Source organism: Mesocricetus auratus, unplaced genomic scaffold (genome assembly GCF_017639785.1).
Source record: "Mesocricetus auratus isolate SY011 unplaced genomic scaffold, BCM_Maur_2.0 Super-Scaffold_6730, whole genome shotgun sequence".
Classification (NCBI taxonomy): Eukaryota; Metazoa; Chordata; class Mammalia; order Rodentia; family Cricetidae; genus Mesocricetus; species Mesocricetus auratus.
The window spans coordinates 65,909,383-66,174,635 of NW_024429184.1; the positions used below are offsets into that span (position 1 = coordinate 65,909,383).

General features: G+C 41.5%; 3 protein-coding genes, 1 long non-coding RNA gene and 2 other non-coding genes across 7 annotated transcripts; 3 read left to right on the forward strand and 3 right to left on the reverse strand.

The window, feature by feature from the left end:
- The first annotated feature begins 19,467 nt into the window (after positions 1-19,467).
- Positions 19,468-21,567, forward strand: LOC106020852. Its single transcript, XR_001196256.3, has 4 exons — positions 19,468-19,578; positions 20,781-20,879; positions 21,106-21,175; positions 21,371-21,567. It is a non-coding gene; the product is annotated as an uncharacterized LOC106020852 (long non-coding RNA).
- LOC121139053 lies at positions 20,952-21,034 on the forward strand. Its single transcript, XR_005875908.1, has one exon. It is a non-coding gene; the product is annotated as a small nucleolar RNA SNORD87 (small nucleolar RNA).
- On the reverse strand, positions 21,370-54,144 carry Mcmdc2 (minichromosome maintenance domain containing 2). The gene is made up of 15 exons (XM_040741453.1): positions 54,112-54,144; positions 53,683-53,873; positions 53,467-53,597; positions 53,333-53,392; positions 49,777-49,972; positions 49,033-49,155; positions 48,812-48,916; positions 46,934-47,059; positions 45,031-45,268; positions 39,597-39,802; positions 32,913-33,079; positions 31,347-31,526; positions 28,272-28,414; positions 25,502-25,611; positions 21,370-22,925 (listed from the first exon to the last, which is right to left on the reverse strand). The coding sequence occupies exons 2-15, from the start codon at positions 53,774-53,776 to the stop codon at positions 22,759-22,761; spliced, it is 2,046 nt and encodes a 681-aa protein (XP_040597387.1). The 5' UTR covers positions 53,777-53,873; positions 54,112-54,144; the 3' UTR covers positions 21,370-22,758.
- A 10,525-nt stretch (positions 54,145-64,669) lies between these two features.
- Positions 64,670-178,828, reverse strand: LOC101832863 (serine/threonine-protein kinase Sgk3). 2 transcript variants are annotated; one of them, XM_040741454.1, is made up of 17 exons: positions 178,718-178,828; positions 102,315-102,534; positions 98,550-98,633; positions 95,770-95,842; positions 95,123-95,198; positions 93,430-93,517; positions 90,264-90,313; positions 87,261-87,318; positions 83,162-83,245; positions 82,931-83,062; positions 80,714-80,826; positions 80,585-80,621; positions 78,597-78,683; positions 76,418-76,513; positions 73,901-74,056; positions 71,721-71,810; positions 64,670-66,348 (listed from the first exon to the last, which is right to left on the reverse strand). In XM_040741454.1, the coding sequence occupies exons 2-17, from the start codon at positions 102,408-102,410 to the stop codon at positions 66,178-66,180; spliced, it is 1,491 nt and encodes a 496-aa protein (XP_040597388.1). In that variant the 5' UTR covers positions 102,411-102,534; positions 178,718-178,828; the 3' UTR covers positions 64,670-66,177. The 2 variants fall into 2 exon arrangements, with proteins under 2 accessions (XP_040597388.1, XP_040597389.1); XM_040741455.1 differs by lacking the exon at positions 178,718-178,828 and adding an exon at positions 122,258-122,334.
- Positions 178,829-192,108: 13,280 nt separating this feature from the next.
- LOC121139040 lies at positions 192,109-192,215 on the reverse strand. Its single transcript, XR_005875897.1, has one exon. It is a non-coding gene; the product is annotated as a U6 spliceosomal RNA (small nuclear RNA).
- Positions 192,216-229,293: 37,078 nt separating this feature from the next.
- On the forward strand, positions 229,294-253,352 carry Vcpip1 (valosin containing protein interacting protein 1). Its single transcript, XM_005066748.4, has 3 exons — positions 229,294-232,226; positions 243,109-243,195; positions 251,143-253,352. The coding sequence occupies exons 1-3, from the start codon at positions 229,517-229,519 to the stop codon at positions 252,012-252,014; spliced, it is 3,669 nt and encodes a 1,222-aa protein (XP_005066805.1). The 5' UTR covers positions 229,294-229,516; the 3' UTR covers positions 252,015-253,352.
- Positions 253,353-265,253: the final 11,901 nt, after the last annotated feature.

Here is a 265,253-nt window from a genome sequence, read left to right on the forward strand (position 1 = left end):
CAAGGAGGAGGCCGGGTACATGCAGTACTAGGCCAGGCCAGGCCTGAGCCAGCCTCCTCAGCAGCTCAAGGACAGGGCCTGGAACTTGTCCAGACCTCCCCTCAATGGAAAATTGTGATCCTGAACAGCCCCTGACTAGCCCCAGGCAATTAGAACATACTAATATGATTGTCACTTGCTTAAGCCAATCATGTCTAAAATGACTTAACTTCCTTAGACACTCCCCTCAGTAAGGCTTAAAAGAAGCTTCTACTTCCTTCTTGGGGTTGTCACCATCTTGCCTTTGTGTAGGGTGGTTGGCCTCAGCATGCTGGACTGATTAATAAAAAAAGACTGGAGTCTGGCTTCTTGATGGTCTTTGGGAGTCTGGACTCTGGGCACAACAATAGTAAGGGAACAAGCAAATGTGTCAATCAACACATCTCTTAAATACGGAATTAGAAACATCAACAAGCTGATTCCAGCACAGCAGGCAGAATCTTAGCTATGAGCCTCAGAGACTGTCTGATGGCATCTTAGCTATGGGGTTGGTACAGGCTAGGAGATGGTTTATTCATTTTAAAAGGATCACAGGGTTGTTAGGTCAAGCACAGAAGTGGACAAAAAAAATGACAGTATAGTGGGCTAAGACAGCCTAAGATAATTTGACTCGGGTCCTGAAACATGCCAACTTCCCACAGTCATTAGAAAATCTTTTAACCAACCTGTAGAATATTTAATGTAGGTGTTGGGAGGCTCTGCTGGTCAGAGGCTACAGTCTACCATGACCTGACAGCTCTTTTTAAGCTCAGCAACATGGAGGAGTCCCGAAACAGGGGCTACCTGCTCCCTATCTAACCTTAACTTGAAGATGTCTCTAGACCCAGATGCCTGACTTATCTCTTGGGTAACCCTTGACACAATTCCCGGAAAATGCTCTTCCCCTGATGCCCACATGATAACTAGGTTAATGCCCTTGCCATTTTGACAGGGCTGTGCTCCCACTAATAGGAGAGGAGCATGCCACTTATTGCAAATTAGGGTCCATCACCTCCACTCTGCCCTCCACAGCCTTCCCAATCACATACATTTCCTATACTTTGGAATAAAGCTGAATTGTCTCACTGAAGTCATTCATATGGTAACCATAGCCGTCTGAACCCTCTTCCCTGCTTCTGCTCCCTCCACCCTCATGGGTCAACAATCCCAAGGAAGAAGGAGACCCACATGTAGGCACAGATTTTTTCTTTTGGGAACTTTTGTTAACAAGGACACAAAGAAAATGACATCATCTTCCTCACATTGCCAGTGTGATCTGGTTATTTTAGCCCAGGTATAGGCAGAGATGGACTATCTGTAATGATGATTTATAACCTAACTAATCAATATTCCATTTTATTTAAGACTATCATCTATGACATACCTATGAGGATTTATGTTGCTGAGGACCTTCATGGACCTTGACATTTGGACTAGAAAAACCCAGAGCCTGTCGCACTTGTCAGAGTTGTCTAGTTGGTAGCTAAACTTGGATTCAGATCTAGGCAGTCCATCTGGGTCCTACCTTGCTGCTTGCTCCACTATCTGTCTGGGTGATGAGGGCTTTGAGTTAGTGCCATCCCCACCAGATCCAGCTGGGAAACATCACCTTTGCTCCAGATGTCTCACTGTGGAGTGGGACCTGGAGCGGTGTCTTCTTTCATCTTCCCAGTTCCTCAGTTATCATAAATGAACCCTGTCCAAGGGCACGGAGGCGGCTCATTGCAAATCAGTCTCGTCTCCTCTGTCAGGAAGCTCTGTTAGCTAAAGAGCTAAAGGTGGCAGCTGGTGGATGGGGGAATCCAGCAGGTGTCCAGGCAGGCAAGCAGATAAATGAGAATGAAAATCCAGTTCAGATTGGCTTTGCCAGTCTGAGTCGGACTTGGGGAGTCTGATGCCAGGCAGTCCACTGTCAGCATATTTAAGACACAGTAAAATCTGGGAGAGAGTTTCCAGGCAGCAATCATTCCAGTTCCAGGCACACAATAAAGCTTAGAGCGTGGCTACATAGAAACTCCTTTGCAATGTACGTGTGACCATGAAGATGGGCTCTATAGGTAGAATCTAGTGTGGTCTTTGACGGAGATAGCACAGAGGTCAGCAGGCCATAAAGTACATGTGACATCTCCCCTAAGAATGGGTTCCGTATCTAGGAGCTAAAGATAAAGGTCTGGGGGAGGGGAAGAGTCTGGCATAGACGATCTGGGGGGGTATAGGTGAGGTCTGTCTCCACAGAGAGCAAAAAGATCACCAGGTTATTAACACTATCCATTTGCAGGCCTCTGGGCAGAAAACAGTCAGTTCCTCCTTTGAGGAGAGGCCCCTGTGTGCTTAACATCCTTGGTTCCCTAGTGCTGAGTGGGTGCAAGGACCTCTGTGCCCCCAACAGGCATGTACACACATGAGCAGGACCACGAGACATCATGTGAAGAAGAGATGTAACTTTGACTCCAAAATAAATTCACCATGTAAGAGCTCTAAGCTGATATCAGGCATAAAGCAAAGGATAACCAGACTACAGTCCAGAGCCCCAGAGAAGCTGGGTAACCAAGAGGACACTAAGAGAAACATACATGGATCCACCTAGGAAAGGGAAATACACTAGATCTCCTGAGTAAATTGGGAATGTGGGAGGGAGGGGGAAGGTGGGAGGGGAGAGGGAAAAAAGAAAAGAGAAGTGGGGAGGAGAACAGGAGGGAAAGGGAAGCTTAGGTTGGGGAAAGGACAGAGAGGGAGAGCAAGGAAAGAAATATCTTGATAGAGGGAACCATTTTGGGATTAGGGAGAAACCTGGTACTAGGGGAATTTCCATGAATACACACGGATGACCCCAGATACAAGTCTAAGCAATAATGGAGAGGGGGACTGAACTAGCCTTCCCCTATAATCAGATTGAGGTCTACACATAGTTGTCAAACCTTCTTATAATAACTAATGTAAACAGATGCAGAGATCCACAACTAACCACTAGGTCAAGCTCTTGGAGTCCAATCCAAGAGAGAGAGAAGATACAATATGAACAAAGGGGTCAAAACCATAATGGGGAAGCCCACAGAAACCACTGACCTGGGCTATTGAGAGTTCACTGCCCCCAGACATAAAGCAGCAGAACCTGCATAGGACTGAGCTAGACCCCCTGAATGTAGGTGACAGTGGGTGGGTTGGGCAGTTTATGAAGACACTGGCAGTAGGACCAGGATCTATCCCTAGTACACAAAGTGGCTTTTTGGAGCCCATTTCCTATAGAGTGATACCTTGCTCAGCCTAGACACGGGGAAGGTTTTGATCAGGCCTCATCATGGTGATGGGACAGACTGTTGACTGCACATGGGAGGTCATACCCTCTCTGAGGAGTGGATGGGGAGTAGGGTGAGGAGAAGGTGGGGAACAGTATGAGGGGGAGGGAGGGGGAACTAGGATTGATGTGTAAAACTATAAAATAGAATAATTGTCAGGTCCTGTCTGTATCAGCCTCACATTGCAGGGCCATATGTTGCAGACTATCTGTATTAGCTCCACTTTGTGGGGCCATGTGTCGTGGACTGATGTCTTTGGGGCTGCAATCAGAACCATCCAAACAACATTCCTGAGTGGGGGAGTATGGATAAGGGAAGGCTAGCTATCCGGTGTTAAAGACAGAGACATCCAATTGTATCAGGAGGGCAGGGTCAGTCAATACTGAAAGCTCCCAGTTTATTAATGCATCATCTTAAGTAACCATCCAAAGGTTGGGGCAATGACAGAAGACACCTATTACCATGTATAAAGGACAGATAGCAATTACTTCCCTTAATCCTAAAGACACTCCTTAGCTGCACACTTGCACAGTCTCACCCAGTCTTCAGGGTGGGTGCAAACTCACCCTGGCCCAAGTCTATTGTTATTTAGGTAGGAGCCATTCTCTACCTAGGCCAGGACATCCTGCAGCTATTAGCTGACATCTTAAATACAATAGAAATTGAGACTCTCCTGCACTGTGGCAGGGTGGAATAGATTTCCAAATATACAGGACCTGACAAATAATAAAATAAATTTTTATAAAATGTGCTCTAACCTGGGTACTGTGGTGTGCACCTATAGAACCGACTACTGGGGAGTCTGAAGCAGGGAGATCCCTTAATCCCAAAGATCCAAGGCCAGGCTGAGCAACATAGTCAGACTCATCTCTAGAACAAACAAAATGCACAAAGAAGATCAAAATCCATGGAGCTGGAAGAAAACCAGAAAAATGGAAATAAAAGAGTTGTTTCCTTTATATAAACCAATTCTAGTATTCAAAAAGAAAATGAGTAGAAAAATTCCACAGAGGGTATGAAGAGAAGCCATTCAGGGAGATCAGACAGCTAATTTGTGTGTGTGTATGTGTGTTTATGTGAAAAGTTATGTAAAAGTACTTAAAATGAAGAATTAAAAATGTAAAAGACAAACTGGGCATTGGTGGCACATGTGTTTGATCTTAGCACTTGGGAGGCAAAGGTAGACAGATCTCTGAGTTCAAGGCCATCCTGGTCTACAGAGTGAGTTCCAGGACAGTCAGGGCTACATAGAGAAACCAGTGTGGAGGAAGGTAGGCAGCAGGACCCAGGGTGACCAACTCAACTACCAGGCAGGCCCAGGTAACAGGTTTTATTGCAACTGGTTGTGAGACAATATGTGGTTGCTGGGAATCAAACTTGGGACCTCTGGAAGAGCAGCCAGTGCTCTTAACCTCTGAGCCATCTCTCCATCCCTCAAAGAAAACTCTTAAAAACTGTGATAAGGATGCCAAAGTATAGCTCTCCACAACTGGATGGCTTCTGTTGGGGGTGCTGGAGGGGAAGGACGCAGTTTTCTTTAAGGGGCAGGCCGATTGGAGTTTGACCATACTCTAGTTGAGTATATGGACTTTCTCTCTTCTTTCTTTCTTGTTTTTTTTGGGGGGGGTTGTGGCGGGGAGGTCACAAACGTGGGAGGATGAACAAGGGAGGACTGGGAAATAAATGAGTATGATCCAGATGCATGATGTGAAATTTCCAAATAATCAATAAAAATATTATGTTGAAAAAAATGTAAAAGACAACAAAGCTGGGGTGGGGAAGCAATCTTAGAATCCAGCACAGGTGAGGTGGAAGCAAGAGTTCAAGAGTTCAAGGACAACCTGGGGCTTTATCTAAAACCCCAACAGCAACAGTAACAGCAGTAAAGAAACAACACTCTGATGTACTTCACCTACCAGGATAGTACAATAAAATTATCCACCATGCATGAGCAGAGATGGGAACTGCGGGGTGGTTGGAATATGAGCTGCCTTACGCATGGTTCAACAGTGACTCTCAGTGTGCAAAGTGTATCCATGCTGTCAACAATTCTGTGTCCAAAATTCCCTACAGAAATGGTCACTTCATCAACATATGTAAGAATAGGTTTGCAGATACACCTACCTAGTCCTTTATAATTCATATTCTCAACAGTTTCCCTGGGTTTTGGTATTAACTGTACCTAAGTAATTTATGAAAAATTCACACACACACACACACACACACACACACACACCTGGAAATGTGACCAACTTGTTTAAATCCCTTTAGTTTACTCCATCAGCTAAGGGCAGGTACAAGCCCTCAGATCTTTGAACTCAGAGTCTGTGTGATGTCCCTGTCGTTATTCTCCTCAACTTCCAATTTTACACCTTGACTGAGTTATTGTTTGTGCAGACACACACACACACACACACGTATGTACAGATGCACACAGAGAACTAGTCACCGCCCAGTGTGTTTATTTATCAACCACTGGTTGGTCTATGATTATTTTAGGTTGGTCTATGATTTTTTTTTATACTGTGGCAGTTATTGTTCATTGTTTGCCATAGGCTAAGATTTCTTTGGGCTGCTTGTAAGACGGATCCAAAAGGACTTCGTCTTCTCCCATATGTTAATTCCTAAGGAGGCATGCTGCTTTGAGAGGAAGGGTGAAGGGGAAATGGCTGCTCCTTTGTAGCCGATTTCATTTAATCCTCACAAAGGCCCTAGGAAATCAGCATCTCGAAAGAGGCAGTAAAAGAGCAGGATGGCTGGTGGTACGCGCCTTTAATCCCAGCACTCTGGAGGCAGAGACTTGTGAGTCTCCAGGCTTCAAGGCCAGCCTGGTTTGTATTGTGAGCTACAGGCCAGTCAAGGCTACATGACATGGCAATGTCTCAAAACAAAACAACAAGAATTACATCGGAGAAACGCAGAGGGGCCAGTGGTTGGGGAGCTGTCTGGAGGCTGAGAGAAGATACAGTTTCCCCAGCAACTCAAGACTCGCCAAATATCCTGAAAAAATAACAGAGATTAGCAACGATCACTTATAAAGCATCTAATTGTTCGTTAATTATTACTATCCAGAGTCAGATTCAAGGACTTCCTGGCCGGGTGACCTGAGGGGAGTGTAGTCAGAAGCATGCTGGGGCTGTAGAGCTGATACCAATCAGTGTTGCTGCTGGTTTATCTCGGGACCAATCAGTGTTGCCGCTGGTTTATTTTGGGCCAATTAGTGCTGTCGCTGATTTATTTAGGGCCAATTAGTGTTGCTGTTGGTTTATTTGGAGGCCAATCAGTGTTGCTGTTGGTTTATTTGGAGGCCAATCAGTGTTGCTGTTGGTTTATTTTATTATTCGCAATGCTGGGAATCAAAGCCGGGGCTCAAACATACTCGGTTCTCAATGACTGAGACACATTCCAGCTTTTCTGTTGTTTCAGCAGCAACTTTTTTTGCCAAGGATACTTTTGGAAGCTGGAATGTGTCTCAGTCATTGAGAACCAGTGTGCCTGGTGACGGGAAGCGGGGAATGTGGGAGGAGGCGCCATCAGTCTGAGTGTAACGTGGCCCTCATACCCATCAGCGCTGCCAGGTCCAGGGATTTACAGTTTGTCTCACTTAGTTGTCTTAATATTCTTCTTCTGTTGAGGAACAGGGAATCAGCTTAGATCATGTTCTAATAAGCCCCAAAGAAGAAAAGAACCAGATGAATTTGGTGGCCAGGTTGAGTTTGAAAAGCTGAACAGGAAATGTTAAATACACCGGTCGCCGAGAAAGCAAAGGGAACGAACCTACATGTGAAATGCTGTCAAACCGAGAGCAGCAAGATTCACCAAGCACTCCAAACAGATGAAACGAGACATTTGCTTTTCTTCTTTTTGCATTTTTCAAAGTTAGTAGCAGTATTAATGTGCACACACGTGCGCATGCCTTGGTGCATGTGTGGAGCTTAAAAGACAATTTGAAGGAGTCGGTAGTTCTCTTTGTCCACCTTTATGTGAACTCAGGGGATTGAACTCAGGTCGCCTGGCTTGCAGGGCAAACCCCTTTACCAAACACTCTCCTTTACTGCCTGAGCAATCTCAGTAGCCCTGTTGTTTGCTTTTCTTGCGAAAGGCGCTTGCTATTTGCATTTGGGGCCCGTGTGGTTAACAAGTAGATGGGCAGGGTGTGTCTGTCTGCATATTTCTCGCCAGTGAACCAAGTTTTCCAGTTCTTGGGAGAGGGTGCCACAAAGTATGATGCCCTCTCTGGGAGGCAGACTCAGGGTCCTCTGACACATATGCATATAAGGCAACGTGTGTAAATATACACCCCAAGGGTATTTAAATTCACTTTCTATGTAGCTGTAATTGCAATCTTATGCCCTCCAGTTAGCTGTTCCTTGCAGTTAACATACTTCTTGTCAATCATCCAGTTTTCCCTTAGAGACTTCTGAGAACAGCATGTTTATTGTCCTTTAGAAGGGAAGCTGGCAAAATTTGAGAAAAGAGTCATTAATTCCTTTTTGTAACTCACTGGAGGTTTAATGGGATGTTAATTGCAGGACATAATTTATATTAGACTATGATTGAGGTATAAATAACCTTAATTTAACCTTAGTTGAAAATTTTCAGTTACTTACATTCTTGGCTATGTAATCATCCTTGGATAATTTTTTTTTAAGCAGTGAGAAAAGCTGTATTATTTCACAAAGCAGGAAGCCGGCGCTGGTGGCTCTGTGGTTAGTAAAACCTGGTTCAACTAGTGACTTAGCGGGGGTTTTGGATGTATAGCTCTCTGAGGTCCATTTCACTCTTGCAGAAGACACAGGCAGCAACTCCGGCTCCCTTCACAGATGACACAGGAGGAGCAAGAGGAGCCACTTCCTCCCTCATGTGGCTCTTCATCCAAAAGGAAACGTCCCCTCAAGTCCCTTTGGCTAGTTGGAACAATTTTAAAACATCCCCCCTACGCTTGGAACTCCTCACGGTGGGATTTAAGTAGTTGTTTTCAAAGCTTATTAACATGAAAGTTAACTTAAATGGAGAAGGAAGGTCCTTGTGGTTCACACTGACAATTAAACCACAGGGCCGTTTCAGATCCAGACAGAAATCATAAGTAATTTAGGTAATTTTCAGCGAAATTATCCCAGTAAAGTCCATGGACTTTAAGGATTTGAGCATCAAATTCCTTCCAGATCAATGTCCTACTTTCTGACAATTTAATGTATTTTTTCACAGATTCGGAATTTTCAATTGAACAAAAAAATATAAATGCTATGATTATCTCAATGTCAATATTATGACTAAAAATAATCTTGCTGGAGGGTGAAAGGACTTTATATAGGAAAGTCATCCGTTTCTGACTAGGGTCATTTATATTTCTCTTGAATTAACTCTGTTTTGACATGCTTACTACTGAGAGGAGAGAGAGAACAAGGATGTGGTTATTACATCTAGTTCCTACCCGTTCCCACCAGTGTTCTCTTGGAAGACCTAAGGGTCTTCAAGTCACTCACTACTATGAGCAAGGGCTGGTGGCCAAAGAGATTAATTTACTAATGGGAGTTACAAGTGGAAGTACCGATTACAGATGCTGGCCACCTGGAAAAAATAATATCCACATGTATTTCTAGAACTAATAACCTCCTTTTTTTCTTTTCTTTCTTTCTTTTTTTTTTTTCCTTTTTGAGACAGGGTCTCTGTATTTAGTCCTGTAACTTACTGTGTAAACCAGGCTATTCTAGAACTCACAGAAATCCTCCTGCCTCTGCTCCAGAGTTCAAGCATTAAAGGTATGTGTGTACAACTACAGCCGACAAAATAGCAAGCTTTCAAAAGTAATTCTGGTTTCTACTATCAATGGATAGTTGCTTTTTAGGTCTATTATATTTAAATCAGGAAGGGTTGCCCCTGAGGTGTACTTGCAACTGATCAGTTTAGGGACCAGCAACCCCCACAGATCTGCTTCCTGCTGGAGCCTTTTCCTGAAGCCAGGAACTCAATGAAAAAGTCTGTGATGGAGAAGAGGAAGGCATGCAAAGGATCTATTAGAAAACGAAAGGAAGAATGTCCTGTATTAAATCCCTTAGCACTGCAGCTGTTGGCAGTCAGGACGGGAAGATGGACCTGACTTTGCATGGTTATGTTCTATATTTTGTCTTAATCCCTTGGAATAGCTAACTGCTTATATGCAATGTTTTTAATTCAATTTCTTTCTATTTTGTACTGAAGTCCAGCCTAATGATATCCCGAGTTGTCAAAGAGTTTGAGAGGGAGGGAAGAGAGGATGTTTGAGGAAAAAGAGATGGACTAAGTCTAGGAGAGAGAGAAAGATAGATAGATAGATAGATAGATAGATAGATAGATAGATAGATTATAGATAGAGAATACGTTTTTTGTTTGTTTGTTTGTTTTTTTGGTTTTTTCGAGACAGGGTTTCTCTGTGGCTTTGGAGACTGTCCTGGTACTTGCTCTGTAGACCAGGCTGGCCTCGAACTCACAGAGATCCGCCTGCCTCTGCCTCCCGAATGCTGGGATTAAAGGCGTGTGCCACCAACGCCCGGCTAGAGAATACGTTTATCAAGAGGGAGCAGGATAGGATTTCCAATCCATTGCATGAATGTCTGATTTTTATTTCCGAGATAGGGTTTCTCTGTGTAGCTTTGGAGTCTGTCCTGGAACTCACTCTGTAGACCAGGATGACCTCGAACTCACAGATATCTGCCTGCCTGTGTGCTGCTATTAAAGGTATGCACTACTATTGCTCAGCTGAATGTCTGATAATTTAACCAGACTCTGGGCATTCAGATTATTTGAATACATGTGCGCATGTGCACATACACACACACTCTTTGGACATCTACACTTCTGATCTGTCATGCTACACATTTTGGAGTAAATGTATCTTCCTTCTACTTTTGGGCAGCCTGTTGCATATGCTAAGGATGCACTCCATTACTGCTACATTCTCTGATTCTGATCTATTTGTTTTATTATCTTGATGACTGAATCACTGAAAAGACCATTAAAAACCACGTGTTGGTAAAGCAAATGTAAGTGTATTTCTGTACACTGTAAAGACAGGAGAGGACCAAGGAGAATGAGGAGACTACTGCCTTGGAAGAGCCTTAGTAGAATCCCAGAAGGCAGTGTGTTAAGTCTCAAACCTGGGGGCTGGGGAGATGGCTCAGAGGTTAAGAGCACCGACTGCTTTTCCAGAAGTTCTGAGTTCAATTCCAAGCAACCACATGGTGGCTCACAACCATCCAAAATGAGATCTGGTGCCCTCTACTGGTGTGCAGACATACATGGAGCAGGATGTTGTATTCATAATATATAAATAAATCTTAAAAAAAAGTCTCAAACCCTGGGACAAAGGGCTCAAATGCCTACTTAACATATCAAAACAGACCTTCGCCTTGGGAGGCAGAGGCAGGTGGATCTCTGTGAGTTCAAGACCTGCCTGGTCTACAAGAGCTAGTTCCAGGACAGCCTCCAAAGCCACAGAGAAATCCTGTCTTGAAAAACAAAAAAACAGACCTTCACAAAAGTTCCTCAAGCATCTCTCAGGCCCTACCTCTTACAGGATATGGCTGGCATACCCTGCCTCCTACCCAGAACTCTCCAGCCCAGAGACTGGGCTGCCCTTCCCCCCCAGGTTCTTCCCTAGGGCTGCCCTTCCCCCCCAGGTTCTTCCCTAGGGCTGCCCTCCCCCCTCAGGTTCCACCCTAGGGCTGCCCTTCCCCCAGGTTCTTCCCTATGTAACCCAGCCATCTCCATTACCCACCCCATTTCTACCTTTCTCCCTCTTGGTTGCTGCACCTGGTTCCTCTTTCTTTCTCTCTCTGCTCTCCTCACATAGCTGGGGTCATGTCCACTCTGGAGTCTCCTGTGGCTATTCTTTCCCTTTTATATACAGTAAGCTTTCTCCCCCACCATACCTGGGAGCAGTCCTGTCCTTCCTTCTTATTTCTCTTCTTCATTCATCTGGTACCAAAACCCTGGGATTGTGATAAATCTGCAAACCAAGCTGTAGGTCTGCCTCTCCTGAGGTATGTATGGGTCATTTGTTTCTGCCTGTTAAGCCACTTATGCCCTCTACCTCACCTAACCATCCATTTCCCTGCTATGCCCTTTAGGGCATCCACCACATGGGCATCTCCCTGTTACACCCTTTGAGGCACCTACCATGTGGGCATCTCCCTGCTATGCTCTTTGGGGTCCTACCATGTGGGCAATTCTTGCTCCTCTCGCTTTATTGGAACCCTCCCTTTTCCAAAAGCCTCCCCCAGTGCCCCCCTTCAGCTGTTTCCCCCTACCTACTCTAAGCACTTGTCTCTCCCCTGCTTCTAACTTTGCCTGACCTTGCCCCAGTCACTAGAAAGCCAGATACCCTCCATAATTAATAATTAATTATGTGCTGAGTTCTCTACTTACCAATGTATCTCCCCTTTGGATTACAGAGACAGCAACGGGTCTCAAACACCTCGAGTATTGATATAGTAGCAGAAGGTAATGTGACAGGTTGGAACCTAGGGCTGCCACGAAGTCACACCATGCAACAGATCTCACAGGAGGAGGCTTATTGGAAGGGGGTGGGGATGCAGAGGTGGCCTCTGAACAGGGGTGGAAATGTTGTGCCCAAATTCTGAACCCCAAAATCGCCAAGAGACCCATTTCGATGCAAAAGCAAAGAGTCTTTTATTGTAGTTGTTTAACGAGCTAACCCCATTAGCACAAAGTAATCAAATATCTGGCAACACTAATCTTATAAAAACTACTGTTGTAAACTGTTAAAGATAATTGAGACATTATAATTAAGCTAATAGTCAAATACCTTACAAATGATCAAATTCTTTAATGTATTCAGAACTATGCTTGTAGTCATGCTAAGATGTGTAAAGTGATTTAAGGTATATAAAAAATGAAAAATGCTTCAGATTTCTTTCCTTCCCTATGCCTTTGTTATACTAAGACTCCAAAAAATTCAAATTTTAATTAATCAACAAAGCTCTGATAAGTTTTCAGTCAAGCTCTTGAAAAGTACTGCTAATATTGTCATAGTCACAAGCTTAAAATGTCAGATTTCCTTTGGTTGTTGTAGTGGTTTGACTAGGAATGGCCCCCATAGATTCAAGTGTTTGAATGCTTGGCCCATAGGGAGTGGCACCATTAGGAGGTGTGGCCTTTTTGGAGTAGGTGTGGCATTGATAGAGGAAGTGTATCTTTGTGGGGGTGGGCTTTCAGATCAGAGAAGCTCAAGTCCCTTTAGTGCATCTCAGTCTCCTTCTGCTGCCTGCGGATCAAAATGCAGAACTCTCAGCTCCTTCTCCAACTCCAGGTCTGCCTGCATGTTGCCATGCTTCTCACTATGATGATAATGGACTATACCTTTGAATATATAAGCCTCCCCCCCCAATGAAATGTTTTCCTTCATAAGAGTTGCCATGGTTATGGTGTCTCTTTGCAGCAATAGAAACCCTAAAAGAGTTGTGTTCTAAGTACAGACTTAAAAATTGTTTCTCATTGTGCTAAAAACATCTCTGCCCAATCTACATATCTAGCCCTATGGAAAGAGTGTTAGTGTTTTTAACCCCAAATCATTTTTTGGTTCCCAAGCTTTTACTCTGACTCAACGGAGTGAGTCTACTGCCTTTTCGCCTTTTCTACTCTTTCTACCTGGTTGGCCCCCTTTTCTGCCTGCCAGCCCTGCCGATCCCTCCTCTGCCTAGCTATTGGCTTTTTATTAGACCAATCAGGTGCCTTAGATAGGCAAGGTGAAATAGTAACTCACCTTTTCATAGTTAAACAAATGATGCTGCGATGATAAACGGCACACTTGTTGAGGGTATATAGGTAACTGTTTATTGTAGAAATTACTCACAACAGAAAACGGGCAACCCAGATGAGTCAAGTCTTCTGCTACCCAACCGAAAGCCAAAAAGAGAGTGAGCACTCTGCTGTTCAGCCTTTCATTCCTTCCTCTGTACACGTCCCTAGCCACACCCAAAAGTGGGCCTGGCTAGTGGCGTAGTTCAGGCCCTGTCTCTAGTCATGCCCAAAGTGGGTGTGGTTAGCAGCATGATTCTACCCTTCATTGCCGTATCCGTATGCGCCTTTAGGCTGATGGCCGAGTGCTAGGTTTCCCCCTATAATTCCCTTTTTAGTCTAAAAAAGCTATTTAAACTTAAAAACGAAACTAACTTGTGTCAATGAACAAAATGTCTCAAACATCTATCCCATCTAAACCTAAACTTATCCAAAAGAAACAACAAAGTCTGAACACCTCCTTCCAATCCCAACTCTAAAATAATTGAAAACTAACACTAACAGATGTAAACTATTCTATAATATCAGTAATAGGGAGAGGGGGCATGGAATTCTCAAAAATACTTCCTGCTGAGATGGGACGATGACAATCTCATGGGGACCTGTGAGAAGAAAATGTTAGTGTAATAAAATCTTAAGTAGATTAGACAGTCTCTGTTTGGCAGGAGATGCTTGATTGAAGTTCCTGACTGGAGTTCTAGTGTTGATTGAAGCTCTCGTCTGAAGCTCTGGTCAGATTGTAGAAGGTGCACTGTATCCGTTCCTTGGTCTGGAGTTGTGTCGAGTGATGTAGTCCCAAGCCAGTTTCAGGATGGTGCTTGTCATGCGGAGTCAATGATATGGGGTAGTTCAGATGCATCCAGTCGAATCAGGTGGAGTCGATTAAGTGGAGCCCCATTTTCTTTCCAAAGCAGTTGAAGATTGCTGTCAGGAAATCCCTTGTTCTCTGGAAAACTCAAACATTAATGTTAACAAAGAAAAAATTTAACTTTTATATGTATGCGTACTGGAAAAGGTGACAATAAGGAAGATGACATGAAGGAGATTAGACTTTTCAGAAAAGAAGTCCACAGATAACTGTCCCTAATTTTATTTTCTTCTGTCTTATATCAAAGAGGAACTTCGGGTGACTGTCCAGGTAGCAAGATGTCTCTGTCAATCCTAGTGTTTATATATTATCCTTCTGTGCTCTTTGATGGAGTTGAAGACAGATAGTTATAATTATAGTTTTCCTTAGTTATGATAAAAGATAAGCTACATATAGAACTTTGGACTCACAAGGATGGGATGGATGATATTTTCTTTAAATCTTGCTAAATGTTGATAGACAAAATATTGTAACTCTGTCCTTGCTTGATAGCTGTTCTGTTATATATAATTTGACTATGTTAAAGTTAAGACCTTTCTTTTTATTTAGACAGAAAAGAGGAGATGATGGGGAAGTCCTGTGTATGTCAATAAAGCACTGTTAGCCAATAGGGAAGCAAGATAGGTGGGACTAGGAGTCAAGGAGGATTCTGGGAAAGAGAGGCAGAAGCAGACGTCATGTCGCCGCCATAGAAGTAAGAGGTCCGGACCCTTTCTCCGGTAAGAGAAATACTTAGATGGGTTAAATACTTAAGTCAGAGCTAGCCAGTAAGAAACAAGCAAACGGCCAACAGCTTCATAATTAATATAGCCTCCTGTGTATTTATTTAGGACTAATTCGGCTCTGGAACCAGGCTGGCGGGAAGGGTGCATTCTACAAACAAATGCAGCATAAGCAAATGCAACCCATCTTTACATAGTTAAACAATTATTCTGCAACACAAACAAATGTTACCCATCTTTACACAGTTAAATAATTATTCTGCAACACAAATAAATACATCTTTACATAGTTAAACAAATATTCTATTCCACAACAAAAGCATATAAACATTTTTCTGAGGAGTTGGAGGGAGGAAAGGGAAAAAAGAAGTGATGTAATTACATTTTAATTAAAAATATGTTTTTAAAAAAGAATTATTTTGGGCTGGACCGACAGCCTCCAAACAATACAGAGAAACCCTGTCTCATAAAACCAAAAAAAAAAAAAGAATTACTTCAGGGCCATGGTGTCGAATGCCTTTAATTCCAGTATGTCAGGTCCTCTGGCCCTTCCCCAGCTGGTCTCTTCCCAGGGCCTAGTGGGATGGTGAGTGTCGACGATTCAGACCCCATCCCCTCCTAGTTACCAGGGAGAAATACACCGAGTCAGGAGTCTGTGGAAGCAGAGTCTCGATTTATTCCAACAGGCAGGAACTTATATAGGGCTGAGATAGGGGATGGGAATCTTTGGATGGGTTAAGGTGATGAGGAGGAAGGGCTAATAATATTCCACCAAGCTGGCAGGTAGCTAGGCAGAGGCAGTCTTACATCAGGTCTTGCTGAGTCACCCCCACGTGGAGGTTACAGGCCAGAGACAGGTTGCCAAACTCTAGCCAGGTTCAGGTGGTTATACTGGGCCTTACATCCATGCCTTTTTTAGGTCCAACATCTCCCCCTTTTGTTTTTGAGGAGGCAGAAACAGGTAGATCTCTGAGTTTGAGGCCAGCCTGGTCTAAAGAGCAAGTGAGTTACAGGACAGCCAGGGCCACACAGAGGAACCCTGTATCTTAGTCCATGTTCTATTACTGTGAAGAGATATTGTGATCATGGCAACTCTTATAAAGGACAGCATTTAACTGCAGCTGGTTTACAGGTTCAGAGGTTTAGTCCATTGCCATCCTGGTAGGAAGCATGGCATCACACAGGCAGACAGGGTGCTGGAGAAGAAGCAGAGAGTTCTATATCTGGATAGACAAGCAGCAGGAAGAGCGTGAGACATTGGGCTTGGCTTGAGCTTCTGAAACCTCAAACCCTGCCCCCAGTGACACACTTCCTCCAATAAGCCCACACCTCCTAATGATGCCACTTCCTGTGAGTTAATGGGGGCCATTCTTATTTAAACCCTATCTGGGAGAAAAAAAAGAATTCTTAAACTCTGGCCCAGCTATCTCTTGGCAGTAGAGCTTGGTGAGTACCCTGGGGACATACGCAAGGAGGAGGCAACAGAAAGCTATGAGTGAATTAGGAGCTCTCCCAAAGGAACTAGGGTAGAGGAGAACACGAGTTCATGTTTGTCTCAAGTACTTTCCTACATGGCCCAGGACCAAGTGACACTAAGAACTTGCTTAATTTATGCCTTAGCTTCTACCAGCTCAATTTCCAAATTCACTTCCTCCTATACCCTACATCAGCTGCTCACATAGATAACATGTTGTATATTGCATTGTTGGAGCAGTATCCAAGGAAAATGAGTCTATGAATTAGGCTACTACCAAACAGAAGAAATAGCTTGCATCTGGGACCCAAGACAGATTCCTATGTTAGGTTTTGTACAATTTTCAGTGTTAGATGGATTTTTAGAGGATTGTTGGGTATAGAAGAAGAGTGCTGAGACAATTATCCTTTAAAAGAAATTGATTAGGAGGATTACAGCATCAACATCATGGAGAGTGCAGTGGGATCCTGAAGAGATCCACAATGAAGGTAGTTTCTCTCTTACACATTTCTGGCTGGCTGGGGGAGACACACCATATGATCTAACCTAGGAAATATAGGAGTTACAGAGGCAGAAGACACCAGATAAAACAGTAAAATTGTAATTCAAAGTTACCCTGGACCTGAGCAAGTGTTGTGTGTGTGGGAGGGCGGCAGTGTGTTGCAAGGAAAGAATAAGCGTTGCCTGTCAGCTTTCTGTGTGAAGAGGCTGCAAGGGGTGGGAACAGATTTGTGTGGGTGGGTGGGGTCTATGATCTAACACAGTCGTGTGTGTGTGTGTGTGTGTGTGTGTGTGTGTGTGTGTGTGCGCCTGTGTATGCAGGTATGTATGTGTGTATGTGTGTGCATGTATGTGTGTGTGTCTATTTGCTGCATGTGTGTGAAGGCCAAAAATGGACCTCAGGCACAGTCCTCAACCACTCTCCACCAGATCTGTTTGAGACAGAGTATTACAAAACCTGGAACTCACAGATTAAGCTAGATTATCTCGGAGCACAGAGTAAAGAGACAGAAGACAGAAAGATACCTGAGTCTGACCTCAACAGGTAAAACTGTTTATTACAAATAGTGAAGATCAGACTACATTGGAGACTCCATGAGGATTGCTACAGTCTTTCATTCCTAGAATTGTTTGCTCAAGCAAGACAGATGGTCTTTGGAGACAGGTTGTCTCAGCAAGCATCCCTCTCTAGGAAGTGGCTGAGCAATAACTGTTGGGCAAAGTCAGCTGGACTTTCACAGGGTCCTATTTTTACAACCTAGGCTTTCTTTTTTTGTTGTTGTTATTGTTTTTTGTTTGTTTGTTTTTTGTTTTTTGTTTTTCGAGACAGGGTTTCTCTGTATTGTTTTGGAGGCTGTCCTGAAACTCACTCTGTAGACCAGGCTGGCCTCGAACTCACAGAGATCTGTCTGCCTCTGCCTCCCGAGTGTTGGGATTAAAGGCGTGCACCACCAACACCCGGCCCAACCTAGGCTTTCTGTCACTGGCTATCCACACAACTCCAGGGATCCTCCTGAGTCCACATCCTCAATGCACTGGGATTGTATGGTGTTCCAAGTTTGTTTCTCTGTTGCTTTGTAGAAAACACTGACCAAAAACAACTTAGGGAGAAAGGGATTTATTTCAATTTACAACCCTACATCATAGTTCGTCATTGAATTCCAAACAGGAATTTAAAGAAGGAATTGACGCAGAAACCACAAATGATGCTCATTGGTCTTCTTTCTTATACATCCCCGGGACCACCTGCCCAGAGGTGGCACCATCCACAGCAGGCTGGGCCCTTCCGCATCAGTCACTAATCAAGAAAACGTCCCACAGATGCACACCTATAGCCAATCTGATGGAGGCAGTTCCTCGATGGTGGCTCCCTCTTCCCAGGTAACTCTAGTTTGTGTCAGCCTGACAAAAACTACCCAGCACACAGCAAGCTCTTTACCTACCAGGCCCTCTCCCCAGCTCCTTTTAAAGGAGACGTGGCCTTACTTTTACCAATTTATGTGATTTTACTTTTTCATGTATATTTTTCAGACAAGATCATAAACATTTCTTTTTCTGGCATCAAGCCTATTGTTTTGTAGCCAGCACTCAAGTATAATGATTGAGCTGAATAAGATCGATGACAATGAAAGGCCAGGCTCTTGAGATGGCTTAGCAGGTAAAGGCGCTTGCTGGGCAAGCCTGCCATCCTGAATTTCAGCCCAAGAATACTTAGAAAGGCGAAGGGTAGAATCAACTCCATAGAGCTGAGCTCTGGCCTCCATGTGAGCACACACATGATGCACCCCAATAAAAATCGACAGCAAATCACAATATGTTCATGAGCACAGTAACTGTGGTGGCTAGTTCAATGTCGACTTGACACAAACTACAATCACTTGAGAGAGACGAGGCCTCAATTGAGAGAATGCCTCCAGAAGATCAGGCTGTAGGCAAGCCTGTAGAGCATCTCCTTAATTAGTGATTGATGTGGGGAGGCCCAACCCATTGTAGGTGGGAATACCACTGGGCGGTGGTCCTGGGTTTTATAAGAAAGCAAGCAGAGAAAGCCAGTAAGCAGCACTCCTCCATGGCCTCTGCCCTGCTTGAGTTCCTGTCCTGATTTCCTTCAGTGAGGAACAGTTATGTGGGATGGCAAGTCAAAGTCCCTTGCTCCCCAGTTTGATTTTGGTCATGGTGTTTCATTACAGCAATTGAAACCCTAAGACTACAACTATTAAGGAAAAATTGTATTACTGGTACAAATCAAAGTAGTTAACAATGTGTGTGTGTGCGCGCGAGTAAACACACAGATTCCAGATCGCTAACTCGAAGAGCGCTAGCTGTTCTTCCAGAGGATCCAAGCTTAGGTTCCCAACACCCACATCGTAGGCTGGCTGAGCTCTGGCTATAATATAACTCCAGGTCCAGGGGATCCAGTGCCGTCCTCTGAACTCTGTCCGCACCAGGCTTGCAGGTGGTGCTCATACACACATGCAGGCAAAACATCCATATACATAAAATAAATCTTTTTTAAAAAATTAAATGGGGTTGGCTAATACCACTAGTTTTTAAAACACAGGAGTAGGTGAGGCTTTAGAAGAGGAAGATAAGCACCAGGACTGGTAAACTGGCCTATTTTAAGGCATTACTTGTCACTTGCAAAGTCAACTAAAAAGCTCTGGCTGAGGTACCCCTGCGTCTCACTCACTCCCACAACCGGCTCTCTCCGCCCCACCAGAAACGGAGGGGCGGCGGGAGGAAAATAACCGGAAGAGGCGGGGCTTACAGAGCGTCTTGGGGTTGCGGCAAGCTCCACACTTCCTTTCCGCGCAGCGCTTGGGAGTGCGAGCTGCTCGTGCAGCATGGCGGGCGGCGGAGGCCCGGGGCTGCGGAACCCGGCCCGTCCTCGGGCTCTTCCAGGTGCGAATCCCGGTGTGCCCACCCCGTCGGGACGGGGCGGACACCCAAGCGATGGCGCCGGTGTCTTGCCGGGTACGTTGTGCCAGATGGCCTGGTCGGCGCAGCCCGTCGCGTGCCCGCGCGCTCGTGCTTTTAAGTAATCTGCAGATCTTAACTGAGCCTGCTCGGTGGACGACAGCGCCTGGCGGCTCTTAGTTGGAAGGCTTGCGCCTCAGGACACGTCCAAGTGCGGGGAGGAGCGGCCTCTTCTGGCGTCAGCTTTCGTTGGGCCTGCACCGCGGCTGGTGTCCCTTTTGTGTCCCCAAGTAAAGCCACCGTGCAACTTGTTTCACGCTTCTTAGTGGGTGGCCTGTTTTTCTGTAGGACATTTTTATAGAGCTAGGGAGTATTGCTTCTTGGAGAGTAAGAACCTTCAATTTTTAGATCTTGTAAGTGCGCTTTAATTTAAAAGAGGCTTTCAAGTCGTAGCAGTACTTGGTGCATCTTGGAAGCCCACAGGGTGGGGATGCTGGCTATAAGAAATAGTGATTAAATTTTGAAGCATGAATAGAAAGGAACACACCATTTCAGAGTAGGATAGTGCACTTTCCTGTTAGCATTTATAAACCAGGTTAGGCACTCTGGCTTCCTATTCACTCAGCATTTCAAGACATGAACGTGATTAAAGTTTCAGGTCGAATTTTACAGGTCTTCATAAGTCCTCTCCAGTGACTGGTTCAGTGAGTTAGCGTCTTGAACTTCTGTAGGGCATATGTGACCCTTGCATTCTCTTTGCTGTTGTCGTATGAGGTGGTGGTCTACATAACTGTAGTTGTCTATCTTTTCACCTGTAAGCCCTGAGACTGATGCGCAAGAGCTTGGAACTCACTGAATCCTTATCTTAAGGGATTTCTGCCACAGTGAAGGGTGTAAATAAAATGCTCCCGTGACTGATGATGACATGGGAGGTTCTAGAACCCAGAACTGGCAGCTCAAGGGTGTCCCCATCCACAATGGACTGCCTCCCTCCCCCCATCACCTAATTAAGAAATGCCCTATAGGCTTGCCTGTGGCCCAGTCCTCTACAGATACTTTCTTAATTGAGGCTTCTTCCTCCAGTGACTAGCTTGTGTCAAGCTGACATAAACTAGCCAGCACAATCGTATAAGGTGCTAAACGTGGAAGTTCAAATGAGAGTTAACAATCAAATGTTTAATTTTTAGGTGCAGCAAAACCTGTCTCTTGAAGATGCCTGAACAAATGTTTTCCATTTAAACAAGCCACCAGGACTACAGTTGCCAGTAACACGGTACAATACTAAGGTCTGTGTGGTTTTTTTCCTTTGTGGTTTGGTTTATTCAACACATAGGATCTGTTCCTGATGTAGCTTAATAGCTGGCACAATGATGACTTAAGTTTGCCGTTTACCCAGCTGAGGGTTTCTTTGAAGAAGTAATCTTAAGACTGAGATGCCAGCAACGTTTAGATCATGTGAATTCTTGAAATGTGATGAAATTGTTTTTGAAACGCTTTTCTTTTTTAATCCAGCATGTAGGTAGCTTCAGGTGAATGTCCAACTTGAGTAGCTGTGATGTTTACAAACACTTCATTGTTTTGGGTAAGTTTGCTCAGTCATGTCTCTTGATTGAGCAGTATGATACCACTCGGACTGGGGCCAATTCTTTTGAAATCGCCTTTGAATGTCTATTTACTTGGCATTCTTTCTAAGGTCATTACGATCAATACCTGGGCTTAGTTTTTAAGCTTGTTCCTAATGATATCATGGACTTCTGACTGTCTTTTTTTCTTTCAGGGAGCTGCAGCACACATTTTGGATGTAAAATGAAGGATTGGTCAAGAAACCGTGAACAGAAACAAATGATGAGAATTAGTATTTTATTTGGTATTAAGTAATATGTAGAATTTTAGTTGCAGTGGGCAATAATTTCTTTAAAATGTATGTCTAAAAGTGTCGTTCTCATAGTAAAATAAAGTTCTTATCTTTTATGAGCTATAGATTTCATTTATTTTTTTGTCAACAATTATGATTACTAGTAGTGAGTAGCTATAGCATAAACTGTAGGAAGGAAAGTGCCTAGGCCACTTGACAAGTCTGTAACTGGATTTCCTCTTTTGTGAAGACTTCCCTAAATCGTAAGCCTCTTGTGTCCCTAGATTTAGGAAACATCACAAAAATACAGCAACATTCTGATGACTTGAAGCCTTTGTGTGCTGGGTGATTGTGGTGCACACCTTTAACCCCAGCACTTGGGAGGCAGCCTGGTCTGTAGACTGAGTTAGGACAGGCACCAAAGCTACAGAGAAACCCTGTCTCCAAAAACCAAAGGGTAAAAAACACTGGGGAAGTGTTTGCTTAACTGACATAAGGCCCTGGGTTTGATCACCAAGAAAAAGAAAACTAATGTTAAGACTTTGCAGTTGTGGGAGGTATTTTGTGTGGTTTGTATTTGTATTTTGTTAAGAATTGCTTTGCCTTCATCCCAGAGACCTATACTTTTCACACATATGAAACAGCACAAAATAGAGGTCTAATTTGTATGTACTGTCATTAACTTGCTTTCAGAGCCAGTACCTAGAATACCAAATCAGGTACTGTGTGACCCTATAGTACCAACTAATTGGAGGCAGAAAGACCATTTGCCCCCAAAGGTAAATAGTATCTTTCAAGTCTGGTTGTACAAAAGGTGTATAAGATTTCCAGTTTTCCTTAACTTTTGCTTGTGCTTATAAAACAAAATACCCATAAAGCACATGTTTAAAATATAGAAAGGCCTTATATTAGACACTTTGGGTCATAAAAATTTCAGTGATTTGAATTCATCAGTTTGGTAAATTAACAAGCATAAGCTGGTATGTTTATAGGTAATGTGTTGGTTTCTGATGAGTGACGTGAACAGAACCCTTTTTCACACTGTAATGTCCTCTGCTGTGTGTGTATCCTTGATAACACTGGGGTGAACAGAAAGTTTTTGATGTGACTCTCCTTGATAATGTTTAAATATGAAATTTTGTTGCTGGCTTTAGATTATTTGTATATTTGATTATGGAGGGGCCACATTTCATACTCTGACATTCTCATAGATAGCTTGAGACAGACACATCTGATACATCACTCCAAAATCCCTCATACATTAAGCAAGGCTTGTAGAGGCATGGGAGGCAATTCTTTGCTCAAATTGCTTATTCATCACTAGAAAAGAGAGCTGTCCCAGGTCCACATGTGGCAATAAACTGTTGGAGCTGCTGTTGGCACTGAGTCAGGTAGAGATCTCTTTGCTCTAAGTATTCTTCATTGTACAATTCAAATGGAAATAGTGCATTGGGAGCAACACAAAATGCTGTAGCCCCTAAATGAAGAACAGAGTTACAGTGTAAATGAGACTTACAAACTAAGACTGGAAATGTGTCTCAAAGGTTTAAAAGTTCTGAACTGTTGAATCTTTTGAGTTCAAATTTTATTTTTGGCCTTTTTGAGGCAGGCTCTTACTATGCAGGCTGGTTTGTTTCTACCTCTTCTGTGATTAAAGGTGGGGCTGACTGATGTAAATATAAAAGGATCTTTAGTATATATCACTCAACTTGGTTCTGGATCACTCTCCATGCCCTCTGTATTATGGAATCCTCACCTCCTAGGACTTAACCTCTGATAACTCCCTGCCATTTGGTCAGTCTTAAACTCACCCACAGGCTGCTCTCCACTATAAGCCTAAGATGGCATGCCCAGTGGTAATGACTTGGTGTACTACCGTTGGTTTACTGTGTATCATAATTACTTCAGAATTTACAGTTTAAAAAGCCCCTTCCTGCATCACACATCCTCCCCAGCTAGTGCCCCATTTTGTTCCTTCAACATTCAGTTGTCTGCATGGGCTGTCTCCATAGCCACACATCCACTCCCCACTACAGCTCCAAACAGCTCTGATCAGCAGATGGTCCAGTGACCACTCAGTTTGAAAACCTTTTTTTGGTGTCTAGAATAACATAGTTTTTCTTCAGTCTATTTCTAAACACTGGAATTCTTCCATGGCAATAGGGGAATTTCATCCACTTGACTTTGAGTACCATCTCCTACCCTAATTCTTATATTCCCAGGTTAGAACTTGCCTAAGATCCAGATTTTTCTGTGTGTGTGTGTGTGTGTGTGTGTGTGTGTGTTTGTGTGCATACCTGTATCATGGGATGAGTGTATAAGTCAGGACAGCTTGAGGAAGTAGGTTATCTTCCACTATAATTCAGGGTTTGCAGTACATGGCCACCTACTGAATCACCTTTTCAGCCTGAAATTGTTTTGTCTATTGAAATTGGTAGAATTCTATTTTTCTCTTTGTTTCTAGTCTTGGTAAAGAGCATTATAATTTCCCATCTAGGTAGGGACCCTTAATACTTACCACTTTTCCTTCCATTCCTGCACCCAGGTCCTATTCTAGTTGGTTACAGTGCCTATTGGATTTTCATCCAAGGTCCATCTCTCACTAATTTCAATTTCTACTCTTGACCCAGTCAAAGCTTCCATTACAGTTTCATAGAGTATGACAACATAGTCCGTGCAAGTCCAGCCTTTCACTACAGACAACCTGGGCATGGCATACACCATTAATCCCAGCACTCAGGATGGGAGGCAGGTGGATCTCTGAGTGAGGCCATCCTGGTCTACAGAGTGGGTTCCAGGACAGCCAAGGCTACATAGAAACCCTCTCAACAAAGATTCACCACAGACAATTTCATTTCAAAATATAACTGATATTTGGTCTCTCTTTTTTTAAAAAAGCCTTATTATGTACAGTGTTCTGCCTGCATGTATGCCTGAATGTATGCCTACATGCCAGAAGAGGGCACTGTATGTCATTATAGATGGTTGTGAGACACCATGTGGTTGCTGGGAATTGAAGGATCTCTGGAAGAGCAGCAGCCAGTGCTCTTAGCCTCTGAGCCATCTCCCCTCAGCCCCTAATACTTGGTCTCTTAAGACAGTGAGTTTCTTCCCATTTGTCCTAGGACCAGAACCCTAGTTACCATACTCTGGGGCTTGCAGGCCTGGCCCCATTTTCCCTTATAACTTGACTGGTCTTTGCTTGATTGGCAATGTTTTAGTTACCCTGGACTTCTCATTTTCTTGAAAGCACCTGAATTTAATGTAGTGCCCTCTACCTGGATATTTCATCCCTCAGGCTAAATAACTTCCTTATAGGGGTCTCCTTACTTGTTCTTAAGTCATGAAGTCTCATATTCTCCATAGCAATTATCTCCATTTGTGTTAAGTTCAGCTGACCACCTCCCCACACACATGACAGGCAGTGTCCAGTTTTAAGGACACAGAAGCTGGGCCCTAACATCATCTTTCTCTTTTAGCCTTTCTGTTTTCAAATTTTTTGTCCTTTGTATTTCCCCCCTTTTTTTCTTTGTATACTTTGAGCAATATCTTGTACTTGATGATATTTTATATTTTTATTTCTCTGTCTAATACTTATGTACTTGTCCATTATTTGACAATTTATACTCTTTTCCCATATTTTTCTTTTTACTAATACTTGCAACTTTTAGCACTGTAGTGACTGAGGCTTGAGGATGGAAAGTTAAAGGTGACCTGGGTCCTGTGGTGGGACTTAGTCTCACAAACCACCCAATAGCAATCATAATAAGGTCTTTATTATCAGATGACACTGTCACTCGGCATGATGGCACACAGCTGGAATCCCAGGACTTAGAGGCTGAGGTACAATTTTGAGTTCACAGCCAGCCTGGGCTTATAATATGGTAAGACTCTGTCTTGAACAAACAAAAATATATTCTATATCCACTAAGAGTTTGAACTCAAGTAAGCCATATCTAATAACAATAAGGACTTGTTACTTTGAAGAATTTAAAATGTAGGTAATAATTTAATAAGCTAGAAATATTTAATAATCATTAGTGAATTAATTACCATATTTCAGCGTGAGAGAGATTTCAAACAGTAAGGCTGCAATCAGCACATCTTCTTTGAGCACTTTATTCCTTAAGTTCAGTCGAGCATGAGCTTCAGATAGAGAAACTCTAAAAAGGAAAACAGGTTAATAAAAACATGCCAATATTACAAAAAAATCACACATTTAAACAGGAACAGACCAAGACATGACATGAGTCACGTGTTAGAGGTCAACACACTGGTTTTTGTTTGTTCCCTTTAAGGTATTTCTTTCCACCAACTTAAATAAATTGTGCCAGAAGAAGCATTCCACATCCCCTGCCTCAAGTTCTGCTTCAATCAATATACAGTAGGGAGAATAAGCCTAACTAATATCTCTCATAGATGTATAGATGTATAACTAATATCTCTCATAGGTGTATAGATGCATAGATATATAGATGTATAGATGTATAGGTGTATAGATGTATAGATGCATAGATATATAGATGTATAGATGTATAACTACAGAGCTGCTTGGTGCTTCTCTCAGCCCCTCATCTATCTAAAGTCCCCATGGAATCGTATAGTTCAAAGTTCTTGTCACATAAGCGAATTCTGGCCATGGCATCCTGAACTACTCATTACCTTTGAACATACACTTCTGTTCACTACTTCCTCGAATGACTGACTTCTTTAAGCATGTAACCTGCTTTCCTTGCCTGAGATACCTCCTTTTAGTTTCATCAGGCAGGTATGAGGTTCAAGAAACTGAATTTTTTCAAGAAACTGAAGTTAAGTCTGTAGAATTTACTGACTGGATTACTTTGGCCCATATTAACTTTGAGTGTGTGAGAGTATGTGTATATACAAAATGAGAATACTAAGTAAGATAAAAATCTCTGTAACCTACAAAATTTACATAAATCTGGGCTGAAATTCATGTTGTAGTTTCCACCAACTGATCTCTGGTTCTCTGCTGGAACTAGAGACCAAAATGTGAGAACTCTTCAAATAGCTCAGTTAACATTTACAGTGCCCTATGGTTTCTTTTTCCCCAAGGTAAATATTCCAGTACCTGTGATGGCATGAGGGCTGGTGCTGTGCTTCAAAGGTATGAGTCCCTGGGTTTCAGCCTTAAACAGCACATACACGCACACTAGTCTCCAACTAGTTCCCAAGCGTTCTAGTAAAGTGTGAATGTGTGAGAAGAGGGAATGCCACTTAATATGAGAAAGGCATGCATGTGACTTCATGCTGTTCATGATTAACATGATAAGCATGTAATGTGACTCATTTTAGGCAGTATTAATAGAACATGTGTTAAGAGCAAGAGAATGATAATTCTACCTTACCTCTGACAGTCAAACGACACACATACAGTATTATGTTGTAAAGGTTAACCAAATCTGGTTATAAAGAAAGTAGCTAAAATATTGAAGAAATGAAAATTATGTTTCACCAGATGTGGTAGTGCACATCTTTTAATCCCAGCACTCAGAAGGCAGAGGCAGGTGGCTCTCTGTAAATTCAAGGCCAGCCTGGTAGCAAGTTCAAGATAGCTGGAGCTGCATAGAGACACTGTTTCAAAAAAACAAACACAAATACCTGACTTCAATTCCCAGAACCAGTGTGAAAAACTGAGTCTGGTGGTACATGACTGTAATTCTAGTGGAGAGGCAGAGACTGGCTGATCCCTGGGGGTCCCTGGGGATTCTGGCCAGTCATCTTAGCCTACTTCGTGAGTTCCAGGTCACGGTAAGATCCTGTCTCAAATACAAGGCGGATGGTATCTGGGAATGACACCTGAGGCTGACCCATACTTTCTACATGTGGGCAGACACCCACACACATGAAAAAAATGTATATGTATAGTTGCTGATATTTTTTTATAGGTCTTGCCTAGCATAGGCTGGCCTTGGACTCACTCTGTAGCTTGGAGATGACACTCCTGCCTCCATTTTCTTAGGGCTTAGATTATAGGTAAGCACCTTGCCCATTCTAGGTGGGATTGGGGATTGAACCCAGGAATTTGTGCATGCTAGGCAAATACTCTACCAACTGAGCTACATCTTCAGCCTATGCTGATATTTGAATAGATAATTCTGGAAGTATTCATTAAAACTTAACAGTGTGATTTTATCTCTGGGAGGACAGATAGGAACAGATAGTGTTAGGAGGATGCATTACTCATTTTAGATTTTGTGATGATCATAATTTCTTCTACAAGAATTATTCATTATTTACTTCCTAAAAGAATAGCAATGCATTTATTAAGGTATTTTAAAGTACAAGGAACAGGGCTAGGAATAAGGCTTGCCTTGCATGTAGAAGTCTTGTGTTCAATCCTTGACACCATATAAATAAATAAATAGAAGGGTAAGGAACGATGCAGTGTCTCCATTGGGGAGGGGGCTTTGAGGAGTTGGATGGGAGGGAATGGAGGTGGATTGGATCCACATATGAATATAAATAAATTACTTATTAGGAAAGTTTCTTTAGGTCCAACTAGAACATACTTGGGATACAAACAGCCACATTAAAAAGCAATCATTTACATTGAAATCTCTGCACTTTTCTCAGGCATATCTCATATGGAGGATCCAATAAAAACAAATTAGGGAAAATAATTATTAGTGGTGCAAATGACTTAAATATAACAAAGGAAGTCATTAAATCATCTTAAATTCTTCTGAGACAAATAATCAACCAACTATAAGTAAGAGAGACAAATGCAAAAACCAAGTAAATCAATTAAACTCCTATCTAAAAGTCAGTTTTGGTCTTAAAACCCGAGGTGAGTACCTACAAGTGTTTTAGTGCAGATGCTGACAGCTTTGACCCATGGATGGAATCTGTTCTGATTCTGCGACTTGCTAGGTAATAACCATGAATCATTCTTTCGGCCTCCAAGCTGAATTCCATAATCAAATTCTTTGCAAAAGCCAATAGCTAAGTTAAAAATATAAAAATTAAAGAGATTAATTTTATTATGGACCCATAATTCCAAAGTGTACTGGCATTTGATTTTTACGTTTCTGTAACTTTTACATCAAATATAAGTAAATATCTGGGCCATTTCCAAGCCACTGAGCACTTTAAGTCATTATCTTCCTCTTGTTTACCTAGAATAGCCTCTCTCACGGTGCAGAAGTGTACTATGCACAGAACTGAATGGCTGGCTGATTTTGGTGCTTCCAATGGGAGATCTCGCCTCTCCCAGAAGCTCATGTCTCTTTTGAATGGTTAGTTCCTTGGCAGTTCATTCCTTCATAACTTTTTCTCATTTTCCTTAGAACTACCCCCCACTTTCCCTCCATCTTTTCAAAGGGCCCTTAGTTACACACTTGCAGCGAGTTAGAGGTGCTGTGTTACTGCAATAAGGCTGAGCCTGATGACTCAGAGTTCTAGGTAGAGGATAACTCTTTTTGAAAAGTTCACATGTTTATTTGGGATGTGTGCAGTGTGCATGTGCCCTGGCATGAATACAGTGTTCTGGGCACTGAACTCGGGTAGTCAGGCTGGACAGCAAGCTGAGCCACCCCAATGGCTGGAGAATGATTCTGAAACACAGCAATTAATGCTGTCTCTCTGAGTCTGCTTGCTATTCTTTCTTCGTCTATAATTCCCGGTGCCTTAGATCCTTATTTTATCACATAGTTTCCAGGTTTTTTGTTGGCTTTACTATCTTAGCTGTTTTCTTTTTTTTTTTAAAGAAACCCATAAGACCCAAGGAAAGACCAAACATGACTAGCATGCTACTAATTATAGTTTATACCTATGTTTTTCCTAGTACTGTGGGGTTTGAACTCTGGTCCATACACAGTTAGGAAGGGACTGTTCTTCTGGGCTACATTGGCATCCTTGTTTTCTGTGTTTTACTTGTAAGCTTTTTAAGAAGTATATTGCTAAGCCGGGCATTGGTGGTGCACACCTTTAATCCCAGCACTCGGGAGGCAGAGGCAGGCAGATCTCTGTGAGTTCGAGACCAGCCTGGTCTACAGAGCGAGTTTCAGGACAGCCTCCAAAGCAACACAGAGAAACCCTGTCTCTAAAAAGCAAAAAAGAAAAGAAAAAAAAGAAGTGTATTTCTATGGCCTAGATTGGTTATATCCTGTCGTTGTTCTTCTGCAATTTTCTCTAGCCCTCAGAACTGGATGATGGCAACATAGTAGCCCTCTCTAAGTTTTACTCTACAGTGGCATGATGATGCCACTCAACTGTCTTTCAGAAAGAACTTATTGTCCTAGGAGTGTTGTCAACAGTGTTTTCCAGATGTCAGCCCCTTCAGGACAGCCCATATCACGTGTCCAATGGATACAGAGATTATGGTGGCTTCATGAAGTCCTTCTGTTTTTGTCTGAAGGTAGACAACTCTGGTGGGTCTCTTGAGCTCCAGAGATTTCTGGAGGCTTCCAGATGCCAACACGTGGCCTGCTTCACAGCTTGACCCTGACCTCTGCCCAGCCTGGCTTCCTGCCCTCCTAAGATAATGATAGAAGAACACTTTATATCACAGAGTGGGGCACCAAACCCTGCCTTCTCTATATACTGAGTACTCAGCAAATTTTATGCTCTTTGATTTCAGTGTGGCAAATAGATTTTCCATTTTCACTATTTCATATCCTCAATAAAGTTCACTATTGTTCTCTTCTACCTGAGCCTTAAAGGCTTTTTGCAAACTGAAAAAGCTCTAAGATTCCACAATACATTTTGCTTCAGGCAAGTCAGTTTTCTCATAGCTTCCCAAATATATTAATTTCTACTTTTATGTCTTTGTTAATTTCTGCCTAAAACACCCACTATTCTTGTCATAAAATTTCTTTTTACCATTTCTTAATGTCCAGCTAAATTATCATTTCTTTACTAAAGTTTTCTTGCATTCTATATTCATATTTCTATTCTGAATTCCATATATATTTGGAGACAGCAACTCTGAAGCTCAGCACTTAAGTTGCCCCCAAATGTTTCATGTATCTTGATTCTCTTTCAATTAAATAATAGACTACTTTAGAAGGACAATCAATAGTCATGAAATGTGAATAAACATGCCTACAAGGCCTTGCTTAATTTTCTATAGAAATATTCTATTTTAATACAGTGACTTTTAAAAATATTATTTATTTATTTATCTATTTATTTGAGACAGGGCTTCTCTTTAGCCCTGGCTGTCCTGGAAGTAGCTCTGTAGGCCAGGCTGGCCTGGAGCCCAGAGATCAACCTGTCTCTGCCTCCTGAGTGCTGGGATTAAAGATGTGTGCCACCACTGCCTGGCAACATTGATCTTTTTAAAGCTATGGATATTAGGACAGTAGTAGAAATAATAAGCTTAACATTTCAACATTAAAGTGTCCTCATTCAACTGTTCAGGAAGCAAGCTGGTATAAGAATACCAGCTAAGCATGGTTGCAGTGCCTGTTGTAATCTTAGCTCTTGAGAAGTAGAGTGAAGCAGATGATTACCCTTGGCTACCACAGTGAGTTCTGACCAAGCTAGCCTGCCTGGGCTACATGCAACTTTGTCTCAAGATGACAAACAAAACAGAACTAGATAAACAAAATCCTAGAAGAAGAAAAAGATAATGCCCAAATACACTTCTACTTACATTAAGAAATGGGGCTGATGAGACAGCTCAGTGAGTAAAGGCACCTGTTCCTGAATCTGACAACCTGGGCTTGATCCCCAGAAACCACAGGGTAGGAGAGAACTCATTCTACAAGTTATTCTCTGACCTTTATGTATACACTGGGGTACACTGTGCCCACACACATGCAAAATGTGTATGCACACAATGCACATACTATGTAAACAAAAAATGTAAAAATAAAAAATGAAAAAATTGAGAAGCAATGCAAGAGGCATTCTGGGTAAGCATTTTATCTACCTTTTCAAAATCTTCAGTCGTGAATTGTTTAGAAGCTAAATACAGCAACCCTTCAGGATCCGTAGCTTTCTTTAATGTATGTTGCACAGTAGGAAGACATGGGTGGCAAGGAGATGATTCATTGCAGTTAATCAACAATCCAAATGCCTCCACAAGATTAGCTGGGATCAAACTGCAATCCTATATAACCAAAAAGGTAGGGAAAACAATAAGTTAACTAACTGGAAATGGTTAAATACAAATTGATCATCATATTATTTAACCTATCTAGGGATTATTTAATTACTAGAGTTTAATTCCTGAAAAAAATGTGAAACTTATGGAAAGCAACTTTTTTTGTTTGTTTTTCAAGACAGGGTTTCTCTGTATTATTTTGGAGGATGTCCTGGAACTCGATTTGTAGACCTGGCTGGTCTCGAACTCACAGAGATCCGCCTGCCTTTGCCTCCTGAGTGCTGGGATTAAAGGCGTGTGCCACAAACGCTTGACAGAAAGCAACTTTTAAAGAAAGTTCTTACTGAGTATTTATTCTATGTTGTTTATTAAAGCCTTCTGGGGCTCAGACAGTACAGTGCTTGCTGAGTGAGGGGCAGTGAACTCTGTACCCAAGAACCCACTAGAAAGCCTGCGTGCACAGCAGGGGCCTGTACTCTCATTGCTGAGGCAGCAGAGACACAAGGACCCTGGTGAGTTCCAGAGAGACCGTCTTAAAAACTAAGGTAGACTGCAATTAAGGAAGTCATCTGAGTCAGCCTTGACCACACACACACACACACACACACACACACACACACACACACACACACACACACACCTTCACTATTCAAACAAATTTCTATTGACTTAGACATCTAATTTGCATGACTGAAAATTTAGGGGAGGGGATGTAGCTCAGACAAAACAAAAAGAAACATTAAAACTATTATTAAACAATTGGATCATTATTCAGTTGTAATGTCTGCTAAAGCATATAATGTATTAACAACAAAAACACTATGACGTCATATTGCTGGATGTAATAGTGCTTGTCTGCACCCCAGCTCTCTTCACTCAGGAGAATTGCTAATTTGAGGTCGGTCCGGGCTGTATAATGAGTTACAACATTGCCTTGGTTATGTTGTGAAGCCTTACCTAAAAAATGAAGAGGAAGAAATATAGGAAGAGAGAGGTTGGAAGGAAAGAATATCAAGACAAAAAAAAAAAAACAGTTCTCTGAGAAACATTTCAAAGCATTTTTTCTTTTTGAGACAGTTTCATGTAGACCTGGGTGGCCTCAAATTCACTATGTAGCTGAGTTTGCCCTTGAATTGTAATCCTCCTGCTTCCAGGTCCCAAGTGCTAGGATGACAGTAAGGTGGCCTCCAAAACAATATTTTTAGAAAAGATTTATTTATATAGTATCCTGCCAGTGTGTTTGCCTACCTGCTGGAAGAGGGCACCAGATCTCATTATAGATGGTTGTGAGTCACCAAGTGGTTTCTGGGAGCTGTACTGAGGACCTCTGGAAGAGGTCATCTCTCCAGCACCTAAGCAATAGTCTAGCAATAAAATAGTCAGAGTCCTTACCATCTGGCCAATCAGAGTACTGGTTTTCTGGATGTTTCTCCTTGAAGATGAATCCATATCAACAAAAGACCAAAAGCTGCACTGAATAGGAAATGTCATTTGCTGGTCGACATCATCCCCAAACTTTTTTCCTGGGATGAACACCGTAAGGCTTCTGCTCTCCAAAACTGCATCAGAAGACACAACCCTGTGTCATCTACCAATCAGATACTGCACACCTAACAGTTGTCACTGTCATTCTTTTAAGGCTTTGTTGTTCTAGTAGATGCCCATATGTCTACAAATCAATAGCAAATCTCATCATATGAAATGTTACTATCTAAAACAGATTGCTTTACAAAAGATGGTGCTAAAATCACAGCACCTGCCATAAGAAAGAACAAGGTAAGAACACTATTTGAATGTGCCTGTGTTATTTGTTTGAGAATCCCCAGTCCACAGCACATGCTGGAACTGCAGCTAGGGATCTGGGTGGAACAGGCAGAGGACTAGGACACTCACACAGACAGGTTTTCATTTACCCAGGCTGGCCTCAAGCTCAACATATAGCTGATGATAATCAGGGACTTTGATCCTCCTTCCTCCACCTCCCAGGTACTGGGATTATAGGTTTGTGCCACCAAGCACAATGTATGCAGCACTTGGGCAGAAAGCAGGGCTATGTGCATGCCAGGCACACATTCAACTGAGCCACATTCCCAACTTAGTAATGTCCTTTTATGTGGTTAAAAATGATAGAAAGCAGTCCATTCATGAAGGAGTGTCAGAAGACAAAGATGATATGATCCTTGACTGAGGAAAAGTGTATTTCAAACTCAGCATGTTCAAAACCAAAATCATTAAAGCCCTCTACCACTTAAAACCCAAAGAAACAAAAAGTAAAAAGATCTTACATTTTTATTTTTCCTTCACACTTCATAACATTTAATCTTATTCTTAGGATTCTAGCTCACAAATGGATTTCAAATTAATCTTTCAATTCATTTAACAGTCTTTTGTGTTCACATGTTAGACTTTTGTAACTATGAAAAAATACCTGATAGGCAACTTCAAGAGAAGACTCAATTGGCTGTTGTTCTAGAGGTTTTAGTCCATCATGGAGGGGAGGAATGATACACAGAGTGGCTCACATACAGAAGTCAAGAAAGAGAGAATGCTGTGCTCGTTAACTCCAGGGGAAGGTACCATCTCCACACAGGGTTAGTCTTCCTTCCTTAATTTCTACTCTCTGGAATGCCTTCCAGACACACTAAGAAGTGATTTATTAATCTCTTGGGTGTGTCTCAACCCATTCCCAGTGTACAGTCATGACTATCACATTATACTTTTCTTTCCCCTGAATTGTAAATATTTAACCTTATAGAAATTGCCCAAGCAGTTTTCACAATGATCATACTATTTGCTACTACCACCAATAAGGAGAACTCACAGGTTCTACATCCTCAACAGTTTTTCTTGTCAACTGTTGAAACTTTTTTGCCATTCTAGTAGGCAGAACTAGTTACAAAATTTGTGGAGCCCAGTGTAAAGCAAAAATCTAGCATGCTGTTAAAAAGCAGGAAAAAAAATACTCCTATGAAAGGCACTAATATGAACAGCTTTTACCTTTAAATGTATTTTATATGTCAGTTTATATTTATACTTTGTTTTCTTAGAACATTACAAATAAGATATAATAGGAGTGATATAGAAAAACTATACCACTTAGGCATTACTAGTGGGAATGTACAACTGGTGTTTTCCCTCTTGAAACAGTTCAATGGTTAACTGAAAAGTGACCCAGCAATTCCATTCTTGGATACACTCAAAGGAGTTAAGTCTAGGACTTAAACAAATATTTGTACACCAGCACTGTGGTAGTTTGGATGAGAATGGTTCCTATAGACTCCCCACCATAACGGTCATGGTCTCTAACCCTTTGGAATCATAAGCCACAATTTAACCGCTTTCTTTTGTAAGTTGCCTTGGTCATGGTGTTTTATCACAGCAATAGAAAAGTAACTAAGACAAATCCCATAGCAGATTATTCACAATTAGCAAAAAGTAGAAACAAGATTTCTGTCAATACAATGATTTTTCAGCATTAAAAGGGATGGAATTCTGTTAACAGTCAAGTTCATAAAGACAGAAAATGGAATAATATTACTAGGGAGTTAGAATTTAATGAGTATAGAGTTTGCATTTGGAGAGATCAAACCATTCTGGAAATGGAGGGTAATGACAGATGTACACAACTATGAATGTACTGTCTTAGTGCCTGTTGCTGTGAAGAGATACCACAACCACGGCAACTCATAAAAAAGAAGTATTTAATTAGGGCTTCCCTACAGTTTCATGTGCTGTGGAACACTCCTTTTCTACACTGTGAACAAGTGTTACTCTCATTGGTTAGTGAAAAGCTGACAAACCAGTAGCTGGGCAGGAAGTTAGGCCGGGAAGCCGCCTAGAAACTAACAAGACATGATGAGGGAGAGGTAAAGCCATGAGCCACATGGAAATACTTAGATTAATAGAAATGGGTTAATTTAAGTTGTAAGAGCTAGTTAGTAATAAGTCTGAGCTGTTGCCCAAACATTTATAATTCATATTCAGCCGTGCAATCGGGACAGGGAATGTCTGTTTACAAGGAAGCATGGCAGCACACAGGCAGGCATGGTGCTGGAGAGGTAGCTGAGAGCTTTACATCCGATCCACAGGCCGCTGGCAGAGAGTGCAAGGCGGGCGCTCACACTGGCTTTTGAAAGCCTACTTGAACAGCTCCTCCAATAAGGCCGTACCTCTTAATCCTTCCTAACAGTCCACCAGCAGAGAAGCAAACCCTGAAACATATGTGTCCACAGGGAGGGGGCACTTTTGTTCAAAGCACTACACAATTAATGACACAAAAACTGTGCAAAAATTGAAATAGTAACTTCTGAAGGATGTATACATTTGTATTTTTTAAATTACATTTACTTATTCATTTACGTGTGCGTGTAGGTCAAAGGAATACTTTAGGAAGCTGGTTACTTCTTTATACTATGTGGGTCCTAGGTATCAAACTCAGGTCACTGGGCTGATATCAAGCATCTTTACCCACTAAGTCATCTCACCATCATTTTTTGTGAATTTTCTAAAAGAGTCTGGCTATGTAGCCCAGACTGGCCTTAGACTCGCATGTATCCCAGACTAGCTTTAAACTCAGGACCCTTCCTTCCACCTTAGCTTCCAGCATGCTAAGATTATAGGTGTCTGCCACCATGCTTAGCTTAAGTAATATGTATTTTGCTCAAATAAAAACATGAAATAGTGATACATGTTAAAACATGGATGAAATAAGCTAAAAACTTCTTATTTTTTGATAAATGAAAGAAGGCAGTCACAGATCAGATATTAAAGGATTTGTTTATATGAACTGTCCAGATTAGGCAATCCCATAGAAAGAGGGAGCAAATTTGATTCCAAGGGGCAGAAGAGTCTCTTTTTCAGTCAAGGATGGTAAGGAATATGAGCTGCAGTTCTTGGTAAGGGAAAGTAAGGGATTGGACTGTAGTTCATGGTAAGGGAAGATAAGGGATTGGACTATATAGTTCATGGTAAGGGATGGTAATGAATTGGACTGTAGTTCATGATAAGGGATGGTAAGAGATTGGACTGTGGTTCATGGAAAGGGATTGGACTATGGTTCATGGTAAGGGATTGGACTGTAGTTCAAGGTAAGGGAAGGTAATGACTTGGACTGTAGTTCATGATAAGGGATGGTAAGGGATTGGACTATGGTTCATGATAAGGGATTGGACTGTAGTTCAAGGTAAGGGAAGGTAATGAATTGGACTGTAGTTCATGATAAGGGATGGTAAGGGATTGGACTATGGTTCATGATAAGGGATTGGACTGTAGATCATCAACAATGAATGAGAAGTCACTGAGAATCAAAGCAAGAGCAGATTGTGTCCTGAAGGCTACATGAGACTGCCAATGCTCTAAGAAGGTGACAGGACACTATTAATACACACATGGATGTGTTTCCTCTGTCTCACTTGCTTCCTTGCAATATACTGTTTGAAAGGAAAAAGCTATTTCAAAAATTCTTTTTTTGTTGTTGTTTTTGTTTTTTGTTTTGTTTGTTTTTGAGACAGGGTTTCTCTGTGTTGTTTTGGAGGCTGTCCTGGAACTCACTCTGTAGACCAGGCTGGCCTCGAACTCACAGAGATCCACCTGCCTCTGCCTCCCGAGTGCTGGGATTAAAGGCGTGAGCCACCACTGCCCGGCTGAGGTTTTGTTTTTAAATTACTGACTTATGGAAACTCTCTATATCTGAAAGTATCCCTCATGTCCTAGTTACTGTCCCTGTGCTGTAAAAGGACACCATGGCCAAGGCAGCTCCTAGAAGAAAGCATTTAACTGGGGGCTTGCTTACAGTTCAGAGGGTTAGTCCATGATCATGGCTGGGTGTATGGCAGCAGGAAGGCTGGCATGGTGCTGGAGCAGTAGCTGAGAGCTCACATCTTGATGTGCAGGCAGGAGGCAGAGAGTGTATGACTGGGCCAGTCCTTTGAATCCTCAAAGCCCACCCTAAGTGACACACCTCTTCCAACAAAACTGCACCTTCTAATCCTTCTTAAACAGTTTACCAACTAGGAGCCAAACATTCAAATGTATGAGCCTATGGGGGGCATTCTCACTCAAGCCACCACATTTACACAGAAACACAAGTAAATAAATGGAAAGGAATAATCAGATTGCTGAGTACCCTAACTGTCATCATAGCACCTTCAACCAGTAACTGATGGAAGCAGACACAGAGATCCACAGCTAAGCAGTGGGTTGAGCTCCTGGAGTCCAGTTGAAAAAAGGAGGAGGGATTATATGAGCAGTGGGGGGGGGGGCGCAGGCAAGATCATGATGGGGAAACCCACAGAGACAACTGACCTGAGCTAGTGGGAGCTCACAGACTCTATACTTACAGCTGAGGAGCCTGCATGGGACCAAACTAGGCCCTCTGCAAGTGAGCAACAGTTTTGTAGCCTGGTCTGTTTGTGGAACCCCTGGAGGTGGAACCAAAATACATTCCTGGTGCATGAGCTGGATTTTTGGAGTCCATTCCATATGGTGGGATGGATACCTTGCTCAGTCTCGATACAGGAGGAAAGGGCTTGGTCCTGCCTCAACTTAATGTGCCAGACTTTATTGACTCCCCATGGGAGGCCTCACCCTTTCTGAGGATCAGATGGGAGTTGGGTTGGGAGAAAAAATAGGGGAAGGCAGGAAGAAGGGAGGGAGTGGGAACTGTGGCTGGTATGTAAAATGAGTAAAATATTTAAAATATAAAACAAGAAAGAAAGCTGAGTATAAACCTCTCTTTCTGCTTTCTGACTATGGATGCAAAGTGGTGCCTAGAGTCACCATCTTTCTTTCTCTGACAGGATGGACAGTACTCTGGACTGTGAGCCAAAATAAACCTTTTCTTTCAAAGCTGCTTTGTTAAGTATCGTGTTGCAACAGGACAAGCAACTAATACACACTGCTAAAGTAAGACTATTTTGAGCAGGCTGCTACTTAGCTGTTCTGTATACTGACTGTGTCAGACTCCCCCTAAACAAAGTCCTCCTTCCCATGGTCTGACTGTTTACTGAAGCCTTCAAATTTTCCAATAAGGACAAGAACCAAGTGTTTCCAAAGACACGTATCCTCTCTAGGGCTGGTTGGTTTCTGTCTTGGGTGAGGCATCCCTTCATTTTAGAACTCTATAAAACAGGAGTTGGGGGAAGTGATTTTGGTGAGGGTAGCTGCCTGACCTCTAATAAATGCATTTGCTTATTAAGCTGGACTTGTACCTGTTGTTCATGGGGAGGCTGGCACTGTCCACTATGTAGGTAGGTGTTTCTTTTTGCATCTTTCCAGAAAATTCATACAATTATAAACTCTGATTAAATGGGATCTATCTCAGGCATGCTCTGCTGGTGCAATATTCAAAATCAATCAGTGTGGAGTAAGAGGGGTGGCTGAGTGGTTAAGAGACTGGCTGCTTTTCCAGAACATCTGGATTTGATTTCCAGAACCAACATGGCGCCAAACAACTATCTGTAAATCCAGTTCCAGGGGATCCAATGCTTCCTTCTGGCTTTTGAGAGCACCAGGCATGCATGTTGTGAACAGGCAAAACATTCATACTCATAAAATAAAACAGCAAAAACCAAAAGCAAAATCAATATAAACTATTACATCAGTAAAGCAAAAAAAATCACACAATCAAATTAATAGATGTAAGAAAAAAGATCTGACAAAATCCTACACTGATTCATAATAAAACATCTTGACAAAGCAGGAATAGAAGGAAATCTCTTCATCATCAACTTAAAACAACAACAACATCAGCTAGCATGAATACTTAATGGTAAGAAACCTGAAGATCAGAACAACTATTTTTCACATTGTGCTAAAGTCTTAGATACTGTTATAAGAAAAAAAGAAACAAAATTGGCCCAAAATAAAGCCATGTATTAGAACTTAGGGTAAATGCTAAAACAATGCATTTGCAAATCAAATTCTTATTTAATTTCTAAAGTTGAAGTGAGAAATGACGTTTGGTCTAACTTTTACCTCTTAAGCCCCATGTGGTACTATCTCATTTGTTAAATGACTTCTTGGTACTGGCAAGAGTATATTAAAACAGGCAGAAAAACCTGAGAAAGTATTGTGTACCTGACTGAAGCTGTTCCAGTTTATCTTTCTTATGTGATGTCAGGTCTCCTATGAAGCAGACACCACCCTTAGCTAGCAGAGCGCTGCCAGCTTGAATGCTCCCTGCTCCAGTTCCATATTTATTTCTGGACACAGTCGGAAAAACTTCAGTAGACACAGGATGGCGTATACCACGGGAGACAAGATTCATGCTGTAATTCAAAAGTCTAGGGAAAAATAAATTATTCATTATGATATTTAAAAATTAATTTTCAGAGTTCATTACATGCTAAAAACATATTTAAATTTAATTTGTTCCAATTTGTTTATCACTATATATATGAAATATAGTGTTTCATTTGGATAACTTATGGTATAGAGAGACTTAGAGAAATAACTTGTAATGGGATAATTCTAAAATAATTTATTGAGAATATCCAGAAGGGAATATTATGTCCACTTAGAAAGGAATCAGAGAAAGCTATAGCAAGGTAACAATTAAACTGGATCTTTGTTGTTGTTTTATATAGATTATTTTCTTTTATGTATTCCAAATGTGTTCATAAGATTTGTCAATGTCCTCTCTTGACTTTTCCTGCTGTGTCTGTCATGACAACACTTGCTACATCTTCTTTTTTGTTCTTAATATTATTGTTAATTGTCTCAAGGTCTTCAACTCTCCAATTCAAATTATGAGAAGGGATGTTACCTTAGTTTATTGTTATGGTAAATCTGAGATATCCACCTACCACTTATGTGTTGGGGGTTGGTTAGATTTGGGCTTGCGTGAAGTGAATAGATCCTGGTGGCTCCTGCCTGATCAATGCATTCACCTTCATAGATCCATAATGTGATGGCAGATAAAGGGGGCGGAGTCTCTTCAGTAAATAGGTCACTACGGACAGTCCCTGAAAAAAGTAGACCGTGTCTCCTTCCCCTTCCTGTCTCTTTTCTTCTACTTTCTGTCTACTGAAAGATGAGCTGTTTCCTCTGCCATTACTTAGTGCCTCACCTTTGGTCCATAGCAATGGAATATGTAAGTGACAGAATAACACTGTGAGAAAAAAAATAAACCCTGTGTCCTTTGAATTGTTTCTCTTGTGTACTTTCCACAGCAGTAAAAAAATCTGTCTAATGTGGCTATCTTTAAAATCCTTATCATAAAAATTGTACCTTTCTGATACAACCATCCAGATACACAATGCAAAAAGACCTAGGTACTACTGTCTCTTAGATGTAGATAGGCGGGTGCCAGAACATGTATTCAGTGTATGCACCATCACAAAGAATCAACCATCCACGATGACCGGATACAGACATGCAATGCAAAAAGACCAGGTAGTGCCCTTAGATGTAGACAGGCAGGTGCCAGAACATGTGTTCAGTGTATCATGGGCACAAAAAGCTAGTCTTGGGGTATGTAACACATAGGGCACTTAGACAGGAACATTTCTAGCCTGAAATGAGCAGTGGTTCTTAGCTGTAGAGCATATTAAAATCATGTAGGGAGTTTCTGTTTTGTTTTAAAAGAAATTCTGATGCTCATTTCTACTCCTCAACTACTCAAAGTAGGATTTTTAAGGTGGTATACACGGTTTACATTTTTTGTTGTTTCGTTTTTCAAGACAGGGTTTCTCTGTGTAACAGTCCTGGCTGTCCTGGAACTCACTGTGTAGACCAGGCTGGCTTCAAACTCATAGAGATTCACCTACTCTACCCCCCAAGTGCTGGAATTAAAGGCATGCACCACCATTGCAGAGCAAGTATCTTATATTTTGAGACAAGATCTTACTATATTGTCTTGTTGATTTCAAGACTGACTAATCAGAACTCTGTACTACTAGCCTAAGTATAAAACAAAAAATTCATAACAGAAAATAAAGTTCAAATAGATTTATACTCAATTTGATTTTACACTCTAGTTTAATGGTACTAGAATCATTAAGTAAAGAAAGGAAAGCCTTATAATAAATGATGTAGGAAAACTGCATAGGAAAACCATCAACTTTCACTATACTCTACACCATATACAAATGTTAACTCAAGGGCCAGTCAGACAGCTTAGTGGTAAAGACACTTGCCTGGCAACTTGAGTTCAGTCCCTGGAACACATGCTAAGGTGGAAGGCAATAACACTATAAAGTTGCCCTCTGACCCCCATGTGCACTCTGTGGGATGTGCACTCCTTCCACAACATGAACACATGGGGAGAGGAAGTTAAATTGAATGTAGAAAAAAGACCCCCCCCAAAAAGCCAAAATATTATACTTCTAGAAAGAAAACAAAGAATTTTTTTTTTTTTTTTTTTTTTTTGGTTTTTCGAGACAGGGTTTCTCTGTGGCTTTGGAGGCTGTCCCGGAACTCACTCTGTAGACCAGGCTGGCCTCGAACTCACAGAGATCCGCCTGCCTCTGCCTCCCGAGTGCTGGGATTAAAGGCGTGCGCCACCAACGCCCGGCGAAAACAAAGAATTTTTACAATCTCTGAGTAGGCAAAAATTTCCTAACTGGACTCAGAAAGTATGAAACATAAGAGAAAATACATTGGACTTCCTTAAAATTGAAGTGCCTTCCCATCACAGACATGTTTTAGGAAACTCATAAAAAGCAAGCTTTTGGAGTAGAAATCTCAGTCTGCTCATGTGACAAAAATGCATCTAAAGAGCTTATCCTAAAAAGCGAGAAAAACGTAACATTTAAGAAGATATGCAAGTGGTCAGTAAACACATGAAGAAGAGCTTAGCTCAGCAGACATGAGGGAAATGCCAGGTGGAAACCTGAGGCACCGTTTCACTTGTACTGAAAAGGCTCATACAATAAAGGCTGACAACCCAAATATCGGCAAGGACAGAGACAAACAGAATCCCTACATTGGTTTTTTGTTTGGTTTGGTTTGGTTTGGTTTTTCCAGATAGGGTTTCTCTGTGAAGCTTTGGAACCTGTCCTGGCATTATTTCTGTAGACCAGGCTGGCCTTGAACTCACAGAGTTCTGGGATTAAGGTGTGTGCCACCAACGTTTGGCCTACATTGTTGACAGGAATGTTGAAAGCTGTTTGGTGGTTTGTAGTATAATTTAAAGTGCATCAACCTTACATCCTAGTAATGCTATTCCAGACCTTTATTCAAGAAAAAGGAACACTCCGCACAAGTTACATAAAAATGTTTACAGCAGGGATGGGCAGGTGGCTCAGTGGTAGAGGGCTTGTCTACTACATACCAAGCCCTGAGATTGGTCCCTATTACCAAAAAAAAGTGATAATAGTCAGGATGGTTTATTTATAATAGCCCAAACATGCGCAATGCAGATAGCCATCATTGGGAGAAGAATAAAAGCATTGTGGCATACTCATATTAAGGGACTCCTCAATAAAAATGACAAACTATACTGACTCATACAAGTGAATCAACCTTAAAAACACATTGAGCAAGACAGACCATACTCAAAAGAGAACACTTGCTAATGTCAAGTTCAAGAAGAGGAAAATTAGACGAGTATGGTGGTGCACCCTTTAAATCCCATCACTTGGGAGGCAGAGGCAAGTGAATCTGAGTTCATGGCCAGCCTGGTATACAGAGTAAGAGTTCCAGGACAGACAAAGCTACACAGAGAAACCCTGTCTTGGAAAAAAGGAAGAAGAAAGAAAAAGAACAAGAAAATTATGTTATGGTGGTAATAAGTGGAAGGAAGACTGAAATTAATTTTAAGAGTAATAGTATTGTTTTATTAAGGGTATGGTTTATAAGAGCGTACACATTTGTGTATACACTGGATATTTTTGCCATCCTGACACAAACTATTGTCACCTGGGAACTGCCTCCATCAGATTGGTCTGTGGGCATGTCTGGCAGATATTTTCTTGACTAGTGATTGATGTGGGAGAGCCTAGTCACTGTGACCTGTGTCACCCCTGGGCAGGGTTGTATAAGAACGGTAGCTGAACAAGTCACAGCAAGCAAGTCAGTAATCAGTGGTCTTTTCTGGTTCTGTGCATAGGCTCCTGATTGAGCTCCTGCCCTGACTCCCTCAATGATGGATTGTAATGTATAAGCTGAAACAGGGCCTTTCTTCCCCCAATGTGCTTTTGTGTCATGGTGTTTATCACAGCAATGGAAAGCAAAATAGAAAAATCTGTCAAAATGCATTGTTTTTTAATAATAAAGATAATGGGAGCTGGAGAGATGGCTTAGCAGTTAAGAGTACTGGCTTCTCTGATCTTCTAGAGGTTCTGAATTCAATTCCCAGAAACCACATAGTGGCTCACAACCATCTGTAATGGGATTCAATGTCCTTTTTTTGGTGTGAAGGCATACATGCAGACAAAATACTCATATACATAAAATACAAATAACCTTTAAAAATAATAATGATAAGATCTGATTATATCACTATATATAAATTTTATCTAACACTAACTAACTAAATAAACAAATTTCTCATATAATCCAAATTGTCATAAGAAAAACCAAAGGTTGATGGCAAACAGGAAAAGAGAAAAAAGGTTTTAATTTATAATAGATATCTCCAATTAATAAGAAATAGATAAATAATACAATAGAAAATTGATAATGATTAAAAATAGGAAGTTCACAAAACAATGTGTCTAATAAGCTCAAAATCATCATTACTTACAATTAAAGAAGTGCAAATTTTACCTTGTTAAAATAACTTTTTCTACTCACTAGAAGTAAAAATTTAAAAGCTTGATAATCCCCAAAGTTAGTGAGACTAAGAGAAGCAGTTTCAAGCGGTTAGTGCAGGATTAAATTCATACAATCTGTTGGATTTAACACCGCATTGACATTGCCAGTGATGGTTTAATTTTAGCCAAACATTATCTACCTAAATAAGTTAATGTTAATTTGAATTTTAAAATCTCTGACTCTACAAATGTATTTTCTTTCACAATTGCATCCTAGCTATAAGAAGCTTCTTCCTAGCTTTAGGAGCAGAGGGCAACTTCCTTTTAGAGGCACTCACTAAGTAGGCACTTAGCCCAGACTAGGAAGTGATCCTCACCCCAAAGACAACCAGGGAGAATCTCACATCTTTACTTATATATAGGGAACCTGTATCACTGAATGGAATCTGTCATAAAAGTAAGAAAATGGCCACCGAATCCTAGGCGGAAGATTATTTACAAATAAAAGGATAAAAGCAAAATACTGAGTTAAAGAGTGTTGGACAAGGAAGCCTGAGGAAAATGCTTTTGGAAGGTCTAACTGGGGAAATGGGTTGACATTGTGAGGTTAGATTCTTAAAATATTAAAAGCAAATATTTCAGTTCTAAAAGCATGTTTTAAAAGTTTCAAACTTTATTAATAACAATTTGTTGAAACACTTTAGTCTTCAGATGAATTCTAAGTAATCATCTTATAGTATTATCAGTAGGAAGGATTTATACAATTATGTGAGCAATATATAACTTGAAAACTTCATGGCACACATCCTACCTACCTATCTACAAGCAGACTGTCACTGGTGATAATTAAAATATCCAAGCAGTCTTCAGAGCCCTTGTTGCAGTCACTTGTCTGTACTAGACTCATCAACAAGCAGAGTTTGAGCAAATTGTAGGTCCCAGGAGGGACGATCTGCGAGGCGAAGACATTGGCAAGTATTGCCGTGAATTTCCAGCATGAGTTGGAAGTCAAGGACAGGAGACACCTGAAGTTGTCACTAATTCCTGAAGGAACTGAAAGAAAATAAAAATGACAGGTATTTGATTCCATTTGCCCAAAATAATATCAAACTATAGTTTTCAGTTGTGCCATACTCAAATTTTATGATATGATTGTGGTCATGCTTGTCCATCATTTCGTATCTTGGTCACCTAATGCACCCACGAGAATCAGTTTTACAGGGAAGGCAGATCGTTTGTTCTCCTTTGAAAGCCTGTGTGGGACAAGCAGGGATGGACTTCTGTTCTGCTGTGTTTGCGCCTGCCCACAAACGCTGGCGTGTTGTGCTCTGCGGGATTTATATTCTCCTACTTGGAAAACACTGTGCTATGCTGCACTGTAACATTCCAAATTTTCTTCACCCTGACGCCTTCCAGCTCCTGGGAAAGGTAAATGGTAGAGGAGAAGCTGTGCATGGCTATCCCTGCTCTTGGCCTGGGCTGCTCTCACAGCACAGACCTCCTCTGCTCACACATGTCCGTGGACAGGACAGGATATCTTTTTTTTTTTTTTTTTTTTTTTTTTTGGTTTTTCGAGACAGGGTTTCTCTGTGGCTTTGGAGGCTGTCCTGGAACTCGCTTGGTAGTCCAGGCTGGTCTCAAACTCACAGAGATCCGCCTGCCTCTGCCTCCCAAGTGCTGGGATTAAAGGCGTGCGCCACCAACGCCCGGCAGGACAGGCTATCTTAGCCTAACTCTTGGCACAGATTGGTGCTTACATCTGTGGATTCCTAGAGTTCAACACGAGAAATCAGACTTTCCACCTCCATTTGTGTTCTGCTAACAAACAGTAAGTCGTGAAGTACAATGAAATGGTCACCAAACTGTTGATTTATGTTGCTTGCTTTCCTCAAGATTTCCATTCGTTTAAGGAGAATTCTCTCCTTGATAAACTGAAGTGTCTAGGGTTTACTTGTGTTTAAATTCAAGTTGGTCTTCTATTACTACAGATTCTGAACTTCCATTCTATACTCAAATTTAACCAGCCCTTCCTATGTCAGTATGAAGCAAGTGAGAAGGGCAGGGCTGCTTTTCATTTTTTAGACACGTGATGCTAAATTATGTGGCGCTGTCCAGGGACACTGCTGGCAAGGAAGGTGATGTTTTAGTCCCCTGCCTTTACCTGTTCTCTTTTCAGGACCCAGGAAAGAAAAATGTACAGCTTACCGATGTCTTCCTCAGGCCACAACAGTTACTGTGAACAGCCTTAGTGAGGAAATGACTGGCTTACCTCTTGGTACCCTGAAAGAGTTTCTGTTTCTTACTATGTGTACTCCAGATCGAGCAAGCCTCTGCCACCAAGCACTAGGCTTGTTAAGTGTGTGCTACCATGCTCAGAAAAATGTCAGAAACATTTTGCTCATTGCTAACTTACAAAACCAACGTTAAGATGTAGTTCAAGAAAGGTCCTTAACTCCATCATGATTGTAATCACTGTATTTCCTTCCTTAATGACACCTGGGTGCAGGGCCTGTGTCACTGGCTAGTGACTTTTATTTGGAGGTAGAGCCTTGCTATATAACCCCAGCTGAGTGACATCTTATTATGTAGCTCAGGCTGGTCTTAAGCTTGTGCTCTGCCTCTCCAGTGCTGGGGTTACATGTGTGAACCACCACACCTGGCAAAACTGTTTGCTGAGTAGATGGACTTAAATATGTTAAAATATATGATTTAGCTTACCTTTTGCTGTATAAGGAGTGATACTATTTGCTTCTATACAGAGAGCAGTTTGTGAAGTTTTGACACAGACTGGAATTCCAATAATTTTATATTCATTTCCTATTTTCATTTTATCCACTAGCTCATCTATGGTTATTAAACACAAAAGAAAATAGTATTCACTAAGTGAAACATTTAGTAGTTGGGACAATTCAGTAGTTGGGTTAGTAGTGAAGTATTTACTTCAGTTCAGTATAGTATCCATATGCAATGGACCAATAATGGAAACCAAGGCCATTTTATTGCTGGCATATGTTAATATTTATAGGGAATATGAATTATCTTCAAGAGGCATGTGATATATAAACTAGGTTAATTAATATTCACCTATAATGCAACCAAGAGGAAAAATACCATTCTTTTATTTATTTATTTATTATGTATACAGTGTTCTGTCTGCATGCATGCCTGCAGGCCAGACAACGGCATCAGAGCTCATTAATAGACAGTTGTGAACTGCCATGTAGGTGCTGGGATTTGAACCCAGGTCCTCTGGAAGAGCAGCCAGTGCTCTTTACTCCTGGGCCATCTCTCCATCCCCCAGAAAATACCATTCTATATAGATAAAACATCTTTCAATTAAATGCTAAAGAATGTTAATAAGTTGGGCATGGTGGCACAAAGTGCCTGCCATGCACTTTATTGGGCATGGCTGGTCACATCTGTAACCTCAGTGCTAAATGGTATAGTGGAGAGACAGGCCAATTCCTGGAGCTCATGGGCTAGCCAGTCTAGCCCAATGGATAAACACCACATTCTATGAGAGAGATTCTGTTTCAAAACCAGGGTGTAAAGAGATGTGTAAGATCTACAGCATTGATCTCTGTACATGCCCATATACTACAAATACCACACACACACACACACACACACACACACACACACACACACCCTTCCTCTATCCCTTAAGTCTCCTCTCTCACCTGAACACAAGCATTGAATGTCTCAAGCCAACCAAACAACAATGATAAACCAATTAAAGAATGTAGAATTACAAGCGTCATGACTCTAAATGAATACTTTTAATTTCTCAAATTTTAGTACAAAGGAAAAGGTGAAACTCTATTTCTGTCACAATTCTAGCTTCCCTAGGTGCCTTATCCTGTGAATCATGTCCTACTTCATGGCAGACACTTGTCTCCTTGTACTTACCAATCAGTTTTCAACAAATAGTCATATGTGAGTGTCATTCTCATGTTTAACAAATATTTACTATGTGCAACAAATTCTCCAAATCTCTTTTTTTCCTGATATTCATATTCTAATAGTCTTTTTTTTTGAGATGGGGTCTCACTGGCTGGTCTGGCCTGGAACCTTCTATGTAGATTAGACTGGCCCTGAACCCAGAGAGTGCCTCTGCATGATGGGATTAAAAGCACACACTGTCACATCTGGCTCCATATTCTAATAGCAACACAAAGCACATACATATAGAACAATGTGCTATCATTACTATAATGAGGCCATGACTCTGGGACTTGGAAACTCCTGATAAAGATGACTGGTGTGGGGGTTGTCTCTGACTCTTTTGCCTGCTCTTGTGACCCTTGACATGGGGGTTTGTGCCAAGTCTTGTAACTTGTGCCATGTTTGGTGGATATCCCTGGGAGGTCTGCTCTTTTCTGAAGGGAGACGGAGGAGGAGTGGATCTGGGGGGACTGGAGGAGAGTAGGGAAGGGAGGCTGCAGTCAAAATGTGATGTATGAGGGATGAATGAATAAAAGAAAAAAGAAGGCGACCTTCCATTCTTAAGTTTTCAGGATGCTTCTAATCCGAGAACATAAACAAGATTCTATATTTTATAGCAATTTTTAAAAATTCAAACAGAATATAACATACCTCTTAGGAAAATACTAAGTGACTGAAACCTAAATGGCTGGCTTTTAGAATCTCCTTGAAAAGCATGAAGCACTTTTATGGTAATTATTTCAACTATCTGTTTATCTTAAGGCAAAGAACAAAAGAAATTGTTAATAGAATACATATTGAATTTGTTTCTTATTAAAATAGGAAGAGACTATTTTGAACATTATCACAAAATGTAAGTGTATTTTTTTTACCACCAAGTACTCTAAATTTTCTGTCTTCTTCCAGTGAAGATGAACACAGATTGCATGAAAAGTCATTTCTTACTGTTGCAGATTCAGTAGCACCAGGCACATGGACTCTTATATACTGAAATCCTGAAAGAAAACAGTGGTGAACCAAGCTACTCTCAGATTTTGCTATCTTCAATCATTTACTATTATCAGTTAGTGTTTATTGCATGCTTTGCTTATTTACTTGGACAGGTTGTCACTGTGTAGTCCAAGCTAGCCTTGAACCCTCCAACCTCTTGTCTCAGCCTCTCAAGTGCTAGTGACATGGCTGTTCCTTTCCAAGCACTGTGCTAAGGCACTAGTAACATGGGCATTTTAATACACAATGTCTGTATGTGACAGTAAGAAACGTAATTTTAGTATATGGCATCATTTGCAGAGTTCAGAGAGGAGAGACGAAGCAGCCAAGTCAACCTGTTTTGAGGGTCAATGGAGAAGATGTCTCACACAACAGCTGACTAGGTTAAACCTTAAGCACAGAGGGAACTGCACAAGCAAACAGTTCTCCTTTGCTCTTTCAGGATAATATAAACACTGATTAAACTGTGTCATGCAGGAAAAGACTGTCTCAAGATTATGCATAGTAAACATACAAACCTTAGGAGGCACCAAAGTAACTGTTTATTACTCTTTGATTAGTCACCAATCGTAAATATGGTCTGGGATGAAACAGCTTGGTTTTTCACTTCCCGTTTGAACACTGACCTTTTGAAAGAGGGCACACTTCATCTGAACAGAGGAATCTTGCACCTTGTGTGTACTTGGTTACAGTTGTCGTTGCAATCACAATTCCTTGCATCATATAAAATCTTTCAGATGTATAATTAAGTGGAAACTCACAAAGATCAAGACTATAACTCGGAAGGGGAGGTAAATGAGTTAACTTCAGCACAATGTTGATCTGATAAGAACACAAAAAGGATATTAATAAAACTTGCAATTCAATTTGACTTGGTTTATTATATAGTAAGAATACTATGTAGTTTGTTATTGTTGCTATGAACCAAATATTAAACCAGATAAAACATGAAATTTAAATACAAATCCTGTAACATTTTAATTAAAAGTCTCACAATGAACTCATTATTTTTTCTTTAAAAATACTCATTATCTGGATACTTATACAAAACAAAAAACAAAAAACAAAACCCAAACAAACAAAAACAATTCCAAACCAAAAGCATTGGAAACTTCAGTGCTCAAATTGTGATCTCAAAATCTTAATTCTCACTGAAAAGAAACAGAATTTTTCAGCAGGAAATCAGTAATTCCAAGTCTGGGGCAGAAACTACAGGAGATTGCACTGGGGCATCTTCTTTACATTTTTTAAAGATTGTACTTATTACACACACACACACACACACTCACTCATACACACACATATGTGCACGTGCACGCGTGTATAGATCGAAGACAATATAGGGATCAGTTTTCTCCTTCTACCATATGAGTCCTAGGGATGGAACTCAGGTATTCAGGTTTGGAGGCAAATGATTCTACCTGCAGACATACTAAAGAATTCACTTCCTCAGAGGCAGGCGGATCTCTGTGAGTTCGAGGCCAGCCTGGTCTACAGAGCTAGTTCCAGGACAGCCTCCAAAGCTACACACAGGGAAACCCTGTCTCGAAAAAAAAAAAAAAAAAGAATTCACTTCCTCTTGTTGAAAAAAAGAAAAGAAATATCAGCCATTATTACAGTTGCTACCTGTTTTCAAATCATTACTCTTCAAAACTTTTAAAATAATTAAATATTTATACTGCTGTTTCCAAAAGTTGTATTTCATAGTAACCGAATAAATGATGATAAATAACTTATTTTTATTCTCATTTTTTAATACTAGAGGTTAAAATCAGAGCTTGCCTATGCTAGGCAAATGCTTTCCTACCCAGCTATATCCCAAGGCCAAATAATTTTCTTTTACAGAATAATTTCAGATAATAAATTCAGAAAGGGTGGCAAAAGTAGAGAAATTTTAATGAAATAATAGACTCCAGGTATTCTAAAACCATCAAGTGAAAGTGGATAAGAAATGTTATAATGATGGGACCATAGCAATAGCATCTGAACCACTGATCAACTGTGACACCACTAAATGGCATCTATTATATCCTTAAGATGTGGACCGTATAACAATATGTAGCGTGCTGTTAGAATGCGTAGAATCTAGATTTAAGCTCAGAATCACATCTCATTTTAGATATACATAGGACACAGGGAAATGACATATCATTATGGTATCATAAGAAAGTAATTAGAGGGTTGGAAAGTTGACTCAGTGGTTAAGAGCACTGACTGTTCTTCCAGAGTTCCTGAGTTCAATTCCCAGCACCTGCATGGCAGCTCACAACTGACTGTAACTCCAGTTCTTGGAGATCTGATGCGCTCATACATGCAGACAAAACACCAATGAAAATGAAATAAAAAAGTAAATATTTCTTAAAAAGAAAGTAATCAGACAGAACCAGATTTATAATATTTTACAGGATAATCAGTTTCTTTTAAAAAGTCAGTGTTGCCGGGCAGTGATGACGAATGCCTTTAATCCCAGGACTCAGGAGGTGGATCTCTGTGAGTTTGAGGCCAGCCTGGTCTACAAGAGCTAGTTCCAGCACAGCTGAGCCTATAAAGAGAAACCCTCTCGAAGCCCTCCCCTCCAAAAAAAGTAAGTGTTACAAAAAGCAAGGAGTGGGTAGCCCTAGATGGAGAAGACTCAGATGGCCATAGAGAAGAAGCCTGCTGCAACATGTGACCTTGTTTAGATGCTAGTTTGTTTTCCTTTTGCTGGGGTGGAGGTGGTGGCGGGGGCTTAGGTTGCTTTGCCTTTTTTTTTTTTGAGACAGGCTCTAATATAGCCCAGGCTGGCTTTATTCCCTGTGTAGCAGAAGAAGACTTTAAACCACTGATCTTTCTGTTTCTACCTTTCAAGTGATGGGGTTATAGGGCATTCACTACCTCATACAGGCTTTGGTACTAGCTCAAAAACAAACAAACAAAAACAACAATTAAAAAAACTCTCCAGGTAAGAATTGGAAAAATTAAAATACGGACTAGATATTAGATGATATCAAGAAAGGTGATGACGACGTTGTGGTTACATAAGATAAACACAAGACTTTAAAGTGGATACTAAAGTATGTGTGGGGTGAGATACAGAATATCTGGGATATGTTTTAAAATAGTTCAGATAAAAATAGATGATGCAAATACACTGTATCACTGAGTTTGAACGATAGATATAGGGAAGCCCATTGTCTTAATTAATCTCTTTACTTTTGAAACGGTTATAAAAATATTTACTCTTCAAAGTGGTAGGTAATATGGAGAAAATGAAGTGTATTGAGATATTTGTAGTCAATGCTGGCTGTCAACTGGGGTTCAGTTACACTGGTAAATGTATTAATTTATTTATTTTTTGGTTTTACGAGACAGGGTTTCTCTGTATTGTTTTGGAGGCTGTCGGTCCAGCCTGGCCTCGAATTCACAGAGATCCGCCTGCCTCTGCCTCTGCCTCTGCTGGGATTAAAGGTGTGCGCCACCACCACCCGGCTAGGTAAATGTATTCTTGAGAGATGATTTACCACGGGAAGCTCATCTCCTCTGAACATGGGTAGGTAGCCATGGGAAGCAGACCTGTCCTGAATGTGGGTAGCACTGAACAAATCCTTTCTCCTTTAAATAGCTTCTGCCAGGTATGTTGATACAGCACTGAGACCTGGACACAGAGGCCTGTGAGACAACTGAGCAGTTCGACCTCTTACTGCAGATTGACAGCCTGATCAGAGTTCTGTGCCCATTCTCTGTCCTACAGACACCAATGATGGAATGAATAAATAAAAATAACAAATAAATGGAAAAAATCCGACAAAATAGTATATTGAACCTTGGGAGATGTACTCTTTTTAAATTTTTTTTTCGGTGCAAAAGCAAAGAGTCTTTTATTGTAGTTGTTTAACGAGCTAACCCCATTAGCTCAGGCCTTTCATCCATTCACCAAGGCAGACAGCCAGAGAAAGACCTTAAATTTTTATTTATTTATTTATTTATTTATTAATTATGTAGGAGTGCTCTGCAGGCCAAATGAGGGCATGAGATCCTATTATATATAGAGATGGCTGTGAGCCACTATGTGGGTGCTGGGAAGTGAAGTCACGTCCTCTAGAAGAGCAGCCAGTGCTCTTAACCACTGAGCCATCTTTCCAGCCCCAGAAAATGTACTCATTAGTGAACTTATGAAAAGAGTGATTTATTTTGAAAACTTACTTGAGTTTCAGTCTGTAACTGTCCAATTAATGAGAGAGTCTTAACAGCAACAAAGCAGACCTGTGATTTCAAATGAGCAAACCGGTTACCAAATGTTCACGTGGATGGGGAAATGATTTTCTTCTTTAACTTACTGATTGAAACACTTGAGCAGCTTTTAAGGGATGGTGTAAAATGTGGTTTCCAAGTGCAGCATCTAACTCTACAACATCAGAGGGATTTATTAAAATATTGAACCGATAGACAGCATAACTTTGGTTTGAATCTGTGGAGATATAAAGGTGAAAGTAAGGACAGGCATGTGTAGGAACCTGCCAGAAGGTTCTCAAGAGCCGCCTTCGCTGGCATACCGTTGTAGTGCTTGCAGTCATCCATAAACTTTTGGAGCCCTCCACTTCTGTCAAGATAGACAAGGGCTGCCTCTTTCATTTGTAGATTTGTCATTTTCTCCTTGTTGATGGTTTTCTCTATTATTAGCAAGTTAACCACAGTTGCTGGTAGAGATTACAAGTGATGAAACCTATATAAAGAAAGGAGAAACCTAGAAACAAAATAAAGCTTTCTTTTAAGACCTCTATAAAACTTACAAATTATTAAATTGAGAATACAGCTAGGTAAACTTCCCAACTCTAAAACCTTCCAATTGAAGGAGAAACAAAACCTTTTGGTTGGACCCGACCTCATACAAGCAAGCATGTCTCACTGAGTCATACTTCCATTCCCAAATAACACTTTAATCAACAGTTAGTTAGTTATGAGTTCAAAGGCCACAAGCTTACCAGGATGCTCACATGTCTTTCCAGCTCAGATACTGCAAAATGAAAGTTGAAATGAATAATCTTAGATAACGATAATCTCCTGTAAGCATAGACTGAAGGATGAATGTGTTACAAATTGTTTGATAAATTTGCTCTGGAATGACTCACTGGGTAAAGTTGCCAAGCCTGATGAGTTAAGTTTGATCCCTGGGACAAACATGGTGGAAGGAGGGAACTAACTTCAGCAAGTTGCCCTTTGATCTCTCACACTTGGATGTACACACACAGACACAGATGTAACAAAATAAATACTATAGTATTATGAGGGCCATGGTGGAAGGAGGGGACTAACTTCAGCAAGTTGTCCTTTGATCTCTCACACTTGGATGTACACACACAGACACAGATGTAACAAAATAAATATTATAGTATTATGAGGGCCAACTTGAAACGTCTGAGAAATGGTACTTGACCCAGTATTTGTTGGGGAAATTGGCTGACCTCTCTTGGCTCAGTGTCTTTAGCTGAAGGAGACAAAGGCATTGGACAGTTAAGGCCTCTTTCAGCTTTAAATCTTTGTCAGGGACAAACATAGAACATTAAACTATAGTAGAGAGGGGGATATAAAAAACTTATTTGAGCAGAAAACACAGATTAGAAACAAAATATGCTACAGTCACTGTGATGTTTATTAGGAATGATATGGTTAAGATTGGAACCTGCCTGTAAGGAATCCAATTTAGAGAAGTCAGAAATAATGACTAACACATGTACTGAATCATTATCAACTGTTTGATGTCTATTATTATTGGGTAGCCCACTTTCCCTAGGTTCCAGGAATACAAAATTAGCATCTATCATTTGTAAGAGTACAGCAGGTGAAGCAGCTATGCAAACAACTATGTGATAATTTGTAATAGAAATATGACTGTCAGCGACCACAGAACATGGTAAGTGAAATACTTCACAAAATCCAGGCCATGCTCATGTATGGGCCATGATGTTTTTCTATTGCTTTGGATTCTTTTGGTTGATGACAGTGAGCTAACAAAAAGCTATGCAGTCTACTTTGAAGGGATAAGGTGAGTTTCTCTGAGGCCCTAAACACCATAATGCTTTCCTGGAGAACCTGCCTAGCATGCATAAGGCTGGCTCAATCCCAACACTGCTAAAATAAATAAATATATAAAGTAAGTTGATTGCAGTCAGTGAGTATTTCTAAAATGGGTAGAGTTTTCCAAAGATAATGACTGACATCCCCATTAAGAGTCATACATCAGCCGGGCGTTGGTGGCGCACGCCTTTAATCCCAGCACTCGGGAGGCAGAGGCAGGCGGATCTCTGTAAATTCGAGACCAGCCTGGACTACCAAGCGAGTTCCAGGACAGCCTCCAAAGCCACAGAGAAACCCTGTCTCGAAAAACCAAAAAAAAAAAAAAAAAAAAAAAAAAAAAAAAGAGTCATACATCAGTGAATTCACCGCTATGTTAGGGTCAGAATCAATAATTTTGAAGGCTGACATCCTTAGAAAACCAGGTTTCTGCCGGGGGTGGTCATGCACACCCTTAATCCCAGCACCTGGGAGGCAGAGGCAGATGGATCTCTGAGTTCGAGGCCAGTCTGGTTTACAGAGTGAGTTCTAGGACAGCCATGGCTACACAGAGAAACCCTGTGTAAAAAGAAAAAAAAAAAAAAAAAAAGAAGAATCAGGTTTCCGAAGTTGGAGGACATTGGGTGAAACATTCGAGTAAAGCCAGACTGAGACTGAGTTTTGAAGTACAAGATGATTATATAGGAAAAGAGAAATTTAAATTTACAAAGCTTTTGAAATCAGAATTAAACCCATTTTATTTATTTTTGAAGTTAGTTTTTTCTGTTGCCTGTGTGGAGAATGCTTTGAAACGGCAAACAGCCAATTACGGATTTTCAACTAGTGTTTTCTTTCTAAGAGATGGACTAGTCCAGGGTATTTGGAACAAAATGGAATGAAGACAATGAATTCTAGAATTTTTATTTTTTATTTATTTAAGATAAGGTTTCTCTGTGTAGCCCTGATTATTCTGGAACTTACCCTGTAGACCAGTTTGGCCTCAGAGATCCACCTGCCTCTGCCTCCCAAGTATTGGGATTAACGGCGTGCGCCACCATCGCCCAGCGAATTCTAGAATTTTAAAGACTCCATTCTGGACCTCATGACCAAGCTGTACAACACAGAGAGGAAAATATCAGTCCAGGCCGGGTCGTGGTTGCACACATTCAGGAAGCTGGGCAGACAATTCAGAGATAGTTTCTGTAGTCTCATATTTGTAGGCAAATATGAGCTCTAAACTAGTCTGAGTTGCACAGGAGAGCCTGGACTTGAAATCAACAGCTGTGATGCCCAGGGCCAGGTTCCATCCCAGCACCTCCAAGTAGGGGAGTTTTCAAGTAGCAGGTGTGGGAGCCTCAGACTCTCAACAGTCAGGTAGGAAAGAGGGTGACGAGGAATTGGGTCTGGAGTTCAGGGGCTTCAGAAAATGAACACGGAGCCCAGTTGTCGGCCAAGAATTAAGTCTTTCTGGATATGGGGGCGCTCGAGTTTAATCCCAACACCCGGGTGGCAGAGGCAGGAGGATCTCTGTGCAGTTCGAGGCCAGTCTGGTCTACAGGGTGAGTTCCAGGACAGCCAGGGCTACAGAGAAACCCTGTCTCGAAAACCGCCACCACACACACACACACACACACACACACACACACACACACACACACACACACACACACACACACCATTCACAATTAGGGAATTATGAGGAGAAAATGAGGAGAAAAGGACACAGGGCGACTGGGATATTCCAAGTCTTCCCTCCTGTCAGGGCTGAGGGAACCGAGAGGAGCTGAGGAGACCAAAGCTCGCACAACCCAGAACTCAGCCACGAGAGTCCCCCAGTCACCTGGAGCCCCGCCACTCCGGCCGCCTCTGGAACCAGACCCACCTGCGTGCGCGACCGCGTGCTCTGCAGCGGGCCTCCTGCGCACGCGCACTCCCCCGCACCCCCCCACCCCCCCCACCCCCGCTCCGGACCGACCGTTGGCGGGCACCGGGCCTGCTGGGACCTCAGCCCTTCAGTCACCAACGCATCCATCCCCCCCCTGTACCATCACAGTTCACTCCCCGAAAGAGATGGAGCCACGTCTGCTTTTGTTATCTAGCCACTGACATCTGTGTAAAAAAATAAAAAATCAAATTCTGCTGGCGGGGATGCGAAATAGCTCTGTAAACGTTGAGGCAGACTCTCAAGGGGCTAATTCCGATTGAATCGAAAACGTGTCCACAGAAAAACTTGCACACGTAAAGTCATACTATTACTCGTAACTGCCTTGAAGTTCACACCCCAGTGTCCAACTAGCGTCAAACAGACGTGGTATAGCAACGCAGGACAACACAGTGTTCTTCGAATTAAAAAGAGAATTTAGTGCTGGCACAATATGGATTGCTCGTGACTGCATTGTTCAAGATGAAAGACACAAGAGTCATGTGCTGTGTGATGCCATTTATATGAACTATCCAGGATAGGCAAACAGGTTGATAAGGGAGCAGAAGGTGACTGATACTGGGTAGGGGATTTCCCCCCTAAAATTATGGTAAAACACACACAACAAAGTGTATCATTTTAGCCATTCTCAAGTGGAAGCTGAGTGGCACTAAGTTCACATTGTCTCGAAACTGCAACAATCTTTCCAGTACTTTTTCATCTTCCCTAAACTCCCTAGCATTTAGTGATTTCCCAAGTGCCTGGCAATAATTATTCTGTCTTCTTGAAGTTGGCTACTTCAGAACTCAAAGATGGAATCACACAGTATTTGCTGTCTTGTGCATCTTATTCTACTTCATCAGATATCAAGGCTCATCCACGCTGTAGTGTTAGAACTGTCTTCCTTTGTAATACTCCACTAAGAGCATAGCACATTGTTCATTGTTTCTTTTCTTAGTGCTAGGAACTGACACTGAACTAGGCCTCCAGCTCCCAGTGGTTGCTTGTGAAATGATGGAGATATCCTAAAATTGACAAAATAATAGTTGTACAATTCTGAATGTAATAAAGTCTGTCAGTTGTTGATTTTGAAGCGTGGTCTCTCTACTACAACCCAGGATGGCCTTACATTTCATTTGTAGCCCGGGCTGGCCCTGAACTCAGTTTATAGCATAGGCAAGCTTTCGACTTAAAATTTTACCTCCAAGTGCAAGGCTTACAGGTACACCTCACTGTATCTGGCTAATAGTGTGCATTTTTAAATGAATGAGTTATACAGTATGAGAATTAAAGATCAATAAAACTTTTAACAAACAACAAAACCAGTAACAACCATGCTGGCTCGAGTGTACTTACTTGACATAGCAAACCTCCTTCCTCTCCAGGTTTCAGTCAGGAGGCTAACACCACATAACGTGTGTCCCACCTAGTCACACCACGTGTACCAGCAATCCACTTTGGAGGTTTTATGTTGACTCTTGGGTTGTTTGCTAACCTGGTGGTTGCAAACATGGCAATGCAGACACTTCTTGTGATACACTGATTCCAAGTTTGGGGGACACTCTTCTCTTCGTGCAAGTGCAAGGCAAGGCAATGGGAGTCGCAACAAGCACAGGACAGGGCACTGCTGCATTGATGATGCCGCCTCCTAGCCAGCTTTCATATCACTAGTACAAAGGACACCACAGCAAAAAGGGACAAATGATATTTTTGCATCATTTTCTATTTTTTCTTTTTCTTTCTTTCTTTCTTTTTTTTTTTTTTTTTTTTTTTTTTGCTTGTTGAGACAGGGTGTCTCTGTGTAGCTTTGGAGCCTCTCCTGGCACTTGCTCTGTAGACCAGACTGGTCTCAAACTCACAGATTCACCTGCCTCAGCCTCCCAAGCTCTGGGATTAAAGGAGTGTGGCACCACTGCCCAGCTCATTTTGTATTCTTATAGCCCTCTGGAAGAGCCTGTGTAAAGATGGCTCAATCTGAGGGACAGTCCATCCTGGTGGAGCAGGCACGGTACCGTGGTGGCGGCAAAGGTGCAAAGCGGCTGGTTACATTGGGTCTTCGGTCAGGAATCAAAGAAACACATGGTGGCATTCCATAGGCTGTATCCTTTTGTGCAGTCTAGGACATCAGCCCACAGGGGTTGCCGCCCACATTCCGAGTGGATCTTCCCTCTTCAGTCAAACCTCCCTGGAACAGCTCACAGATCCGCCCAGACTCACGTTTCTCCCCTGGAACAGCTCACAGATCTGCCCAGACTCACGTTTCTCCCCTGGAACAGCTCACAGATCCGCCCAGACTCACGTTTCTCATCCATAAAACCAGTCAAGATTATCTGGGGGCTCTTTACTAGTCTTCAGTCACAGAAGCCCACACAAGCTCCCCCTCTTGTATTTATGTCTTCTCTACTTTCTTACATCTATTTCCCATTCCCCTTTTTACTTGATTGTAACTTTCCATACATTTAACAGTCTCTAACATTTGTGGACCCTAACAGTATCCCAACTTTCCCTTCCAAGCTATTTTACCTATCTGGACTTTTTTTTCCAAATTAGATTAAATATTTAATCTTTGTTCTTATCCACCCCACTTCTCTTTCGCTTTTAATCTTATTAACTAGCAGCTGAGTCTCCTCCATACCATCCTTACTGTCTATCCTCCAAGTTACTGAAGTCAAGGGGCAGAGCTATTCATTGACTAGTGTGACATTGTACATTGGGAATACAAATCAGTTGTAACTGCTCTCCCAGTTAATATCCTACTCAGGGGGTCATATAGAATTACTTTCTGAACTCAATTCTACCACATTTCACTCCTGCCTGAGCATCAACCTAGGGCCTGGAGAGATGGCTCAGTACTTAAGAGTGCTACAAACCCAGGCTTGGTTTGTTACACCCATATGATGGATCACAACCAGCTGTAACTCCAGTTCTATGGATCTGATCCCCTCCTTTGGTCTCTGCAGGCTACTGCACATACATGGTGCACACACACACACACACACAGAGCTTATGGAATCTAGTGAGTTACAGGAAATCCCAGAGGACTCAAAATACAATTATAAGTATGTTCAAATGCACAAATATCTGAATCAAATAAGGAAGACAATGGATAATATGAATGAGGAATTAAAGACACTTATCAGAAATGCTGGAGATAAAAGGAACAGTAATTAAAATAAAAATGTATGTGGAATGTCTCAGCAATAGAACGGAGCTAGGATAGGATACCTGAGCTTGAAGACAAGATGGAAGAACTAGAACAATCCGAAAAAGATAAACAAAAGGGTACCAGTGGGAATTTCAAGATACATGACACTCTGAACAACAAAATCTGAAGTTATAGGCATCAAAAAAGAACCACCTCAGTCTGAAGGCACAAAAAACATTTTCAAAAAAATCCAAAATGAGTTTGAGGCCAGGCTGGACCGACAGCCTCCAAAACAATACAGAGAAACCCTGTCTCGAAAAAAAAAAACCCAAAATGAAATAGCCCAGCTTTAGGAAAATGCCAGTCCCAACACAGAAGGGAATTAGGACCAAAACAACAGTACACAAAACCTCCCCTACTCATATTAAAATGAAAACCCTGCATGAAAAGAACAAACATAAAAAGCATACCAAGAAATGCCAAGCCTGTCACATATAAAGGCCCATCAGAATAACAGACTATTCACGTGAACTTTAAAAACCAGGAAGGCCCGGACAGACAGATGTATTTAAAGTTCTGAAAGACAACTGCCACCCAGACTACTGTACTGTGGGGACCGCCACGGGCTCATGTATTTGGCTACTTGGTCCCCATTTGGTGGTGGTATATGGTGAGGTTGTGGGCAGGATGCTTAGTCTTACTGGAGGAGCAGTCACTGGGTGTGAGCTCTGAGTGTTTACAACCTTGGTCCACTTGCGGATCCCTCTCTGCTCCCTGTGTATAGTTGTAAATGTGCACAGTCAGCTTCCCACTCCTACTTCCCTGCCTCCCCCACCATTATTGACCCTCCGTCTGGAATGGGAAGCCAATATAAATATTCCTCTAAGTGGACTTCGGTCAAGGTGCTCTACTACAGAAACAGAAACAGCAAATTTGTCTCTCATACCTGAAGAAAAAACAAGAACTTCCCATGATAAGAACAGGCTAAAGGAACTTATGTCCACTAAGCCAGCTCAGCAGAAAATACATGAAGAAATCTTTCTGACCAAAGGGAAAAACAAATCCACCTCCACAGCCACAGAAAAGATAAGCCATGTTAAGGTAATAGTTAACTGAGAGGAGAGGAAAAACACCAAACACTACAGAAATCGACCCGATGTTAGGGATGAATATACAAGTCACTCTGAATAGTAACAGTCTTGATCAAAAGACACTAAATGATTGGAACAAAAGGCAGTGATTATGTATTGTATTAACCGGACTCCGTGGGTTAGTTAAAAAGGACATGAAGTTGGTAGAGGAACGTGTTGTAGGCAAGTATGGGAAGGGGGAATGCCAGAGTGGTGTTTGGATAAGGCCAAAATACATCCTACATATGTACTTGTGATAATGTTCTCAATTAACAATCAGGCTAGAGAGACGCCTCAGGTGCTCTTCCAGAGGACCAGGGCTCGACTTCAGCACCCATGTCAGGTAGTTCACAGGCACCTGTGTTTCATCTCAGGCGACCTGACTCTCTTCTGGTGTCTATGTAACACCTGCATACATGTGAATATGTGTATATAAAATTAATAAGCAAGTGTCAGTGATCAACATCAACAGACTAACAAAGTAAACTAATGTGGCATGGCATGTGTGTATACATACATGTTGGGAATTGAACCCAGGGCTTCAGGGAGACTAGGTAAGCAGTCTACCACTGAGCAATGCCCCCAGATCATATTCAGTAATTAAAACATACATTAGTTGTGTATGTGTGTATTCATGCCAGAACACATGTGCACATCACAGAACAACTTGTAGGTGTCGGTTCTCTTTCCTTCAATCATGTAAGTCCTGGGTACTAAACTCAGCTCATGAAGCTTGGTGTTATTATTGCTGAACCATCTTGCCAGCCCATAAGCTGTAATTTTTGCATGATTCATTGCTACCATTAAATCACAGAAAAACCTAGCAGAAGGACTGTATTTATTAGTTAGAAAGAACTGAAAACGCCCAACAGTGATTCCAATTGGCCATATGTGTGGTCTAGTAGAACTGTATTTCAATCTTCTGCATTCCATGAGTTAACCATTAAAGCATAAAAACATTTAAATAGTGACAACTCGTTGCAGGCATTCCCACAAATATTTTACCAAAACTAAAGTAGAAATACCTAATTATCTATCTTTAGAAATTACTCAAAGTATAGTGGGTGTGAGAAACAATGAACCTATGAGACACAGTCCAGCAAAAGAGAATTTAAGGTAAAAATTTAGATGTCACTTTTGAATTCAGACAGGATTTTTAAACATTTTATTTTTTAAAATGTCATTTTACATTCCAACCACAGTTCTCCCTCCCAACCCCCTTGCCTTCCCTCCCCCACCCCAAACCACCCCCCATCCACTCCTCCCAAGGAGTAAGGGCTCCCACGAGGAGTCAACAAAGTTAGACAGGATTTACACAATCATCAAATGTGTCTGCTTCTCCTGGTGGGCAGGGCTAAAGAGTGACTTAAGTTACTGCCTTAAACATTCATCTTATAGCAACCATGTTTTTATCCGCAGGGTTATTTGACCACCTCACTGCTGTAGAATGACTCTCAGTATCTTGGCTTTTTGGTGTACTATTAAGTTATTTTCTACTGTTGCAACTTTGGTTAAATTTTCAAAAATTGTATTTGAAGACAGTGCAGCATTTTTCCTTTCTCGGTCCATTTACTTGTGTAAAACTGCACATTAAATGTTTTTAAAATCACATTTGTGTATGGGGGGTGCACATGGTCAGAGGACAACTTACGGAAGTCGGTTCTCTCCCACTATATGGGTCTCAGTGACTGAACTCAGGTAACCAGCCATGGTGGCAAGTGTCGTTACTGCTCAGCTATCTTGCCCAGCCTGAAAAATTATTTGTATAAGGTCTGTTTATCCACTAAAGAGTATGTTTAAAAGATTGCAAATGAGCCGGGCATTGGTGGCACACGCCTTTAACCCCAGCACTCTGGAGGCAGAGGCAGGCGGATCTCTGTGAGTTCGAGACCAGCCTGCACTACCAAGCGAGTTCCAGGACAGCCTCCAAAGCCACAGAGAAACCCTGTCTCGAAAAACCAAAAAAAAAAAAAAAAAAAAAAAAAAAGCAAATGAATAGTTGTATAATTTTCCATGAAACTAAAAAAAATGTCAGGAGATAAATCTCCAACTAGAATTCTATCAACAAAGAACAATTTTTCTTATATTAGTTTAATAAATACAGAAAGTGGAAAAGAATCCAACTATTCTTTAAAAATTTAAAGATTTGTTTTCATTATGTATGTATGTATGCATGTGTGTATGCATGTATGTATGTGTACTGCATTCAAGCCTGGTGCCCGAGGAGACCAGAAAAAAAAATGGTTGGAGTTTCTAGACTTGGAGCTACAGGCTATTTTGAGCCACCAGGTGGGTACTGGGAACCAAACCCAGGACCTCTGCAAAACAGCAAGTGTTCTTAACTTTGGATCCATCTCTCCATCCCTGTCCCAGAATTCTCATACATCTGGGTGTTATCACTCATTCTGCCTGCTAATTTCTTTTACACAACCTTACTTACCAGAAGGTCCTCAGACCATCAAGAGTTCAAGATATGGCTTCATATTACTGTGCTTTCAATGGCTGTGTTCCCACAAAACTCTTGGGTGCAACACAATCCCTAGGAAAACACGGGAGGAGGGACTCTAGGGAAGTAAACAGGATTTCCCCTCAAGAAACCAAAAGCCTCTTCTACCTCACCAAGCTCCAGCAGGGAGACCCCAACTATGAAGAGGCCTCCACCATCAACAAACCTTTACTGCCCTGACAATGATCTGCAACAAAACAAGGAAGTAAAAATTACCTTTAGAGGCTTGAGGATTAAAAAAAAAGAAAAACCTCACTTAAACAAGCCACAATTAACAAGCCATAATCCCTAGTCCAGGAGGCGGAGCTGAAAGTGTCCCGAGTTTGAGGCCATGCTGGGTTAGAGGGACATTCCTAAAAACAAAACAGGCAAGCAGTGCTGTCTTCCCCAATGTAACCAGTCCTCATCTAGACCTTTGATTATTTTGGTAGCTAACATGAAATAGCTATTCAAAAGCCAGATATTTAATATAAGACTTACAGTATGGGAATGAGGATAAGCTTGGAACTGTGTTTCCTGACCCATGTATATATATGTCATTATAAAATAACCAGGTAATTCATGTCTACCCAATAATTTGACTAAGTTTTATACCTTTTCTTTCACACAAAACAATTCATTTTAGTGATTACTGTAACCATTACTAACAGGTAACCAATAACAACAGGAATTAGATGTTGATCATTAATCTTTCTGATAATTTTATTATACTACATAGATCCGTATTTCTTGTGATCCAAGAAACATCAAAAATCTAAAATTTGTTCTTAAAAATACAATATTGCACTTTAATTTTTGGCAATTTAATTAAAGGATATCTGAATAAAAAATCATACATGTACAATTTTTGTCTTGATTCATAATCAACAAAAAACTGTATTAAAGTAGAGCTTACAGAAGTGCCCCAAATCAAATATGTACAGTAAAGAGGGAACATTTCACCTGTAAGGGATGTCCAGTGTCCTGCATATAAATACCTCCTGTCAAGTACTGCCTATCCCCGTTCTGCCAAAGGGTATTGGTGAGAAATATTTCTGTCATCTTTGTCAAGACAACACACAAAAGGAAGTTTGTTCGTAGAACAGTTCATGATACTGTTCTCTGAAGGACTTGAAAAATCTGTCCTCCAGAACTGAGGTCCCAAGCTAAGCACCCCCTTTTAAATGGCTTCTCTTTACCTAACATCTTTTACCATTAGAGATGTAGATGTTAGTTGACATGTATTTTATGGTCAGTCCCTGTCACTACCAAAGGAATACTGAACATGCATCTGTTAAATTACTGTTACCTTTTGTTACAGTGCAGCAGGTGACATATTTACACTGACCCAGATTTGCTTTTTTATTTTTTAATTCATAATTAGGTAAACATTATAGGAAGCTACTTTTTCTTCCTGTCATTTTAAAAACTTGATTGATTATGAAGGCAGTTTTGAAATAGCTATTTGCAAAAACAGACACCAAGGTTTAGACCCACTCAACGGTCTATTAAACCTTCAGAGTCAAAAGAAACATAAATAGAAAACATTTATAATATAAATATACGACAGAGACATTGATTTTTGGCACCACTAAAAGACATCTGGAGGCTTTTTATTAATTCTCAGTTCCTCGGGAGTTTTGAACACTTCTAGCCATTAGCTATTTTCTTTTCCTTGAGAGGAAAAATGGTGCATGAATGAGAACTGAGTATTTCAAAAGCAAAGGGTTTCTTTTTGTTTCCTTCTACGGGCTGCAAGTGAGTAACTAGCTGTTAATGTCCATGAGCAGCCAGGGTGTTTAACCTGCCTTTGCATTTGACTCCTACCAAGAAGCAAATTTCAAATAGTAACTTATCACGGGAAGATAGGGGTTCATCTTAAACCACCATGTACCATTTGCATAGTTCTGCTATGATAAAAGTCATAGAATTATAAAGATATTAATGCATCTTATCTTAACTGTAACAGACTATTAAAAACAGTCTATCTTGGGTGTGTTAGTGTAAACTTAACAGGGAAAAACAGTCAATAGCAAAAAATTATCTTTAAAAATAGGTTAATGCTAAGAATAATAGCTTTAAATTTTTGTTTAAAAATAAGCTTAATAAACAAGAATACAAATTTCAGTCCAAAACTCAGCTCTTTTGAAATGCCCTATTTCTTGCTTACAGCAGAAAATACGTATTTCATAGTTTTCAACATTACATGTAAAAATGAGGCACTGTTATACATAGTTGAATATATTCACACAAATCAGTGTTTCTGTCTCCTCCGCAGGCTTGAATTTGCCCAATGGTTTCTGAACATCAAACTGTTCACAAAAATAAGTCTTCTGAAGGAGGGGCGTAAGAAAAACCAAGAAATGCATCATCTGCCTCCAGAACACTGGCATTCACTATAGAATAGTCGGAAGACATGCACACAGAATAGGGAACAGCTTCTTCCGTGAAGACTGTGTCAAAGTTCCTGATATCATCCGGTCCGGCCTAAAACACCAAAAACACAGCATCATTTACCTTCGCTTTTCGGTCATCAACTTATTATTAAGGCTAAATTTGTCTATTTTAACATGTTAAAAGGTTGCAGATGCTTACACACACACACACACAAACCTCCACCATTCTCTCTATATATCACCATCCCTATGGGCAGAAACAGCTCAGGGAGTGCTCCAGGGCAGTGTTTTACTTTTAGCTTGCCTGTTCAGTGTCAAGTTTGGAGGAGTGAGGCTGTGAAAGGCAGCTCTGTGGTCCTACAGAGATGGTTATGCAGCTGTCTCTGGGTGAGGACAAGCTTAGCTGGAAAAGCCTGGGGGATCAGCTAATGGGACAGTAAGATGAGCAAGGCAGATGCTTAGCTCCAAGGCAGTACTTCTCAGTATGACGACACTGAACCTTTCCCTTCAATTACATTTACAGATAGGAACTGAGATTCAAACTCAAGTGATGTTAAGGTAAAAGGCACGCAGCTCTACAGGAGATTCAACTGAATGACAAAGACAGGGACTCAGGGAAGGGAAAATAACCCCAGGATATCATTACTGTAAATCTACAAATTAATCAGAGAACAGGAAATGAACCTGGGATGCTAAATTCTTCCATGTAAGAAAACCTGCCTCAGAGTGAAGTTCTCTAAAGTGTAATCCATTAAAGATTTTAGAAATAAAAGGAATTTAAAAGGGGTGGAAGAAGCCGAGTGGTGGTAGGGTACGACTTTAACCCAGCATTTGGGAAACAGACCAGGGGGATCTCTGTGAGTTCAAGGCCAGCTTGGTCTACAAAGATACACAGAGAAACCCTGTTTCGAGAAAAAAAAACAAAAACCCAAAAACAAGGAGGGGGCAGCTTAAGAAGAGATGGCTCAGGGGCTAGGAGCACTGGCTGCGGGTAGAGCCAGATTAGCTCCTTCCCACGAACTCCACTTTCTGTTCAAGCCCATCTCCATTACTTTGGGTGGGCTGGGACTCAATACCTTTCCTGTCCTCCATTACGATCTTTTCAGATTTACTCTTAGTTCTGTAGCAGTTTACTTGCAGGAGTCCTTTCTCCCACCCAACCTCATTCCCTTAGGACTCCATCTTGTAGTACAGATCCAGCTTAGTTCTTTCACACCAACCCTCTCTGCCTTTCCTCCAAACCCCACCAAGTCTATTCCCTTCTGTTACCCCCTGACTAGCAAAGGCACTCTCTGCCAGGAACCCCAAAGCCACCACACTTGCTCAGGATCCAGAGGGCAACAGCAGCCAAAGGACAGAACTCTCAGCCAACAGCACCAAGAGCAGACAGTGACACCAAGAAGCCCTTGAACACTGTAACTCAGAGGCACAGATTCCAGCACAAAAACACAAACATGCACAGAACGGCAATGTGCCTCTACCAAAACCCAGCAGGCCCTGGAAAATGCATATGGCATACATACAAGTCAGGGACTTCAAAAGAGCAATCATGAATATAAAAACTTTAAAGAGGATAGGATATCAATAAGTCCCTTAATAAAGTCTGTAAAAATGCAAACAGTTGAATGAAATCACGAAAACAACTCCAGAAAGAAAAGTAAAATAAAGAAACAGAATCACTGAAGAAAACCCAAATTGAAATAAAACCGTAAATGAAAAATTTAGGATGCCGAAAGAAAACCTGAGAGGTAAGCCCCACCAAGTGTTGTGTAATGGCTTCCTCCCAGATTGAAACAGTCCATCCTACAGGTAAACTCCTTAAGCAGGAAGGTAAACAACTGAAAATAGCCTAGGAAGTCCCTGAAACTGACTAAATTCAGTAGGCCCCTCACTCTCAGAATAAAGAAGCCAAACTTCAGAGAAGATTCCGAGGCCAGACAAGCCTCCCAGGAAAAGCAGAAACCACTGACTTGCCTCCAAGAGGGTTAGATCAACTGAGCCTTGGGAAGGGACACTCTCCAGCTTGTTGAGCTGCTTGCAGGCTGTGCAGTGCAGTGTGTTCCAGGTTCCCAGATTTTGTGAGATGTTACCCACACTGGGGTGGGTTTTGGTGATGCAGCTGTCTTTGAGTCATTTCTGCTATTGTAAGTGACCCCCTCACCCATATTCCTGTAAGTAAGCCCAAAAAACTTGTTGTTTCACCAAGTTGAACTTTGGTGGTATCTGTAGTTTGGTCTGTCATGGGGTCTCTATCTTGGGTGAGTAGGTATGTGTGTTGCACCTCCCCAGGAAAAGCCTTGTTACACAACACCAACATGACTACACACAGAAACCCTGTCTCTAAAAACAAAAACCTGCAGCTAGAGACTTGCTTTGTGACCAAGTATGTGGTCAATTTTGGAGAATGTTCCATGAGGTGCTGAGTTCTTTTTATGACTGTCTTCAACAAATGATGCTGGTCTAATTGGATGCCAGCAGGTAGAAAAATGCAAATGGATCCATATCTATCACCCTGCACAAAACTCAAGTCCAATGGATCAAAGACCTCAGCATAAAACCAGATACACGGAACCCAACAGAAGAGAAAGTGGGGATAGCCTTGAAGTCGTTGGAACAGGAGACAACTTCCTAACTAGAAAGTCATTAGCACAGATGCTAATGGGACCTCATGAAACTGAAAAGCTCTTGTAAGGCAAAGGACACTGAAAATAGGACAAAACAGAGCCTATAGAATGGGAAAAGATCTTCAACAATTCCAAATCTGACAGAGGACTGATATCCAAAGTATAAAGAACCCAAGAAACCATCAACAAACCAAACAATACAATTTGAAAATGGGGGTTAAGCCCAGCAATGGTGGTGCACACCTTTAATCCTAGCATAATAATCAACATTCTAAATATATAGAACAAAGAAAGGATATTAAAAGCTACAATGGAGAAAGATAAAAGTAACATGTAAAGGCAGGCCCATTAAAATAACACCTAACTTCTCAATGGAGATTCTGAAAGTCAGAAGGGTCTGGACAGATGTTATAAAACTCTTAAGAGACAACAGATGCCAGCCCAGACTACTACACCTAGCAAAACTATCAATCATAATTGACAGAGAAAGAAAAACATTCCATGATAAAACCAAATTTAAGTAATTTACATCTACCAATCCAGCCCTACAGAAGGCACAGAGAAGTCAAGCTGGCATCTAACTAGAGCCTTCACCCCTACTAAACTTCCATGGTACTAAAAGGTACTCTGCACACTACTGGGGGAGAAAGGCAATCTTCAATACATTCTAGCTCCAAATCCTGCAACCCACAACAGTGATCTGCTTGCAAGAAATACTGGTATAATAGTGGCACAAATGTTATGGGAACCACCAGCCACTCTGACTGAATGTAAAGCCCGTCCATGAGACAGAAGCCACACTAAAGTGCTAAAGTGTCCAAGAACTTGAGACCATACATAAATGCTATACTATTATTAGAGGAAATACTAATGCCAGGGGAAAATATAATATTATTAGTCTGTTAAAGAAAAGTAACAGTAAAATGACTCCTAATAACATACGGAAAAAAATCAGTTTCCTCCAGTGGGGTCTCCCTAGGTGTACTACCTCCCATGAGGGCAGGCCCCGTGTTCAGGAGTACTTGGTCAACACAAAACAGACTCGATGGTATTTTGTAGACTTGGCTTTTTGCTTTGAGCATTTTCTTTCTTTCTTTTTTTTTCTTTTTTTTTGTTCTTTGTTTGGTTTTGTTTGTCTCTGGTTTATTTTGATTTTCATTTGTTCCATTTGTGTGTGTGTGTATGCATATTTTGCTTTTTGTTTTGTTTTTGTGGTGTGTTCGTTTTCCTTTTTGAGACAGGGTTTGTCTGTGTGGCTCTGGCATTCCCTCTGTAGACCAGGCTGACTTTGAACTCAGAGCTCCGCCTGCCTCTGACTCCTGAGTGCTGGGATTAAAGGTGTGTGTCATTACACCCAGCTGACTGTGGACTGTTTCTTTAAGGGAGGGAGAACGTAAGTTTGAGTGGGTAGGAAGGTGTGGAGGATAATGAGAAGAACTGGGGAAAGCGGAAAACATGATGAAAATATAACTCAATTAAAAAAATAAATTATAGCCGGCATGCCTTTAGTCCCAGAACTCAGAGGCAAAGGCAGGCAGATCTCTGAGTTCGAGGCTAGCCTGGCCTACAAAGCTACACAGAGAAACCCTGTCTCAAAAAACAAAACAAATTGTAACAGAAAATAACACTGGCTGCTCTTCCAGGGGATCCAGGTTCAAGACCCAGCACCATTTCCAAAATATCTGCATGCACACAGTGCACAGACACACATGCAGGCAAACACTCATACACACACATAAAAGAAAAATAAATCTTAGAAAATTAAAAAGGGAGCATTACTATTGCAGAGGCCCCAGGTTTACTCTCAGCATCTGTATCAGATGGCTCACATGGCCTTTAAATCCAGTTCTGGGGGATCTAATGCCCTCTTCTAGCCTCAGCAGGCACCAGGAATGCACGTGGTACTCATATGCACACTCACACACACACACACACACACACACACACACACACACAAGTAAATATTTAAAAATAATTTCACAGGGACTGGAGAGATGGCTCAGCTGTTAAGAGCACTGGCTGCTCTTCCAGAGGACACAGGTTCAATTCCCAGCACCTACATGGCAGCTCACAAGTGCCTATAACTCCAGTTACAGGGAATCTGACACCTTCACATCAATGCACATAAAATAAAATAAATTACTTAAAAAATTATTTCAGAGCTGGGTATTTACCTCAGTGGTAGAGCACCTGCTTACAAATTTCAGTCTTCAGAAACCCCCACATACCAACATACTCAAAAACACAGATACAAACCAACACCAAATACACCAAAAACCGTCATCAAATTCTATGAAATGTGTTAGTTGCAATTCCTTATATTATTACCTCCTCTCTGTACGCCTGTTTCCTCTTCAGTGAAGTAAGAATGGGGACTGAGCCCCTCTAACACCAAAGTATTCACACACAAATATATTCACACAAATATGTATACAGAGACCTTGTGCACATGCGTGTACACACACACACACTGGAAAAACCATCATTATTGTCACTTAATGTTGGTTGGTATGCACAGAAATGTTAATGGCTACCTCAGTTTCCATCTCTTTATTAGGATGATCCTTTTGACATTTGCAAAGAAACATTTCATAATTACTATGTAGGAAGATACTTAATTGAACTGTGATCTTATTGGCCACCCTAAAGTTGCTGTTGTTCTTATTTTGGGGGGGGGGCAAAGACTAGGCAAGTCCTCTACCCCTGAGTTAGAAACCTCTCAGTTGCAGACTGCACAAATACTTAGGAACTGACTCCTTTTCATTCAGGTTAGCTTCGGGAATCTATTTCCAAAAGTCATGGCTCTCTGTTTCACTACTTCAGGAAAATACAGACTTACCACATTAGGATTAAATGGTGGCGGGATCTTTTTTTGTACGAGGTCAGTCCAGCTGAGTGATTCAAAAAAAGGATGATTCTGGATTTCAAGCTAGAAAATTAAGAAAAGTTAGTGATGACATAAACTCAAGTACTCAATGAAGAATGGTACAAGGGTTAAGTACTTCCATTTGGCCCTCAGCTTTTTAGTGGGATATTTATGTCAGTCCTGGTCACACCCTGGAAAGACTAACTTAGAATCAGCTGCTTGTTTTTAAGCAATGCGCCTTCCACAGGCGTTTCCCCACACGTAAAATAGGGTCAGCCATTTTGTCTTACATATTTCAGGAGTTTTAAACGATGAGCACAAAAATGTGGGAAGTATTACAGAAAGAATAAACCATTAAGCAGGAACAAATAACTAGTATCTGAAAACACAGAAAAAGCCAGCAGCGTCTTATGCAGTGGACAGAAGTAAACGCCAAGGCCAGGGCTCCTCTGCCCCACAAACACACCACAAGTCAGCACAGTCCTTGTTGGAGCTTTTTATTGTCAGGGCTCTACAGAAGTTACAAAGTCCAATTCTACCAGCAGTTTGGCGGGTTAAAAAAGGATTTCTTAAAGCAATATCTGAAGTAGGCTAATTTTTTGTTTTTAGATTTAGTTTACTTTGAGGTTATTTGAAAGCAAAAGGCACACCTTATACAGAAAAGTGGCACTTAAAAATCCTTCTAAAGCTGGGTGTGAATGGTGGTGACACGTGCATTTACCAGTTACTAGGGAGGCAGAAGCCAACTGCTCTGAGTTCAAATGCAGCCAAGGTCATATGCACATAGTGAGACCCTGTCTCACAAACAATTCTTTTCTTTGTCCAGACAGATTTCTCTGTGGCTTTGGAGCCTGTCCTGGAACTCGCTCTGTAGACCAGGCTGGCCTTGAACTTACAGAGATCTGCCTGCCTCTGCCTTCCGAGTGCTGGGATTAAAGGTGTGCGGCACCAATGCCAGGCTCACAAACAATTCTTAAAACTTTATTACTACTATTTTGCGTGTCTGGGTGTTCTGCCTGCATGTATGTCTGTGTACCGCATGCATGCAGTGCTCCTGGAGGCCAGAAAGGGCACGGATTGCCTGGCACTGGAGTTACAGATGGCTATGACCTGTCATGTGGTGCTGGGGATCAAATCAAAGTCTTCTGGAAAAGCAACCACTTCTTGCTACAGCCCCTTCTAACGTTCTTAAGAAAGAAAATACTTCCGACGTTTACATAGCCTTAAACCCCAACAAAAGCTTATGAGTTGGGTAATTTGTGTTGTAAGTTCAGGGAAATGTCTGTATTATTTATCAACAAAAATTTAAATTTCTAAGGTTGGATGTGGCAGCATATTCCTATAATCTCAGCATCTGGGAGGCAGAGGCAAGTGGACTGCTGCTAGCTTGAGGTTAGCCTGCACAGCACAGACGTTGCCTAAAAACAAAACAAATATTAACTACAAAGTACAAAAAAAAAAAAAAAAAACTTCTGGGCATGGCAGGCATTTCTCTTTCTTTCTTTTTTTTTAAATTTTATTTTGGTTTTTCGAGACAGGGTTTCTCTGTATTGTTTTGGAGCCTGTCCTGGAGCTCACTCTGTAGACCAGGCTGGCCTTGAACTCACAGAGATCCGCCTGCCTCTGCCTTCCGAGTGCTGGGATTAAAGGTGTGCGCCACCAATGCATGCATTTCTAATCCTACTACTCTGGGGGCTGCGGCAGTGACCTTAGATTCTAAGCTAAGTAGTAAAACTTTCTTCTTCAGGGTTTCTCTGTGGTTTTGGAGGCTGTCCTGAACTAGCTCTTGTAGACCAGGCTGGTCTCGAACTCATAAAGATCCACCTGCCTCTGCCTCTCGAGTGCGGAGACTAAAGGCATGCTCCACCACCGCCCAGCAAAACTTCTTAAAAAAAAAAATTAGACAACAATATCAAAGTAGTTAAATGAAAACCAACAAGCAGCAGAGTACAAAAGCTGGAGGCTGGGTGTCCTGTACACGGTACTAAGATCAAGAGAAAACACAGCTAAGTTAAAGAACGCAAACACCACTGGAAACTGAGGACTAGAGTGCTCTCTTAACTCTGAAATAACTTTCACTACTCAATAGATAAGGACTTATCTCCACATTTGAAGTAAGGTCAACAACTGGTACTCAGAGATACGATACATACAAAGTCTTCTTTGGCACCAAGTCGATTCTGCCTGTTTTTTTCTAGTAGTTCTTCCAGAATGGACCATGCCGTGAGGCTCACTCCCGGCCTCAGGTTTAGGGGCTTATGAAGAATATTATCATACATTTCAGCAACATCTCGGCAGTAAAAAGGAGGCTGGAAAATAAACAAAAAAGCAAACAAAGCAACAGAGGTTAGTGAATTATGTGAAAGTGGTTTAAAGCATGTTGGACTCCCTAGTGAGGTGGCACACCTTTAATTGAAGCACTTGGAAGGCAGAGTGGATCTCTGTGAGTTCCAGAAAGCTCTACATAGGCAATTCCAGCCAGCCAGGACCATACAGTGAAACACTCTGTTCAAAAAGAAAACATGCTGGACTTGGCTCTCATCTTCAGAGAGCAGCTGGGTATGGACAGTTGCAGAGACTCACGGCCCTCTTGGGGATACTCACACAGGTAGGCGGTCTATGGCAAAGAGATTTTAAAGCCTAATGCACTATCAAGCTTAACACATACTCACTGGATAAAACAGGGTCAGTTTTTCCAGTGGCTCTTTGTAGACTGCTTTTTTTTTTTTTTTTTTTTTTTTTTTGGTTTTATGAGACAGGGTTTCTCTGTATTGTTTTGGAGGCTGTTGGTCCAGCCCGGCCTCAAACTCAGAGATCCGAGGGTCTCTGCCTCCTGAGTGCTGGGATTAAAGGCGTGTGCCACCATGGTCCGGCTGTAGACTGCTTTTAAGCCACACTTGTAATACTATGTTTTACAGAAAACAATGACTAGACATATAGCGTGGTGGTTTGAGTAGGAATCACCCCATTGGCTCATATACTTGAATGCTTAGTCTTCAGGAAGTAGTACTATTTGAGAATTATTAGAAGGATGAGGAGACATGGCCTTGTTGGAGGAAGTGTGTCACTAGGAGTGGGCCTTGAGGTTTCAAAAGCCCATGGCAGACCCAGTGTTTCTTGGCTTGTGGACCAGGATCTAGCGCTCAGCAATTGTTCCAGTGCCCTATTCCTCACCATGATGATAATGGACCAAGCCTCGGAAACTGGCAACAAGTCCCCAGTTAAATGCTTTCTTTTGTAAGAGTGGTCTTGGTCATCATGTCTCTTCATAGTCATAAAACAGAGACTAAGACACATACAGGTATGATGACAGAGTCACTGGAAATAGGCATTCCAGACAGATCAAGTATCAAATGATTTAAGATTTATAAATAAAGTCCTCCAAAAAGTAGATAGAGACCTGAAGATAGTGTTCCTTCATAAGTACATGTGATGATTACTGTATTGGGAGAATGCCTACAGCTAATTATCTAGCTAAAAGTTCTGAAATAAAAATAATATTTAAAGTTAAGGGAGTTTTATAGCCCTGTCAGTTTTCTTTCCTTTTTTTTAACAGGAAAAAATTTTATCTTTTAAAATATAACCTTATTTTATACTTCAAAATCCTTCAAAGAAATACAAAGGATTCTGAAATGTCTAGATGACAATTAGTGTCTTAATAAAGAGAAGGTATTAAGTGATTATCTGACATCCACTGTCATTAGCATTACTTAAAAAGTAGCTTTTAACAAGCTATCCACAGCTAAGGGAAGGACAGTGCTGTCTGTGTCAATTATTCTTTGGAATCTGAAATATGCTGAATTTCACAGAGCTCCATGTTTGCAGGAGAGTCAGTGTCTCTCTCTCTCTCCCTCTCTCTACACACACACACACACACATACACACACACACATACACACACACCCCGCATCCAAGAAAAAACAAGTATACTGTTAAGAAGATATATAAACTAAGAAGCCTAAACAGGTTGCCCTGGGCTGGAGTGGTATCTCAATGTAGTAACACAACCTCCATTTAACAAACAGCTCTGGCTTAGGTGTCTTACTGAAAACTGGAATTGCACACCTTCAAGCCATGGTAGTTTCAGAGAAGGCAAACAGGTGGTATCCCATAAAAACATAATGAAAGGCAAAAACCCAAAGGCATTATCTTTTAAAACATAATACTAATATGTTAATAATTGGAAACTCTTTATTTTCATAGTTTTGAAATTAGGCAGGTGATGCTTGGTATAAACAAATTGAAAGAAAACAAGTAAACTCAATGCTATGAATAGGCTTCTATTTCTAAAACTGCCAGTAGAAGGAAATGACTAAAGCAACACAGAAACAGTATATTGGTGTTTTAAAGTAATGAAATTTGCTGGGTGTGGGTGGTGCACACCTTTATTCTCAGCACTTGGGAGGCAGAGGCAGATGGATCTCTGTGAGTTCGAGTTTAGTCTGTCTACAGAGGGAGTTCCAGGACCAGCCAGGGCTATTATACAGAGGAACCCAGTCTTGAAACTCCTCCCCTGAAAAGAAACAAAGTTTCCCTCCATGTGCATATTCCTAATATGGTTTTAGACTCATTTAACAAGGCCAGTACTGCTTTGTTGGTAATATCTTTGAGATTATTGATTAGTGTAGTATCAATAGTGCACTGGAAAAATAGAGAGTAGAGATACATACCAGTCCGTACAGCATCTCATAGAGAACAGCGCCCAGGCACCACCAGTCCACAGTGTTGTCATAGGGCTGTTTCCTGATCACTTCAGGTGCAAGGTACTACAGAAAAAAAAATGTTACAGCAACTCAGTGAATGAGAGACAGAATTTAGGGATCAATAAAGCCAATAAATTGTAGGTGCTGTTACTCATACTAAAAACACAGTATCAAGCCTGGTGTTGGTGGTGCACGCCTTTAATCCCAGGACTCGAGAGGCAGAGGCAGGCGGATCTCAGTGAGTTCAAGGCCAGCCTGGTCTATAGGGTGAGTTCCAGGACAGCCCCCAAAACAATACAGAAAAACCCTGTTTCAAAAAACCAAAAACAAATAAAGACACAGTATCTAGATTTTCAATGAGTTGTACATTCTCATTCTGTCACAGTGGGTTTTTGGTGACGTCAACTAGAATACTTAAAATACAAGTCCACAGCACTCTTTACCCAGAGTCAAGGCCATGAAGAAGATCCTGAAGGTGCAAGATTATAACGTCGAGTATGTGCTGGGAGAAAGTCCTCTATCATTTTGGAATTTAGACAGGAATGGCAGTACATGCCTGTTATTCTAGAATTTGAGAAGGAAGATGTGAGGATCAGGACTTGGAGGTCAGTCTGGGACAAATAAAGACACTGTTTCAAAAAACAAATCCATCTGCTTATTACTGAAAACGTTTCCATTTAAAGAGCTCACCTGTGCTTACAGTCTCATTGCATGCACTTAAAGAGCTCATCTGTGCTTACAGTCTCATTGCATGACTGGTCTGCACTTACAGTCTCTCACTGCATTGCTGCAGTTGGCCTTGGACTCTTGAGCTCAGAGGAATTCCCTGGCACCATGCTCAGGTTAAAAACAAATTTTCTTAATTTGACAACTACCCATTTTTCCCCTTCATACTTAGAATTACTATTAAGAATTACAGTAGCCAATTCTCAAGCAAATTTAGAAAGCTTGTTACTTTAATTTCTAAAAACATAAAAAACCCAACACCTCATCACAACTTCACATACATTAAGTATAATAATAAGGTTAAATGACATTTCCATATGTGCATACATACATGTATACAGAAAGACTGAAAACAAACTGTAAGGATTACTACTAAAAATAAAATACACCTTTATTTCTCCTGGAAACATGATGAGAGAATGGGATGTGTCTTGGTAAATACTCATTTGTGGGTTTCTTTCGTATCTACAGTTTATTTTCTTATTAAATGACATTAACATAATATTCCAACCATGTATTAAAAAGTATCTAAAGCCAATAAAAATCGCTACACAATTATAAAATGTTTTTCCATATCTGCTAAGCTAATTTAAAAACCATCTTTAGATTTAATTTATTTTGTTGTTGTTGCTTTTGTTTTTTGAGATAGGGTTTCTCTGTATTACTCTGGAGCCTGTCCTTGAACTCACTCTGTAGACCAGGCTGGCCTCGAACTCACAGAAAGTTGTCTGCTTCTGCCTCCCAAGTGCTGGGATTAAAGGCATGCGCCACCAACATCCAGAAGACTTACTTAATTTTTATGTGTGTATATTTTACCTTCATTTATATATGTGGAGCACATGCATGCAGTGCCTCAGTGGCCAGCAGAGGGTTGTGATCCTCTGGAACTGAAACTGGATGGTTGTGAACCATATAGAGAGCATGGGAACTGAACCCCAAGCTCGCACAACAGCAGTAAGTGCTATTATCTGCTGAGCTGTATCTCCAGCCCTGACACAGCTCATTTTAAACACATCTGTAATAAGATATTTATGTACTATTCAATACTCTTTTAAAGTGTACAACTCAAGGCTGTCAGTATATTCCTGGTGTAGTGCAACTATTCCCATAATGAATTTTAGGACATTTTTGCTTATTTAGAAATAAAAATTCTTTTTAGAAAGATTAGAAATGTAATTACACAATTAAAGACATTCAAAGCATACTTTTAATACTAAAAAATATAAGTATGTTATCTATTAGATCATTTAAAAGGGTCTTGTGGCATTTCACAACCACAGTGAAAAATGTCCATTATATACTCCAAATCCCCCAGAAAGCTGGAAGCTCTAGTAAGTTTTATTTTGCCTCTTTTGTATATGCAGTATGTAACTTGTATTAGAGTTTATAAATTATATCAACGATCAGACTTATTTCTTACCTCTGGTGTCCCACAAAAGGTTGTGGTGGTATCAGAAATAGCAATTCCTTCTTTGCAAAGCCCAAAATCTGTTAAGACAACATGTCCCTGACAAATACAGGTCGGTGAGATAAAGCAAATACACGGACAAGAATTAACAAGCTTTACATTGTAACAATTATTTTTGTGGTGATAGTTTGCTTGTACAAATAAAGCCTGTCTGAAGGTCAGAGAATGGAGCTTGCCACTAGCTAACCACAGAGGTCTGGAGGTCTGTACAGCAGACAGAAAGTGAGGTAGCTGGGCAGAAACAGGATATAAGCAGAGAGTAACAGGAACTCATTGTCTTGTCTGCTGAGACGCTAAGGAGGTAGGGTGTGCTGTGGCCGGTTCCTTCTGTCTCATCTCTCAGCATTTTCCTCTATATCTGACTCCAGGTTTTTATTACTTAGAACAATTAACAACAACTCCATTTACATTTTATGTGTACGTATGTGTGCCTGGGTGAGTCTATGCATACCACATGAAAGGCCAGTGCCTGAGACTACTAGAAGGCATCAGATCTTCCGTAGCTATGGAGATACAGGTGGTTGTGGACCACCTGATATGGATGCTGGGAACCAAACCTGAAAGACTAGCAAGAGCTCTTGACCACTGAGCCATCCCTCTAGCCACTTAACCTTTTAAAAAACTTAATTAATTATGTTTATTTATTAACTGAGATGGAGGAGAATGCACAAGGGAGAAAAAGAGAGACCGAGAAATGTGTGTATGCAAAGATCGAGAGAAAGAGAGAAGTGCATGCCTGTGCAGTTCAGGAGACAACTTTTAAGGGATGGTTCTCTTTCCACCATTAGTCCTGGAGACTGAACTTGGGTTCTCAGACTCTGTGGCAAGTATCCTTCATCCACTGGGTAATCTTGCCAGCCCATTATTTTTAATTTTTTTGAGACAGAGTCTTATACATAGCCCAGGCCGGCCTTAAGCTTATTGTGCAGTGAGCTAATGATCCTCCTGCCTCCACCTCCCAAGTACTGGGATTACAAGACATGTGCAACTGTGCCCATTTTTTTTTCCTCAGTAAGGCGAATCCAGGGCTTCTTGCATGCTAGGCAATCACTCTATCCACTGAGTTATATCCTTGGACCTGAACTAGTAATTTTGAAACCTTTTCATTTTAAACTATAAAAACAAAATTGCAAAAAACAGTATAGAGTGTAACCTCATCCAGCATACACCAAAGCTGACATTTTGTTTCTTACATGTCAAGCAAGAAACCATCATTAGTACAAAACTGCTAACTACAATACTGACCCGCTGCTATTTTGAATGCGCATAATCCTGTGTGTACGTATGCAGTGCTATGTAATATATGAGTACTGCCGTAGCTGTCAGTCATCAGTCAAGATAGAGAACTACTTCATCACAAGGGGCCCTCTGTGCTAGCCCTTTATCTTTGTGGGCTCTCTTCTTTCAACACCGTCCCCTTATAAACACAAACAGGACTCCCCAAAACCTAATGTCACTCCAAGAATATTATAGAAATGCAGTCATACAGTGTGGATCCTCTAGTGATGGGGGGTGTCCTTGTCTATATATGCTTCTCTTCTTGGTTGATGAATAAAACACTGATTGGCCAGTAGCCAGGGAGGCAGAATAGGTGGGGTTACGAGATGAGAATTCTGGGAGAGGTCAGAGAGAAGGCCAGAGGAGAGTTGCCATGTAGCTGTTGGGAAGACAGGATGCTCGGAAGTTCTCCGGTAAGAAAAAAACCATGTAGAAATACATATATTAATAGTTATGGGCTAATAATTAAGAGAGCTAGCCAGTAATATGAAACCTGATCCATTAGCCAACAGTTTATAATTAATAGATGCCTCTATGTGTTCATTTGGGGCTAAACAGCTACAGGACCAGGTGGGAAAGAAACTCTAGGACATTTTACCTACCATGCATGACAATAATAACAACAACAAAACTACAAGGTTTTTAAAGAAGGTAACACTTACCATTGAATCCAAGAGAATATTTTCTGGCTTCAAGTCTCTATAGCAAAGTAGAAGAGAAGAAAAATCTGAGTATTGCCTGAAATGAGGTATATGAGAGTATTTCCAATGTAGTGTAAGCAAGTGACTCACCTGTACACTATTTTGATGGAGTGCAGGTAACCCAAGGCACTGGCGATCTCAGCAGCATAGAACCTCGCTCTGTGTTCAGGGAAAGACCGCTCTCTTTGCAAGTGGAAGAACAGCTGCAAAAGCAAGGGAGCTGTCGGCATCAGTTACACGCGGCATTGCACAGACACGCTGTCTCTGACACTCTGAACACAAGATGAAGGCACACGGAAGCACAGGGCTGCCTGTCCGTCTCTCTCATCTCCAGCCGTTTGTCTCTTAGAAGCTACTGGACTGTCTGTCTTCAAACGTGCATCTCTGATTGCCCTTGCCGACTTCCCCACATCCGCCTCTCAGCCAGCGTTCAATGTGACGGTCTCCACACCATTCCGGATAACCACTTTAGAGGAGCATACTAAGGAAAACCGACCATTTTGCTGTTGTCATATAATTAGCATACTAGTCCTCTGTGGATGGCTTAGTAAATCAAAAGCACTAGGCTGAGGTCTTTATATACTTGCATTATTTAATCTTTGCTATAGTCCTGAGGCAGGAAATCAATGAGGAAGCTAGTTCAGGAAGGCTGACCTGCCCAGCATGCCATCACTTATTTTTTGATACTTCCACTTGGCTCTAAAGAAGAGATTAAGTAGTACACAAAACTCCATATCCCATGTCACGACTGTAAGTATGACTATCAGGGAGGAAAGAGCTGGAACAGCAGGAGAGTTGGGGGCAGGGGCGTGCCTGAGTCTGAGGCTTACCACCTAGGCTATCTAGTGAGACCCTAATAGAAACAAACAAACAAACAAACAAAAGCCAGGTCTGGTGGCACATGCCTCGAAGCCCCGCACTCAGGAGAGAGACTGCGGCCAGTGTAAGGCCAGCCAGGGCTACATAGCGAGTGCCAAGCCAGAAAGAACTACATACATACCAAGGCCCTGTCAAAAACAAACAAGGACAACACGACACTGTCCTAAAAGAGAAAAATCAACAACAGAGACTACAGAATGAAACCGTATTTGCCTCTACCCTTTTTCCTGGTCTTTATTTCCAGCCTACTCACTGCCAGCCATATCTATCCCCCAACACCCACCAGCGCCGTCTATGGTACTTCATCATCCCCCACCCCAATTATCCTAGCAAAGCTCATCTTTGAGATGACAAGCCTGCCTCCTTCCACTGTTGCCGCTCAGGTTTGAACAACCTCTGTGTAGAGAGGATCCAAAAGCTCGGTTTGAACAACCACTGTGTAGAGAGGATCCAAAAACTAAGTCCTAACACACCGTGAAGAAAGCACAGATGAAGGAAGAATTTGGTCCCTCAGCCCCTCAGATGGCTCCTATGAATGTTTCTAAGACAGGGAGGTAGGGAAGAGAGAGCTGTGACTGAGACGCCTGCCTGCCTTCAATCTGAATGGAACATAGTAACACTGACAAAGAATTTCAATTTCCTTACCGACTGCGACTCATTTTATAGTGCACTCTCTTTTCATGTTACTTTTATTCTACAGTTAGAGTACAGTAACATTGAAAGGGTCTTTGCTGAGATGGAAGGATAGATGATTTCTTTGTAAAGACAGTAGACTTTACAAGAGGGGACTCTGTGATTAAAATGATCTTTTTCTTGAAAAAAAAATCCCTTCTTGCTGGGAAGTGGTGGCACACATCTTTAATCCTAGAACTTGGGAGGCAGAGGCAGGTGGGTCTCTCTGAGTTCTAGGCCAATATGGTCTACAGGTGAGTTCCAGGACAGAGAAACACTGTTTCGAAAAACAACAGCAGCAACAAAATCCTTTCTCTGAAACAGATCTTTCCAGAATTCTTAACATACTGAAACACACTATGTGGCACTGAATACATGACACAACTCAAAAGTATTCCCACACTGGCTTCACTGTGGGGAGGGTCACCTCACCAATTAATAGTGTGATCGTTCTAGAAAATAAGGTGTTGGGCTAGCGTTCACAGGCAATGGTTGAAACAGTCATTATCTAAATTACACATCGTGTTTTATGCTAACATTTCAGTTTTCATTCCTGTGATACAGCTTTGAAACCACACAGTGCCTGTAGCTTCTCTGTGTCCTGCATGGCATGTGGTCTGCTGAATACTGTTTTCACCCTACAAACAGCTGCCGATCAAGCGCTGTCAGCTCAAAATTTATGAGAGAACCTTTTGGATTTCATGCTATTTTTTCTCTAGCCATTGTCTGTATTAGACAGCTAATTATAAAACTCACCTCCCCTCCATTAACAAAATCCAGAACAAAATAAAGCTTTTCAGTTGTTTGGAAAGAATAGTGCAATCCAACCAAAAACGGATGTTTCACATTTTTCAAGAGCACATTGCGTTCAGCCATAATATGTTTTTGCTGGAAAAAAGGCAAAATATCAAGTTGTATTATATACCAGAAAACAACTGCTAATAAAGAAAATTGGCTCGGGGGAAACAAGAGTTATTTTATTTTCACCTCTTTTCGGTTGAGAACTATTTTTTTCTGTAACACCTTGACAGCATAAAACTTTCCATCCAGTTTCCGTTTTGCAAGAAGAACCTGTTAACGATATGCAAACAATTGGAGAGTTTACAATCTTTGTATGTATCCCCTTGTTAACACACACTGCTTCTTAAAGTTTCTAAAAAGCAAGTCCACAAGCACCTATATTTTGAAGACTGAACACTGCGGAGTTTACTTCTGTAATTCTACTTTTTCTTAGACATTTTAATAAGACAAAAAGGGTACTGATTACTTGAATAGCTAGAAATAATGTTACCTAATAAATTGGCAATGAGATGCACATTACTCTGTATTGTGTCAACCTTGAGCCTTGGAGAGCTTGCTTAGAAAGTACTGAAGTAGGGCTGTCGAGATTGCTCAGTGGGTAAAGGTGATTACTCCTGGCCTGATGTAAGTTTGATTCCTAGGATCCACGAGGTTAGAAAGAACCGACTCCCACAGTCGCTTTTTTGCTTTATGCATTCACACCGATACACACAAGTAAATAAACAAACAAAATACTGAAGCTATAAGCTTCATGGCTATATAAAGAGGGGGGAGAAAATGATTTTTTTCGTTAACAAAACAGTTATTTTAAAGCAGGTTTCTCTTAAACATGCTTTGAATTTACAGGAGTTCTTGGAAAGGCAACACAGACTGTTGTGTTTTTATAATGGACTGGTTTGTGTGTATACATTAGAAAACAGAGGATGTTGTATCAGAAAAGGGAGACATACTTAAGGTCATGCTACATATAACATTTGGCCAATGACTGACATGCATATGATGGTATAGGTTGTAATGTCTAAGTCTGTGTGAGTACACTTTGAGATGTCCTGTCCCAAAGTGATAAAACTGCTTAGAATGCATTTATTTAAACGCATTTTACCGTAACTGTAAGGTATTTGAGACCATCATAAATTAAGTTTTATAATTAATTACTAAATGACATGTCCCAAGGCATTCTGGGATGATTTAATATATCAACTAGTGGTGTGGCTTACTTCTAGAACCCCCATTTGTCTTCTGGTCCAAATTTACAATCTCAGTCCACACATGAGAAAACTATCAGAGCAGTCCATCAGAGGGGCTTCCTACAACACACATGATCACTAGACCTCAAAACTGTCAAGGTCATCAAAAGCAAGGGAAGTCTAGCAACTGTAACAGCCAAGAAGACCCCAAGCAGACATGAAACCCAAGTGGTAGGTTGATGGGAAAAGAGAAGGTAAGAGCTACAAAATCTGAGTAAAAGATGCACACGTGTTAATATCAACACCAGCAATGGTCTGTTGTGACACATGTACCATATTAACACAAGGTGTGTGAGAGAGCATGCATCGCAAGCTCTCCCCAAAATAAGTCGATTGATTTTAAAATGTTTGGAATTCATAAAGATGGAATCAAAACACCTTTAGAATGCAATGTCCTCTGCCCAACTTCATTTTTGTCATTTCTCATTTTTATATTCTCTATAGCACAGAGGGTGCTGATTTCCCTCAACAATGTTTTCTTTAGTATACTGGCAAACTCGACAACAGATGAAAAACTAAGAAGCAAATCAGTAAATGGAAACTGAACCAAAACCAAACACTTGAGAGAGTTGACTGCTTTACTCACACATTTTACTATGTTTCAAACAGGCCATGCCCTTGCATTCATGTTTGCCCTGCTTTCTTGTTATATGTTAGATTTTTATTTTATTGAAACTTGTGGGTTTATATGACTTACAAAATTTGAAATTATCATTAAACACAGCTAGCAGCATATACTAACACAAATCTAAGATTTTATGAAGTGAACTATATACAGTATGTAGGTCAAATAAAACATGATTAATCTCCTGAAGCCCCTCTTGCCCCATTACAGATCTGACTTTACCCAACTCACCTTCAAAGGTGACTACACTACTGCCCACTTTTAAAATTATGCAATTAAAATTATACAGATAAGATGGGTGTTGGTGACCCACGCCTTTGATTCCAGCACTGGTGAGGCAGAGGCAGGCTGGACTATGGAGTGAGTTCCAGGACAAACTCCAAAACAATACAGACAAACCCTGTCTTGAAAAACCAAAACCAAACCAAAACAGATAAAAGTCTCTTTTCACTTTAAATTATGTAATATTTATGTTATAGCACATGGAATTGATTTCATGCTCTATGCTATCACACAGAACATTACATTATAATGTATATGCTCTCTTGATAATGAAGTTTTTGTGCACGCCTGTATATGCCTTCCCTGGTGCATATATGTTCCTGTTCAGTGTGTCACAGGTCATAAATACACTGATCACCAATGATTAACAACAGTTTTCAGTCCAAAAAGAAACACCAACGAACAAATTTAAATAAACCAGGTGTAAAATTATATATAGGATACTATAAAATGTTGAGACAGATTTTTAAATGTTTATTTATTGAAAAGGTTATACCAGGTCCATAGATTATGACAGCTAATTCTCCCCCACCTAAATTTATCTCAGGTTTAATGTAATCCAAATTAGATTCCATCTAAATTTTGTAGTAATAAAAATGATTTTAAAATTTATTCAGATATGGAAAGGGCTAAGAATATCTTCCTGAAGAAGAGATTGACTTATGTGGACTCTCAGGCTATAGTTGTCAAGACAATACAACACTGGTAGCAGGATAAACAAGCAGACCAATGGAAGAGAAAATAAAGTCTAGAAACAGAACTACAAACTGTAACATCTAAAACCAGATTTGTTCATATGGGAATGCAAGCTACATTCTGAGGGTGGTCTTGCAATAAACTGCAATATCAGCCACATATCCACACAGAAAAAGATGAATAGTTATAGTTGTCTTACATTTCATATTACACACAAAAGCCAATTCTTGTGGATTCTAGGCATAAGCAGAGTTCCAAACAACAACAAAAACCTAAGTAGTTTTATTTCTGCTGTTTCTGAGATGACATCATGCTATGTTGTCCAAGCTGGATTTGAACTCACAGTCCTCCCACCTAATCCAGCGAATGGTTTGTTGTTGTTTTGGGGAGAGAGGGAAGATGGGATGGGGGTGGGGGGGCCGAGGAGAGAGGGACAGAGAGGGACAGAGAGAGAGAGAGAGAGAGAGAGAGAGAGAGAGAGAGAGAGAGAGAGAGAGAGAGAGAGAGAGAGAGAGCGCGAGAGACTGCTCTGTCCAGGGTTGATTGGCACTAACTCCTTGACTTCTGTCAGTATTTGTGTTTTTAACAGCAGACCACCTGTAACATTTTGATATACTGTTAACTACCTAGAGCAGAGATCCATTTCTAACTCTGCTGCTTACATGAGCATAATGCCCAGCCTGTAACACTATGATCACTATGTATCTGATGAATAAGCAAACACAAATAATAGTGTGCTCAGTTTATGCTTTCTCAGCAACTCAGACCCCAAAAACTACAAATATAAGGAAATATAATTAAATACAGATTTTAAAATTGCAAAAGAGAATAAATATATTTGGTCATTCATATAAATTCTCCTATGACACTTTTCCTGCAACCTGAGCTTCTGAGCATGGCTGGACACTGTCAAGTTCTGTGATGGGCCTGACACCCTGGGGTTAAAGCAGGGTCTTCACACAGGTTTTCCTACCTCTATGATTTGCAGGAATGCTTACTTTGGTCTTTCTACCCTCCGTTTAAAAAAGTTATCTTCAAAAAGGCTATTCTTGACAACCCAGCTGCCTGCTGCTCCATCACGTCACCCTATTCATTTCAGCACGGCCCCATTACTATGTACGGTTACCTGAGTGTATCTCTTAACAGACTATAACCCCGAAGGTTGCCAGCACCACTAATCAGTTTTCTCAACAGAGCCCTAACACGTATTTGGGACACACTAAGTTCTCAATAAATGCATACTGAACAAATGCACTTCATCTTAGAATTTCGGCACACACCTTGTTTCCTTGAGAATTCTGTCAAGACTTGGCAGAGAAGGAATATTAGCTCCCTATCTTGCAAACAAAAAAAGCCCAATGACTCACACATGTAAATCAGAAACTCATTAAGTGATTAATCACGGAATAGGAACATTAAAAATAAAACCCCTTACCTTGCCAAAGCTGCCCTTTCCAATAACTTTTAAAAAATCAAAGTCAGTTGGTTTAGCACTGAAAGAAATTAACAATGGCAAAAATGAGTCTTCTAGAAATTAAGATATAAGCATTTAAACATTTCTTGTACCTCATTAAGTTAACAAATTAATGTGGGGGACAAAATCCATGGGGAGGATTTCCTGAGCTTTTATACTAGTACATTGCTTTTGTTAAGAGCAATAGAATCTCCTTCCCAACTAAATTATATAAGCACACTTAAGATTTAAGAGATACTTACATACTATTCTTAGAGAAAAAAATGGAGACAAGCCTTTATATGCATTATAGTATATAGATACAGATATATCTCACAAAGTAGTTTCTTTCTAAGACAGTTGTATTCATCACAAACCTAACCACTGTCACTTGTGAAGAAACTTAACCATGTACGTTCAAGTAGTATTTGGTACTGGCTAATTCTGAAAACAAGGTACTAGTTGCCAGCTCCTAGTAAAGATGCCAAGGAAGCTTTCCGGTAGAGAGAAGTCTCCAGAGCTTCACATCTAAGTCCCTTATTATAGGAAAGAGTTCTCTGGATTGTTTTCACCAATGGCAATGAAGAGAAGCCAGGAACAAAACACCAGAGAGAACATTGCCTTTTTATTTATTTTAGCCTAGCAGATAAAACAGCACTGGCTCTATGGAGGCAAATGCACCTGGTAGCAGGCAGGATGTGGAACTTAAGTAGCTAGGAGTGTGTCTTCCCAAACAGGCTGAACTCTTTTTTTTTTTTTTTTGGTTTTAAGAGACAAGGTTTCTCTGTATTGTTTTGGAGGCTGTTGGACCAGCCCGGCCTCAAACTCACAGAGATCTGCCTGCCTCTGCCTCCCGAGTGCTGGGATTAAAGGCGTGTGCCACCACTGCCCGGCTGAGGCTGAACTCTTAAGCTATACTAGATGGATCACTCTGTTTACTGGAAATAACAATTAATTAACAAAACCAACCAACGAACAAAACAAACCCAACAACAATAAAACAAACCAGGCCAATCTGATTAACTCAGCGGGTCCAGGTGCTTGCCACCAAGCCTGATAACTTGAACTTGCACATGGTGTAAGCAAAGCACTGACTCCTCCAGGCTGTCCTTAGACCTGCACACAACGCCACAGCATGTACACACCCACACACAGTCAGAAGATAAATGAAACAGAACAGGGCTCAAAGCCTGTTCATACACATTATCTAAAGGTAGGGGAACAGTGAACAAAAGATCAGAAGAAATGACAAAGTCTTTCGTATGTTGAGCCAAGGTTTAGCAATATGTACATAAACACATACAAATGACATAAAATCAGAAGGAGGACCCTTTGGCAGAGAGGAAGAGAACCAATAAAGAGATGAAGGAAGTAGGTGTGTTATGTTGGGGGGACAAGTATGAACAGAGCACAATGCTACATACATCAAAAATGTCCCAAGATGCCGGGCGTTGGTGGCGCACGCCTTTAATCCCAGCACTGGGGAGGCAGAGGCAGGCGGATCTCTGTGAGTTTGAGGCCAGCCTGGTCTACAGTGCTAGATCCAGGATAGCATCCAGAAAAATACAGAGAAACCAAAAAAAAAAAAAAAAGTCCCAAGAACCCATTATTTTATATGTTAACTAAAAACGAAATAAGGATACATTAAAATACTTAAATACAGGTGTTTCTTGGCAATACCCTGTTCTTTGGACTATAACATTTTAAACAAAAGGAAAGGGTTGAGCAGGACCCCTAACTGCTGTGGTGAATCCTAACTGAAAGCACATGTTCGTTGAAACAGTGCCACCCTGCTCAACACTAGGAATGGTGGGAAAAAATGCTCAAACTCAACTTCCTCTTCCAGTCACGAGCCCAGCCTCCTGCAGTACTCTGCATGGGGACTTGCACAGTGAGCAGCTGAAAGTGTCCATCTTGATGACTTTTTCAGGCTCTTGGGAACTCTCTCCTATTCAGTTATCCTGACCAGCTCATTAAGTTCACCAATGACTGATCAAATCCAATGGCCAGTTTCCAATCTATCTTATTTGCGCCATTGGCCACATTGGCAGTGTTAAAACACCGCCCCCTTGACACATTTTTCTTCCCTTGACTTCAAGACCCCATATTCTTCGTCTGCCCACCTCAGTCTCCACTGACAGTCTTCCCTCATTCCATGATGCTCAAAGGTCTTTGGCCCCTATGCTTGGATCATTTCTCCTGTCTACATTCTCTTTCCTCAAATTGTTTGGGGTAGTCTTCAGTACTCTATACCATATGATCTAGACATTCATTTTTTAAGGAATTGTGGGAGGTGACAAGGGAAATAAAGCCTATGTTAGACAACCTTGTTCTCTATCAACATTTACCTTACTATTCTCCAAAATGTTTCCCTAAACGCTCAAATGATAAGCACATGTTGAGGAACTAGAAAAACAAAGTCTAACACCTTTAACATCCTAATATCCATCATGACCCCTCTGGAACAAGCTAGCCGACAACCAGGGCACAACCCTGAGAGGAGCATCACTCAGATCTGTGAGGACACTTTTCCTTCTCCCCCTCCCCACCATGACACCCAGTAGGACCCACAGTCCCACAAACAACTGTCAGCTGATCTTCCCTACACAAAAATAAAGTGAAAGAAGTAACAATGGCAAAACAGACCCCAACCATCTACCTGCAGCTTTTAAAAACAGCCATTTTTAAGATGGCTCAATGGGTAAAGGTGCTTGCCGACAAACCTGACAATGTGGGTTCTTATACCCAGAACCCATATGGTAGGAGGAAGAGAATCAACTCCCAGATTTCCATCTACCCCATCCATGTTCCATGTCATGTAAGTCACACACACACACACACAGAGTTTAAGACAGAGCACTGAAGCACATGACAGCACTGTATTCACGGTATCTATTGACACACTCTACAGGCCTCCAGTTAGATTCACATAAATGCACACTCTCAAAAAAGCACTTGTTAAAAGTGGAAATAAAGTGAACCTACTGAGGATTTCCAGTTGGTCCCAGGTTGATGTTCTGTGAGGTAGAATGTGGCTATTTAGTGAGGGAAAAACAATATTCTCATTAGTGTCAATCATGATCAGCTATTGGATGCTTTGACATAAATGACATAACTACCACAGACAGCAATAGATGCTAAAGAAGTCTAAAGTCCTAATTCTTGAAATATAATCAATATAAGCTGTCAATTTTGTTATAACTTTTAGGAGCTGTTGCAAGGAAAAAAAACAAGCCAGAACGACACTTAGGAGTTAGAAAGTGGAAGTCAACAGACAAAGCTGCTTCGGAGACAAAGCACTGAAAACACACTTTACTATGAGGAATCATTTTTCATATTTAAATACTGGCTACTATGGCTGATTGTTTTTCAAATATTAAAGAAAAACTTAAAAGCCAGGATGATGGTAATGGTGACTATGAATACAGGTATTCTTGAGTGATGGGTGGAGGCCAGAGACTGACTGCACCTTCCTCTGTTACTCTCCACCTTATTTTTTAAGGGCAGTCACTCTCTGAGCCTGGAGCATTTCAGTCAGAACAGCTGGGCCATGAGCACTGGGATCTGTCTCCACCCTGGGTACTGGAACTACGCTGCCATAACTCAGCTCTCCTCTGGGTACCAGGGATCCAAACTCAGGTAAACCCATTGGCAAGTTGATTTTTCTCTCAGCCCCTGAAAAGTCCTAAATACAACAGGACTTTCTCTGATCCTAGAAGTAAATAGCTCCAAAATTGTAGACCCAGTAAATTAAAAACCAGGATCAACTCAGCAATGAATCCTTTCTTAACTGCTATACCACAAAGCAGTTTAACTCCACTGGGTGTTGGTGGTGTATGCCTTTAAATGCCAGCACTTGGGAGGCAGAGGCAGGCGGATCTCTGAGTTTAAGGCCAGTCTTCAGAGTGAGTTCCAGGACAACCTCCAAAGTAATACAGAGAAACTCTGTCTCGAAAAGACCAAAAAAAAAAAAAAAAAAAAAAAAACCACGCAGTTTAACTCCAACAGATCCTAGTTCAGACATAGCTTGAACTCAGCTCACAATTCTACAAGTTGGGAGGAATCTGTTTTCTCTCGAGGTATAAGAATCATAGCAGGACCTCTGACACACACTCTCCCTTTTCCCTCTGAGCCTCAAACCCATCCCATAGTAGGCACTTTCAAAAAAGCCAAGTTGTGAGTGAAATTTGCTTCCCATAAATCCACTTGGAAATTCTTTATATATTCAGGAAGTTAAATGATCTGTACGTGTGTTTAGTACACACATTTACAAGAATGTCCCATGTAAATGTGTATTTTTACTGAAATAGATTTCAGACTTATAATCTCTAGGAGACATAGTACTTTATAAAAAATCAATGACATTCTCATCCTTCAAAAGTTCTGAAGTAGGTCTGTTATTTAAAAAATACTAAAGCTAACTTTAAAGTCACAACCCTAACTTATTTTCTATCTAACACCTCAATATGAAAAACTTTTACACAATAAATTTTCAATTCTCAGAGGAGAGAAATACATGAATCATAACAGTGTAACTCAAGGCTAATCAATTCATAAATAACCTGGTTCATGGGATGAGATTTGCTGTGGTTTAATTTAACATGAGATTAAACTCTTAGGATTAAATAATATATTGTTTTACAGAATCTGATAACTCTACTTCTTTAAAAGGATTTTTCTTAGATAGCTGTAAAAAGACAAAATGGACAATTTATTCCCTGATTCACAGTAATGTGTAGCTAATATTTAATACTGGTAATGATTTTCCTAAAGGAGCATGTCTCTGAAACGGTGACAATTAGTCAAACGTAAATTAGACTGTATTTCACTGTAACTAATGTTAAGATGATATCCAATCATTGCACTGATTGAAAGGTAAAATTCATTGGCAACTAATTGAGATTCTGTTTCTTGATTTCCTCTGACTTACATCTTTCTCCTTAAATGAAGGGGGTGAAGGGCACTTGAGAGAAGGCTCAGTGGTTAAGAGCACCAGCTGCTCTTCCAGAGGACCTGGGTCTATTTCCCAGCACCCACATGGCGGCTCACAACCATCTCTAACTTTAGTTCCAGGGGACCTGACACCCTGTTTTAGACTCTGGAGGCACCACAGACACAATGCAGGCAAAACACCCATGTGAATAAAAAATAAAAATAATCTTTACAATGAATAAACAAAACAAAATAAGGGGCCTTAGGGCTGGGGAGATGGCTCAGTAAGCAAAGATGCTTGCTGCCAAACCTGGCAACCGGAGACTGATCCCCAGGACCCATGGGGCAGGAGGGAATCCTCTTCCTAAAGTTGTACTTGCCATGGCATATACCCCACCCCAAACTTCCTTGAAGTCACCTTTCCTGAAAATAAACTTAAGGGGTTTAGTTCTAGACACCTACAAGGACTCTTCTAGCTCTGAACTTCATCTGGTTGGTGAAGGCTGGTGAGAGCACTAAGCAGGGCAGGTAAAGGCGCTTGCCGCCAAACCTGAAGAACTGAGTTTGATTCCCCTGAGACCCATTTGGTGGAAGGAGACAATCAGCTCCCACACTCTGACCTCCACACTTACTCTACTTACTCTCAATACTAAGAGTAACCTGCATTACACTTTCTACTATGAAAATACAATTTCTATGTATTTGTAAGAGACAGTGATTGGGGGCTGGGGAGACTGCTCAGTAGTTAGAGCACCTGCCACGCAAGCAAGAGGACCAGAGTTTGGATCCACAGAACCCACATAAAATGTCAGGTGGGCAAGGTGGCTCGCCCGTAATTCCAGCCTCGACGGTGAAGAGGGGGATCCCCACAGCAAGCTGCCAGCAAGACAGCAAGATCAGCCACATTGGTGAGGGTTAGGTCAGACCCTGCTTCACAGAGGAAAATGCTAAGAGTACTATAGAAGATTCCCAGTATCGACCTTGGGCCTCCACACATGTGTGTCTCCACACGAGTCTACACATACAATAGCACACACATACACGTGGAAAGAAAAAAGGCAAGAATAGTCACTAAATGGTACAACACTGCTTCTAGGTGTTCTGCAATGTAGAAAGCCTAGCACAGATATGGACACTTTGTTCTGAATCAGCGCAGGTCTAAGGTAAAGCTGCTTCCCTGCGGTTGCTACCCTGCTAAGAAGCACAGCAGCCCTGCTACCTTCGGAGCGCTTCTTTCATCCTCGTCTTCAGATGGATCTGACTGATGTCTGGGGCTGTCCATCTGAAGGAATGCTCTGACATCTGCACTGAAAACAAAGGTTACTGGATTACTCTGACAGCATGTGTGCAGCCCAACTCCCTTTAAAAAGGAGATGAAACAGAAACCACCATATTAGCATTTGTAGCAGGAAAACTACAAAATGTATTATTCGTCATTATAACAGGAGTAAAGAAGTTCTGCTTTTAAAAGGGGGGAACGCAACAGGGGAGCGGGTGAAGATACGGATGGTTCACGGGAAGAGGTGATCCAAACTGAAACCGATTCTGAGATGCACTTCACAGGCATTAGCTAGCAAAATCAGAACGACAGAATGAACTCAAAGTGTAAAGGGCCACGCTCACGCTGCTGGTGAGACGGAGAATGAGGCAATCTTCCCGAAGAGCAGTTTGGCAAAACTTGGGAGAAACAAAGCTATTTGCGACAGGGTCTAATACAGCCCCTCTTATGCTGTCTCCGTCTTGCACACATGAAGTCGCATGCATGCATCCCCATGGGTAATACAGCATTTCAAAGTGCGCTCCCCAACGGCAGCAATAAGCACACAGTATGGGGCCCACGCGACACTGCTATTTGGCATCTTACTCTTTCATACACTGTATTTTAAGATAATATTAAAATGAAAATGAAGTTTTTTTTTCCAACAAAAGATGAGATCTAGAAAATACAAAGTGACTTATTTTTTGACAAAGAAAACGTCAGCTAAAAATTAAGCTTAATCTTGGTTTTTCTGTTCATGGGATTTTGGAAATTTCTTCTATCTTGAACAGGAGACAGTTACTTATAAAGTGCATGCGTAGATGAAAAAATTTGTTGTCACAAGTGATCAAAATGAAGAGACTAAATGCCAGGGACTGCTGAGCTGCGAATGGGATGTTGCATTATCACCCTGCCTCCGGCAAAGCGGGAGGAGACGGGATCAGAGTGAACCTGCCTAGGCTTCTGGAACATGTGGATGACACTCATATAGCTTAATCCTAATGACATAGCAGATAATGAGGATAAAGATAGTATTAAACAATTAGCAAGATGTCTTAACTACATAACGCAAATTTATTTATGTCTTGGTTGGTATTTTCGTCAACTTGAAACAAACCAGACTCCCCTGTGAAGAGGAATTCTCCATTAAGAAAGTGCCTTCACAGTGTCTGCCTGGAGGCAAGTCTGCAGGTCTTTTCTTCATTAATGATTAATGTGGGTGGGCCCAGCTCACTGGGGTGGTGCTTCCTGGACAATATTCCTGGGCATATAAGACAGCAGGCTGTGTAAGCCTTGAGGAGTAAGCCAGTCATCAGTGTTCCTTCATGACCTCTGCTTCAGTTCCTTCCCTGGCTTCCCTCAGTGACAGAGTGTGACCTGAGCGGTGTAAGATGGAATAAACCCTTTCCTCCTTGACTTGTTTCATATCACAGGATGTGTCTGTCACAGCAATAAAAACCCAGCTGAGACATTATACAAGTGCAAAAGGAAGTATAAGCTGAAGGGCAAGCGGGTAAAAAGCACTACGAGAAAGTCCTCTAGGAAAAGTTCGCACGCAGTAACATTCCATAGAAAGCACAGATTCTTCCTGAGGTTTAATCAAGACTCTTGGGTTGGCTTCACTGTCCCTTTAGAAAAAGGCGAAAGTACTTACTGGTTGTAAAGCTCTGGATACCTGACCAAGTTCTGAATGAATTCATTCAGCCCCGCTTTTCTTTGTTTAATAAAATCTGGAAGAGATGCACACCGGCAGTCACATTTCTGTCAGTCTATGGATTTAATCACGAAACACTTATGGAAGAACACACAAGCTCAAAGCGGCAAACTGTGGGTGAGAAGGCAGTCCTTAATTGGCATTTGCTATTGAGGGGGGAATAAATGCTTAAACACTGAAGACCCGCACACGCAACCTGAACTGAGATGGGGGCTTTGTAGAAGCTTCAGGAAATGGCCAGGGAGCATGACACTAGAAGTTGCCTAGTATTGGAGAACCATCTGTTATGTATCCTCAGCATATCGTATAGACATCATCTTAGCAGAGAGGCAGATTGTATACCATAGGCCTCATGGACAAAACAGGGGCAGCAGCAGTGCATGCCTGAGGCTGAGGCAGGAGGATCACCAGTCTGGGCTACATAGCAAGATTCGTCTCAAAACAAACAAGCAAGCAAGCAAACAAACAAACAAACAAAAAAAAAAAACAAGAAAGTTCTGAACGATTATAGTCTCCAATGAACCCATGACCTAAGTCTCCAAACTTCACCCAGAGCTCAGCAGTCAGCCCATGAAGCTTTTGCTTACCCGGGTCAAAATTATCACCGAATATTCTCTTGGCAGGGATCTTCAGAGCCATCGCAGGAAACTGTTTCTTCAACTGAATATAAAAACAGCATTCCGTGAGCTGATTTCTAAATCTATTTATGCCTGCACAACACATTTGATCTTAAGGAAAATTTATAAGGTATATTTTAAGTATGACATGACATACAATACAAAATGCCACAGACTGACTAATCATCCTACTTTGTCCCATAAATTTAGTATGCATGTAACCTTGAACAGGTTACTTAACATTTCTGTGCCAGGGTTTGTTTCCGTGTCTGTAAAATGGGGATAGGCTAATCAAGCATCTTGATGTGCAGGAAAGAAGGTAAATTAGTTTAGTTAAGCACTTAGACTGGAAATGGTGGTATCTAGGCTCTGCAGGTGCTACTCACCTTTTACCTCAAGAAATACGCTCTCTGTGGTCTACAGCAACTACATTTCAGAGAAAGTGAATTCATTTTGCTTTCAACACTCTAACTCTAGCTTCCTCGTTTTTTAGTATCTAATGTATTTGTTTACCAGATTTGTTTGAGGGAAGTTTGACTTTTATTGGAGGGTCATTTGCTATCCTGAACATTTATTGCACATAGAAAGAAATTAAACAAGGGGCAGTCAGAAAAAATCCACACATATACAAAAATCTCACTGGACAACTAACAGGAAATACAAAGAATAAAAGAATGTATTAACCATTGCAAGCTACAGTCAGCAAATCCCAGACTAAAGGGGGGAAAAACAAACACACAAATTATAAAGACACTTAGACTATCAGCTGGTCACATAAACAGACAGGACACTCAGTACCAAGGAACCACTATCCTTATCATTAGATGTAACAGTGATACTGTGTTTTTAGCAATTTTTATCTTTTAGATAAAATCATACTAAAATATTTACAAATTAAATGGCATGTCAGGACTCACAACACAAAGCAAACAGTCTTGTAGCAGTAATTGAAGACAGTGACAGTACTTTATTATTTTCTTTTTGTTGTAGTTTTTGATTTTTTGAGACAGCCCTGGCTGGCCTGGATCTTTTATTGAAGACCAGGCTGGCCTGGAACTCACAGACATACACCTGCCTCTGCCTCCCAAGTACTGGGATCAAAGGCATGTGCCACCACCACCTGGCAATACTTTATTATTTTATTGTTTATATTAATACAATTACTATTGCCTGCTAGACAATTTGTATTAATACAAATTAAAAAAATGCAAACCAGGTCCATAAAAACATATTTAAGCTGGCAATAAAATATTCACAAATGAAAAATTTTATTTTTGTCTCATCTTTTATTGTAAACAAAGGCAAGGAATTTGTGTTTTCAAACTCAGGGAACTGAGGCTCAGCCTGGCTCCTATAGTTTTTAATAAAACAGATATTTTTGTGTTGACAAGAGGCAGAATTTGAAACATTTATAGAAAAGACATTTATAAGAAAGAAAAACTATTAAATAAAAAATATGAAGAAGATGAGAGAAATTGTGGAGAGATGGGTGTCTGGGGCTATAAAGAGAAACAACTGTTCAATTCTTACCCAGCTCCCCAAATAAATACTTTTTTAAAAACTACTAGAAAAATTGAAAGGCTAATTCCACAGAATTTTCTAGAGCTGCCTAGTAGTTTACTCTTCGTACGTATAATGAATACAAGAGAACTAAGAACTTAACACTTGGATTTGGAGGTACAATTGGTTTTTGTTTATTTGCTTGTTTCCTTAACTGAAACAAAGGTTGGGACTCAGCGATGTTCTAATCCAGGCTTCTGCAGCGACTGAATCGAGAGACATGGTTTGAGCACCTGAAGACTTTTTTTTTGGTTTTACGAGACAGGGTTTCTCTGTTTTGGAGGCTGTCGGTCCAGCCTGGCCCCGAACTCACAGAGATCCACCTGCCTCTGCCTCCCGAGTGCTGGGATTAAAGGCGTGCGCCACCAACGCCCGGCTTGAGCACCTGAAGACTTTTAAGACAGTGCCTTCCACCAGAGTCAGTGCCTGGCAGAATCTGGCCCGATGCCTTTCAATGACCTTGGTATCTCACTGCGGATGTTAAAAACTGTGTGCGACTGTAGGTACTAGATTGTGAACCATTTAATAGCAGGATTACGAATAAAAATGGCTTCAGTTACTTAGACAGCTAACTGTCTCTTAGATTTCGAACTGCAGTGGACCATTGGAAAGACAATGCTCATTTCAACGTGTTATTACTTGAAACCCAGAACTGACACTTCTAAGAATGACACGGAGGAGGAGTGTGTAGCTGACACTTTGAGATCTAAGGCTTGGAGCTGAAGACCTGAACCAGAACTGCCTTGATGAATACAGTTTTTACTTGGCACAGGTATTTGTGCCTAATGTCGTTGTTCCCTGAAATGTCCTTAGCTCTTCATCTTATCTCACTGTTCCCGAGGAACTATCTTTCCACGTTTCAAAGAAAGACTATACATTAAGGTGCCTTTGAAGAGTCCCTTTCCCTTTTTTGCTACGTAATGTCCATTGATTTACTCATTCAAATGAATTTCTCAGCTCATAGGATTTTTCTCAAGTATTTAGCTTTAAATAGAAATATAGTTCCCCACGCAGTGGTGGCGCAAGCCTTTAATGCTAGCACCCGAGAGGCAGAGACAGGTGATCTCTGTGAGTTTGAGGCCAGTCTGGTCCACAGAGTGAGTTCCAGGACAGCCAAGGCTATTATATAGAGACATGCTATCTCAAAAAAATAAAGAAAGAAGGAAGGAAGGAATGATATGGTCTCTTACAGTATTGTAAAGTTTGTCAAACTCTGCATATCTCCTGAAGACAAACCACTCGCTTCTGCCCACAGAGACTAGAACTTTATAAACCTGTGGAAATACAAAAATTATACAATTTAACAACTGTCTTCATATTGTAAAAACTGTCTTCATATTCATGAAACTGGTAACTGTTTACATGAAACACACCAAGCGAAGTCTACATTTCATCTTGTCAGTTTTTGTTGTCATTCTAGCAACGTTAAGTATTCTTTACTTTCAGATAATTTAACACCCACCTGTTAAACTTTATGTAAATGCCTCTTCTGTAACAAGCTTTAAACACACACACACACACACACACACACACACACACACTCTAATAAAACTATAACCCTGATTAGCTCATCACAAGGAACTCAAGAAAGGAGCATTTGACTATGTAGTCATTAAAATACAGCAAAATACAGTATTTTATTCACACCAGTAAAATACAGCACTAAACTGTCATGAACTTTCTATTAGTTTCAGTGAATAGCCATGAGTGTGTGTGCGTGCACTCAGTATCAGAGCTACTGAGTTCGAACACTTTACCATTCTTGCCTCACATTTTCTTTTCTAAGAATAAAAAATTACAGAACTAACTGATGCCATTTTTTTTATCGGTTGACTAGGGCCTTGAAATTACAAAGTACTTTCAAAAGCAATGCCTGGCCACAGTAAACACTCATCTCCTACTTTCCTTCCAGATCATCTTTTACACAGTATTTTTCAAATACAAATGATATCCTTACATTTTCCTTACAAATGTGTCTAGTATCTTTACATACAGCCTCATTTAATCACAAGCAACAATCCTATGAAGCAAGCAGAATTATAATCCCTAGTGAGAAAATGCCAGTCAACTGTTGATTTGCTTAATCAAAACACTGTAAAACTTTGACTAAAATCTGTATCATTTCCTCTCCCCTATATATTATAACTAGCATTAAATAACCAGCAGGTACAGAATTAACTTTCATAATTCCGCCCAAAGATAGCCTCAGAATACAACTCCACGTTCTGTAATAATTTATGAGGACAGAGTCTCTGGAGCAAAACACACGCACACACACACACACACACTTAAATAAGTTTAACAACAACAAAAATGTGACCTGGGCAAAACCAAAAGAAACTTTCAAATTAAAGGACTATTTTGTAAGATTCTTAGTATTTTGCATTTTATGTGTGGAGTGCCGACACACATCACCATGTGCAGTACCCTTGGAGGCCACAAAAGGGCACTGGATCTCCAGAACCGCAGCTGAAGATGGCTGTGAGCCACCATGTTGGTGCTGGAAGCTGAACCCAGCAGGCAGTGCTCTTAACCTCTGAGCTATCTCTCTGGCCAGGAAACTCTTATTAAACTAACAGTATCTCTATTTTAGGGTCTGGTGAAACAATGCTGAGGGGAGTCCTTCCTCAAGTGACCTTGCATTTTAGCAGGCAAGGTATCCATAAAGACAAAGTATACTAAGTAGTGAAAATGGCTATCTAAACATTAAGTAAGACAAGTAGGACAGAAAATGAAAGGGGTAGGGTGAAGTGCTGTTTTGTATTTTAAGTGGTTACATACACACAAAGCCTCCGATCAGGAAATATTTGGGCATCTGAAAGAAGTAAATAAACAACATGACTCTCACAGGGACTCTGGAAAACCAGAGCACAGCACAGAAATACCAGGTCCTGGCTGAGGCCTCCTGACTCTCACAGTGTGGAAATATCTCTCCTTGAAAAGAACAAAGGACACCTAACTTAATCTACTGTCCACACTGAAGGAATGTCTGCCAAACTTGATGGGAGGCAAGTCCCCGAAGAACACAATAGTCCAAAGGTAAGAACAAAGAGAAAAGGAAGGAAGATATCACATACACTCGATATTTTATCCAAGACATGATAGTCCTTGAGAGAGAGAGATACCCTTTGGGATTACCTCTGCAGCTTAGTAAGGCAGATATAGTACTCAGAGTATTTAGTTTAACATTTTAGCTCTTCTCAACTTCCATGTGACATGGATTTGAGCTAAAAGTCACTTGTCACAGGGTTCAAGTGGTAAGGATCCACTCATTACAGATTAGTGGTGCTCCAAAAGGGAGTCTGATGAGCAATACTGAGAACAAAGGCACTGAAATAGCGGGGTGTCCCTAGAAGGCCCTAGTCATACCAACAGAAGATAGTCTCATCACCCCCAGCAATGGCAGAGGCAGTCTAAATAAAACACTGGTTAGAAGTCCAGGCCGTACGTCAGTCATAGGTATTTTCTAGAATGGACAGTCAACATCTAGAACATCACAGATATACAGGGACAACAAGAAGGAAGCCACAGAGATATTTATTCAACGGACACTCTGAAAGTGGACATCCTTCCTCCAATAAACCAAAATGTAGATCCTGTAAGACTGTGTGCCTGGGCATTTTCACCTGAGTGGAATCAAGTGCTAAACAGAGATGACATCAAACAAGTTTCTTCACACCACACAGCAGCCGGGGACTTAAAAGGGAAGACCAGATCAGAGAGAGAAGGGCAGGAAATCTCTACATATCCTGCCTGGAGTACTGGGACTAAGCACAATAATGTGTCTCGCTACACTAATAGGTCATGCCTGTTCTCAGCTGGGCGCGGGGCTCAGAGGTCGAGATGACCTACTGTAGGGCTGGAGAGATGGCTCAGCATGGGAGGTCATTCTAGAAGACCCAGATTTGGTCCCAAGCACCCACACGACAGCTTATAACCATCTGTAGTTTCAGTTCTAGAGGATCCTTTTTCTGGCCTCTGAAGGCACTAAACACAAGTCAGTACACAGACATACATGCAGGCAAACTATCTATAATCTATGTATATATTACTCACACACAAAGAAAATGAAAAATAACTGAAAAGACCACTTGTGCAATCATGGAGACAGAGTTTGGATCATGAAACTATGTAGCAGGCTGTGTTCTACACACATCTGTAATCCAAGCTCCGAGGGAAGGCAGAGATAGGTTTGCTTTTGGTAATGTGGCTTTTAGTAACCAAGGAAAACACAAGCCCCAGGTTCAAGGAGAGACCCTGCCTCAAAGGAATAGGCACAGAGTGACAAAGGAAGTCACCTGAGGATACCTGGCCACTACTTCTGTGCTCTATTGGCCCATATGTGTGTACCTACTACATGAACACACACACACACACACACACACACACACACACACACACACACACACACACACGCAAATAAAGATTTTAAAGAGCTTAGTTTCCATGACCAGTCACTGGTGGCACTACAAGCACATACTCATTGCACCTATTGTTTATAAAGCCCTCCAGCAAATACTACGGCACTAAAAAACAAAATCAGAAATGTCTTCTTTAACTTTAAGGAGGAAGAGGAGGAAGAAGAGGGAAACATTTTAAAAATGTGGTGGAAAGTAACGAAACGCCCTAAGACACAATGGAAATTTCAAGTCCTTAATGTGGACTCAAGGACTTCAGGCGTCTACAACACCTGACAGTGTGTTTGAAGCTTACAGCACACAGACAGTGTCTACATACACACATCTAGCAAGAGGGTGTGTAAGTTCCATGAAGTTCTCCCAGGGAACAGGCAAACAGGCACAAATAGGCACTGAAAAAGGGCAAGCACTGTGACAGTGGCCCACGAGGACTTTGGGGACAGCTCACTCACAGAAGTAAAGCCTGGCCACGTGGACGAGGGCAGGCGGCTCACGTCCGCTGTGCTTGCTCTCTCACACCTGCTGCTCCACACTTACCGTGAACCTCTTCTTTTTCTCTCTGTGTTCATCAGAGCTGGGGATGCTTACGCTTGGGCAGCTCTCCTTGCAGTCCATGGTACAATCGCTCTGCATTTAATGTTTTGAAGGACACAGAAACTAGATCTGAAGTTTCAAAGCCCTCAGAAGAAGGCAAATGCAATGAGCTAATCCAAAATATGAAACCTCTTGATGTAATGTTCAAACTCCATTGTGGAACCTTAAACAACAGGAAAAAAAAAACACAATTAGCAAACCTAATAAAAATAACAGTATGAGGCCACAGAAATAGCTCAGCAGTCAAGACAGCTGGCTGTTCTTCATACCAGCTTGGCTCTTCAGATGACCAGGGTTCCCAGCACAAATATCAGGGGCTCACAACTTCCTGTATCTCCAGCTTCAGAGCATCTGGCCTTTGAGGACTATTACAGATGTGCACACATGCGCGTGCATGTGTGTGTGTGTGTGTGTGTGTGTATGTGTATGTTTTATCCCAGAGATGCAGGGATGGTTCAAAATGTAAATGTAGTCCATCATATAAACAAACCTGAAAGAAAAACAAAGCAATCCTCCCCACATGATCATATCATTAGATGCAGAAAAGGCCTTTGACAAAATCCACCCCCCTTCATGATAACATTTGCAGAAGATATGATAGTATACACAAGTGACCCCAAAAATTCCACCAAGGAACTCCTATGCTGATAAACACCTTTAGAAGAGTGGCAGGATACAAAATTAATTTTTAAAAAATCAGTAGTTTTTCCATGTACAATGACAGACTAAAAAAGAAATCAGGGAATCTATGCCCTTCATGATAGTCTCAAATAACAGAAAATATCTTCAGGTAACTCTAGCCAGGCAAGTAAAAGACCTGTATGACAAGAACTTCAAGTCTCTGGAGAAAGAATTTGAAGAAGATATTAGAAGGTAGAAAGATCTCCCATGTGAGTTATGTTTTTTATGACAATGAGACATGTCTACTCCTTGCAATGCCAATCTACAACAGAAGAGGATGGTAGGCACTGAAGAAACTCCATGTGGAGTTTACATTCTTTGTGGCAAAAGTAAGCCACTGGGCAAGAATGTGCCTTTGCCTTGACTGCTGGACAAGCAGGACACAAAACAGAGTGACTGCAAAACATTGCCAAGACAAGGCAGGACAGTCCTTCAAAAATCCTGCTTCATAGAAAAGTCTGTCAAATATTCTAGACAATATTCTAGAATATTCTGCCCCAATATTACGAAAGAACCCTGGGGTGACTATACAGGCATCCAGCTGTTTCTGTCATTTCTGACATTTTTTGGATGTTTCTTGCTTGTACTTCCTGCTCACTCAGTTATTATTTTCTTCTCAGGTCTCTCAGGGAGTTGAAGACTAGATATTTACAGTTACAGTTTTCCTTGTTTACCAGATTCAGACAAGAAACTTACTAAAGAGGTGTAAAATGTAACAGGTTGAGAGACACTAAAAGATAATTTGCTAATGCAAATTAGAATAGAAAGTGAATTAGGTGCAACCCTTTGAACTCACCAAGATATGATAGATACCGAGTATTTTCTCTGAATTTGTCAAATGCAAATGGGCTAGACATTGTTTATGTATTTATTGCCTGTATATATTGTATATTGTTTTTCTTATATTAGCTGTACTTTTCTAATTTTATTTTAAACAAAAAAGGGAAATGGGGTGATATTTTGTTTATGATCTAACAAATAAAGCTTGCCTGAAGAGTAGAGTGCAAAGCTAGCCATACTAGTTAGCCATGGAGGTCATGCAGTAGTGGCCATACCTCTAATCAATTGCAGCACTCAAGAGACAGAGGCAGATGGATCTCTGTGAACTCAAGGCCACCCTGGGCTACAGGGAAGTGAATCAGTCTAAAAGAGAAACAGAGCTCACACCTTTGATCTCAGCACTAGGGAGGTAGAGACAGGAGTGCTATGGCTGGGTGAACAGAAGAATATTAAGGGGAAGGAAAAAGGCACTCAAAGCTTTTCAGATGAGGTTTGGTGGAGACAGATGCGGTTGGATTCAATCTGAGGATTTGTGGAGGCAGGATCACCCTTTTAGTCTGAGGTAGAGGTAAGAGCTAGTGGCTGGCTACTTTGCTTTTCTGATCTTCAGCTTTAACTCCAATATCTGTCTCTGGGTTTTTATTATTCATGCTCCACTCCCACATCAAAATTCTAACACAATTCTCAGCTTCATATGGAAACACACACACACACACACACACACACACAAAACAGGATAGTTAAAACAATCTTGAACAATAAAAGAACTGCTGGAGGTATCACCATCCTTGATTTCAAGCTGTACTACAAACTACAGTAATAAAAAACCAGCATGGTAATGGCATAAAAATAGACATGTTGATCAATGGAACTGAACTGAAGACATAGATATATACCCACATACCAAAGAACACCTGATCTTTGAAAAATGCCAGAAATACAAACTGGAAAAAAAAGGCAGCAGTATCTTCAACAAATAGTGCTGGTCAAACTGAATGTCTACATGCAGAAGAATACAAATAGATCCATATTTATCATCATGTACAAAATTCAACTACAAATAGATAAAAAAGACCACAATATAAAACCAGATACACTGAACCTGACAGAAGAAAAAGTGGGGAGTAGCCTTGAATGCATTGGCACAGGAGAGACTAACTGAACAGAACACCAATAGTACAGACACTGAGATCAACAATAACAAATGGAATTTCATGAAACGAGCTTCTGCACGGCACAGGACACCATCATTTGGACAAAGTTGCAGCTTAAAGATTGGAAAAGGGTTTTTTCCCAACCCCACATCCAATAAATGACTAATATCCAAAATACACAGAGAACTCAAGAAACCAGATAACCCAATTAAAAAATCGAGTACAGATATAAACTGAATTCTAAAGAGAGGAAACTCAAATGGCTGAGAAACACTTAAGGAAATGTTTAACATCCTTAGCCATCAGGAAGATGCAAATCAAAATTTAGTGATTCCATCTTACACCTGTCAAAATGGCCAAGATCAAAAACACAAGTGACAGCTTATGCTGGAGAGGATGTGGTGCAAGGGAAACACTCCTCCACTGCCAACTTGTACAGCCACTCTGGTAATCAATATAGTGGTTCCTTAGGAAGATGGAATCAATACACTTCAAGATTCAGTTATACAACTCCTGGGTTTATACCCAAAGGATGCGTCATCCTACCACAGAAACATGCTCAACCATGCTCACCACTACTCTATTCATAATAGTCAGAAATTGGAAACAACCTAGATGTCCCTCAACAGAAAAATGGATAAAGAAAATGTGGTACATTCACACACTGGATTATTGCTCAGTTATAAAAATGACACCATGAAATTTTCAGGCAAATTGATGTAATTAGAAAAAAAGCCATCCTGCATGAGGTAACCCACCCAAAAAGATAAATATGGTATGTATTTGCATATGTAGATACTAACCATTAAATAAATGATTATCAATCTGCAATCTGTACACCCTGAGAAGTTAGGTATAGAGGAAGGAACTGGGACACACACACACACACACACACACACACACACACACACACACACACACACACACCGTACCTAAACCTTCCTGAGAGGGGAAACGGAATAGATTTTATGGGTGGACTGGGGGTGGATGGAGCAGATGGGAACAGGAGGATCAGGTGGGAAGGAGGAGGGGAGATGGTAATGAGGGAGGGAATGCAGGGAGGGACAGCTAGTATTGAGGGGCATTTGGGAGTAGTATGAAAACCTAGTACAGTGGACATTTCCTAAAATACAAAGTCTTCAAATAAAGAGGGAAATGGAGGCCCAGCTGGTCACCTCTTGTCACCAAAATTATTTCCAGTACTGGTACTGGGTTACATTCAATTGAGTTGCTGGCCAATGGGTTATGTGGAAATCCCCAAACAACCCAGGCTGTTGCCAAGACAGTTGTCTCCACAAACTGACAGCAAGGCCCCACTGAAGACAACACGCACACAACTCACTGAACATGGAGCAATCAATCTGGTGCCCACACAGAACCTTCCCATGTCCTGGTATCTTTAGTACAGTAAAATACTCTGCAGGCTACCAAAAGAGAACTGCAAACACCAAGCCAGCCACAAAACCTCTGATATGCAATCTTCCTGCCTGCAAGACATGCAATGGTGGCACAAAGTTTGTGTGTGGGAGTGCTTAACTAGTGTCTGATGTGACGTCAGGCCCACCCGACGAGATGGAAACCATACCCAACACTGTCTGGGTGACCAAGGAACAGAGACTTAGGGTAAAACCCAACACTACTGGTCAAAACAAATATATATATAGTAATGAAATGACTCCTAATGCCATTTTGCTATACTCATAGATCAGTGCCTTGCTCAGCCATCATCAGAGAGGCTTCTTCCTGCAGCAGATGGGAATAAATAAAGAGACACAGTCAGACATGCAGAGAAAAACTTTGGAACATACAGCTCTAAATAGGATGTCTCATCAATTCTCTCCCATCAGAGCTCAGGGAACCCTGAGGAATAGGAGGCAGGAAGAGTATCGGAACCAGAGGAGATGAGACACCAGGAGAACAAGGCCCTCTAAACCAAATGAGCAAACCTCACATGAACTCACAGACACTGAGGCAGCATACAAGGGCTGACCAGGGTCTGCAGCAGGTCCTCTGTATTTTTATTACAGCTTTCAGTTTAGTATTTGTATAGGATTCCTGAGTGTGGGAACCAGTGGGTCTAATTCTAGTGCCTCCTCTTGGGGCTCTTTTCCTCTTGTTGGTTTGCCTTGTCCAACTTCAGGGTGATGTTTTTTGTCTTATCTTATTGTATTTTATTTTGTTATGTTTGGCTGTTATCTTAGAAGCATGCTCTTCTTTCTAATGAGAAACAGAAAGGGAGTAGATCCAGATGGGAGAGGAGGCGAGGCGGGATTGGAAGGAGTAGAGGGAAGGGAAACTGCAATCCAGATACACTGATTGATAAAAATAATCTTCCAGTAAAAGGAGAAGCGATAAAAAAAAAATGGGACACGTCTTAATAAGGGATAGCCCTTCTATGGAAGGAGAAGATGGCATGATGACACGGGAGGTGTCACAGGATGGGTACAGATAGATGACAGAGTACGAGACGTTCAAGTGGCTGATGAGATTGTAGCAAGGGCTGGGCTTACTTCCGGCTGTCCTTGAAGGCGTGCAAAAAGCAAATGACTAGCTGACTGTGGCAGCTTTATAGTCCTTAGTGTCATACAGCTGCCAGCAGATAGGACTAACAATAAAAGCCAGAATGTAATGGTAACTGATGAAGAGCAATTAAACATGCAGCCTTGCAGTCTGAGATGCTAGCCCAAGAGCACTTACTACAAAGCAGATTTGGGGTGATGGATGCAGCAAGCCTTTGAGTAACACGAGTGAGGCTCAGAAAGATGGCCTCTGATCCCACTTCAACTGAACTTCGCAGCTCAACGAAGCTACCTGAACTCCTCTAGGGACATCCAGATATCCAGTGTCTCCCCATCCCCATGCTCCATGTGACCCTTTCAAGATGTTCTTCAAGGAGACCAATTATACCCTCACTCATGTTCTCACTGTTCTTTATTATCGCATAACCCAAGTGAGCTCACAAAGAAGTTTAAGACAAATTGAGAGCACACTGAATTCAATGTAAGATTATCACAACCCATTCAAATGTTACAAGCAGAGCTAGAGAGATGGCTCGGTGATTAAGAGCACTGACTGCTCTTCCAAAGGACCCAGGTTCAATTCTCAGGACCCACATGGCAGTTCGCAACTGTCTGTAACTCCAGTTCCAGGGGATCTGGCATCCTCACACAGGCATACACACAGGTAAAACCTCATGTACATTAAAAAAAGAAAAAAAAAGGCCACAAGCATACACTGCTTATTTTTCTTCAAAGCCTTTTCCAAGAGTGACTTGTCACCACCTCAGAGTGTATAGTCACTGTAGACTGTAGAAAGAGAAAGACAAAACCCTTCCAAATGTTATTGGACACCATCTCTGAACTGACACTAATCTCTGGGGATTCAAAGTGTGCTTCACTAGTCAGAACGGGAGCTCCTAAAGATGGTGTTCTCTTGGCCCTCAAATCTCCATGGGTCCAAAACAACCACAGATTTACTTTGTGTCTATTTCCCTAGTCCTAGAATTTTATTAGAAACATATCTAAGAGTAACTAACCAAATCCCCAATACTGGACCCTTGTCTTGTCAAAAAGCTGTGACAGGGGAAAGAGTCTTGTAGAAACCCCAAAACACCCAGGGAGGAGCAAGATGATGAACCTCAGAGTTCCTCAGTAGCTATTGCCCACCTGGTTCCTGGCTTACAACCCTCAGGACTGACTACTCTACTCTCACCAAGAAAGCAACAAAGAGCCAGGCAGTGGTGGCTCACAACTTTAATTCCAGCACTCGGGAAGCAGAGGCATGTGGATGGATCTCTGTGAGTTTGAGACCAGCCTGGTCTTCAAAGAAAGTTCCAAGACAGTCTCAAAACCTACAGAGAAACCCTGTCTCAAAAATCCAAAAGAGAGAGAAAAAAAAGACAGCAACAAAGAATACTCTGCCACCTATCCCTTGTGAGTTCAGAAATCAGCACCAGTATCAAAAAGCTGATGAATCAGAAGTGTTGAATTCTATCATATCTCTACGTAAACTGCCTGCTTACCTGGGCTAGAGCCGAAACAAACCTTGGAACATGATTATGGGTTGCCTAAATCCGAACCAGGTGGTGCTACAAATTCCAGAGGCAACCTGAGTTATGTTGGGGTGGTGACTGTTGGGAGAACCCCTGATACTAAGTGTCTGGCTCGTGACCTGGTAAATGTCCTTCTAACAGCATCAGTAAAGACAATGAGATGCAGTTTGCTGTCACATGACAGAAACAGCAGTACCTATCATTCACTGTCATGCCAGAGAGCTACATTTACATTGTCATCATATGGTCTAGACTCTAGAGGGACCATGATCATGCAGACTCCAAAGGCCACCACACTGAACCACCACATTGATATTAGCTTAATCGGCCCCAGTGAACAAGAAATAGCAAACACTCTGGGTATCTGTGTAAGCCACAGAAACAGGGTACAGTATAAAGTGCCCCAGAAGCTCTGGTACCTGCTATGACGATGGTTCCCTAGGGTGTCACTGCTCTAAGGCAGGATGTCCCGTCTCAAGTGAGGCATGAGCAAACAACCCAGACTTCATGTCTGGATACGCTGTTCTGTACAACTTGCTCAGGAACCCAGAAGCGCTGTCAGTTTTTATTCAACATCTACTCTATAAGGTACTGTAATAGCCGGGCGGTGGTGGCGCACGCCTTTAATCCCAGCACTCGGGAGGCAGAGGCAGGCAGATCTCTGTGAGTTCGAGGCTGGGCTGGACCGACAACCTCCAAAACAATACAGAGAAACCCTGTCTCGTGAAAACCAAAAAAAACAAACAAACAAACAAAAAAAAACAGGTACTGTAATGACAAAAGCTGCACTAGGCCCCAAGCAACTGCCTGGTCACACTCTGTAACAGAGCTACAAAAGACACAGCAGGCAAGGATGGCTTAAGGTGTCTCAGACAAGCATCGAGGGAAGAGTAAGAGCTATTGGCCCTCAGGATTTGCCAACAGCTACTGCCTGTTTGGTTCCCGGCTTGGTACTCAGCCTGGGAAGAGACTAGACATTTCTCTGTGGACATCTGGTAACAGGAACAGGAAATGAATGGGGCACTATTTGAGTCACCAAATCAAACCACATGCATGTACAGCAGCATCCTACTTGGTATAGTAAAGGCAAAAATGATTCTGGGCAAGTCTGGATGGCCCAAGTATGTGTGCAGTTGTAAGAGGTAGACTCCACTTGTAACTGTTGGGATTTAAACCCAGATGGTCTGATGTTGGAGGTTTTATCCATGTATTACACTGTCTCCATGATATGTACATACAGTCCACAGTGTCTTACAGGAACCAATGGAGAAGACGTGAATTTTTTGGTTTTTTGTTTTTCTTTTTTTGGTTTGAGACAGGATTTTGATATGTTACCCAGGCTGGTCTTGAACTCCTGGACCCAAGTGATCCAACTATCCCAGTTTAAGTAGTTGGGACCACAGGAGCCACCATGCCTGTCTTTCATGAACTTACCTGTAAGAAGTCAAAAGTAGAATTAGGAAAAAGTAACATTAATTTTACTATTAATTTTCTCTCTCTTTTTTTTTGGATTTTTGGACAGGGTTTTGTTGATATGATCTTTCTGTACACTGTGAATATGTATTAATCCCATTGGTTAATAATGAAAGGTGACTGGCCTATGGCATGGCAAGATAAGGTTAGGCGGAACAATCAATCTGAAGAGGGGTGGAGTCGAGGGAGACGAGAGCCAGACGCCCAAGAAGGGAGATGTCAGTAGACCAGTAAAGCCACGTCCATGTGGCAATACATAGACTAATAGAAATGGGTTAATTTAAATCTAAGAGCTAGTTAGCAATAGACCTGAGCAATCAGTCAAGCATTTATAATTAATATAGGTCTGTGTGTGTTAATTTGGGAAGTGGTTGCTGGGAGACAAGGCTCCTTTACAGAGTTTCTCTGTATAGCCTTGGCTGTCCTGGAACTCACTCTACAGACTACGTTGGCCTCGAACTCACAGAGATCCACCTGCCTCTGCCTCCGAAGTACAGGGATTAAAGGTGTGTGCCACCACCGCCCGGCTTTAATTCTTACTTATTTCATGAAAGTCAAGCGATTAAAATTCTACAGAAGCGATCTCTAATCACACACTGAACAAAGTAGAATGAAAAGAAGACTGACAAGGAAACTGACAGAAAAACACACACACCACAACTGGGAAAGGAACAGGAAAAGCTATTTTGGTCACGTGGGAATAAAAAAAAAATGGGAAGTTTGGGGGAAGGTTAATAGCATGTAGCCTTTCAGAAAATAATAATAATAATAATGACGAAAAATAATAACAGTGACAGGAAAGGGATACGCCTTCACTCTGCCAGAAAGGCTGAAGACCGTCCTGCAGTTGTTCTTGGGGGCAGCTGGCCTGCCCTGGCAAGTGAGACACGGCTCCACTGAGACTAAGTCATTAGATGCCAACTCACAGCGTAAACACGAAGCTTACTATCGACCTCTCGTCGATACTTGTCTTATGGCTCTAGCTTTCAAATACTACAGTGACTGTTGAGAGAGTGGACAGCCTTGTCGTGTCCCCGAATGTGGAAGCTGGAGGCTGGGAAAGTCCCTCTGAAGTGCCCTCTTCTGGACACGCTGCTGCTGCAGCACTTAGGAACTCACAGCAGCCCTAGTTACATGCACAAGACCTGAACAAGACCAAGCCAGTCACCACTGCAGCATGGGTGGGGCAGAATCCATGAGGCCCACCCCTAGCTGAGGAACTATTGGCAGCTGATGGCTGTTGAGATAAGAGTTGTTTTTCTCTGGTGGTATGGCCCTGATAGACTGTCCATACTGCAGTGGTCAGCCCCAATCCACGTGTATGTTAGGTAGCACTAATTGTAGTCAGTGCATTATTAAAAAACAAAACACAACAAACAAACAAAAAAACCCAAGTGTTTGGAAGAGTCAGAGGAAAGTTGGGGGCTAGGGAGAAGAAGCATATAAGTATAATCAAAATATACTAGATATATGAAATCCTCAATAAAATTATTAAAAATATAAAAAATAAGTATAAAGCAAAAGGATATTTTCTTTTCTTTTCTTTGTTTTTTGTTTGTTTTTCAGATGGGGTTTCTTTATGCAGCCCTGGCTGTCCTGGCCCTGTCTGTAGACTGGGTTGGCCTCTATTCATAAAGATCTGTCTGCTTCTGTCTCCCGAGTGCTGGGATTAAAGGGATGTGCCACCACCACACAGCTAAATGCTTTCAGTAAAGGAGAGGTATGGTGGGGGATGTCTCTCTGTACTTGTTTCTTTTTTTTTTTATTGTTATAATCTGTTTTATTTCTGAGTAACACAGTATGTTAAGGTAGGCATTGAGACTTTTCCTTGAATAGACACCATCATCAGTGTAAGTCTAATTTAATTCCTTGCTGAAGGTGATAAAGGCCTCTTATTTATTCCTCATAGTATAGAAATCCTTTTCACTGCTCCAGCATCTTCCCATGATCTTGAAAGTGCAGTTCAATAATGGGACCTGGAGAATGGTGTCAGATCAGGCAGAAATAGACAGACTTTTTTTCAAGTAACACACAACCCATTCCTTGGGAGAAAAATTGTATCAGTGATGTAACAATAAGCTAGTTTCCCCCTTCTTAATAACTGGTGGATGTAGGAAGAGTACTTGACAACTAGATTTTTGCACCTGAAGATGGGAATTAAGCATTTCTTCTTTTTTTTTTTTCACTATGAAGCTGTTGGCCTTGCTTGTCTCTTACTGGCTAGCTCTGCTTTAAGTAATTACCCCATAATTGTTAATCTAAGTATGCCTCTTACCGGAGAATAGTTCCGGGCTTCCTACCCATGCGGTTACATCTCGAACTCTCTTGTGTTTCTCCTTCCCAGAATCCTCCTGGACTCCTAGCCCCACCTATCTAGATTCCTATAGGCTCAACATGTACTTGTTTCTTTTATTGGTTGATGAATATAACACTGATTGGCCAGTAGTCAGACAGGAGGCATAGGCGGGGCTACCAGACCAGAAGGCTGGGGAGAGGCAGAGAGAAGCCAAAGGAGAAATATGCCACAGCCTTGTGGCAATACATAGATTAATATAAATGGATTAATAATTAATAATTAAGGGAGAGCTAGCGAATAAGAAGCCTAACACTGGCCAAACAGTTTAAAATTTCATATAGCATCCGTGTGTTTATTTGAGGGCTAAACAGCTGGGGGAGCAAGTGGTAGTTTATGTTTGTATTTATTTATTTTACAGATTTTACTTGAGATTACATACATATGGGTGAAACTCTACACTAGAAATACACTCAAATTCTGTGTTAAAATTGTTCATCTAAAGAGTGCGTAAATATATGGACTTCATTTATGATTTTAAAACATTTCCCCCCCCCCCACCCCAGCCTCTATTTTCTTGTCTATCATATGCTAATCACTGTCCTGGACCATTCTGTTTCTGTTTGAGGTAAGGCAAAAGTCTTTTAAGTAAAAAGATCAAAGGTTCCTCTACTTTTACCTCTGCGTGAGCATAGTTTTAGGGGATGGGGCTCAGCTGGTGGAGTGCTTGCCCAGTGTGTGTGAAGTCCTCGGTTTTATCTCCCCTGGCACTACTAAACTGAGCATGGTGGCACATTCCTGTGGCAGATGTAGAAGATCAGAGGGTCAAAGTCATTGAGGCTAGTTTGGGCTAGAGAAATCCCAACCTCCCCTAAAGCCTATTTCTTCATGGATCTTAAAGACCAGTTCAATACAGCCTAGCAAACCATACCATATTGCAAGGCATACCCACTCATGAGTTACCAGTATCCATTCTTAAATAATAAAGTAGAGTGAGAGACTGAGAGTCTTGTAAAGGCAAGGGATTAAGACCGAAAAGCTGTGAGTGTCTGAAGCACAGGAGAACAGGGAACTGGTATTTGAGAGCCATGATTCTCACAGACAGGAGCTAAAGGACCCAGGAAGGTACCAAAGAAAACCTCTGGATGTATAATGCAAAACGAGAAAAGCCCTGGAAGAAAATCTAGATGGCCTCTGATATGGTGAGGACTCTGTGGCTACAACATGACAGGAAAATCCAATGAATATGAAGACACTGAAGGCAGCCACAGACTGGAAGAAAATACCTACAAAAGCCATTCAAGGAGTGCCTAGAAGGGGTTTTTAAAAAACACAATTTAAAAATGGGCCCAAGACCTTAACATCCATTCTCATTAAAGATGATACACGTCGATCAACAAGACTTGACCCCAAGTTTCATGTCATCAGGACTTGTTCCATTTCTGGGACCCGCATAGTTGAGCTCCTACAGACTATCCTCTGACCTCCACATACACAGTGTGCCACACCACAGTTCCACCACTGCTCACACACACAAAGATAACTTAAAACACAAGGCACAGATGGCACACAAGCACCTGGAAGGATGATCTTATTGATTTATCATCAGAAAGATGCCAATTAGAACAAGAAATCCTAGGGGCACAGTGGGGAGAGGATGCTTGCCTAGAGCACACAAGGCCCCGCATGCAGCCCCACTATAGCAGAGGGGAGGAAAGGAAGGAGAGAGGAGTAGAAGAGAGAAGAGGTACAGAAAGATACACAGCTAGTAGAATGGCCAACTTCCAGAAACCGTAGACCACCAAATGCTGTGAGGAAGAAAAGGCACCCCATTCTCTGCTGGAGGGGAAGAGGAGCAGCAAAACCACTCTGGAAGACACTCTAACGGAGTCTTTAAAAAACTAAAACATGATGGTTTAAGAGCAGTCGCTGCTCCTGTAAAGGACCTGAGTTCAGTTCCCAGAACCTATGCTGGGCCACTCATGACTGCCCAAAACCTCAGTCCCAAGAGATCCGAATCCACTTCTGGTTTTGTGTGCCGCTCACACACATGTGCATAGATCACACACACACACACACACACACACACACACACACACACACACACACACACCTCGTAGTAATGATAAAAGCCTAACCCTTTTCCCTGGCTGGCAGCACTGAGACCAAGCAATACCTGGAACCAATGTAAAAGGCAAGAACCAGCATCCACTTGTAAATTACTGTAAAATACATAAACCAGAAGCCTTTCTCAAAAAGTCTAGGAAGCTGAAAGTTCCCAAATGGGTGCACGGTCAAGCTGGCCAAGCATAGAGAGCTTTATTCCTACGGTAAAAACTGGTTCTACACGAGTTGCTTCCACGCATAGAGAGCTTTATTCCTATGGTAAAAACTGGTTCTACACGAGTTGCTTCCAAGCATAGAGAGCTTTATTCCTATGGTAAAAACTGGTTCTACACGAGTTGCTTCCAAGCATAGAGAGCTTTATTCCTACGGTAAAAACTGGTTCTACACGAGTTGCTTCCACGGTACGGCACCTGTACCTTCAGGGCAGGCTAGAGTTGGCTCCATGACCAAGAGAAAGGACATCAGTAGAGGCTCTTAGGGATGTGGCCCATCCAGGAGCTGAAACAGTAGAAAAAGGACCAAGATGGAGGCCACAAGCTAACACCTTGGGGACATAGGGATCTGGATAAAATAGGTGGCAGCTGAGAACAAGGTGTGAGAAAAGATGTTAGATTAATAAATTGTCTCATTCAAACAAACAAAACCTAAAGGAGTTAAAAATTCACACACACACACACACACACACACACACACACGCACACACACACACCAAACACCTGTAAATGGATGTCAGAACAGCTTTATTCATTACTGCCCAAACTTAGGAGGCAAGATATCCTTTGGTGGGTAAACAGATTAATAAACTGTGATGCATTTAGACAATGGAATATTCTTTAGCGCTAAAAAGAAATGAGCTCTGAAGCCATATAGAACGGGGCAGGGGCACCTTAAACACACATCAAGAAAAGCAAGACTGAAAGGCCCCATTCTCTGAGGTCTCATCTAACTGTAATCTGAGTCAAGGCAATAAAAAGATCAGTGGCTACAAGGGGACCAGGGTACAAGAGAAAGAGACGGTACAGGATTTTAAAAGTGTAATCTCTATTACAGCATGACAACGTGTCCATATTCATACAAGATATACTATCCTGCGAGAGAAACCCTAATGTATCCACTTTAGGTGATTATGATATGTTCCTCAACTGGTTGAGTGAACCATGGTAGTGGGAGATGGTAATAATGGGGGAGGGGGCAGACACGTGATGGCTAGGGGCAAATGACAAATCTCCATACCTACCTCCTAATTTGACTAGGAAGCTAAAACTGGACACAAGGAGAGTGAGAGACTTGAAAAATATGAGCATACCCTAGTTTATCTAGGAAGTTGGGGGCAGGGGAGGGATTATTCCTAAGTAGGAAACAAGATCGGTGGTTTTAAAATTACATTTAAAGCACCCTCCCAGTTAATTCTAACTTCAAACCGACTGGCTACCTGTATTAAAGTCTACTGTAGAAGTATATGTATCTGTTATTTATGTATTTCCGCCTCTGAGGATGCTGGCTCCAAACACATTTGAAATGTTTCCACAGAAACAAAGTCAGTCTTTGTCACATCTGTAAATTAGGTTGCCCAGCAGAGATTTTAAAACCTAACCGGATCCTGATGAAAGATACATAGTAACCTTCTCCCTTTCCCAGAGCTGGCAGGATGAATCAGTTACAACCTTTCCTGTTTTCCTTGCTAACATATCCTTCCTCCCATGCCTGCTCCACCCCCTCTGACTTTCCCCTTCTGTAATCACAGAGTTGTCCCATTTTTTTCTAAATTTGTTATATTTTCTTAGAGGCACATTTGTTCATCCTGATTTTTGATAGTGAAAAGCGATAAGAGTTGGAACAATGAAAAGTATGCATCTACCAATCTGAGAGCCTCAGCAGAAGCCACATAAGCCTGCCTACTCCCTGACTCCCTGAAACTATTTTATTACGGGGGGGGGGGGGGCGCAGACACCGGGGAGGCAGCAAAGCAGCCACTGAGGGCCCTTTGTATTCCTCACTAGAATCAGAACTGCCAGAAAAAGGAAGACTCTACAGTTCTCCATGATGCACAATCTGCACTTGATCCAGAACCCGCAGGGGAACTGTGACTGTGGTGACAAGGCTGGGCCCTGTCCTTCTCAACCTCCCAAGGTCACTGAGTCCTGGGGTCCCTCTTACAAAGGGCTGCGCTGTTCTTTCAAGCCTTTCACAGAACTTCAAGGACATACCTGGAGGACAGCAACCACAGGCACAGTGGGAGACCTGAAGTAAGGCTGGTTTGTGACTGTGGGGACTGGAAGATTTCAGATAGAGGACACACACACACACACATACACACACACACATGAACACCTACACAAACCACCCAGATTCAACAACTACTAGTTCACACACACACACCCTTAAAGGAAAGCTGGTTTGTGACTGTGCAGATTTCAGACGTAGGAGACATGCACACACATACCCCTACCCAAACAACACAAATTCAACAACTACCAATTGAGACTTCTCTGCTATCTCTGCTTCAATTCTAACCTGCCTCCACCACACTCCTCCCACAATAGCTCATGGCTAAATCTGCGATACAGTGGGTTGGGAGATCTAGTAACCATAACCTCCTAAGTGCTTGGACATCCTTCTGAATCAGCACTTTGATCCTCTTTACTCCATCACTCCCTTCAGCATACACACCAGTAGGCTGTGGTATCTTAAGAAAATGCTCCCTCAAAACTCTTGACATACTTGCATGTGCTTCCTGGGTACTGCAGATGTCTCACTGGTCTGTGCCTCAACTCCATTGTTCATCATACCCTTAAGACATCTCAGAAACAAGGAGGGTTTGAATGAACACAAATGCTTAGGCAGTATAATCTATTTATTTGTTATTTTATTTATTTATTGGTTTTTTGAGGCAGGGTTTCTCTGTGGCTTTGGAACCTGTCCTGGAACTCATAGACCAGGTTGGCCCTCGAACTTATTCCAGAATAAGCAATTTGCTTTCAAAATTCCTACTGAAAGTAAGCTTTATTGGTTATCATATTTGAAGACAGTTCTGAAAGCACACTAATTATAACCAATTACATGTTTAAATTATAGTACTTAATGAAATTACAGCACGTGATCCAAGTCCTGACCTACTAACTAACTACACCACTAGCAAAAGCAATACATAAAATTTTAACTTAAAGCTGTAAAATGGACCTTTACTTAGTTTTCCCTAGTAACTCTTTTCTGCATTAGTAACTGCAATCTTCATTCTAGGAAGGGGAAAATAAATTCAGACCTGTATCTGCCTTCATATTCAAACTCAAGAACAAAGTTAGGCTAATGCAGAAAGACCCAGCTCAGTTTGGGATGTAACAGAAAAAGATAAACATTGAATCGCAGAAATGTTTGACGTTCTTAAAAAAAAAAAAAAAAAAAGGACAAGGTCTTACTCAGACTGGTCACAAACTCCAGATCCTCCTATCTCAGCTTTAGAATAAATTCTTGAATCAAGTTTATTTCTGAAAGCTTCACAAGTAAAATAAAAACAATGACTCAACTGGAATACCCACACAGACACATTTTTTAATTTACAATCATATACAATCTTGTTAAACCAAATGCTGATATCAAGCAAAAACTGTAAGCTTCAACAACAAACCTTGAGTGAACATACTCCTTCATGACATAAAAACTCTAGGATGTATCTTCTCCACACATACAGGAAAACAGAGTGAACATACTCCTTCGTGACATAAAAACTCTAGGATGTATCTTCTCCATACATACAGGAAAACAGACTAAGAAAGGCACGCACATATTTTAAAATTAAAAACAACACAGGCACATCCCAGCACTCAGAGACTGGAGCAGGACTGGAACGTCATAGCCACCCTAGACTACACAGAGACGTTATCTGAGGGTGGGGAGGAGACAGCCAGACACGGAGAAATATTACGTTGTGTGAAGTCAGAGCCAAACAGAAGAAGAGAATGTTCCATCCCACCCAGCTCAGAAAACGAGGCAGAGAAACAGGACTATGTGTGCCGGAGAGATGAAAACAAAACACTTCACAAGAAAATCCAAAGCTGCAGATGGTGCTCTCTGCAGTCTGCCTTGTCCCGACAACTTCCTGAGTGAAGTTAGCATTATACATTTTTAAAAACATCTGCCTGCCTGTTATGCATCAAAGCATACTGCTCTCCCTACACCCACTCCCTTAAAAACCTACAATGTTTTTTTCATTGCTATCTTTTTTACTTCCTACTCAACTTCCCAGCCAGCTTTCCAAGACCCTACTTGCAAAACAAGTGGTGACGCTCTGTCTTTAATGATTTGAAAGTCTATTAGAACGAAGAGTTCACATTTACTTAAAAAGCAGATGCATGGGCAGGCCTCACGTTTCCTTTAAAGGTAACTGGTAAATTGTAAAGAAAGAAAAGATGGAAACTCTTTACGCATACTTCATGTCCTGTTTAGATGCAGCAACAGATTAAAAGAAAAACACTAAAAAGAATCACAAGTCAAAGAAGGCTGGTCAATTTCTGGGAAAGCTACCGTCAGAACTGTGAGAAAGAGTAAACCAACTCCAACTAAACTCATCCAGTATCTGGGGGTGCTGTGGCACGGGCTGGGTGGGGGCGGGGCGCTCTAAACAGAAAGGGCTGCAGGTCTTCAGCACAACCAGGGAATAACTATGAGGTCAGTTTTTCTGAATGCCTGCTCACATCGAGGAAAGCAACCAAGTCAGTAGCAGAAACAACCATCACAAAGCAATCGATACTCATCTTGGGATTTAACAAAGCATTGCCACTGGAACCTCACTGCGTAGTTAAAAGCCTAAGTTGGGATCACTGTTTTTATCTCTCTGTAGGAAACAGAGGCTGAAGAGGTGTGTTTGAGATCACCATGTAGGAGGAAGATGAATGCAACTTCGATTCTCACTGCGCAGAAGTGAAAGTGTTTGAAGAGAGGAACTGCAAGTCTGTAGGTGTCTTAGGTGGAACAGAACGAAGAGGGCTCAACAACACTGGGAATGGCTTGTTTGGAAAAAACTTGGTAGCTACTTGCCTATAAAGAGCAAGGTATGGGGGAATTAAACATTGCATCAGGGTTTTATTCCTGGACCACAAGGAGGAATAACTAAAAGCAGAGGAGGGGGCAGGTGAGGCAAGTGTCGGTGCATGAGCTGACGTGATTTTTTAGTTGTGCTGGAAGTATCTGTTCAAATCGGCACATCCAATAGCTTCCTGTGCTGAGTTCTGTTTGCAGGCACTCGGGACACAGCAGGGAACACAAGTGGAAGCACCCTTAGCCACACGGAACCTCTAGAGGCAGACAGCAGATTAGTAATTATATAAGCAGGTAAGTATATGCTACAGGAAGTGTGGGGCTGGATACAGCTTTAAGATAGAAGGAAACATCTGAACAAATACCCAGCGGTGAGGGAGTGAGCAAAGCGCAGAGCCGGGAAGTCAGCAACTAACACACCGCTATCTCAAAATACGTTTACTTTGAAAGGCTTTTGAAGCTAGCAGCTACATTGCCACATAACCTCTCCATCCACATTTCAGGGCTAGCACTCTGGGTGTCACTTCCTGACTGTATCCTACCCAATCGAGAAAACTTCTCCAATAACACAGTGATAGCAAACTGTCGACCAGGTCAGTTTATTTAAGTTGGTGGTACCTGCTGCACACAGAGAAGCCAGCTGCATATTGAAAAACAAAAGCAAAGCACTGTTAGAACATGTTTGTACAAAGCTTCAGACAATTATCTTGTCCTCCAAGCAATAATTGATGCAGCAACTTCCAGACTTGTGATTTAAATCAAAGGTGCTGAAGAATGATTATGAATCATGCAATTAAACTACCAAGCAGGATGTTGCTGAGCGAAGAAATACGCAGCACCATAAAACTGTCAAAAATAAAAACAGTAACTGCCCTGAAAACTGTAAGGAACGTCTTCCTTTGGTATTATAATTTGATCAGCAGGGCTGAGATCTAAGCTCTGCCATTCATTGGTTCTGGGTCTGTCTTTGGACACATCCTTATCTGTAAAGACCAGCAGGACTGACTTTTCAGACTTTTTTCTTTTTCTTTTTGAGACAATCTCTTACCTTGAACTATGAAGCCCAGACTGGCTATCCTCCTGTCTCTGGCTCCTGAGTGCAAAGGTTACAAGCCCACACTTGTAACCACATCCGGCTTCCACCTCTTTCCACCCTGTCTCTGTGTCAAGCGATTGCTTGGATGATGTCTACTCACCTATTTGGGGTGCTCTGGTTTATACACTCTTGCAAAAGGACAGTTCAAAGTAAGCATTCATCCCAAACAGCTCAAGTTTAGCATCAAGTCATAGGAATTGCTTTTCAACGAATCTACTGATTGTCAAAATTAGGCTGCACTCATCCTAAGAAGTATCTTCTTCCACCCTTCCTTTAAAATAGTCTTCAAAACTAAGGTTTATGAGTACGGGGATGTAGTTTGGTTCATGGGCAGACATGTGCTGGGGGGTGGACTGAGGGGTGAGGAGGGTTCAATCCCAAGCACCACAACGGAAGAAAAAGAGAAAGGTGTTTGCAACGTTTAGAAGCTGATCTGAAACAAAGTGATCAGACTACCCTTAGTACTAAAGAACTTTAAGTTCTCAGTTCACAAACACTTGCCTCAAAGGGATCTCCCAATCCTTCAGACAACAGCTCTGAGGAGAGGCTTGGATTCCCAGACACGACAACCTTAGAGATTCATGCTCATCAGAATGCAGAGAGCGAAAATAACCAACATGCGTTGCCAGGCACTAGTATTAGCCCAATCTTCACAGCAACCCTGGAAGATTGCAAGTAACAGCACCATCATTTTACATACCTGAAAGCCACGGCGCACAGAAGCTGAGCAAACTGCTCAAGTTTTTTGGTTAATAAGTATACCGGAGCTCAGGTATTCCAATTTAGAAGCCTGCGCGCTAATCTCCAAGTCCTGCTCCCTACTGGAACCCTGGGGTCCTCTTAACATTCCCTTACTACTCGCAACTTTCTGTTCCGGCGGGCAACCCCAAGTCAAAGTCCTGAACCGAGGCCCAGCCGTGTGTTTTAAGGAACAAAAAGCTGTACACTACCTGAGGTTTCTGGGGGCTTGTGAAGGTCGTGTGCGGAAGCAGTCTAGCCTCCTACCTCCGGAGCAAGTGCGGTGTCCACAGCCGCAGCTCCCGCAGCACCGGTGAGTGGTCTGCGTCCAGTCCCGCCAGGGCCCGCCCACTGGTCCTGCCCGCCTCACTCCCGCGCGCAAATCCGGGGTGTGTGGGGGACAGCCTGGACACACCTGCAGTCACCCGGCTCCCACCGCGCTCCTCGGCGCACACTTACCTCGGGGACCCAGCCCTTGCGCGTGGCAAGCTGGAAGCGCCACACAGCTGCGCCACCCCAGTCCGGCTGGCCCTCAGGGCGCCCCGCCCCCCCCGTCACCGCCCCGCCCACATCCGCGTCCCACCCCTGCCAGTCACCTGGCGCCTGACAAAGGTTTCCGCAGACCGCATCCCGAGAGGTCCCAAGTAAATACGGCCTGCTGCTCCCTCCCCTCCCCCACCCCCCGCAGTGGGGGTTGAACCTGGGAATGTGGGGTGGTGGGGAAGGAAGGGAGGGACACCGGAAGAGGGAAGAGAAGAAAGTCCTAGAGACTTAAAGTGAAGAGACTTGGGGTGGGAAAGACAAAGCTCTTTCTCCAGGGTCCAGCTAAGGTGAATCCTTAGAGTGGCAAGGCTCACTCAGCCAGCCACGAATTAAGTGCGAAGAGTCACTGGGGAAAGGTATTCAGAGGGGCAAAGAAAGTAATTCCTTTACTAACCTCCATCTCAGGCTCTCCTGTTTCCTTTTAAAAATTACAAGGGGTGGGGGGCATGTGGCACAGGCAGTCAGCACTTAACAAGAGGCTCAGGCAGGCTTGACTACACAGTGAGTTCAAGGCCAAACTGGACTACATGTGATTCTGCCGACAGATGGGTGAATGGATGGACAGAAGGACAGATGGGTGGGTAGATGGACAGATAAAGTAGACTCGGGACTTGAAGGCAAAGGGATCATATTCAAGGTCATCCTCTGCTACATGGCCAATTCAAGGGCATCCTGGACTACCTGAGACCCCAGAGTGCGGGGGGGGGGCTAGGGGAGAAGCAGAGGAGGGAGGAAGGAATTATGGGCACTGGCCACAGGTAAGAAATCACACACACACACACACACACCCGCACACACACACACACACACACACACACACACACACACACACGCCCGCTTAAATTATAACCTTTCCCCCTCTAAGAGGGCAGACCTGTCACACCCAAGCCAAGTTTGGCATAGTTAAATAAAATCTGCCAGAGAACTGTCTTAGACTCAGCTCCTGTACTAGGCACCAAAATACTGGACTAAAAATCAAATGTACTTCCTGAAGTCCCACGGCACTAAAATTATCTCACCTTCTCAGTCAGGAAAACGAAAAATACAGAAAATTTCTGAATAGGCCAATAATCCTTCTATCATTTAAACCCTTTAGTTGTTACAAAAATTAATCTTAAGTGATCTGCCGCTAAACAATCAGTTACTTTTCTATCTTCGGTTTCCCCCGTCCCTACCACATTAGGAAAGCAACTTCAAAAATATCTAGTTCCCCTTTTCTATGATTCTCCCTTTTGAGCCTGCTCTGGCTATAAAAACTGCTGGGCTCGCTGGAACGGACACGCCTTTTATGGATTTACTGTAGCTCAAGTCTAGATTAGAAAAATAAAAGCAAATTAAGATCTACAAGTTGCATTTAATTTTCAGTACTGGGGACTGAACCTAGGGCCTCATGCAAGCAAGACAAGTGCTCTGTTGCTGAACCACACCCAAATATTCACCCACCTAATTTCTTTCTTTTTTCTTTTTGACAGCATGAATGTTCATACTATGTTATATGGTTTGTGATTAGGCACATGGATAAAAGAAAGGAAGGGTCCTTGGATTGTCTTAAGTATGAAAGCATTATCTAAGTTTTAAAATGGCATGAATCCACTCATTTGATCAATAGCAACTGAATAAAAGCAGGTCGAAATGGGGCTCCCTTTACCAAAAAAGTAGACGCTGACACACAATAACCATTACTGCAAGAGCTGCAGAAGTGAATGCCAGGACGACAGCCACACTCACAGGGAAGTCACAAAAAACAAAACCCTCAGTTTGCATATCAGTAAAATGAAGGTGGCCTGGTGATCTCAAAATGCCCTTCCTACTAGGCCCAACTCTGAAGAATGAATAGAAGGAATGGCCCATCAGTGTTCATAAAGTAAGTGAGGCCTAAAAACAGAAGAAACCAGGCAGCTTCTGGGATCTACAGCATGGCATCACTCCATTCAGGCTGTTTCCTGAATTTCCCCTGTGTGATAACGATGATATTCTTGTCCAAGATCAAACCTTTGTCCTGTCTTCTTCACAGAGGTCCCTACATCCTCAACTTTCCCCATCTCAGAGTCTCTTCAATGACTTTTCCCCATTTTCACTCCATCTTTGTAAATAGCACAAATTCGGGGAACTCAAGGTCTCCACTCTGATCTGAACCTAATCTACTTTCTGGCAAATCCCCAGCTGTTGTCTTGTATATACAACAGCCAGTGACAGACTGGCTCCTTGACAACACCCACACCATGTAGCCAATAGACCTTAGCTGTCTCTTAGCCCAGAGTATCTTCTTTGTCCTGAGACAATTAGCTCCCAATTGCTACAGTGTTCAACCCCGTAGTCATCTGGGCTGCCTTGTATTGTTCTGTTACTCAAAACGTTTATCTCCAAAACTAAAATGTAAGTTACTTAGTGAATGGACCCAGACCCCAGAAAATACAGGTAGAAAATTTGAGTTTTCAATATCAAGAGGCCTAACTAAAATTCAATATCTAACTACAATTTGGTTTTTCAAGTTATCAGCAACAAGATTCTCGATTTGTTATTATTAAAATAGTACGATGCTGAAACACTGGTTATATCACACTAACCAAAAGCTAAGAGTGGCAATGCTATGTGCTTGACTCACATAAAATTGGGGGGAAAAGTAGTTATTAAATTAGACTTGTGGGCTGGAGAGATAGCTCTGCGGTTAAGAGCACTGGTTCCTCTTCCAGAGGAACAGGGTTCAATTCCCAGCACCTACATGGCAGCTCACAACTCCACAGACATACATGCAGGCAAAACACCAATGCATAATAAATAAACAAATAAATAAGCAAACAAATAAGACTTGTTTTGAAGACTGAATCCTTGAGATACATGGAGACAATAAAAAGTAAATAAAAGAAGTGGTAGTGTGCAAGTTGGGTCCCATGGCCAGAGCACAAAAAAGGAAAATAGTTTGGGTTTCTTTTGTGTTTGTTTTGAAACAGTCTCTCTACATAGCCCCAGCTGTCCTAAAACTTACTATGTAAACCAGGCTGGTCCAGAACTCATAGAGATCCTCCTGCCTCTACCTCCTAAGTGCTGGAATTAAAGGTATGTGCCACCACACCTAGCAAAAAAGAAAATGCTTTATGCACTTTTTCTCTCCATGACCCGAACAAGCGACATACCCATCACAAATGCTTCAAAAGCATGGACCAGTCAGTCTATGATTATTATCAACATTCTTTAGGCTCTCTGTTTCTCTTGCTGTAATTTAACTTCTGATCTTTTTTATTCCCTCATGCAGGTAAGATAATGATGTCTTTCCCTTTTGATTTCAATGAAATTCTCAAGGGTAAAATAAAAGTCACATAACTCGTCTCAGAGTTGGACCAGAAAGGCTTTTAACACTCCAGAGATGAACTTTACAGTTCCCCTTTCAGGGAGCACTATGTATTATTATGGTTGTTAGTACATTTCCTTAACTGTAATCTTACCCAGGTGACAACAGAAGTGGAACCAACTACCAAGCAAGACTGAAAACTGGTTTGCAACTTGTCAATGGCCCCCTGTACTTTAAAAATGTCACTGGCACTTTACAAAGAGTCCTCTGAGCTCTGAAGCCTGGTCCAAATAATCTACAAATCACTACTAACAACAAACTATTATAATGTTCTGGAGGTATAAGAAGTATTAAACAGATAATTCCAACAGCAGTTACTGTGGTTATATCTTATTTATGATTTATTAAAACTTGACTGAGGTTTCAGAAAAGCAAAGTCAGCCTCAAGCTATAGACATCAGGCAAAGGTGACACACACCTTTAATCCTAGGATTCAGGATTAAGAGGTTGACAGATCTGTGTGACTCTAAGGCCACCTAGATCTACAAAGACTGAAACAGTCTTTTTTTGGGGGGGGGGTTGAGACAAGGTTACTCTATATTGTTTTGGAGGCTGTCCTAAAACACGCTGTTTGGTTCTCATTTTTAATAAGTAAATCATAGCAGTATGGTCTGAAGGAACAATCTGCTTTCCATTGTTTAACTCTATATCCCATTAAAATGCAAGCACAATTATACGAAGACATAAATATCGAGCACCCAACAATAAAACAAAATTTACAATACCTGACATCCAATAGTCAATATTGAATATCTGGCATCCAGTATTATAAGACATGCAAGAAAGAAAAGCATAATCCATGAGGATGAGAGAAGTCAACCACTGAAATGGAGCCACACTGTACAAATGTTAGAATTAACAGAATAAGGTATTAAACCACTTTATGAAGGTAATAGAGATAAAATTTTCAGTAGAAATAAGGAGGGAATAAATTTCAGAATCTAACTTTTAGAACTGAAACAGTACAAAATAGCAGTGACTTGGATTAGCACATACTTAGATAAGCGGCACTTCCTAAAATGAACTACATGGAGAAAAGGAATTAAAATGTAAGAAAAAAGAATTCAAGAGTGTGGGTAACATTAATAAGCAGTTAGATCCCCTGCAAAAAATGACATAGAGAAGGAGGTCAGAGGTGACATTTGCAGCAACAGTGGCTGACACTTCCCCACGTTTGGCAAAAGCCTAATTCAATGAATACAGATACATAAAAGCTGAAAGAATTCTTAGCTAACAGACTCATGCAGAAAAGTTCAAGAGATCTCTTCAGACAAAGAAAACAAGCCCAAACTTTTGGAAACACATATCTATACAGGAATGAAAATCACCAGCAACAGAGATAAGTATATATTAAAAAATTAAATCCCCATAAAGACAGCAACTGTCTTAAAATAACAATTATCTACTGTGGACTTTATAGCAGATAACTAAATAAAACGTCTGATCTTAGTGGCACAAAGGCTGGAAGGGCAGAAATGGACATAAGCCACTGTGAGTGTCCTGACTGATGAACATGAGCCACTGTGGTGTCCTGAAGAAGCAACATGCAGTGCCTCAAGTGAATTGCATGAGGATGAAACAGGCATGTAACCCCTAGAAAGGCCATAAAATGAGAGAATTTGTAAAAAAAAAATTCTTTCCAGCAGCATCAGAGGAAGGCCTGAGCTTCAGGCCTGCAGCAGCAGCATCAGAGGTAGGCCCGGAGCAGCCTACATCAGTGAGAGGCCGCAATCCCAGGCTGGAAGCAGCTTCAGAGGAAGGTCCAAGCTTCAGGCCTGGAACAGTGTCAAGGGAGCCAGGAGCCCCAGACCTGGGAGCAGTGTCAGAGGGAGGCCCCAGCCTCAGACCCAGGAGCAAGGAGTAATCGGGTGAGATGACAGCAGAAGACTCCAGCAGTAGCTTCCATAAACTATCGCAAAAGTACCCCTGGGAAAGAGCACCTGTGTCCCCGCCAGATTCCACTGCCATTTCTCGCTTGGAGATACCCTGCTACTACATTGACCGCTGGACCCTCCACCCCACCTACACCTCCAATGGGAGAAGCGACGATTGTCCACTGGAGCTGTAGCCCTACCTGCACCTCAAGGAGTGACCACCTGAGCACTGGGCCCACTTCCTCCAGGAGGAGCGTTCACCAAATTCTCAGCTCTACTTGTGCCTGAAGGAGCAGTCAATGAGCCACAGCCCACAACTACACCAACTGGAGAAAGAGAGAACCCCTGAAGCACAAGCTCCACCTATACCAATTAGAAGAAGAGATGCATAGACAACAAGGTAAGAGCAAACTCAACAATTTAAAGAGCAAGACGGCACCACTAGAAATCAGTGGTGCTACAACAAGACTGAACATCCTAACACAGACGAAGTAGAAGAAAATGACCTAAAAAATAATTTTATGAGAATGAGAATCCCTTAAAGAGGAAACAAAAAATTCTCCTACAGAAATGGAGGAAAAGACAAGCAAAAAATTGGAAGATATCAACAAATCTCTTAAAGAAAACCAAGAAAAAGCAATCAAACAAAGTGAAGGAAACAATTCAAGATAAAATCTGAAATAGAGGCAATAAAGAAAACACAAACTGAGACAATTCTGGAAATGAAAAATCTGGGTAAATGATCAGGAACCACAAATGCAAGCATAAACAACAGAATACAAGAAATGGAAGAGCGAATTTCAGGCATTAAAGATACAACAGAAGAAATAGATTCATCAGTCAAAAAAAAATCTTAAATCCAACAAATCCTGAACACAAAACATGCAGGAAATCTGGGACACCATGAAAAGACCGAACCTAAGAATAATAGGTATAGAAGGAAAGAAGTTCAACTCAAAGGCACAGAAAATATATTCAACAAAATCACAGAAGAAAACCTTCCCAACCTAAAGAAGGGCATACCTATGAAAATACAAGAGGCTTACATAACATTGGATAGACTGGACCAAAATAAGTCTCCTCCCGACATAATAATCAAAACACTAAACATACAGAATAAAGAAAGAATATTAAGAGCTGCAAAGGAGAAAGGCCAGGTAATATACAAAGGCAGACCTATGAGAATTACAACTGATTTCTCAATGGAAACAATGAAAACCAGAAGGTCCTGGTCAGATGTTATGCAGACACTAAGGGACCACAGATGATAGTCCAGACTTCTTTACCCAGCTAAGCTTTCAGTAACCATAGATGGAGAAAACAAGATATTCCATGATAAAACCAAATTTAAACAACACCTATCCACAAACCCAGTCCTACAGAAAGTACAGAAGGAAAATGCCAAGAAGATCACCTATGTTCACAAGAACACAGGAAATAGATGAGCTTACAGCAGCAAATCCCAAAGAAAGGAATTGAACACACAATGCCATCACCAACAACAAAAACAAAAATAATAGGAGCTAGCAATCACTGGTCATTAATATCCAGTAATATAAATGGTCTCAATTCACCTATAAAAAGACACAGGCTAGCTGGGCGGTGGTGGCACACACCTTTAATCCCAGCACTTGGGAGGCTGAGGCAGGTGGGTCTCTATGAGTGTGAGACCAGCCTGGTCTGCAAGAGCTGGTTCCAGGACAGCCTCCAAAGCCACAGAGGAACCCTGTCTCAAACCCCCCCCCAAAAAAATACACAGGCTAACAGACTGGATACAAAACCAGAATCCATCCTGCTGCTGCACACAAAAAACACAACTCAAACTCACAGTCAGACATTGCCGCAGAGTAAAGGATTGGGAAAAATTTTCCAATCAAATGGACCTAAGAAACAAGCTGGTGTAACTATCCTAAATATCTAACAAAATAGACTTCAAACTAAAATCAATCAGAAAAAATTGAAATCAATCAAAAAAGATAAAAGAAGGTCATTTCACCTTCACAATCAAGAGGAAATCTCAATCCTGAACGTCTGTGCCCTAAACACAAGGGCTCCTGCATTTGTAAAAGAAACATTAAAGCTTAAATCACAAATCAAGCCCCACACACTAATAGTGGGAGACTTCAACACTCCACTCTCACCACTGGACAGATCTGCCAGACAGAAGCTTAACAGAGAAATAAGGTTATGACTCAAATGGACTTAAAAGACATCTATAGAACATTCCACCCAAGCATAAAAGAATATACTTTCTTTTCAGCATCTCACGGAACTTTCTCAAAAAACAGCCACATACTTGGTAACTAAGCAAACCTCAACAGATACAAAAAAATTGGAATAAACCCCTGTACCGTATCAGATCACCACAGCTTAAAGTTAAAATTCAACAGCAACATTAATTTCAGAAAGTTCACAGACACATGGAAATTAAACAATGATCAACTGAACCACCACTGGGTCAAGGAAGAAATAAAGAAAGAGATAAAAGACTTCCTAAAATTTAATGAAAATGACTTCAATTGTGATACCCAAACAGTTCTGAAAGGAATGTTCATAGCACTAAATGCCTACATAAAGAAGTTGGAAAAAAATACACTCTAGTGAATTAACAGAACAACTGAAAGCTCTGGGACAAAAGAAGCAAACTCACCCAGAAGGAGCAGATGGCAAGAAATAGTCAAATTAAGGGCTGACATCAATAAAATAGAAACAAGGAAAACAATGCAAAGAATCGGTGAGACAAAAAGCTGCTTCTTTGAGAAATTCAACGAAATGTACAACCCTTTATCCAAACTAACCAAAAGACACAGAGATAATACCCAAATTACAAAATCAGAAACAAAAAGGGGGCATAATAACAGACACTGAGGAAATCCAGAGAATCATCAGGTCATACTTGAAAATCCTGTACTCCACAAAATTGGAAAACTTTAAGGAGATGGACAATTTTCTAGATAAGCACCACATACCAAAATTAAATCAAGAACAGATAAACAACTTAAATACACCTATAACCCCTAAGGAAATAGAAACAGTTATCAATAGTCTCCCAACCAAAAAAAGCCCAGGCCCAGATGGATTCAGTGAGGAATTCTACCAGATGTTCAAAGAAGATCTAATACCAACACTCCTCAAATTATACCACACTATAGAAACAGAAGGAACATTGCCAAACTTTTTATGAGGCCACAATTACCCTGATACCCAAACCACACAAAGACACAACTAAGAAAGAGAATTACAGACCAACATCCCTCATTAACATAGATGCAAAAATACTCAATAAAATACTGGCAAACCGAATTCAAGAACGCATCAGAAAAATCATCTACCATAACCAAGCAGGATTCACACCAGAGATGCAGGGATGGTTCAACATATGAAAATCCATCAATGTAATCCACCACATAAACAAACTGAAAGAAAAAAACCCACATGATCATCTCACTAGATGCTGGAAAAGCCTTTGACAAAATTCAACCCCCCTTCATGATAAAGGTCTTGGAGAGAATAATGATTCAAGGAACATACCTAAACATAATAAAGGCAATATACAGTAACCCAACAGCCAACATCAAACTAAATGGAGAGAAATATAAAGCAATTCCACTAAAATCTGGAACAAGACAAGGCTGTCCACTCTTTCCATATCTATTCAACATAGTACTCAAAGTTCTAGCTAGACCAATAAGACAACAAAAGGAGATCAAAGGGATACGAATTGAAAAAGAACTCAAACTCTCACTATTTGTTGATGATACCATAGTTTCCATAAGTGACTCCAAAAATTCTACCAGAGAACTCCTACAACTGATAAACACCTTCAGTAATGTAGCGGGACACAAAAAATCAGTAGCCCTCCTATATACAGATGACAAATGGGCTGAGAAGGAAATCAGAGAAACATCACCCTTCACAATAGCCACAAATAACATAAAATATCTCGGGGCAACTCTAGCCAAACAAATGAAAGACCTGTATGACAAGAACTTCAAGTCTTTGAAGAAAGAAACTGAAGATAGCAGAAAATGGAAAGATCTCCCATGCTCTTGGATAGGTAGGATCAACATAGTAAAAATGGCAATCTACCAAAAGTAATGTACAGACTCAATACACATGAAATAAAATAAATCTAAAATTTTTCTTTAATCACACACCCGTTACTGAGGGCAGGGTTGTGTACCTATAGTACAGCTGATGGGAAGTTGAAAGGTAAGAGGATTGCATGACCCCAGGGGTTATTGCCCGGGCAACACTGTAAGACTTCATCACAAAAGACATAAAGAAACAAAGAAAGACTTTAACAACATCCCACTGAGAGTTGAAAAAGCAATCTCTCTGTCAGTCTCCTCTTGTCTTCTGTATTTTCAGCAAGATATAACTCTACTTCTTCTGCAAGAACAGCAGGCTCCAAATAAAACACAGCTTTCCTTTATATACAAAATAGTTCTCAGCTCTCTGGAGATGAAAGTCTTGCTCAGCCTTGAAGCTATAATTCAAATACAGTCACCTTCAGGAGGTTTCCTCATTCCTATCAACATTTTAGCTGCATCTCTTGCCTTCCACTTAGTAATCTGTGATTGTTTACCCTCTCTTAGACAACTGCCATCAACAGCCATATGTCATTCATCTTATCATTCCCACAGTCCCTAGTTTTAAGCTGGTTGTAATAACAGCTCAATAAAAAGAAAAAGAAAATTTTGTAAAGAAAGAATTCTGAACATATAATTTTCTTGATGTGACTTTCTACTATTCCAATAATTTCTATATAAATGATACATGTACACTGCTTTAAATGCTGATTTACATAGATTTTACTATTACAGTGAAGAGACTACATTCTATAAATAGAATTACTAAGATACTATAATTATATCCAGATCCATTTAGCAGTGGTCCAGAGGAAATAAAATTTGATAAACAATTAGATACTGCTCTTGAAAGGAAACAAAATCTTTAAATTTGACATCCAACTGAATCTGTGCCCTAACCCTAGGCAATCAGTTATTTTTCTATTAATCTTACATGAAGAAATGGGCTGTATTCATAATATGCTGAGTAATTTTATATGACACTGGAATTCAGGGTAGACCCTTGGGCTTAAATTTGTCTAAAATGATTTATATGATATGGCTAGTAGTTTTTAATTCATGGTTAACTGTTACTCATCTTCCTTTTTAAAATGTTGTATATTCAGACTTCATTAATAGAGACATACTACAGACACAACCACCCAATGTGGTCATGAGACTCTTGCTTTGTTTTTTTGGAGTTTTCTCACAAGCACTCAGAATTCTCCTCGTGGGACTCTGTTCTGACAGAGTTGATTAAAGGATTCCTTTAAGTGGCTTAAAAATAGGTTGTGCATGGCTTACAAATAGGTATATGACTGTGATCTCCAAAACTCAGGAGGCAGAGGCAAGAGAATTGTCATGAGATGAAGGCCAGCCTGGTCTACACTGTGAGTTGCAGCCAGTGTAAGATAGTAAGATTGCCAAAAAATAAAATAAGATGCACATTTATTAAGTTCTTTTTAAGTAGTCACATTAGTGGTGTGGTAATAGTGTTATTATCATACTGAGAATTTGTTTGTCCTATAGGCTAAGAAAATATTATGAGCAGTGGTGGAGCATGCCTTTAATACCAACACTCGGGAGGCAGAGGCAAGCAGATCTCTTGAGTTCAAGGCCAGCCTGGTCTACAGTGTGAGTTCCAGGTCAGCCATTGCAGAGAAACCCTGTCTCAAAAATAAATAAATAAATAAATAAATAAATAAACGAACACAAAAGAAAAAAATGATGTCCTACAACCAGGCATTTTAGCTGGGCACTAGAAGCCGTTCTGCAATCCCAGTGCTTGGGGTTAAAACCAGGAAGGTTAGTAGTTCAAGGACAGCTCCAAGGATACATAAGACTCTGCCTCTGTCAAACAAATAAAGAAATTCAGAAGTTTATAAAGATGCCACGAAACTTACAAAATAACTAAAAAATTAAATCTAGATGGTATTAGGGAACTAAATAGTTATTTTGAAAATTGGTTTTAAAAAGCAGAATCAAGCTTCCATTCTACCTTTTCAATAAGAAGTGCAGCCCAAGGCAGTCAGCCACACGAACTAAGTGTCAACAGGAGGGTTTGTGTTCAAAAAAGAATTGCAGCTAGTGAATAAAGAAGAGAAAGACAGGCTGGATAGAATTCAATGGTAAATCATTGCTTAGCATATGTAAGGCCCTGGGCCCAATCACAGGCACCCAAAAAGGACAAAAATAAAACCCTTTCCATTGAATTAATGTATGAATTATTATGTGTACATAGTGATCACCAATGGCTATGAACATCATAAAAGGACAGCTGACTGAACGTCTTACTTCCTAATCGGATAAAACATCAATTATAAATACTCTTTCCCCAAAAAAATATCTTCCATTTTATAGGAAACAGGGTCACAAGCAAAGGAAAGTGACATAAAAATATAAGCAGAAACAATCGGTGGAAAATTCAGGTCAAATGACCTCATTTCTTCATTCTTCAAATTGTAAAGAAGAAAGAAAGGTAGTGAATTGAGTAAAAGACTTAAAAAGAGCTATTGCTTGTATTATGTGGCTTTATTTGTCTATTAATCAGACTATAAAAACTCATAAAATATGAGGCAGTTGGGAGAAATCCGAACATGACTGGATATTCATCCAGTGACATTAAGAATAAATGATTTTCTAATGTGGCACTTTCTTCAAGAGTGTGGACTGTAAAGATAATGCTTAAACATGGGTTAAAAACAACTAGTGTCTGGATTAGTTTCCAAACAAGGTGTGGAGGGAGCAGGGAGAGGGGAGGACAATTAGCAGAAGCAGCTATATTTAGATCACTGCTAAAACTGGTTACAGAGTTAATTATATACTTCAAACCACTTTTCAATGTTTGAGATTTCCTGCAAGACCACTGCTTTTCATTTTAAGCCCACCTGTGTCATGCTTTTCTTTTTATTTTTATTTATTTATTTATTTATTTTTTGGTTTTACGAGACAGGGTTTCTCTGTATTGATTTCGAGGCTGCCGGTCCAGCCCAGCCTCAAACTCACCGAGATCCACCTGCCTCTGCCTCCCAAGTGCTGGGATTAAAGGCGTGCGCCACCACTGCCCGGCTTCTTTTTAATTTTTTAGAAATATGCATACATCTTATTTACTTTTCCTTAAAACAAAACCATAGCCAGGGTCTCCCTCTGTAGTTGGAACGGGCCTCTGATCCCTCAGCAGTCCTCCTGCCTCGGCCTCCTAAGCACTGGGACTGCCATCACTAGCCACCAGATCTGAGCCGTGTGCTTATTTTATTTCTAAGGCAGCAGCACTGTTAGCGACATAAAAATACACATAATTGTTAAAAAATAAATAAACACCATATGATTTAGCTCTAAGCTGAACAGTATAACACTAAGCAATCTTCAAAATATCGTCACAAACTTCTGGAGGCCCCTAAGTCCTCTTCAGGTAGTCTGTAAAGTCAGAATATCTTTTAGTAATTCTAAGACATTGTTTGCCCTTTTTACTGTGGTACATTTTCACTGATGGTAAAACAACAGTCGTAAGAACCTCTGGTTCCCCAGCAAGAGTCACTGCACTCCTGGCTACATACTTGGTGTAAAAAGGGTGGGTGCTGGGGATAAAGAGACGGTTCAGCAGTTCAGAGCACACACTGTCCATGATCACTTTCCAGCATGGCTCACCATGACCTTCATCTCCAGCTCTAGAGGGTCTGATACATTCTTATGGCCTCCAGGGACACATGGACTCATGTGCACATAGTCACAAGCAAACAAGTTCAAGCTGGCACGAGCACTCGGCACATGGACACACACACACACACAGGCACACACGCACACACACTCACACACACACGCACACACGCGCATACACATGCACACACTCACACACACGCACACTCACACACACTCACACACACCATACACACACTCACACACATACACTCACACACACACACAATCTTTTTGAAAAGGTAGGTATTAGGCCTAAAGCTCAGAGGCTAAGTGATTTCCTGATGTATATGAGGCCCTGATTTCAATCCATAGCACTACTATCTTAAAAGACAGACAGACAGACAGACAAAAAGAATGTTGCAGGTAGAGCAGTGTAAATTATTAATTTTTAACCTTGATCTTAATATTCTGTATGACAAATAGGGCATACACATAACACACTTCTCTTAAATACTAAAGTCTACTGACTGCAGGAAAACACCAGATTTACTTGAAAAGATCACTGGCAGACAATGGCATTTGCCAATTAGTACTTAGCAAATATTTTCTTGAAAATGAACAAATGGAGACTGTCACATCAAGGAAAATGAAGTGTTTGTTGTCAATGGCAGATATTCCTCAAGCTTTCAAACAAAACTTAAGTGTTTTGGAAAATCTGTTTCTTGCCACCATGATCCTATCTGCTCCCCACACCCCACCAAGAGAAGTTTATTGATGCACTCAGTGATATTAAATCAGTGGCTTTAAAAATATTTTTCAATGAAATATAACAACATTGAAAAGATCTGCATAAATCAATGAACTAATACTTTCCAAATGACTAATGCATGGAACTATAAGACCACACAGGCATCAAAATCCACTCCAAATACAAGTGACTAAATAGGTTGGATGGTGGCCCTCAAAGGGATCTGAAAATGAGACCCCCCCAGATTATCTAAGCGACAAGTGTCCTTACAGGGAATAGAAAAGGAGAAGGCAGAGAAAGGCCTTGTGAATGTAGCAGCAGACACTAGACACTGGAAGCAGTAGAATGGACCATCCCTCAGTGGTTGAGTTCAGACTTCCTTGGCCTGCATAACTGTAAGAGAATAGGGACCGTGAGTGAACCTGTGAATAAAGTGGTCACTGTGCAAACACGAGTCCACGTCCTCAGAATCCACAGAAATGGTCACGTGGCACATAAAACACCAGAGCTGGGGAAGACACGGGAAGATCCCAGAAGCTAGCTAGCAGGCACTAGCTGTAGCCATGAGCTCCAGATTCCGTGAGAGACCCTTTTCTAAAAAAACAAAAAACAACAAACAACAACAACAAAAAAAACGGGGAGGGGAGAGGAAGCAACTGAGGAAAAGTTAACCTTTGAACTCTAAAAGTGACCTCAAGACTGAACAGATGTGTGCACACGTGTTGGTGAATTGGATGAGAATGGTCTCCTAGTCTCATGTTTGAATGTTTGGTTCCCAGGCAGTGGAACTGTTTGGGAAGGGTTAGGAGGCGTGGTAGTGCTGGAGGAGGCGTGTCACTGGGGATGGGCTTTGAGGTGTCAAAAGCCCAGGACGGGCCCTGTCTCATTCTTTCTACCTCCTGCCAGTGACCAGGATGTAAGTAAGTCACAGAAACATGTCTGCCCTCCTGCCTGCAGCCACATGTCCCTCCAGGATATTCATGGACTAACTCTGAAACTGTAAGGAAGCTCCCAGTAGAGCGTTCATTTCTAAGTTGCCTTGGTCATGGTGGTCTCTTAGCAGCAATAGAACAATAGTAAACAGAATATAGTAAAGTCAATGTGAGATGAGAAATGTCAGCTGTTTTAAGTCACCCAGTTTGGCTTGATTTGTTAATGGTACTACTACAAAATTAACACCATGGCCAGTGACCTTAATTAATGTGACTGAGTAAGAGAATATTTACACAGATTAATGATTTATATTGCTTCTTTTTTGTTTGCTTGTGTTTTTTTTTTTTGTTTGTTTGTTTGGTTGGTTTTTTAAAACAGGAACTCACTCTGTAGACCAGGCTTGCTTCAAATTCAGAGATCTGCCTGCCTTTGCCTCATGATTGCTAGGATTAATGGTGTGAGCCACTATGGCCGCCTGGCTGTGACTCCTAATTTTAAGAAACTACCAGGCTGGGCGTTGGTGGCCCAGGCCTTTAATCCCAGCACTCGGGAGGCAGAAGCAGGCAGATCTCTGTGAGTATGAGGCCAGCCTGGTCTACAGAGCAAGTTCCAGGACAGCCTCCAAAACAATACAGAGAAACCCTGTCTTGAAAAACCAAAAAGAAAAAGAAGGAGGAGGAGGAGGAGGAAGAGGAAGAAGAAGAAGAAGAAGAAGAAGAAGAAGAAGAAGAAGAAGAAGAAGAAGAAGAAGAAGAAGAAGAAGAAGAAGAAGAAAAACTACTACTTATTAGGTAGGCATCTGTAATCCTAGCATTTGGGAACAGAGGCAGGAAGTCAAAACCAGCTTGGCTACATAGTAAGTTGGACTCACATAACAAAACAAAACCCTGTCTCAAAAATACTGAATAATGAGGCTGAAGAGATGGCTCAATTTTTTTTTTTTTTTTTTTTTTTGGTTTTTACGAGACAGGGTTTCTCTGTATTGTTTTGGAGGCTATCGGTCCAGCCCGGCCTTGAACTCACAGCCCTGCCTCTGCCTCCTGAGTGCTGGGATTAAAAGAGTGCGCCACCACCGCCCGCAGAGATGGCTCAGTTGTTAAGTGGACTTGCTGCTTTCCCAAAGGTTCCAAGCTTGGTTCCCAGCTGCAACTGCATGTCCAGGGCATCTAACTTCCTCTTTTGGCCTCCTCTATCATCCACACTTAACACATAAAAATAAATCTTGAGAAAACCAAATTAAAACAACAATAACAACAAAAGTCTACCACTTACCAAGCTTTGGGAAAATAGCTACAATTTTATTAAAGGCCTTTAAAATATCTTAGCTTTTCCAATTCTACATCTTCTGAGGCATGATCATTTTTTATGCCCTCCAATCCAAACAACACACTGAAGTACTGTAAATACAAAATCAAGAAGGATTTAGTAGCAACTAATAAGCAGATATTAAAGGGATTTGTATATGTTAAAGCTAACCATAATTTCTCTTAGCTTTGTAACAGTTATTTTTCCATAAAATTTAGTTTATATTAACAAGCAATGAGGCATTTTCTCCTTTTTGTAGATTTTTTTTGCCTTAGAATAAATTTACTTTATTTGAAAGTGACAGACAATTTACAGACCAAATATTTACTATTTTTTCTTTTCTGAACAGCAACAAAAATAATTACAATGACAAAAGAAAAAAATCTATCTGTAACGTAAGCTAATTGAGGTTGAATTTAGGTAGCACTTTTGAAGATTTCCTCCCTATATTTCATGTGTCCCTACCCTCTCTTCCTATTCCCCTTCTTCCTTCCTTCTATCCCTCTGTCTTTCATCTCTTCAATTCTTTCATATTGTCTTTACTTTCTACACCCAGTCTCCACGAACTGGCTACAAACATCTAACAGGAATTTTAATTCTAGCATAGGAATCATTATGGCAATGAAAATTTCGATTCGGTTACTCAATGTCCATTTTTCATATTGGTCCATAATCTCATTTGTAAGAGCAGGATATTTAACATTTAAAATAATCTGTGAATCATTAATTCCTATGTGTTAAAAATAACTGGCAATGCTCTCGAAATCTTGAAAAGGTAAATAGGTTCTTCCATTGTGATGTCTAAAATTGAGAGACACAATTCTATCTAGTTAAAATGGGAAACATCTCTGTCATTTACAAGATTGATTGACATATTAATTATGCTTTTTTAGAACCTTAATCCCAGTGTCCTTTCACAATAATTTCCTATTTGTGCTGTTAATGTCTGTATCACTAATTGGGAAATTAAACAAACCAAAGTCTATAAGCAAGCGCATAATAAAATTTGTGAAAAAAGTCCTAGACTGGATATAGAACCATCTCTTGCTCATTCTGAAGACCAAAGTTTCAACCAAGAGGAGACACACCAGAATGTTGTTTCCTTCTCTCATCAAATTTTCAGTTAACACTCGACAGCTCATAACTCTATGATCTTTGAAGCTTTTCTATTTTTAAGTTTTATTTATTTTTTTATTTAGGTTAGAAACAATCTTGTTTCACATGTCAATCCCAGCTCCCTCTGCCTCCCTTCCTCCCCCACCCTCCCCACCAGGTCCCCCAGTCCCCCACCAAATCTCCACTCCAATCCCCAAGGAGGGTGAGGCCCTCCATGGTGGATCTCCAGTGACTGTCATTTCATCCAGGGCAGGGCCTAGGCCCTCCCCCAAGAGTCCCGGCTGAGAGAGCCTCCCATATTGTGGGATGGGCACTCAAAGTCTATTTGTATGCCAGGGGTAAATACTACCCAAGGCCCCCTAGACTACCCAGGCTTCCTCCCTGACACCCACATTCAGGGGGTCTGGTTTAGTCCCATGCTTTCCACACAGCCATTAATCTGGAGTCCAAGAGCTCCGCCTTGTTCAAGTCAACTGTTTCTGTAGGTTAAACCAGCCCACTCTTAACTCCTTTGCCCATCAGTTCTCTCTTTCTGACACTGGATTCTAGTTCAGTTCAGTGTTTGTCTGTAGGTTGTAGATTTCTTAACTCTCAACATTTTTTTAATAAAAAGATTTTTTCAGACAATATATTTTGATCATGTTTTTCCCTCCCTCAATTCCTCCCAGCTTCTCCCTAACTACTCAATGTTATGTTCTTTTCCTTTTCTCTCTCTTTAAAACAAACCAAACACATTAACAACACACACACAAGACCCACAAAGATGGAATTCATAATAAAGAAGCAAAAGATCAACAAGGCAAAAAAAGTTCTTTCAAATGGCTTTTGGTGTTAGTTGTTGCTCTGCAGATGCTGTCCCTTTACCCTGTCCTCCCCTCCCTATTTAACCCTTCTATTGTTTCCCCTTTGTCTCTCCATAACCTTATTCTATTTCTGCTTCCTTGGAAGATTCCCTCCCTCCCTGGTCTCTAATGAGCTAGCTAGCTAGCTCTGTGGGTATTCTAATTGAAGTCCACATATCTGAACTCTAAACGCTAACATCCACACAAAAGAGAAACATGCAATGTTTTTGTCTTTGTGGGTCTGGGTAACTCTACTCAGGATAATTGTTTCTAGTTCCAACCATTTACCTGAAAATTTCATAATGGTCTATAAAGACCTGAATGGCCAATAGCGAGGCAGGAACAAGGACTGGAGGGGCTGGCAGGCAGAGAGGATAAACAGGAGAAAGGAGGAGCGGGGAGAGCAAGAGAACTAGGTGAGCAGGATGTCAGAGGCAGCCACTCGGCTACACAGCAAGACCAAGGAGTAAGAAGGAAAGAAAGGTATACAAGAATAGAAAAGGAAAAGCCCAGAGACAAAAGATAGGTAGGTTAATTTAAGTTAAAAAAAAAAAAAAAGAAAAGCTGGCAAGAAGCAAGCCACGCCTCCATGTGTGATTATTTGGGAGTTGGATGGTGGCCCCCCAAAAAGCCAAAAGAATAAAGCACCACACATCATAATAGTGCACAGCATAAGGTCACATGGAAATGTATTAAACATGAAGGGAAAGAGAAAGGAGCCTAGAGAATTGCAGATCCATGGAATCCTGGCTTCCATCTCTTAGGAACTACGTATTCTTGGGTGAATGTTAACAGACTTGTGCTTTGGGTTTACGGCAATACAGTAGAATAATTGTGCCTACATTTGTGATGGTTGTGATAATTAAATTCGATATCGATACTATAATTAGCAGCTAAGCCAGAGGAAGCATCCAGTGATGTCATCGTATGTTTATTGCCTCATAGTCTTCAGATCTTTTTCACCTAATTAGATCTCATTTGGTCACCTCAAAAGCTGTGATTTCCTCACACTTCTCCAACTCCCTACATCCGCTTCCTCCACTACCTCCCCCAGTAACGTCCCAGTTTCACAGAAGCCACATCCCCATACAGCTGTGGTGTAGACACCTGGCTCTTAGCAGGCCCCCTTAGCTACTTCCTCTCTGCTTTCAGAAAAGGGCCACCATGCTTCTCCAAAACCACACTCACCCCCTTTTTCTGCCTGAGCTGCTTCCCCCACCCCCATGCCCACAGTCTGATTTCTGGTTTCACTTTCTCCCAAAGCCTTCTCTCTAACCACCTTCCACACAGAGGTTCCCAGTGGCCCCTAAGTCACTTCTACCCTACTTCAACTGGACACCGGATAGATTCACCCGGAGAAGAGGGAAGGCAAATGAAAGAATTGCTTTCAATCAGACTGAACTGTGGTCATGTCTGTGAGGAGCCAGACCACTGTGAGCAGCACCAGGCCCACACAGATGGGCCTGGACACTATAAGAAAACTAGCTGAATCTTACGAAAAGCAATCTACAGATTCAATGAAATCCCTATCAAAATCCCATCATAATTCTTCACAGACCTTGAAAGGACAATTCTCAACTTTATATGGAAAAATAAAAGACCCAGGATAGCCAAATCAACCCTGTACAATAAAGGAACTTCAGGAGACATCACCATCTCTGACTTCAAGCTCTGCTACAGAGCTATAGTCCTGAAAACAGCTTGGTATTGGCACAAAAATAGACAGATAGACCAATGGAATCAAATTGAAGACCCTGATATTAACTCACATACCTATGAACACTTGATTTTTGACAAAGAAGCTAAAACTATACAGTGGAAAAAAGAAAGCAATTCAACACATGATGCTGGCATAACTGGATGCTGGCATGTAGAAGACTGCACATAGATTCATATCTATCACCATGTACAAAACTTAAGTCCAAATGGATCAAAGACTTCAACATAAATCCAGACACACTGAAACTCTTAGAAGAGAAAGTGGGAGACACTCTTCAACGAGTTGGTACAGGAGACCACTTCCTGAAGATAACACCAGTAGCACAGACACTGAGATCGACAATTAATAAATGGGACCTCCTGAAACTAAGAAGTTTCTGTAAGGTAAAGGACACAGTCAACAAGACAAAAAGGCACCCCACAGAATGGGAAAAGATATTCACTAATCCCACATCTGACATAGGGCTGATTTCCAAAACTTACAAAGAACTGAAGATGCTAGTCTCCAAAACACCAAAGGATCCAATTTAAAAATGGGGTACAGAACTAAATAAAGAATTCTCAATAGAGGAGTCTAAAATGACTGAGAGACACTTAAGAAAGTGCTCAACATCCTTAGCCATCAGGGAAATGCAAATCAAAACAACTCTGAAATATGTCATCTTACTCCTGTCAGAATGGCTAAAATCAAAAACACCAATGAGAGTTATGCTGGAGAGGATGTGGAGCGAGGGGAACACTCCTCCACTGTTGGTGGGAGTGCCAACTTGTACAGCCACTCTGGAAATCAGCATGGAGATTCCTAAGGAAAATGGGTATCAGTCTACCACAAGATCCAGTAATTACACTCTTAGGCATATACCCAAAAGATGCCCATTCATACAACAAGGATGTCTGTTCAACTATGTTCATAGCAGCATTATTTGTAATAGCCAGAACCTGGAAGCAACCTAGATGTCCCTCAACTGAAGAGTAGATAGAGAAAATGTGGTACATTTACACAATGGAGTAGTACTCAGTGGGAGAAAAAAACAATGGAATCTTGAAATCTGCAGGCAAATAGATGGCACTAGAAGAAACCATCCTGAGTGAGGTAACCCAGTCCCAAAAACACAAACATGGTATGTACTCACTCATAAATGGATTTTATATATGGAGCAGGGGAGTGCCAGCCTACAATCCCACCACCAGAGATTCTGGGAAACAGGGAGGACCCTAAGAGAGATATACATTGTACCACAGAGAAGGGCAATGGGACAGGATCTCCTGAGAAGATTGGAGCATGGGGGGAGGGGAGAGGGAGCGGGAAGAAAGAGAAGGGGAGAAGAGAAGGACATGGGGGTGCAGGAAGGTTGAGTCAGGGAAAGAATAGAGGAGAGCAGAATGAGAGATACCATAATAAAGGGAATCATTATAGATTTGAGGAGAGATCTGGCACTAGGGATATTTCCAGAGATCTATAAGGATGACACCAATTGGCAATCTAAGCAATAGTGGAGAGGCTACCTTAAGTGCCCTTCCCCGATAATGAGATTGATGACTACCTTATATGCTATCCTAGAGCCTTCACCTAGTGGCTGATAGAAGCAGAGACAGACACCCACAGCTAAACACTGAACTGAACTCCTAGAACCCAGTTGCAGAGAGGGAGGAGCAAAGAGCAAAAGGGTCAAGACTGGGCTGGTGAAACCCACAGAGACAGCTGCCCTGAACTAGGGGGAGCACATGGACAATGGCTGAGAGGCTTGCATGGGACTGATCCAGAACCCCTGAACCTGGGTGTCATTGAGGAGGCCTAGGCAATCTATGGGGCCTCGGGTATTAGGTCAGTATTTATCCCTGGCATATGAATGGACTTTGGGAGCTCATTCCACATGGAAGAATACTCTCTCAGCCTAAAAACATGAGGGAGGGCCTAGGCCCTGCCCCAAGGTATAACAGACTTTGGAGATCCCCCATGGAGGGCCACACCCTCCCTGGGGAGGGGAGTGATAATGGCGATGAGGGGAGGGAGAGGGAGTTGGGATTGACATGTGAAGCAAGATGTTTCTATTTTAAATTTAAAAAAAGAAAACTAACTGAGCATGAGCCAGAGAGAAAGGCAGTGAACAGCATTCCTCCATGGCTCCTGCTTCCAGATTCCTGCCCTGACTTCTTGTTCTGACGTCCCTCAATGATGGATGGTGACCCAGAAGTGTAAGATAAAATAAGCCCTTTCCTCCCCAAGTTGCTTTCTTTTGGTCGAGGGGTTTATTCCGGCAACAGAAAGCAAATAGGACACCTACACTGTCACCTAAATACCCTCTGCACATCTATTTCCTTTACATCTTCAGAGCCTAGGAAAGTGTCTGATACATATGTGCCCAATTACCCTGGCTTGTTCACTGAATAATTTCTAACATCCAAAGACGCCAGTCCTGAAAATTTCCTGCAGTCTTAGGTAGGTAGTCACCATACTGCATACTCAGCAAGATGTAGTCAGTGGAGAGTCCATCCCAGCCAAATTCTCTTCCATCTCCATCACTCATTCTTTCACAATGTCATCAATGTCTACCCTGCTGGTACATGGCACAGTGCTTTCCTTATGACCAAATCTATTGGACACTTGGTACTCATAGAACTTCACCATAACTGATAGTTGATTATCAGAGGTTATTTGTGATATATATGTGTGTGTGTGTGTGTGTGTGTGTGTGTGTGTGTGTGTGTATTATAGTAAAGTGAATCAGTGCTTAAAATAGTCACATTTATCCTGGCATTGGTGATACACAACTGTGATTCTCATACATGGGAGGCAGAGGTGGGAGCTGATAGCCTGGATTACATAGAAAAATCCTGCGTCACACAAAAAAAATACCCTCTTCATTAAGTGTATGTGTATAGATAAATTCAAGGAATCATTTCATGAATTATTTGGTATAATTCTAGATGTCATGACATACTTATGATTTCATTAAGTAATCACATGATGGGATCAATGACTGCTAAATATTTTCTGAGTAAAAATTCAGGAAAGATAATTCATTATAAATTTTTTAAGAGCCAGACATGGTGGAAATACTTTTAATATCAGTGCTCTGGGAGCAGAGGCAGGTGCATTTCTGAGTGTTTAAGGACAGCCTCTTCTACACTGAGAGTTGCAGGCCAGGCAGAGTTACATAGTGAACCCTGTCTCAAAAACCAGACCAAATAGAATTTAAGACAATAAGAAAAGCACCTTTTTAAAATGAAATCCAAACAAGAATTTTTCTTTTGAACTCTGAGAATATATGTACGGAAACAACCTCTAAACTCGATGTGTAAATATACTACGTAAATTTACTTAGTATTTTAAAGTAGAAGGGTGTTTTTTAACAGACCAAAAGCAGAGTGTTTCCTCCGTTCTCTCATTTCTTAAGACTAAACATGAATAGTGCATAACAAAGGACGCTATCTGAGAACCACTTGTATACATAGACCACTTTGCACCGAACTCTGGCTCTTACAGGGTCAGACTGAATCTCATCTCTTACTGCATTGTTAACAGGGAGACAAACAGATGTGTGACCCAGATAGGGGCGAAAATAAATGATGTAGGAGAAAAGTGCACAACTGCTATACACACTAGGGTAATAAACTTGAAAGGCTAACAATTGTGTGTGTGTGTGTGTGTGTGTGTACACACGTGCACTACTAACCTTGCTATTCTTTTCTTTATGTAGGTTGCATTATTACTGATTTCTGCCTAGTAAAAGCTACTGACTTCTGGTACTTATCCCTTGATAAACATAACATCGAAACTGCTAGGCCAATTGCTTAAGCTGAAAACCGTATTGGTCAAAGGTACATGGGGGTTCTAACATACTGGGCATGTTCTGTATCTCAGACTGTGGGTGGATGAGTGTTTTATTATTCTTTGTATTGTATGTATTTACTGTGAATGTTCATTGTGGTTTTGTTTTATAAGAGTTTTTAAAAAGTGAACTTGAGGGGTCAAGACCATAATGGGGAAGCCCATAGACACAACTGACCTGAGCTAGTGAAAGCTCACCAACTCCAGACTGACAGCTTCGAACCTGCACGGGACCTAACTAGACCCCTGAATGTAGGTGACAGTGGGTGGGTTGGGCAGTTTATGAGGCCACTGGCAGTAGGTCCAGGATCTATCCCTAGTACAGGAACTGGCTTTTTGGAGCCCATTTCCTATGGAGAGATACCTTGCTCAACCTAGATACATTGGGGAGGGCATGGGTCGGACCTCATGATAGTGATGGGGCAGACTTTGTTGCCTCCCCATGGGATGCCATACCCTCTCTGAGGAGCAGATGGGGAGTGGGGTGAGGGGAAGGTGGACGAGGCTGGATGAGCTGAGGGAGGAAGAACTGGGATTTATATGTAAAATTTTAAAATTAAACAAATGAAGTGATCTTGAAAAACTTTTAAACAATTGGGTGTGGTTGTACACCCCTTCAGCCCCAACACGTAGGAGGCAGAGGCAGAGGCAGGTGAATCTCTGTGAGTTCAAGGCTAGCCTGGCCCACAAAGTGAGTTCCAGGACAATCAGGGTCACATAGTTAGGACCCTGTCTAAAAACCAAACAAAACCCCCAAAAACATTTTAAACGATACAAATCTAAGCCCACTATATATTAAGTCTTTTCTCTTAAAAAGTATAAGTGGTAGGTTTTAGTGGAATAAACATGTATCAATAGAAGAAACAGAAGATGACTCCAGGTTTAAAGCACAGGCAGGTTGCTGGGTGACAGCCTGTAATTCTGTTTCCAAGATACAACATCTTCGGCTGGGCAGGCTTTGGTGGCTGGTGGCCCACACACTTAATCTCAGAACTTGGGAGGCAGAGGCAGGCAGATCTCTGTGTGTTTGAAGCCAGCCTTGTCTACAGAGTGAGTTCTAGGACAGGCCCCAAAGCAATACAGAGAAACCCTGTCTCAAAAAACAAAAAACAACAACAAAAATTCCTCTTCTTTCTCCTTGGGCACCCATACTTATGGCATTCTCTCTCTCTCTCTCTCTCTCTCTCTCTCTCTCTCTCTGTGTGTGTGTGTGTGTGTGTGTGTGCACTTTAAAAAATAAAAGACTCGTGTAGCAATAGAATTACATATTTACCACTGTGGTTTAGAGTATCAGTGTTCCAAATGCAAGAAACTCCATAAGAATTCTTCTATCATGCACCAAATTTTGTCTGTTTTACCATAGGGTTACCAAAGGTGGTAGTCTGCAAAAGCATACAAGGGAATTACTTTCTGACTAATAGAAAATGAACCTGTATCTTAGACCTTCCCTACCTTCTTCACCATCTTCTTCTGTAGGGACAATTAGAATGTCTAGGGTTTCTCAAGAAACAATTCAATGGAGAATCAGATGTCCCTGATGGCCAACACTGACATGACATGTTTCAAATTGATGAGTCTACTGTCTTTGTAAAAGCGATCCAGACAAATTGATGACAACAGTACATGGGCAATTTTCAGAATTAAAATTGATGAGCATGCTCCTTCTGCATGTCAGAGTTTATTGATCTCGGTATCAGTGTTGGTGGAGACAAATGCAAGTCAGAGTGCCACTGGGCTGGTCCTGTGGGTTCTTCTCCTGCCAGAGAATGAGTAGGGAGCAAGTCCCTGGATCCTGACGTGGTTGCAGTAATGGCAGGGAAAACACATGCCCAGGATGAGCAGGAGTATTGACAATCCATTACCATAAGCAGGAAGAATCCATCAAAGCTTGACACATTTATAAATTCCCCTCAGTGACACCCAAGTTCTGAGTGCCTTAGCGAACAACTTATTTCAGGAATTTGGAATTTCCCTCCAGTAACTCACTGTTGTTTCTGTAGGCTGCTCATTCAGGACAGACAAGGATCGATTCTTTAGAAATCCCTTAGCATAGGCAGGTATAGTTCAGGGGCAGCATTTCTCAAATACACCAAAACTATTTTCAAATTAAATTTGCTAAGACTCATAATGTTTTAGATCATGTAAATTTTTACTGGTAGTTTTTTTATTCGCTTGTTTTCTTTAGTTGCCCTGTATGCTGTGCTGAGAACACACTGTTGTGTGCTGTGTGCTGTGCTGAGAACACACTGTTGTGTCCTGTGTGCTGTGTGCTGTGTGCTGTATGCTGTGCTGAGAACACACTGTTGTGTGCTGTGTGCTGTGTGCTGAAAACACACACTGCCGAATTGCTTTGTTGAGACACGGTCTTACTATGTATCCTAGACAGGCGTAGAACTTCCCATCCTGCCTCAGTCTCTCCAATATTGAGATTACAAGTCTATGTCCCAACATGTGTCTTACATTCACGTTTAACAACAACAACAACAACAAAATCTAAACATAAAAAATAAGTTTATAAGTGGCTAAGGTTTTAAAATGTGAAGGAATGTTTCGGCTTTATAGTAAACAGACATGAGAAAGCACATGAAGACACACACCACAACATTTTTCTGAAACACATTGTCCTAACAGCTCTTGTTTCTAAAACTCTGCTGCCCACTAAGAAAACTGAAGCTGTTTACAAAGATCGCCTTTTACTTGTAAGTAATTCCTCTATATGAAGCTTTATAGAAATTATTGAGGTGGAAAACTATGCTCATATGTTCAAAAAGAAAAAAAATTAAATGGGGTTAGGAAAACAGTATTTTTAAAACAGGCATCACACCTTAATACCATGAGAACTCAAAATACACACAACGCCACATTCAGCATGCTTAAATAGAGCCCTCCCCTGACCTCACAGCTCCCAGTATGTGACTGGGAGACCCACAAGCACTGGCCTGTCAAAATCCAAAATAACAGGGACAAAAACAAACTTGGCTTTTGTGGAACTTGCATCTATGTGAGCCTCTTTCTGTGTCCGTTGGCACAGCAATGAATACCCTACAAAGACTTCATCTGCAGAAACACGTGGATGTCGGTTAATTAGGTTTCAGCATTCTCCCCTCCCCTCTTTTGTTTTTGTTTTTGTTTTTTTAGTCCTCTGTAGAAACCTGCCTACTGAAAGTTTAAGGAGGGACTTCTTCGTGAAATGCCACCACAAAGATATTTCCTCTCTTCTGTCCTTGCAAAGCTTCTCTCCAAACGGGAAATCAATGCTGTGTAGCTGTACCCTCCAGGGTCAGAGCGGCTGTGATTACACTCAGTGACCTCCTTGACACTAAAGAGGCCTCTCCACTCCCCTGGGCATCGCTCAGCAGAAGCTCCCAGTCAGCGACATGCTGTTCTGTCACTTGTCTGTGCTTCCATAACAAACACCAATGAGCGAGCTGATTAGCCAAGTTGGCCATGGGCAGACGCATTTTGGTCTGTCATTGCCCTTTCTATCTGGGATGACCAGAAATGAACTCCTGGAAAAGTCTTGACTGCTCTTCCACAGAACCCAGGTTCAATTCATAGCACTCCCATTATTCTGTTACAATAGCATGATACTGACTAAAACAAGGTACCATCCAGAAACACAAGGCCTCTACTAAGTTTTCAATGCATTCTTTTAGATTGTCATTCGTAAGTATGTCACCTGGGCACCCAAGGAAAACCAACTCGAAGAACCCAATCACTGACACCAAATGAAATAAGCAAGCTACAATAAACAAAGCAGGATACAATACAGGGCTGCAGATGGCGTGCCACTAAAAGCACTTACTAGTCTTTGAGAGGACCTCTTCTGACTTTTGAGGGCACCAGGAATGCCCGTGGTGCATATACATACAAATACGCATACACAAAAAATAAAATCAATCTATTTTTAATCTTAAAACCTGTATTCACAAAATATAGTTATACATATGTAGAAACAGGTTTGGTATACCTTGAAATAACTTCAATTATATTTCTGTTTGCTAGCTACACTGAAAAGCAATCAGTCTGCCTGTGCAGATCCAGTTCAACACAAGTAAGAATGAATTTTTCTCAAATCAATTTCCAAATGATTTATGGCATTCGTCTTGTTACGTCTCTATCATCCTGGATTTTTCGGGATATTTTTACTTCAATAAGCCTGTATATTGAATCAGCTTCCAGTTACCACAAGGCCTTTTAATTTCGTTGACTCAAACAAGCACAGTTTCAATTTCCCCAGTGTGAGTGTGCGCACGTGCGTGTGTGTGTGTGTGTGTGTGTGAGTGTGTGTGTGTGAGTGTGTGTGTGTGTGTGTGTGTGTGTGTGTGTGTGTGTGCCTCTGGTATTGTTTCTCGGGAACCATCACCTTGTTTTTTAAGACCTGTTCTACCTTGGGACCTGGGGCTCAAGAAGTAGACTAAGCTACTGGCCAGCAAGCTCCAGGGTGTGCTCGATTCTGATTCCCCAGTGCTAGGATTATAAGGTGTACTACTGTGGCCCTCCTTACCTGGGAGCTAGGGATCTGAACTCAGGTCCCCGTCAGTAGCAAGCACTTGACTACTGAGTTATCTTCCCAGTCCTCAAAAGTTTCTTTCTTAAAAACTAAAAAAGGTGGAATTACTTCAGTAGCACATGTATTAAAATTGGAATCATACAAAGAGGATTAGTGCCAGCTGGGCAGTAGTGGCACACGCCTTTAATCCCAGCACTTCGGAGACAGAGGCAGGTGGATCTCTGAGTTCGAGACCAGCCTGGTCTACAAGAGCTAGTTCCAATGTCACAGAGAAACCCTGTCTCGAAAAACCAAACCAAAACAAAAAAGAGGATTAGCATGGTCGTGGCAAGGATGACATAGAAACTCATGAAGTGTTGTTAATAGAAATAAAAGATACAGTCATGAAAAAGAACAAGAGAACTTTACAAATGAAATAATAAAGAAGTACAGAGAATAACAACTCTTAGAAATTAATAATGGAAAACAGAAAATATAGAATGTAAAGGTGAGGAAATCTTCCAGGAAACAACAAAAATGCCAGGAGATGGACAACAGGGAGAGAAAACACAGTAAAGAAAAATTACAGGACTAATTCAGAACTTCTAACATGAACTGTGGAAAGACAGCGATTTCTCTAGTAAATTAATTAAATGGTAAGCATAAAATTGTCAAAAATTTCCAAGAAAAGAAGAACACGAATTCTAGCATAATGGCAAAGAAATGTTCTTCATCATAAGAGAGAAAAGTTTCAGTATAAAAATTCAGAATAGAAAGTACAAAGGGATCTTAAGTTTCCACAGAGGAAGCAACCATCACATGCAAAAGTTGAGAAATAAAAATGGTATGATCTCTGAGTGGCAACAGTGGGAAGTAGAAAACAGTGGAGCAATGATTTTAAAGTCCGAGGGAAATTATTTCCAACTAGAGTTCTATAACCAGACAGATTACCACTCAACTTGAAGAGAGGAGACGGGCATGCTCAGATAACCGATGGTGAAAAAGCCAGTGGTAAACCTCAGTAGTAGAGCATTTGCCCAGCATGACTGAAGCCTGGACTTTATCCCCAGTATGAACATACAAAGCCATTTACTTCCCATGCACACTTTCTGAGGAAGCCATCAGACTATGTGCCCAGGATAGCAGGATGAGCAAAGGGAGCACCGGTAAGAAGCTGAGAATTTCCTGGATGACTACAGGAGGACAAAGCACAGACAGGACCTGGAAGATGGATGTTCTCAGAGAAAGCGTTCCTAGGGAGACACAGATCTGAAAGACTTCACGCTGCTAGGCTCGACCGTGTGGGGGATGGCATGGCATAGAACTGTGCTTAGAAAGAGATACAAGTTCAAAGAAAACCAACACTTAGGATGAATGGATAGACATGACATGAAGAGGACAGGCTCAGTGATGAGTCTCTGTCCCTAAACATGTAAGCCGAAGAGCTGGGTCACACTGGCCCACAGCTAGTCCCAACTCCTTCTCAACTGTTCTGATGAGACCCACAGTAACACAAGCAACACAGGGAACCACATTTTACACAATGCGACAGCCCTATGATGAAATTACCATGAAATGAGGTCACACACACACACACACACACACACACACACATGCAGCAAACTTTGATGTTTTTCTACTTTGGTCTATCTAACTCAGACCTTTTTTTTTTAAGTCTTTTTTATTTTTAAATATAAATTAGAAACATGTCAATCCCAGTTCCCTCTCCCTCTCCCTCCACCCCTTCCCCACCCTCCCACCAAACCCCCATCCTCCCTCCCCCAGTCTCAACTCCTTTCCCCAAGGAGGGTGAGGCCCTCCATGGAGAGTGTTCATAGTCTGTCATTTCATCCAGGGCAGGGCCTAGGCCCTCCCCCAAGAGTCCAGGCTGAGATAGCATCTCTCATTGTGGGATGGGCACCCAAAGTCCATTTGTATGTCAGGGATAAATATTGATCTACTCCCCAAGGCCCCATAGATTGCCTAGGCCTCCTCACTGACACCCACATTCAGGGGGTCTGGATCAGTCCCATGCTGGATTCCCAGCCACCAGTCTGGGGTTCAAGAGCTCCCCCCCTTTTCAGGTCAGCTGTTTCTGTGGGTTAAACAAGTCCAGTCCTCCCTCTCTGACACTGGGTTCCTTGAGTTCAGCTCAGTGTTTAGCTGTGGGTACCTGTCTCTGCTTCCATCAGTCATTGGTTGAAGGTTCTGTTTCCCAGACTCTCTGGCAGTGGGATTGTAGGCTGGAACTCCCCTGATCCATGTCTAAAATCCATATATGAGTGAGTACATACTATGTTTGTATTTTTGGGACTGGGTTACCTCACTCAGGACGGTTTCTTCTAGTGCCATCCATTTGCCTGCGAATCTCATGATTCCATTTTTTTTTCCTGCTGAGTACTACTCCATTGTGTACATGTACCACATTTTCTCTATCCACTCTTCAGTTGAGGGGCACCTAGGTTGCTTCTAGGTTCTGGCTACTACAAATAATGCTGCTATGAGCATAGTGGAACAGACATCCTTGTTGTGTGAATATGCATCTTTTGGGTATATGCCTAAGAGTGAAATTGCTGGGTCTTGTGGTAGACTGATTTCTATTTTGCTTAGGAATCTCCATACTGATTTCCAAAGTGACTGTACGAGACCTCTTTTTTTTTTTTTTGGTTTTTCAAGACAGGGTTTCTCTGTGTTGTTTTGGAGGCTGTCCTGGAACTCGCTCTGTAGGCCAGGCTGGCCTCAAACTCACAGAGATCCGCCTGCCTCTGCCTCCAGAGTGCTGGGATTAAAGGCGTGCGCCACCACTGCCCAGCTGTATGAGACCTTTTTAATACTGGTATGAACTCCTAAATTGATCTCATGACTCAGTAATGAATTGTGATCTGTATTTTTAAAAACACTGCGAAAGGCTGTCATATTTTATCAAAAAGAAAATAGACTAAGGTAGAGAACTGGAAGTTAAATGTGTGGTAAGGAAACTACAGACATCAGGGAAAGAGCAGAGGTGAAGGGTGAAGGGGGGGGTAGGCGGAGACAAACGCACCAAAGAGGCTGCTCTGTCAACAGTGAGGCCCAGGGAGTGTAAGGTGGAGGCTGCCAGCAAACTCAGCAGTCATCTCATGATCACTTATTCGTGAATTATATGTGCATGGAAATTACATAAATTTAAATGTAAAACATACCATGTAGCTAGAAATAAAGCTGAATGATTGGCGAACCAACTCAAGTTCATTTTCTTCTGTTGAATTTTTGTCACCCAAACGTTCTGTGGAATAAAAGATGAGCTGATTTTGCGTAATGTCAAAGCAAGTGTCCCTCAGAGAAGACATACTCTTCACTATCAAACTACAGTGACTGAGATACTTCCTTGGACCTGGCACCCAGCCTGGACAGAGGGTTTCACAACCACAAGCTTGGACTGCTCTTGACAAGGACTCAAGTCTGGTTCCCAACACACCTACCTGGCGCAGCTCACAACAGACTATAACCCCAGCTCCAGAGGAGCCAACACCTCTGGACTCCACCAGCACATGCTTATAATTAAAAATACACTTGGGCGGTGGTGGCGCACGCTTTTAATCCCAGCACTCGGGAGGCAGAGGCAGGTGGATCTCTGTGAGTTCGAGGCCGGGCTGGCCTCCAAAACAATACAGAGAAACTCTGTCTCGTAAAACCAAAAAAAAAAAAAAAAAAAAAAAGAATTAAAAATACACTTGAGAGAGAGAGACAGAGACAGAGAGACAGATAGGAGAGAGAGAGAGAAACTGAGACTTTTTTCACTTTTCTGAGGGGCCCAGGATTCCCTCCCATTAGACTTTTGGGCATGCTGGTCCTTAAACTTATATTGTACTTCCTGACAAATGATAGCAAACTAAATGTCAAAAAACCTGAGAAACTGCCTTGGTCCCACAGTTCAGGGTACGTACTCTTGCTATGGGCTCCTTGGGCACTTTCCCTGAATTACAACTGTTTATATGCCCTCAAAATTAGATCAAAACCAGGCTAGGGCAATGGCTGAATGGGTAAGTCACTTGCTGCACAACCAGCTAGGTCAAACAGTGAACTCTGGGCTCAGCTGCAGAGCCAAGATTCAACGAGAGACCCTATCTCAATATAGAAGATGGAGTTTGATCAAGGAAGATACCCGATGTTAACAGGGCCTCCTCACACAAGTGTGCTCACACACATTTGAACACACACGCATGCAAGCATGCACACACACACACACACACGCTCACACATGCACACATACATACTTGCACACAACTGAACATGCACACAGACATGCACAAACATACATACATGCTCATACATGCCTACATACACACACTCACACACATTTAAACACACGAGCATACACATGCACACACATATACTCACATGCACACAAACATGCTCACACAGGCACGCTCACACACGCGCGTGCGCGCGCGCGCACACACACACACACACACACACCCTACACAATTAGATGAAAACTAAAAAGAGAGCAGAGGCCAAAAAAAGCTGTAAGGACTCAGGCATTATGCTGGCCTGCCCCTGTCACCTGGAAGAATGCACTCAGGCAGTACTCTGATCAGCCCAGGGTTCCATGAACGTGCAAAGGACCCCTTAAAAGACAGACCCTGGCCACTTACACTCTCTTTCCCTCTCTCTTTCCTGTTGTTCCCTGGGGAACTTTCCCTGTCTCCCTCTTCTCTTTTGTCCTGTCTCTGTCTCTGTGTCTCTTTAACTCTTTCCTCTCCCCACCTATCCCTTTATAATAGAACTTCTCAGTAAGTTCTGTCTACCTGTCATGTTTGGCCCCTGCCTCAGTCAATCTTACCTGCCATGGAATCTGCCAAGGTTAACCTCACACTTTATTGTCACACAGACTGATTATCCTTATGGTCGAAGCCCCATTCTCTGATAAAGTGCTGTATATGGTGGGCACTCAATAAATACTTCCTAGATATAAAGCTCATGCTCATTGCACCAAAATACAAACCCTGCATCCTGACCCTACAGCCTATATTTGAACAGTCAGAGTCTGTTCTAATGGAGAACCAATCTATAATCTCTGTCTATTCTATCTATGATGTAAACAGACCTAGCAGTGCAGATAGACTCTGTATAGTAACAGTGCAGATAGACTCTGTAGAAGGGGGGATCAGAAAAGCTTAAATAGGTGAGGTACAGTGAAGAGTTTCAATTTGAACAAATAAAGAGCTATTGTGAGTTAAGAAACATAGGCATGTAATTAATACAGAGATTTAAGAAGATTAGTCTCCACTGGAACGCAGGATAGAATGGAAATTTTTTCCTCTTCTTTTTTTTAGCATGCATTTTAAGGGATGAACAGATGACCACACCGCAAATGCTCAGTTTGCATGGGTGAACTGTAGTATTTATTAACAAGTATCTTTGAGGGTTTATTATGTTCTGTGATGTTGTGTCGTTATAATCAAAGAACTTCGGAGACTGGAGGTATAGCTTAGAGGGAGAAGGTTTGATTAACATGCATGAGGCCCCGGATTCAATACCCTGCATGAAAAAAAAAAGCAGCAACAATAATAAAACCCATCAACTTTGACTTGACTCATAGTGAAAGGAATAAAAAGCCTTGGGAGCTGACCCATGACATATGTGTCAGCATTCACACAGTGTAAAGGAAATATACAATGCTGAAAATAGAAGGGAATGCACTGGAAAGTGCTGAGCTCATTGAACCAAATCATGTTTTCTTTTATATATTTTTTATTTATTTTTATTTTATGTGCATTGGTGCTTTGCCTGAATATATGTCTGGGAGGATGCCAGATCTGCTGGAACTGGAGTTATAGACAGCTGTGAGCTTCCATGTGGATGCTGGGCATTGAACTCTGGGTTCTCTGGAAGAGCAGCCAGTGCTCTTAACCACTGAGCCATCTCTCCAGCCCCCAAACCAAATAATATTTTCTTAATCCTCTTACTCTGTTAGTGCTTCTGAATAATAAACAATTTCAATGACAAGCATGACTTCCACTCCTAGAGATAAGTCTGTTGAATGTGTTTCTGAGAGACCAAAACTTTCTGATGGGGTGCAAAAATACAAAGACATCAGAAAGCTCCAATTCCAATACAACAGTGTAGAAGGATAGAAACACCCAGTGGTTACGGTAGAGACACTAACCAGAGAAGGTGTTGGGGAAGTCCTTTGTCAATAAAGCACTGTTGAGCCAATAGGAATCTAGATAGGTGGGACTAGGAGTCCAGGAGGACTCTGGGAAGGAGAAACACGAGAAGTCGACATGTAACCGCCATGGGGTAGGAAGCCCGGAATTATTCTCTGGTAAGAGAAATACTTAGATTAACAATTATGGGGTAATTACTTAAGTCAGAGCTAGCCAGTAAGAAACAAGAAAAGGCCAACAGCTTCATAACTAATATAGCCTCCTGTGTGTTTATTTGGGACTGATGCGGCTCTAGAACCAGGCTGGCGGGAAGGCTCCTGACAAGGAAAATGCCTCTCTTTACAAAATGGTTGTCAGAAGCAGGATTGAATTTCCACGTAGAATGACAAAAGCTTTAAAGGAATTTTAGAAACAGAAGAACGGAGAGAAGCACAGATTTTTGGTAGCAGCATTTTTCTCAAGTGGGCTCTGTTTTGCTAGGGACAAGCCGAGATTCACGAGGCTCACTTACCAGAGTCTTCCTGACTCGGCATAAAAAAAAACCCCAGCAAGGTTGTTTTAAGAGACCCTGCTAATGATTGAAAGGTGTGTGCGTACATCTGGAAGTGGCAGCTTTTGCTAGATGTCAGCATGGACTGAGGCGGTAAGCTGAAATCGCGCTTACGCCCGCCATCTTGAAGAAAAAAAAAAAAACGTCAGTTTAAAACAGCCGCAGGTTTAACAGATAAGACACGTGGCCAGAAAAACATAAAGATTTACAGTAAAGTCAGACTTGGATGAAGAAAAACCTCTAAAGGTTTACAATGTGTTTAAAAATATATGTGAGATTGAGAGAGAAAATGAAACGGCAAAGTGGTAAATAAATACAAAAGCTGGCGTTGTGGCACATGCCGGTAGGATTTACTCCAGAGGCAGAGGCAGGTGGATTTCCAAAGAGAAACCCTGTCTCGAAGAAAAATAAATAAAAGTAAAATAAATAAAGTAATAATAGATAAATAAATAAGCCACATAAAGATGGAAAATACACAGAGAGTCTGGATACTGTACGCTATTGTGTTTTTCAGTTTTTTCATTGCTAAGGAAGGAACAGCTACTAAAGTACACTTGATTATAAATGCTGCTGAATTAATTCAACTTATATCTTTTAAAAATGCCTTGACTTCAAAATTTAAGTATAAGGATATGTTACTTGGGAAAGGAGATTTTACTTATGTTTCTACAGAAAATGAAAAGCTGAGGATTCCTTCCAGGCTTCTATGGTTTGATGAACCAAGACCCCCGGAAGCAGTGGACCAGGTGTTCCAACAACTGAAACAGCTAAGATGATGCAGCTTTACAGACCACGAAAATACGGACTTATACAGGTTTCTGAGTTTTGTCATGATCCCCATGGTATGAACAGCGCCCCCTTCCAGCACGAAGCAGTTTGGAATGAGCGACGTCCTAATTCCCATCTTGTTTATAAATCTTTGTTTTCATTTAAATGGGGTTGTTTATAATTGGCTAATGATCACAGCCGATCTCTTGTTAATGGTAAAAAGGGGAATTATGTTATGGGTATTGTTTTTCATTTATTGATACAAATTCAAGGTCAATTTTGTGATATATATATTTCTCCTCTTGATTAAGTATTGTGCTTATACTGATCTTTTAAAATGTAATGCATAATTGAATACAGACTATAGTTACTTATAATAGCCAGAATTTATAGCTAAGTAAGTTAGGTTTTCTAGATATACAGAAATATATTTGACATAAACAGTCTTCAAACCTCTCAAAGACCTTCAAAAAATGGCATTTAAAATGGTTTAGGGTTTTTCTTGACAATGAGAAATGTCTGCTCCTGGCAGCACCAATTACATCTGAGAGAAAGATGGGCATCAAAGAAACTTGTTATGGAGTTTGCTTTCAACATGGCAAGATTAGCCATTTGGGCAAGAAACTGCTCCTGCCTAGACTGTTTGACTGTTGTTGTATAAACTGGACATACAGGACCCACAGAAAAGTGACTGCTGAACTCAGTCTTACAGGGTTTCTGCTTCATGGAAGAGTCTACCAGACTTTCTGCAGGACACAGAAAAATGACTGACAGACTGCCAATGCAGATGGACAGTTTGAAACTTCCTGCTTTGCTGAGAAGTGTTCCAGATACATTGTGGCCTATGGGCTGAAGATGGATGCTCCAACGTTACAGAGGAACTTCGGGTGACTGTCCAGGCAGTAAGATATCTCTGTCAATCCTAGTGTTTATATATTATCCTTCTGTGGTCTTTGATGGAGTTGAAGATAGATAGTTATAATTATAGTTTTCCTTAGTTATGATAAAAGATAAGCTACATATAGAACTTTGGACTCACAAGAATGGGATGGATGATATTTTCTTTAAATCTTGCTAAAATATTGTAACTATGTTCTTACTTGATAACTGTTCTGTTATATACAATTTGACTATGTTAAAGTTAAGACCTTTCTGTTTGTTTAAACAGAAAAGAGGAGATGTTGGGGAAGTCCTTTGTCAATAAATCACTGTTGAGCCAATAGGAATCTAGATAGGTGGGACTAGGAGTCCAGGAGGATTCTGGGAAGGAGAAACACGAGAAGTCGACATGTAACCGCCATGGGGTAGGAAGCCCGGAACTATTCTCCGGTAAGAGAAATACTTAGATTAACAATTATGGGGTAATCACTTAAGTCAGAGCTAGCCAGTAAGAAACAAGCAAGGCCAACAGCTTCATAATGAATATAGCCTCCTGTGTGTTTATTTGGGGACTACATTGCGGCAGAGCCCAGGCAACTGGTGGGGGATAAACCAAAGCGGCTAGCAAGGAAAAGCTGCCCTTGTGTTTCTGAGAGACCAAAACTTTCTGATGGGGTGCAAAAATACAAAGACATCAGAAAGCTCCAATTCCAACACAACAGTGTAGAAGGATAGAAACACCCAGTGGTTACGGTGGAGACACTAACCAGAGAGGGGCAAGGATTTCAGTTTTAGGAGGCAATGAAAGGAGGAAAAGAAGTTAAGTTCCCTTACAGACTAGTAAAGAACTCATTTCTCAGAGTATGTGGAAATAATGACTATTGTTTGAGCCAAGGATTTGAGCCTCGCACTAGCATATAAGCAGACTTGAAAGGATCACAATAACCCTGAAAAGCCAGGCTAAGAACTTTAGGTTTGATACTGAAGAAGTTAAGATCTGTATGTAGGAACGACAATAGTCAAATCCTCATTTTAGATTACTAAAATCCGAATGAAGAATGAATGGGAGGTTATCAAAGTTGGGTATAGAGAAATCTCTTTCGAGGGAGCCTCTGCAAGATGCTGAAGACTGAGAGTTTCAAGAGATCATAGTAGAAAGAGAACAGATGGAAATCTAGGCGTGTTACAGCTGGAGCGTAGGAGTGTTATTTTTAGCTCTTCGAGGAATGTCCACACTAAGGTCTATAGTGGCTTTGTCAGCTTACATTCCCACAAGCGAGAAGGACTCTTCTTTCCCCCATAGCCTAGCCAACATATGTTGTTTTTTCTCTTGATGATAGCCATTTAGATTTGAGAAAGACGGGATGTCAAAAGGAGTTCCACTTTGTATTTTCCCATGGCTAAGGATATTGAACACATATTATTGGTCACTTGCATTTTTTTGAGAACTGTCTATTCAGTTCATTAACTCTTTCATATACTGGATGGTCTGGGGTCTTAGTATTTAATTTCTGATGTTCTTTATAGACACTGACAATCCATTGTGTAGTTGGCAAAGATCACCTACACTAAAGATTTTCTGTTTAATGTGGCCCTGGTTTTGCTTGCTTAATTTTTGTTTCATTTCATTTTGTTTTAAATTGAGACAGGATCCCATGCAATCCAGGTAGTCTCAAAATTGCTATGTAGGATAACCTTGAACTTCTGAGTTTCATGTCGTCTCCCATCCCCCACATCTGGGATCTAACTCGGGACTCTGTACTTACTGGACAAGCACTGTCCCAACTAAGTTACCTTCGCAGAACCTGTTTTTTGTTTTACACAGTAATGTAAGTAGCCTGTGAGGTTGCACTGTATGAAACCAATTATCTAGTAGTAGGTAGTTGGCATATCAGTCTGAAGGATAAAGAATACCAGCCATGGTACATCACAGATCTGGGAGTTAGCAGATACAGATAAATCCATGGAGTAGTTTTAATCATCTATTCACAGGTAACACAGACACCTGGGTACTTAACATTAGGGGATGTGGTCTTGCCATCTTTATGTTTGGCACTCACCTTAAAGAAAGTGCTGTCCTTTGCTGTGATCCAAAAATTCTTTCTTACACCTTAATAGGACATAAAAGGGAAAAGGTTGTGCTATGTCTTCATTTGAAACAACTAACAGAGCAACAAAGTAAGGCAGGAAATACAATGAACAGTGAATACTATTAGGTAATTTGGTGTGATGGCCTGTGCCTGTAATCCCAACTCCTGAGAGCTAGAGGCAAGAGGATAAATTCAAAGACATACTTGGCTACACAGTGAATACTAGCCAGGCTATGCTACATGAGACCATATCTCAAACAAAACAAAAGAGTATTATTAGGAACTTGGGAATTGCAATCCTAGCACCCAGAAGACTGGAGGAGGAGGACCGCTGTAAACTCAAGGCCATCCTGGACACACTGAGCACTAGAGCACTCAGAGATACAAGCAAGACTCTGTTTTAACTCTCTCCCATAGACTATTAGGAGTTTGAAGTGTTGCTCAGTGGTACAGCAGTTGCTTAGAATGAGCAAAGTTCTGAGCCTGATCTTCAGCAAAACACACACACACACACACACACACACACACAGAGGAACGCACACATGCACACACACACATGGGGGTGGCAGGCTGGGAAGATAATTTTCAGTAAGTAGTTTACCAAGTTTAAAAACATTAAAAGCCCAGCATTGTGGTACACACTTGTTAAACCTCAGCACTGGGGGGTGGGGGGAGGAACAGGTAGATCCCAGCACAGCCTACTCATCAAGTTCCAAGACATTTCCTAGATAAATAAACTGAGCAATAAAAAGGTAGTAGCTACATATTTACTCATGTAAAAAAAACTGGTCAAAGTGGCACATGCTTGTAATTCCAGCATTGGGAGTGAACAGACAGGATCTCCGTAGATGGCTGGACACTTAGCTTCACCTAATCATCAAGACCTAGTGAGAGACCTTGCCTCAAAAAAACAAAATGGGTAGCTCCTGTGAACTGGTGCCCAAGGATGATCTCTGGCTTCCACATGTACTTGCACATACATACACATTCATACACACACAGACACACCCAAATATACATCTCCCAAATGTGGATGGTTCCTGAGGAACAATACCCAAGGCTTTCACATGCATGTAAGATAGCACCTACAATATTCCTAAACCCACATATACACAAAGAAAAATCAAGAATATTATTGACATTTACTGAACACTCACCTCATGCTTCCCAAGTAATATTAACCTTAAACTTAAGACCCCTGTGTAGCATGTCACATTACAGTGTCCATTCTATAGGTGAATAAACTTATGAGAGATGGATGAGCATCACTTAACTAAAATCTTGGCAAATGTATACCTCCATTCTTAATTATTGCTAAGGATAATCTCTCAGAGGATCTAAAAATAGATTATGAATCATGAGCCAACCTGCCACATTTATACAAACCACCTTCTGCCAATGACATTCACTCTAGTTGGGCCATCAAGCAGTATATATGTTTTAAAGAGAATATGTTTTGGGTTTACACATGATTACACCAATGTTTGGATAAAGGTTCTTTTAAGTGTCACAGTCCGAAGACACATTCCTTTATAAAAATGCATTGGATTGTATTTATTTGGGGTATGTGTATGCACATGTGTGTGTACGTGTGGGAGCACACTCCTGACAGGGAGTGTGGAGTTCAGAGGACAGTTTTCAAGAACTGGCTCTTTCCTTCCCCAGTATGGGTTTCAGGCTTGGTGACAAGTGCCTTTACTCACTGAGACATCACAAGCCCCCAAAGATTCATTCTTTGATTATAGACAGGAATATCAAAGTTGGAACCAGAGGGCTGAGATGCAGCTCAGTGGAAAGCACATGTCTATCGTACGAGTCAAGGTTTCACCTCCAACACAAATGTGTATAACCCCCCATACACACTCCTGAATTTCCTGTACTTCCAAACATAATGCTGAATCCATCCAAAAGTGATGCATAAACGCACCCTGTTGTAGCCTCTTACTTTGATCACTTAATATTCCATTTGCAGACTGTAGTTCAACCTATGATGGTTAAATCAATGTTGTACTGATCATCTACAGACTTTACATACTTGTCATTGATCCCTAAATAATATAACATAATAACTATTTCATATGTGAATGAATTAGATGTTATCAATGAACAACCTAGAGGTTATTCAAAGTACATAACAGGGCGGCTATGGATATATCCCAGTTTGTAGAGCACTTGGTTCTAAAGTGAGGTGCAGTAGTACATGCGTGTAATCCCATGGTAAAGATAGGAAAACCAAAAATTCAAGGTGATCCTTGCCAAGACAGTGAATTCAGGCCAGTTTGCAATACATGAGATCTGGTCAGTAAAAAATAAGTAAATGGAGCACATAGAAAGATGTGTGTAGGCCGGGCGTTGGTGGCGCATGCCTTTAATCCCAGCACTCGGGAGGCAGAGGCAGGCGGATCACTGTGAGTTCGAGACCAGCCTGGTCTACCGAGCGAGTTCCAGGACAGCCTCCAAAGCCACAGGGAAACCCTGTCTCGAAAAACCAAAAAAAAAAAAAAAAGAAAGATGTGTGTAGATTACATGCAATATCATGCCATTTTATATAGGAGACTTGAGTTCTGCAGCCATTAAGAAGCCTTGGGCCTGGGACTGGAGAGAAGGCTCCATGGTTAGGGGCACTAACTGCTCTTTCAGAGAACCTGAGTTTGGTTCCAGCATCCATATCAAAGCCCCCACAACCACCCGTCACTCCAGCCACCAAGATGCAACACCCTCTTCACACACAGACACACATACACATAAAACAAAAAATAACAACAAAGCAAGTCTTGGAACCAGTTTCCTTGGAAACAATATATGCCACCTTGTCCATCAAGGATTGAAAAGCTGGCATCTGTGCATGCTTGTGCAAAAAATGCTAATGTCTTATAGCCAATAGTCCTTACTCAGGTTCATGCATTACAATCTGTTTCTATTTTCCCCTCTTTTTAAAGGTGAGCATAAAGCCACACATGATGCTACATAACCTAAATCCTAGGAGTTTCCAAGTGGAAGCGGGAGAATCAGGAGTTCTAAGTCATGTTTGGCTACATAGTGAGTTTGAGGCCAGCCTGGGCTACATGTGACCCAGCTTCAAAACTTTAAAAAGGGGGAGGGCGGTATGATGATAGCCAGTGCAGCAGTAGAACACTTGAGTAGTCTGAATAAGATCCTGGATTCAATTGCAAAACATCTGCCAAAACAGCTACAAAATAAAAAAAGCCTGGACTGTTTAAACACTCCGTGCAGAACTATGACCCAGCACACTTGACAGCTTGTCCTCTGGTCTGCCCAGGACACCTCCGACGTGCTCAATGTGTCTTGCTCTTTCACTCAGATGGGATCTTTGTATGAAGCACAAACCCCTCACTAAGAAGCTCAGTCTGGCCTCCAAACCGTCAGTCCTCCCACCACAGTCTCCCAAGTGCTAGGATTACATGCGTGTGCCACCACACCTGACTTAAGAGTGAATTCTTTCAATAGAAAATAAAGGTTTTGTTCTGACAACTCCAACAATCTTTAAAAGAAACATGCTACCTAAGTGAGAATCCATTAGCTGTCATTTGAAGGCATTCATTGAAAAGTAAAGGCCGCCGGGCAGTGGTGGCGCAAGCCTTTAATCCCAGCACTCCAGCACTCAGGAGGCAGAGGCAGGCGGATCTCTGTGAGTTCGAGGCCGGGCTGGACCGACAGCCTCCAAAACAATACAGAGAAACCCTGTCTCGTAAAACCAAAAAAAGAAAAAGAGAAAAAAAGAAAAGTAAAGGCCGCCAGGCAGTGGTGGCGTATGCCATTAATCCCAGCACTTGTGTGGCAGAGGCAGGAGGATCTCTATGAATTCAAGGCCAGCTTTGTCTACAAGAGCTAGTCCCAGGACAGTTAGGTCCATACAGCGAAACCCTGTCTCAAAAAATAAAATAGCAAAGGCCATCAAACATGTTGATCCATTCTCTGTTGCAACACACATTTCAAGTAGTAAAAATTCTAACCTTTATGTCATCATGGCATTTTAATATCACACAGATCACACTGCCCCAAGCAAAGACAACAAATGCAGCAGTTTCTCTGTCAGCTTTGGATGATCGGAACCACACTTTCCAACGCCTGTTTACTATGATTCCTGCAGCAAGCCCCGCCGGTACATTGTAGAACTTTTGCAAATTCAGAAGTAGCCATTCCCCTCAGTTCATTTCTGGTGAATGGCTGTGCGGAACTCTGGGTTTAAGTACAACCGCATTACTGTTCTCTGGTTCCTGTAGAATAATTCTTGGATTCATGGCCATGCCAAGCTAAATGACACTGCAAAGAAACCCTTTGTTTTCAAATAAATCACTGCTTGGCTTTAGATAATGCTATCAAGAATCTTATTCATGCAGGCCTAGTTAAAATGGCAAAAGTTGAAAACAACAACAAAAACTCCATCTTTATTGAAAGAATAATCTTTCACATTTGTTTTTTTCATAAGAATTTAACAGAACCATAGAATTTGAGAGGTGGAAAAAGTTTGAGTAATTCATAGTCAAAGAAACTAAATTCTCACTTGTTAAGGTTACAAGTTAGAGGCAGATCTACTACTAGCGCCCAGGCCGTCTCAGTTCCCCAGGCGAGGCTGTTATGCAGCATGCAGCCGCAGACAGGCTTATACCCACCAACGTGCATCAGGGGCCGTCTACAAGCTCGTCACTGGGCCAAGCACTTTCACAGCCATCATTTCTTTCACAGGTCAGTGCATAAGTTATAATCACATTCGTCCCTTAGACAGTGTTGCCAGGAGCACTGCCGCGCACTCGAAACGGAAGGCTGTAACTCAGTTACTGTAGTAACCACACTGCTGAAGAGGACGTGTGTCAACAGCCGGCTGCTCTCTCAGACATTTTCCTCCCAGAGACGGAAACAGATTCAGATTGCTTGGAACTGCATTTTCTGAGTAACAGCCTCTTTGCCAAGACCTATAAATATTTCTATAGCTAGCTCCTTCTTCATGCTCTATATTCTTTCCCCCACAATGCAATCCTGATTGAGTCTTCTATAGGTGCTGTCTGGTATCTATACTTTCTCCTACATTATCATTTCATCCAACATGATGCTTTAGATTCCACATGTGCCTTCTAGAATTTTTCTGTCTATATCATATTGACCCCATATTCTTCCTCAGGCTAATGACCTTCTAAATGAGTATTGTTATATGATTTAACTTATTAACTGAAAGATCAGGCAAAATACATATACGAGTTTCTTTTCTTTTTAAGTCAAAATGTGGATATTTAACTTTTTTTTTTTTTTTGGTTTTTCAGACAGTTTCTCTGTATTGCTTTGGAGGCTGGCCTGGAACTCACAGAGAGATCCATCTATCTCTGCCTCCCAAGTGCTGGGATTAAAGGTGTGCACTATTCACCCAACTATCAATAAAAATTTTAAAAAAATAGCTAGTTGAAACATTGTTAAGTCTGCATTTGAGCCTTTTATCTTCGAAGTGAGTTTTACCAGATGAATCAACATGAACTATTATAACATTATGTCAGAAGTAGTAAGGGACGCTTGGAGGCAGAGGATCATCAAGGAAAGATAGGACCGACACCCAGGACCACCTAGACCTAGGAGACGTAATCCTGCCACCTGCCAGCCACAGAAGTCAAGCACAAATTGAGCATTCTCCACAGCAGCCCAGATGTCAGGTCATGAACAGGTTCCGTAAACTAAAAATCCAGAAATCATACGAGGTGTGTTCTCAGAGAGCAGTATTATTAAATCAAAATGTAACCACAGAGAAAATATGGTAAACTCACTAAACACAGTCTTAAGCAACCAATAGTTTTACAGAAGAAATCATAAAGACAACTAAAAAAGATTTTAAACCATAACATGACAAATTCCAGTGATGAGTTAGTAATATATTCAGAGGAAAAACATGTAGCTATAAATTCCTGTATTAAAAAAAAAAGGAAAAGGGAATGTCACTGCCAGTCTCAGAGGAATAACAGGAGCTAAAAGAGGAGGCCATGAGGAACTGCACACAACCGGATGGATGACTGGGAACACATCAGTAGAACAAACTAACAAAACTAACCCAAGAAGACCCAGACAAGACAGAGCAAGGAAAGAGTGCTGGGATGAAATGTGTGTGCCACCACCGCCCATCCACGATGGTTTTAAAAACCAAATTAGATGAGGCCCTGCCTCAAAAAAAAAAAAATAACCCAACTTTTCAAATGAACAAAGATTCTGAATAGATACTTTTCCAAAGAAAACTTATAACTGGCTGAATCAGAACATGAGAAGACACAGCGTTGAGTTATCGCAGCCCTGAAAACCAAAACCACGATGCCGCTTCACATCCACTAAAATAGGAGTTTGTGCAGCAAGTGTTGGAGGGCATGTGAAGAAATCCAAACGCTTGTGACCTGCAAGACAGTTCGGTAGGTAAACTGTTTACCACACTGGCCTGGCATCCTGAGTTCCATCCCTGGAACCTACATGAAGGTAGACAGAGAGAAATGGCCCACAAAGTTGTCAAGTTGTCCTCTAACCTTCACGCGCACACTGTGCAAACTGTGGCACACACGCACGCGCACGCACGCGCGCACACACACACACACACACTAATAATAAATGAAATCTTTAAAAAGAATGCTGAACCATTGTACACTAACAAGAAAACTATAAAGTCAAACAGATAGTCTGGAGAATGGTTTGTGAATTCCTCAAAAAAGTCAGGCAGAGAAGTACATATGGTCCAGCAATTCAGCTCTTAGCATGCATCTGAGGAAAGTGAACACATGCGGCCACACAGGATTTATTCATAAATATTCACAGCGACTTTATTCCTAACAGCTAAAACATGGCAACCACCCAAATGCTCCCCAGTGGATGGCAGAATAAGCAAAACATGATTAATGTGTCTACACAGTAAAATGGTTTTCAGCAATAAAAAGTATGCACCACATGCTTCAACATGGATGGACCCTGAAACTGTGCTAAGTGAAGAAAGCCTGTAACAGAACACAGAGTAGCGTGTGCTTGAATTTTTTTATGAAATGCCCAGAACAGGAAAATCTATGGGTGTAGAGAGAGAGAGAGCTAAGAACTATGGGTTCAGGTTTCTTCCTGGGGGACCACAGTTCTGGAACTGGGTAGAGGTGACGACTGTACAACTTTCTGAACAAGTCACTGGCTGAGGGCTTTTACTGTTGTTTGTCATTTGAGAAACGGTCTCACAGGTCCCGTCTCACTTATTGTGCAGCAGAAACAACCTGAACTACAGATTGTCCGGCCTCAGTTTCCCAAGTGCTGTGGCTACAGGCCGGTGTCACCACCCTTGGCTCTCTGAATTGTGGTTTGAAAGATACTCTTAACGGCATGTGAACTATATCTGAATGAAGTCACTTTTACAGAGTGGGTATAGTACAGACCACCATCTCTACTTACTCTAACATCTTTCCAAGCTTTTGCAACTGTTTGCAATTTCTCAGCATCTTTCTCCTCATCTCTGCGAGCCATGCGCCATCGTAATAGGATATATGAAATCAAGTCTATTGTAAAGAATTGAACTGTAACCATTCCAGAAGGCTAAAGTCCAAGTTCAAGTGCCTGTATCTGACCTGAAGGGCCACCCTTGCTATGTTACCATGCAGCAGGGAGGGACAAGGATGGGGAGGGTCTGACCCTCCATCTGTACTGGGCAGAAAAGCACCAATCCACTTCCATATACCATTTTAAAACAGCATTAATCCAATCTGAGAGGACAGAGACCTCTCGATCTACACCTCTTCCTAAAGATCCCCCCCAATACCATTGTCTTACGGATTAACTTTCCTATCCACAACTCTAGGAGACAAGAAGACCACGTCAGCACCCTCTTGACCTAGAAATGCAAACACATCTTATTAGACAGAACTACAGGAGATTTTGAACCTAAAATGTTTATCATTTTTCATGTTAGAAGCTCATCTCATATCTGCCAAGTTAATGGCCATCCTTCCCCACCAAAAAGGCAAAGTGATAATTAATATAAATAATGCTGGTACCTGAGTAGTTTCAGAACACAAAGGTATCTGTCCTTTTCAAATTTAATGGACATTGGCCACTAAGAGTCTGAATGTTTGACAAATAACATTCAAATTCTGGTGATTCAAGGCTTCAAATAATCAGCTTTTAAATACAGAATTTTAAGACCTTTTCTAGTAGACAGAAATTATAATATATTTAATGCATCTTCAGTCAGTTACTGAAATCCAGCTCATTTCTAAACTAAAGCATTAAAACTATCTCAGAATAATGAAGATACAGAGTGAGTTTTCAAACCCCCTGGATGCCTCATCAGGAGAAGGTCATCTGGGTCATCTTTGGGTTAATGTTGCCTGTTATGCTGAAGGGGGTTAGCTTTTACCCCTGTTGACAGGCACAGGGGGACAAGGAATAAAGCGGGAAGAACTGCGGGGATGCTGACACCAGGGATGGGCTCTGACCCCATGCCGATATGGGCAGCAGTTTTTGAGTCCTTGCTATGCCCAGTGTGTCTATCTATAAATAAAACTATTTACCAACCCATAGTTATTGTGACTTTAAGTTTTATAAAGATGTGTATGGCTGTGTTGCCTGCAGGTGTATCTGTATAACATGTATATGCCTGATGCCTAGTGGAGGCTAGAAGAGGGAGTTTCTTCCCCTGGAACTGTCCTCACAGATGGTTGTGAGCTACTGTGTGGATGCTGGGAAACAAACCCAAGTCCTCTGCAAGAGCAGCCACTGCTCTTCAGCACTGAGCCACCTGTCCAGCCCTATTGTGGCTTTTTAATAAAATCATCTTGCCCTGCCCCCAGCAAACAATAATTCCCTTCTCTTTTCTCTCTGAAAGGTAGAATACAGATACCATAAGGGATAAAATTACAAAGATTCTGGTGATAGAAAACACTTAGCCTAGTGTATACCATTAAAAGGGGGAGAAGAATTATGTAAATAATAAGCACAAAAGGGCTTTAACTTTCCCATGGCACCAAACCTACATACTCTTAAGTAGGTAAACTGTATACATGGCAATAACATCAGATATCATGGAGAAATATAAAGTATTTTTTACTAACTATGCTGATATACAAACAAATATACAGTCAGCACAATAGTGCAGATGTCAATCAAATGCTTCCTTTAACACCCTAACAGTAACTCAACATTTGTCCTTATTCACAGTATCAGAATGGAAGGCTTCACAATGAATTGTAGACACAGCACTTGAAAACATGAAAGGGAAACAAAGCCATGGTTTGAATATGGAACGTTCCCCCAATGTCTTATGTGCTGTGAAATAAACTCTTTGTACACTGTAAAAGTCTGTCACTCGCATTAGTTTAATAAAATGCCAGTAGTCAGGCAGTGGGGGGAGGGGGTACCAAACTAAGGATGATGGGAAGAAGGGTGGAGTCAAGTCACCAGTCAGATGCAGAGGGAGCAGGAGATGAATGTGCCATGCCATATGGCAGAGCGTAAATAAGGGTAAACGTAAAATGCAAAAGCTAGTTAGTGATAAGCCTGAGCTATTGGCCAAGCATTTATCATTCATATTAAGCCTCTGTGTGGTAATTTGGGAAGCAGTTGCCAGGTATTTGGGAACAGGAAGTTGGGAATACCCAATTATACTCATGCCTTAGATGATGCTTGGTCCCCAACTTGAGGGGCTATTCCAAAGCCTGTGGAGTGTGTAAGACATGGTGCCTAGCTGATGGAAGCAGCTCACAAAGGGCATGCCTTTAAAGGTTATATCCTCCTTTAGCTCCAGCTGCACTGTCTGCTTTCTGGACCATCAGTATCTGAAGAAGTCCAGTACATGTTCCTTCCATACCTTCTCAGCTCTGATGGTCCAAAAATCTCTGAAACCAGGAGCCAAAACAAATGTTTCCTCTTTCACATCATTTCTGTTCATAGCAAGACTGAAGGCACTAACACACACAGGGCCAGTGAGATGGCTCTGTAGGTAAGGCTGTCTGATGCCAAGCTGACAATATGTGTTTCAGTCCAGGTCCCACAAGGTAAAAAGAAATAACCGACTCCATACATGTGGGCAGGCACATGTGCACACACACACACACACACACACGATAACTAAATAATTTTTTAAAGAAAGAAAGCTATAACTCATAAAAAAATAGTAGTCTTAGTTCTGAATGTTTTCTTACAATGCCCCAGTCCAAACAAATAATATAGTAGTTCATGTTTCAATTTTAGTAGCATGCTGTTGGGAGGCTGCACAAAAACATCTTTTCAAAATCTACTAATGTTTATAAAAAGTAAGTCTTCACTCTTGTGCAGCTCAAGTAGCTTCACTTTGGGGAGAAGGACCTCAAACATCTGGCCCAAGCATCCTTACAGGCAACCTGGTGCCAGAATGCAAACAGCTACCTGTCTGGGTCACTCTCTGCATGCATGCAAGTCTCCAGTGAGGACCTGGAGCAGGTGGATCCAAGATCTCGGCCCGTGTGTAGGTACTGCTGGAAATCTGGAGGGCAAGTGTTCAGAAACTTGATATACCACATCTCAAAGCTCAATACCAGTTTTGTCTGGGATAGCTAAGATCTTCAACTTATTTGAAAACCAACAACAAAGAAAGCAGTTTTTAAGCCAGATACTTAAACTTTGTATATATTGTCTAAAGAGAACTATGTCGTATCATGGTGTTATTTTTCCAAACAAAACACTCTTTTTGACCCATTTATTAATAGGAAAAAAATTCACAAACTGATGTTGTTGCAGTAACATGATTAAAAGAAAAATTTATAAATAGCTTCACATTTCTTAGTTCATGTCAATATTTAAGGAAAAACAGCTTATTTAGTGGTGAGGAGGTAGGAAACCTCTATGGATATTTTGAAAGGAATTACTGGGTATTCTCTGGATCTTTGGAGATTGAAACCACTCATTCATCATAATGTCTACCTTTCCTTGCAAACTAAAAGCTTTCCTTTTCCTTATTAAAGGCCTTCTCTTAAACATCCCACTGTAATTAGCATCTTTTTTGCTCAAGATCAAAATGAAGAGCAAATGGAGAAGAGAGATGGAGAGAACCAGTTGATGCAAAAGTTAGGAAGAGGAGAAAGGAATGAGGAGAGAGACAGAAAGGCAGAGACAGAACTCTGAGCAAAGAGGAAGACACAGGAGCTGGAGGCGCAGGTGTGGATTACTCTGCACACAAACTGGCGAAACGAAAAGGAAGTTAACAGATGTCAACACAGATGCTGTCTGGAAAAACTAGGGGTGTCAGTATGCAAAGATGTGTGCATGAGCTTTTGCTAGGTATTACCATCCCCCCCCCGCCCCAAGATAGCCTATTTAGTAGGATCATAAGAAACGCCAAGGTAACGTGTTTCCACCAATGATGGCAGCGCTGTCAGACCAATTACCTCAAGCAATGTGCTTATGCTTAGAAGAACATTTTAAATGGCTCAAGTTCAGCGGCTTTCCTTTCTAACAACCTCAGAATGGCCATTTTTTCCTTGGTTCAAATCCATCAATTCTGCTTCTTTGTGATGACAGTAAATTACCTGTAAATACTCCATCACTGCTTTTCTTAATTATGGTATGTTTTAGATGCACTCACAACACACACCTATGTATGACCCATTCGAGGACTTGCGTTTCAGGCGGTTTCGGGTGAATTTGTCAATCTGTCCACACACTCCCACTCATTCTCCATGTTAGCAGTAGTATAAATTTCCAAGAATGTCAGCCAGGTTTGAGGCATGGCAGCTGGCCAGGAAACACAGTGAGTAGCTGATGCAAAGGTGTATGGAATCTCTGACGTTCACTTGCTACATAAGCATGACTCTCTCCAGCAAGGCAAGCCTGTTTACGTGTTTTTAAAATGGCACCGAATGCCTGGAATGGTGGCTCACACCTGGAATCCCCAGCACTTGAGAGGCTGAGGCAGGGGAATTATCCTGAATTCAAGTCTATTCTTGGTTTTATATGGATTTTCACAACAGCCTGAGCTACAGTGTTTGTGCTACTGGTGTTATGTTCAGGAAGCGGTCTCCTGTACCAATTCGTTCAAGGGTACCTCCCACTTTCTCTTCTAACAGATTCAGTGTGGCTGAATTTATGTTGAGGTCTTTGATCCATTTGGACTTAAGTTTTGTGCATGGCGATAGACATGGATCTATCTGTAGTCTTCTACATGCCAATATCCAGTTATGCCAGCACCGTTTGTTGAAGATGCTTTCTTTTTTAAACTTTTTAAGGGACTCTGTATCCTACTACAGAGATACTCTCTGGGCCATATCATTGCTGCTCTATTCACAATAGCTAAGAAATGGAGCAGCAGCCTAGATGTCCATCGACTGGTGCCATGGGAAAGTTAAAGCCCTTTTGTGCTTATTATTTACATAATTCTTCTCCCCCTTTTAATGCAGAGAATAGATGACCGTGGGAGCCCAGCCCCAATTGGTACATCTACAATGTAGCTTCAACACCCAAGGCTCAAGGAGCATCATGGAAGAGGGATGGAAAGACTATAAAAGTCAGAAGAGCTGGGTGCTACCTGAAGACAGTATCCTGTAGACATGACAGGGATGCTGTGACTATAAATTCTCCAAATATGGTTGCATGTGTAAGACCTACCTAATGACCACACCAGTTGACATGCCTATGTGCATGGGGGAAATCTCACAAAGTCCCCAACCTGCATATGCCTTACATCTCATACATGAGTGTGCAACTTATACTCTTGTCCTACATTACATGCTTCTCTACATGTGTAAACGCTGAATTGGAAACTCAGACATTTAAAATTAATTAGCCTCCGTTTTAGATGGCTGCACAGCCCAAGCTAGCTTGGACCTCTAGAAATTCACCTGCTTTTGCCGCCCTCCAAACCCTGGGGTAACAAGAATGCACTGCCACACCTGGCTCAGCCTTAATCTACTTTTATTTAAAAGGCAGAATAATGTCAGACATGGCGGTCATGTGCCTGAAGTCCCAGCAATCAAGAGGCCTAGGCAGGACTATCACTTGAGGCCAGGAGCTGGAGGCCCCATTGGGCAACACACTGAGACCTTCTATTTCAAAAGCAATTAAAATGTAAAAAGCAAATGACAGCAATAAGTTTCTTTCCCATTTTCAATTCAAACAAGCAAACTGCTCTAGCCCTAACAGCATGCCACTGAACTGGAGGAAGTAACATCCAGAGTCTGGAGACTGGTTAACCCAGTCCCAAAGATGAGAGTGTGTGCATGCGTGTGTGTGTGTGTGTGTGTGTGTGTTGCACGGATGTGCGTCTGTGACAGTGTGTGCTTGTGTATACTCACACAGAGGCCAGAGCCAGGCTCTCTCTTGCTCTGTCACTTCTGCCTTATTTAGTTTGAGCCAGTTTCTTTCTAACTTGGAAGCCAGCCTTTCTGGGTAAGTTAGCTGACCACCCAGTCTCAGGATCCAGCTGTCTCCAAAACTGGAGTTACAGGGATGCGCATCCATGCCCATATTTTTTCGTGGGTGGATTTGAACTCTGGACCATATAGCAAGGCTGTCAATCTCTCCAACCCCAGAATCTCATGTGTTATAGATGAGTGTTATAAAATACATTTTAACTAGAGAACAGAATGCTTGGTATTAGCTCACTTGGCAAATATAGCACAAAACCGGGGGGGTGTTGGTGCTGCAGGGTTGGAGATAGCTCTCTTGGCAGAGTACTTGCCATGAAAGCACGAAAACCTGACTTTGATGACCAGAATTTATGTTAAAAGCAGGAAATGGTGGCATGCATTTGTAATTTCAGCCCTAGGGACAGGTGGCTTTTATGAGGCTCATTGGCCAGCTGACCTAGCCTAATGGGCAAGTTCACATTGAGAGACCCTATCTCAAAAACAAGATGGACATCTCCTGAGGTTGACATCTAGCCTCATGCACACCCGTATACACACGTATATATGTACCAGCACACACACAAACATACACATGATATGTATACACATATGAAGCAGCTAACCTGAACTATACTAGTTATTTTATGCTGTGTAAGCAGAGCTAATTCTTTAAAATCACAGTGCAAACTCACAGGGCAAACAATGACATCTCAGTATGACAGACATTCTCAAAAAAGAAACCCTTAAAAAGGTACAAAATCCAGAACCACCCATGCTCTTAAGTTTCAAGCCACTTTCAAAGTATCTGCAAAGCCCTCACTTTGTGGCCTAAGGAAAGAACTACCTAACTGGACAGTAGTAGCACATGCCTTTAATTCCAGCACTTGGGAGGCAGAGGCAGGTGGATTTCTGTGAGTCCAAGGCCAGTCTGGTCTACAGAGCAAATTCCAGGACAGCCAGGGTTGTTACACAGAGAAACCCTGTCTTTATAAACCAGAGAGAGAGAGAGAGAGAGAGAGAGAGAGAGAGAGAGAGAGAGAGAGAGAGAGAGAGAGAGAGAGAAACTACCGACCTGTAAGAACACTTCAGCACGAGTAAGCTTATAGCCAACTCTCCCCTTGAAAACTTACTGCGCTGGTAGATATTTGTAGCCCTTTCCAAGTGTCAGTATCCTTTAGGTCTTCCCTATATTGGTCTCCACAGTGGAAACCAAGTTGTACTTCACAGGAATCTCCCCTGAGTCTCACTAATACTGTGTATTTCACCCACACACCTATTTTCCACCTTACAAAAGATCAGTGTCTCACCCTACAACGACTGCCTTCCTACTATGGCCTCTTAAACTCACCCATAATCCCACAGGAGGAAAACAGCGTTGGATTTATTTTGTTTGGTTCTGAGACAGGGTCTAGCTCTGTAGTCCAGGCTGTTCTTGGGGACAACTGAGGATTCAAATGCCCAATCTTTATAGGCATGGGACATCATGCCCTGCTAGGCTTTTATTGTTGGTTTTGCTTGTTTGTTTGACAACAAAGGAGATCATATCCAGGGCCTCCAGAGTACAAGGCAAACACCCTTCCAACAGAGCTATGTACAGTTTGGTTTTAAAGAGAATTATGGCTACACAGAGATAAACTTGGGCATATCTACAAGACCCTTGGGAAACAGGGATGAATCTGACAAACTGAGCAAAGGCTTGGCTTGCTACACACGGCCCTAATTCTCTCAGAAGCCCTCAGCCTTGGCCTCACACTTCGGGTTGGCCTTCAACATATGATTCTACATCTTCTCAGAAACAGCAATTAACTCAAAGCTAGTGTTAAAAGTGTCCTGCTGTCAACTAAAAGATGGGACCTCTCGGCAGTTGCTAGGTTTACCACACTTCTCCGAGAACCAAGACCACAGCTTCCACTATAAGGAACAGGTAAAGGAAAACAGAGACACTGCTTCACTTAAAAGAGTGTGGGAGCTGTTTCTGTCAGGAATAACACGTTACATAACTCGACTTTCATGAATCTGCAGTTTAGTCCGCAATTTACATGAAGTTTTAAGAAAGAACACATGAAGGCTGAACAGGGTAATGGGGGTTTCTACACAAGGCAGGTTTGAGAAGATTTTATCCCACCCCCACATGGCAGGTTGACAGCTGACTCCAATCGGCTCCATTAAGGTTTTCCCTGTACCCAATGTTCCCGGTGGGAAAGGCCACACTTCATTTCACTTCATCCGATGGCCCTTCCCAAGTCCTCTACCAGGTAACCGCTACATTTTCCTCTCTAACTGAAGGTAACCCACCTGGTGACCACATACTTGAGGATGCCAAGAGCCATGCTTAAAGGATATAAATAAATTATTTTTTTTTGCTTTTTTAAAAGATACTTTATACTAAAGTAATCAGCATGAAAACATCCACCATATCAGACACTTCAGTCAGTGAAAGAGACCTTTGTCACTGTATTTGAACTCAATCAAAAATCCGAGTAGCTTAGAGACAGGTGAAAGGCGGCTGTCAGCAAAAACACTAACACCATTTGTCCAACCTAAACCCCCTTGAAACTGAAAACAACAGGTAGGGTATTTGACAGAAAAGAAAAACAACCACTAAGCTAATTTCTTTTTCAAAAACTAAAGATGATAAATCCTGAGTCCAAGAGGCACCTACAGGGAAGGTACTGGATCAAATACTGTTTGTAATGAGAGAGGTGCTGCATTAGACCTGGAAATTTCTTCAGCACAAATCAATGACAACGGTATTTTAGGAGGTATGTTTTGAAAGAGCAAGCTATCTGAAGTCATTCATTCCACAAATATTTATTACAGGCCTGCACGTGCCAGGCTCTGTCCGGCTATACACCTACTCATCTGAGCTCACCCCCCCCCATCAGCTCCGCAAACAGTGCTTAAAGCGAATCAACAGTGTTCCGCCTGGGTGTCTTTACTTTACAGAGTGGGGTTTTTTTAACGGCTACTGACCGCCCCGGTCTCTCTGAAGACAAATGAGGATGTCTAAGATCCTCTGCAAACCACGCAATTGTTAGGTGTTTGGGTGAAGTTAACTCATAAGCACCACCAATGTCCTGTGCTACCTATCACAAATTACATCAGAGGAGGGAGAGCCTCCATGCTTCCACACCTCAAAGTCAACTCAGTCATCTCCCAGGAAATGAAAATTCACAGGAAGGAAAAGAACCAACTGATAGGGAGATTTTGATATCACATTTATAATACCACAGTGACAAAAACTAAGTCAACCTTACTTATTCTCCATTCTAGGCCTTTCCTATCTAGACACCAGGCCTACAACACTCATTTGAAAAGGTCATTTTCTTCTAGGGGGGGAAATCCTTTTTATATACAAGCTGCAATCACAAAATGGACACCTTATGGGACACATCCACCAACTCAGAACTACCAACAATGAACCGCAGAAAATTGTCAAACACTGTTTATGTTAATATGCAGAAACAAAAACATTCACAGTTCAAGTTTAATCTGATGCGCCCATCTCAGCCACAGTCATATGAATTGTCAAAAGATTTGAAACAAAGCTCCTTTCAAAAACAAAACTAGGCTCAGCCCCATGGCAGCTTAAAGAAAGGGAACTTCTGATGCCGGAGTTGTCGGCCCTGGCTGGAGGATGGTGAAGGGCAGCGACCACCTTTCTGAAACTCTGTGGAACCTAACCTCAGACCTGCGGCAGGTCTCATTTCTCCAAGCTCGCACCCCACAGGAAATGAGGAGTAATAGCTTGTTTTAGGGGAGTGGTAGCCTAGGGGGCAGAAGGCACACCCATTCCTAAAATATGTCTGAAACTTCCTCTAATGTTTCTAGTTCTTTCTATGACACTGGGGGAACTAAAGCGTGCATGGCCTCTTCATGGCTACAACCACTATCACTAAATATTTTGAGTTAAGAATTTGAGGTAATATTTATAAAGCACTTAGGAAACAGCCCAATTCATAGTAAGAGCTGTGTTTGGTAAATAAAGCAGGCACTTTGCAGGCCTGTTGGGTAAACACTCAACTTAGTGAGGAGGGGAGAATCAAAATACCTAACAGGCAGTTTGGGGTTTTGTTTTGTTTAGTTTTTCACCCCGACAAAAACTGCTGAGACTTTGTTCTCTATTTATTTCGGAATCTCGAGTACACCCTTGCAGATATTCAGCATTCGGTGCAAAAATTTAAGTCAAACACTGTTTCACGAGACGGATCCTCTCTCTTTTCTACGCGTTCAAAGAACCATCACCGAAACCCTCAGGGCGCTTTTAAGGTGGCACATGTCAGCGCTGAAACCGGGAGACTCAGAAACAGACCGGTAGAAAACAGACCAGAAGGGTTCGAATCCGAGAACTTGCAAAAGAGTGGCGATGCCTCCTAGTCCTGTGGGATCGATCAGGACGACCACTTAATCCCGCCGGCCTCCTCCGGGCCCAGGCGTCCCACGCGGGTCTGCGCAGGTAACCCACGTCCCCATCCAGGTGGGCTCTCCGGTCTTCCCCGCCCGCTGCCCAGCTCCGGGGCCACGCGGGTTCTCCGCGTCCACCCACGCGCTTGGGCTCCTCGCCGCGGCGCTCAACTCGACTCGGGAACACAAAGACCGCGCGCCCGGCCGTGGCGGGCTCCCGGCGTCCGGGAGAGCCCCGGCCCGGACCCCGCAGCGCGGCCCCAACCACCCGCCCCGCACCTACCGGGCTGCGCGGCGTCCCCGGGCGCCCGGGCGCGGAGCCCAGCGCGCTGGAGGTTCCTCCTTCCCGGCGGCGCGGCCGGGCGCCGGCGTTTCCTCCCTACCGCGTCACGGCGGCTCCTCCCGCGGAGCGCGGGGCGGGCGGGCGGGCGGGCGGGGGACGCGAGGGGACGACCGGGACCCGCGCGGGTGGCGCAGTGAGCGGCTCGCCCGTCCGCGCTCGTCACGCGGGGTGCAAAGTTCAGGAGGAGACGCCGGGCTCCTGAGCTCAGCAGACGGGTGCGCGAGGACCGCCGAGAAAAGTGACCTTGGCCCACCCGGGAGCTCGAGCGACGGAGGACGGTCGCGAGAAGGACCGGAGGCTGCAGCTTTCTACAAGCTGGACGCTTGCAGAAGCCAAAGAAGTATCCGAACGAGGTGGAGAGCCATTGTGCTCCGTTTAGCGTTATTTGGGCAGTTTTCTCCACTTTTCCCACGTCAGCAGAATTTTGACCTGTGTGTATAGATGGGCGAGAACTCTCACAAATTGGCAGGTCCTCTGTGCCGAGAACATGCCTTTCTCTGCTTCATTTTATATCAGTGACTATTTTTAAACTGGCCAACACGTTCTGCTGCAGGCGCTTATCCTCTTAACGACAGAAGCTACCGTTTTTTAAACGTCGTCTGTGAATGGGGAACTAAGAATTACACGACTCGGTGGTTGTGGAATAAAGACTTTGAGCTAGAGTGCACTCCCACACCACCACTGTAATTTAGGTTTCGTCCAATGCCATGTGAAAGTAAACCCGAATAACTGTGTAAAGATTTCATCTGTAGTGCATGCTTCAGAATTTTACAGCATCGATCTGTACTTTTAAATCGTACGATTCCAGAAAAATTGCCACAAATCTGTGAACAAATAGAGGAACTGAGATCAATGAGTGACTTCCCTAAATTCAAAGGGCAATTCCTTATATTTCAAAATGATACTCAAAAGACTTATCCTCATGAATAAAGGTAAGAATAATTATTTGTACTGCCCACGCAGCAATAAGGCCTTTTCCATCTTAAAATAAGTTGTGAATCCAAATTCCTTTATACTTTGAAACGTGCTATCCCCACAGAACTTTCTGAACAGTGATTCTCAGTAGCATTCGGAAATGGACAAGAAAATACAGAACATAACACATCGCCAGTAGTCCTTTATATGTTCCACTACCGTCTGCTCACAAAGCAGTCCACACAATAAAACAGACGTTCTCTGTGATGAGACCAACAACTGAGCAGTGTATCTGTTAATTAAAGCCATATTCACAATATTGAAAATGTTCTTGAACAAAAGGAAGTTTTGTGTCAATAAACACTACGGGGAATGACATCATTCTCACTTAAAAGATAAATACCTAACTATCACCACATTTTGAAGTTAGGAAAAAAAAAACACATGGAAACCATTATAGTATTTCCAGGACAAATTTATCTTCCTGCTATAAAGAACTAGTGTACACACACACACACACACACACACACACACACTCCCTAAGGGTGTGGGAGGGAGCAAGAGCACTCTTGCTAACATTTGTAAGACAATAAAGAGGAAGAATTAAATTTGATTGGCAGGAAGTTAGGTATGGGCCTTAGCTGCAAACTAAAAGCTTGCTTGTTCAAAAAACTAAGAAAAGTATATTATCAAACTATTAAGATTTTTGACTTGAAGCCGGGCGGTGGTGGTGCACACCTTTAATCCCAGCACTCAGGCGGCAGAGGCAGGCGGAGCTCTGTGAGTTCAAGACCAGCCTGGTCTACAAGAGCTAGTTCCAGAACAGCCTCCAAAGCCACAGAGAAACCCTGACTCGAAAAAAAAAAGATTTTTCACTTGAACTTAACCGTGTCTGGTGTCTGTGTGTGTGCCTGTGTGTATGTCTGTGTGTCTGTGTGTGTGTGTGTCTGTGTGTGTGTCTCTGTGTGTGTCTGTGTCTGTGTCTGTGTGTGTGTGTGTATCTGTATGTGTGTGTGTCTGTGTGTGTGTGTCTGTGTGTGTCTGTCTGTGTGTGTCTGTATGTGTGTGTCTGTGTGTGTGTGTCTGTGTGTGTGTCTGTGTGTGTATGTTTCTGTGTCTGTGTGTGTGTCTGTATGTGTGTGTGTCTGTATGTGTGTGTGTCTGTGTGTGTGTCTGTGTGTGTGTGTCTGTATCTGTATGTGTGTGTGTCTGTGCGTGTGTGTGTGTGTGTGTGTCTGTGTGTGTCTCTGTGTGTGTGTGTCTGTGTGTGCCTGTGTGTCTGTGTGTCTGTGTGTGTGTCTGTGTGTGTGTATGTGTGTCTGTGTGTGTCTGTGTGTGTGTCTGTGTGTGTCTCTGTGTGTGTGTCTGTGTGTGTCTGTGTGTGCCTGTGTGTCTGTGTGTGTGTCTGCGTGTGTGTGTGTCTGTGTGTGTATGTGTGTCTGTGTGTGTGTCTGTGTGTGTGTCTGTGTGTGTGTCTGTGTGTGTCTGTGTGTGTGCCTGTGTGTGTGTCTGTGTGTGTCTGTGTGTGTCTGTGTGTGTGTACGTGTGGGGTTGGGGTGTGCAATGCACATGAAAGCATGTGTATGGATTGGATTAGCAGCAGTTGTCTCCTCCTGTTTCTCTCCATTTTGGTTTCTGAGATGGAGTCTTTGGCTGGTCCTGCAGCTCACCGTTGGTGGGTTTGACTAGCTGTCCAGGGAGGCTCCTTCTCTGCCTCCCCAGCACTGGGATTAGGTATGTACCATCATAGCTGACCTTGTACATGGGATCCAAACTCAGGTCCTCATGTTCATAGCACTTTACTGACTGAGCCATGTTCCTCATCCTTAAAATCAACTTTTTAACTTGGTGCTGGGGATGAAATCCAGAACTTTGTGTGTACACTGGCATGCCACTGAGATCATCTCCAGCCCTTAAAAATTATTTAACTAACCTTTTAATTAATCATACTCTCTTCTGATAATATAGATCTCATTTACATTGTCCATTATGTTAATGATTTAAGTTTAAACTATAAAAGATGTTGACTATTTGGTTAAATATCTAGATGGTATTTATTTTTAAAAGGTTTTATATAAATCAAATTTTAAGATAGGCAAAGATTTTTCCGGTCAAAGTGTAGATGTTAATATTTTCTTTGGAAACACGGCTCTGTTCATGCACATGAGGCAAATATTTTGCTTATCTGTTCGATCTGTAGAGATTATAAAAGCAAGCTTTGGAACCAGGCCCAGGTTTAATGCCTACGTTTTTCACTTTGGACTTTGGGCAAATCATCCTTTTGTTTCATTAGTTAGAGGATGATGGTGCTTTTCCATCCTCAAAACAGATATGATAGTGCATCATGACATTGCTGCAAAGATCAGCAAAATGTCAGTTGATACCAGATGAACAGAGGTTTTCAAAGTGTATACGGTGGACACTTAATTTTCAACACTGTACAGTTGAGAAGGGTGGATTGATAGGGATGACGAGGTCACAGGGATGAACCCTTATGAACAGACGGATGGTTAACTTGTTTTCGTACTGAGAGTGGGTTATTGCCAGAGTGGATTTGTTATGAGCTTGAGTCTGAGCCTCTTGCTCCCTCCTTTTCCTCCCTCCCACTCTCTGCTATGGAATGAGACCACATAAAGGTCTTCGCCACTTGCTGACCCTAGTTTGTGGTGTACTAGTCACAGAGCCATGAGCCCAGTGGATGTCTGTTCAGTACAAGTGCCCACTCTGTGCTTTGGGGTCTTTTGTTTTGCTTGATACAAGGTCTCACTATGTAGCCTTGTCTGGACTGGAACTCACTATGTAGATCAGACTAGCTGGGACCCACAGAAATCCACCTGTGTCTGCCTTACAACAGCTGGAATTAAAGGTGTTCACCACCATGCTTAGTTTGTGTTCCTTTATACTAGCAGAAAATAGAAATAATAAGATATGTTCAGAATTTTGGAAAATTAAACTGATAATAATTTGAATTGTTGACCTGTATATTTTTTTAAAACCCTAGCTACTTACTCAGGTGTTTTTCAAATATATTTTATTGAAAAGATCATTTGGTTGTTTTTCATCATTGCTTTCTCTAAAATGATGCCTAATCTGAGAGGATTGTTAATCTTTATATTCCCATAAAGTCCTGTAGTATTTGTAGTTCTTTTGTTATAACCTTAGAAGAGGTTTAGGACTTCCAACAGAAGAAAAATAACTTCCTTTAGGGAGGACAGTTGATTAAATGGCTTACAGGACCTGAATGACTTCTCTTGGAAAGTTAACTGGTTTTGGAAGTCGGGGCCAACACTGGTTCTATAGCAGATGAATGTCCAGCTGAGGTGAGCGTGATGTCCTGATGCTATTGTCTTCATTGCTCTTAGAGTCCCTCTTCTGTAGTCCTATTACAGACTCATATACTTAAGTGGGTCAGTCATCATGACTTGTTGCTGTAGTTTCCAGTATATTCTCCAGTTGATATACAGATTATAGGACCCCACAAGCTATAGAAAACCACTTTGTGGGGGATGTAGTTTAAGACATAATCCTAACCATGACTGGTTTTGAATGCAGACAAAAGAAAAGCCTGATATAAAATGGAGTAAGTAGGGAGAAGGAAAAATGAGAACTCCATTAGCTTTCCAAGCAAAAACTGTCTAATAGAACATAAAGCAGCACAAGACATAGCTAGAAAAACCCATAGACCCGTGGGAAGAGGACCGAAACCTGTTAGTGCCTCCTTGGCACAGAGCTGAGCTAACTTGTTTCTTTTATCTGGAAAACCCTTCACTGAGTGCTAATTTGGAGTTGAAGGATGCAGATGGGAGGCCCACAGCTCATCCTCATTTCTTGGACCAAATTAGCCAGCTGAAGTTTAAACATGCCTTGTAATTAAGAAAGTGCTGCATTTTAAGGTATTTTGGTTCACAGGAACCTCTTTCTGTAGTAGTTAGAGTCAAGAAAGCCCAAGGGGATGTGCTAAAAGTTCAGGGCCATTAAACTGCTCATATCAAGTTTTTGACAAACAGAACAAAGAAGTTACTTTAAGTTATGCTAACAATTAAAGTAAAACTATTATATTTTCCTTCTAGGGAAATCTTGTCTTCTAATCTGTTCTGAGTACCAAGAAGAAAAGTGATTCCTTTTCCCTTTATTCTCTCTGTTCCATTTGACTACGCTATCATGGACAAAAGTGTCTGTTAATAGTTGGCAGTAACTTATTTACATACATTCTGTCAGCATTTTTTGTGTTCAAAGAATTATTAGTCCTGAGCTCCAGCCTGCCAGGTGGACTTTGAAGATAACTACTATTTTAGTTGCTTATCAGTGGAAAATAATAGCTTTTCTTAAATACTGTTCATTTAGTGACTCAGTTATTTATGTTGAGTTTTGTCTAATGAATGCATGAACCCATTTCAAAACCAAGTGCTTCATAATCACTGGCTTGAGAGAGGTGCATTGCTTCCTCAGCCAGTTCTCTGAGCAATCTGTCTGTCAACCAGCAATTGTCTGTATCAAAGATGTAAGCAGACCTGAAGAGATTATATCTCTTTGTACATTGGAAGACTCTTAAGTCATCTAGGTTTCCCAAGATAACCCAGAACACTGGTTCTTTTGGCATTTCTCACAGTTTTTATGTTTTATGACCCTCATATAACTTTTTCCCAATTCTCCGCACACCCATCTAATTTTCAATAGAGTGTCCAGTATAAGATGTGGAACTCTGTAAATGGTTGGCTAGTTCCTTATGCCTACAAGTGAGGGCATTCTCTCACAGTTTGGTTCATACTGCATTTGCAATCATATTTCATTATTGTCAGATCTTAGCATCTATGACCTTTCATTTCTCAGATTTTATTTATTTATTTATGTATTTATTTATTTATTAGGGGTTTTTTTTGTATTCAAACTGGTCTACAGAACAAGTTCCAGGACAGCCTCCAAAGCAATACAGAGAAACCCTGTCTCAAAAAAAAAAAACAAAAAACAAACAAACAAAGAATTTCAGTAAATTTCCTCACGGGTGGAAAGCAGAAAGTGCACATTCCATGGTGCACAAGACAGTCTACTGCAGTTCAGGAAGGATGTATGGCAATGTATATTTTTCATTTAAAAATAAAAATGAAATGCTGCTTCATGACTTAAACACACTTGTTCACACTGGCATGTCCATGCTCCACAGGCCTTTGTCAAACACATCATACTGGTGACTTGGGGACTTGGCTGTCCACATCTTGAAGGGTTTAATGAGGTGCTGTAATCATTACTATTTTAGTCACTCGGCTCATGATAAAATGCAGTTGAGGAGAGGGAAGGTCTCATCTGGGCTCACAGTTCAGAGGAATGTAATCCGCCGTGTCGAGAAACCTGTGCAGAGGTAACAAAGAAAGCCATGCAGAGGTAGTAGCTTGGTCAGTGGGGAAGACCAGGGAGCAGAGAAAGGAACAGCATTGTCCCAGCTGGCTTCTTCCTTTTATTAAGTACAGAACTCCCTACCACTGTAGGGCAGTGTCATCCACATTCCCAATGGGCTTTCCTTCCCCCACAAAGCTTTCTCTGGAGACTCCCTCACAGACAGATCCATAGGCATGCTTCATTGATGCCCTCAGATACTTTTTAATCCCATCAGTTTAACTGTGAGATGAACCATCATGGGTACCTTCATCCATTACACCTTTTAAAAAATGTGATGCCGGGAATCAACTCAGGACCTTTGTGCTAGACAAGACCATTGAGCATCAGCTCCAGTCTTTGTATTCAAACAGAGTCTCCCTATGTAACCCAATGTGGCCTTGAACTCAGGATCCCCTTGTTCCAGCTTCCTGGGTGCTGGATTACAGGACTGTACCACTCTGCCCAGCTATGCCACTTTAGTGCTGTTTTAAATATCGTTTTCTATAAGGGAGTTGAGCATCTGCAGATCTTGGTATCCATGGGGGTCCTGGAGCCAATCTTCCATGGATACAGAGAGACAGCAATATATGGAAATCTCTGTATAATAAGTGTTACATAAGCTCTAGCTGTTATTACTAAAAAGAGTACTTGCCTTTCAAGATGAATTATGCATTTTTTCTCTGACAAAAAAATCCAAGAAATCTAGATTTCTTTACCTTTTCTGTGATAGTGCCTGTGTGCAACATGCTACCCAACAATAGTGAATGCACATAGGTGCTCTCTCTCTCTCTCTCTCTCTCCTTCTTCTCTAATTTATTTACTTAACATCCCAACTGCAGGCTCCCCTCCCTCCTCTCCTCCCATTCCCTCCCCACCCGGCCCCTTCACCCCCCTCAATCCACCCTTCCTCCCTATCCACTCAGAAAGGGGCAGGCCTACCATGGGCATCAGCAAAGCATGGTGTATCAAGCTTCTCTAAGACCAAGCACCTCCCTCTGTATTCAGGCTGGGCAAAGCAAGCCAGCATGAGGAATAAGTTCCCAAGAGCCAGCCAAAGCACAGGGACTACCCTGCTCCTATTGTCAGGAGTTCCACAAATAGACCAAGCTACACAACTGTCACATACATGCAGAGGACCTAGGTCCGTCCAATGAAGGCTCCCTGGTTGTTGGTTCAGATTCTGATTTCCCATGAGCCAGGCTAGCCATTACTGTGTGTTTTCCTGTGACGTCCTTGACACCCCTGGCTCCTGCAATCCCTCTTCCCTCTCCTTAGCAGGATTCCCCAGAGCTCTCCAATGTTTGACCTTGGGGCTCTGAATCTGCTTCCATCAGTCACTGGATGAACTCTAAGATAACAACTGGGGTTGTCATCCAATCAGAAGACATTGCCAGTTCAGGCTAGGCATCTAGTAATGCCAGGAGTCTTAGCTGGGGCCATCCTTGTAGACTCACGGAAATTTCCTTTGCATCAGGCTTCTGCCTGACTCAGAAAAAGCACCCCTTTCCAATCACCTCTCTTAGCACTCTCCCCCTTCACCCACCCCTCAAGCTCCCATGCTCACCTAGGAAATCTCCTCCATTTCCCCTTCCCAGGGAGATCTATGCATCCTTCCTTGGGTCCTCCTTGCTACCTAGCCTCTCTGAGTCTGTGAACTATAGCCTGGTTATCCTTTACTTTACAGTTAATATTCACATATGAGTGAGCACATATCATGTTTGTCTTTCTGGGTCTGGGTTACCTCACCCAGGATGATTTTTTTATAGTGTATTCATTTGCCTTCAGATTTCCTGATGCCATTGTTTTTGACAGCTGAGTAATACTCCCTTGTGTAAATGTATCACATTTTCTTTATCCGTTCTTTGGTTGAGGGGCATCTAGGTTAACTCCAGGTTCTGACTATTATGACTAAAGCTGCTGTGAACGTAGTTGGTGTGAATGTGCGCCCTTTGGGTATATATGCCCAAGAGTGGGATTCTGGGTCTTGAGGTAGATTGATTCCCAACTTTCTGAGAAATTGCTACAGTGGCTGAACAAGTTTGCACTCCCATTAGCCATTCGGAGAGGCATAAGATGGACTCTCAAAGTAGTTTTGATTTGCATTTCCCTGATGGCTATGGATGATAAATATTTCTTTAACTGTTCTCTGCCATTTGAGATTCTTCTGTTGAGAATTCTCTGTTTAGGTCTATACTACTGTGGAACAATCTTTTTGTACATGAATATGTACAAATGGATGAATATGTATTATTCTCATTGGCTAATAAAGAGCTGACGGTCTATAGCTAGGCAGGATTTTCCAGGAGAGAGGATGCTGGGAGGAGGAAGGGCAGAATCAGAGGAATCTCTGGAGTCCCCAGCCAGAAGCAGAGAAAGCAGGACGTGTACAAAATGAGGTAATGAGCCATGAGCCGCTCAGCAGCAAGTAAATAAATAGAAATGGGCTAATTTAAGTTATAATAGGTAGTTAGTAACAAGCATAAGCTATCAGCAGAGCATTTATAATTAATATTAAGTCTCTGTGTGGTTGTTTGGGAGTGGTTGGCATGACAGAGCTGACCAGCAGTCATGATGTAAAACTCTGCCTAAACTGTATCCCATTTTTAAATTGGATTATTTGGTTTTTTTAATATCTAGTTTTTTATAGTTCTTCATATATTTTGGAGATCAGCCCTCTGTCAGATGTGGAGTTGGTGAAGATTTTTTCCCATTCTGTAGGCTGCTGCTTTGTCCTTTGCCTTACAGAAGCTTTTCAGTTCCATGAGGTTCCACTTATTAGTTGTTGATCTTAGTGTCTGTGCTACTGGTGTTCTATTCAGGAAGTCGTCTCCTGTGCCAGTATGTTCAGGGTTATCCCCACTTTGTCTTCTGTCAGGTTCAGTGTATCTGGGTTTATATTGAGGTCTTTGATCCACTTGGACTGCAGGATGATACATATGGATCTATCTGCAGTCTTCTGCATGCTGGCATCCAGTTAGACCAGCACCATTTGTTGAAGATGCTTTCTTTTCTTCATTGAATCATTTGACTTCTTCATCAAAAATCAAGTGTCCGTAGGTGTGTGGATTTATGTCTGGGTCTTCAATTTGATTCCGTTGGTCAATGTTGTCTTTTTATGCCAATAGCATGCTGTTTTTATTTCTATGTTTCTGTAGTAGAACTTGAGATCATGGATGGTGATATCTCCAGCAGTACAGGATTATTTTAGCTATCCTGGGTTTTGGAGTTTTCCACATGAATCTGAGTGTTGTTCTTTCAAAGTCTGTAAAGAATTATGTTGAAATTTTGAGGGGAATTGATTTTGAGGGGAATTGTGGAGAATCTGTAGATTGTTTTGTAAAATGACCATTTTTACTATGTTAACCCTGCTAATCCATGAACATGAGAGATCTTTACATTTTCTGGTATCTTCTCCAAGGAGGGGTACAGTTCCGTTGGTAGGTGGGTCACTCACCCATTTCAGCTTGTGTGTCCTGGGCTTGTTTGGTAGAAATATTCTGGGATTTGGGAGAGCCCAGAGATGGCAGGATGCTAGCTGGGTTGGATGGGGAATAGGCTTGGGGAATAGTCCCTGAGGAATAGTCCCTGAGGGCAGAATCAGGTTAGAGGTATAGTTCTGCTGGAAGGCAGGTCACTCATCCCTTCTGGCCTGTGTGTTCTGTGCCTTAGTGGTTGAAGTCCCCAGGGACTGGGGGCAGGGGCAGGTATAAGCTGGAATGACATTGGCAATGATCTAGGGAGTGATTCCCTTGTGCCACTACTTTTAAGTATATATATGAAGAAGTACTGTCAGGGGAACATTTTGAAAAGGCCTAGAAATACTTCCATTGTAAAAATTAAATTAACAATCCCAGAGACTTGCACATGCTAACCACGCATTCTATCGCTGATCTACATCCCCAGCTTTTGGGAGTTTCTGTTTGTTAGTTGGGTATATTTTTTTAGATGGGTTCTCTATGTAGCCTAGCTTGGCTTCAAACCCCTGCTCCTCCTGTCTCCACCTCCTGAATGCTGGGATTGTAGGTGTGGGCCACCATGCTCTCCCTGCTCAATGTATATTTTCTTTGATAAACAATTCAATGTGTAAGTGAGCAAAAGACATATTAAATTCTATAAGCATTTAAAAAATTGGAGGGACGGTTTTCCACTTATTTAAAGATTTTCCAAATGATGAACGTCAGTGAGTCCCAGCCATATCTGTTGCAAAGGTCATCTGCAAAGTTTTTGTTTTGAGAAATAACTGATCTATAGCAGAGAGGCTGGGATTTACTAATGGAACTCCAACCAAAGCCGTCACAGAGTTGGTTGTTAGAACTGAAAATAAAAATGAGCTCCTTAGCAGATATGGCTAACATCGAGGCATTTCTTCCATTTAAATCAAAATAGTTTTTTGAAACACCTTTTCAGCAATGGCGGCTATTACAGCTATTACAGTAACAAAACCAGGAGCATGATCTTCAATTCGCAAAATCTTAAACCAACATTCCAAACAGTAATAAATACCTATAATAAAATAGCATTAAGTTTTGTGTTTTAGTAGTTAAGCAGATTTTGGCAAAATGACTGTAAGACTTTTATACAGGCAATAAAATGCTGTGTGTGTATGTGTGTGTGTGTGTGTGTGTGCGCGCGCGTGTGTGTGCGCTCACTTGTTCAGAGCACTTGCTCTTCCATAAGACCCACCACGAGTTCCCAGCATGTACATGACAGCTCACCGCCATCAGTAACTCTAGTTCCAGGTGAACTGACTGTTAGGAATAAAGAATGATGGGTAGGGACTGCATGTGGCAGGGCCCCAGTTCCAAGGTCGGCACCGGGTGGTGGACGAGGACCAGATGGGGGAAACAGAGACCTGTAGACGTGACTCATTGAAAGTTTTATTGAGGGGGAGGTAAGAAAATAAGGTAAAGAGACACAGACAGAGACAGGACCAAAGAGAAGAGTGAGACAGGAAAAGTCCTGTCTGCCCCAGGGGAACAGCAGGGAAGAGAGCGAAGTGGGGGCGGGCGTCTTTTTTTAAAAGGGGTCTTTTGCACCTGCTTGCAGACTGCATAGCCATGGAACCCTGGGCTAACCAGGATACTGCCTGAGTGCATTCTACCAAGGGACAGGGGCAGGCCAGCATAATGCCTGAATCCTTTCACTGACTCACTTTTCTGGCCTCCAAAGGCACGAGGCACGCACACATGTGCGCAGGCAAAATGCTGGTACACATAAGCGAACTTAAAAACAATTAAAATATGCAATGTCTTTTGTTTCTTTTCTTGGAACTCGCTCTATAGAACTGGCTGGCTTCGAACTCACAGAGACCAGCCTGCCTCAGCCTCCCGAGTGCTGGCATTAAAGACATGTGCCACCAACGTCCAGCTTGCAATGTCTTTTGTACTCTCCTTCATTCAGTAGTTGCTGAGACTTGAAGTAGGTTCAGAGAAAAAAAAATAAAAAGTACAATAATTATCTTCAAACCGTACTTAACATCATGTACAGTATGAGTGATAAGGGACTGTACTCACAGCCAAATTCCACAGATTCATGTGTCCCTCCTCTGCTCTATTCACAACCCTTCAAATAAACAGCAAGGATCTGCTGCTTAAACTCAAAGATTTGAATTTGAAACTAATCATTTGAACACTTACCTAGTTTCACATAGTCTGAATGAAGGGTTATGACCTTTTCTCCTTCCAGGTAACCACAAAGTGGCACGTGACAGTCTGTGAATAGAAACTTTGCTGATTGGACAAGCATTTCCTTTGCAAAGCCACGCATTAAGACAGAAAAGGTTCAAGGCACAGAGATGCTCTGTGTTTTCAAGAGAGTTTCTTTTCTTTCCTTATGTGCTGTGGATTGAATCCAAAACCTTGTATGTGCTAAGCATGTACTTTATCATGGAGCTGCCTTTCTAGTCTTAAGGGGGATGTTAGGTCCTCCACACAGCTTGAAACAAGGAAAGCACCCTCAGTTTCCCCTCGCCGAGGTGTGAGGATTGCTTCCACTGCTGAGTGTACATGTTGCTACATTGTATTTCTAACTATTGCATTGTTTACACTGTGTGCTTGTATTGTACTGTCTGGAGGTTTTGATGGCATTTTCTTTAGTGGTTGTCACCTCTTTTAGATTTTTTGTCTGCTCACCTGTCATGTCAGTCTGTGACAGGCAAATTATATTTTATTTTGACTTATTTGCACTGAAAAGCAGTCGTCTGGGGGAAAAAAGTGGACAAGAATGGAAACTAAGACCCTGAAAAGAACATTCTGCCTATGCCCAAAGCAGAATCCTTGCACTCCCCACACCACCCAGGCTGGCATTGAACTCAGGACCTTGTGCATTACAGTGGAGTCCTGTATTTCTCCCTAAATAGCAATGAAAAGTTGTGGTTTGGGGTATTTAAGGCAAGAGACTGACCACATGATTTCCTGTGGTTTGTTTACTTTTGGATTGCAAATAAGCAAAGCCCAAGTTCTCAGCTTTAGAAGAACTTGTGCCAGTTTTACTGACTTTCAAAAGCAGAGTCCGCCTGTGTAATTAGAATCCCTGAGCCTCTTGTTCCAGTCTCCAGTGTGGAGGGGTTTCCAGACAAGACTACACAGAAAAGCCCTATTTTGAAAAACCAAAAGAAGAAGGAGGAGAAGGAGAATGAGAGGAAGAGGAAGAGGAGGAAGAGGAGAAAGATAGATAAATAGATAGATGGATAGATTATTCCTGGTCCCAGTGACTACAAGTTCCCTAAAAACATGGGAAAGGGAGCAAAGGGTCAGGAAAAGGAGACGTCGCAGCCTAACATGTGAAATCCTGTGTGTAATGTCCACCATTACAAAAGAAGAAGAAAAAAGCAATAGGCAAAAGTCAGTAGCTTTCCTTTCCTTTTTTTTTTTTTTTTTTTTTTTTTTTGGTTTTTTGAGACAGGGTTTCTCTGTGGCTTTGAGGCTGTCCTGGAAATAGCTCTTGTAGACCAAGCTGGTCTTGAACTCACAGAGATCTGCCTGTCTCTGCCTCCTAAGTGCTGGGATTAAAGGCATGTGCCACCACTGCCCATCTTCGTTTCTTTTAATATGGAACACTTCATGAATTTTTGCTGCATTCTTGAACACGATCCATGCTAATCTCTTCTGTATTGTTCCAATCTTTTAGGATACATGCTGCCAAAGCAAGTACATAAATAGCTTTCCTATAGACTATCAGCTAATGTGCTAAGCAGGGAAGAAATTGGGGGTTGGGCGGTCCCTCTCGCGATAGCTTTTAAAAAGTAGGAATGAAACCAAGGAAGAAAAGGAGCTCTGTAGCTGAAAACTTAATAAAAATGAAGCCTGCGAAGAAGACAATAGGAGACGAAAAGCTCTCCCGTGCCCACGGACTGGCAGAGGTAGTATTGTGGAAATGCCTATGCCAATGAAAACAGTCTGCTGATTCGAAGAAATCTCCATCAAACCTCCAATGAGTCCTTCAGAGCACTGGGGAAAGCAATCATAAATTCATGAGGGGGCACAAAGGGCTCTGAATAGCTAAGACTCTTCTTAGTAGAAAAGGCAATCCTCAGGATGTCACAATATAAGACTTCAAATTACATATGGAGCCACAGGAACAAAAACAGCCTAGTACGGGCACAAAACAGATCTGTGGACCACTGAAACAGAATAGAGGACCCAGAAAGAAACTACACAGCTATAGGCACCTAATTTTTTTTTTACAAAGATGTCAAACGCATACAATGGAGGCAAAACCACGGTGCTAGAAACCCCAGATTCCCACATGTAGATGAATGAAACTAGACACTTTTCTCTTCACCCTGCACAATAAATCAATTCAAAATGGATCAAATACCTTACTGTAAAGCTAAAATTTTGAAACTGTTGGAGGTGAAAGACTTCAACATGTAGACTAGACATTCTAGGACAGAGATGGCTCGGTAAAGGCATTCGCCACCAAGCCTGAATCTGAGTGTGATTCCATAGGACCCACATGACTGAAGCAGAGAACAAATTCCTCTCATGTGCTTTGACATGTATATGGACCCACACTCACACACAAACACATAATGAATGTAACATTTTGAACCTTTGCCCTTACGTTCTAGTGTCTTTGGTACAGGAAGGTGCTCTGCAGGCTACCAAAAGAGAAATGCAAACACTAACTCAGCCACAAAATGCAAACACTAACTCAGCCACAAAACCTTTGTTCTACAATCTGTCCTGTCTGCAAAATGCACTAGGGGAGTGGGGGCACAAAACCTGTAGGCGTAACCAAGCATTGTATGCTCTGACTTAAGGTCCACTCTGTGAGATGGGAACCATCTTGGGTGATCAAGAAACAGAGACCAGAGCCGGGCGTTGGTGGCGCACGCCTTTAATCCCAGCACTCGGGAGGCAGAGGCAGGCAGATCTCTGTGAGTTCGAGGCCAGCCTGGTCTACAAGAGCTAGTTCCAGGACAGCCTCCAAAAGCCTCGGAGAAACCCTGCCTCAAAAAAAAAAAAAAAAAAAAAAAAAAAAAAGAAACAAGAAACAGAGACCAGATAGCCCAGCCCAGAGGCTTAGGATAAAACCAAATACTACTGGAAAAAAAAAACCAATAAAATGACCCGGTAATGATGTAATGATATTCTGCAGTACTCACAGATCAGTGCCTTACTCAGCCATCATCAGAGAAGCTTCCTCCAGTAGCAGATGGGAACAAATATAGAGGCCCACAGCCAGACATGGCACAGAGAGGGAGACCTTGGAATACACAGCTCTAAATGGAATGTCTCCATCAAATCCCTCCCCTCAGATCCCAGGGAATCCCAAGGAACATGAGGCAGAAAGAGTGTAAGAGCCAAAGGGATAGAGGACAACCAGAAAAAAAGGGGGGCCCTCTAAATCAACTGAGCAAAGCTCCTATGAGCTCACAGAGATGAAAGCATCAGACACAGGGCCTTCATGGGTCTGCAGCAGGTGCGTTCTATTTACACACACACACACACACACACACACACTATAGCTTTCACGTTAGTGTTTTTGTGCAACTCCTGTGTATGTGAACTCAGTCTCTGATTCTTGGGGGCTCTTTTCCTTCAGTTGGTGCTTTGTCCAACTTCCATGTGATGGTTTTTTGTTTTATCTTACTTTATTTTGCTAAGTTTGGTTGTTATCTCTTAGAAGCCTGTTCCTTTCTAATGAACAGAAAGGGAGGGGATCTGGATGGGAGGAGAGGTGGGGAGAAATTAGGAAGAGTGAAGAGAGATGAAACTTATCAGGATATATTTTTAAAAAATAAAGAAAAACCGTAGAGGCACGAAGACTTTCTGGTCAGGACTCCAATAACACAGGAGAAAATCCAAAGAATTGACAAATGTGCTGGATGGTGGTGGCGCACACCTTTAATCCCAGCACTCAGGAGGCAGAGGCAGGCAAATCTCTGTGAGTTCAAGACCAGCTTGGTTTACAAGAGCTAGTTCCAGGACAGCCTCCAAAGCCACAGAGAAACCCTGTTTCTAAAAACCACACACACACACACACACACACAAACCCTGAAAATAGAATTACTATATGACCCAGTATTGTCACTGCTGATATATACCCAAAGGCCTCCAAGGTAACATAATAAAGATTGCACATCCATATTTACAGCTTCACTATTCATAAAAACCAGGAAATGGGACCATCTTAGGTAAACATCAGCAGATGAATAGATAAAAAACATGTGGCGATTATACACTATGATATTTTGTACAATCATAAAGAAAAACCAAGTGGCATTGTCAGGAAAATGAATGCAACTGCAAATAATCATTAAGTGAAACAAATGAATTGCAGAGAGATAACATGTGTTTAGCCTCATATGTAGGACTTAAATTTATAAGTGTGTGTGTGTGTGTGTGTGTGTGTGTGTGGCAGACAGACAGACACGGAGAGAGACTGGGAGAGAGAAAATTAGAAAAAGGGATTGTGAAAAGAAGGGTAAGATGTAAGGAGGGTAAGACACGGGGGGGGGATTACATGCAGAGACTGGCGGATGGACTCACAGGAGGAACAAAGGGATCAGCTGAGAGGACAGAGGGAAGAAGAGGACAGCAAAGGAGCAACGTGATTGATCACAAAGGGTGACACATGTGTAAAGATGCCATGATAGAACCCAAAACTTGGTAGGCAAACTTGAAGATTGCTTAAAACATACATTTGTGTGTGTTTTGTTGCAAGACATAGGGTCTCTCTTTGTGGCCCCGGCTGTTTCGGAACTCTCTCTTTGGAGACTAGGCTGGCCTCAAACTCACAAAGATTTGCCTGCCTCTGCCTCCTGAGTGCTGGGATTAAAGGCGTGCACCCAGCTAAAACACATTTTTTAAAAGAAAAACTGTAAGAGTTCAGGAAGAGTACTGATACCAGCATCGCATCTTTTTCTTACGTGTGTCCAGACATCTGAGCGTGTCCTTATGCATGCGTTATGAGTAGACGACACCAGAGCCTAACAGGAGAGGCCCTGAACTATTCCTGGGATCTCAGGGTTTATCAGAGGAGTTTCTCACTCTCTGGGGCTTCCTGACTCCCTTCAGCCCTGTGTTCACCATATCCTTTCACGCTCATAACCACCCCCACCGTTATCCTCATTTTACAGATGAAGGAACTGGGGACCAAAGAGGTGAAGGGCCTTCCTCAGGATACTCACACACAAGGGAAGCCCCGGAGTGATGTCCATTCTGCCTGCAGCTCTGCTCTCTCCAGGGAACCCCAGAGCCTCCCAGGCAATCGGCCTTGAGAAGGGCTTCCTATCAGAGATGTAGAAAAGTTTACAAACTGAATTTAAATGACCCCACATGGAGGCACTGCAGAGGCCTAGTGTCAGGAGAGGCAAAAGTGAGATGGTTAATGCTAACCAGACAAGCAGCCTCAATAAATGGCAGTTGTGTGGGGGAGAGGAGGGTGGTTACAGAAAAACAAAAAGTTCACACCTTCTCTAATGGGAACAGCTAGCAGCTAATAATCCCTGTGGAAGTGCATAGACCCATTGTTACCAGGGATATAGCTATAACACACTCAACAAGATGCTGGACAAAAGCAATTCAAGAAAGGGAGGACGAGCCCTTTCCCTTTCCCATGAAGTAAGATGGTTCCGTGAGTAAAGGCTCAGTACCTAACCTGCTGAGCTGACTGAAAGCTGTCCCCTGACTTCCACAGGCACACACACACACACACACACACACACACACCGTGACACAGGATGCATGTCCCCTTTCCAAAATACACACAGAGAGCAGATAAATAAGTGCAAATAGCTAAATGCGATGATCTTTTAACTGAGAGAGGGAAGAACAATCGTCGTGATGGGGCGGGGTGGTGAGGCCAGGCCAGCTTTGGCAGCAGGACGTGCGGCAGCTGCTCCCTCCCGTCTTGTGAGCGGTCAGAAAGCAGGGAGAGACACTGCTGCTTCTTGGCCTGCTTTCTCCCTTTTCCATTTTTGTACAGCTTAGGATTCTACCCAATGCTGGGGCCTTGATTAAGGTGAGAGTCCTCACTGCCCAGTGAAACCTCTCTGGGAATGCCCTCAAAGACATGCTCAGATTCTCTCTCCTAAGTGACTCCAATTCCACTCTAGCTGTCTATGGAAATTAACCATCACACCATGCTTACTAAGTTTTCAATTAAAGCCAAAAAGATGCATTCTTATATAAACATTCCAAAATGCTAAGAACTAGTCCATGTTTTTCTTAGAACACTGTGTAAGCCAAACAAACTACATTTACCAGGCCAATTTTCCTATTTGAGACCACTAACTGGGAACACAGGAATTAGTACTAATCCAGAAAACAGTCTGTAGGTCTGCTAAAGAGCAGAAGAGGGGGAAAAAATGGGCCAGAACTGTTTTCCCTTCTCGCCATGTTAGGACTTAAATGTGAAGCCTCATTTAGGAAGAAATGACATAAGATTTTGAAACATTCAAAATTAGGAAATACCAAAAAGGAAGACTTCAGATCGAATTTATACATTCGTAAGACTCATTGTAGCAGCATATGCCTGCAATCCCAGCACTTGGGGGGCCAGGGTGAGAAGATTGCAAGTTCGAGGACAGCCTGGACTACATAAAGAGACCATAACTCAAAAGAAAAGAAAGTCAAGCAAAGTGAAAACACTTGCAGATATGTGAGGGAGAAAGTTCTGGTCTGAGACACACAGAACTACCTGGAAGATGATGGATGAGCGCGTGATCGCTACAAGTCCTATGGGAGGCACCACCACCAGCACTGTGATCCTTAGCACTGCAAGTCTTACAGGAGATGTCATTGCTAGCACTGTGACCTTTCTCCAGCAGAAACTCTGTGCCCTAACGAGGACATGGAGAAGGCACACACTGGCTGGGGGTTTGGCTCGGTGGCAGACCACTTGTCTCGCATGGGCAAACCCATGGTTTTGACTCCCAGCACAACAGAAAAGTAGAAACGGGGCTGGAGACTCTCCAGAAAGGACAACGGAGCAAAGTAACAGAGGCCAAGTGGGAGCTGTGACACGTCTACATGCTAGCACTGTGGGAATGAGGCAGAGAGCTAACACACAGAGTGGGAACAGCAAAAGCTCAACACACACCATTGGCAATGTTTTAAAGTACTCTGCAGTTTTAAGGCATTTAAAAGCACATTTTATTTGTTTGTTTATTTATTTATTTATTTATTTTAGAAGTATCATGCTCCCAGCAAGACTGAGGAAGGTAAAGATCTCTCATTCCAGCTGGGTGGTGGTGGCGCACGCCTTTAATCCCAGCACTTGGGAGGTAGAAGCAGGCGGATCTCTGTGAGTTCGAGGCCGGGCTGGACCGACAGCCTTCAAAACAATACAGGGAAACCCTGTCTCGTAAAACCAAAAAGAAAAAAGAAAAAGATCTCTCATTCCCATACACATTTGGCCCCACAACACAGGCACAACCTCCCCCAATATCAACGTCTACACCACCACGGGCATGTGTTAGAGTTGATAAACCTACACTGAAATATTATCAAGTTACAATGGCAGGTACCCACCGTTATACCATTATGCACAATAGCCGTGCTTCCCTAAGCATCTTCCCTTCCATACCTACTTGTCCTTCCCTCGAAATCTTTTACTGTCTCTACAGATCCAAATATCATACACTTGGCTCAGACTAGCTGCTTTCCCTTGGTTAAGATATCATCTCCCCCATCTTTTCACGACTTAAGTGTTCATTTGTTTTCAGTACTGAAAAAAACTCTGTTCTGTGGACATGCCACAGTGTATTTACCCACTCGAGGACATCCTGGAGGTTGCCACGCTTCTGCAATTATGAATAAAGTGTCACTGTGACTGAAAAACCTTACAAAAGCTGGGGAGAAAAGTCTTGATTGTGGCTCAAAGATCAGGTCCCCTGGGGAAAGGAAAGCCCAGAGCAGCAGCTCCACTGGCCTAGTGCCAGCATGTGGCGGGGGCCATTAAAGTCATGGGACAAGGGAACAGGATGACAGAACACAAGCTGGCTACAGCCTTCAAAGTCCTCCCAGGGGCCAGCTTCCACCAGCCTGCAATTCAAGAACCTCCCCCAAATAGCAGCATAGGCTGGGGAAAAAGAGTCTAAAACATGAACGTATATTGGGAGACTTTTCAGATTCAAACCATAAAAAGCTGCTGCAAGTGTTCTTTGCGAATTTTTGTGTGGAGAAAGCATTTTTGCCTACATAGTCTGAATATAGGTGCCAATTTTCTCAGCTAAATCCTAATAAGCCAAATATAACATGCCGAACCAAAGCATTTATTAGTATGACTAAAAGTGTTGCTCTTGTAAAAATACAGTGGGGACTGAGAGTCTGGCTTGGCAGTAAAGTGTTTGTCATGCAAGCATTAAGACCTAAGTTCTGTCCCCAAACATTTTTTGGTGTTTTTTGTTTTTCAAGATAGAGTTTCTCTGTGTAACAGCCCTGGCCATCCTGGAACTTGATTTGTAGACCAGGCTGGCCTCAAACTAACGGAGATTCTCCTGCCTCTGCCTCCCAAGTGCTGGGATTAAAGGCGTGAGCTATCATACCCAGTGAAAAGACAAACCTTTATAAAAAACCAGGCACAGTGGCATTCTCTTGTACAGCCAGGGAAGAAAGTTCTGAGCCTGACAGGAGGCCATCAAGGAAATGACAGGTGGGCTAGATACGTAGAGATGTAATATCTTGTGCTCAAACCTGTTTTCTTCTATGTTCTAGGGAGATAGAGATGAGAGGATGGAGGATGGATCCCTGGGACTCTCTCACCAACCAGCCTACTTGGCAAGTTCCAGCCAGTGAGACCCCAACACACATACACACACACACACACACACACACACACACACACACGCACGCACGCACGCACGCACGCACGCTCGCTCGCCCGTGCGCCTTCTCTTCTTCCTCCCCAACTGCTAACAGCAGCGGGTCAGTGGCTCAGTGAGGTAGTGGGTCAAGGTTGTTGGTATTTGTTTTCTTTGGAACACAGGCCTTTGTGCCTCTTCATCCCATCTGTAAAATGGGAATTTTAGAAGATTCTATCTCATGAATAAGTGAATGTATACCCACAAACCCCTAGAATTATGACTGGCATGTAAGTCCCTCCAATAGAATGAGTGTGTACGTGGGTCTCTTTTGTGCATATAGGTCTCAAACAATTCTGGTGAGGTCACCCTGCTAAATCAGAGTATCAGGTCTGAATTTGATTACATCCTACCTACAAGACCACAGTGTAGCCCGCTACTATTTCATGGATGATAGCAGAAGGCACTGTCATTAAACCAGGCCACGTGGTGTGCCAGTTCCCGAGACAATGAGGCTTGGTGAAAAAGAAACTTTATTGTCAGGAGAGCTGAGCATGGGAGGGTAGACCCAAGTCCTCAAGGATAGGGGTGGGGACATTGATGAGCAAGCATGACAGCTGCAGGCTTGACGCTTGGACATTGGCAGAGAAGTGGAAGGTGGTCTGTGAATGTGCTAGCAAGCTTTCTGGGTCCCAGGGTACTCACGTTCAGAAAATGGTGATGTTGGCATGATTCAAGGGAGCAGTCACTAGTTTCCTGGCATCAAATAGCAGGTATTCGACACTTAGGCAAGCCCAAATAAAGTGTTTTCTAGCCCAAATAAAACAGTTTTCTAATCCCTGAGAAGTAATCGAGGCCACTTATCATTATAACAAAAATGTCAAAGGTGTTGTCTACTGTGGAATTGTAGGAGGCTAGACATACTGCCCAGCCGTGTGACCTCCAAAATTAACACTTTTCACGTCGACTGACAGCTCACAAGCACACATCTGAAAGCAATGAAACTACAGAGTCTACTTTCCTTCCATTTCCACGGGAGTTCTGAGTCAGAAAAGGTATTTCATTATTCATAGCCCTGCAAAACAACAAAACATGAACATTGGTATGCTGGTGTCCATCCCTGTTGCCCCAGGACTTCAGGGGAGACATAGCATGAACCCACAGTGGGTTTGCATCACAGTGTGGGAATACTAAGTTTCGGGAACACACAAGAGAGAAAGCAGTGAGTTTAGCCTATTCTTTGTCCTAGAGGAAGTTGTCATCTTATCCCTCAAGATTGCTCACTCTATCCAGGGAAGTGCTCTCTCTCTCTCTCTCTCTCTCTCTCTCTCTCTCTCTCTCTCTCTCTCTCTCTCTCTCTCTCTCTCTCTCTCTCTCTCTCTCTCTCTCAGATTCCAACACAGCCTTTGTAGGTCATACTATAGCAAGAGGGGTACTGGTATGTTCAATGTCTGTTGCCTAAGACGGAGGCAGACAGTGAAATGGAGCCCAGAGCTAGGACGCTCTCGTGTGACTCTACCCTTACCAGTCTTGAGTGAGCGGAAGAGTGAGCGAGAGCCAGTGAGTGGAAAATTGACATGGATGAGGACATTATGGGGGTTTTAAACTTGGGGGTGAGTGGGATCAAGGGTGGGATTGGATACACTTCTGTTTGTGAATGCAGTGGGAAGAAAGGGAGAATTCTTTTTCAGTGTCAAATTCCTGCACTGCATTCATTGAGTCAAATTATCCAGCTGATTGAGCTTCTTCATACTCATTAGTCGCTTTGACAGAAGCATTCCGTGAGGTTTTGAAGTATTTTTCCAGGGACTTGAGCACTCGAGCAACACTATTAAAAAGGAAAGAGTGCCCCCTGGAGGCCAAAGTGCCAATGTGTACAGCTCTCCAGCTTGCAGCTGGAGAGTATAGAGTTCCTTACAGAGTGCTGTAAACCCAACGCTTGTGTATGAAATGCCCAAAAAGATTTAAATAGAGTAACATACGTCATCAAAGATAAATAAATAAACATTTGGTGAGAAAATTTAACTTAAAGTCCTTGATAAATGGGTGTTTAATAATTGGAGAATTAGAAATACATATTACTCTGATTTAATTATTATGCACTATATATGTGTAGTAAATTAGGATAATGAACTTCACACATTAAATGCAAAAATTACAGATAGTATGTTTTAATAAAAGTAAAATAAATGAACACATGTGGATGCTTTCTTTTTTAACATGATAAAGACTTTTTTTCCCAAACAAAATTTAGGGAGGTGGGATGGCATACACTCGCATCGTCAGAACTCTGGAGGCTGAAGTCTGACCAGGGGGAGTTTGAAGCTAGCCTGGACTACAAAACAACAACAACAAAAAGGTTGATTTCGAAGTGACAGCTTTCCTTTTGTTGCTGTGCTTCTGTAAACAAGTGTATAAACTTGTCTGCTTGCAAATGTCCAAGTTTCACTGTGTTATTGTCCTGTTTCTTATTGAATCAGGGTCTCAGTATGTAGCCTAGGCTGACCTTGATTCCCTGTCTCCCTGCCTCAGCTTCTTGAATGCTGAAATTACAGATGTGTACCAACATGTCTGGCTATCTCATTGGAATGTAAACGGGAACTAAATGAGATTACGTATACAAAGTCCTCACCTTTGGACGGCTTGGTGTTTTAGAGCAGCTATGATGATTTACTGTCTCTCTAAAAACTGCATCATTGAAGAACAAAGGGCATTCTATGCAAACACAAACACAACAATACTTTTACACAGGCTGGTAATAGTATTTCAGATGGGAAGTTACTGTCGATATAAATTAGAATAAATAGTGAAAAGGAAGATTTGGTTGCAAGAAAACCCAAGAACATTTGATGTGGGCAGAGCAGAGTCCCTAAGAACTCTCTTCCTTTCTTCAGAGAGAGCACTCTGCTGTGACTGTTTGTTTATTTCTTTGGGGGGGCATCTTGGTAACGTTTCTATTGCTATGATAAACAATAATGTGACCAAAAACCAGTTGGGGAGGAAAGGGTTTATTTAAGCAGTGGCCTTGACTACCCCACGTGAAACATTAATCAGGAGAATGTCCCCGCAGACTTGCCTACAGGCTTCTGAGGAGGCAGTCTCCGGTGAGGTTCTTCTAGATAAAACTGTCAAAATCTAACTAGGACAAGAACAGGAGTGTTTTGGTTCCGGCTTTGGCTTTGTTGAGCCAGGATCTCACTGTGTTCAGGCCTAGCCTTGAGATCGTCCTGCCTCCCTTGGGGTATGTTCAGAGGTTGACAAGATATAGTGGATAAGAGCATTTGCTGCCTGATGACCTGCGTTCAATTCCAGAGGCAATGGTGGGAGGAAAAAACTGACTTGTGCAAGTTGTTGTCTGATTCCCACCCATGTACCATGACACACTTGTGCCACATACCCACGAACAGGAAGTAAATAATGTAAAAGATTTCTTAATTAATAAAAGAAATGGTCAGAATCCATTGGAAAAGTTAATTGCTAGGCTGGGCGTGGTGGTGTATGCCTTTAAACCCAGTACTCAGGAGACAAACAGAAACAAACAAAACTCAAATGAACAGAAAGTTGATTATTTTAGTTTATTTGGAGAATACATATTTGAAAAAATCTATAAAGTTGTGAGAAATAACTCGTAAGCTGAACACAGCAGGCCAGCACTTGGCAGGCAGAGGAAGGCCTCTGAGCTCTAGGCTAGCCTGGTCTACATAGTGAGTTCCAGGCTAGCCATGGCTACATAGTGAGACCCTGTCTCAAAACTACAAACAATTAAAAAAAAACTTACTATGAAACAAGTCTTGGCTTACAAGATACTAAAATGTAGGAAATGGGGCAGAGTCCAGAAAATATTCCAAGACTAATGCACATTTTAAAAAAAACTCTTATCTTTTCAAAGTGACATTTCAGATTAGTGGGAGACGATAAACATCTCAGAGATAATTGGCTATCTTTAAATTGCTGGTAGTTTAAAGATCTAAATGTCTCCTGTAACCCAAAAAGAAAAAAAAAAGCCTTGATATTATTTATGAAGTATATAGAAACAGTTTTTTTTAAATGAATGTTGGGTGGGGAAGAAAGTTCTGAGCCTGGCAGGAGGCCATCAAGGAAACGGCAGGTGGGCCAGACATGCAGAGATGTAATATCTTGTGCTCAAACCTGCTTTCTTTCCTCCTAGAGTCCCAGAGGCTACCAGTGTGCAGCAATGACAACATGTAAGAACCACAGCTTGGATGGGAGGGACTGGGAGGGACGGTCCGCTGGGTTCCCTTCTGCTATGACAACATGTAAGAACCACAGCTTGGATGGGAGGGACTGGGAGGGACGGTCCGCTGGGTTCCCTTCTGTTCTTCTTTGATCCTGGGTATCAGTTCACACCCAGAGAAGAAAAGAGGGCTTCACACTTGGAGGTTTCACACATTGGCTTGTGAAATGTGGGCCTCACTCCTAGTATTTTTTATTTTAAAATGGTGTAAGAAGTTCATCCATACCCTCCCCTAACATAATTTCCATACGGTAAAAGGGAACATACTGGAGGGACAAGATGGCCTGGGTGTGGTGTTGCACACCTGCAGAGGCAGGGGGATGCTGGCAGTTGCAGGCCGTCCTGTTCTACATGGTGAATGTCCAGGCTGGTCAAAGGGACATGCAAAACCCTGCCTCAGAAAGCCAAACTAGGGGCTAGAGAGATGAGTGGTTAGAAGCGCTTGCTCTTTCAGAGGACCAGGTTCTTTCCCAGAGTCCTTGTCAACACAACACAACACAAGCTCCAGGGAATCCCATACTCTCTTCTGGGCTGTGTCAGCGAGCACACACACACACACACACACACACACACACACACACACACACGAGCGCGCGCACATGCACACAATAATAGTAATACTTTTCAAAATGCCTGTGTTCCCAAGTCTTAGGAGGTAGGAGCAGAAATATCAGGATTCGAGGCCATCCTTGGCTACACAGCAAGTTCAAGGCCAGCCTAGGCTACCATGTCTCAAACAAAACAAAACAATGACATACAAAGAGACTATTTGCAGTTGTGTGTAACAAAGGATTATTATTTATAATATATAAAGAATTTCTTTAAAAAATGAAACAAGAGAAAATAACCAAGGTGTGGGATACAAAGGTATGAACAGGCAATTGTGGTAGAATATTTTTTTCAGGTGTGTGACTTTTGTTTTTGCTTAACTCTGTGAAGCTGTTTTACTGTGTCTGTCTAAAACACCTGGTGGTCTAATAAAGGCTGAACGGCCAATATCGAGGCAGGAGCAAGAATAGGCGGGGCTGATAGGCAAAGAGTAGCAATAGGAGAAATGAGAAAGGACGAAAGACCAACAAGAGAACGAGGAGAGAAGGGTGTCAGGGACCAGCTACCTAGCCACACAGCCAGCCATAGAGTAAGAAGGAAAGTAAGATATACAGAAAAAAAGATAAAAGCCCAGAGGGAAACAGTAGATGGGTTAGTTTAAGATAAGAAAAGCTGGCAAGAAACTAGCCAAGCTAAGGCCGGGCACTCATAACTAACAATAAGCCTCTGTGTGTGAGTTACTTGGGAGCTGGGTGGTGGGCCCCTCAAAAGGCCAAAGACCACTGTTCTATTGCTGTGTAGAGACACCATGACCAAAGCAGCCTATTTAAAAAGCATTTAATTGGGAAATTGCTTTAGTTTCAGAGGGACAGTCCATGGCCATCATAGTAGCAGGCAGCCAGGCAGGAATGGCACAGAGGCAGAAAGCTTTACATCCTGATCTGAAGGCAGGAGGCCGAGAGAGATTGAGACTGGGCCGGGGCCATGGGCTTTTGAAACCTCACCGCCCACCCCAAATGACATCTCCTTCAACAAAACCACACCTCCTAACCCTTCCTAAGCAGTCCACCAACTGGGAATCAAACATTTAAATATCCGAGCCTATGGGATTCACTAAGAAAACAAATGGTCAGTATACAAGTAAGCCTAGTTCTGTGTCAGGGCTGATCAGAGAAACAGAAATTGAGGGAGACAGCTTCCTTCACCGGCCCCCAGAGGTACACCAGAGGGACACAGGCACAGTGGGTCACCAGAAGTGAAAGGGGAGGTGATAAGTTTCATTTTACTTCAGAGAATTTTTAAAAAGTAAATGAAACTGATCCCTATCCTCCAGCAATTCTGAAATGTGTGCACAGTAAAATACTTTCCCTCTGGAAGGCCCAGTCACTTCGCTTTGGTCTGTCTGCCAGAGTGACAACTGTACAGGATAAATCGCGTCTAATGTTGGCGTGCATGTGCCAGCTGTTTATGGAATCCTACATCTTTTGTGGGTGTCATGCTGGAAGGATTACATCAATGTTAAATATGTATTGTCTTTTGCCTACTTACTTATTTTTGACAGGTTCTTGCTATGCATCCCTAGCTGTCCTGGAACCCTCTATGTAGACCAGACTGACTTTGAACTTGCAGCGGTCCTCCTGGCTCTGCCTCCTTAGTTCTGGGAATATAGCCATGGCCCTCCACACCCCGCTAGTAAATCCATTATCTGAAATTTAAAGTGCAGAAATACTCCCCAAATGAAGCCAGGTAGAAATACACATCAGTTTTATGAAAGAGACATTTGGTAGAACCTTGAAATGGCTAGGCCATGGCCATGAATGAGTTCTCAGACTTCTTCTGCTCTGATACTGCAATCTTTTTTAAAAAGATTTATTTATTATGTATACAGTGTGCCTGTATGTATGCCTACATGCCAGAAGAGGGCATCAAATCTTATTATAGATGATTGTGAGTCACCACGAGGTTGGTTACTGGAAATAGAACTCAGGACCTCTGGAAAAGCAGCCAGTGCTCTTAACCGCATCTTTCCTACCCCTGATACTACAATCTTAATTTTAGATTTTTGAAGACAATTCCAAAAGAAGGGAGTTAAAATCAATTTGGGAAATGACAGCATAGTGGAATAACCATAAAATTCCTTTAGATAATCACCAAGAAGAAATTTTAAAATTTCTAAATTTTAAAAAATTTAGAAAGAGAACATTAATTTTAAAAAATACTTTTCCTTTAGTACTGGGGTGTAGCTCAGTAGTAGAGCACTTGCTTCATATGCATAATAAGGCTCTGGGTTTAATCCTCAACACAGAAGAAAAAAAATCTTTTAAACAGTTTTTAAAATTTTGTGTCTGTGTGTATGTGTATGTGTATTTGCAACATAGAACATATGTGAAGTTCAGAATATTCAGGGGTCTTTACTATCATATGGGTTTAAAAAACAGAACTCAGGTCATCAAATTTGACTTTACTGGGTGAGCCATCTCACTGGCCTATGACATAGTTTTAAATTTAGAGAAGGGTTGCAAAATAGTAGTTTCCACATGCCCCTTATAGTGGTTACTTTTCCTGTGACTGTGTTGTGGTTTGGAAGAAAATGGCCCCCAAAGGGAGTGGCACTACTAGGAGGTGTGGCCTTGCTGGAGGAAGTGTGTCTTTGTGGAGGCAGGCTTTGTGGTCACATATATGCTGTTCAAGCCACACCAGTGAGTCTGTTCACTTCCTGTTGCCTGTTGATCAAGATGTAGGACTCTCTGCTCCAGCATCATGTCTGCCTGCATGCTGCCATGTCCCACCATGACGACAATGGACTGAACCTCTGAACTGTACGCTACCCAATTAAGTGTTGTCCTTTATTGGAGTTGGTCTGGTCATGGTGTCTCTTCAGAGCAATACAAACCCTAAGACACTGTGATACAACACCATGACAAAATCAACCTAAGGGAGAATGGGCTTATTCACAGCTGGAGGGGACAGTCTTGGTGGCAGGAGCCTAAGTCCTCTGGCCACATTTGCACCTGTGGTCGGCAAACAGAAAATGATGAGTGCTGTGCTCAGCAGGCTTCGTCTTGTATGTTTTGTTCAGGACCCTAACCCATGGAATGCTGCTGCCCACATCAGGGTGGGCCTTCCCATTTCCACTGATATAATCTAGCTGCTACCTTACAGGTGTGCCCAGAGACTGGCTAATCCTTCACAGGTGTGCCCAGGAGCTTGTCTCCCAGGTGATTATAGAACAGTGGTTCTCAACCTTCCTAATGCTGTGTGATCCTTTCATACAGTTCCTCGCGTTATGCTGACCCCCAACCATAGAACTATTTCATTATTATTTCATAACTAATTTTGCTACTATTATAAATCATAATGCAAATATCTGATATGGGACCCCAAGAAGGATTTGTGGACTACAGTTTGAGAACCACTGTTCTAGATCCTGTTGATAATGTTAACTGTCATACCTTTTGTCCAATTTATTTAGTCATGACATATAAGCCAAAGAAATTAATGTTGGTATAGCACTATTGACCACAGATGTAATTTAGATTTCACCACTCTTTCCACTAATGTTCTTTTCTTCTTCCAGGATCCAGTCTAGAATACCATGTTGATTTAGTCACTATGCCAAATGCAGTATGGATCCATTCACATGTGGTCCTAGAGCAGTCATATTCACAGGCACAGAAAGTAGAGTGGCAGTTGCAGGAGGCTGGGAGAAAGGGGAGAGTAGATTGTTGTTCAGTGGCTATAACATTTCAGTTTAGTGACCTGAAAAAGCAATGTTCTAGAAATTGGAGCTGTACTTACTACTAAACTACATGCTCAAAAATAGTTAGGCTCAGTGATTAAGAGTACTTGATGCTCTTGCAGAAGACCCAGGTTCAATTCCCAGTGCTATGTGGTATCGCACAGCCATCTGTAATTACAGTTCCATGGGATCTGACACCCTCCCCTGAAATCTACAGGCACCAGGCAGACACATGCTGACCATATATACATGTAGGCAAAATAGTCAAACACATAAAATAAATCTAAAAAGTAAATTCTAAAGTCAAGCCAATAAATTTAGTTTTATATGTACCTTATCATAATTTTAAAAATAATGAAGGGGGCTGGAGAGATGGCTCAGTAGTCAAGAGCATCTGCTGCTCTTGCAGAGGACCCCAGTTCAGTTCCCAGGTGGCTCACCATTGCATGGAACTCCAGCTCTAGGGGATCAATATCCAATGCAGCTGCTCTCCTCAGGCACCTGTACACACCCCTCTCCCCATACATGTAATTAAAAATAAAAATAAACCCACATGGGGGTGTCAGTGAGGAGGCCTGGACAATCTGTGGGGCCTCTGGTTAGTAGATCAGTATTTATCCCTGGCATATGAATGGACTTTTGGAGCCCACTCCACATAGAGGGACACTCTCTCACCTAGACACATGGGGGAGGGTCGAGGCCCTGCTCCAAAAGATATGACAGACTTTGAAGATCCCCCATGGAAGGCCTCACTCTCCCTGGGGAGCAGAAAGGGGATGGGATAGAGGGTTGGTGGCGGGCAGGGGAGGAGGGGAGGGAGAGGGAACTGGGATTGACTTGTAAAACAAGATTGTTTCTAATTTAAATTTTTTTAAAAAAGAGGAGGAAAAATAATTTGCCCAGTAAAACCTTTTCCATAAACAATGTGCCACAGCATCCAACTCTTATGCCACAGTTACCACTGGCTCAAGCTTCCTTCCGTTTCAGTCACTGCCCATATACCCAAGCTAGTCCAATAGCCTTGCTGACTCAGAGGGCTGAACACATGGTCAGGCAAGGCCAAGAAGCTTGGCTCTCACTTCCTAGAGCAAGTTCCCTGAGCTAGTTTGTTTTGTATCAACAACTTGACACAGCTACAGTCATTTGCAAGAGAAAACCTCAGTCGAGAAAATGTCCTCACCAATTGGTCTGTAGACCTGCCTATGGCATTTTCTTGATTGATGAGGGAGGGCCCAGATCATCACAGTAGGAAGTACTACCACGGGCTGGTGGCCCTAGGTGCTATAAGAAAGCCGGTTGAGCCAGTCATGAGGAGCAAGCCAGTAAAGAGCACCTTTACATGCCCTTTACATTAGCTCCTGCCTCCAGGGCTGTCTAGTTTGAGTTCTTTCTGTTCTGACTTCCCTCAGGATGGACTGTGATGTGGAACTATAAGGTGAAATAAACCCTTTCCTCTCCAAAAACAAAAACAAAAACAAAAACAAAAAATAATAAATAAGTAAAACAAAATAAAATAAAAAATAAAGCCCAGCTAGGCGGTGGTGCCGCACGCCTTTAATCCCAGCACTGAGGAGGCAGAGGCAGGTGGATCTCTGTGAGTTCGAGACCAGCCTGGTCTACAAGAGCTAGTTCCAGGACAGCCTCCAAAGCCACAGAAAAACCCTGTCTCAAAAAACCAAAAAAATAAAGTCCACATGAATTAAAACATGGCACTAAAATGTAGGGCTGGGGTGATGGCTTAGTCGGCAGACTACTTGAGGATCCAACCTTGTCTGCATGGTGGTGGTGCACATCTTTAGTTCCAGTGGTGGGGAGGCCAGAGGCAGGTGGATCTCTGTGAGTTTGAGTCCAGCCTGGTCTACAAAGTGAGTTCCAGGATAACCAGAGCTATTACACAAAGAAATCTTGTCTTGAAAATCAAAACAAAAGCCGGGCAGTGGTGGTGCATGCCTTTAATCCCAGCACTCGGAAGGCAGAGGCAGGCAGATCTCTGTGAGTTCGAGATCAGCCTGGTCTACAAGAGCTAGTTCCAAGACAGCCTCCAAAGCCACAGAGAAACCCTGTCTCAAAAAAAACCAGCCAACCAACCAAACAAACAAACAAACAAAAAACCACACACATACACATACACAAACAAGTAAAAAAGTAGGACTTCCTGGCCAATCAGTGTAGTCTACTTGGGTGAGTATCAGGCTCAAGAAAGACCCTATGTTGATGAAAGTCGATGGCCTTCCTGGGAAATGACATACATGTAGTTGAATGTACAAACACATTTGCCCCTGTCTCTCATTTATTTGGAAGTTACTTTTGACTGCAACATTTGAGGTAAAATGTTAGAAACATTGCCATTAGCGTTACATTGTGTAAATACTACTGATAAGAAGGGAAACCACAGGAACTAGAAGGAAAGATCTAGGGATTTACAGATGTATACAGGTCAGCATTTTATTCCAGAAGGAGTAGTGAACCAGACTTGTAACAGGAGTACAGAAACCAGTATTCCCCAAAACTTTGAAACAATTTTTGTTTTTGTTTTTTTGTTTGTTTTCAGTTTGGGGATTGAACCCTTCATCTCATATGTGCCAGGCAAGTGTTCTATCACCGAGCGATATCCAGTCCCCATTTAAAGCAAACAGATTTTATTTTTCTTTTTAAATTATGTGTGTGTGTAGTGGTGGGGTATGTGAGTGCAGGTTCCCTCAGAAGTCAGAAGAGGGTGTTGGATCTCCTGGAGCTGGAGTTACAGGTGGTTATGACCTGCCCAACGTGGGTATTGGAAACTAAAATCCAGTCCTTTGGAGGAGCAACAAGCTCTCTTAGCCACCAAGCCATCTCTCAAGCCCTGCCTAGTCCTGTTTGAAGACTTTTATATATCTTGTGAGTCGTGCAATTGTATCATTGAGGTTCTTATAGTTTGTCAGACATGTTTTCTAATATTTCACAGTTTTCATTGCTGATCCAGTATTGAGTAATATTTACTTAAATCTATGAGACTGACTTATTTCATTTACTTGCTATTGTGATTCTAAGCCAGGTACATAATCTTCTCAAGTATTAAGTCCTCTTCTGTAAAGAGGACTAGTCGAGGATCTAATTGCATGCAGAAGCAGAGCACTAGTCTAGTTCCTGGCGTAGTTGACTCCTTTTTTTTTTTTCTTAATATATGTTTTTATTTAAATTAGAAACATGCATGCTTCACATGTCAATCCCAGCTCCTTCTCCCTCCCCTCCCCGCCTCCCTTGTCCCTCCACCAGTCCCCCCCCCAGCCCCCAGCCAAATTCCCACATCATTCCCCAGGGAGGGTGAGGCCCTCCTTGGGGGGGATCTCCAGAGTCTGTCTTTTCATCCAAGGCAGGACCTAGGCCCTTCCCCATGTGTCCGTAGTTGACTTCTAAGGAATCATAGCAATTGTCCTTCTCACAGGACCCCTGCAAGCTCCAAATCCTCACACTCTCTATTATTGAAAATGATTTTTAAGTTAAATACAACAAATACCATGAACTCCATGGGAGCAGAGAAAATGTTTTGTATCATGAATAATATCTGACATATGATTTTCTCAGGAAATGGTTGGTGAGTTTAGACCCATATTCTATGATAATTGTAGGATGAAGAGACATCAGTCAATCTAATTAAATAAACATGAATTTTTATTGTATTAAAAATCTCTGTTCTAAGCCCAGGAAATTAAATAAATAAGATGTGACCTCTACTCTCAAGATAATTTTGGTAGGGCTGAAGAGATGGCTCAACACTCAGAAGTGCCTTCTCCCAAGGCTAGTGGCCTGGCTAGTTTTTATGTCAACTTTGTACAACCTAAGATCATCTGGGAAGAGGAAATCTCAAATGGGAAAATGCTGTCATCAAACTAACCTGTAGGCAGCCCATAGGGCGTTTTCTTTTTTCTTTTTGGTTTTTTGAGACATGGTTTTTCTGTGTAGCTTTGGAGCCTATCCTGGCACTCCCTCTGTAGACCAGGCTGGCCTCGAACTCACAGAAACCCACCTGCCTCTGCCTCCTGAGTACTGGGATTAAAGGTGTGTTCCACCAACGCCTGGCCTCCCATAGGGCATTTTCTTGATTAGTAAGTGATGTGTGAGGGCCTCATTCACTGCAGGTGGGTGGTGCCACTCCTAGGCAGGTGGTCCCGGGCTGTGTAAGAAAGCAGGCTGGGCTAGCAATGAGAAGCAAGGAGTGAGCAGCAATTCTCCATGGCCTTTGCTTCAGTTTGCCTCAGTGTTCTGTCCTTGCCTCCTGCTTTGGCTTCCTCCAGTGGACTGTGACCTGGGATATGTAAGACAAATAAACCTTTTCCCCCATAAGTTGCTTTGGTCAGGGTTTTTTTTAATCACAGGAACGGGAAGCAAACAGGCACCCAATGACCTTTTGATCCCTGGGTCTCACATGATAGAAGCAGAGAACTGGTGCTTATAGGTGGTCCTCTGATATCCACATACATGTAAAACACAGGTTCCCTTCCCTCCTCTCCTCCTGGTCCTCCCCAAACCTCTTTTCAACCCCAACCCCCATCCACTCCTCAGAAAGGATGAGTCCTCCTATGGGAGTCAACAAATCATGGCTATCAAAGTGAAGCAGGACCAAGCCCCACCCCCCCTGCATCACGGCTGAAGGAGGCATCCCAACATAGGGAATAGGTTCCAAAAAGCTAGCTCATGCACCAGGGGCCCCAAACAGACCAAACCACACAACTGTCACCTACATACAGAGAGCCTAGTTTGGTCCCATGCAGGCTCCCCAGCTATTGGTCTAAAGTCCATGAGCTTCCATGAGCTCCCGTCAGCTGTCTTTGTGGGTTTCCCTGTCATGATCTTGATCCCCACCCCACCCCACCCTTGCTCATGTAATCCCTCCTCCCTCTCTTCACCTGGACTCCCAGAGCTTGACTCTGCATCTACTTCCATCAGTTACTGGATGAAAGCTCTATAATGACAATGTAGTCACTAATCTGATTATAAGGGAAGACTGTTTAGGTACCCTCTCTACTATTGCTAGGAGTCTTAAATAAGAAAATAACTTGGTTAAAGTAGAAAATAACTTGGTTTTCACTGATACTACCTTCAATTCAACTGTTTTTAATTTTCTAATTTCAGAGCTTAAGAAGACCACAGTTAGCAAACTGAAGTATCATCTTAATGTTTTAAGGATGCTTTGTGAAGCTGTGGGCTATTTTCAGACTCTGGTATTTAATAACAGTTATAGACCACAGTGAATAAGCAGGCCAGGAAGCCAAGAAGAGTGGATGACATCATCAAAACATTAGGGTGCAAGGATGCAGCCTCATGGGTAACATGCTTGCCTAGTATGCACAAAACTCTCCGTTGACTCTCCAGTACCATGGAAATGATATGCGGAGGTGTGTCTGTTGTCCTAGGATTTGGGAGGTAGAGTAGAGGATCAGAAGTTAGAGATTGTCCTTGAGGGTTGAGGTCCACCTAGGTCACATAAGAACCTGTCTCAAAATTATTAAAGCACTGGGCACATTCTTATTAAACAGCTTGGTTATAGGTGCCAAGTTTGGTGAGTTTTATGGTTCATTGGGCAGGGCTGGCTGTGTTGTATGCCAGATACTTCAAAGAATGTTCCAGAGATGGTCTAACTTACTGGCAATTTCAAGCTAAGACCCAAACTTAGAACAAAGTTTGTTCTCTTTCTCTCTTTAATACTTTACTTTGATACTATACTTTCAGGGACTATTTCTATGGTTCATTAAATTAAGAGCTTGTATTATGAAGTGTTGAGACATTTTACAGGACACTTTAGTGTCTATGCCAATGACACAAATTTTAAGATAGATGAGAGACCGGGATTAAAAAGATTAAAATATCTATGGACTTATTTTTATCCAGACTAAACAACTATAAAAGGACATTTTTTGGGAGAATAACCAGTACTTGGTTGTGGATAGGAGAGATAGCTCAGTTGTCAAGAGCACTGGCTCCCACCTTAGACTTTCTCTAGGTGATACTTAATTGCCCTAAGTTTTTTTTTTGCTTTTTTTGGGGGGGGGTTCGAAACATGGTTTCTCTGTGTTGTTTTCAAGGTTGTCCTGGAACTTGCTCTGTAGACCAGGCTGGCCTCGAACACACAGAGATCCACCTGCCTCTGCCTGTGAATGCTGGGATTAAAGGCTTGTGCCACCAACACCTGGCTGCCCTAAATTCTTAATTTAAGTCATGGCTTAAACCATTTTCCCCTCAAAGCCACTGAAGATTTTTTTTCAGGGGCTGATGAGATGTATCAGCAGTTAAGAACTGTTAAGAATTGAACTCAGTGGTTCAATTCACAGCACCTACATGGTAGTTCACAATCATCTGAAACTACAATTTCAGTGGATCCAACACCCTATTCTGACTTCTGTGGGCACCATGTACATATGTGGAACACATACATACATGCAGACAAAACTCCTACATATATAAAATAAAATCAATAGCTGGGCATGCAGATCTCTGTGAGTTCGAGATCAGCCTGGTCTACAAGAGCTAGTTCCAGGACAGCCTCCAAAGCCACAGAGAAACCCTGTCTTGAAAAACCAAAAAAAAAAGTTAATATTTTATGAAAAAATTACATGTGTGTATCTGTTTTTGGGCATGTGCATGAAAGTTGCAGGTGCCCCCAGGGACCAGGAGAGGGCATCGGGTCCCCTGGAGCTGGAATGAAAGGTGCTGTGAGCTGCCAGGTGTGGGTGCTGTGAACCAAACTCATGCCCTCTGAAAGAAGAGTAAGTGCTCTTCACTGCTGGGCCACCTCTAAAACCCAGACGTTCATGTTTTAGAGATGGATGGTTAAAAAAAGGTTTAAGAAAATTCTTTTCTTCTGAGATAGAATCTTGTTACATAGCCCAGGCAGGCTTCCTCCTTCAGTTCCCCAGGTCCTGGGATAACAGATATGCCTCACCACTCCTGACTTGCAAAGGTTGTCACTTGCTGCTATGACTTTATACGTTTCCTGACAATGAGGACATACAATCTAAAGTTATCCAAATTTTTATTTTCCTAAAGTTACCCTAAAGTGCATGCCTGTTTTTACTCAGAGAAGATCATTCTCCATTTACTAGCTACAGTTACATTTAAAAACACAAACCCTGCCATCTCATTCTCCACTTAAAATCCTTCAAGGCATTCCAGTTTCTGAAATATAACTTGAAGTTCCTGTGGGAGCTGGCTGTTTCTGCTACCTCCTGCCTCTGGCCTAGCCTTGTTAGCTTCTTTCAAATCTTTGGGGGCCAAGGTCTGTTCAGGCCCATGACCTTCCTGTGCTGGTCAGGGTGTTCTCTGAAGACATCCTCCTCTACCCACTGTTTTCTCCCTTCCACAGTCTAGTACTTTCCATCAGCAATTTTTACAATTTGTCCTTTTGTTTCATGTCTGAAATCTCCATGTGTATTTTATTTACTGCAAGACAGCCAACAACACTCCATTTTATCAGCTCACTAAGCTTTCAATCCTGTGTCACAGGATAACACTGGAAATGTATCTTAAAAGTAATGGGAAGAGGGCTGGAGAGATGGCTCAGAGGTTAAGAGCCCTGGCTGTTCTTCCAGAGGTCCTGAGTTCAATGCCCAGCGACCACACTGTAGCTTACAACTGTCTGTAACTCCAGTTTCAAGTCTGCTGACACCCACACACCAATGTGCACAAAATAAAGTTTTATTTTTTCTTTTTCGAGGCAGGGTTTCTATGTGGCTTTGGAGGCTGTCCTGGAACTAGCTCTTGTAGACCAGGCTAGCCTTGAACTCACAGAGATCCATTTGCCTCTGCCTCCCAAGCGCTGAGATTAAAGGCATGTGCCACCACCGCCAGCCTAAAATAAAGGTTTGTTTCTCCTTTTTTTGAGTATTAGGAAGAGAGAATTTTGTGAATGCTATCCAAAAGTTTGGCTCAAGTTTTAGACAAGCAGGGCTGAGGAAAAAGGAAGTGCTGTTTGGAAGAAGTACCAGAGGGCAGTAAGTGGTAATCAGGCTCCTAAGTGAATCCTCACTAACAGGCCGTCAGGCGACCACAGTGGTTCTCTGTGTGTCTGAATTAATTTTTCAGTCTGTGATGCCCATCTGCTCAGCCAGTGCTCAACCTGCAGTTTAGCTCTTCAAAGTGCAGGGAAGGAAGCGCAGTCCCTCACTACTGGGCCAAGGAGTCAGGGGACAGGCGGCAGATGAGGGGCCTGGGGATCTCATGTGCAGCTAGGGAGCCAGAGTCAAGGAGACAAGCAAAAGTGTTCCAGTGCACAACACGGGGAGAGCTGAACACCGTGTTCTCAACACAGAACACATACAAAATTCTAGTAAGACATCTAACAAACTAGAGTCTAACTACAAACTTGTGTAGAATTGTACAATCTTATTTATTTTCAAAGCCCAACACTACATGCATAGTATGTATACAGAAAGCACTAGAACTAAAGAACTAAAGGGAACATATTCATTCCCAGATTACATGGAGCATTTGGAAAAGTGCCACGCACTGGGTCACATAGCAAGTCTCAGTCTACCGCAAAATTCAGTACTGGAAAATCTAGTGACCGTGGCGAAAGGACGAAAGTACACAGCAGGTGCTTGACAAAGGAAAAGGAATAGGGCAGGAGATGGAAGATGAGCGATGAGGAGACACGGAGGGAGGGTAGAAGGAGCAGAAAGAAAGGGAGAGAAAGCAATCAGAACTTTCTACAAAAGTGACTGTTGGGTATTGAAAAATGTCAGCATTGTGATATATGTGATATGTATGTATGTATGTATATGTATGTATATACTCATGTACATGCTTACATACATACACATCCTTGCCTTGGAGAACAAGGCAAAAGGATTACCAGTTCAAGGCCAGCCTGAGCTACACAGTGATACTCTGTCTCAAAACAAACACAAGGTCAATGGTCACAAAAGATAAAAACTGAAGTGCTAACTTCTCAGAAGAAAGAAGACTAAAGACACGGGATAGGAAGCAATGCATGACCCGAGGCTTTCTGTAGCCATGAAATATGTTATTAGGAAAACTGGTGAAATCTGAAGAGGTTGTAGGCTAGGGAAATCTTTCATTAACTTTGGTTTCCTGGATTTTAAAAAGTGGTCTACGATTATAGAGAGAACACCCTTGTTTTAGGAAATAGGACTGGGGTACTAGGGGGTTATAATCCATCATGCCTGTAAATTAAGTGGTTCAGAAAAGGTCTGCACATATGGTGCAGGGACAAAGACAAAATAAACAAAATAAACACTAACTCCAGGGAACCTGTGATGGGTATAAGGGAAGTTTTCATCAATTGTTTTCCCTTTAAAAATGTATTCAGTGTGTGTGTGTGTGTGTGTGTGTACGTGTACAGGCATGTATCTGCCTGTGGAGGTCAAAGAACAACTTTCTGGAGCCCCCTTTCTCCTCCCACATTGCTTCCTAGACAGAGTGTCTTGAAGTTTCGATGTGCTTTGCATCCAGGCTAGCTGGCCTGTGAGTTTTCTTTGGTCTCTACCTCCCATCATGTGTAGGAGTGCGGGGATAATAGATGTGTAACGATGCTGTCCTTTTTGTTTTGTTTTGTTTTGTTTTTTGAGACAGGGTTTCTCTGTGGCTTTGGAGCCTGTCCTGGAACTAGCTCTTGTAGACCAGACTGGCCTCTGCCTCCTGAATGCTGGAATTTAAGGCATGTGCCTCCACCGCCCAGCTTTAATGTGTAGCCCAGGCTAGGCTGGTCTTGGACTCGTGACCCTCCTGCCTCTGCCTCCTTCAGCAAATTCTATGGCATGCACCACAACAACTGGCACCTCAACTCAAGTTGTCAGGCTTGTACAGAAAGAACCTTTACTTACTTACCAAACCATTTCTGCCCCCTCTTCCAATTTTTCTAAAAGTTTGAAATTAAGTAAAAAAAAAATTCTATGTACATGTGTCCATGTATGTCAAAAAAATTAAAATTCATGTAGTCGAGATCTCAATTTTAGATAAATAGGTGCTCTATTGTCCCCTTTATGGTTTAAATATTTCATAATTTAAAAGGAAAAATTAAATCTAGCCAGTTGTCCTTACAAGGGATCCCTGGGTCAGAGGAGCTGAGTGGTTGCTCACCGCACACAAGGTCACCTGTGGACAGGACAAAGTGCCCTCAGGACTGCATTCCTCCCTAAGGCTTTAAGCACACTCGATACAGAAGCTGGATGTGACCTGCCCAGCTCTGGCCCAACAGCTTATTATCTGTAAACAGCAGGGGCTTTTTTCTCTATTTATATGACAGGGTACAGAGATAATGAACACTTAAAAGAAAACTTCTGAAACATGTTTACTTGTTGTTCAGTTCCTGTACAAGCGTGCTGGGGCAGTCAAGATGTATGCGTTTCACTGTGAGGAAAGTACTGCACTAACACAGAAAGGTTCTAAAGATGAATAAAAGGGGCCATGAGGTGGCTCAGCAGGTAAGGACGCTTGCCCAGCAAGCCAGGCCACCTGAGTCTGATCTGCAGAGCCCGGGATGGCTGGAGAACAGACTCAAAGTGGTCCTCTGACTTCCACATGTGCACTGCGGTAGGAACAAGCCTACACACCACCCCCTCACTCACTGAATAAACAAACAATCAAATAAAGACACAGTGGACATTTACTCCAAATCCACAACCCAACAAGAAAAGGGCCTGGAGCCGGGCGTTGGTGGCGCACGCCTTTAATCCCAGCACTCGGGAGGCAGAGGCAGGCGGATCTCTGTGAGTTCGAGGCCAGGCTGGACCGACAGCCTCCAAAACAGAGAAACCCTGTCTCGTAAAACCAAAAAAAAAAAAAAAAAAAAAAAAAAAAAAGGGCCTGGAACGAATTTGTCAGTGGCTTTATGCTCAGCTCCCTCTCTCTTTTGCTGTCTCACTTATTTTGCTTTCATTTCTGGAGAGGTTTCATTTATCCAGTTTTATCAGGGTGGAAGAACCCAAACCGAAGTCAGCTTGTTCCACATTGCACAGCCCCTGAGTGATAAAGCTGAAATTTGCCTTCTCTGTCTGAATCCACATCACCTTGTTTTGTGTCACTGATGATGAGCACAGCTGAGTGGGGATGAGTCATGCTGGACAGATGAGTAGGTGAGAAGCCACCCTGTAGGAAATGCTCAAAACCTCTCAGGGTTAGAGCAGAAGCTTCAAAATCGCCCGGGGAAGGTCTTCTCCAGTTAGCTACCTCGTGGGATTCTGGGATTTGAAGGCCAGCATACCTGGTCTTTTCAGTCTTCCTGAATCTTCCAGCATAGGATGACTAAAGAGCCCTTTGTGCCACCCCAACCCAAATGAGACAAACTGATAGGTCAGTAATAATTTTGTGTATACAAAAGAAGACAGAAACATTTGTAAAAACCAAAATCAACATGTAAAAGAGTTGAGGTGGCTGATTGGGCACACATTTTCCTGCATCTTAAACGCCATGAGGGGGTTCTAGAGAATGTGTGGCTTTATAGACCTGCATCCACGCACCTTTTTTATTGTTAGTTTTTGGTAAAGTTTATGTAGCTGCATTTGGCCTTGAACTCATGATCCTCCTGTGTCAGCCTCTCAGGTGCTATGTGCTACTGTGCTCAGCTGTTTCCTGTATTCTGTCTCCTGGTCAGGCAACTTTTAGTATTTGATATGAGCTAGAAACTGATCTAATGAGAAACTCTGCTCTTCAATATGTAATCTCCCTGGTTGTAGTTTCTTTAATAAAGGCCTAACATCCCAGCACTGGGATCCAGTCACGAAAAACCAAACCAAAACAAACAGAAACCAAAATCTTTAAATGAAAGCAATTCAAACAACAACACACACAAATACAAACAACAAACAAAAATCCTACCTCATTAAGGTCAGGGGGAAATCCTAAAGGTCGGTGATACACAGTGAGTACTCATGAGTGTTTCTTCTCCCTCCCCTGCACACACATCTAACAACAATGACCATATGATGGTCGAGCCTCACCACAGTGCAGACTCTGTGGTAAGCACACTATACAGAAATTCACTAACTTAATACTCACTGCAGCCCTCACAATGAACACCTCCATCTTATCAGTGAAGATAATGAGACACAGGCAGGATTTATCAGTGAAGGTGACGAGCCAGAGGCAGGACAAACAATGGGGCACTAAATGACAGAGCCTGGACTCACTCCAGACAGCTGGGTTGGGAACCAGGGTTTCTAGTCACCACATGTGGCACCCGACATTCTGTCAGAGCCTCCCCTCCACACTTGCCCTCCACACCCGCTCTGTCTCCCACATCGAGAAGACATCTGTGAAGGTAGACTCACATAGGGAGAGGAACTGCGGTCATTTGATCTTTTTATTCTTTGTTGTTCTTTGCATAATATTTTAAAAATTTCAATATCAAACCATTGAAATTAATACTTTAAGGGAATTTATTAAACTATGATATATCTCTACAAGTAGACATCTTGGATGTTTGTTCAATCTCTATAACCTTTTTGGATAATATCTGTTAATACTTACAGAACATAACCATTTTTCCTATAATGTCATTTATGAATAACTTGCTGTAACAAAAATGATATAAACACATATACATAAAGCAAAGAGATAAATTGGTGAATGAGTCATAAATCATTCGTTTTTAAGTTTGATTTCTTAAACCTACCAGTCATGAAAATGTATTATAAATTGTTCTTCTGGCCAGGCATTGGTGGCACACTCCTTTAATCCCAGCACTTGGGAGGCAGAGGCAGACAGATCTCTGTGAGTTTGAGGCCAGCCTGGTTAACAGAGCAAGTTCCAAGACAGGCTCCAAAGCTACACAGAGAAACCCTGTCTCAAAAAAAAAAACCTGTGTGTGTGTGTGTGTGTGTGTGTAAAAAGTTCCCCAGCATGAACTGATCTTGGCATGAAGGATACAACTTATATTTAGTTTTCCAAATGTGTGCCTCTGATACTAGTTCAAAGTAGCTCTAGAGTCAAAGGCATAGGGGAATGCTACTTACCAATAATTATGCCAAGTGATGGCTTAGGACATTAATACCTCAATTATCTTTACCTATCAGCAACCCAAGATCTCCGTAAAAATATATACCCTAAACAATGTGCGCAAACAGCAAATGTATCTGTAGGATGTGGTTCAGTATCTTATACAGACCCTCATGCAGTTTCACTATTTTTTTTGTTGTTTTGTTGTTTGTTTTGGAGACAGAGATTCTCTAAATACCCCAAACTAGCCTGGAAATCATTATCTTCTTTCCGTAGCCTACAGAGTGTTAGGATTATAGACCAAGTCACCATGCCTGGTTTCTTAAAGCAGACACTTGACAGCCGCCTATCTTTAGACATCCTGGAGCCGTCACTTGTCCTCTGCAAAGTCAAAATTCATTAGCACAGAGAGGTTCTGAGAAGTACTACAGTGGAAAACAAATCGAACTAATTTCATTAGTTACTTTTTTTTTCTTTTTGTTTTTTGAGACAGGGTTTCTCTGTATTGTTTTGGAGCCCGTCCTGGAACTCACTCTGTAGACCAGGCTGGCCTCGAACTCACAGAGATCAGCCTGCCTCTGCCTCCCGAGTGCTGGGACTAAAGGCGTGCACCACCAAGGCCCGGCTCATTACTTACTTTTTGGTTGTTGTGATTAAACACCGAGATAAAAAGCAACTATGGAAGAAAGAGTTTATTTTGACTTTCGGTCTGGGGTGGGGTGGGGCAGGGGATAAAAGTCCTTCATGACAAGAGGGCAGCTTGGCTGTAAACAGACAGTGGCAGCAGTAGGAAAACTGAGCAATCAAGCATTAACACAAAGCAGGGAGAACACCGGGAAGTGTGTATGAGGCAGCTATAAACTGTCAACGCCTGTCCCCATGACTTGCTTGCTCCAGCAAGGCTGTGCCACCAACTGCGGACCCAGTGTTGCACTACCCAAACCTGTGGGGGCATTTCTCATTTAAACTCCCATACTAACTTAGTCTGATTTGACTACAGAATCTTTCCTTCAGCATAATGCCTACTAATCTCCATACGATTCATGGTGCACACCCTAAAAACAAAACAAAAACAATACTTGAGCAGGGAAGTACAATTCTTTTGTCCCTGTATTGTAATTTTATGGGTTGAGGCTCCATTGGGAGCACTCTCTGACTTAAAACTATTGAGACAGGGTACTGATGTTGTAAACCAAGACATACACAGGTTCTCTATGAACTTGCTGTTTGCCAAAATAACACATAACAAAACTGCACATAACTTCTGATATATCATCATTATGATATACTTCAAGTGTTAAAATGAAAAAAGGATTTACATTAACCACAGGGTTAAATGTATTTAGGCTTATACCTATGCTCTTATCCATTAAAATATTTCTTATGCAAGTATAGATACAAAAAATGTGAAGAACATCTTGTTGTGATTTTAAGTAATCAGAAAAGAAGAACATACTATACTGTTTAAGGAACAGAGCTGATGGGAGGGAAGAGAAGGAAGGAAGGAGTAGGAGAGAGGAGAAACTAAGATCTTCGAGAACAACTCAAGATTATTATTAGAATTAAGCTGCAACCTGCTGGGAGTTGCTAGCTCACTCCTTTAAACCCAGCTCTAGGGAGGAAGAGGCAGGTGGATCTCTGTGAGTTTGAGGCCAGCTTGGTCTACAGAGTGAGTTCCAGGACAGCCTCCAAAGCTACACAGAGAAACCCTGTCTCAAACAAACAAACAAACAAACAAAGCTGCAACTGTTAAGTGAACTCTTAAACCTTATTCTTTTCTTATGAAAGTATATGTTAGAGTCTATATAAAGGGAAAAAAAGAGGAAAATTAATACAAGTGTGGTGACAAGCAGCCCTCTGGCATTGGTTAGTTATCCTTGGTATTTAAATTAATGCTAATTTGAACTGTAAACTGTTAGGTTTATGAACATTAAGATTCATCTTCAAGCCTGGCACAATAGCGCACGCCTTTAATTCCAGCACTTGGGAGCCAGAGGCAGGTAGATCTACAAACTGAATTCCAAGCCAGTTATGACCACACAGAGAGCCTGTTTTGGGGCTTGAGGGACGGATTCGTCTTCAGCCATGTGCTGCGCCTGTAATCCCAGCACCCACAATGTGGTGGTAGAAAGATTGAGTTTGAGGCCAGCCTGGGCAAGAGGGTCAAGAATGATGGTCTGCTGCTACATAGTGAGACCCTGTCTTAGCAAAGAAAACAAGACAAAACCCCTCATCTATGGATGGGGCACAGGCCTGTAATTCCAACTACAGGAGATGGAAAGCACAAGGGTCTGTCTGGGCCTTTGAGTGAGTTCCAGACCAGCATATACCACATGGACCTTGTCTCAAAACAAAAAGTAAAAAGAAACCTGGGTCATAACTCAGTTGAACAGTTTGTTTCTAGCTTTCATTGGGCTCTAGGTTCAATTTTTCAGCATTACAAGTAAAGAAAAAGATACAGCTTTGGAACAACTCCTATTATATTTATTTATCCATGCACGTGTACAACATACATATGGATGTCAGAAAATAACTAATGAGGTCTGCTCTCATATTCCACCTAGGAGACCTCAGTGATCAAACTCAACCTTGCCAGTGGGTGCCTTTATGCACTGCACAATCTCTCCAGCTCAGGCCTATTTCTATGTTACATGTGTGTGATTGGATACCCAGGCTCTTTTAGCAGATGGTTTTGCTTTTAACCCTAATTATGCCCCCTTTGAGCAGTCAGAGTAAAGTACTTAACCTCCTGTTGCTCAGTCTCTTCATCTCTGAAATAGAAATGATCATAATAGTATCTGTTTCAAAGACATTTTAATGTTAACTAAATACATGGAAAGACTAATGTACAGTTGAAGGTAAATAGAATCCCTGAGCTCCCTGATGCAGGGGAAGAGCTTGGTCCTGCTTCAACTTGATGAGCCAATGGGAGGCCTGGCCCTTTCTGAATGGAGATGGAGGAAGTGGGTGTGGAGGTAGAGGGGAAGGGGGTGGGGCTGGGAGGAGAGAAGGGAGGGGAAACTTTGATCAGATGTAAAATTAATGAAAATTTTAATTAATAAAATAGGAAAAAGATGCTAATAGCTATTATTATTATTGTTGTTTTCATTAGACAATTTTGGCGTCTTTAAAAACAACAATAAGATGGGCGGTGGTGACTCACGCCTTTAATCCCAGCAGAGGCAGAGGTAGGCGGATCTCTGTGAGTTTGAGGCCGGGCTGGTCCGACAGCCTCCAAACAATACACAGAAACCCTGTCTCATAAAAACCAAAACCAAAAAAAAAAAAAAAAAACCAATAAACATTATGGACCTCAACTCTACACAAAGAACCACAGGCAACTAAGGAATTCAGAGAGGAAGAGAAATACATTCCCTAGGGAAAAGTACACTGATTGGGTGATTGGGTATCCAATACCAAATGGTTAGCCTTGAAAACATACATACAATAACATTACAGACTGGCCAGGTTTTAAATATGTGTTTAGAAATAAATGTGTACATAAATATATGTATGTAACAGTAATTAATGAAAAAAGAAACCATGATGTTTTACTTTTTTTTTTCATTTAAATTAGAAATAAGCTTGTTTTACAATTCCAGTTCCCTCTCCCTCCCCTCCTCCCCTGCCCCCTAAAACCCTCTATCCCATCCCCTTTCTGCTCCCCAGGGAGGGTGAGGCTTTCCATGAGGGATCTTCAAAGTCTGTCATATCATTTGGAGGAGGGCCTAGACCCACCCCCGTGCGTCTAAGCTGAGAGAGTATCCTTCTATGTGGAGTGGGCTCCCAAAGTCCATTTGTGTACTAGAGATAAATATTGATCCACTACCAGAGGCCCCATAGGTTAACCAGACCTCCAAACTGACATCCTCCTCGTTCAGGGGGTCTGGAGCAATCTTGCGCTGGTTTCCCAGCTATCTGTCTGGGGTCCATGAGCTCCCCCTTGTTCAGGTCAGCTGTTTCTGTGGGTTTCTTCAGTCTGGTCTTGACCCCTTTGCTCATCACTCCTCTCTCTTTCTGCAACTGGATTCCAGAGTTCAGCTCAGTGTTTAGCAGAGTGTGTCTGCTTCTGCTCCCATCAGCTACTGGATGAAGGCTCTAGGATGGCATATAAGGTAGTCATCAACCTCATTATCAGAGAAGGGCATTTAAGGTAGCCTCTTGACTATTCCTTAGATTGTTACTTAGGGTCATCCTTGTAGATCTCTGGACATTTCACTAGTGCCAGATTTCTCTTTAAATCTATAATGGCTCCCTCTGTTATGCTATCTCTTTTCTTGCTCTCCTCTATTCTTCCCCTGACTCCATCTTCCTGTTCTCTCATGTCCTCCTCTCCCTTCCTCTTCTCCCCTTCTCTTTCTCCTAACTCCCTCTCCCATCCCTCCATGCTCCCAATTAGCTCAGGAGATCTTGTCCTTTTCCCCTTCTCCGGGGGACCATGTATGTCTCTTTTAGAGTCCTCCTTATTCGCTAGCTTCTTTGGTGGTGTAGACTGTAGGCTGGTAATCCTTTTTTCTATGTCTAAAATCCATATATGAGTGAGTACATATCATGTTTGTCTTTTTGTGACTGGGTTACCTCACTCAGGATGGTTTCTTCTAGTGCCATCCATTTGCCTGCAAATTTAAAGATTCCATTGTTTTTTTCCTCTGAGTAGTACTTCATTGTGTAAATGTACCACAATTTCTCCATCCATTCTTCAGTTGAGGGGCATGTAGGTTACTTCCAGGTTTTGGCTATTACAAATAATGCTGCTATGAACATTGTTGAACAGATGTCCTTGTTGTATGGATATGCAACTTTTGGGTATATGCCTAAGAGTGGAATTGCTGGACTTTGTGGTAGACTGATTCCCATTTTCTTGAGGAACCAACATATTGATTTCCCTAGTAGCTGTACAAGTTTGGCCTCACACCAGCAGTGGAGGAGTGTTCTCCTTTCTCCACATCCTTTCTAGCATAAGTTGTCATTGGTGTTTTTGATTTTAGCCATTCTGACAGGGGTAAGATGGTATCTCAGAGTTGTTTTGGCCTGCATTTCCCTTAAGGTTAAGAGTATTGAGCATTTTCTTATGTGTCGTTCAGCCATTTTAGATTGCTCTATTGAGACTTCTCTATTTAGTTCTGTACCCCACTTTTTAATTGGATTATTTGGTGTTTTGGTGACTAGCTTCTTGAGTTCTTTGTATATTTTGGAAATCAGCCCTCTGTCAGATGTGGGGTTGGTGAATATTTTTTTTTCTCATTCTGAGGGCTGCTGTTTTGTCTTGTTGACTGTGTCCTTTGCCTTACAGAAGCTTATCAGTTTCAGGAGGTCCCATTTATTAATTGTTGATCTCAGTGTGCTACTGGTGTTATGTTCAGGAAGCGGTCTCCTGTACCAATTCATTCAAGGGTACCACCTACTTTCTCTTCTAAGAGGTTCAGTGTGGCTGGATTTATGTTGAGGTCTTTGATCCATTTGGACTTAAGTTTTATGCATGGTGACAGATATGTGTCTATCTGCATTTTTCTACATGCCAGCATCTAGTTATGCCAGCACCATTTGTTGAAGATGCTTTCTTTTTTCCATTGTATAATTTAGCTTCTTTGTCAAAAATCAGGTGTTCTTAGGTGTGTGGGCTAGTATCAGAGTTTTCAATTAGATTTCATTGGTCTACCTGTCTACTTTTGTGCCAATACAAAGCTGTTTTCTATAATAGAGCTTGAAGTCAGGGATGGTGATGCCTCCGGACATTCCTTTAATGTACAGGGTTGTTTTGGACTATCCTGGGTCTTTTGTTTTTCCATATAATGTTGAGAATTGTTTTTTCAAGGTCTGTGAAGAATTGTGCTGGGATTTTGATGGGGATTGCATTGAACCTGTAGATTGCTTTTGGCAAGATTTCCATTTTTACTATGTTGATCCAACATATCCAAGAGCATGGGAGATCTTTCCATTTTCTGGTATCTTCTTTAATTTCTTTCTCTAAAGACTCGAAGTTCTTGTGATACAGGTCTTTTCACTTGTTTGGTTAGCATTACCCCAAGGTATTTTATGTTGTTTGTGGTTTTTACATTATTTTTAACTGAAATAACGATCAGACAAATTCAATAAAACAACTGAGCAGAAATAAACATACAGGAAAAATTATCCTATCAGAGAAAAACATATATCCAAGAATATACAGTAGTTTGGGGCTGGAGAGATGGCTCAACAGTTAAGAACACTAGCTGTTCTTCCAGAGGACCTGGGTTCAATTCCCAGCACCCACATGGCAGCTCACAACTGTCTGAAACTCCAGTTCCAGGGGATCTGATACCTTCATACCAATGCACATAAAATAGTATATTTTATCATATATATATTATATATAATACAGTTTGAGAGATACATCAATTAAGACCATGAATTTGAAAGAGAGCAAGTGGGGGCATATGTGAGCCTTTGGAAAGAGGAAAGGGAAGGAGGAAATGTAATTATATTATATTATAATCTAAAAAAAGAGATAACTTTAAAAAACCCACATATTTGTGAGCTAAGATTATACCTAGATTATACCTCAGTTGGTAGAGTATTTGCCTATCATTCATGAAGCCCCAGTTTCAATCCTCAGCACTGCATAACCTAGGTGTGATGGTATGTACCTACATCTCAGCATTTGGGAGGTAGAGGCAGAGGACAAAAAGTTCATCCTCTACTATAGTGGAGTGGAGGTCTGCCTGGGCTAATGAGTCTCTATCTCAAATATAATATATGCATAGGAAACCTTAATGATGGTGATCTCTAACTGCTAACAGACCACTTTACCTTTCTTTTAGACTTGTTTTCTAAACATTCTATGGAAAGCCATTCCCTTAATACTTAAGGAGAAGCCAGGCTAGTGGCATACACCCTTAGTCCCAAGCACTCAGGAGGTATCGGCAGGTGGATCTCCGTGAATTCCTGGATAGCCTGGTCTATGTAGTGAGTTCTAAAACCAACAACAAACAACAAAAAAGACAAATATAATAAGATGCTTTCTAAAAAAAGTGTTCTTACACGTTGGCAAGCAGTAATTCTCAAGCTGTCATTCTCCCATCACCAGACTCACCAGCCAGACTCCCTGCTCAAAATGTAAATTCCCAGGCTGCCCCCAAACATGCTCTTTCTGGAGTGCTGGCTTTGATTATAATAGTTGCTTAAGTTTGGAACTACCATGTACTTAATCCCTTTCACCTTTATACAGTAATGAAGACTGCCCATCTTCCCCAGAGTGCTCTACAAGTCTAATTCACCAAGACCTCATTTATTCTTGAATATACTTTCTCCATAAGGGTTTTGTTTTGTTCTGGTAAGTTCCTGTTCCCATGCTGGCCATGTGCTGGACATCTCCGTGTGTCAGCCTTCCCAGGGCACTATAAGCAACGGTTTCCCCAGTTACTGTATGATTTTAAAAAAAAAACAAAGGTTTTCTGGATCCAAGGGGGTAATCTGTCTGAAGGTGGCTTGATATTAACCCTTAAAAATCTAGCTTTTTGATGAAGTGCTGTCCACTGTCCAAACAACGCATATTTTAAAAAATAAGTTAAATTCCTTATGGCCCAACCAAAACGGCCAGATTTTGTCACTGGTCAGGTGATTCTCGCCTTCTTGTTATTTTTCTCTATTTAATTTGCTCTAATTTATAGAGCAGTGGAGTACGTAACTACGAATACGGTGAAGATCAGTTACGGCACTGCCAGCTAGGTGGTCAAAGATGACAACGTTAACCTTTTGGAGTTAAATCTTACCTACACGAAAAAGACCATACTACTGATTTCGTGAGAGTATTTGAAAATTTAATATACTAAAAAACCCCAAACAGTGGCGCCATAGAAAGCTTCCTTTCCCCGCTTAATCCTTTTCACATTTAATCCAGGACCTTTATCCTGGATTAAGTAAATCATTTAATTCCACTTCCTAGGCCAGCATACCACTGGGATTGTTTTTTTTTTTTTTTTTTTTGTTTTTTGTTTTTTGTTTTTTTTTCCTTTCTTGCCCTATAGCCTCTCCACTCCCCAACCCTTGAAGCGGTCGTGGACTTCAAACCCTCTACCACACCATTCTTTTTCACTCTTGTTTTCACCAAGCAAACTCCTTTCTGCCCAGGGGGAAAGTGCGGCGTGATACTACGCACAGCATCCTAGGAAAAGTGGTCTCTCTGACTCTCTCGCCTGGGCCACAGCGGGGGAATAAACTACAAAAGAGACCCAGTTAAAAATACAACTACCGGCAGGCCCCGCGCGTCATCCTCTTCCTTTCTGCCCCCCCCACCTTCCGATGCCTTCCTCTTCCTCCTCCCCTCGCGCACCACGTCGCTTTGCATCATGGTACTTGAAGTTCTCTCTGGACGGAAGCTCCTAGCACTGCTTCTCGAGAGAGGAGCCGGAAGACTCTCGTTCCCAGAGGGCAGCGAGGAAGCGACGCCTGCGCAGTCTCCGTGAGGGCGTGTATGTCTGTGTCTGAGGGAGAGAGCGAGAGGGAGTGAGTGTGAGTGCGGGGTGGGGTGGTGGCCGTTACGTTCGGGGCAACGGCTAAGGCAGTGGAGAAGTGAGAAGAGAAACAACGTCCGGCGCTTCCGCCTTCGCCGAGGAGGAGGAGGCGGAGGAACTGGTAGGGAGAGGAAAGCCATTTGCCCTGGGCCTGCACTAGACCTCGTCGGGCCGCCCGAGGTCTGGCTATGTGCCTTTGAGGGTCGCCGGGGACGCCGAGCGAGAGCCGAGCGCGATGTCTCAGCCGCCGCCGCCGCCGCCGCTGCCGCCGCCGCCTCCTCCCCCCGAGGCTCCGCAGACTTCGTCGTCGCTGGCGGCGGCGGCTACTCCGGGGGGCCTCTCGAAACGGAGGGACCGGAGGATCCTTTCCGGGAGCTGCCCGGATCCCAAGTGCCAGGCGCGCCTGTTCTTCCCGGCCTCCGGTTCTGTCAGCATCGAGTGCACCGAGTGCGGACAGCGGCACGAGCAGCAACAGCTGCTGGGAGTGGAGGAGGTGACGGACCCGGACGTGGTCCTGCACAATCTGCTGCGGAACGCGCTGCTCGGGGTGACGGGAGCACCCAAGAAGAACACGGAACTCGTAAAGGTGATGGGCCTCTCCAACTACCACTGCAAATTATTGTCGCCCATATTGGCACGCTATGGAATGGACAAACAAACGGGCCGGGCCAAGCTTCTCCGGGACATGAACCAGGGCGAACTGTTCGATTGCGCGTTACTGGGTGATCGTGCCTTCCTCATCGAACCGGAGCACGTCAACACGGTGGGCTACGGCAAGGACCGCTCCGGAAGCCTCCTGTACCTGCACGACACTCTCGAGGATATCAAACGGGCCAATAAAAGCCAGGAATGCCTCATTCCAGTGCATGTGGACGGGGATGGACACTGCCTGGTGCATGCTGTGTCTCGGGCCCTAGTGGGCCGAGAGCTCTTCTGGCATGCCCTGAGGGAGAATCTCAAGCAGCACTTTCAGCAGCACCTGGCGCGATATCAAGCCCTGTTTCATGACTTTATTGATGCTGCCGAGTGGGAGGACATTATCAATGAGTGCGACCCTCTGTTTGTGCCACCCGAAGGTGTCCCCTTAGGCCTGAGGAACATCCACATATTTGGCCTTGCTAATGTGTTACACCGCCCCATAATTCTCTTAGATTCCCTCAGTGGCATGAGAAGCTCTGGTGACTATTCAGCCACCTTTCTACCTGGGCTCATTCCTGCAGAGAAATGCACTGGGAGAGATGGCCATCTGAACAAGCCAATCTGCATTGCGTGGAGTAGCTCGGGTAGAAACCATTATATTCCCCTGGTAGGCATAAAAGGGGCTGCTTTGCCCAAACTGCCCATGAATTTGCTTCCTAAAGCATGGGGTGTGCCTCAGGATCTTATTAAGAAGTACATCAAACTTGAGGAGGATGGTGGCTGTGTTATTGGAGGAGACAGAAGTTTGCAAGATAAGTACTTACTTAGGCTGGTTGCTGCTATGGAAGAAGTCTTTATGGACAAACATGGTATCCATCCTAGTTTGGTTGCTGATGTGCATCAGTATTTCTACAGAAGGACTGGAGTGATAGGAGTTCAGCCCGAGGAAGTTACAGCAGCTGCTAAAAAGGCAGTAATGGATAATCGCCTTCACAAGTGTTTGCTCTGTGGTGCCCTTTCGGAACTTCACGTCCCTCCTGAGTGGCTGGCTCCAGGAGGGAAACTGTATAACCTGGCAAAAAGTACTCATGGGCAGCTGAGGCCTGACAAAAATTACAGCTTTCCCTTAAACAATTTGGTTTGTTCATATGATCCATTGAAAGATGTTCTGCTACCAGACTATGGATTGAGTAATCTAACAGCCTGTAATTGGTGCCATGGCACATCTGTGCGAAGAGTCAGGGGAGATGGCTCTATTGTGTATTTGGATGGAGACAGAACTAATTCCAGGTCTACTGGTGGCAAATGTGGTTGTGGATTCAAACACTTTTGGGAAGGGAAAGAATATGACAACCTCCCGGAAGCTTTTCCTATCACTCTGGAATGGGGAGGAAGAGTGGTCAGAGAAACAGTATATTGGTTCCAGTATGAAAGTGATCCATCTTTGAATAGTAATGTTTATGATGTTGCAATGAAACTTGTAACCAAGCACTTTCCGGGTGAATTTGGGAGTGAGATCCTAGTTCAGAAAGTTGTCCACACTATATTGCATCAGACTGCAAAAAAGAATCCTGATGATTACACTCCTGTAAATATAGATGGTGCTCATGCTCAGAGAATTGGAGATGTGCAAGGACAAGAATTAGAGTCTCAGCTACCAACTAAAATTATTCTTACTGGACAGAAAACTAAAACTCTGCACAAGGAAGAATTAAACATGAGTAAAACTGAAAGAACTATTCAGCAGAGCATCACAGAGCAAGCTTCTGCAATGCAGAAACGGAAAACAGAGAAACTGAAACAAGAGCAAAAGGGGCAGCCCAGAGCTGTTTCCCCAAGTACTATTCGTGATGGGCCATCGTCGGCACCTGCCACCCCCACCAAGGCTCCCTACTCACCTACAACTTCTAAAGAGAAGAAGATTCGAATAACAACTAATGATGGACGACAGTCCATGGTTACCCTTAAGTCTTCAACAACCTTTTTTGAACTTCAGGAAAGTATAGCCAGAGAGTTCAACATTCCTCCGTATTTACAGTGTATTCGATATGGCTTTCCTCCTAAAGAGTTAATGCCACCCCAGGCAGGGATGGAAAAGGAGCCAGTTCCTCTACAGCACGGTGACAGAATTACAATAGAGATCTTAAAAGGCAAAGCAGAAGGTGGTCAGTCCTCAGCCGCAGCACACTCCGCCCACACTGTGAAACAAGACGAGATTGCTGTCCCTGGCAAACTGTCATCCAAGGAACTTCAGGAGCAAGCTGACAAAGAAATGTACTCCTTGTGTCTTTTAGCAACATTAATGGGTAAGAGCAATTGAAGTCTGATGGTATGTCATGGGTGCAAGTATAAAATACTGAGTTTTTTTGTTGGGAGAAAAAAACCTGGTTACCATAAATCCTTAATTCTATACATTAGAAAATTACTTTCTTTAGTGTTTTGGTAGCAGATATTAATATGATTACCGAGTGAATATTAGAAAAGCATAACTACAAAATGAAAGTAGTTCCTCAACTGTCACCAGATTATTTATTTAAACATATCAAGATATTTAATTGCTTAAAAAAACAAATGTATCTATTTAAAGTTCTTTTTTTTTCTCCCTGCTGAGCTCTTAGGCCTTTCCATTTTGATCCTTTTTCACTTAGTTTTAATTTCATTTTCCTGCCTGTCATGTGATCTCAGGACTTCCTGTTTGATGAATTGCAGTTTCTGGTGTTTATAGTCTGCACTCCTCCATTTCCTGTTCTCCCTTTCCTTCATCATGTTTTCCTTATGTGCACACTAGGTTGTGTTTAATTTCATGGTCCAGGGACAGTGCCATAATTGCAGTGAATAGCTCATAAGAAACAAAGATGGCAATGGGGTCAAGAGTTGCTTTTTAATAATTTAGTATAAATTGAAGGAAAATACATTATCTGTTAAATACATAGTTTCAACATTTAGATGACTTAGGATACTGCCTCCTGGTACTTTTTTTCTCATTATTTGCTTAACCTTTGTCCTTTAAGCCTGTTTTAGCATATTTACACAAGCTTTTAAGTATGAAGTAAAATTTAAATGTTAAATGTTAGAAGGGCCTTAATTTTGCTGAGACTAAACTTTCAGCTAGAAAGGTGCTGGCTTTTGATTCTGATTTCTATGACTACTAAGTAGCAGTGAATTTGGCCTTGGGCTACTATAATGAAGATTTGTTATTACTGGTTTATTAAGTTGGGAGCCTACTAGTTAATGGGAGGTCTAAAAACTGTACAAATTTTCAAGTTGATATTGTTGATTTAGTTTGGCAGGCAAACCTAGGTATTTCCATATTTCTGGGATGCCGTGGTCTCCTAGAGACTGCATGGAATAGAGGAATGGCTGTATGATCTTTGGAATCAGAAGACACAATTTGATTCTTGGTACTACTGCTTACTTTCTTTGTGATTTCATGCAAACTATTAACTCCCCAGTACTTCAGTTGCTTTAGTAGAAAATATCTCTTGTAGTTGATAGGAGCATGGGCAAAATATTCTTAGAACTCTGAAAAAAATAAATAACATCCTCACAAAATGAATAAAACTAGTTATGTACAGAAAACTTTTTTCCCCCCCCAAGACAGGGATTCTCTTCGGCTTTGGAGGCTGTCCTGGAACTGGCTCTTGTAGACCAGGCTGGTCTCAAATTCACAAAGGTCCTCCTGCCTCTGCCTCCTGAGTGCTGGGATTAAAGGCATGCACCCCCCCCCCCCCTACTGGCAATTTCCCAAGTTTAAAACAGGATAATGTTTTTCTTTTTCTTTTGGTTTTCAAGACAGAGTTTCTCTGTGTAGTCTTGGCTGTCTTGGAACTCACTTTGGAGACCAGACTGGCCTTTAACTCACAGCGATCCTCTGCCTCCTGAGGCCGGAATTAAAGGTGTGTACACTACTGCCAAAATGGTAATATATTTTATAATGAAAGTTGTTAAAATGTCAGTTTATAATTATTTAAAAAATAATCCAATTTTCTGAGAACTGTTCAGATTGTAATGAGTTCCCCAAGATACCACCTTCTGTTCTAATCCTCTTCACTTTTAATATTTACATTGTTGTTCACAATCCATCAGATTTTTTATATGTACATATCTATTGCCAACACAGGATTTTAAGTGTATAGGTATATTTTGCTAATATGAGATACTTCTGCTTTAAGAAACAACACAAGCCTGGTTTGGGGCTGCACGCCTGTAATCCTAGCACTCCAAGCACTCTGGAACCTAAGGCATGAAGATCATGAGCTTGTGTGAGCCTGGGCTACATAGCAACACTGTCTCCAGTGATGACAACAACAACAACCAAAACAAAAACAATCAAAACCCCAAAACAAGCGAAGTACTATGGCAGTGGCTGCTCCTGTTTAAATAGTAGTCTTCTCTCCCTGATTGCTGAATTATGTAGAGAAGGTACTCTTTAAAAGTCATGTGTTTGTAAAAATAGTAGTTTTGGAATAGTTAAATCATATGACCATATATAAAATAGAGAGTATTTAGTAATTCGATGTTTAGATTGGTGATGCTAGGAAACAACTGGAGCTGTTTGGAAAATTGCAAATTTCAAAATGCAGAAATTAGCTCCTTTATATTTGTTTAGAAAGTAACTTATTAAGCTTTACAGTACTTATTTATGTACCTTCTCACTAATAGTTTTGAATATGTCCTCTAAAGGTTTGAGAGACTTTTATTTACTATTCTAAGTAGAGCCCCTTTGTTTTTGTATTCTATTCATTTTCCTTACTACACATATTAGCAGTTTAATGATCTTGTTTGTTTGTGTAATTATTTATTTGCCCCTCCCTGCACTGGATTTGAAGTCTACAAACAAGGACAGTATAACTTGTTTTAACGAATACCTTATCACCTGGCACATTGTATGATAGCAAGCAAATGCTTGTTGAGTGAATGAACACAGACTAGTTCATCAAAAGAAATGCATGCTGTGAACCTGAGACCATGTCAGAGGTACAAAGATGAGACACAGTTCCTGCCTTCTGTGAACTTCCGTATTATTTTTCTGTTGTTAAGGAAACTTAATAGAAGAAAGGGTTTATTTGGGTTTATGGCTTCAGAGAGATAAGAGTCAGTCATCTTCATCATGGCAGGGACGCATGGCCACATGCAGGTGCTGCGTCTGGCCAATAAGCTGAGGGAGCTCACTTATTTTCTTTTCTTGAGACAGGGTTTTATTGTGTAACAGCCTTGGCTGCCCTTGACATAACTCTGTAAAGCAGGCTGACCTGAACTCACAGAGATCTGCCTGCCTCTGTCACCCAGCGCTGAGATGGATTAAAGGCCACCACTAGTGGGCTCACATTTTAAGATGTCCGAAGGAAGCAGAGAGCTCACTGGGAATGGCAGGAAGAGGCTTTGAAACTTTAAAGCTCTTACCTAGTGACATAATTCCTCCAGCAAGGCCACACCTCCTGAGCCTACTGAAACAACATCAGGGAACCAATCTACCAAGTACTAGAGACTACAGGGGACACTTCTCATCATCAGGAGGGTATCTGCTGAGGGAGCCTCCTGCTTTTATAGCTTTCATTAAAACATAAAGATGATAAACCCCAAAGATATCTAACATAGAATTTAAAAAACCATGCATATGTTTGGAGATTGTATTGGTGAAATGTGCTGACTTGTAATAGCCGGGAACATGTGTTTTTTTCTTTTTTTTTTGAGGGTGGTTTTGTTTGTTAGCTCATAGCTTCAGATGGTTCGATTTATCATGGTGGGGAGGGTGTGTTAAGGCACAACAATTTATATCATGGAGGTCATGAGGCAGAGAAAAGGACTGTTTTGAGCTTTTACTGTTTTTTTTTGTGGTGTTAGGGTTGAATGTAGGACCTTACCTCCTTTTATTTTTAAGATCAATAATCATTAAATAGATTTTGTATTATTTATATCAACAAAATAATACATAATCTGCTCAGGATGGGGAATTCATGGAACTAGTCACAGTTGCTTTGAATCATGATACTAGTATAAAATACAATACTATTTTTCCTGTGATATTTCACATGTACTTTTAATCCATTTTATCAAGACCACTGGGGTTTATTGAACTTAGTTTTTACAGGCAGCCATCTTCATATAGTGCTTAAATCAACCCAATTATGGCTTTGTAAAATATGTTACTATAATCCCTTGTAGATCAGTTATTTGTACCATTTTATGGTAGTAGCTATGGTCTACCATAAGAATTTGGCCTATTTCTTTTTTCTTAGTTTACTATTTTATTTTCTGATTATCATGGCTTTATCACAAAGTAAGATAGGTTTAGGTGAAAAACAAGATTTGCCGGTAGTTCACTTAAAATGTGATTTTTATGTCAGTTTATTACAAATTTTTGGGAAATGGAAATGTTTGTTGGATTTATTGTATTGTTTTTCTTCTGAAAGGACTGTGGCTTTTTACTACAGACTTTTAAAATATAGGGCCTAGTTGGATCAATCCCCAGCATCCAAAAACCTTACGACACTAGTAATTTCTTTTTTATGTATCAATGAAGGTGGTACTGGTGGCTGAATCTAGGGCCTCACGCATGCTTAGCAAACATGTTTCTACTTAGATCGTAATACCTCAGGATTTTCCAAACTCGGATGCTTTTTTTTTTTTAAGGTGACATTGGATCTCTATATTATTATTCTCTTTTTATATTTTTCTTCAAATGCTTGGTGAATGTTTGAAATCTAGATCATACTTGTTCATATTGTTATTCCTCATGTGCCATTAGATGGTTCTACATATTTATGTGTAGTGAGAATAGTCATGATATGATGTTGATGCATATAGATATGTCTTTATGTAATTAATCATTACATCCACACAGACTCTTGTGTGTGTGTGTATTCCTATACATGATTGGGTTTGTGGTCCATGTATGTACATTATAAATACATCCTTTAACACTTAATGGTGACACTAAAAACTTGATTTGCTTAAGGGACTGAGAATTAAGTAGAAACAGGGATATGTTTCTTAGAAATAGTTTTGACTGGACTGGCAAGATGGCTCAGCAGGTAGAGGCACTTGCTACCAAGCCTGAATACTTGAGTTTGATCCTTACTCAGCAACTGATACAAGGAAGAGAACTGAATCCTGAAGATTGTGAAGATTGTTTTCTGTAGGGTTTGAACCTTGCTCTCCAAATAAATACATGTAATTAAATAACAACAACCAAAATATAACCTTTAGAGTTTTTTTTTTTTTTTTTAGTTTTTTGAGACATGGCTTTTCTGTATTGTTTTAGAAGCTGTCCTGGAACTCCCTCTGTAGACCAGGCTGGCCTTGAGCTCACAGAGATCCGACTGCCTCTGCCTCCTGAGTTCTGAGACTAAAGGTGTGTGCCACAAACGCCCGGCTAGAGATTGTTTTTGAGCATTGATAAAAGCAAATGTTTAAATGGAAGGGTCTGTAGGAGGAGCAGAGAGTTGTTAAACGAATACCTTTAGCATTCTAATAGAAACAACTTCATCCTAATTCAGATGTACTCAAGTTGTTTATGTAAGGTTTAGGAATATAGTTCAGTTGATAACATGCTTGTCTAGCATGCGTGAAGCCCCAGCAATGCATAAAACTGGGTGTGCTGGTGTATGCCTGGTTTGTACTCTCTTTACTGACTAGGTAAGGGAAGAGGATCTGGAATAAAAGGTCATCTCCAGCTGTGTAGTGGTTGGAGGCTTGCTTGAGTGACATGGGACATGGGAACATTAAAATACTTGTCTGTTAATTACAAAATACACAGTTAGTTGTTGTCAACCATAGTTATGCCATGCTATAGAATATTGGGTTATTCCTCTGAAAGCCTGATGTCTGTCGTGCACACCTGCAGTCACTGCACGCTTGAGGTGAGGTAGGGTTACTGTGAGCTTGAGGCCAGACTAGGCTATATAGTGGTTTCTAAGGCAAACTGGGTCAAAAAAAAACTTTTAAAGAAAGTTATTCTTCATGTCCAGCAATATTATAATACCTAGTAGCTATTTTATCTGTATCCCTCCCTTCTCGACTTTCCTCCAAATTGCCTTCAGAAACATTTATAGTTACAAAATTGGAATGAGACTTTTCAAAAAAAAACTATATTAGTGTGTGCACCTGTGTCCCTGTGGAGGTCAAAGGACAGGTTGTGGGAGTCAGTTCCTTCTACCATGTAGATCCCAGGAACAAATGCAGGTCTTGGACTTGGAAGTGCCTCTAGCCATTGAGCCATTTTGCCAGCATATGATAATCTTTTAAAAATTCATTTCAACTCTGTTTTATTGTTAGAAAATATCTATATTCTTGGGATTAGAGAGATGACTCTGGTTAAGAGCACTGGCTGCTCTTCCAGAGGTCCTGAGTTCAATTCCCGGCAACCACATGGTAGCTCACATCCATCTGTAATGAGATCTGATGCCCTCTTCTATCATGCATGCTTATATGCAAATAGAGCACTGATATATGTAAATAAATCTGAAAAAGAAAGGAAATACATATTCTTAAAACAAATCTTTTTTTTTTTAATTTTTTTTAAATTTTATTTTCCAGTTTAAATTTAGATAAGAATCAAGGTTGCTTCACAAGTCAGTTCCAGGTCCCTCTCCCATTCCCTCCCTTCCTCCCGTGCCCTCCCCCCCCCCGTTATCCTCTCATTTCTCCAGGGAGGGTGAGGCCCTCCATGGGGGTGTCCATAGTGTGTCATTTCATATAGGGCAGAGCCTAGACCCTTTCCCAAGAGTTCTGGGTGAGAGTGCACCTCACATTGTTCTATTGGAGTCCAAAGTCCGTGTGTATACTTGGGATGGGTACTGATCTGCTGCCCAAGGCTCAATAGAATCCCTAGGCCTCTTCACTGACACCCAGATTCAGGGGGTCTTGATCAGTCCCATGCTGGCTTCCCAGGCTAATGCCTGGGATTCAAGAGTTAACCTTTGTCTGGTCAGCTGTTTCTGGGGGTTAAACCAGCCCAGTCTTAATCCCTTTAAAACAAATCTTTTAAACAAATTTTAAAAATTAAAAATTTCTCATAGAAAAAAACCATCCAAGTGAGAAGAAAATCATACTGTAATACATATATCTTCTGTTTAGAGAGCAGAACTGAAGACAGTACATCAACTAGAAATATTTTACTGTTGTACTGTGAGAAATAGCTGACTCTAAAGCTAGTTGGGGGCTATCACTGTAAAATGTGTTGATATAATGGAGGATTCAGATTCACCACAATAGTCCTAGAGAGAATTTGTCTTTTGTTTTTGCCAAGTATGACTTATTAGAGTCTTGAAAACAGGTAGTGCTATTGCTTGCATTTTACAGATCCAGTGCTCTCAGAGGGACAGTTACCCTACTTCAGTTTTTTTCCCCCTCTGAATTGTTTTTAGGTATTGCTTAAAAGGAAAAAAGCCTCTTTCCTTTTTCCCCCTAAATGTTGTGCATTAGTGTTTTGGTTGCATGTATGTGTCAGATCCATTGTAACTAGAGACAGCTGATTGTAAATTGTCAAGTAGGTGCTGAGACTCAAACCCAGGCCCTGTAGAAGAGGAGCCCGTGTTCTTAACTGCTGAGCCATCTTTCCAGCCAGAAAAACAAAACAAAACAAAACAAAACACCTCATTTGTTGTACTCATTCAATGTGTTTGCTCAACCAGTGTTAGGAATGCATTTGCTCAGCTCTGTGCCAGGGCCTGGAAATAGAAAATCTGATAGGCTACTGACCTTACCCCGAATCTGAAAACCCTTGCATTTAGAAGAAGAAAGCGATGAATTGTAGAATTAAATAGAATTTTATTATTTATTTTTATTGTGCTTATTTAAGTGTGTGTGTGTGTGTGTGTGTGTGTGTGTATGTGTGTACGTGTTTACACCCATGAACACAGTCTGCAGCACATGTATGGAAGCCAGAGGATAGCTCGGGGGAGTTGGTTCTTTTCCCACCTAGGGGTTGAACTCAACTTAGCAGTAAGTGTGCCTTTACCAGATGAATGATTACTGAATTTTAAATTTATTCTTTAAATTTCCTTTTAAGGAATATATAACAGCTATTGTCTTTAGGAAACTGGAACAGTTTATGTTGCTTCATAAAAATCAGGGTAGAGGTTACTGGGATTGGTGGTGAATGCCTGTAATTCCAGCATTCAGGAGTTGGAAGAAAAGAAAGGAGGACTGAGAGTTCAAAGCTAGTCTCAGCTACATGGTGAGACCCTGTCTTAAAGCAACAAAACAAAAGGTCAAGGTAAGGCATGAAGTGAGATTGGTAGAGAAGGACCAGCTCTTGTATTATTAAAAAAAGAGGTCTTGGGCATTGACCTATATTCTTTTCTGGTTTTTTCTTTTTCCTTCCTTCCTCCCCCCCACCCCTTATTTAGACATTGTCCTATAGCTCACATTGGCCTTGGCACTCTGTGTAGCTGAGGATTACCTTTGGACAGCTTCGCTTCAGTGTGTGAGGTTTAACGCTGCATGAACAAGGGAGTTGGGGAGGACAAGACTCAAGAGAAAACCAGTTGAGAAGGGAATAGTTGAGAAACAATGGTGTAGGCAGGAGACAAAGACAGTAGTAATATAGATGGAGAAGACGCCATGGGGTGCTTTATGAGACTGGTGAACTTGTACAAAGATCCCGATCTCTAGTCCTTTTCCTTTCTTTTTTTTTTTTTTTTTAAACCAATAAAGGTAACTCATTGGAGGTATTCATATACTAAAGGAAGCAATTTGACTCTTTTCTTTAGCCAGTTGATGTCCTACATATTTATAAGCAGGGCTGTGAAGTGCCATGATGTTTGTCTTAATATGATTTGAACTCTAATGAATGTTTAATTTTAGGGGTATCATAAACTTTGGATTGATACACAGGATTCAGCCACATTAGCTGTGTGATGGATATTGGGGTAATTATGTAAGCATTGTTCTGAGCTTGTTTGCTTGTGAGGGAGAGAGATGATAGTAAAAGAAGCTGTAAAAGTGCCTTCTCAGCTCAGAGATAGGTAGATAATAGAGGCTTAGCTAGTATTTATACTTCATTTAATCAAAGAGTGATAGGGCAGTATTTCTCTTACTGGGGTAAAAATTAGTTCTTAGTCGATAGAGAGTTAAAAAAAAAAAAAGACCTTACCCTTAATGTACAAAATTACACACTTTTACTGCATAAACAGTATAGTGTATTATGGTACAGTACAGTATCGTATCTGTGCTACTCAAATGTCATGGGGGAATGGGGCTGATTAGGAAAATAATGTCTGTATGGCCTTTATAGGGAGATGATGAAAACAGACACACGGTCTGTGGAAATAATACACAGTCTAGAGTATGAAATGCTAAGAAATGTGAGTTTTTTCTCATTAGTGTGGTGAATAGGTGCTCACTTTGGCACTTGTTCAGATTCCTACCCCCCCAAACAAAAACCCCACTAATAAACAAAACTAACCCCAAACTCTGCTACCCCATACTTTTTGATGTTTTCTAAATAAATTAGTATTCTTGAGTATTTTAGAAAAACTATGACCATTTAGGATAAGAATGACCATAATTAAATGAAAGGTTGTCACCATAGAAATAATTTTTCCAAATGAAGTTTGGTAAGTTTACCAGTGTAGCTTCTACCAGGAGTTATTGATATTTTTGTACTTGGGGATTTGATTAGTTTTATATTAGTGAATAAGGTATTTGTATAACTGGATGTTCTCATTAACTGAAGGCTCAAATGACAAAACAAGGCTTTTAAAGTTTTATATTTTCATCCGGTTTTCTGAAAATAACTTTAGTTGACTGTTACACAACACCCTCTTTATGGTATGGGAAAGGAGGGTAAGCATGTAATTAATTAGTATCATCAGTGACTTCCATACAAAACTCAGTTCCAACAGTATAATTTTCTAGTAGGAAAGACAAACATTACCCCATTATTGCTATTGTTATTAAAGTGAACTAAGTTCCTTGATAAAGAAATCCTGAAGCTGGGCGTCGGTGGCACACGCCTTTAATCCCACCACTCGGGAGGCAGAGGTAGGCGGATCTCAGTGAGTTCGAGGCTAGCCCGGTCTACAGATCGAGTTCCAGGACAGCCTCCAAAAACAATACAGAGAAACCCTGTCTTAAAAAACAAAACAAACAGCAAAACAATGACAACAACAGAAATCCTCTGTTCTTTAGCAGATAGAAAAGGCATAAAAGCACTAGTACATAGGCATAGCCATACTTCACAAACAAAACGTGACCTTCTAGTCCTCCATTCTTTGATGCTTTCAAATGTGAAAATCTTTCTCCCCATTACCCCCACCCACCCCCCTTTTCCTAGGAATTAACCTCAGCCTTGGGCATGCTAAGTTTGTGTTTTACTGTAAATTGCACTCCAATTCTATTATTGGTTTTGTTTTGAAACCTCTTGATGTATTTTGTGAAATAGTAGTTTGTTTTTGAATATTTTGTCGTCTTTAAAGATTGTTTTGGGTATATTTAATAATTTTCCCCTTAAATTTCTGTTTTTTTACATTTAACATTAGAATAACAAAAGACAATTGCTTATGTTCAGTTGGCCTACTTATTTTTCTCTCTGGCCATTTCTTTTTCTTTTTATTCACTTTTAATACACACACACACAATATTTTATTCTAGTTAAAATGAGTATTTTTAAAATAATCTTTTATGTTCCTGCTTAGAGTTTACAAGCAAGTCTCTCTTGAGCTACTCTGAGATTTCAGATATATTTTGTTTAATATACTCATTGGTTTGTGCAGTTTTAAAGATTTTTCTTAGCTCCTATGTTTGTTTGTTTGTTTATTTATTTATTTGTTTTTTTCGAGACAGAAACTCTGTGGCTTTGGAGGCTGTACTGGAACTAGCTCTTGTAGACCAGCCTGGTCTTGAAATCACAGAGATCTGCCTGCCTCTGCCTCCCAAGTGCTGGGACTAAAGGCGTGTGTCACCACTGCCTGGCCAGCTCCTATGTTTAAAAACTGAAGGAACTTATTAAAAGTTTAGATTGTTATGGTGTCTTGAAAAGTGACATGGGCCTTCAGATACAGCGTCTTTTGTGACAGCATTTGGCAATAGCTCTCACCTTCACACAGTCCATCCATTTTCTAGTGTGCCATTGTATCATATCTGTGTTATACTCATTCTGGATCTTGTTCTTGCAGTCTCTGTTCTTGGCAGAGATGGCACTTTTTTGTCTGTGCTTACACTTTATCTATTTTTGTCTTTCAGGAGAAGATGTATGGTCTTATGCAAAGGGACTTCCTCACATGTTCCAGCAGGGTGGTGTATTCTACAATATTATGAAGAAAACTATGGGTATAGTTAAATTTTGATTTTATTCTTGAATAATGTTTCTATTCAGCTGTTACAAAATGAAGAACATTCAAATAGGGGCCCAGCGAGATGGCTCAGTGAATAGAGGCACATGCCGCCAAGCTGACAACCTGAGTTCCAATCCCTGGGACCCACATGTGCATGACCTCCACACTTGTACCATGGCACATGTGTACCTATGCACACACATGCATATACATGAAATAAGTAAAATGTAATGATACTTTAAAAAAACAGTCAAATGATATTTTTTCTTTCTTTCTTTCTTTTTTTTTTGGTTTTTTGAGACAGGGTTTCTCTGTGGCTTTGGAGGCTGTCCTGGAACTCACTTTGTAGACTAGGCTGGCCTCGAACTCACAGAGATCCACCTGCCTCTGCCTCCCAAGTGCTGGGATTAAAGGCGTGCGCCACCAACGCCTGGCCCAAATGATATTTTATTAAAGATACTAATACCTGGGCATAGTATTAAAAACTTTGACAGCTGGGCATAGTACCATATGCCTGTAGTCCAAGTTAGGGTGTTGATAAATAATTAAGAGAACTGCCTGAGCCTAGGAGTTCTTAGCTACCTGAACATTATGAGATACACCCACTTTTTATTTTTAAATTATATGTGTATATGTATGTGCATATGAGTGCAGGTACTCTCAGACATCAGAAGAAGGTGTTGAGATCCCATCAACTGGAATCACAGGGGCTTTGAGTTGCCCGACATGTGTACTAGGAACTGAAGTGGGGTCCTCTGCAAAGTCAGGACATGCTTTCCACCACTGAACCATCTCCAGGCCGAGAGGCCTTTCTTTCTTTTTCTTCTTCTTTTGTGCTAAGGATTGAATGAAAGGCTTCACACATGTTAGGCAAGTATTCTACCACTGAGCTACATGTATGTGGTGTGTGTGTGTGTGTGTGTGTGTGTGTGTGTGTGTGTGTGTGTGTGTGTGTGTGTGTAAAAGTATCCTACCACTGAACATCCCAGCCTTGTGAGTAAGTATACACATATCTGTGTGTGAGGGGGATACATATATATGTGTGTGAAAGCTAGAACAGAGTCTTAGGTGTCATTCTTCAGGTGCTAGCCACAGTGGTTTTTGTTTGTTTGACTAAGGTCTCTTATGGCCTGGCATTGCTAAGTAGGCTAGGCCAGCTGATCAGGGAGCCCCGGAGATCCACTTATCTCAGTCTCCTCAGCATTGGTATTTTAAGTGTGTTCTGGGGATTGAACTCAGGATCTTGTGCTCATTGCAAGCACTTCACTGATTGATGCATTGTCTGGTACCCCATGTGTGTAGATTTTTAAATACAATATTTTTCTATACCAATGTGCTTTGTTATTATCCTGATGTAGTCAGGCATGTTTTCTGCAGTATAATTAATAATTTTGTTTTTCAAGACAGGGTTTCTCTGTGTAGCTTTGGAGCCTTCCCTAGAACTCACTCTGTAGACCAGGTTCACCTCGAACTCACAGAGATCTGCCTGCCTCTGCCTCCTGAGTGCTGGGATTAAAGACGTGTGCCATAAATTTTTGTATTGCTTTTTTGCTCCTGTTTTAGTCCTTAGTGACTAAAGAATACAAGTTGTGAAATCCACAAGAAATGGATCTGGTTATCTTGCTTGTGACTGTCCCAGAACCAGATAATACAGATTTTTATTGTTAGATTTTAGTAGTGATTGGCAAATCTCATTGCTTTCTAGGTTTTGGGAGACAGCTTGTTTTACATTTAACTTCTTTGTGTATAAAAATAAATATACTTTTATGTAAGTGTAGTTATACCTATCAGATTTTAATAACTTGGGAGAGAAGTTGTCATGGCATGTATTTAGGCCTTCTATGTTTTTGCAGATATGTAACACGAGTACAAATTTTTGCTTCAAATTTGTCACTCTGGTTTAGCTTATTATTTCTTTTACCTAGCCTTATCGACATTAAACACAAAATTTTGTGGTATTCATTTATTCTTTGAACCTTTATTTCTTTAAAACAAAACAAATTCCAATTAGGTTGTTGAAGAAATGTTCAGACGTATAAAGTAGTGAGAGTGTTACTATGGGCACCATGTACCTGTCACCTGGCTTCCACAATTACTAATATGTCTCATCTCTCTTTTCAACTGTACTGTTTTAAGTAAATCTCAGATATATAATTTCATAAGTAAGTACTTTAATGTGTATATATAATGTGAAATATTTTAATTTCATCAAATAATCAGCGTTTAAATGTCAAGCAAATATTTTCTTTCAGTTCATTTGAATCAATAGCTTTTAAAAAAGGACAGGATTATTAGTATTACTAAAATTTAATTTTATTACTATTATGTATATGATTTGTGTGTGCAAGCAAGTGAGAAAGAGTGTGTTTAAGTGTGTATGGGTGTCACATGTCACAGCTTGTTTGTTTGTGGTCAGAGGATAACTTTCAGGAGTCAGTTCTTGGTTTCCACATTGGGTCATTGGGTTTTGGGCATTGAACTCAGGTTGTCAAGCTTGTTTGGGAAGCACTTTTCATCTGCTGAGTCATCTTGTCAGTACAAAGACATGTTTGTTGAGACATGTTTTATACAGAATAAAATTCATATTTTGTGAGGATACAGGTACAAATTAAGTAAAGTTAAGTATCATATACCTAGAATATGTGGAACTGGAAGCATTTTTGATTTGGGGGGATTTAGGGAAGTGTCCCACATACATACATACATACATACTGAACTATATTGTCAATTGAACTCAAGTAAAAAATTCATTTATGTGCCATACCTGCCTTAAACACATAGCCTACAGATAATTTTGTATAATGTCCATAAGTCATTTTGTGTTTTGAAGCCAGTTTCACAGTGTAGAATCTCCTGTGACATTATTTTGTGCTAAAGAAAGTTTCAGATTTTGTCACATTATGGATTTTGGATTGTTGGATTAGAAGTGCTCAGAACCTGTATATTCACTTTATACCTTGTATGTGGATTTTGAGAAACAGGCAGTCATGTGTCTGTTAAAAATGCAGAATATTGTCTATTACTCCAGATTTTTGACCAATCTCCCTTTTCTAGTCCCCACACATTGGCAACCACTGGTTTGTTTTCTGAGTTCATTTATTTTCCCTTTTCTTATTGCATTAGGGTGACTTTTTGTGCCTGGTTCCTTTTGTCTAACATAGTTGAAGATAAACTAACCCAGCGGACATGTCACGTCTGTTACGTGTGAAGTTTTGTTGGCATGTAGACTTGTGTCTACATACTACTTGTTGCTCCTTTTACAGTACAGTGCTAGAATTGATTACTAACAGAGACATTACAGCCCACTGTCCTTTAGAGAGAAAAGCTTTTTTCTGTTTTGTTTTTAATTATATTAGGGATTTTTAATTTTTGCATATGGAGGTCAAATGTCTGTGATCTATGATCTGGTAATAGCCATCTTGTTAGTAAAGCCCCAAGGCAGTGTAGAACATAGCATAGCAAAAAAAACAGGGGTAGTGTATGTGTCTCATTTCTGTTTTAGTGTATTAGTAGGTATTAGAAGCTGACTTCATTTTCATTGTTGAGTAATATTTCACTGATTGAATGTATCACATTAAATAAATTAATAATTGGGTCTGGAGAGATGGCTCAGCAATTGAGTAAGAGTGCTTTTTGCTCTTGCAGAGGATCCAAGTTCAGTTTCCAGCGCCCACTTTGGGCAGCTCACAAGTCTCTAACTCCAGCTCCAGGGAATCTGATGCCCTTTTCTGGCTTCCACAAGTACCCTTCCTTATAGATGGAGCATTGAGCATAAAGTCACAGTCACATACACATAAATTGGAAAAAAAAAAGACCTCAACCAAAGTGTTTGAACTGTTTTCAGCTTTTAGCTGCTATGAATCTAGTACCTATAAACATTTATCATTTATGTACAAATTTTTATATTCACATACATTTTTATTTTATTTATTATTTATTTTATGAGATGAGGTTTCTCTGTATATCCCTGTCTGTCCTGAACTGGCTCTGTACCAGGCTGGCCTTGAGTTCAGAGATCCACCTGCCTCTGCCTCTCCAGTGTTGCGATGAAAAGCATGCACCACTGCTCCTGGCTCCATGCAAGTTTTTCGTTTCTCTTTGGTACATACTTAATGGAATATAAAGTCATGGTAAGTATATATCTTTTATAAGAAACTTCCATGTCTGGGAAAAAGGCTCTGTTGGTGTAAATTACTTGCTACATAAGTTTAGGGCTCTGAGTCCAGATAGCCAGCACTCATGTAAAAAGCCGGGCAGGGCTCATATGCCTATAGCCCTAGGAGAGACAGAAATATTTCTGCAGCTGGCTGGCCAGTCAGTGTTGACAAATCAGTGAGCTGTAGGATCAATGGAATGAATCCTATCTGGGAAAAATAAGATGAGAATGAGAGGAAGAAAGCCAGTGTTGGCACACACATATGTGCAATCCCCCTCATGAACATGTTCATTCCTCCCTCCCTCCCTCCCTCCCTTCTTCCCTCCCTCCCTCCCTCCCTCCTTCCCTCCCTCCCTCCCTCCCTCCCTCCCTCCCTCCCTCCCTCCCTCCCTCCCTCCCTCCCTCCTACAGACACACACACACACACACACACACACACACACACACACACACACACACTTCCATGTTATCTTCCAAAGTGATTAGACCATTTTTCATTTATTAGCACTATATGAAAATTCCACTTGTTTTAGATCTGTGTTGGCATTTGATAGTGTCACTTTTTTTTGTTTGTTTGTTTGTTTTTCGAGACAGGGTTTCTCTGTATTGTTTTGGAGGCTGTCCTGGAATTCGCTCTGTAGACCAGGCTGGCCTCGAACTCCCAGAGATCCACCTGCCTCTGCCTCCCGAGTGCTGGGATTAAAGGCGTGCGCCACCAATGCATGGATGGTAGTGTCACTTTTGTGTGGGTCTGTATGTGCTTATGTTTGTGTTTGTTTGTATGTGAGATACAGTGTGTGTTTGGTATGTGTATGCATGTGGAGGCCAGAGGCCACCTACTTCAAATGTTCTTCAGGAGCTGCCCACCTTGAGTTTTGAGACAGGGCCTTTCATCAAATAGGCTAGGCTGGCCGGCCTGTGAATCCTAAGGATCCTTCTGTCTTTGCTGCCCTAATGCTGCGTTTATGAGTACACCACCATTCCCATCTCTTTTACATGGTTTCTGAGGGCTCAAACTTGGGTCCTAATGGTTGATGGCAAGCACTACGAGTTTTGTTTTTAATTGAAAAGTTTATTAATTTAAGTTATGTGTATGGGACTGTGCAGGTGCCATAGGAGGTCAGACGCTTCCAAACCCCTGGAGTTAGAATTACATGTGCCCAACAAGGGTCTTGGGAACCAAATTCAGGTCCTCTTCAAGAGTGACTCATGCTTAACCACTGAGTCATCTCTCCAGCTCCAGTTGTTTTTTCGTTTTTGTTTGTTTTGAGACAGGGTCTCATTGTATAACCCTAGCTGCTTGGAACTTGCTATGTAGACAGTGTTGGCCTGAAACTTAGAGATCTGCTGTCTCTGCCTCTGACACAGAGATGAAACTGTATTACTTGGCCCAGTTCTTAAAAAAACAAAACTTTTAATACACTTATAGCACTAGCTCACAGTGGTTTATTTGCATTTCTCACGTAAAGTGACATTGGTTAATTCTTTGATGTATTTATTTGCTTTCTTCTTTTTTTCCTTCTCAATGTTAAATGGTTTTTGTTTTTTACTGTTTTATGTGTGTTTTAGGTACATATCATTAATCAGATGAGTGTTTAGCAAATATTTTCCTATAGCCTATAATTTGTCTTTTTATTCTCTTAATATCTTTTGAAGATCTTTGATACCTTTTAAAGTTTAAAAATTTAGATAAAGTCCAGTTTAATAATTTTTCCTTTTATGTTCATGCTTTATGCCTAACTCAAGGTCATTAATATTGTATTCTCTGTTTTATTCTAGATGTTTTATAGTTTCATATTTATTGTCAAATATATTTTGGATATTACAAAAAGCTGTAATTGAGCCAGGTGGTGATAGCACAGACCTGTAGTTCCAGTACTCACGAGGGCAAATCATTTTGAGTTTGAGGCCAGCCTGATCTACAGAGCTAGTTCCAGGATAGCTAGGGCTACATAGCTAAACCATGTCTCAAAAAAAAATGTTGTAAATATAACAGGAAGCTAAATTTTGATAGGTTGCAAAAGTATAAATCCAGGTTTATTTTTAGTTGTGGATCTTCAGTTGTTTACTACTGAAAAACATACATTTATCCATCAGCTTATTTTGATACCTTTTCAATAATTAATTGATGAGTTACATACTTAAAGAGTAAATTATATCAGTAAATTAGCTTTAAAAGTCACTTGAAGCCAAGTGTGGTGCCACAGATCTGTAGTCAGCAGCTGCTCAAAGCTGAGACACTCAGGAATTATTACAAGTTCAAAGCCTAGCTGGGAAACCTAGCAAGACCTTGTCTCAAAATTAGAAAGGGCTGAGACTGTAGCTTAGTGGTAGAACAGCTGCCTAGTGTGAGACCCTGGTTCAGCTCTTAGAACCACCAAATAACCAAAACTAGACAGAAACTCAAGCAAATTGACTATATATATGTAGGTCTAATTCTAGAGGGTTTTTTCCCTGTGTTTTGTCTCTCTTTTTTCAGTGCCATGATTTGATTGTATTTTTATAGTGATTATTGAAATAAATCAGTGTGAATATTCCTTTGTTTCCCCTGGAAAAAAATCTTTTGGGGGGGGAGGGTAATATTCTGGGTCCTTGTTAATCCATATAAACTTTAGGATCAGATTATTGATATCAACAACAAAAATCTGCTGGGATTTTTTTTCTGTGATCTCATTGGATGTATAGACAATTTAGAAACAACACACAGTAATTTTTTTAAGTACTAATTTGCCTGCATGCATGTGTACCACGTGTATTGAGGAGGCCAGAAGAGGTCCTTGTTGGTTTTGTTTTGTTTTTTAAGATTTACTTAATTTTGTATATTTTAAAATTTTCTACATACATGTGTATGTTTAGTATGCCATATATGTAAGGGTGCTCTCCATGGCAAGAAGAGATGTTGAATCACCTGGAGCTGGAATTACAGGGGAGTCGGTCAGGTTTTTACTGTGAATTTCATTCTGTAATAGGTAGTACTCTTAAGGTTATTTTTTCAACATATCTGTTCATTTCATCCATATTGTCAAATGTAGTGGCATAAAGTTGTTTATAGTATTTCCTGTTGTCCTTTAATGCCTAAACAGACCTGTAGCTCTTCGTTCTGAATACCCACATGTAGTCCACATGACTGAAAGTGGGGAGCAGTGGTGAATTAGAATCAAGATCCTCCTGTGTCCTCCACCTCCTGAGTGCTGGAATCAAAGGCATGAACACTATGTTTTGTTTAAAAAAAAAAGCCACTTAGACCAGATCTCTGACTTGAGTATTTTTTCTTTCATTGTATGGTTTGGCAGGACCTGAGGATGTGCTTGGTGGCAGCTCCCTGCTCCTGAGTTACATAGGGCTGGCACCTTCAATTTTTTTTTTCAGTTGATTATGCCAGAAGCATATCAAGAGAAATTTCTACCTGGATTTTTATTAATTGACGTTTTGCCTATTATTGAAATTAATATTTGTTTGAAATAATTTAAATTTTAGTAAATAGAATTGCATTTTCTTATTGGTTTACATTGTGGCTGGTTTTTGTAATTCACATGTTTGTTTAAACTTCCTTTCCTAATGATTTCATGTGTATATTCTCCATTTTCTGGGAGAACTACTTTAAGGTCTTAATGATTTTTTTTTTGTAGTAGAATAAGTTATTTTCAAACAAATAACATTTTGAAAGCTGTTCATCTATTCCTTGGTATCAGAAATTCACTATTTTGGCAATAAATATCTTTATTATACTTTTGGTAGAATTCTAAATAAAATCTTAATATGTTAAATATCTTTCCTTTTCTCTAGGCATGGCTGATGGCAAACATTGTACTTTTCCACATCTACCTGGCAAAACTTTTGTTTATAATGCTTCTGAAGATAGACTGGAGTTGTGTGTCGATGCTGCAGGACATTTCCCTATTGGTCCTGATGTTGAAGATTTAGTTAAAGAGGCTGTAAGTCAGGTTCGAGCGGAGGCTACTACAAGAAGTAGGGAATCAAGCCCCTCCCATGGGTTATTAAAACTAGGTAGTGGTGGAGTAGTGAAAAAGAAATCTGAGCAACTTCACAATGTAACTGCCTTTCAGGGAAAGGGGCATTCTCTAGGAACTGCATCCAGTAACCCACACATTGATCCCAGAGCTAGGGAAACTCTGGCTGTAAGAAAGCATAATACAGGGACAGATTTTAGTAATAGTTCCATTAAAACAGAGCCTCCTGTGTTCACAGCTGCTCCTAGTAACAGTGAGCTTATTCGAATAGCTCCTGGAGTAGTAACAATGAGAGACGGCAGGCAGCTTGATCCTGATGTGGTTGAGGCCCAGCGAAAAAAATTGCAGGAAATGGTTTCTTCTATTCAGGCTTCAATGGACAAGCACTTGCGGGATCAGAGTACAGAGCAGACACCATCTGATCTTTCTCAAAGGAAAGTAGAAGTTGTGAGTTCTTCTGGGAGGCCCGGGAGTCTTCAGACTGGCTTGCCTGAGTCTTTTCCTTTAACTGGTGGCACGGAGAATCCGAATACCGAAACAACTGATAGTTGTGTGGCAGATACACTGGGAGCAGCATTTGCCACAAGGTCAAAAGCACAAAAAGAAAATTCCATGGAGGAACCTGAAGAGATGGATAGTCAAGATGCTGAGACGACTAACACAACTGAGCCAATGGATCACTCTTGATTTAATTAGAGGCTAATAAAGGCAGAATGTTTATTGTGAATATGTAATATTTGTTGGCTGGGCCACATAACTTGAGTAGTTATTAAAAATCTTGTACGTATATAATTCAAAGATTATATCTTGTTATTCAGTGCATGATAGCAAGTGTGTGATTGGCAATAGCTTTTAATATACTGCTGCCCAGGCTGGCTCTGAATTCTTGTAAATTAGTTTAGATATGTTGAAAGAGTTTCTTCCGTATATGTGGTTCATTGGAAGTTCTTTGTCATTTTAATTCCATGAAAGTCTTAATTTACAGACATGAAAAATCTCTTGCTAAATGTTTGGTTTCTGCAAAGACCAGAATTGAAAAGAAAATGAGAGTTTGTACATGTTGCCATCAAGGTAGCCATCCTACATGTCATAAGAATGTCAATTTCAAGTTTACCTGAACTAAATATCTTAAAATACATAAAACACTTTATTAGACTAAAAAGTTATAACATTATAGAGACACCTATTGTTGGCAAAAATATCCTGACAGAGTGTAATGATACAGCATTTTCCTGGTTTGAGCTAAGTTGGGAAGAATGATCTATCCTAGTATGATAAAGTCATTGTGATTCAGTTAGTTGGTCTGAGCCAATATGGCCACTTGTGTGCTCTTGTTGATAGTATGTTGCCATTATTTTTTTAATCTTGGCCTTGTCAAGCTTGACCTATTTTTTAAATCTTGCATAAAAGAGAATTACAATTTGTTTTAGAAAATTTAAAAATAATGGTAGCAGTAGTTAATTTTTTAACTTTTGAAGTATGTCAGAGTCACAGAAAATTTATCTTTATGAATGGGTTACATTGTTCTACAGTTTTGACACAGTGGTGTTTAAGCCTGTATATGCTAAATATCTCTGAGCCCCTTTGAACCAAAAATGTTTCCTTTTTTTCTTAGATTTTCTGTAAGATTTTTTTTTGTTGGCTTCACTTGAGTTTGGGTGCAACATACCATGAGCAACTGAGCATTTGCTTAAACATTGCATTCATTAACTCTTCAGTGCCAGCTTCCTCAAAGCAACTTCCATGCCTATTCTTTAAAAGCAGAGTTTATACTCCTGAAATTGGTACTGCACTATTGTATTCTGTTCTGCAGATCTGTATTTGTAAATGTATTTCAGCCCATCATCTTCCTTTGTTTACTGAAATTAAGTTGAATTTGAATGAATGAAAGACAAATGTATGTTAATATAATCTCTTAGAGCATTCAAAGCCTGGCTGTCTCTGTTTGCACATGTAACAGATGCAGAACTGTTTGCAATTCTACAAAACTATATGTCAGAAAATACATTGTCAGGTGTTTAAAAATCTCTACCTGTTCATTTGAAAGGGATATAAGTTGTACTTTTAGCTTTTTCTAGATAAGGGAAGTTTTTATCTTTTTTTCTGTGATTTTTTAACTGAATCCAAATTAATTACCCCACTTTGTTGAAAAAGGAAGGAATGGAGACTCTAGACATTTTACAAATGTAGCTGAAGTTAAGATAATGTACACCACACCACACCACACCACACCACACCACACCACACCACACACACCACTCTGGATTGGTGTTTATCATACCACATGCTTTGCAATATTTTATCTCCATCCATTTCTAAATTTACTTTCACATATCTTTACATCAAAGTACTAGGAAAATTTTACATTGTATACTAGTTACCAATTCTTAAAGATTAGCTGTGCTTTAAATGGAAAACCACCTTCCCCCATCTCTTCACTCACCACTATCATCATTTTGTCTTATTAAGCCACTGAAATATTCTTTAAATTTTTTTTCCTGGTTTAAGTACAAGGAAACTGTTCAATAAACAGAAAACGTACTGCTTCAAATAAATTATATAACTGCCCTGCTTTAACAGATGCTCTTCTGTGGCTTGGTATGTTTAGTTAATAACTGGCAGGATCTCAAAGCATTAGACTATCAGAAACAAATTTTGTTTTTTCTGGACACAGTCTCACTATATAGCCCTGGCTGGCCTGGAGCTCACTGTATAGACCAAGCTGGCCTTAAACTCACAGAGATTTGCCTTTCTCTGCCTCCTGAGTTCTGAGACTAAAGGCATAGACTACCATGCCTGACTAGAAACAGATTTTATCTCCGTATTAAATACTTGAATTTAGTGTAAACTATATACATGTGACCGTTAGAAGATAGGTTTAATCTCTGACAATACTTCATTGTCTCCAGTGAACAGTAGTGGTATTTAGGGTTAGAAACTTAGCTGGGTATAACTAACAGTTTGGGTTCTCCCTTGATAAAAAATGCAAACAAAAAACAGGCTTGAGAATTCATTAGAATTCTTGAACATATTTTAACTCAGTTGATATTTGAATGGGATAATTAGTGGTTTGGGGTAAGTTCTCAGAGAGTTTGTGTCAAATATCATCTTTGTATTTATGTAAGTGTAGATGATTTTTTACCATTGTGATGCCACTGTATTGCTTCAGTGGTGTACAATAGTTTGTGATCTTAATGTGACATAACTAATTCAAACCAGTTGAGTTATATTTTCAGGGTTTCACTGAACACTGAAGTAATATAAATATTTTTCTTCAGTAATCCATTCTGAAATCATACCAAATTTGAGTTGATGACCCAAAGTCTAGGCAGTTAAACGTGGTGTATGTCCAGAAAGCTGGTAATGAACGATGGTTCTAATGGAAGGAAATAAGACACTGCCAAGTATTATGACTAGTATACAGTTAGCTCCAAGGGAATGGTTACTCAGGAACTGAAGAGCAAGCCTAGATAGCCCATTCCTCTCCCATCCCTTAAACTATGTTTCAGGTGTTTACTGGAAATCTTTAGGAAAGAGAGAGGCCTGAGAAATTCAGCAAATGCTAATATTTGAAATTTACTTTATACTTCCTATGGTTTTCAATTTGGTTTTTATAATGAAGCTTTACTACTTGCAGATGAGATTGCATTCTAGAATGTACCTGTGAGTCACTTTGTTTATTTTAGGGTTTTGTTTTTGTTTTTGTGTTTTTGAGACAGGTTTCTCTGTCTCTGGTTATTCTGGAACTCACTCTACAGACCAGGCTGGCCTGGGACTCAGATCACCTGCCTCTTCCTCCTACATGCTGGGATTAAAGGCATGTACCACCACCACCTGGCTACAGGTTTGGTTTTTGTTGTTGTTGTTTGTTTGGTTTTGGTTTTTCGACACAGGTTTTCTCTGTGTGGCCTTGGCTATCTTGGAACTTGCTCTTACATGTTTTTATTGTCATTATTTTAAGAATCATCTTAATTGGATATGAACAGTGTCTTACATAGGATCTCTTACCTCAGGGAAGAACATTTACTAGCAAATCCTGTTATTGAACAGTTTTGGAGAATTTCTTTGACACATCACATGTTAACTACCAAATGCAAAAAAGTATTGTTTTATGCAGTTACCTGCTGTCTGCTGCTGAACATTTCTCTAGATATTTAGGACCTTACTAACAAGTAACATTTAGATATGAAAATTAACTAACTTCTGTCATTAGTTATACTCATCTTGACACTATATTGATAGTATATTTTTTATTTCAGAGCATTAATAAAGTTTTATCCTCATTTTTCAACAATCAATTTAATTGGCCCAAACTTAAAATATTAAAGAGCAAAACTTGTGGGGTTTTTGGCTTTTGCTTTTTTTTTTTTTTAGATCTAAAAGCAAAGTCTCCACTTTAAGATTCTTATAAAATCAGAGCCCTTGCAAGTTTGTTTAAATTCCACTTGTTTTAATATATTTAAAGTTACCTTTTATAGTAGAAATAGATGTATATTCTAGGTTGGCTAGATGTTCTACTTTCCAAGACTGTGTCATTTAACAAAATGTACAACACAGGCTTTTCACAATTCAGTTATTATTATTTTTCAAACAAGAGCAACTCATGAAAATAGGCCATAGTGGTAAAAAGTATATTTAGAGAATAAAATAATAAAGGGGAGATAGATCACTAACATCACAGAATTAATTGCAAGTTCTGCCATTCCTTGAGATGCCAAGTGTTTCAGATCATATTTAATGATACTCAAATCGTGGAAATTTGAACGTTTGTTCCAAAATAGCAGAAGCTTTACAGTAATTGTGAATTATTGGATAAAATGCCATTACTTGTATATCTGACATTTAAAGTTTTTAATTATGGAGTTGACTTTTTTTGTAGTAGTATAATACAATGACTATTCTCTTGTAAAAGAAAAGGAAAAACTAGTAAAGAAAAAGTTTTAGTTGATGTTATCTGCTTGTATCAATTACTAGTATTTTAAAATTTAAGCTATTGCATACTTTTCTTTAGAATGCAGAACACCCTCCTGGAGCCTTTACGCCTGTTGTAGAGCAATAAAGGACTGAAAAGTTTGTCAGTATTTTCAGGGTTGTTTGACTTTAAGCACTAGTGCTAAAAATTGGAGAGTTTCCTTTGTGGAGGGAAATGCTACTTATTTAGACTAAAACCAAGCACTAATAGTGTAAATATTTAGACAAAAAACTAGCAAGTACTTTAACTTGGCAGTGAAGTGTTGTAGATGCTATATCATCCATAAGGCACTAGCTGTTAGACATCACTTTGATTTCACGATTGTTTGTATATATTATGATTGAGAATGAATAATTGGTAACAGTATAACAGTATAGTGTTCTTGGGCACACCTCACTGTACAGTATTTGAAGTTTTGTATTAATAATAAAACTAAGTTAATAATATATTACTGATTCTCCCTCAACTTCACATTGGCTTTTTAAAGTAATATTCCGTAGTTTCCTGGAATTATACTGTAATATCATAATGCATGAACAAATAGTTCAGTTTTATAAAAAAATTCTTAGAATAAAGTTTTTTTTTAATGTCGTATATGAATTACACAGGAACTGTAATTTCTTAATGCAGAATTTAGTATTAGATGAAATGGATCCAACTAGGGATACAAAACAAAACAAAGTTTCTTTAGAAAGTTGGGTCATGTAATGTTTACTAAATATTTCAAAACAAGTTATGTTCTAATAGAGAATTTGTTTTTTAAAAAGTACTATTATGATGAGGAAATGAAAGAAAATACAGAAAATAGCACTAGGTTCCTTATTTTCATAGCTTACCTGTCAACTGTCCACTTACTTTTAAGTTTTACCATATTTACTTACTATTTATTGTGCCACAGTGGTTAGAACTGCCCTAGACACCAGCCTCAGGTGCAAGTCTTAGCATACTGCTTACTGTGTAACCTGTTTCGGTTTCTTCTTGGGAAGATGGTAACGGTGTTTACCGCTAGAATTGTGAGGATTGATGACTTACTACCTGAACATGGGAACCATGCCTGGCAAGTGTACATCCAGACACTTGCTGTGACGAGTGTGCTTTAAAGTTATAGAGTTGAGCTGCCGCAGGAGTGAAGTGCAGTCCTCCATGTACGGCGTGTGTGTTACTTACTCTCTCAAATCTAGAATTTGTTGCATTTGTAGTATGTTACTAATGAGTAGAGACTGGATATTTTTACATCCTTAGATTTCTACGGGGCTTTGTGATCTTATTAAATACCGAGAATCTGGAGAATTGACATTGTGTACTGTGACCGAGACAAGCTATGGAGCTTCTAAAGGCCTGTTTCTGCTGTAACCTTGAGGGTTTACAGTTGTTCCTCCGTGTGTGCTGACCACAGCTGCCCTTGCTGAGAGTGGTGCTGGTGCAGCAGGCACCGGGAACTAATAATTGCCTTTGCTTTCTGCTGAGGCTGCAGTCACAAACTTGGACTTGAGGTCTTCTGTGTGCGTGCCATAGGTCACAAACCATCAAGACAGAGCTCTCAAAACCTTCAGTAAATAAAGTAGGGTAAACACTCCACTTCAGATAGTTCATTACTGGGTTACTTTTATTGACTGGCTGTCACTCCCCAAGAAGTACAATCTGACTGAATAATTGATTGTTTCTAATAATTAAAAATGTACAGACAAAAATTGAAGTAAGTCAATTGATTTTTCTACAATATCTACATGGAAAGTGAAAAACAGGTTCTTCCAATTCACACCCTTTGGAGTGAAACCAGTCTTTCCTTCACTTATACTTGTGTGCGTGCATGTGTGTATGCATGTATGTGTGTGTGAGTGATTATACCTGTCTTGGTTTTACATAGATGAAATGTGGTCTGCCTGTAAAATTACTAATTTTTACTTTTGATTTGTGGAATCAGGACATTGTGTAGTCATACATGTAACCATTCATTCAAAACAAGTATTTGTCAAAAACCACATTTTTCTAGGAACTGGTGAAGCAGTTCTGAAAGACAAATTCCATGTGTTCTTGTGTGATTATGGTCAAGGAAATGGTGCAGTCAAGTAAAGACCACAGTTATAACTGGATTTGGACGATATTTAAAACACTTAGCACACAATTGACTTAGTTCTTTGTGCTTGGCAGTCAAGCTTACACAGATTAGGTGGTCTACCTAAGAGTTGTGGAACTGTGTCTCTGGACATGACATGGTCAGTACTGTCTTGAAATAACCCCCACAAGTCTGGCTCCCTCAGAGAAATTGGTTGGGTCTCAAAACTTTGACTGAAGCTCAAGAGGAACTCTAGAGATAGTGCAATGGAGGACACAAGGCCACGCCCATCCCTGAGGCTATGCAAGCACTTATAGTGGCTCATGCTCCTGTAATCAACTTTCACCCATGGTCCTGTAAGTAAACCCAAGGAATCTCTTCATCAAGCTAGACTTGGGTGGAATCCTTTCTTAGGTCTGTTGGTGGTGCTGTTTGCAGTGAATAGATATTTTTTTTTTCATATCCCCCTAGGAAAAGTCACAAAACACCAATGTTTTTAGCTAAGTGGCAGAACTGGGTAGCATCTGGAATAAACCCAAATGTTTATGACTACACAACTTATGCTCTTAACCTCAATGCTACATGCATAATTTAGCAAAGGAGTAAGACTTGATGGCTCTAAGTCTTTTGAACATTATTTAAATTTAAGCTTAATTTTATGTTCAGTCTAGTTTGAACTCATTTCAAAGTTCAGAACATGGTTTTAATTTCATTTCCTGCTAGTTAATTTCTGAAGCCCAATTTTCTACTGGAGTTCCTATTTTGCATTTATTTTCTTGCCTCTAAATGTGGAAGTTCTATAGAAAAAGGTTTCATATTTTCCCCAGTGACTAATCTGGGTGAATTTGAGAATCAGTAGTGAGATAAAAGTCTAACACCCTCATTTCAAAAGTCCTAGGATAATTACTGATTTGCTAGATAGGTCCCTTGCTTTGGCAGGAAGGCTCTCCAAAACTCATGTTTCTTAAAGTGTAGTCTGTGTGCTATATGCTCTTCTAGATTTCCTGTGGAATTATATGTCAGGTACTTTGGAAAACAGTAGTAGGTCTGGGGTGTAGCCTGGTTGGTAGAATTCTTGTCTAGCATGCACAGAGCTCTGGGTTTCATCCTTTAACACCACACAAACTAGGCACGGTGTGCACACCTGTCAATCCAATGCTTGGGAAATGGAACTGGGATCAGAAGTGCAAGTCCCTCAGCTACATCATGTGTGAAGCCAGTGTGTCAGGAACAGTGGCTCTCAACCTTCCTAATGTTGTGACCCTTTAATACAGTTTTCATGTTATGGAGATCCCCCCAAGCATAAAATTATTTTTTGTTGCTACTTCATGACTGTAATTTGGTTACTGCTATGAATTGTAAATATTTTTGGAGATAGAAGTTTGCCAGAGGGGTCATGGCACACGGGTTGAGAACCACTGGTCTGAAAAAAAAAACTCATAAGGAATAGTAAGTTTATATTAGCAATATGTAATCACTACTTTATGCTCACATTTTTTAGTGAAGGAAAAACACAATAGAACAAGTAAGTGGATGTGGAGGAGAGCTGGGTGCTGTGGTATATATACCACAGGAAGAACTAAGATGACCTGCTAATGATTAGAGAATGCTTCCTGGAGGTGATCTGTCAGCTGAAACAGAATTAATATGATACTTAAAAAGCAAACTGTCAAGAATGAACACTTCCAGGCTGGAGAGATGGCTCAATGGTTAAGAGCACTAGCTGCTCTTGCAGAGGTCCTGAGTTCAATTCCCAGCAACCACATGGTGGCTCACAACCATCTATCATGAGATTTGACACCCTCTTCTGTTGTGCAAGTATACATGCAGGCAGAGTAGTGTATGCATAATAAATAAATAAATCTTAAAGAAAAGAATGAACACATTGAAAAATTATTTACAAGGCCAATCCGACAAGCAACACTAAGTGGAGTTGGGTGGAGAGCTGTTTCAGAGGTTAAGAGTGGGTACTATTCTTATTCAAGAATAACTGAGTTTGGCTCCCAGCACTCACACTGGGTAGCTCACAACTGTCTTCTGCCTTCCCCAGGCACTAAACGTACCCTCCCCCACAAATAAAAATCTTTTTAAAAAAATGAGATCCTTTTGTTTGCCACACTGTAGACCCCATCACTTCCTATAAGGAGGTAGTGATAGTGGAGAAGGATGGGAATTTTGTAAGGCTTGTCAGAACCCAGTCTTTAGGGTCCAGCAGGATGACTCGGTGGGAATGGTGCACACTGGCAAGCCGGATGATTTGGATTCAATCCCAGGAGACTGTCATGGCCGGCAAGAATGGACTCCCACTTGTCTTCTGAACGTGGCACATGGACCATGCATATGTGGGCCTGCACACACACACACACAGAATAAGTAAATGAGTAATAAGATGGTTGCTAGGGAAAGGGAAAACTAGTAGTTAATGAGAGTTTGTACTGAGTGTATGAAAACTCGGACACATGAGCTTTGCAATCAAAATGTATCTCTGTTACTAAATATATCCAGTGTATTTAAATTATGTACACACAAACACATACCCACCAAAAATGTAAGCAAAGACATAAAACAGGAATCAAATGGGGGTTCTTGTAGCTCAGGCTATATCCTCAAAGATGACTATGAACTTCTGATCTTCCTACCTTCACGACCTGTGTAATGGGGTTACAGGCATGTATCTGCTTATAATGTCATGCTGGAGAATTGGATCTAGGGCTTCATGCATGTTAGGCAATTGTTCCACCAGCCAATCAACATCCCCAGTCCAGAAACCCACCTCTTGGTTTCTTTCATCATCAGTTTAGAAAGATTGTCGAGAGATTCACTTACAGCCTGTACCAGTGTCTCTCACCTTTTCTTTTCTCTTAAGCAGTGACTAGTAACCAAATGTCTCACTTAAGTTTCATTTAGGAAATTCCTTTCCAATTTATGATTATCATTATATGATATTTTTATGAAATGTTATTTGACTCTTTAGTAAATGTTATACTGTTATTATGTATTTTTGGCTCAGTGAGGCGATATAAAAACATACAGTAAAAACTTTAAAGTCTCTCTTGCTTCATTTGACTTTTTTCTCCATAGTTAAATATTGTTAACAGTTTATGTAGTCCATAGGCTGTTTTCTACATGATGGCCAGGTGCTCACATCACGAATGTGTATTTATGTAAATGATATCATACTTACTGTAAGCCCCGTTTCTATCCCTCTGCACTGCCCCTTGCTATCTCTCTACCTCATGTACATTATATTTATAGCTCAGCAACCATACATGCCAAAGTATAAGAGTGGAAGCTTAGCTCTCATTCTAGGCTGCCACTGGATGCCCTTGCACAAATTAACCTTTGGGTGTCCAATTTTCCATGTTTATAAAATAGATGAAAATAGTAATACCTATACTTCTTAGGGCTGTTATGATTATCCAAGACAAATGCATGTGAATCATGGGAAAGGCCTTAGACGGGGAATAATCATTTTATAGGATCTCAACTGTATATGACTTTTATTGGCTGAACAACCTTTTAAGCTAGTCTCTAAGTGTGAATGTTCTTCACTTGGGGTTATAATGAAATACAGTGCTATAAATATTCATACACATCTTTTTCTTTCCTCAACTGAATTATGCCCTTAAGTTAAAATATCTGTCAAAGGCTGTGCATGATTTATGGGTTTTGCTCATTATTGCATTCTAAAAGAATTATATCAGTTTTTAATACCACTATCAGGGAATTACTTAAATGCTGTTCTCCGAACTTAGGGAAAATTTGTATTGCAGTAGCTCTAACATGGCATTTGAAATACACTTTAATTTGTATTTTATCACATTCTTGTGTGCATACATATTCAAATGCTTGACTATCACTTGCTTGTCTTCATTAATTCTACAGAAGTTTCATTTATTGATAGCTGGGTATGTTCCTATTTTAAAGACTGAGGAACTAGCTGTAAATAAAACACAAAGATCTCCTCACGGAAATGAAAGTCTAGCCTTGTAGGTACTACGTTAACCACCAGCAAATCGTGGGTGAAGTTGGTCTTTCATCACAGAAGATGGGAAGAAGGTGCACCTAAGTCATTGGTGCATCTTCCTGGGGGAGGAATTGACTTAACAATTACAAGAGAGGGAATTAGTAAGGCTTGTACTGTGTATGTTGCATATATGCATGTGTGTGTGTGTGTTAGTGATGGAACAAGGTGCTCACATATTCTAAGCAGTTTCTCTGTAGGTGAACTACACCCTGAGCCCTGGCAAAGCATTTAAACATTATTTTCATAATAAAAATGTCTGCCAGGCATGGAAGAATATGGCTGCAATTCCAGTCCTGGGAAGGCTGAGGCAATAGGACATCAGCCCAACTTATGAAGATCCTGTCTCAAAAGCCACCATGACAACAATAACAACAGATCCCATCGAAGATAAACAACAAAATAAATTTATCATGGAATGTGAGTATGTAGATAGCTTGAAGGACTTTTGTCAGCTGTTGAGGAGTAGGAGGTAAGAAAGTGATCTCTTGTGCTAATATATTTGTGTGTGTGTGTGTGTGTGTGTGTGTGTGTGTGTTTGAGACAGGGTTTGCTTTGGAGCTCACTCTGTAGACCAGGCTGGCCTGGAACTCATAGAGATCCTCCTACCTCTGCCTCCTGAGTGCTGAGATTAAAGGGGTGAGCCACCAATGCCCAGCCTTGTTTTTTTTTGTTTTGTTTTGTTTTTTTTTGAGACAGTCTCACTGTGTAGCTCAGGCTGGTTTGGAATTTAGATAGTTTAAGCTGGCCTTGAACTCACAGATATCCTCTGCCTTAGCTGGGATCATAAGCATGCACCACCATGCTTGGCTTATTTCCCATTACACACACACACACACACACACTCTCTCTCTCTCTCTCTCTCTCTCTCTCTCTCTCTCTCTCTCTCTCTCTCTCTCTCTCTCTCTCTCTCTCTCTCTCTCTCTCCCCCTCTCTCTGCCTGTACTGCGGTGACAATGAAGGCCAGAAGAGGGCATCAGACCTGAAACTGGAGTTACAAACCATTGTGAGCTGCTGCTATGTGGGCTGGGAATTGAACTCAGGACCTCTGGAAGAGGAGGCGGTGCTCTTAACCACTGAGCCATCTCTCCAGTTCCAGTTGGTAAAAATTATAAATGAAGACATTATAAATGCTTTCTAGAGTGCTTCGACCACCTGTATTCCTACAAGTAAAGCAGGAAAGTTCTGTCTTCAACAGCACCTTTCTTTTTTGATAGTAGTAGCTCATTGTGGTTGTATTTTTATTATATATTGTTAGACGAGGTTGCATTGTGTTGACTTAGAACTCAGAACCCTTTTGCCTTGGCCTTTTTAGTTTGGGGTTACAATTCTGGCTTCTTAGTGGTTGAAATTTGCAGTTTTCTAATGATTTAATGAAGTGAGACATGCTGCTATGTGCTTGTTACTTTTCTTTCTCCTCCCCCTCTTCTTCTTCTTCTTCTTCTTCTTCTTCTTCTTCTTCTTCTTCTTCTTCTTCTTCTTCTTCTTCTTTCTCCTCCTCCTCCTCCTCCTCCTCCTCCTCCTCCTCCTCCTCCTCCTCCTCCTTATTCTTTTTGAAACAGGGTTTCTTTTAGCTCAGACTGGGCTGGCCTTGAACTCCCAATCCTCCTGCCTCTGCTTTCCAGCTGCTAAATTACAACACCACACTCAGCTCACTTTTACATCTTTTTTGGCAAACTAGCCTAGTCATCTTTTTGTAGCTTTTAATTGTTTTTATTCTTCTTATTGCATTTTAAGAGTTCTTTAATAGTGTAAAATCTCTGAATGTTTACTTAAACTTTTAGTTTATTCTTTGTTTCTTTCACATCATGCATCTTGATCCCATTCATCTCCTCATCTGACCGTATCCTTCCTCTGCCCTTGCAACCCGCCTCCCCCCATAACATAAAATTTAAGAGAAAAGAAAAAAAAAAGGAAAAAAAGAGAGAAAAATCTCGTTGTGGAAACTGTAGTGCGACATAGTGAGTCACACAGTATACCTTTTAGTTCATACATCTTTACTTTCAAGTGTTCATTGCAAAGAGTTATTGTTTGATACCTTTGGTTTCTGCTACACTATCGATGCTGGGCCCTCACTGGGACTCCCCTTGGCTATCCTGTTGTTGCCCTTTGTCATGGAGATCCTGCAGCTTTGGGTCTGCAGGAACAGGCAGCCCCTTCATGTACTCCAGTGAGCCAATTCTTAGCCCTGGTTCTGGGCTTGGGTGGTCAGCCCGCCAGCTGTCCCCCATCCTCACCACCAGGGTGAGCTCTCCAAGCACTGCTACAGCTAGCTCACCCTACTCCGCAAAGAGCAAGGGGTGGGGGCGGGGCCAGTTCTCCTGCTCTCACGCCCTCAGAGCTGACTCACCCACACCTACTTCACCAGGGCCAGCTCTACGGTGTTGCTCAGGCAAGGTGCAGGGGTCATTTTGCTGTATCTGGTAAGGGGCACGGGCAGCTCTCCTGCTCTCAAGACCTCAGGGTCAGGTCAGCTCTCTCACCTGCTGGTAGTCACAGGTGGGGGTGGGAGGGCGCCTCTGCCTTGCCCACACCGCTGCATGGCCAGTTCTCTTCACACTAGCGTTTTCGAGGCCAGCTCACCTTGCGCGTCCTCAATCCCCCGTTGACAGGGTCAGTTCTACTGTGCTGCCCAGGCGAGGTGCAGGGCGCATTCTCCCGAGTGCTGCAGCGGGTGAGGGGCGGGGCCGGTTCTCCCTAGAGTTGGAGCCAGTGAGAGGTGAGGCCAACTCTGCAGCCCTAACCTATCGGTGGTAAAAGGAGCCAAGGACATCAACACAGACCATGACTGCAGCAGGACCACGGACCCAGGCACGACACTTGGGAGCAGCCTAGACCCAGACATCACCATGGTCCAAGGTAGCAAGTGGGCTA

Excerpts from the sequence above, each read along its gene's own strand:
- Mcmdc2 (XM_040741453.1), bottom strand. The coding sequence starts at position 53,776 with ATGACAAATCTACAAATGAAAGAGGCAGCCCTTGTCTATCTTGACAGA. Across the intron at positions 47,060-48,811 it reads ACTTAGTATTTTCCTAAGAG|ATGAGCTAGTGGATAAAATG; the intron begins GTATGTTATATT and ends TAATAACCATAG. Across the intron at positions 25,612-28,271 it reads GCATCTGCACTAAAACACTT|AGTTTCTCTATCTGAAGCTC; the intron begins GTAGGTACTCAC and ends TTTCCTTTTTAG.
- LOC101832863 (XM_040741454.1), bottom strand. The coding sequence starts at position 102,410 with ATGCAGAGCGATTGTACCATGGACTGCAAGGAGAGCTGCCCAAGCGTA. Across the intron at positions 98,634-102,314 it reads AGAAAAAGAAGAGGTTCACG|GTTTATAAAGTTCTAGTCTC; the intron begins GTAAGTGTGGAG and ends GTATTTCCACAG. Across the intron at positions 87,319-90,263 it reads GGACCAACTGGAAATCCTCA|TGCTAAACCAACTGACTTTG; the intron begins GTAGGTTCACTT and ends AATTTCTTTCAG.
- Vcpip1 (XM_005066748.4), top strand. The coding sequence starts at position 229,517 with ATGTCTCAGCCGCCGCCGCCGCCGCCGCTGCCGCCGCCGCCTCCTCCC. Across the intron at positions 232,227-243,108 it reads TCTTTTAGCAACATTAATGG|GAGAAGATGTATGGTCTTAT; the intron begins GTAAGAGCAATT and ends TTTGTCTTTCAG. Across the intron at positions 243,196-251,142 it reads TATTATGAAGAAAACTATGG|GCATGGCTGATGGCAAACAT; the intron begins GTATAGTTAAAT and ends CCTTTTCTCTAG.